The following is a 288,358-nucleotide window of genomic DNA, read 5'->3' on the forward strand; positions in this document are numbered from 1 at the left end:
CCCTATTCAACGTGCGTGCGTCAATCACAATACGCACACTACCATCCCGTTTTGCTACAATGACCAAACCGTTATTGTATGGACTTGTACTTCTTTCAATCACTCCCCATTCGATCATCTTATCTATCTCCCATTGCACTGCTTCCTTTTTGGACAGCGGTATAGCATACGGTCTCACGAAGAATGGTTCGTGCGGAATTACATGCAACTTGCATTTATATCCTTCCACAAGACCCGGTTTGTCTGAAAACACACCCTTATTCCTCATTATTACTTCATACAGGCCTCGTCTTTGTTCGTGTGTTACGTTTGACACACCGTCTACAATACTTTCCAATTCACTTTCTACACTATTGTCAATGCCGAGATTCCTCACATTACAGTAGTTCAAATTCATACCTACGTCAATACCATTCGGCCAGTTAACAATGTGTATAGGCTGGTATTGCCTATGCACACCGTCTCCTGCCTCGTCAAAACTAACTACTATTGTTTTATCTTGGGACGTACATGTCAAAGTTTTGCTTTCGCAATTAATCACTGCACGGTACTTTAATAGCCAATCTAACCCGATAATTACTTCCGTAGTTAAGTCTGGCACGACGACAAACTCTTGTTCAAATCGTGCCCCACAAATCTCGAAGTTGACAAAAATTTGTTTCGTGACCGGTTTACTGGCCTTCCCAGTAGCACCGATAATTTTCACTCCTGTTACTGGCATAACTACGATGCCAGGTCTGTCTTTCAGTAACTCAAATATTTTGCCAGATACAGCACTCAATTCTGCACCGGTGTCAATCAACACGTTTAGTTGTAGGTCGTGCATATTAACAGACACTACTATCTGTCTACACTTGTCCTCGACTGTTTCTTTATTTTCCCACAGTAAATCCTCGTCTATATCCAGGTCATTCCAGAAAAAACCATCTGGCTTTGATCCCAAATCCGGTTTATCTGGCGGCTTTTTCAGCCTCTGTTCACATACAGTTTTAATTTCAACACGTCTGTCCTGAGGCTTAGTCTGTAGCTTCGCCTCCAATACCGAAACCTTTTCCTGTAACTCGTCAACTAGTGAGTGCTGCTTTGCTATCACTTCACTAATTGTCACCTTCGTTGATTCCTCTTTGGTCAGATTGATCTCATCTGCCAATCTACCTGGAAGAATGTGCCCAGTAGCATCTGAAATTACTTCCTCTGGATCTGCGCAACCCACACTGCTACCGTCTGACCGCATAACGTCAGCTCTAACCTCATACACGCTGAAATCTAAGTGCTTTTCTACCAATTGTGTCCGGCTATCACTAAAATTTTCGTAATCTTTCCCCTTAATACTCTCGCAATGTTTAAACTGGAGGTTTGCGTCGGATGGGTCGGCTACTTCTACCACTATAACTTTCGGTAAAGTCTGCCGGTTAGGGCCAGAACTTTCCGTTACTCCTTCAACATCTAACTCCTGCGGGACGAAACACGACGAATCTTGCTCGTGCTGCCCATTAACATCAACTATTTCTGGTAAAGTCTGCCGGTTAGGGCCAGAACTTTCAATCACTTCACAAATACTATCTTCCAGTGGGACGAGACGCGGCAAATACTGCACGCGCTCCCCATAAACACTTCTCCCATACAGACCCCTATAATCTCTTAGTTCGTCGTATAAGCGACCGAACTGCCTTAACCAGACCTCATCCCTCTCTGCATCCCCTCGCTCAATGACGGACGTTTTATCCGACATCTGATCTTCTCTAAACAATTGCGAATCATTCTTAAACTCAATCTCCAGTTCCACTGTGGGTATTACAGCTGCCACTTTATGATCGATTTCCGGAACACTACTTAAATTGTTCTCACTGACAGCGAATGTATTTTCTACTGCCGTGTATACAGCTGATCTACTACTTGTGGGCGCACTCTTTTCTCTTAACACTGGCACACTCTCCCGCCGTTGATTATTCCATACGGAATTTTCATAACGACGACACCTGGGTTTTCTCCTGTTATTGGGCCGCCAAAATTTCTCCACGCCCGGTCGGCCCCTCACCGGCGCGGCTAATGGTTTCCCTGTCTCGTCCCAGCAGATACGCTCCCCGGATACTGCTGAGGCGGCTGGTCACACCCTCTGGCGTTATTACTATTCTGCGCAGCCCGTATCACGCTAGTATGATACTGGTTTCCGTCATTCCGGTTATTATTGGCATTGTACCGATTGTTATTACGGTCCGAACCATTATTGTCATTGCTGCGGTATGCATTATTCCCATGGTTATCGTTGTTATGGTTGGGGTGGTACCCGTTGTTGTTACCACGGCCTCTACCACTGTCGCGATTATTGCGCCAATTGTCTCGTCCTCAACTCTTTCCAGGAAATCATTGATTGTCCTGTAATTGCTTCCTACGTAGCGTTTTGTATCATCTGGAAGCTTCTTGTAGAGTTCCCAGACTATTTCGGATTCCGTGCGGCGATCACGCAAATATTCCAACTTGCGGATCCAGCCCTCACAAAACTCCCTCATCGAACCGCGCGAATTCGCATCGAAAGGCCTCGATACGACAAATTCGCGCCAGACACTTTGCTGTTTTTGCTCTGACCAGTATTCAGCCAGAAACAAATTTTTAAACTCGGCAAAAGTCAGGTTCGTAATGTCGAGGTTTAAGCCCCAACGCTTGGCATCACCAGCCAGCACATCAATAACCGCATTAATTTTTCTCTCATTAGTCCATGATCTGGGTAAAACTCTTTCACAATTTTTAATGAAATCCGTCGCGTGTATACCGCCTTTTTTCAAGGGGTCGAACCGCTCCTCTTTCGTCAACAATTCCGAACTATGTGCACAGATTGGCACATAGCTCTGTTTTTCGTCAAGTTTCTTTTCTAATTCCGACACTCTCGTAATTACTTGGCAAGTGGTTGTCGCAAGCGTTTCCACTTCCCTCTTTTTCTCTTCGCAGGTATTAGCCTGCTCCCTCACTTTAGTGTCTACTTCGGACACTAAAGCCTTTAAAGTTTCCACCTTCTGTTGATCCTCTTTTTTCACTAATTGAATTTGTTCCGTCACCTTATTCTCGATGATCGGAGCAACTGCTTCTCCTACACTTTTCTCGATTCTGCTAATTTCGGAATCAAAACGAGTATTTATGCTCGCAATTTCCGCCTGAACGCCTATCATTTCCTGTTTAAGATTACCGATTTCGGTATTAATTACAACAATATCTTCTTTGATTTTATCAACTTTTGTATTAACAACTCCAACATTGTTGTTAACAACATTAATAGCTTTGTTCTGATTGTCTAGCTTTCGTTCAATCTTTTCAGACTGAGCTTCTTGCTTGGCAGACAGAGCTATAATTTCTGCCGATTGACTCTTGATTTCATTAATCAAAACATTCAATAAATCAGTTAAATTCCCGGAGACTACCGGTTTTACTTCCGTAGCTGGTTCCTCTATACATGTTCCCCCGTATTCATCATCAAGGGGTACAGATTTGATTTTCGCTTCCGATTCCGAAACATTTTCTAAAGTTTGGAATTCCATTTCTGCTCTTTGTTGCGTTTCGGCGGTCGCGTCTTTCATGCTAGCCGCCTGCCCCTGAACAATGGGAACCGCCGTGCGCGTTTCCCACTGTTCGACCGATTGTTCCGTATCCAAGTCTACCAAATTTTGGTAATTGTTGCCTTCACTCATTTTAATAATTCTCAATATAAATGACAAATCTCAAATGTAATTAGGATTACTCCCACTACTTATTCTCGCTGACGTAACGGCCTCTACGTAACCAGTACTTTGTTACGACATTTGCACCAAAGAAAATTCGTGTCCAGAACAACCTCAAATCTGAAGATTGTCCTGTCACCAGGTCGCCACGTGTAACCTCCCCCTCACTTATCGACCTTAATGACAGTGAAAAATGAAACCGCGTGTACCTAATGGGAGTTTTGGAAAAGCAATCGTCACCGAAGTTAACCTGTCGGTAAAGAGGGAGGAAAGGGTTACATCTAAATGAAAGGAAATGTGCTAATGAAACTGGTGGAAATTAATTTTGAAAAGGGGTAAAGTTAATAAAGAAGGTAAATGTGCAGCCGTTACGTTAACAATTAACTAGCGGTAATTAGGTATTTGAGATTTGGGGGAAATCACGGTCGCCAGTCCTAAGGACAATTACTATAGTAACTGAAAAAGAAAGGTTATTACACATATAATTAACACTAGAAGCGTGGCAACTGAAGGTTGACACGTGTAGTGTGAAAACTGAAAGTTTGTCAGAAGTAATAAATTTCGCTACGCTCTGACTTAATTTAGCAAAAGAATTAATAAAACCGGAAAATCGAAAGTTAATTTTGTGACTGAAGTTAATAGTGAGCTTTCTTTCTGAAGCACATCGAAATTCAGTAAAATACGGTTAGTCTTGGACTACCTCAACAATCATTTCAAAAGCTACTTGAATCTACGCAATTTAGAAAGAAGAGATTTAACTTTGAACTTGAATTAAATGATTCTGAACAATTAACAATAGTAAAATTTAGTACGTACCAAGCTGAGCTGCAGTCACAGGCAAGCTAAAATACGGTAACAAAGCTCGCACTCTTAATTCGTGCTTGTGTAATCTGAATATTGTAGCCAGCTACTGAACTTTGAAATTAAAGCAGTGAAATCTAAATATATTATTTTAATGCTGGCGTTTGAATTTCAACGACACTCGGGTTCATTTCGGAAAAGGAAGGGACCCTGCTTGGCAATGCAATTGGGACAATGAGCAACAAAGGTTCATGCTAAGTTGCTGTAATTTTGCGAGACAAATGGAACAATTTGAAAAGCTGAGGTCTGCCGTACAGTTCTGAAACTTTACGTGCTTTTAGTCTTCCTTGTTGGTTGATTGAAGGTTTGAAGCCGTCGATCGTGAAGGTGGCGACAGTCACTCATTGTCGGCCGTCGCTGTTGCAGAAGCTGGATGTTGGCGCGCCTTCTTCTCGACACGGTCACCAGGCGAAACGGGCTCTTGATGTGCGCCAGCTAATGCTTCCCGTCCGCGACACCATGTCAGAAACTATCATCGCGAGTCGAGCGCAATTACATGCTGCCAAACCCCGAAAGCGCGGCAACTCGCGGGAGCGTCACACGACACCTGCTCCACTCGCTACTCCCGCCAGACTCTCACTGCCCGCGCTCCACGCGGCAGAGTCCACACTCCCAAAGATCCTACACACTTTGATTCTTCACACGACCTATCGATGTAATCGTTCGATAGCAGTTTTCCCTAGGCAAGACCCAGCGTAAAAATACAAATACTCTTTACACAACAAACCAATTATACATCGACATAAGTGCATAAATATATATACACAAACAGTAAAACAATTACAATATATAAAGAGACAGAAATGTCATATCTTGAGGTAACAAAACAAGGAAAAAAATAATAGTACAATAGATGGAAATAGGAGGATATGCATTTCCGGCGTTACAAGCAGTGGACACGGAAGACAATCTACTGGAGGATAAGGAGGAAAATGAAATACTGTGGCTTGAACTACATTAATTTGGTGAGTGGAATCTGAACTTAGTAAACTTCCTTTCAGTAATAATAATAATAATAATAATAATATGCCATGACGATGACAAAAAATTCCTTTGTAAGTTATCACTGCAATGAAATCTCGTTTTTAGGTAGCATTTAGCGGAATTTTAACTTCAGTTTAGCGGAATAAATTTTTGTGTTGGCAACGCTGGCGCCAATATAAGACAAGTGTCTGCTGCCACAATTGCAGGTTATAAAAATTTAAGTGAGTTTGAACGTGGTGTTACAGTCGGCGGACGAGCGAGGGGACATAGCATCTCCGAGGTAGTGGTGAGTAGGGATTTTCCCGTTAAGACAATTTCACGAATGTACAGTGAATATCAGGAATCCGGTAAAAGATCAAATCTCCGACATTGTTGCGGCTTGAAAAAGATCCTGCAAGAACGGGACCAACGACGACTGAAGAGAATCGTTCAACGTGAAGAAGTGCAACCCTTCCGCAAATTGCTGCATATTTCAATGCTGGACCAACAACAAGTGGTAACGGCCTTGCCGCAGTGGATACACCGGTTCCCGTGAGATTACCGAAGTTAAGCGTGGCCGGCACTTGGATGGGTGACCATCCAGCCGCCATGCGCTGTTGCCATTTTTCGGGGTGCACTCAGCCTCGTGATGCCAATTGTGGAGCTACTCGACCGAATAGTAGCGGCATCGGTCAAGAATACCATCATAACGACCGGGAGAGTGGTGTGCTGACCCCACGCCCCTCCTATCCGCATCCTCCACTGACGATGACACGGCGGTCAGATGGTCCACTCGTGGCCTGAAGACGGAGTGCTCTTGCCAACAGCAAGTGGCAGTGTGCGAATCATTCAAAGAAACACCACTCGTGTACCATTAATGACTGCACGAACGAAGCTTTACCTCTCGCTTGGGCTGTTGACTGGTAACATTTTTCCTGGTCGGACGAGTCTTGTTTCAAATTGTATCGAGCGGATGGGAGTGACCGGGCATGGAGACAACGTCATGAATCCATGGACCCTGCATGTCATGCTGTTGAAGGTTTTGTAATGGTGGGGGGCGTGTGCATTTGGAATGATATGGGACCCCTGATACGTCTAGATATGATTGACAGGTGACACGTACGTAAGCATCCTGTCTGATCACCTGCATCCATTCATGTCCATTGTGCATTCCGACGGACTTGGGGTAATTCCAGCAGGACAATGCGACACCACACACGTCCAGAAATGCTACAGAGTGTCTCCAGGAACATTCTTCTGAGGCTAAACACTTCCGCGGGCCACCAAACTCCCCAGACATGAACATTATTGAGCATACCTGGGACGCCTTGCAATGTGCTGTTCAGAAGAAATCTCCACCCCATCGTAATCTTAGTGATTTATGGGCAGCCCTGCAGGATTCATGGTGTCAGTTCCCTTCAGCACTACTTTAGACATCAGTCGAGTCCATGCCACGCCGTGTTGCGGCACTTCTGTGTGCTCACGGAGGCCCTACACGTTATTAGGATGGTGTACCAGTTTCTTTGGCTCTTCATTGTATTACGACGTAACAGGGCGCTCGAAGTACACAGCTGCAGGAGGTGTGAATCAGCGGACGCGCACCACTGGTATCGCCAGGTCCCGCGTGAGCGCTATTGAAGTCGAACGCACTTGAAATTTCATAACCAACGTAATGACGCCTGTGAGGTGGTGTCGATACGTGATACCACACTGTTATATAGATGTATCATATATGAATTTGCACGTGCATTTCATCAGCTTTCTCTTGCTGCTCTTAGTTTTTCTGTAGCTTAAATAGTTTATTCACAAATAATGACGGTGTCCAAGTAAACGGTACTTTGCGTTGTAATGTTACTAATAAATCTAAACATTTAAAGCTATGTACACTTATACATCTCTAATTATGTTTCCTTAGTAATGCTGTCGCGAATTTCAGTGTCTCATATCAACGCGAAAATTTAGGTTTTCATGCTCGGAATGTACATTTCGGCGTGTAATTCAAATTAGGTAATCTTTATTAAAAAAAATTCTACAATAATAGCGCGGTAGTTCTCAATGAGACCTATCCGTAAACACTTCATTCGTAAAAATCGCTTAAAGTGTTGTCGAGAAATTAATTTTTTACAGTTCACTTAATGTGTAAAACATTTAACATGAAATAAAAACTACGCTCAGTATCGAGCGCACGTTTTGTCCTATCTACTTGTCTTGATTTTGTCCTTGGGGCCATGTTGCTGGCTTCTCTGTCGCTAGTTGGTATTAGTTTTTATTAGATTTCGTCTTATTTGATATTTGTCTCGACAGTCAATTCGGCCATGGCAGCTACCCTCCCACGTTTCACGCCAACGGTTGGGTTTTCCCGACCTCAGAGTCAGAGCGTGTGTTCGCCTGACCTGCGGTCTAAAACTCCCACGCTTAAAGCGTCTGCCAGTCACTGCGGCTCAAAGGGTGCTGCCATCTACACTCCTGGAAATGGAAAAAAGAACACATTGACACCGGTGTGTCAGACCCACCATACTTGCTCCGGACACTGCGAGAGGGCTGTACAAGCAAGGATCACACGCACGGCACAGCGGACACACCAGGAACCGCGGTGTTGGCCGTCGAATGGCGCTAGCTGCGCAGCATTTGTGCACCGCCGCCGTCAGTGTCAGCCAGTTTGCCGTGGCATACGGAGCTCCATCGCAGTCTTTAACACTGGTAGCATGCCGCGACAGCGTGGACGTGAACCGTCTGTGCAGTTGACGGACTTTGAGCGAGGGCGTATAGTGGGCATGCGGGAGGCCGGGTGGACGTACCGCCGAATTGCTCAACACGTGGGGCGTGAGGTCTCCACAGTACATCGATGTTGTCGCCAGTGGTCGGCGGAAGGTGCACGTGCCCGTCGACCTGGGACCGGACCGCAGCGACGCACGGATGCACGCCAAGACCGTAGGATCCTATGCAGTGCCGTAGGGGACCGCACCGCCACTTCCCAGCAAATTAGGGACACTGTGGCTCCTGGGCTATCGGCGAGGACCATTCGCAACCGTCTCCATGAAGCTGGGCTACGGTCCCGCACACCGTTAGGCCGTCTTCCGCTCACGCCCCAACATCGTGCAGCCCGCCTCCAGTGCTGTCGCGACAGGCGTGAATGGAGGGACGAATGGAGACGTGTCGTCTTCAGCGATGAGAGTCGCTTCTGCCTTGGTGCCAATGATGGTCGTATGCGTGTTTGGCGCCGTGCAGGTGAGCGCCACAATCAGGACTGCATACGACCGAGGCACACAGGGCCAACACCTGGCATCATGGTGTGGGGAGCGATCTCCTACACTGGCCGTACACCACTGGTGATCGTCGAGGGGACACTGAATAGTGCACGGTACATCCAAACCGTCATCGAACCCATCGTTCTACCATTCCTAGACCGGCAAGGGAACTTGCTGTTCCAACAGGACAATGCACGTCCGCATGTATCCCGTGCCACCCAACGTGCTCTAGAAGGTGTAAGTCAACTACCCTGGCCAGCAAGATCTCCGGATCTGTCCCCCATTGAGCATGTTTGCGACTGGATGAAGCGTCGTCTCACGCGGTCTGCACGTCCAGCACGAACGCTGGTCCAACTGAGGCGCCAGGTGGAAATGGCATGGCAAGCCGTTCCACAGGACTACATCCAGCATCTCTACGATCGTCTCCATGGGAGAATAGCAGCCTGCATTGCTGCGAAAGGTGGATATACACTGTACTAGTGCCGACATTGTGCATGCTCTGTTGTCTGTGTCTATGTGCCTGTGGTTCTGTCAGTGTGATCATGTGATGTATCTGACCCCAGGAATGTGTCAATAAAGTTTCCCCTTCCTGGGACAATGAATTCACGGTGTTCTTATTTCAATTTCCAGGAGTGTACTAATGACGCACCAAAGCTCATACGGGCTAGCTCGCCCTCCAGTTACTGAAGTATGCATTTTTCTTGACAGAAGAGAAACAAAACAAAAGAAAACTATACAGATATAAATAACAAATAGTTCAAATGGCTCTGAGCACTATGGGACTTAACATCTGAGTCATCAGTCCCCTAGAACTTAGAACTACTTAAACCTAACTGACCTAAGGGCATCACACACATCCATGCCCGAGGCAGGATTCGAACTTGCGACCGTAGCGGTCGCGCGGGTCCAGACTGAAGCGCCTAGAACCGCTCGGCCACACCGGCCGGTTCCATTTCAGTCGCTCAGTGTTAAAAATACGATGGGTTACGGGGATTCAACCAAAATTCCAACAGAATTGGCAATCTATTTTTGTGTGAGTTGTTAAGCTTTTCTTATTCGAAGAAGCATCACCGTTTGTGAGTCACAGCTGGCTACATTTCTCTTGGTGACTGGTTTAATTGTACTTCCTTTGTCACAGTGTAATTTGCCAAACTCATCTCACAGCTGCTATTGCGAGACAATTCCGAAACGGAGTGCCTCATTAAACAAGTAACTGGCAATGGCAAAGCTCAATAGCTTACGAAAAACCTCATAGTGTCGGTTTGCAGCAACATAAAAAAAGAAATTTCATGTTTATTTTCATACTAGGAAGCTCTTGTTGCGCTAGCTGTCGATAACTCTTAATAAATTCCAGTCACTGGAGTGAAATATATAAAAAGGGAAGTACTGATATATCGCCACAGATAAGAAAGTTACATGTGTTTAAAAATTGGCAAAACACTCTCCTACTTGTGTGCTATCATTCGCCAAACTTTCGTTTCGATGTCTCCAGGGGTTTAGGAGATATGAGAGATGTTGCGGGTATTTCAATCTTGCGGGCGTGAGATCGGAAGTGAGCGCGCTACATGTGATCCACTTTCTCGATATCGGAGGCAGATAGAGACCTCCTCCCAAGTCTAAACAAAAATTTCGTACACAGCAACATATGGTTAATATGCACCAAACGCAAAATCATAGCGCCCCCTAATTTTCGTTGTAAACTTTTTGAGTTTTGCGCAGTGTCTTACTAAAATGTGTACATCACAATAAGAATGGTCATTAGCGAGATGATGGGCACTTCGCCACGAAGCTGACATATAACGCTACAAGTAAGGCAAAAATCAAATATTTTCAATGAATAGTTTCTGTAGAATCGTTTGAGGAAGATAATAGGTTGCGTGCGCTTCGGTTCTGTCAGCGCAGAGCGTCGCCAGTCGCCGCGTGCGAAGTGTCGTGTACGCGTCGCAATATGCGCTGGACCCGCGCGACACGTGCAGCACGTGCGTCTCAATTGGCGCCTAGCCTGACAGGTGACACGTACGTAAGCATCCTGTCTGTGTGCTTTCCGACGGACTTCGACATTTTCAGCAGGACAATGCGACACCCCACGCGTCCGGAATTGCTACAGAGTGGCTCTAGGAGCACTCCTATGAGTTTAAACACTTCGGTTGGCACCCAAACTCCCCAGACGTGAACATGATTGAGCATGTCCAGGATGCCTTGCAATGTGTGTTCAGAAGAGATCTCCACCACCTCGTATTCTTACGGATTTGTGGACAGTCCTGCAGTATTCATGGTGTCAGTTCCCTCCAGCACTGCTTCAGACATTAGTCGAGTCAATGCTACGTCGTGTTGCGGCACTTCTGCGTGTTCGGGGAGGGGGACGGGGAGGGGGGGGGGGGGGTTCTGCACGCCATTAGACTGTGTACCAATTTCTTTGACTCTTCAGTGTAGATATAAATGTACAGTAAAATGTGTGATACCAAATACCTCAATGAGAGTAAGAACAAAATAAAAATATCGGAGGCATTAATTTTCAACACGTCCTTGTACGTTTCCTTAAGATTCAAATGGTTCAAATGGCTCTAAGCACTATGGGACTTAACATCTGAGGTCATCACTCCCCTGGACTTAAAACTACTTAAACCTAACTAACCTAAGGACATCACAAAAATCCTTGCCCGAGGCAGGATTCGAACCCGCGGCCGCAGCAGCCGCGTGGTTCCGGACTGAAGCGCCTAGAACCGCTCGATCACAGTGGCCAGTCCTTAACATTCTTCCAGTACATGTTAGCATGGAAAATTGCTTCTTCTGTGATTTATTTCATGTGGTGATTACATTTTGGATCTCTCCATTTTATGGAAGACACTTTTTCCATTGTTTTGTCGCAAATAGTGCAATTGTACAGCAGCGGATTACTTCGCCTATTTGTGCCCCAAACGATAAATTTATTTACGAGCACTTTCAACTATCAGTCACCTCACGATTCTCTGCAGATCTTCCTGTAATTCGCTAATCGTTTGGCGTTGGTACCTCCTTACTGAGAACTGGAGCATCTGCGAACAGAGTTATGGAACTTTCGACATTCTTACTAGAGCATTTATATATTTTGAAAACAGTAACGGTCTCATCACACTTCCTTGTGGTATTCCTGAAGTTCCTTTACATATGTCGATTTTAGTCCGTTAAAAGTGGCGTGTTGATTTCTATCTGCAAGGATGTCTTGAATCCAGCCACAAATCTGGCCCGATACTGGGGAAGTTTACATTTTTTTTTAAAGAAATGACAGTGTGGATCTGCATCGAATGCCTTCTTGAAGTCAAAGAACACAGCATTAACTGGGGCGCTGTTGTCTAAGCGCTATGGATCTCAAGGAGAAACAGGGCGAGGTGATGTCGCAAGATCTCTCTCTGTTTGCGGAATTCATGACGTCAGCGATATAGACCTAAGACGGGACTGACCTGCGCGTTTTATTTCCAGTCGTTACTATACTAATGCTAGTAGAGCAGCATGTTCTGTCGTCCAGTCACTGTAGAATCTTGTCCGGTACCGATGCCTTTCCATTATTATGGCAGAGTCGCGAAGTATCGTCCGGCTTCAGTTTTTTGTCTTTACGGTGTAATTGTGGTGGTTAGTCGGATGACTATTCTCTTACCTCAAGCCATGTTCCACGAGTAGCTCAGTATAATGATTTTTATTTGTTATTTATAGCATTTAATTACATTTACAAGGCTTTTAGAAAGTGTTTTGCAGTAACGGCCATTTTCTTTCCTGTGATAGGTAATATTGGTTGTTAATGATACATTGTACTGATACTTATTTAATAATAATAGAACACATAAGCCTGGGAACTTGTTGTTGCTATTTCAGCTCAATTCACCAATATTTATCTCGCTGTTGTACAGAGATCGCAAATAAAACACAAAATACTATCCTCATCCACACATCCAACATGTTCCCAGCCTCTACCATGGTACACAGCACCCAGTCTTCTTCAATTGACTCCAAACACTTAATGCACTTTTCATTCTCTTCTATTGATACATTATTTCTGTAAATTCCATTTTTCTTCGCCGCTTTCTAACTGGCTTTCCATGGCACCCTTTTGCCTGTTTATTCTATTTTGGAACACCTGACTTAAGTTCAGCTTTATTCAGATCTCTTTCAGACTATTTTTTCTGCTTTTATTCTCTTCTCTTCGGTGGCGATCTTTTTCTTTTCTAATTGTTCAAAACGCCTCACTTACATGCATCGCGGCCATTTTGTTGAGATAACCATTCACTCTTCATTCCATTTTCCTCCTACTTTACTCTAATTTTCTACCACTTCAATTTGGAAAGCACTAGAAGGAAATATAATTTAAAAATTGAAATTGCGAAGCCTGTCTAAAAAGTATCCGACGTTTGGCCAGAAAAAATATTTCGAATACTGGACGGGGTTGGGCCCCTGACCCACTTCAAAGTAGGCCCTTTGTGCTTGCACACACTTAGCCCACCGATCCTTTCAGTGCTGGAAACACCTCTGGAAATAATCTTTTGGAATGGTGTTCACCTCCGTCGTCGTCTCTTCTCTACTGTCAAAATGGCTCTGAGCACTATGAGACTTAACATCTGTGGTCATCAGTCCCCTAGAACTTAGAACTACTTAAACCTAACGAACCTAAGGACATCACACACATCCATGCCCGAGGCAGGATTCGAACCTGCGACCGTAGCGGTCACGCGGTTCCAGACTGAAGCGCCTAGAACCGCACGGCCACAACGGCCGGCTCGCTACTGTCAAAACTGGATCCTTTCAGTGGCGTCTTCAATTTTGGAAACAACCAGAAGTCGCTAGGAGCCATGTCTGGAGAGTAGGGAGGTTGGCGAACGGCTGTAATCCCATTTTTGGCCTAAAAATTGTGGGTCAAGTGGGATAAATGTGGGGGGGGGTTGTGATGCAGTTGCCAGCTTTTCGCCGTCCACATGTCTGGTCTTTTGCGACGAAATGCGTCACGGAGTCGCCAGAGAACATCTTGACAGTACTCCTTTGTCACTGTTTGTCCTTCGGTGCATATTCGTGATGCACAATTCTATGGACATCCAAGAAGACAGTTAGTATCACCTTGATTTTGCTTCGCACCTGTCACACTTTCTTCGGCCTTGGAGACTCCGGATGCTTCCATTGTAATGACTGTCTTTTTTTTTTCTGGGTCGTACCATCTCCAGTTATCACTGTGTTCAGAAACCCAGGATCAGTGTTGGTGGTGTCCAGAAGGTCCTGTGCAACGTCCAAACGGAGGGCTTTTTGCTCCGGCGACAACAACTTGGGCACGAATTTCGCAGCCACTCGGTGCATTTTCAACTCATCACGCAAAATTGCATGTGCAAAATCTTTACTCATTCCAACCTTTTGAGCAATCTCCCGCACTGTCAAACGACGATCTGCCATCATCAAACTTTGCACCGACTCAACAACAGCTGCACTCCGAGCAGTTTGGGGCCTGCTAGAACGTTGGTCACTCTCCACTGAAGTGCGGCCATTTTTGAATCGGTTGAACCTCTCCTTAATTTGTGTTACTCCCGTCGCATCTTCTCCAAACACCTGCTGAATCTTATGAATTGTTTCGCTTTGAGAGTCACCAAGCTTTTGACAAAATTTGATGCAGTATCTTTGCTGAACACGTTCAGTCATCTTGAGAGAATGGGTAATCCGATGAACACGTTGTGTAGCACCTCACTCAGCTACCGACAGGCAGCGACTGATACGCTGGAAGGCGGGGACAAAATTCACGCACGCGCAAATAGGTCTCTTCCTTTACTGTGTACAGTGGCGCCGCGCTATCGTCTCTATTTTGCGCGGGAAAATCAAAGGTCGGATACTTTTTACATGGACCTCGTACTTCTGGCCAATACTGAAAGACAATCTTGTGGCTAAAGTGCGCATCATTTACGACGGCGGCCGAGTTTAGGTTCGTTCTGCGCATCTGACGTCACAAAACACAGTCAGCCAATAAACAGAGAACGATGTTGCCAGAGCTCGACTGCAGTGCAGAGCACGAACAAGTGTCTTCAGTTTCAAAACGTTCAGTCATAAATAAAGTAATAGAACAAAGGCAATGTCTTGATAGCAGACTTTCTTTTATAGAAAGTTTGGAAAAAGCATTCTTTATACCAATTGCTTCATACTCTATTAATTAATTAAACCAAACAAGCAACAAGCCTCCTAATTCAGGCGATAGCAAGGAAAGGTGTTTGAATCATTCTCACGAACCGCTTTTTCGCAACAAAGAACAGCGGTAATTGTTTATATCCTGTTGTACTTCGACGAAACGTGAGTAATTCATAGTCATACCAACAGTGTTTGTCAGTATTTTGCGTGATATTTTAGAGTATTCCAGGAGCCCCATTGAAAGATGAGCTGCGTTAGCGTAATGGTGAAGGTGATTGGCTGCTAAGTTCGAACCTTATTCGGTGCTTAATATTTTCTTCATTTAAAAACAATATCGAAGTGTCTTACTTCATGAATTTTATTCGTTTGAATGTAGTTCTTTGAAATTTCTAGTGCTTTGTCTCTTTATTATAACCATAACAAGTTTTCGGTTTTTCTAATTTTGTCCTCTTTTCACAGCAATTAAAAACAATGAAAAGGCACACATACGATATTCATGTTATCAGTTTTGTTTGTATATCTTCTGTTCCGCAGTCGCTGTTTTACTATTCATATTGAGAGATATTCTTTTGTGACAGAATTAAAAGTATTATTTAGAGCAGAATTTAAAATATATTCCTCTTCTGTAACTGTAATAAGCGTTTTATTTAGACCAGACGCGTTTTTCTCTTTTGAAGCATCTTCAGTGGACAGCATTTTGTCTCCTCCATTGCCAAGTCACTTTTCGTAGTTTTGTGCTGCGGTAACACAATATTCAACGTTTGTGTCGGCTGATCAGTGTTTTAGCAAATAAATAAGATATCAGAAATGGAGCAACGAAATTAATCACGTACCTTAAAAACGGGTACTACAGGCCTCAGAATACCTTCCGTGCCCTAAGAGAGAAAGCATCATCAAGCACTCAGAGCAGAGAAAGCGCTGAAGAGAGGAAGATATCCGGACCCCCAGTGCACATAGATAATAAGCCTTGCTTCTGGTTATTGTTTACTTCTGCCATTTGGACGCGCTAAGAGGAGTGAACTGCCGACTCATCCCTAAGCGGCTGTAGTTGCTTTTCTATTCCTTGATCACTTATCTCAATATCCGCTGTTTCAGTGTTCGAGCGATGACTGAAAGGAGGAAGCGTATTACTGTCTTCCGCGGTGAAGGTTTCGGTAGGCGAAATACAGTATTTCGGCCTTCTGTCTGCCATATAGCGTTTCGATACCAATATCATCAGTCTGATGCACCGTAGGTCTCTAGAAGAGCGTAGCGTTCCAAAGGATTGGAAAAGGGCACAGGTCATCCCCGTTTTCAAGAAGGGACGTCGAACAGATGTGCAGAACTATAGACCTATATCTCTAACGTCGATCAGTTGTAGAATTTTGGAACACGTATTATGTTCGAGTATAATGACTTTTCTGGAGACTAGAAATCTACTCTGTAGGAATCAGCATGGGTTTCGAAAAAGACGGTCGTGTGAAACCCAGCTCGCGCTATTCGTCCACGAGACTCAGAGGGCCATAGACAGGGGTTCACAGGTAGATGCCGTGTTTCTTGACTTCCGCAAGGCGTTCGATACAGTTCCCCACAGTCGTTTAATGAACAAAGTAAGAGTATATGGACTATCAGACCAAGTGTGTGATTGCATTGAAGAGTTTCTAGATAACAGAACGCAGAATGTCATTTTCAATGGAGAGAAGTCTTCCGAAGTAAGAGTGATTTCAGGTGTGCCGCAGGGGAGTGTCGTAGGACCGTTGCTGCTCACAATATACACAAATGACCTTGTGGATGACATTGGAAGTTCACTGAGGCTTTTTGCGGATGATGATGTGGTATATCGAAAGGTTGTAACAGTGGAAAATTGTACTGAAATGCAGGAGGATCTGCAGCGAATTGACGCATGGTGCAGGGAATGGCAATTGAATCTCAATGTAGACAAGTGTAATGTGCTGCGAATACATAGAAAGAAAGATCCCTTACCATTTAGCTACAATATAGCAGGTCAGCAACTGGAAGCAATTAATTCCATAAATTATCTGGGAGTACGCATTAGGAGTGATTTAAAATGGAATGATCACATAAAATTGATCGTCGGTAAAGCAGATGCCAGACTGAGATTCATTGGAAGAATCCTAATGAAATGCAATCCGAAAACAAAGGAAGTAGGTTGCAGTACGCTAGTACGCTTGTTCGCCCACTGCTTGAATACTGCTCAGCAGTGTGGGATCCGTACCAGATAGACTTGATACAAGAGATAGAGAAGATCCAACGGAGAGCAGCGCGCTTCGTTACAGGATCATTTAGTAATCGCGAAAGCGTTACGGAGATGATAGATAAACTCCAGTGGAAGACTCTGCAGGAGAGACGCTCAGTAGCTCGGTACGGGCTTTTGTTGAAGTTTCGAGAACATACTTTCACCGAGGAGTCAAGCAGTATATTGCTCCCTCCTACGTATATCTCGCGAAGAGACCATGAGGATAAAATCAGAGATATCAGAGCCCACACGGAGGCATACCGAGAATCCTTCTTTCCACGAACAATACGAGACTGGAATAGATGGGAGAACCGATAGAGGTACTCAAGGTACCCTCCGCCACACACCGTCAGGTGGCTTGCGGAGTATGGATGTAGATGTAGATGATTGTCTGCGTGGCCTTTACGGCGGTGTCAGAGGTTACAGCACAAACGGACCGTAATACTTGTACGTACGCCAGTATATTCGGCAGGGTTTTACTTAACGTTCTGGGGACTCAGATTCCAATGAGGTAACAACCGCGAAGAAATATGCAGCGCAGTGTTTATTTCCGTGTTAAACTACGATGAGCGGTGTCGATCGAGACAGGGAAGTCGCCCGAGAAAGACGCTTTGGGGGAATCAACAGTGCGTAGGTGCCCCGTTACGCAGGCTTTTCGAGACGGTGCGTGCGTCACAGCAGTGAAGAAGCGTGGGGTGGTTCCCGGCGGCAACGCATTCCCAGATTCTGTGGCTGAGTCTGTTGTTGCCCTTTCCCCGCCACCCTCCCCACCTCTCCCACTACTCTCACAGCTGGCTACTCGCACGCCTGGTCCCATAAGTAGCAGAGAAGCGGCTGCCCCTGGTCATTCCGTATCTCATCACCTGCATCGCTGCCGGTGCAACAACAGCCCCGCCACTCACCACAACATCCGCCAGTCTCCACTGCTGCCATCTCCCGTAACAGGTAGGCATATGTCTCTGTTGCCAAACTCGATATCAACAACAGTGTCGCATCCTGCATCCTTAATAGTGGGAGATGTTCCAATGTGGCGTCCAACGCTGTGTGAATGTCGTCTTAAAAGTTAAAATGCGGTACCATGGACGGAGTGTTACAAACAGGTACGAAGCTGTTTTCTGTAGTGGCTCAGTGTAATATAACAGCGGTACCGATCTTCTCCATGCCATTAAACTGGACAAGAAGTATTTAACAATAATTCATCCATTTTACTAGTTGTTGAGTTTCGTGGCTGTGGATTATATTATTTTAAGAAATACAAGCAGCCACCTTTCTTGTACTTTTTGTTTAAGCTAATCCGCGTTTCGGGCTTTCACCCATCATCACTTAGCTTAATACATATTTGAGTGTTCTGTTAGTACATCTTTACAACATCGACAGAAGGATGTTGTAGTTGTCCCGTGCAAAATAACAATTCTGTTTAGCTACTCCACTTCGCGTATTGATATTTACGATATATTTAGCGTGACCAGACGTCCGGATTAATCCGGACATGTCCTCCTTTTTAGCTCTTTGTCCGGGGTCCGGGCGGATTTTTACAGTGTCCGGCTTTTCCGCATAGTTGAGCGTAATACAGTTAAATTTACAATTCGCCCCGTTCTATTGCTCTTTCCTTAAATACTTGAACTATTGGCACGGCCTTCGTGACAAACACACACAAAGGCGGTGTTAGTAGCACGAGGATCGTCGATGATATCGTTGAGCTACCTATAAGCGAATGCAAATATCGATTATTTAAAATTTTCGTTTCGTATCTTCGCTTTGTATTGGCTTGGTTTCCTGTAGCGCACGTGTGATTTGTGAGTATAATTTTTAACCGAGTGAGTTACGTAAAATATTTGGCTATGCCTAAACGAAAGTATACATTTTCTGATGTCCTTTCCTGCAAATATCCGGCTTTAAGAAAGGGAGAAATGAATTTGAAGCGGAATGTAAGATATGTGGAGCTGGAACGTATGTCTCAGTGGCCAATAAATGTAAGAAATAACTCGATAGATTAACTGTCATGGTTTTATTTCATTGTTTCATAGTCATTCAGTTTATTTGTACTCGGAAGGTTAAAGTGCAGTTTACATATCGTCAGTTAGTACTTGAATTATAGATGTTGGTAGCGGTGCGTCGAATGAAGGGAGGTGAATGGTCTTACGTTTTTCACTTTGTAAACAATTCCGTGTTATTGACATAAAAAAAAACAATTGACGCCACACTGTCACCACAATCAATGTTTTTAATTTTTTTTATATTACTCAGTTAACCACCACCTGACCATCAGTAACAATTAACTACTAGTTTTACCGGTGATTTCCGGCAATCACGTGACTTGACCAAAGATGACGGGTTGTATCCTCATCTGCAGTTGACCCGTTTGATGCGTCCTCTTTTTTCTTCCTTTGCCCTCCTTTTTGAAGCTGTTTGCCCTCCTTTTTGAACAATTGTATCTGGTCACCCTAGATGTATTGCTGTTTAGCTATACTTAACTTTCTACCCTGCTGCTCTCCGATTTTCGAGTCTATGCATGTTACTCTACTTCTATCTTGCAAACTTGTGTGTGCCACATCTATAAACGCGAAAATCGGACAACAAGCGGAATAGACCATATTTACAACTAAACAGCAATGTATCGTAAATATACAATTCGTGAAATGTAGTAGCTAAACAGAATTGTTATTTTGCGCAGGACACCTGCAGCATTATTAACTGCTGTCGATGTTGTAACGATGTACTAACTGAACGTTCAAATATGTATTACGCTAAGTGAAGGTGGGTGAAAGCCCGAAACGCGTATTATCTTAAAATGATTCAAATAGCTCTGAGCACTATGGGACTTAACATCTGAGGTCATCAGTCCCCTAGACTTGAAACTACTTAAACCTAACTAACCTAAGGACAGCACACACATCCATGCCCGAGGCAGGGCTCGAACCTGTGACCGTAGCAGCAGCGCGGTTCCGGACTGAAGCGCCTAGAACCGCTCGGCCACATCGGCATTAGCTTAAACAAAAACACATAAAAAAGTGGCTGGTTGCTGTATTTCGTAAAACTGCAAGAAGTATTTATTTGGTTAGAGATCACTTAGACAGGCCACCGCAAATTTATCCAGAACGGGATAACACTAGGTGAAATGTTCGCAAAGTTATAGCGGACTATGTGGCGATGGTTTGACGTACATAAGTACTTTGCAACGTTTGTAGCTGTCGAAATATGATGCTGATTTATTTGCCTGTAGCGCTGGAAATAACCTTCGAAGAGCACTTCAATGACGTATCTGCGGAACTTGATTAAATAGTAACGAGATAACAACGCCGCAAACCGCTGGACCGATTTTAAGCAAATAGTAACTCCGGTACGGTTCGTGTGTTTATTATTATGACTATCGTACCATATGCTCAAAATGTTGACTTGAAGCGTTGAAAGGCTGTAACGCGATTCAAGACAGAGAGTACTACACGTTGAATTTTATCTGGTCTTCGCAGTACAGGCCCGTGTTAATCGAAATTCCGTTTTCCACTTTGGCTCTTATACAAACACTGTCGTTCACATTACTACCCACAATTTTCGACAGTTTGCCATTTTCAAGTGCGTAGGCCTACCGTCGTAATTTTACGGTCACCCTGCGTGAGTGTATAGAAAAGTGCGTCGTCTATCATTCTAATATGTAACCGCTGTCGTAGTAAACACTAGCGAGAACAACATTCCACATTCATCAACGCTTTAAAATAACGTTATTGGCATACTAGCATACATACGTAAACTTAAAAACTCATAATATATCGCACAGGACATTGCTCTACCCGGGTTGATTCGACAGTGCGAATGTTATTCTCATTTCTAGCATTGATTCCGTGAAATGAGCTGTTGCTTTGAACAACAGTTGGTTTGAACAACAAATATATAATTTATAGTAAAATTTCCCCAGGCTCTTGAACTAACCTCTACAGTAAATTCTTGAGTGAACCCCAGAGATAACTTATGTTACTTGCTTTTGGACTCGGAAAACTGTAGCTTCGCTTGATGAGTTGCCCCATAAAATAATACTGAGCGGTATTATGGAAAAAATTACGCGAGGAATGTTAGCTATGCGTGGAAATATCCGTTTGGCCAATAAAGATTTATTTAGTCGCTTCAGTGTTTTTGTGGTATGCTCCTCTCAGAAGAATTTTTAACGAAGTTGTAACCTCAAGACTTTAACAATGTCAACCACTTCTGTCTGCCTGTTGTCATATTTTAAACATATAACTACTGGGAGGAAACATCTTACAAGTTCTGAACTGCACATTGCGCATCTTTTCAACATTTAGCGACAAAGAGTTGGCTAGGAATTGTTTATTAACGTGCATATCGTCGTTGGTGTTGATACCTCTAAAAGAATACACACAGTCGTTAGTCTTACAACAGTAATTCATTTGCGAGACGTTTCGAACCACTGTTACTCATCATCAGTCTTCGAGGCATAAAAAATACTCAAATATTATTTACGTTGCTAAAACTATGAATTAGATTATGGCTAGTTGAGATGCCAGCGTCTTCATTAGGTTCAGATCGTGTGTCTCCTACATGTACATAAATGTGCAGAGTTACAGCGTCACATAGGAAGGGTATTTGGCCTTACCTACCACTAGCATTGCCAAATCCAATACCTTACAAGCCGACGCGGTAAGATGAGGTATAAAGATCAGGAAAATAAGAAGGACGCCAGCGTTCCTATTCCACGCTGAAATAGCACACTTACCTAAGATGCTACTGGGTTTCTTGGGACTAAGCCAAAGACATACCAGTTCAGATAAGAGGAGCGGATATCCGAAGTATCTATAGTCGTAAGGCTGGAAAGCGTTTATAAGTCTGCTGTGAACATCATTTGATAAAACTGGTGGCCAGCTTACGTCGAATTTTAACCTAGCATAAAAATACTACCTTTGACACGAGCAAAGTCTATTCGTAAAAATAGAAACTGATAAATTACCATTTATTCAGTTTTCAACATGGTCTCTCTCTCTCTCTCTCTCTCTCTCTATCTCTCTCTCCCCTTCTCTCTCTATACACACTATACAAAACACCATAAGAATTGTCACAATTTCCCTAGGAAGTCAAGCGATTCAAGTTACAAGAGACGAAAAATAATCTTCATTCGAAAAGACTATACGGATAGTACCCATGTCCTGATCCGCTCTGTCCAAGGTCTTCGGGAAGTTTCCTTTGGTTATCAGCCAAATGTCTGAACCGGCAGTCCGTTCCGAAATATTCCCGGTTGGAAACCCTTTGTCGCACTCCTGCTCCAGTGGAGAATTTCGCTGAAAAGAACAAACTTCTGCATTAGCTCGCTCAGATCTCATGAGTAAGAAACGGGAGATGAAAAAAAAAAAAGAACTGTTGCACGAATTGCGAAAAAGCAATGGCTTTTACAAGACAATGGCGTCGTCTTCGTTACTACCCAGTACGTAAGTCTTTGAAGGACGTGGTATATCTTTGAAGGGTTTTCCTGCTCATAAACCTATTACCGAAGCACCTCGCGTTTTTCGAGAATGTCATTTCGGCTTTTCTGTATTCATAAAGAGTGCGTTTAGGGGTAATACGTGGCTGTCCGTAGCTGTTGTAACTGGTTCGCAAGCTGAATATGTCGGTTTGGACATTTTGACTCGTAATGAAATTTATCTTGGATGGGTTTTCTGAGGTAAGAGAAACCTAGAACTATTTTCTATACTTTTTAATAAAACAATTTTAGAGAATTATTCGCAGTTGTCGATAGCTATTGCGTACCAAAACCAGCAGAGTAATTATTCTATAAGAATCAGTAATCCTGACGTAATTTAAAAAAATCTTTATAATGTACCTCGTCGAAACTGATGGCAAAGTTAGTTCAAAACGTAATCGATCGTTACGGAGGTTTGTCGAATTTAGTAACGATGCTAGGGCTACCATAATGAGTTTGTAAGGGGAATGAAAATTTAGTTCAGTTTCTCCATGAGAAATCGGGAGGTCAAGTCATTTAAAAGAAAGTCATTCATCGTATGCAACTGTTCAGATTGGAAAATACGTAAACAGATCCTAGTAACCAATGTTTCTTTGAAAATAATCACGCATTTCAAACTTTCAGGCCAGGTAACGGGTGCTGAGTACGGAGAAAGTTGAATCCGATCTGATCCAGACCTCCTGAGTCATGCTTCCAGTCGCTTCGCGGAATCCCTCAAGGTGACAGTCACGGCTGGTCCTCAGTCGAGGCCACGGTCCTTCTGACGCCCCAGCCGATGCCACAGAGTCCACTCTGCGATGATTTCGTCTCGATGCAATGTTGGTTGCTGAAATAGCTACCATCCACAAGTGGACTCTGAACTAGTATTTGTGAGGGACGCGGTTTGAAACGCCAACCGGCCAAACTGCTTAAGACTTTCCGTTGTTTACCTAAATCGTATTTTCGACACGCTCACGTCCGATTTACTTTCCCGTATCTTAACAAGTAAAACCTTTGTCACCAATGACCTTGACGTTGGCGCCAAGTAAAGATGCAACTTTCCTTTCTGTCTTTCCTTCGTGTATTGCGAATAAGTCTCATGACAACAGTTACAGAAAGAAGGTCGGATTCGGACGCATACAGCTACATTTTCTTCTTCACTCTATGTACGAATGGTACAAAGAGGGAAGACTGTAATTAATCTAAGACGTACTTTCTCGCTGCGTATACACACTAGCTCCCATTGTACAGTGTGTCAAAAATGTTCCTGTACTCCAAGATAAAAACAAAATACATTACATCAGAGCACTTACATATAAAAACTGTGTATCCGGTGGACGTGCACCGTCGTTCCTTACACAGAGATTTATGTGTGTCATTGTCTTCCTTGACATTTTACGGAGCATCTCAGGATTTATACTTCGAAAGGAGTCCTCAATACTTCTGAATAATGTTTCTTTAGTCTTTTAGCGACGTCGAGTCGCAAGTGATTTCAGTAATCCACGTAATGAGTTTTGTAGAGTTGTAAGATCCGGGCTTCGTCGTGGCCATGTCAGTGGGGCTGGAGATGTTGCTGAACCACCCACCCAATCCAGTGGCCCCTCAATTGCTCGTCAAGGATCTCGACAACTGAACTGGCAAATGTGCAGTAGTTCCGTCCTGCTGTACCCATGATTCCTATGCATTTGAGCTGGGGTTTAAACTATTTTCTTGAAATATATACTCCGAATTGGTATCATGATGACAACTCAGTATCATGATATCTCAGGTCATACCAAAACATGAGACAAGTTCCGTTTTCTCTCTTCCTTATAGTGGAAATTTTCCTAGACAAGAAAATCTCATTCCTCCAGTGTGAACTGTGATATATAGCACATGCTTCAAAAACTAACACTCTTGAGCCAGACTTAGCATTTGGAAACTGTTCTAACGGAGAGCGATAGGCTGCAATTTGCTGCTCTTTTGCGACTTACAATAATGACAACAATGATACTTTTCATCGGCATCAAAGCAGTGACACCAGTAAAACAACTATGTATTTCCCCAAAGAAAGTCAAGAGGAATAAGAGAAATTCTCGGACAACTGTATATGTTGTGGTGGTGTTCAGTCCAAAGACTGGTTTGATGCAGCCCTCCATGCTACGCTATGCTGTACAAGCCTCTTCATCTCCAAGTACCTACTGCAACCAACACCTTCTGAATCTGATTACTGTATGAATCTCTTGGTCACCCTCTACGATTTTTATCCCCCCCCCCCCCGCCCCCCAACCAACTCCACCACCACCCCACGCTTCCCTTCAGTACTGAATTGGTGATCTCTTGGTGCCTCAGAATGTTCTACCAACCAATCCCTTCTTCTAGTTAGGTTGTACCACAAATTTCTCTTCTCCCCAATTCTGTTCAATACCTTCTCATTAACTACGTGATCTACCCATGTAACTTCAGCATTCTTGTGTAGGGCCGCGCGGGGTAGTCGTGCGGTCTTGGGCGCCTTCCACGGTTCGCGCGGCTGCCCCAGTCGGAGGTTCAAGTCCTTCCTCGGTCATGGATGTGTGTGTTGTCCTTAACGCAAGTTAGTTTAAGATAAATTAAGTAGTGTGTAAGCCTAGGGACCGATGACCTTAGCAATTTGGTCCCTTAGGAACTTACCACCACCACCATTCTTCTGTAGCACTACATTTCAGATGCTTCTATTCTCTTCTTGTTTAAACTGGTTATCAACCACGTTTCGCTTCCATACATGGCTACACTCCATACAAATACTGTTAGAACGGACTTGCTGACACTTAAATCTATACTCGATGTTAAGAAACTTCTCTTCTTCAGAAACGCTTTTCTTGCCACTGTCAGTGTGCATTTTATATCCTCCCTATTTCGACCATCATCAGTTATTCTGCTTCCCAAATAGCAAAACTCACCTACTACTTTAAGTGTCTCATTTCCTAATCCAATTCCCTCAGCATCACCTGAATTAGTTGGACTACACTCCATTATCCTCGTTTTGCTTTTGTTGATATATGTATATATGTAACAGAAATTATGTTATAAACAGTCTTGCGTTTATTAGACTTAAATACGACGAAATAATGTACAGCAATCATGTTATGGATGTCTGAAGCACCAACGGACGATTCACATATAACTTTAAGGATGATTACCACCCAACAGAAGCACACGCATATTCCTTAAAATGCTGTAGCAACGACTGTTAATATCTGTATCTTTAACGATTTCGTGATGAACAGGTCTTTTTCATTATACACGGTGGTTGTTTAAACATGAGACAACTAAATATCTCGACAACACCGCACCGTACGGAAAAAACGCTCTAGGAGAAAATATTAGTAAAGGGGACATCCATCTGTGCTACAACTGGCCACCGCCTAACCAAACCTCCTGCGTGGGCGGGGTCAACTTTGCCTGTTTCTGGAATTAAGGATCGACGCATTGGATTTTATTTTTTATTTACGATCTGTAAATGTAAACCTTTGTGTTGTAACGGTTGATATTTATGTTGGAACTTTACTTTACTTTTGCAAATTTGATTATACAGTGCAGCATGGTTAGCCGTTTCAATGTCTAGTTAGAAATTACGTTTAGCGTGATGCAGGGTCAATGGCGTGGATGTAATAGTTTTCTGTTCCCATTGCGATGCTTGATTTTGGTAAATCCCCTTGACTGTCACTTGGTGTGCTTGATTTCGGTGAGTATGCATGGCAGTTCGCGTGTCAATATCACTGAATGGACATTTTACCTTATTAGAATGGTTGTGGTTCGTTTTTGGCCGGTATACGCGTAACGGTAAGAGCAGGAGTTACAGCGGTTGGATCAAAACCACGTCGAAATAAGTGGACCGAAGTAAGTATTCTGATGGTTTGGGGACTCACCATAATCAATCCCTTAGGGAACAAAAAATTACGTTACCATAATACAAGTAACTTATTTGTCAGAAATGTCAATGTCTAGCCTTATTATCTGTATTGTACGATCACATTTGCAACGCTCGAGTAACCTTTGAACATCAGAACTTACATCGTTAACGAAATGTGGAATCAAATTCGTCGGTTCTTAATTGCAAGAAGGAATGTACTTGAAATTTGCGATTACAGCGTCACCCACCATGAATGGGAAACAATAGTTTGAGTAAATCGTACGTATTTTTGGCGTAGAATCCAAATGTATAATAAAATGGAAGGTTTTTGTTTTTAAAATAAAAGTTGACCCAGCCCACGGGAGGTGCGGTTAGAAGATGGCCAGTTGTATCACAGACAGATGTCCCCCAACTAAGATTAACATTCCATTTTGAACATTTTTTTCGTACGATTCCTCGTCTTCGAGATACTTAGTTGTCTCAAGTCAAAAACATACACTCTGTAGGAACAAGGCCTTATTAGTTTATGGGTGAAGCATAGACTTGAGGGCTGTGCCTAACGTCCAGCAAACACTCACGAGGACGCTGAAAGCTACGCTGCGTCATTGACGAGATACGAAGAGATAAATGTCTGAATGTACGATATTAGCTACCCTTTCCTCACGCCATATCCAGTTAATAGACCTCGGCTTCTAACGACTTCAACACAGTGCATGTAACGGAATACCGCGACTGGTAATGGCATTAGTACTTACGCTCAAACTTAGGGCTAAAAGCATCCGGTACTGCCAGCTGAATAATACAGACATCGTTACGTTGCTTACAGTATGGAATGTTGCCTGAATAATACAGACCTCGTTACGCTGCTTACAGTATGAAAAATACGGATAGCATCTATAGCAGCGACAACATGACAAAAGATATCTTGGACCCTCTTTTGGACTTAGTCTGCAGAGCATGGCCAGATGGTCAGAGGACACAGCTGTAATAAGTGAGTGCGAAAGATTTACCAAATATACTGAGATTAAATGTTTCAGATCTCACAGTAGGATGGAAGCATTACAAACCTCAGCATCCAGAAGAGAGCAAGAAGACTGGTCAGCCTCATGTCCAGAAGTGGATGGACGATGAAAAAACGTTTCTGGCAAACCACCAATCCTCTATCGACACCATCGTTATAGAATTCCGAATAATGTGACTGTCTTCCTAAAATCAGGTACTGCTCTGTGTGAATACAGGATACTGAATTTCATGGTCGAATAAAAGTACGCATAAGCCACGCTGAATACTGACAGTTCCAGGGGCATTGATTTAATTATGTTCCCCGCGTAAACAAACGTGCACTCCAAGACAAAAAAAAAAGACAAATCACGAAGGAATTATCTGAATGGGACGGAAATCAGTAGATCTGATTTACATGTACAGACTAACAAATCAGTACACAATTTCAGAAAAATTGAAGATTTATTCAAGAGAAAGAGCTTCACAAACTGAGCAAGTCAATAACATTTGGGTTTTCTGCAAGAATTATGCAGCTTGGCATTGATTCATCGAGATACTGGATGACATTCTGAGGTATATCGCGCCAAATTCTGTCCAATTGGGTCAATGGATCATCGAAAGCTGGAACTGGTTGGAGAGCACTGTCCATATGCTCCAAACGTGAGATTGGGCGACCTTGTTGGTCAATGTAGGGTTGACAAGCTCGAAGACAAGCAATAGAAACTCGCGCCGTGTGCGGGTGAGCATTATCTTGCTGAAATGTAAGCCCAGAATGGATTGCCATGAACGGCAACAAAACGGGGCGTAGAATATCGTCAGCGTACCGCTGTGGTTTTGGGTGATGCAGGTGGCAGGCAAGGGGTCCTGCTATGAAAACAAATGGCGCCCCAGGCCATCACCTCTGGTTGTCGACCCCTATAGCAGGCGACATACAGGTTGGTATCCCACCGCTGTCTGGGGCGTCTACAGACACGTCGTCACTGGTCATCGGACTCAGTCCGAAGCGAGACTAATCACTGAAGACAATTACACTCCAGTCATTGACATTCGAGGCCAAAAATGTGTCTGGAGGCAACTCTGACGTCGGTGAGATACCAACCTGACCGTCGCCAGCCATACGGACCGCCAGCCAGGAGTGATGGGCGAGGGTGTCATTCCTTTCAATAGCAGAACCTGTTGGTTGTCATCCGCAGCACCCTGGCAGCACAAAAGTACGTCGAAGATATTCTACGCTCTTTTGTTGTCCTTGGTGGCAAGCCATCCTGAATTTACATTTCAGCAAGATAATGCCCGCCTGCACACGGCAAGAACTTCTATTGCTTGTCTTCGTGCTTGCCTAACACTACGTTGACCAAATCGACCAACAAGCTCGCTGGATCTCTCCCCAACTGAGAACATTTGGAGCATTGCGGGCAGGACCCCCCAACCAGCTCGGGAGTGAGACGATATAACGCGCAGTTGAATAAAATATGGCATGACATCCAACATCTCTGTCAGCCAATGGCAAGCCGATTAACTGCTTGGATAAGGGCTAGAGGTGGACCAACACATTATTGACTCGTTCAATTTGTGAAGCTCTTTCTCTAGGTAAATCGTCCAATTTTTATGAAATAGTAATAATTTTTTTTGTTTGTACGCATACATCACAACTACCGATTTATGCCCCATTCGGATAATTCCTTCGTTCGTCGATGTTTTCCTTTTTCTTCTCTTAGAGTTATGTTTGATTCTTGCACTGCCACATGTTTATCATCCTCATCCTGATGTCATGTTCATGATTGGAATATCCGCTACAGCTGCACAGTTCTTTATTGACTGAAGTTCTTACACTATCGGGTTTCAGGATTCGGCCCTAACTGCAGGTATATCTATAAATAGAAAGTGGAAGCGCCCATGCCAAAGCTAGCTTAAAAAGAAAAACATCTGGTATACATGGTTTATCAAACTGAACACCCAAAGCTGCCCACGCCACGAGCAACGCTAGTCGTCATACTTATCCTGAAAACGCCTGCGAGAGGGCACGGAGTGAACCGAGGCCTTTCTCTCGGGCCTCGGAGTGAACGGACCAACCGATAAAAAGTTTATATAGCGTTGTTATTGGAAGCCAGCACTTGTACAGTGCGCCAGTGAATTCCGTCTGCGTTATCTGCATCCCGCCTTCCAATGTCAACGCTATACAAGAATTTGATCGCTTGGTCCTTTACTCTGTGCCCTCTAGCCGGCACTTTCAGGATAAGGGTGGTTTACGTCAGTTACATGAGAAAGGTGCTTGTTACGCAGTCAGATTTGGGTAATCAATCTGATAAGCCATGTACAGCAGATGTGTTGCCTTATAAGTTAACTTTGACATGGACGCTTCGACCTAATATACGAAGGCCTGCTGAAAAGCAATGCCTCCGAATTTTTTATGTAAAAACACTTAAGGATTTTTAAATAAAACAAACATTAACAACATTCTGCACCTTTATTCTTCATGTCTACATATTTATTCCTCAACATACTCACCCTGGTAACGAAAACATTTCTCCCACAGAGAAACCAGTTTGTTGATACCGTCACTGTAGAATGACGTTGTTGATGGAGCTCACCTCTACTTGCACCACTTCTTCACTATCAAAATCAAATCATCAAAGGTGTTCTTTAAGCTTTGGAAGCAGATGAAAATAGGAAGAGGCCGAGTTGGGACTGCATATGAATGATCGATGACAGTTACCCAAAGCGTCAGATTGTTGCAGATGTCGCAGCGCTCGTGTGTTGTCTGGCAATGTCGTGCTAAAAAATAAAAAAAAGTTCTCCATGTGTCAACACACTCGTAGAATGCTCGAATGCTAGACTCTATTATAGCACGCTGTTTCTCAGACATAGACATAGTTACGTTACACACCGACATGTCAAACTCTTCAATTCCGAGCACTATAGCGGCAGACGGCTGCAAACATGTAGACAAGAATAATAAAGGTGTAGAATGTTGTTAATGTTTGTTTTATTTGAAAAGCCTTAAGTGTTTTTACGTAAATAATTCGGAGACATTACTTTTCAGCACGGCCTCGTATTTACCGATACCCCAGAAGATGGGGCTGAGTCCCTGAAACCTGGTAGTGTAAAGACGTCAGTCAGTAACTAACTGTACAACTGTAGCGGAAGTTTTTATCACGAACATTCTTATGTCTATCTCACAAAAGCCAAGATCCTGACCATATCACAAATTTCAGCTGCAAATTGTTCGTCATAGTTGCACAAGTGCCTGACTTTCGTGAGATACAGAATTGAAAGTAAGACAGTCTCTAACGTGAAGGTTTGGGCACTAGAGAAGTGGTATGTTATCAGAAACAGTAGTGATGAGTTTCAGCCGCGCGGGTGGCCGCGTGGTTAGAGGCGCCATGTCACGGATTGCGCGGCCCCTCGCGCCGGAGGTTCGAGTCCTCCCTCGGGCATGTGTGTGCGTGTTGTTCTTAGCATAAGTTAGTTTAAGTAGTGTGTAAGTCTAGGGACCGATGACCTCAGCAGTTTGGTCACATAGGAATTCACACACATTTAAACATTTGATGAGTTTCTGTAGAGGTAGACAAATAAAACTATTTATTATTCCTCAGGTGAGCCTCAGCGATTGTGGCAGTACATAGGGCTCTGACCTAGGATGTGTTGCAGCGGTCAGTGCGCCAACGGAATGTCTTCGCGGAACAGAATCTCGTCTCACCAGTTATGTAGGAAACTTTGCTGAAGCGATGACGTAGTTCGAGGCCCGCAGGGAGAACCGAAGTGAGAAATACTTTATTTACACAGTGGCTTTACTGTCTGCTGGGTTCTCCGCTGCACATGGATCTTTCTACAGAGAAGATTTTCATGTCGTAACATTCTTTCATTAAATTATTCTGCCAGCTTTACGTTAGTAACTAGCATTACCAAACATAATATTGTAGGCTCGCTGGACCTGTTATTAGTGATCCCCCTTAAAATAGCAGACTGGTCGCTTTGAAGCGCTGTAGATGAAAGATAACTGGTAAATTTGTGTTTCGTAAATTCTGTCTTATGCAAAATACAGTTTCTTTCTTTTTATTCACCTAGATATGTTTCGGCACATATGTGTCATCTAATGTGGGTCAAATTTATTTCTGCATAATATAATACAAAGTTATATTATAACAAATAAGCCCTCGGTCACAAATATTAAGTCAAAATTGACCAGGTTTCGACGCTACTATGAGCGTCGTCTTCAGAATTAAACTAACTGTTCTAAAACATATTAGGTATATAATACATTAATAAAATTAAAGTTTGTATTGACTGGAAAGAGATGCAGTACTTACAAGTCACATTTAAAAAAAAATCTAAGCCGGAAAGGCGACGTCATGAATAGTTGTAAATAAGATGGCGAGCCGCTAAGGGCTGCTCGTACTTGAGTGAACAAAGGTTGCAACAAGACTGAGGTGCCCACGTTAGAAAGTGTAGGCAAGTAAACATGGTGTTGCTACGAGCGCCATCTAGTAGCCGCAGAAACAACTAGGCTACTGTACATTCAAATTTAGACACATGAAATCGTGATGCAGCTTATTCAGGCATAACGTAAGCACTAATAATAATAGGATGAAGTTACATATTTATCTGCTTTAAACAGAGATACATTTTGTAACGTAAAAAAAAGTCAGTTATGACATACAAGAAAACACCGAAGATGTAACAGGAAAACAACATTTCGATAAACTGCATGAGAAAATCTAAATCAAAGATCAAGCAATGGCTTTATACAGTCGAAAAAGTTTTTATTTCGCAGCTGCAGCTGTTCGTTGAGAATGAGGCCATCATGATGAGAGAGATGTTTGAAAATCTCCAATTCCTCTAAAACATCTAACCTACGCCCCTTCTTTTCGGTATGCAGAATATTTCTATCGCCTATGGCTTTAGGCACGTGTCCAGTAATTAAGAGATGATCGGCAAAGGATGAATTTAGGGGACGGGTGCCGTTCTTTCTCAAAAGATGATCTTTATATCTGATGATGAAAGCACGTCCAGTTTGCCCTATATAATAGGAGGAGCAGATATCACAGATGATCTTATAAACGCCAGAAATTTCTGTAGGGAAGAGAATGGATTTCAAATTATGAATGAAGTTTCTCTTCAGATTATTGTTAGTAGAGAAGGCAACATTGCAGTTGTATTTGTTGCGAAGCATGCGCTGAATCTGATAGGAAATGGGTCCTATGAAAGGAATAGAAAAACGTTTTTTTGGGTTAATTTCAGTGCACGAGGTGTTGAGCGTGGTAGCTCTGGCAGTTTTCTTTTTTAGGATATCGTCCACTATGTTAGGCGTTTATTCATTATTGACTGCTATGGTTTTAAGTAAATTAATCTCCTCATAAAATTTTTCTGTTGAAAATGGTATAGAGGTGGCTCGGTGGACGGCAGAGTGAAAAAACGCCATTTTTTGAGACTGTGGATGAAAAGAGGAAGCAGGCACGATTTGGTCAGTATACGTTTCTTTTCGAAAAATATTGAAAATGATGTTATTGTCTTCTATTGTAAGCGTCAAGTCTAAATAATGTAATTGACGGTTTTCGTTTTCGAGTTCAATGGTGAAAGAAATTTTTTCATGGAGGTCGTTAAAAAGTTTATATTAGTTTATCTACTACTGAAGGCATAAAAGACATTAAAAAGGTGCATTTTGTTCGGTTTGTTTCGTTGTTCACCTGAAAATTATATGGTCCAGTCACATTAACGTGACCACCGCCTTTGTTCGACGTTAACATGCAACAACCGCTCACAGACGGCAGGGGGAAGCACTAACAGTAGAGGAGGGTACGTAAAGTATGCCGGGGGGACGCGAAAAACAGTGCAATCGTTGTCGGAAACGTAGCGAGCTATCTGACGTCCAGAAGAGCTTTCTGGCCAATTGTGGAACATTTCCGAAACGGTTAAACTGTAAACAGTTCGCGTACCGCCGTGGTTAAAGTACGGCAAAATGGCGCTATCCAAAACCGTTGCCGAGGGAACTGTGGTGCACCACGGGCCTTAGGGATGAACGACGGCTGCGGAGAAGTGTACAGTGAAAAGACGCGTAACCGACCACCAGGCGAACCAAGGGACTACCAACAGTGTCTCCTCAACGACCGTTCAGCAAACGTTGTTGCATATGGCCCTCTGCCTCAGGCTATTCACTGGCGACGAAAGCTGGAATTTGCACGCCAGTAGCGCAACTGGACGCCCACTGAATGGCGACAGGTGATCTTTTCAGATGAATCACGTTTTATGCTCTGTCGGACGCATGGCCGTTGGCGTTTACTGCCCTGCAACGATCGTCGGGGAGGTCCAGGCCGGAGGAGGAAGTGTTTTGGTCTTGGGGATGTTTTCGTGGCACTTTCTGGGTGACCTCATTCTGTAAGGCACGGTGGATCATCGTAAGTATGCATTTGTCTTTGGGGCCTTGTCCACCCCTATATGCATTTTGTTTTTCCTCAGTACGATGACCAGCAGGACAATGCAATGTGTCACACATCTCGCAGTGTACGTGCGTGGCTCGAAGAGCACCAGGGTGAGTTTACTGTACTCCCCTAACCACCGAACTCCTCGGATTGAAACCCATCGAGAATATATGGGACCACCTCGAGCGGGCTGCTCGGGCCATGCATCCTCAGCCGAGATATCTAGCGCAGCTGGCCACGACAATGGAGTCGGCATGACTCCACATCCCTATCAGTATCTTCCAGAACCACATCGACTCTCTTCCTGCAAGTCTCGCAGCCGTCTCCGCTGCGAAAGGTGGTTATTCAGGTGTTTGACAGGTTGTTACATTAATGTCACTAGACAATGTTTAACTCAGAGCTCGCACGGAGGATTTACGTATTCATTATTCCCACGTGCTGCTCGAGAGCGGAAAGGTAGACAAATGTTCTAAAACTGGCTCTATGCACCCTCCGCCCAACATCTAAGTGTGAATCGCAGAGGAGGTAACCATGTAGAAGTATCACTGTTGAAATGACGCGCCATCCAGCACTGAACTCTGCAGACGCACTTCTTGCCATCGCTTGGGTCGTGACTCGCGTTGGGAAAGGTGCAGAAAAACAAATGAAGGGCGGACAACGCTTGCTGGCCATTGTCTCGTTTCTTGCCGCTGCAGGTGTAGCAGAACGATGCTTTGTTAGCGCCGATTTGCAGACCGAGGGCCTCCAGACCCGGTGCATCCAACGCCTTCACCACTGGGCGGAGTCTAATAAGACTATTTTAAATACACAGTGTACCACAGTCGAGGCTCCGTAAGTGAACGTGCAATGTTGAACATTTTTTATGTGGCGATTCCATTTTAATTTGTTCGTAATTGCAATTCCTAGGTACTTAGTTGAAATGACGACTCTTAATTTTGTGCTTTATCGAGTAACCGAAATTTAACCGAGTTTACTTAGTATTCATGACCTTCCTGACAGGAAATCACGCATGAGGCGCACAACTAAGACATACTCTATACGCACGCTTTTTAATTAGAAGCCGCTTTTCAGGCACAGCCTGAAAAGCCTATGGACAAACGTAATCTACCGTATGGCATTTGCAACGACTCTTTGTTGCACAAAGAATGAGGTAGAGAAACATGTCTAATGTGCCCGATGTCGACCTATTTTCGTGTCGTCGGAAAAGAGTCTTCCGTTCACAGAAATCTATCAGGAAAACGAACTCATCACTCTTAAGACACAACCCAGACAGAAGCTACATAATGTTTTTCTCAGTCGTGCTGTCATCTGGGTTGGTTGAGTACATCCTCACAGAATCGTGTATTCTACGTTGTTGAAGGCGTGTTGTATATGAGTGTTCAATTCTTTATCTCTAGAAATGGCAACGCGTCATAGCAAAATTTTGACTCTTCTTCTTCTAATTGTTTTAGGAGGTGTAATAGGCTTCCTGCCTTTTAATATTTCTTAGCCTAGTTCATTTTGAATTAAAAATCGACGCTATCAACTGCATATTTTTCGAGAAAAAATATTTAATACTCAAAATCACCGACGTGACGTTTTTGTTCGATTCTATAAACTACGCACTGCCAATTACTATGCGTTGTTGGTAGCACTTATTGTGTGTGCTGCTGCAGTGCAGATGTGAAACTGCAAGTGCGGCAACTTTACCACTAGTTAGTTCACTTGCCAATGAAGAGACGAAAGCTCATGATGGAACAAAGTGGGAGGTAGTTCCTACTAATATTAGAATTCCTAGAAGGCGTGTACAGCAAAATGTTCTTCGGGAGAATTTTGGTCCTCCGTACACGAATAGGTGTGATATTAGTGATTTTCTCTCGAATCTTTGGTGTTTGTTTATTGACAAACTCATTTGCAAACATAGGCGCGCATTGTGGTGAGATGAAGAATGGTCATTACCATTATAGGAGCTTAACGTCATTGGGCGTGGCGTCATTAGGAATACGGGAAGCGAGAAGCGGGAGAGAAGACTACTACCCGTGCGTTGTTAATGCAGGCAAGTTGCCAAATCCATGTGTTTAAATAAATATAATACAGTTGTTTATCAGCTATTTTTCCTTCTGATCGTTTTGCAATAGTATGAGCAAAATTAGAAATCTCTGCGCTATTACCTAATGCAAAAATGCTCTATATAAACGTGCGAATGTCGTTTACCACCGATTTCAGAAAGACAGGACAGCTATAGCGCAAACAGGTCTCACGCTGAAGAAGAACTGATCCTGTTAATGTGAATAATGCAAAGATATGACGACATAATTGCCTTCCTGAAGAATATGAATGGGACTTACAATATGAGCTTTTGGGGTTTCCTTTGAAAAGACAATTAAATGGTGACCTTTTGCCATCACAGTAGATTACAAATTAGCATGGAGATGCAGTTGAGGTTGTCCAAGCACCTGTAAGGACAACGTTCATATAATCGCCAGATATTTATCCTCTTTAGAAGCATGTTTCTATGTGTTATTGTTTTTGGAATTACTCGCACATTATTTTTATAGCGTTTACAAAAGTTTTATTTCTACAACGACAGTAATGCTATCCGAAAACATATTTGATTCTATAACTAAGCAGCTGGAGCAAGAGATCGACGATGCGAGATGAGAAGAGTACGCTGTCTGCCTTAAAAGCTTTGCCTCCAATTAAAATTAAATTAGATCAGTCGATCAACAAAGAGGTAGTTCTTGACCTAGAGGTTACTGCTAAACACGAGACAGACAGATTAAAAACCGAGATACAACTGCTGAGGAGAGAAAACTACACTTTGAAAAAAAGTAACAAGTTCCTACAAGCCAAGTATTCCATGATTGTTGTGGAAGTAGGTGGATGTTCTTCTCCTACATCCATATGACCACTCTGCATTTCGCAATAAAGTGGCTGGCAGACTGTTCATCGAACCTCTAAGCCGGCCGCTGTGGCCGAGCGGTTCTAGGTTCAAATGGCTCTGAGCACTATGGGACTTAACATCTATGGTCATCAGTCCCCTAGAACTTAGAACTACTTAAACCTAACTAACCTAAGGATATCACACAACACCCAATCATCACGAGGCGGAGAAAACCCCTGACCCCGCCGGGAATCGAACCCGGGAACCCAGGCGCGGGAAGCGAGAACGCGCGTTTCTAGGCGCTTCAGTCTGGAACCGAGCGACCGCTATGGTCGCAGGTTCGAATCCTGCTTCGGGCATGCATCTGTGTGATGTCCTTAGGTAACTTAGGTTTAAGTAGTTCTAAGTTCTAGTGGACTGATGACCTCAAATTTAAGTGCCAGAGTGCTGAGAGGCCTTTGAACAAATTTTTGAATCCTCTCCAGGCTATTTCTCTACTATTCCACTCTCAAGCAGCTCAGTAGAAAAACGAACACTTCACTCTTTCCGTGCGAACTCTGATTTCTCTTATTTTATCACTATGATCGTTTCTCTCTGTTTAGGCGAACGCACATACAATGTTTTCGCACTCGGGAAAGGATGTTGGTGATTGAAATTTCATGAGTAGATCCTGTTTAGTTCGCATGTCACATCTGTGATTTCTGTCCCCTGTTTTGCGATAATACTAAACGAGCTGCCCTTCTCTGAACTTTTTCGATGCCTTCTATCAGTGCTATTTGATGCAGATCCTACACCGCACAGCAATATTGCAGAACAGGGCGGACACCGTAGTGTTAGCCGTCTCTTTAGTAGATTTGTGGCGTTTTCTAAATGTTCTGCCAATAAATCGCAGTCGTTGGTTTCCTCTGCCCCCAATATTACCTGTCTGATCGCTCCAGTTTAAGTTATTCGTAATTGTAATCCCAAAGTATTTAGTTGAATTTACAGCCTTTAGACTTGTGTGATTTACCGTGTAACCGAAATCTAGCAGATTTCACTTAGTAATCATGTGGATGACCTCACACTTTTGATTATTTAGAGTCAATGGCCACTTTTCTTCTTCAATAAAACAACAAATTAGAAAATGTTTCATTGCAGGTTGGATAGAACAATATAGCGGTGACGTCACACGCGTTAGCCAATAACAGCGCGACCCCCCGTAATGGTCTTTGGGTCTAACTATTCACAAAGTATCATTAAACGCAGGTGGATGCGTGGATGGCAGTTTTACGACCTTTTTTTTTTTACTGTAGTTAACATATCAATGCTCATAGTGTGAAGCTAGTTAGCTAGTTTCATGTCCCATGGATCATTTGTATGCTTAATCGTACTGATATGGAATGAGTCATTTTACATCTGTATATAAATACGTGCACGTTGTAATGTTGTTGCTTTAATTTGCTCTGAAAGCGGTGCTGATAGACAATAAAAGCGGTTTAAAAGCTGTGAGCTGTCTGGGGAAGTTAACCTTGCATTACTGCGCAACTGTTTCACCAGGTATCCAGTTTAGCTTACCAAATTCCCAACCAGACTAACATTAATTATAATCTTATAATAGTCATACGACAACCGGTGATATATATATATAAAAAAGACAATTTAAATAAAAAGAAATAAATCAGTTTATATTTGTAAATTTATTTTAACATTGATCATTGAAATTTCAGCATATTAAACTTGATTCATAACTAAACTGGTGCCTTATTTAGGATTGTGAAAATGTGGGTTTGTAATCTTACGGAACACATCAAATATGGGGCCAAGATTGGGAGACTGCATACAACACTGCATTCATAAAATAACACACAAAGAACGTTGAAACATATGCAAGAGGAAATTAACCACAACCAACCGATTCAATTTTCACCCAAAGAAGCTACGTTCGTAGCGCAACCCTATCCGTCATGAAATTACCACACACTGGTATACTAAATTCATACTAACTCTCTGTGAAATCTTCCCGAAAAGAATACCTGAGGGCTACTTTGATGCTTACACCACATGCTTCACGTGGTCAACTTGGTTTACACAAAGAGTGTAACTCCACAATAATTTTGGTAATTAAAATAAATTACATCGAAACGCAATTTACAAAAGAAAAACCTCGAACTGGTTACTATCGTCTTATTATTAACCTGATGGGTCAAACAATTGTACAAGCACGTGGTACTGGTCTCACAAAGTACACCCCACGTGGGTTGAACATAAAGAAAAGTTGCTATACTGAAAAATATTCTCAAGACGAGACGTTATAATCTCACGCACATTCGCATTTAAGATTGGTGATCTTAGTTAGAGTTACTGATCAACACGTGGTTCCACTTTACTCACAAAGTAGTGACAAAGCAACTACCGGAAGACATTCTGAACTTCACACTCGAATTACACTGCGTTGCAATTTAAGATAACATTAGATATTTTAGAGCTAAACCTGAAATAAAGGTGATTAAATTTTCAGTTAGGCTGAACTTAAGAAATCCATTGTCCTACGGACTTAGCAGACACGCGCTTAGCCGGAGATCTTACCACTTCAGACGCTCGCCGCGGACAGACTGACCTGGGCTCCTACCAAGGGTGCTTCCGTATACAAAACGGAAGTGACCAGAGAGGCAGCTTCCTATACCAACATGACAAGGGACGGACAGGACCATACTAAGGATAGAAACCTCTTTGCTTTTAGAAAGCGTAGCTACCTGTTCCGACATTGGTCCTACTGTTCTCTAGCAGACAGGCTTGTCTGCTACCATCCAGCATGCAACTAGAAATAGGTTTGCTCATTCATTCTTTCACACAGAAGGGAAGGGGGATGACAGTATCTTAACATATACAGTATATAAAAGAAAGCGGATGTAGGTTCCGTATGAGACTGTGTGACATGAATTACATATAAACTGTGTTTTAAAGTGTAGTAGTGTGACAGATCGTTCTTGTTTATGTGTAAAAGTAACACGTTTCACTGCTCAGTCTCCTCCCAGATAGCCAGAAACACCACAGTAAATTTAGAAGAGGAATTTATGCCGTAAATGGCAACAGATTTAAGAAATTAACATGAAAGGAATCCAACAGAGACCTTTCAACGTCCTTGCCATTTACAAGTGCCTTTTTTCATGCAGATATGAATTAGCAATTCCTAGCCACCGCCTTTTACACATTGCAATGATAGAAAATCTTCAAGGGAGTAGAAGGAGCTACCAAGGAGACACTTTTTCAGTTTATTTTCAAATTTAACTTCTCTGTCTGCAGACCTTATATATAATTGGGTAAGTGATCAAAAATGTTGGTGTCAACATTGTGCTCCATTTTTTGTACGAAGGACAACCTTGATGTGGAATAGCCTAATGAATGTCATATTTTCTTCTGGTATTATAATTATGTATATCATTGTTGCTTTTGAACTGTAGTGGGTTACTGACAACAAACTTCACGAGGGAATAATTATACTGTAAAGTAGTAGTCAAAATGATTAACTTTTTAAACACAAGTCTGCAAGAATCTCGAGGGTGAGCGCCACGTATCATTCATACAGGACGTTTTTGAGGACTGAAGATTTTCTTGTTGAAGATGAATTACACCCAGAACACTGTTCCATATCGCAGCCCGCTAAGAACAGTGACACAACTCAAAAATGCAATACTTGAGCAAAATCGACATAAAGAATTCTATAAAACTTATGTCCAAGTATTAGAAGCGTCCTTTAAATTTCAAGTAAGTAATTTTGCCAATAAATTCCATTATAGTCTGTACAACAGTAAAATGAACCTGCAGTTCTATTCTCGTTGCAACTGAGATGTTATTACGTAATTTTCAAAAAACCCTTTTTCGTTTTTATTACGATCTCTCAGTGACTGCCACTTTTACACCCCAAATTATAAATGTATATATAAGTACTTAAGTTAGAATAAAAAGGTTCGCAGGAGAGCTTCTGTAAAGTTTGGAAGGTAGGAGACGAGGTACTGGCAGAAGTAAAGCTGTGAGTACCGGGCGTGAGTCGTGCTTCGGTAGCTCAGTTGGTAGAGCACTTGCCCGCGAAAGGCAAATGTCCCGAGTTCGAGTCTCGGTCGGGCACACAGTTTTAATCTGCCACGAAGATGCCGGCACGGTAGCTCAGCGTGTTCGGTCAGAGGGTTAGCAGCCCTCTGTAATAAAAAAACTGAGCTAATCGATCAACAACGAACTTCAACGTATGTCTTACGACGTCCGCCCCGAGCAGATGCAACGAACAAAAAAGCGAACAAAATGAGATTAAATTAAAAAAAAAAAGTTTCATATCAGCGCACACTCCGCTGCAGAGTGAAAATCTCATTCTGGGTCCTATGTAAGTTGTTTCTATTTGGTATGGGTTCATTTGTTTCAAGTATATTTTGTACATATTGACTATACTGTAGAGCTTACTCTTGGAATTTTAGCGCATATTTTCGCCCTCTGGCCATCATCATAGGGAAAAACAAGGATGTTTCTGCCATTATTTCTTGATCTGCAGTTGCCGCAAGTGGAATGCTACTTCGCAATACTTCGAGTAGCTACTGGGCTGCGCTGCGATATCTAACAGCTGGTGTCGTCACTGAAATGTACCTTGAGTTGTAGTTGGAAACACTGAGTTGTTCTCAGGAACGGCAGCGATGTTAATTCACTGCCACCACGTGTGGCAGGGATCGAGTGCATGTTAGGGTTTACCGGTCGCCAGGTTGTTCCCCCAACGCGGGACAGCATACCGATGCGTCGCCCGCTCACCTCGCAGTTTGCAGTAGCTGCCCACGACTTATTGTGTGGCCGGGGAGAGCCGCACCTCTGACCGGGTATTCCCCGGGATCGGCCTTGGCTTCACTTCTTGTTCTCTTGACGTCATCGTTGGAATGAATCAATTTTTGTGACCGTTACTACTGCTACGGCAGAGCTCAGGCGGTTCCATTGTTCCTCTTCTGCCTCGTCATGCTGTGGAAGTTTATTATCAACTACTCGCAAAAAGAGCTTTGCAATAGCCCTATCTGCGATGGAGTTTGGGCTTAGATTCAACGGCAGCAGAGAATGAAAGGCTAAGGCTTGAGAAACTGAGAAAGAAATTTACACTGAACGAAAACAAAACGGTAAACAAAGATGAAGGCAGTCAGTTCAAGAGTGCACATTTGTGAAATTAAAATCTGCAGCTGGATAACAATATCATGTTGGTACACTCCATGTATAGCCTGGAGACATACCATTAGACTTTCGGGAAGTATCACACACACAATGCGAAGACAGCAAGAGCAGATACATGCGAGAACTATGTCACAATCAGCTTAACGGTCATTCGTCTAAGTTGCTGACAAGAGAATACAGAAGAAGTGGAAGCAGAGAATACGGAAGAATAGAAAAGAAAATTGACGATCTGTTAGGTAACTACCAGTTTGCCTTTCGGAAGGGTAAGGATACCAGTGAGGCAGAAAAGAAAAAAAACTTAAAGCAACTGTAGCTAAAGAAGTATCTAAATAACAGAGGTACGAGAAATGCAAAGTGACAACGACGTTTTGTTTGCAAATCTCAGAAGGTATTTACAGCGAGATTTTAGATTCTCAGTTCGGGAAACTGCAACCATAAGGCTGGCAATAATATTTCGTTAGCTGGCAAGCGGTGACGCATATACCACTTTGAACTATTTATTTTTGCATTTCACAACAAAGCATTTCAGTGATTGTATGTGAAACAGCGAAATACTTAAGGGATGTTCTTAGTCTTCATATAAAGGTTTAACTAACCTTCAGTGTCACATTTGTATTCTCGAAATATTACAAGCTATGTAGATTAACATCTTCAGCCTCGACAAATTTGCTAATGGCATAGACGACAGAATTCACTCGGACGGAGGCTGTGTTAGCCAATTTTGTATTTTTTTGCGTCATCAGTGTCCTTCATTTTTATTTCTAGTTGTTTGTTGAGGAGCTACACATACTCCATCATTTGTTTTGTTCAGATGTCAGGCCCGTCAGTTCTTCTATTAAGTCGCCATAGCGTGAATATTCGTCCACAGTTTTCATATACAATATTCGTAAATTTCTGGCTTATTCTTCCCTGTGTCCCTACTTCGAAACTTAACGATGTTCTGTTCTTTAAAGTAATATGATCGGAGACTTTTTATCCTATACTTGACGCTCTGAGCATCACATCTAAAATTTTTATTCAAACAATCTTTTAGCGACGGTATTCCATACGACTGTTATCCACAAATTTAAGCGTGCTTCCTTTGGAGGCAATAAATATTACTACATGTAAATCGCTTCATAGCATAACCTCAGCATACACAACGAAACACGAGGGCCACAGCTGCCTGTCTGCTAAAAAGCGCAAGGATTCCCACCGAACCTGGGAAGCAATGCGCTATGCGCACGGCCTCCATTTCTAGTTGAATAGAAAAAAGGCATCGTGTGGGCGCACCTACACGGTCGGTAGGGATTCATCTTCGATTCGCTACCTCGTCATTAGTCACTCAATCTACCCATCTAATTTTAAGCATTCTTCTGTAGCACCACATTTCAAAAGCTTCTACTTTCTTCTTTTCTGAACTGTTTATCTTCCATGTTTCACTTCCATGCGAAGCTACCCTCCAGATAATTACCTTCAGAAAAAACAGTTCTTAAAGTTTGTAAATTCATATTCAGTGTTAACAAATTTCTGTAATTTTAGGAAAGCTTTCTTTGCAATCGACGAGTGTATTTTATATTCCCTTTACTTAGACTATCTTCAGTAACTTATTTTACTGCCCGAGTAATGATACACGTCGACTGTTTTGAGTGCCTCTTTTCCAAATCTAATTCCTCCGGCACCGCCTCATTGAGTTCGACCACATCCCATTACCCTTGTTTTACTTTTGTTAATTTTCATCTTGTAACCTGTTTCAAGAAGGAATGTTCAGTTGCTCGTCCAACAACCTTGCCTTCTCTGACAGAATTACAATGTTACCGGCAAACTTCGAAGTTTTTTTCTTCTGCTTCATTTAACTTTCAGCAATTTATCCTTGATTTCAGCCGGCAGCTGTGACCGAGCGGTACTATGCGCTTCAGTTCGGAACTGCGCTGCTGCTACGGTCGCAGGTTCGAATCCTGCCTAGGGCATGGATGTGTGTGATGTCCTTAGGTTAGTTAGGTTTAAGTAGTTGTAAGTCTAGGGGACTGATGACCTCAGATGTTAAGACCCATAGTGCTTAGAGCCATTTGAACATTTTTTCTTTATTTCTTTTTTGCTTGTTCAATGCACAGATTGAGTAGCATGGTAGATATGCTACAAATCCGTCTCACTCCCTTCTCAACTACTGTGTTCCTTTCATGTAATTCGACTACTGTGACTGCAGTATGGTTTCCGTACAAGATGTGGATAACCTTTCGCTTCCTATATATTATTCTTCCTATCTTCAGTATTTCACTCCCTGTGTTTTATCTACATCTACATCTATGTACATACTCCGCACGGGACTGTAAGGTGCATGCTAGAGGGTATCCTGTACCACTAGTAGTTACTTCCGCCTTTGTTCCACTCGCAAATAAAGCAAGGGAAAAACGACTATCTACATACCTCCGTACGAGCCCTACTTCCTCTTATCTTCGTGATCCTCATGCGAAGGGTACGTTGGCGGCACTAGAATCGTTTTGCAGTCAGCTTTAAATGCCGGTTCTCTAAATTTTCTCAACAGCGTTCCTCGAAAAGAGCGCCGTCTTCCCTCCAGGGATTCCCATTTGAGTTTCCGAGGCAACTCCGAAATACTTGCGTGTTGCTCGAACCTACCGGTAACAAATCTAGCAGCCCGTTCGCAAACAGCTTCGATGTCTTCCTTCAATCCGCCCTGGTGGGGAACCCAAACATTCAAGCAGTGTTCACGAATTGGTCATACTACTGTCCTATACGCTCACTCCTTTACAGATTAACCACACTTTTTCTAAAATTCTCCCAGTAGACCAAAGATGACCATTCGCCTTCCTTACTATCGGCCTTACGTGCTCGTTCCATTTCATATTGCATTACAACGTTACACCTGGATATAAAATCGACGTGACTGTCAAGCAGTGCGCTACTATTGCTGTATTTTGACATTATCGGATTGTTTTTCATACTCATCTGCATTAACTTACGTTTTTCTACATTTAGAGCTAGCTCCTGTTCATCACACCCAGTAGAAATTTTGTGACCCCGTGTACCACAGAATCATCAGCAAACAACCACAGATTGATGCTTACCTTGTCTGTCAGATCATTAATATATAAAGAGAAAAACAGCGATCCTATCACGGTTTCCTGGTGCACTCCTGACGATACCCTTATATCTGAGGAACGTTCGCTGTCGAACAAGGTAATGGGTTCTGTTACTTAGGAAGCCTTCGAGCCACTCACGTATCTGCGAACCTACTCTGTACGCTCGTACCTTTGTTAAGAGTCTGCAGTGCGGCACCGTGTTAAACGCGTTTCAGAAATCTAGGGATATGGCATCTACTACTTTCAGAAATTTAAAGAGTGCACTTCAGTCGACGTCATCAAACTCTTTCTCCAGATCTACAAATGCTATAAAGGCAAAGTGGCCTTTCTTTCATCTATCATCTGGTATAAGTCGTAGGCTCAGTACTGCGAATATAAAAAGTGTAATTAGGAGGCGAATGAACAAGCGGTAATTTGTTGGTTAGCCGAGATAAATTGTTTGAGGTCAGCCTTGGGTTTTTCCCAGGCCGGTAGCCGTTTCGTGGGAGAGCTGTCCACTCGGTGACGCTGCAGTATACAGCGGCGGTAGCCTTTCCCGTGAGGTACACGGAACACGGGAGTCAAAAGAGGCTGCTACCTTCAACTGGGGCGACTGGAAGCAGTTAATTGCTTCCCAAGAATCCACTAACGGCTAGAGGCTCTGAACAGGCCGCCGGGCTACGAACAAACACGCGTCACTGCGCATGCGTCACGCCGCAAGGTCGACAGCCGCAGGCTATGTGCAGGCGCCGGACACAGTGACGGACGGGGCAATCACGTGACTGAAACATTAGGTGTGCGATGTCTTTCACAACAGCCGACTCACACTTGAAGAGCAGGTATTCCTAGTATGCGTTACGATCAAAAGTATCTGGACATGCCTACGTAAGGAGAAACTGACCACTAGATGTCACGACAGGTGGACCCGCCAGTATAAAATGAGGTGGGGAATAATGTATTGTCAATATTCAGCATAATGGTTTCGTCAGGAGAGGTCAGTTACCTCGAACGTTAACTAGCCATTCATTGCCACCTGAGTAACAAATCCATCAGGGACAATTCAACCCTTCTAAAGCTGCCAAAGTCGACTGCTAACGTTCGCAGCCCGTGGTCTAGTGGCTAGCGTTGCTGCCTCTGGATCACGAGGTCTCGGGTTCGATTTCCGGCCGGCTCGGAGACTGGGTGTTTGTGTTGACCTCTTCGTTTCATCATCATTCATGAAAGTGGCGAGATTGGACAGAGTAAAGATTGGGAATTTGTACGGGCGCTGATAACCGTGCAGTTGAGCGCCCCACAAACCAAACATCATCATCGACTGTTAACAATGTGATTGTGAAATAGCAACGCGAAGGAACGAACACAGATAATACGTGAATCGAAGGTGGGAGGGGGGGGGGGGGGGAGAAAGGAATGGAAAGGGAAGGAATTACTAATGTCATTGGGACATTACGCGGTATCAGCGGCGATAAGTGAAAATGTGTGCCGGACCGAGATTCGAACCCAGTACCACATGCCTCACCGCTGACCCACATTCCCACCGAGCGCTACCTATCTGTTGTCCCTGTCCATTACCTCCATGCTCGCTACTCTAGAGATTCCCGCAGGAGGTCGGACGTACTTGTGCATCCGCAATCGATTCATTTTCTTCACTGCTGATGCACAAGTACGTCCGACCTCCTGTGAGAATTTCAGAGTAGCGAGCATGGAGGAAATAGACAGAGACTGCGGATAGGTGACGCTCGATGGGAATGTGGGTCGGCCTTGAGGCGTGTCGAGATAGTCCGTGCAGTAGGGCTGGACATTGTGTCCCGGGTGGCGCAGTGACTAACGCACCTGCCTTAGTAAGCGGGGAGATACATCACAATGTTCGGCCATTCCTCCACAGACGTTCAGGCATCTCACTGAAAGTGTCTCTAGCAGAGTTCATGCCGTCACACAGGTGAAGGGTGGAGACACCCCACTAATAGATGTCTAGAAACCTTTGATTAGTTAGTATATGTGTGCCCAAGTGAATACTGAAATGAGGATGTTTTAGTATCATGTTCGAACATACCTTCCGGCAAATCGTATTACACCAGTGGTTCTCAGTCTTTGAGACTACATCGTTGTTGTTGTTGTTGTGGTCTTCAGTCCTGAGACTGGTTTGATGCAGCTCTCCATGCTACTCTATCCTGTGCAAGCTTCTTCATCTCCCAGTACCTACTGCAACCTACATCCTTCTGAATCTGCTTAGTGTATTGATCTCTTGGTCTCCCTCTACGATTTTTACCCTCCACGCTGCCCTCCAATGCTAAATTTGTGATCCCTTGATGCCTCAAAACATGTCCTACCAACCGATCCCTTCTTCTAGTCAAGTTGTGCCACAAACTTCTCTTCTCCCCAATCCTATTCAATACCTCCTCATTAGTTACGTGATCTACCCACCTTATCTTCAGCATTCTTCTGTAGCACCACATTTCGAAAGCTTCTATTCTCTTCTTGTCCAAACTGGTTATCGTCCATGTTTCACTTCCATACATGGCTACACTCCATACAAATACTTTCAGAAACGACTTCCTGACACTTAAATCTATACTCGATGTTAACAAATTTCTCTTCTTCAGAAACGATTTTCTTGCCATTGCCAGTCTACATTTTATATCCTCTCTACTTCGACCATCATCAGTTATTTTACTCCCTAAATAGCAAAACTCCTTTACTCCCTTAAGTGTCTCATTGCCTAATCTAATCCCCTCAGCATCACCCGATTCAATTTGACTACATTCCATTATCCTCGTTTTGCTTTTGTTGATGTTCATCTTATATCCTCCTTTCAAGACACTGTCCATTCCGTTCAACTGCTCTTCCAAGTCCTTTGCTGTCTCTGACAGAATTACAATGTCATCGGCGAACCTCAAAGTTTTTACTACCTCTCCATGAATTTTAATACCTACTCCGAATTTTTCTTTTGTTTCGTTTACTGCTTGCTCAATATACAGACTGAATAACATCGGGGAGAGGCTACAACCCTGTCTCACTCCTTTCCCAACCACTGCTTCCCTTTCATGCCCCTCGACTCTTATAACTGCCATCTGGTTTCTGTACAAATTGTAAATAGCCTTTCGCTCCTTGTATTTTACCCCTGCCACCTTCAGAATTTGAAAGAGAGTATTCCAGTTAACGTTGTCAAAAGCTTTCTCTAAGTCTACAAATGCTAGAAAGGTAGGTTTGCCTTTTCTTAATCTTTCTTCTAAGATAAGTCGTAAGGTTAGTATTGCCTCACGTGTTCCAACATTTCTACGGAATCCAAACTGATCTTCCCCGAGGTCCGCTTCTACCAGTTTTTCCATTCGTCCGTCTACATCGTTGCTCATTAAAATTGCAGTACCATCAAGGCGCGGTATGCAACAAACGAAGTGTTCAAAAATGGTTCAAATGGCTCTGAGCACTATGGGACTTAACATCTATGGTCATCAGTCCCCTAGAACTTAGAACTACCTAAACCTAACTAACCTAAGGACATCTCACAACACCCAGCCATCACGAGGCAGAGCAAACGAAGTGTGCTGCATGCTTGGATGTGCAGCAGATTAGAATTTCAGCGTAACAGCACAAAGTAGATAGGAAAAAAACCTACCTTCAGTTTACAAGAAAACATTGCGCGGCGGATTTCTCATTGAGAAATAGCAACTGGAATGTTGTTTGTTCGTCAGAAGATGATGCAAGGAGAATCATCTACCAGTACGCTTTGGATGTCGACAAATGCAGGATCGTCCAGAGCCTGTCGAGACTACATTTTAAATTCTCACGATTTTATTGTTCCCGTTTGTCGGGATATCACGATCGTCATGCAGGTATGAAACCGGTGGGTCCATATTCGGAGGCATGCAGGATCAAAATAGAGCCTCGCGACTATATTTAGTGTCGGGTAGGCAGCGCAGGACTGTGCAGCCACTCCGCGCACCTTGAGTAAGGTAATGGGCTTGTTTGCAGCAATACAAATATCAACATTAATGGCTCTCATCCTGGGGTAATTACCCGCTGAGGGGTACAACGTAATTTTTTCAGGTGTGGAAGCAAAAGGATTCAGCAGCGTTTCGGTCACGAAACTAAATTATTTTGAGAAGAGCATTACTACCGTGTGGTTATAGTTAAAGAGCAGCTAATCATGAGGGTCCAGTGCGAGCTGCAATTATTGTATAGTAGCGAAACTTGGTAGATATACTAAGACGTTAATGCCGTACCGATTTATATGGGAAAAAATTAGTTCCAATTTTGGCCACCAGGTGCAAATCTGGCATCATACAGCATCTCATCGACGTCTTCGGTGCTCATATTGCACAAACTGTGTTAGTGGCGGTTAATAACAAAATCAACATTGTGGCTTTCTCACTTCTCTGAGGCTTTCTGCTTTCTGCCCTCGTCCCGTTCCTAATCCATAACTTATGGAAAGAGTACTATACGTCTTTCTTGCTTTCACAGCGCCAGATTTGCACCAGGTGGCCAAAATTTGAATTAATTTTTTTTCCAGCGTACATCGATCCCACATTAATGCTTTAGAATATTTACCAAGCTGCGATGCCAATACTGGACCTCTGTGAGTAGCTGCACTTTAATTATAACCACCTAGTATTATCACTATTTCTGAAGACTGTAATTCTGATTACATAAGCTATCAACAATAACATTTTTTTTTCAAACAGTCGCATTAACGCAGGACAAGATGAGGTGTAGGTTACAGCTACTGAAACAAATGTTTGAACAATACCTTCCTCACATTGTCCATCCACTATACACATACTTTTTACATTGTACCATCCACCGAGCGAGGTGGCGCAGTGGTTAAACACTGGACTCGCATTCGGGAGGACGACGGTTCAATGCCGCGTCCGGCCATCCTGATTTAGGTTTTCCGTGATTTCCCTAAATCGCTCCAGGCAAATGCCGGGATGGTTCCTTTCTAAGGGCATGGCCGACTTCCTTCCCCGTCCTTCCCTAATCCGATGAGACCGGTGATCTCGCTGTCTGGTCTCCTTCCCCAAAACCACCCAACCCATTGTACCATCCGTCTATGACAGTAAAATTGAAACATACACATTACATGTCCTTAAATACTGTTTGAAATAGGCTTCTCTGAGTTGTGGGGAGTTTCAGAAATTTCTTCATTATTCACTTCACAACTATAACAAACTAAACGACAACATAACACAGCAGTAACAGTGTAACGGCAACTACGCTGTTGCAGAATGTAAACCGTACTGTTGTTATTATTAAATTATTAGTGCCAGTTGTCAGACACAAAGTACTGCCAGCCTGAAGTTTTCTAATTTCTACCAGTTCAGAAGTAAGGAGTCCAGTAATCAAGAGATTACAAACAGTAGGACTAATTATGGCGCACTAATTTTAACGTTATTGATTTCATATGGGAGGTGCAGCGTGTGGGTGAATCAAGTGTGGCGCGGAGAGGAGTGATGTAGAGGAAACGTGTTTTGTGAGAACTATCTACGCTCAATGTGAACAATCAGCTTTTTTTCTGAGAAGGAGTTACAGGTATCACTAGCAATGCACGGAGAATTGCTTCATCAATCTATAAAAGTTGTTGTTAGAAATAACCAATACCAATTGTCTCATTGCTTCTTTAGTTCGTGGTTTAATAAAACACCCTCGAAAAGTAGATAACATTTATCTTTCGACATTCTGAAAATGAAAATGTTTAAAGAAAGTTCTGTTTCATTCTAAAGATTAGTTAGGCGCTAATGATGACAATGCTGGCGGAGGGGGGGGGGGGGGGTGCATATAGGATACTATCTGAAACTTCCTGGCAGATTTAAAACCCGATCAAAACTCGAACTTCCGACCTTTGCCGTTCGCCTTCAAGTGATCTACCGACTTAACACTGTTATAAGCTTCATAACAGCGCAGGATCCGCAGCATGGTGAAAATCTCATTCTGGAAATTTCCCCCACGCTGTGGCTAAGCCATGTCTCCGCAATATCCTTTCTTCCAAGAGTACTGTTTTAGCGATCTTGAAAGGAGACACGTTTTTGCCGTTTCACAGCAGAATTACTGACAAGTCTCTGTTCATGTGCAGTATGTGCGCTTCAACGATGCCCCTCACATACCATACTTTTATTTGTTTGAAAAAGCCGAAATGGCTAATGATTTCGGGTGCACCATCACAGGTTATGGCGTGATATGTGTCAAGCAACACATTTTTACTTTGGTCTGAAGATATTCATTACCGACCGAAATTAATAACCTGATTACAAAGAAACACTGTGCTACAAGATCGGAATTATAATAATGCAAATATTTTCCTGGATCTCCGGAATCTTTTACGTGACCACGCCAAAACTTTTATATAAAATCACTTATTGCGTTTGAGCATCGCACGACTCCCGTATGGAGGACATAGTAATAGGCATCCATAGCGTAGAGAAAGAACTGAAAATAAATAAGTCTTCAGGTTCGGATGGAATCTCTCGCGAATCTTCCGCCCAGCGCAAAGCCAGAAGCGACTGCAAAAAAGTGCAAGTGACTCCTGTATGAACAAGGAAAAAAGACCGGACCCACGAAATGACAGATCAATGTCCTTAACACCGATTTGCTGCAGAATTCTTGAACTTATTCTCAGTTCGAATATAATAAATTTCCTCGAGACTGAAAAACGTCTGTCTTTTTCTCGCATGATATCCTGCGAACCATGGATGAAGGGCAACAGGCAGATTCTGTATTCCTTGATTTCCAGAAAGCACTTGATACCGTGTCCCACTGCAAACTGTTGACGAAGGTATGAGCATAAGGAATAGATTCCCAGATATGTGAGTAGTTCGGCGACTTCGAAAGTTACAGAAACCAGTATGTTGTCACTGACGGCGCGTGTTCATCAAAGGCAAGGGTATCGTCAGGAGTGCCTGAGTGAAGAGTGATAGGCTATATACGTAAATGATCTGACGGACAGTGTGAACAGCTCTCTGCTTGACGCAACCACGTCGTTTAAATATCTGGACGTAACGTTGAAAAGCTATGTGAAATGGGACAAGCATGTGAGGATTGAAGTAGGAAAGGCGAATGGTCGACTTCGGATTATTGAGAGAATTCTAGGAAAGTGTGATTCATCTGTAGAGGAGACGGCATATATGACGCTAGTGCAACCTATTCTTGAGTACTGCTCGAGTGTTTGGGATTCGTATTAGGTCGGATTAAAGGAAGACATCGAAGCAGTTCAGAGGCCGGCTGCTGGATTTGTTACCAGTAGGTTCGAACAACACGCAAGTTTTACAGAGATGCTTCGAGAACTCAAAGGGGAATTCCTGGACGGAAAGCAACATTCTTTTCGAGGTACATCATTGAGAAAATTTAAAGAACCGGCATTTAAGGCAGACTGCAGAACGATTCTACTGCCGCCAACGTATATGTCGCACAAGGGCCGCGAATATAAGATGCGAGAAATTAGGGCTCGTACGGAGTGATATAGACAGTCGTTCTTCCCTCGCTCTATTTGCAGGTGAAACAGGAAAGGAAATGACTAGGACCGGTACACGATACCCTCCGCCCCGCACCGTACGATGGGTTGCAGGGGATGTGCGTAAATGTAGATTTAAAAGACTACTACTTAAGAGGACAAATAATCATCAGCGATATACATTAATAGAACTCTTTTTCTTTATGTACGTTCTCTGTCAGTCTGCTTCTGTTACATGGCACAACAAAGCTTATTAAGCAAGCCACACTTTCAGACGAAACAAAAGAGCTTTAGTATATTAAGTATTTTTGAGCAATTTCTGACGAAATGGGTGTGAAATGATGACTATCAATCCAGAAACTTACAGGTTCACACTTCCGTTCTAAGTGTGGTTGATCGAGGTATTATTTTAGCTCTCTGGGCATAGAGTCAGAGCTTTGAATTTCTTGTGTGAATCAGCTTTTAAGCAACAGCTTTTCATGTCGTGATCAAACTGAAGGCTTGTTAGAGTCTTCTTGTGTTACAGGTGAAGTTCTGTGTTCAGGAGACAATTCACCCATCCGCCCATGCTCGGAACGAATTTCCTTAGTTATTTCGCTATCGCAGTTGACACTGCGAGGGAGAGTCAAAGTGAATGCGCTTGATCCGGCATCTCCAGAATTGTAGCTGTGGCCAGAGAAGTATTTGTTTTCAGAGGAAGTAGTCTGTCTAATACTCCTGTGAGTAGAGAATTTTTTACAGACGCCTCTAAATCAGTTGAAGGAGTTGTATGCTCCATTCTTGTCGGAGCAGGTTTGTTATAGGAATGTCTAAGCTTGCAGTCACGTAGTTAGTGCCACCGTTCTTGCGATTACTGTTCGTGCTAGACGTGCCTGACATACTACGGGTCAGAAGCGAAATGGCTGACTCGAGAGAAGTCTTGGGAGTGAAAAGTTTTTAATATGTGTTCTGAGCACGAAATATTGTACTTATGATTAAAATTTTAGACAACAGAGCCAATTTTCCATTAAATACCAGTGCAGTAATGTGTATGATTTTTGTGTCGAGTCTACGTTACTTTTACAGTGCGTCCATCTTCTCTTGATTCAGGCACTTAGGGGGCGAGGGGAGCGCATGTTCTGCCTCAAAGTCGGGAGCAGTGACTGGTAATTTCCACCATTCTCATACAGTGTTACCACCAACGTGCATTTTGCACCTCGTACCTATCATTTGGAGTGGGGAAATGACACAAGGAAGTGAGAAGCTTTCATGAATATGCAGTAAGCTATAGATTCCATTAATGTTCAAACTGGAGCTCATTTTTAGCACTGAATATGAAATTAAATTAAGCCCATTGTAAGGCAGTTACTGTCAGATTACAAAGATTGCTAGTTAGTAGCTGGAATGGATAAGAAATCTGCCGGTAAGAACTATAGAGTCTATGAGTCAAGAAGACACAGACAATAAAAAATATAGCCTTCGAGATTCAGTATTTAATTCAAATAACCGGTGTATCGATTATTTAAATATCGATAAAGAGTATATATCAACATTAATATGGGAAGGTAGCGATATTTCGATATTTTTGCCCATGCCTGGCTAGGAATGATGTACTCGTACCTACCATCCAATTTCGGTTGGTCTCGAAGCCCAGCCAGGTAAGAGCGGTTGTTTCTGTCTGAGATGGCAGCCTTGTGTGCTAAATTTAGGACTCGGACTACCCCCGAATACCCTACAAATTTGAACATTTTTTTTCTACCACACTATATACATGCACAATAAGCAAAATTGCGATAATTGCTATCCTTCCTGTGTAGCAGTTCTAACAGGCGACAGTTATCACAGCTGATCGATATTAGTATCAGAATAATTAATTAAAATACTGAATACTGTTAATTTCAGAAAAATAAAATATGGTCAAATAAATACAAGTAGTATTCGGATGTTTTGGAATCAAGAAATAATGTCAGTGACACCGGTGGTATTGCCTATGTTTCGCAATTTTTGAATTCGGACTGGTCTCAGACAATAAAAATCTTAAGTCGAGTTCGTAGTTCTTACGGTTCTTCACTTGTTTGCGTTCGCTGTAACCGAAATGCGCTCTAAATTGTGGCAAAATGAGTTAGCATTCTTCGGACGACGGTATTTCCAGACGTCAGGTACCATCTCTCGCTGTACAAACTGCAGCCAGCAACGTGGATCGATGATTTCTTGGTAGGGAGGACGCAGCATGTTATCTTGGATGGAGAGTCATCAATACATGTACGTGTAAATTCCGGTGTATATTAATGACCTGACATACAGTTTTAATAGTAATTTCAGCCTTTTTGCACGTGATCACCTATCTGAAAACACTTGGACAAATATTCACTCAGATCTCAATAAGATTTCAAAATGGTGCAGACACTCACAACCGCTTTAAATGTTCAGAGACGTAAATTTTTGTATACAGATACCAGGAGTCATTTGGACTCACTCATACAAATACGTGATTATTTTAATGTTGGATCTTGTGAACTCCGTGGCTGTTAATGACAATTGGTGAATGACGCAATCAGCCCAAAATTCTTTTCAAATATTTTATTTTAGTAACATAATCGGTTTCGGGCTACCGTACCCATCTTCAGATGGATAAAATTTTTCTGCAGTTAATTAATGAACTGCAGTGATAATCAAATATCTGTATGTATAAATTTGTGTACACTTGTCTACTTTATAATATGCAGTCGGTTGGCTTTGAAGTATTTCGTCAATAATTTCCACTGACAGTAAAAAAAAAAAAAAAAAAACCAACTGAAAAAAAATTTATCGTACTGTCTTTTAATAGTAAGTTTATGCTTAAAGTGCAAACATTTTTCTGTTATTAACATGTTATATTTTGCTCATCCCACACATCATCTTTGCTCTGCTTACATCCTTAGTCAATATTTAATGAATAATATCTATGTATCTTTGCTTAATGATAATCTTTGCATTGTAAATAAAAACATTAAGTGTATAACACATGTGCGATGCTTAACACGTATTTTAAGAATATTAATATATTAGTAACATTTACAACAAGTGTGTTGTGGTGGAATTCAAGAGCATATACATCGAGCTAGAAAACCACATGGACCACAACAAAATATCTACTGGAACGTATGCAAGTGAACACAACCATTAGTGTATTTTTATTAATGAAACAACAGATAAGTGGCACTAAATACTCAAATATTCTTTCGCAGTGTGGAGCAGACGACATGATGTTGATAAAAACATCTATGTAAGGAAAATATTAGATATCTGAAGATGGGCATGGTAGCCCGAAACCGGTTTTGACACTAAAATAAAACATTTAGAACGTATTTGTGGCTGGCTGTATCATTCACCAACAAAAATACGTGATTGTAACAGTTTGCAAAGTTATAGTAATAATAGTAACAATAAAAATAATATTTTTATTATTGTTATTATTATTATTATTATTATTATTAGTAGTAGTAGTAGTAGTTGTTCTCGTAGTAGTATTGCGTGTGGCTCGATGACCAGGTGCAAGTCTTACAACTGGACGCTCCTCCGGCGATTCGAGTGTCCAGTTATCCAACTGGGTAAAGCAGATCTACAGTTTAACATAGAATCTGAACCACGAATCGTTCCTGGCGATTCCTTACATAGTTCAAAGGTGAAGGCAAGTCGGTTTCTAGATGTGCGCTTTTACTAGACAACTATATCCGACCGAAAGGACTGTGAAGACTTCAAATACGCATCTATAAATTTGTGTAATACACTGCTATTGACTTCTGTGTCACTCTTCCTGTATCAGTAATACAATACTCTACTGCGAACTTCAGGGGAACTGTTGGGAGACGATGTTTGCTTTACTCAGCATGACAATACACCCAGTCACAAAGGAGGCAATAATTTGTGGACTATAACATCGCCGAAATGGACTGGCCTACCCACAGTCCCGATCTAGTGGAATACATTTTGGGTGAGTTAGAACGTCGACTTCACTGCAGAACCCAGCGTTTTTCACTATCTTTTCTCGTTTCGGTTCACGAGGAAGAATGGGCTGCCATTCTTCGACGGAGATACAGACTCCTCACTGAAAGTGTCCCAAGAAAAGTTCACACCGTCATAAAGGCGAAAGGTGGACACTAATAGATGTCCGGATACTTCTGATCAGATACCACATACATATCGGTGCAACGAGATATGAAGAAGGCAAGACTAACGCCCGATTGATCGTTTGCAGCAGTCAACTTTTCCACAGAATACCGGCAAGGCAAGCAAACATGAGACGGGATGAGATCTGTTCCTTACCGAAAACACTTTTTTCCATGGTCCGGTCAAAACGTAATCCATATAAAACTTCCTAGTAAAAAACTGTATGCATGAGTGGAGTCGAACTCAGAACCTTGCCTTTTGCGGTCAATGGTCTTACCGATTGGGCTATCCAGTCACGGCTCACGACGCTTTGTCGCTGCTTCGCTTCTCCCAGTACCTCTCTCTTTCGTTTCCAATCCTTACAGAAACTCTCCTGCACTCTTTTCTGCCAAGGTAGGCACGAAGTTCCTGTAAGTTTAAAACCAGGAGAGAGGAGCCGCAGCCCAGCCCACAGTTAAAATCTACCAGGGAATTTCAAACCGCTCATACTCCGCTGCGGAACGACAAATTCGTTCTGGGATATTACAGTAAGCCATATGAGATCGCATCAGCTTTGTTGCCGAGGTCAGAATGTGCGTCATTTCTTTACCTTCCCAAAAGTGATATCAGTAGGCATCTACAGGATCTCCTTGAGAACAATCGTCCCAAGAAGGCGAAGCGTGGAGTCTCCGAGGGAAACAGGAAGTAAAAATCCATCGAAATAACGGATTTTTTAGTGTCTTAAGTTATACCCAAGTCCTTCCTGAAGTAGAATATGTATATTTTTTCTCTGTTTGGCATATATTCATATGAAAGAGAGAGAATATTCCAAACGACACGCTTTCTTTTCTCAATTCAGCTGTGTTCATCCCGGTTGTAGTACACTTTCTCTGTCTTCACTACATTTATTCTCTGAGCACTGCTTTCCAAGCTGGTCGCCCAGGTGCTAAGTGAATGACGGTAACACGTAAATAACGGTTCAGCGTTCTATTTATTTATTAGTCGTCGTAGTGATTTGAAGGTGATGCTTGATTTCAAGAAGTAATCGTATTTTGTGTAGAGTTATATTAGCATAACTACCGCTGTTTCACTTGCGTAGACTGTATTGCCTGCAGAGATTATTTATTTTTATTTAATCGAATTTTTATGTTGTTCACAAACTGCGACACCTTCTAAGCTTTTCACGCTAATTAAAGCCGTTTAAGCATGGTCTTTCCCGAATGTACTCCTGATCAAAAGTCGGTTTTGGTAACTGGAGCCCAAAGTTTTTATTATTCGTGCCATTTGCGTTCTTGTGGAGTCTTTTCCATAGCATCTTTCATCGTCTAAAAATATTTCTTTATATCTAACCGTGAAGTGAAATACAAATGTTCATAAATTTAGCTTTAAAATTTTTTAATGTAGCGAAATATTTTCTTAAAAAATATCAGCCGGTATTGTACCTTCTTAGAGCTGGATTTCCAGAGACACTGAAGCAGTTTCTTGTTTTTTTGTTTTGTTTTTGTTTCTAACCGAGAAGTCAAATACCAGTTGTCATAGATGTAGCCTTAAAATCGTTTAGCAGTTCCTTAGTAATCATTTATTTTCAAAAAAAAACTTTCACCCACTATTTTACCCCCTTAGTGGTTGAATTTGCAAAAATGCTGAAACAAGCATTTTTACTTTTCTGATTGAAAAATCAAATACCAGTTTCCGTAGTTCTAGCTTCAAAATTCCCTTTATAGCGACAAGCTTTCCTACAAAGCCTTTCATCACCTATTTCACCCATTTAGGAGTGGAATTTCGGCCAATCCCTTCTTAAACGATTCCTACAGTACAAGATCCACACTTTCTCCATACTTCAAGTTTCTGTCCTTTGGGCTGGGTGATGATGAGTCGGTGAATCAGTCTGACACTATTTCACCCCCTCAGGGGTTGAATTTCTAAAAACAGTGAAACACGTATTTTTTTAATCTTTAACCGAGAAACTTTGAAAATACTTTCACAATGAAATATTTTCATAAAACGTTCGACCCCCTATTTCACCCCCATAGGGGTTCAGTTTCTAAAAACACTGAAACACGTACTCTCCCACACATTGATCTTGCCAAAAGCCGAGAAGCGATTCTTCTTGGTGTTTTAGCTCACAGGGGCACTCTTGGATGCTCTCTGGGGCACTCTGGGATGCTCTCTGGGTTTTATCTATGGCTCAGTTTTCGATGGTGTATGTGTTATCTTCTATTTTATTGTTCAATTTACACTCTGGGATGCACTCTGGGGTACTCTGGGATTATCTATGGCTCAGTTTTCGATGGAGCTTTAAAATACTTTAGTAATTCTTCTAAATTTCCAGAAATGCTGAAACACTCATTTCTTTATTTCTAATCGAGAAACTAAATACCAATTTTCGTAGGTCTAGCTTCAAAATTGCCTTACTAAAGACATTTTTCAGAAAAAATCCTTCATCCCCTATTTCACCCCCTTAGGGTTGGAATTTCGGAAAATCCCTTCATAAACGACGCCTACAGTATAAGATCCGCACCTTCGCCAAATTTCAAGTTCCTATCCTTGGCGGTTCGGGCTAGCTGATGATGAGTTAATCAGTCAATCAGGACATTGCCTTTTATATACAGAGATCTTGACCGTGTAGACTGTATGGACAGAATAAACGGAGAAATACTAATAATTTAGGAAAAATGAGAAAAGCTGTGTGGGCCACCTTGTCTCACAGCACTGCTATCTGCCCAACGGACCCCGACTCACTGTGTAAATATCAAGGAGGTAGTGTAAATGGTGATGTATAAAGATACAAACATCCTCTTACCGATGTCAACAGTAAATGTTATAAAACCTGTCTATAGAGACTTGGACAACAAATGTTATAAAACCTACCTACAGAGACTTAGCTATCACACATTGGCGAGATAAATGCATCCATGGGAGAAAGTTTGCCCGAAACAGAATTTGTGGGCCTCTGAACTATACAAAATGGTGTCATGGACGCAGTGTTGTGTTTCACTGATGTGTCAGTCAGCAGGCTGCAAGTTTTCACTGAGTTAGACATAGAGCATGCGGTGAACATGAAGAATGTTCTGCTGTCAAGCGACCATCTGAAGGTAGGGAAGGCTGAGAAAAGTACCCTACAAATGACAAAAGAGGCCAGAGTTCGAAACAGGGCTTCCAAAGGTAAGCTGGAGGGTACAGAAACCCGCAACAACGCCAGCTAAGGATCTCGCGTGTTTTAACTTCGAATGTAGATTGAACAGATCTTTTCAAAAACGTTAACTGCATTTTCCCGATTGTATTACATTTTTAGCTTTAGATACATTTTTTTCTGAAAATAATACATCTACGCCAGTGAAGGTTGTCACAGAATTTAATCATATCACTTTCATTGAGATGTACTAGAATTAGGGCAACCAAAAGAAAGATGTGTCAAATATTTAGATATTATCTTTTTAACTGCGAATTTTTTAGGTCACATACTTTCCAGTGAATTTCTAATGTGATAGCAATACTACCGTCATGTAAGTCATCTACTTTGAAGGATATATGACAAATTATGCACGTTTCAAACTTGGCTTGATTTGAGCAAATAGTTTTTGATAAATGTGTACCGACGTTAGCACGATCAGTCATAGGAAATACGCTCACGATCAAGTCTCCTTAAGAGGTTACAGACGATGCACAAGTGTAAACGCCGTAAATTAGAATCTATAAGAAGTTGTCAGGGTACTTTTACGTTTTCAGAAGCGCAGCATTTGGCATTACTCACTGAAAGCCTTCTGGGCCATCTGCACAGACATCTACTGTTGCAAGAATTAACTTTTTTTTCACTTTAATAATGTGTAAATTCGGATATATGTGGAGGGTTAGTGGCAGGTTGAAGCTTCGAGTCAGCTCATCAGCTAGTGCTCAAAGCTCCTAACAAGAAAATCTTCCACTGTGTGCCACTGGTTTTCCCAGATAAGGCCACCACACGCACAATAACATCAGTCTGCCGTAATGAGGCAACTCGGCTCTCTTGTGCGCGGATCGGCATGTTGAGACACGCAAAGGAAACCGCGTTTGCCATTATACGAGGGGCTTCAAAAAGTAAGTTACGCCTTATTATGGCAGGCCAAGTAACTTTTACTGAATACTACACTACACTTCAAAGTGACACATATGCATGACACTAGTTTTCGACATAGTCACCAGGTCTCGCTAAAAAACGCTCGGAACGTTCGACTAATCGTTCAGTTCCGCGACGGAAGAAATCCGCTCCTTGCTCACGAAACCATTCCGGAAGCGGAACGCCCTCCGCGTTGAAAAATCTATTATTGCTGCGTATCAGTGTCTTGATTCTCTGGACATAGTCGTCGGTGGTCAATGGGTTTCTAACATCAATAAAGCCGATAGCGACCGGGAGAGCGGAATGGTGACCACATGCCCCTCCGTACCGATACCAGTGGCGCAATTGGCGGAGGATGAAACGGCGGTCGGTCGGAATCGATTTGTCCGCCTAGGGCAGTGGTCGTCAAACTGCGGACCGCGAGCCGCATGCGGCCCTAATCAGGTATTCGTATGGCCCTCGGTTGTCAGCCCTAATTTATAATAATATGCATCTAGCAACGAACAGCCGAATCCAAAAACGTCAACTAATTTAGAGGTGTAATTTTCCTGCTCAGTAACAAACAGAAATACACCCATGTTCAGAAGAAACGGAACAACTTTAATGACCAGAGATGGGACGTTCATATTCACAGGACATGTACATTAGTATGAAAAGATTAGCATTTGGACCATGTCGGCCCGCGGATTCAAGTCAGCGTCGATATAGTGGCGGAACACGACCTACCGGTAAAATGTGCCTGCGGTAATGAATCAGTGGGACTTTACCAGAAGTGCAGATTGCGCCGCAGACGTATGTGTGATCCGTACTATTAAATTGTTGAGCTTGAAAGTGGGCGCATTATTGGCATGAGAGAATGTGATGCATCCATCTGGGTGTTGTGTGATGTCCTTAGGTTAGTTAGGTTTAAGTAGTTCTAGGGGACTGATGACCATAGATGTTAAGTCCCATAGTGCTCACAGCCATTTGAACCATCCATCCGGGAAATGACTGCTCGTGTGGGACGAAGTGTTTCGGCAGTGCAACGGGTGTATGCAGAATGGTTCACGGAAGGCCGCAGAACACGACGAGGTCGCACCACCCAGACCACCCCCCGAGAAGACTGACACATCATCCCTATGATGTTGCAAGACAGATCTGAATCCTCCTCAACTCTGGCGCAACAGTGGAACAGTGTAACACATCGTACACTGTAAGGGGTGACAGTCCGTTCCCATTTATTACGGCATAGGTTACGTGCGCGTCTTCCGCCTACATTTGACGAATGTTCCGAAACATGCTAGAGGCAATAGTGTATGGAACGACGTCATAGGGGACAGGAATGGCGTCAGATATTGTTTTCAGGCAAATACGTTGCATTATGGTTCGCTGCAAACAGGGGGAGCGGCATCACAGTGACGGCATTCGCGCAAGAGATACAGCACCAACTCGAGGCCTTATGGTGTGGGGTGCTGTTGGCTACAATTACAAATCACGGTTGATGCGAGTCCAGGGCACTGTGACTAGTGTGACCTACGTGAATGACATCCAGACTGTAGCGTTTTCTGCACACCACCCCGGACGCCATTTTTCATCAAGATAATGCACGACAACATGTTGCAGCACAAATACGTGCCTTCTTGGTGTCACAGGTTGTCAGCCTTTTGCCCTCGCCCGCTAGATCACCGGACTTGTCGAAAATATGTGAGATATGGTTAAGTGACGAGTGCAGCGCTGTGACCCAATGCCAACCACTACAGATGAACTTTGGAACCAGGTGAAAGCAGCATGAAAGGTTGTGCCACAGGACGCCATTCATGCTTTATTTGGATCGATGCCATCATGTATGGAACAAGTTATCAGGGCCATGGCGGACCCTGTGCCACTACGCAACAGGGCACATGCTGAACCGAGGTGACTGAAATGCTAAGCATTTCTGCAGAATATACTAATATACATATCCTACGAATATGAACGTCCTGTCTCTAGTCATTCAAGGTGTTCTTTTTTCTGAACATGATTGTACTTACAGAGACAGTAACATTTTAAGATATGTTTAATTGTAACTGAAGTTGGTGAATCCGGCCGTAATCTACGCGAAGTTGACTTAACCTCAGGGGCAGAGGGGTTGTAATCGTATAAAATTTGACACAGAAGCAACATGGATTCGTGAATGTGCATTACGGAGGCGGTCACCTTCAAATTCGATACATATTTTTAGCAGTGAATATGAAATTAATTTAAGTCTGTTGTAATGCAACGCACTGAATGGAAGAGTAATTACACACAAAGCATTTAGAAATTATTTGTGACCGTGACTCACATTGCATAACCCCTTTAAATAAAAGTGTAGTATAATCATTAGCTCATACAAGCTAAACAACAGTAATTCGTCAGGCAATTATAGCGTCACAACTTTCGGTTCACAGAAGGGGGCAGCAATCCGAAACAGAGGACAGTCGACGCGAAGGGTTCCGAATGATGCAGACTCTTTAACGGTCAGCCGTTACTACAGCTAGTCTGTTGTGGGCTCATACCAATTAATAATAAAATCGATACATTTGCTGCCCGAGGTACTACACCGCGACGTCAGTATTGGTTCTTAAGCAAAAAAGTTTGACGGACACTGGTCTGTGGCCAGAGCGCGGAACTTGATATTTACATACCTATCGATATATATATGCTTATGAAATTGTGTCCAGTTTAGCTTCTTGCCTATGGAAAAGTCCGCTGAGCTTTTAGACCCGGAATAAAAATATTACATTAGTAAGGAAATTTGTACAGCCATTTAAGAGTATACGTAAACAACTACTCCGTGAACTTCGGAAAACCGACCTGAGGACTGACGCAGAAACGAAAACTGCAAGCCGGCCGAAATTGTGTCCAGTTTAGCTTCTTGCCTATGGAAAAGTCCGCTGAGCTTTTAGACCTGGAATAAAAATATTACATTAGTAAGGAAATTTGTACAGCCATTTAAGAGTGTACGTAAACAACTACTCCGTGAACTTCGGAAAACCGACCTGAGGACTGACGCAGAAACGAAAACTGCAAGCCGGCCGGAGTGGCCGAGCGGTTCGAGGCGCTACAGTCAGGAAACGCGAGACCGCTACGGTCGCAGGTTCGAATCCTGCCTCGGGCATGGTTGTGTGTGATGTCCTTGGGTTAGTTGGGTTTAAGTAGTTCCAAGTTCTAGGGGACTGATGACCTCAGAAGTTAAGTCCCATAGTGCTCAGAGCCATTTGAAAACCGAAAATTGAACTGAAACTGCTCCACAAATCTTTTCGTTTTCAGAAGCAAAGCCCCGCAATAGGCAATACGTTGTCCCAGAACAAAATATGTGCAGCTGCAGGACTCTTCGTAGAGAAGATTTTTTGTTCCCACCATGTTCGCCTCTCTTCCTGCTCGCTGCAACCGAACAGTTGAAACGTACGTGATTCGTCAGTTATTTTAATTCCTGTGATGTCCTTTTTCTTGACTAATAGAGACGTTCGATACAGTTCAGCTATGCCTCCTAATGTGCAAAATACGGTCGTACGAAATATCAGACTACCTTTGTGACTTGATGGCAGAGCAGACAGAACACAGCGTGGAGTTCTTAACGGCAAGAAATGCCGAAGCGCCAAAGAAACTGGTATAGTCATGCGTATTAAAAGACCGAGATATGTAAACAGGCAGAATACCGCGTTGCGGTAGGCAACACCTATCTAAGACAAGCGTTTGACGCAGTTGTTACATCGGTTACTGCTGATACAATGGCAGGTTATATGTTATATGTTTACAAAGTATATGCAAATAGAGAGAGATAATGTTATTTTCCACAGGTTGGATTTCGCCGTACGCTATTTTGCTTGTTGTGTGTTATTTGTTTTTAATTTTATCCCTTTTCGTGTTCCAGTGTTTCAACAATTTTTTTTATGTCGAAATCTAACCAATAGGAAATAACATCATTCCTGTCAATGTGCATATACTCTGTCAACATATAACGTCATAGTAAGAGAACTTTCCAATCACTATGAAAATATTATTTATCGGTCTAATATGGACGTTAAGTTCACCTAGACGTAAGCAGCAATATGTAATCAATCAAATGTGCAAGGCGTATTATGTACGTAAACGATCTCACCAACATTTTATTCGCAGGCGACCTGAAAATGGCAATGAAAGCCGAAACAGATCTGTCGTGAAATAAAGACTGGTAATTACATTGCAGGTATTCTGCATCTTCCTTACAATAATATCATTATCTGACGTATGTTAAGTTGCAGACCCAAACGAATGAAAAAAAAAGATAGGGTCAGATGCCTGAAATATAGGGGGAGATGGCGGAAGAGTTTGTTCATAGCCAAGCTGCTGCAAATCACATCGCTCACTGCATTCATGAAATGATAAGTATTTCAATTGGGAGGAGATGTAATGAGGAAACTGGTTACTAAAATGAAGAACACGGAGTGTGTGGAAATCAGGACACCTCTCCGGTCGCATTTATGGTTAGCACGAGTCAGTATTTGTGCCGCGTTGTGCTGCATTGCCAACGGCCTTGCCGCAGTGGTAACACCGGTTCCTGTCAGGTCACCGAAGTTAAGCGCTGTCGGGCTGGGCTAGCACTTGAATGGGTGACCATCCGGTCTGCCGAGCGCTGTTGGCAAGCGGGTTCACTCAGCCTTTGTGAGGCAAACTGAGGAGCTATTTGATTGAGAAGACGCGGCTCCGGTCTCGGAAACTGACATACGACCGGGAGAGCGGTGTGCTGACCACATGCCCCTCTATATCCGCATCCAGTGACGCCCGTGGGCTGAGGATGACACGGCGGCCGGTCGGAACCGCTGGGCCTTCATGGCCTGTTCGGGAGGAGTTGTGCTGCGTCACATTAGTAAACATTTACCAGAAGGAAATCACAATAGTAAAGATTCAGGAAGGCTAAGTACTGGACTAGATTTTATTTTATACATATATTCAGCAGTCAAACCTCATACGGCTTTCTCCAACGGTCTCCGGCAAAACATTCTCGTTCCAATGGAAGCAGCAGACCAATCGTGTCTCCGCCGTTCTGCTGCTTCATTGTTTCCGTCAGCGTGTTCGGTGGCCGCGTGGCCCCGTGTAGACACATTGGCCGCGCCTATCATCGCAGCACCGTTAGACACCTCTTGCAGATTCCCCACTCCACCACAGAATGCCGGAAGTCACAGAGCTGGGCTACGATGGGGCACGGTTCCAATGCGTTTGCGATTGTTTCGCATTTAAGAAACGATGGCGGGTGTCAGTTTTACTCCTGACCGTTGTAGTCGTCGAAAGCTCGGGTATCGTATCCGACATGTTGCGACTTAGCTTTCAGAACGACTTTTATCATTGTCTTAGTTCAGCGGTTACCAACCTTTCTGAGACCATTACGCCTGAATCTCATCAGATATTATGCAAAATACAGCACGCCCCGCCTCCATCATCACCAACATTCCTCTAAAGCGACCTCTAGACGGTCAAGAAAATCGACAATTTTCCTCGGATGTGAAATAATATTGACAGTCTATGAATGAGACTCGGAGGTTGCGTACTAATATTGAGAATATTAAAAATTTCGGAAATGTACTGCGCTGTCTGTAAATATTGTGCAATCTGTGGGCAGTATCCAGTTAGCACTTCTAATAAGCTTTATTTTATTGTACTGGGACAAGTATGGGGTAGGAAGGTGGAAGAATCAGCTATGTTCAACGGCACGACACAGAAGGTCAAGGAAACCACGACATTAAAGACACATAATAGTGCCCACAAGACGTGTGGCCTGTACTTGCAAAAGTGTCATGATAATCTCTCCATTGGTAAATGATTCCTGCATAGTCCCCCATTGGGATCTCCGGGAGGGGACTGCGAATGGGGAAGTGACTATGAGAAAAAGATTGCATAACCAACAAAAGTATAACGTTCTACGAGTTGGGTCGTGGGAATGTCAGAAGTTTGAACGTGACAGGGAAGCTAAAAAATCTGGAAAGGGAAATGCAAAGGCTTAATCTAGACATAGTAGGTGTCAGTGAAGTGAAATGGAAAGAAGAAGGATTTCTAGTCAAATGAGTATTGGGTAATCTCGACAGCAGCAGAAAAGCATTCGTAATGAATAAGAAGGTAGAGCGAGAGGGTGTTACTGGGAACAGTTTAGTGATAGGGTTGTTCTCATCAGAATCGACAGTAAACCATCACCGACGACAACAGTTCAGTTATACATGCCAACGTCGCAAGGAAAACATGAATGATAAAGTATGTGAGAATATTGAACGAGTAATTCAGTGTGTCAAGGGAGGTGAAAACCTAATAGTCATGGATGATTGGAAAGCGGTTGCAGAGGAAGGTGTAGAAGAAAGGTTTGCAGGAGAATACGGGCTTGGTAATAAGTATGAGAGAGGAGAAAGTCTAATTGAGTCCTGAAACGGTAGTAGGTATGAGAGAGGAGAAAGTCTAATTGAGTTCTGCAATAAATTTCAATTAGTAATAGCGAATACTCTGCTAAAGAATCACAAGAGGAGGAGGTGTACTTGGAAAATGCCGGGAGATACGAGAAGATTTCAATTAGATTACATCATGGTCAGGCAGATATTGGATTCTAAGGCGCACCGAGGACTAGATATAGACTCGGATCACAATTTAATAGAGATGAAGAGTAGGCTGAAGTTTAAGAGATTGGCCAAGAAGAATAAAAACCAAAGAAATGGAATGCGGAAGTACTAAGAAAGAAAGAGATACGCTTGACGTTTTCTAAGGCTATAGATACTGCGTTAAGGAATAGCTCATTAGGCATTTCAGTTGAAAAGGAATGGACGTCTGTAAATAGGGCAATCACAGAAGTTGTAAAGAAAAACATAGGTACAAAAAAGGTAACTGCGAAGAAACAGTGGGTAACACAAAAAGGATGGAAGAATGGAAAAAGGAAGTACAAAAATGTGCAGGAAAATTCACGAATATAGAAATACAAGTTGCTGAGAAATGAAATCAGTAGGAAGCGCAGGGAAACTACGGCGAAATGGCAACACGAAAAATGTGAAGAAATTCAAAAGAATTGATTGTTGGAAGGACTGACTCAGCATATAGTGATAGGGTGAAATTAAAAGCAAGGGTGGTATCATTAAGTGTGCAATGGCAATTTCACTGTTAAATGCACAGGAGAGAATGGATAGATGAAAAGAGTATATTGAAGGCCTCTATGAGGGGGGAAGTTTGCCTGATATAATAGAAGAAGAAACAAGAGTCGAAATAGAAGAGATAGGGGATCCAAGAATAGAAACAGAATTTAAAAGAGCTTTGGAAGACTTAAGATCAAATAAGGCGGAAGGGATAGATAACATTCCATCAAAATTTCTAAAATCATTGGCGGAAGTTGCAACAAAATAATGTACGAGTCTGACTTTCGGGAAAATGTCATACACACGATTCCGAAGACTGCAAGAGCTGACAAATGCGAGAATTATTGCACAATCAGCTTAAAAGCTCATGCATCCAAACTGCTGACGAGAGTAATATACAGAAGAACGGAAAAGAAAATTGATGATGTGTTAGACGACAATCAGTTTGGCTTTAGGAAAGGCACCAAAGTACACTCCTGGAAATGGAAAAAAGAACACATTGACACCGGTGTGTCAGACCCACCATACTTGCTCCGGACACTGCGAGAGGGCTGTACAAGCAATGATCACACGCACGGCACAGCGGACACACCAGGAACCGCGGTGTTGGCCGTCGAATGGCGCTAGCTGCGCAGCATTTGTGCACCGCCGCCGTCAGTGTCAGTCAGTTTGCCGTGGCATACGGAGCTCCATCGCAGTCTTTAACACTGGTAGCATGCCGCGACAGCGTGGACGTGAACCGTATGTGCAGTTGACGGACTTTGAGCGAGGGCGTATAGTGGCCATGCGGGAGGCCGGGTGGACGTACCGCCGAATTGCTCAACACGTGGGGCGTGAGGTCTCCACAGTACATCGATGTTGTCGCCAGTGGTCGGCGGAAGGTGCACGTGCCCGTCGACCTGGGACCGAACCGCAGCGACGCACGGATGCACGCCAAGACTGTAGGATCCTACGCAGTGCCGTAGGGGACCGCACCGCCACTTCCCAGCAAATTAGGGACACTGTTGCTCCTGGGGTATCGGCGAGGACCATTCGCAACCGTCTCCATGAAGCTGGGCTACGGTCCCGCACACCGTTAGGCCGTCTTCCGCTCACGCCCCAACATCGTGCAGTCCGCCTCCAGTGGTGTCGCGACAGGCGTGAATGGAGGGACGAATGGAGACGTGTCGTCTTCAGCGATGAGAGTCGCTTCTGCCTTGGGGCCAATGATGGTCGTATGCGTGTTTGGCGCCGTGCAGGTGAGCGCCACAATCAGGACTGCATACGACCGAGGCACACAGGGCCAACACCCGGCATCATGGTGTGGGGAGCCATCTCCTACACTGGCCGTACACCACTGGTGATCGTCGAGGGGACACTGAATAGTGCACGGTACATCCAAACTGTCATCGTACCCATCGTTCTACCATTCCTAGACCGGCAAGGGAACTTGCTGTTCCAACAGGACAATGCACGTCCGCATGTATCCCGTGCCACCCAACGTGCTCTAGAAGGTGTAAGTCAACTACCCTGGCCAGCAAGATCTCCGGATCTGTCCCCCATTGAGCATGTTTGGGACTGGATGAAGCGTCGTCTCACGCGGTCTGCACGTCCAGCACGAACGCTGGTCCAACTGAGGCGCCAGGTGGAAATGGCATGGCAAGCCGTTCCACAGGACTACATCCAGCATCTCTACGATCGTCTCCATGGGAGAATAGCAGCCTGCATTGCTGCGAAAGGTGGATATACACTGTACTAGTGCCGACATTGTGCATGCTCTGTTGCCTGTGTCTATGTGCCTGTGGTTCTGTCAGTGTGATCATGTGATGTATCTGACCCCAGGAATGTGTCAATAAAGTTTCCCCTTCCTGGGACAATGAATTCACGGTGTTCTTATTTCAATTTCCAGGAGTGTAATTCTGACGTTGCAGTTGATAATGGAAGCAAGACTAAAGAAAAATCGTGGCTTTGTCGACAATGTCAGATGGTGCAAGATGTTCGAACTTCTGAGGAAAATATGGTCATCTATAATGAGAGACGGGTAATATACAGCACGTACAAGAGCCGAGAGTGAAGGATGAAAGAGGAAGACCAAAAACGAAGCGCTCAGATTAGAAACGGTGAAGGACGTGGTGTAATCTTTCGCCCCTACTGTTCAATCTTTACATCGAAGGTTCAGCAGTAGCACTAAAATTCAAGGTGAAAGGATATTAATGATAAGATTCGCTGATGACATTTGTATCCTCATTGAAAGTGAAGAAAAATTACATGTTCTGCGGAATGGAATGAACAGTTAAGAATATACACTGAGAGTAAATTGAAGAAAGACGGAAGTAATAAGAAGCAGCAGAAATGAGAGCAGCGAGAAACTTAACATCAATTGATGGTCATAAGTAGATGAAGTTATGGTATCAGACATAGGTCTTAATTTGAGGAAGAAATTTCAGAGATTGTAGATTTGAAGAACAGCATTGTATGGTAGTGAAACATGAACTGTGGGAAAATCGGAACAGACGAGAATCGAAACGTCTGAGATGTGGTGCCACAGACGAATGTTGAAAATTAGGTGGACTGACAAGGTAAGGAATGAGGAGGTTCTGGAGTCGGAGACGAAAGCAGTTTATGGAAAACACTGACGAGAAAGGATAGCGTGATAGGACATTTGTTAAGACATCAGGAAACAACTTTCATGATACCAGGGGGAGCTGTAGAGGGTAAAAACTGTAGAGGAAGACAGAGATTGGAATACGTCCAGCAAATAATCTAGTACGTTGGTTGCAGGAGCTGCTCTGAGACGAAAAGTTTGGCACACGAGTAGTGTTCGTATCTGTCAGAAGACTGATAGCTTAAAAAAAAAAAAAAAAACAAAAAAAAACAAAAAAACAAAAACCCGGTCCGAAACTGGTCATTGCAGTACAAACAGTTTCTTATAAGCGTATTGGGAACAACGCAACCAGCCATAAACTTCTTAAAAGTTCATTGTTTATTGTCCCTATCTTCATAGGGTAAAGCAAAAGACTGGGAGCTGAGGGGTGTCGGATACTTTGAACGGAATAACAGTTTCATCTGAACAGCTGGTAGGGTATGCAAAACGGAAAGAAATTAATAAGGATAACTTCACGAACAGCATGTAACAATATGTCTACCATCAAACTAAGTGTAGCTGGTACATTGTGTTTAGTCAGGGAACTGGCCACTCTTTGAAATAGTAATTAGAAAGCTGAGTTACTTATTCATAGGTGGAGTCTGAGAGGTTTCATGCGATAACTTCACAGAACTGCCGACGAAAAATCGCTATGAAAGAGACAAAAAAATGTGGGGTTTGCGCGGCTGACTGTCATGGGGATAACCCGGGTTCGATTCCCGGTAGTGGTAGCGATTTTTTTCTCGCTGGTAATATTGGAATGGGTTTCAACCAGCTTCTTGGTGTCAGTTAATGGAACTACTTCATCGAGCAGTAGTGGCTCCGGGTCACGAAAACACAACGGCCGGGAAGGCGGTGTGCTGAGGCCCCGCTCCTCCGCACAGCATCAAATGACGCCATTGGGGGAGAGTGACATGGCGGTCGGTCAGGACGTTGACCTTCTCTGTTGTTAAGTCGTTAACAACGGGCCCACCAGGGCCTGTGGATGGGGTTTATATTTATGTAGTTTTGTGCAGCGTTTTACACTGAGGTCACAAAAGTCGTGGGGTAACGATATGCACATCTCTAGATGGCGGTAGTATCGCGAACACAAGATACAAAAGGGCAGGGCGGAGCTGTCATTTGGACTCAGTTGATTCGTGTGAAACGGTTTCCCACGTGATGATGGCCGCACTACAGGAATTAACGGACACTGAACGCGGAATGTTACTTGGAGCTAGACGCATGGGACATTCCATTTCGGAAATCGTTAGGGAACTCAATATTCCGAGATCCACAGTGTCAAAAGTGTGCCGAGAACACCGAACTTCAGGCATTACCCCTCACCACAGACGACGCAGTGGAAGACTGCCTTCACTTAACTACCGAGAGCAGCTGCGTTTGCCTAGTGTTGTCAGTGCTAGCAGACAAGCAACCTTGTGTGAAATAACGTAGAAATCAATGTGGGACATACGGCGAATATATCCATCGGGACAGTGCGGCAAAATTTGGCGTTAATGGACTATGGCAGCAGACGACCGATACGAGTGCCTTTGCTAAAAGAACGACATCTGGAGTGCCTCTCCTGGGCTCGTTACCATATCGATTGGACCCTAGACGACTGGAAAACCGTAGCCTGGTCAGATGAGTCCCGATTTCAGTTGTTAAGAGCTCGTGGTACGATTTGCGTGTGGTGCAGACTCCACGAAGCCATGGACCGACGTTGTCAACAACGCACTGTACAAGCTACTGGAAATGATTATGTTCGGTTACTTGGAGACCATTTGCAGCCATTCATGGATTTTATATTCCGAAACCACGATGGAAGTTTTATGCATGACAATGCGCCTTGTCACCGGGCCAGAATTGTCCGTGATTGGTTTGAAGAACACTCTGGACAATTCAAGCGAATGATTTGGTCACCCAGATCGTCCGGCATGAATACCGTCGATCATTTATGGGGCATGATAGAAGTCAATTCGCACACAAAATCCTGCATTCCCAACACTTTCGTAATTATGGGCGGCTATAGAGGCAGCATGACTCATTGTCAGTATTTCCGCAGGGGACGTCCAACGACTTGTTGAGTCCATGCCATGTCGAGTTGCTGCGCTACACCAGGCAAGGACACGATAGCCCATCAGGAAGTATCCCATGACTTTTTTGACATCATTGCATATTTTGCGCTCCCAGTCTGGAACACACACGTTCAGTTTTAAATGAAGGTGACGCTTTGGTGTAAGTAAAGTTTCATGAGTTTAGCAGGTTGTTTCTGGTATTGTAGCTTTTTCAGCTGACGCTGTAAACGAGGAAGTCTTCTACTGCTGGCTGTTAAAAGAACATTCGATTTTTTTAAAAGCAAGCTAGATAACAACATGACATGCGAGTTGCTTGAGTTACACGAATTTTCCTTATCGTACACATGTTTATGCAACAAAGCAATAATTCTTAATGATTTATTACAACTGACGGAAAACTTACGACAGTTGACCACACAGGAAACATTAAGTCTTCTCCAGGTGCATGTACTGCACTTTAAGCAGTAAGAATTCAACACCTGTGTTCGTGAGAGCGTCACGTTCGAGCGGATTTATTAGAGCAGAAAGAGTTTATTTAAGGCACCTGTTTACATAGACAGATTTGGAGGAGGAAACAGTTTATCGACGAGGTGTGTGTTTTGGAGGAATATGAGGGACAGGAGAGGCTCTTAGCTTCCTGACAATTGATAACGTTTGCCAGATGAAACTTAGCTGTTACAGAAACACAGTCACAGGGGAGCGTAACGGATTTATTCGTTGAATTCCTTCTCTTCCACTGATGAATTTCCTAGCAGCACCAACTGATGTAAATATTATTAACTAGCGGTACATCACACATATTGTAACACGAATGCTATGTAATACTGTGCTTCACTTCGGTACAGCATCACTGCGGTCATGCGATCTGCGTAAGTAAACCTTGTCAGCCCTTTTTGTTTTGACATTACTTGGTCATAATAACCTAGGATTTATGAGTTAAGAGCACATTAGCACCTACCTCACCGTAATGAAACATGTGTTTCTTTTAACTCCTCCAGCTGTGATAGGGGAGGCAATTGCCAACTCTCTTTAAAAACAATGATTGTTGGCCAAGGCCGGATATACGCAGAAGTCAGGGAGATCCAACTCACACAGCCGTGGCGTGGCGCAGTCGTCTGGCGGGGACGTGACACTGTTTCATGCCACCTCAACGCTAATAAATGAAGCAATACCCATGGAGATGTGGCGGAGACGCGTCGGTTCGTGGTCTGCGCCACATCCATTTGTTGCCACGAAGTGCCCCGTTGCGGACTCGTTCAAGTAGCACGTTGCCGTTTCCAGTATTCTGAACCGGCAAAATGACAGATGATTTAAAGCTTAACATAAAGTTTTGTAGAATAATAGAAAACTATCCTCAATTATACGATCATAATCGTAAATAGAAAGCGTATTTTGAGAAAGTGTAACAAGACAGGTAAACCACACAGTGTCAAATGTAATACAAGTCTGCAGAGGTAGCAGAAAAAAATTCGGAAAAATTTGACACTGTTCTTGTTGTAGTTACACTAAAGATGTACAGTCTAGTAGACAGAAGTTGCGTTTTTTTATCTGGGATGTACTGCCACACATCAAGCAAGGCTGCCATCTTGGCACTTTTTATTGGCAGAAGTTTATCGCGCAAATTAGCAGAAACTGAAATGTTATCTAGTGGCAGATTTCTTTTCCCGGTACTTCTCGGCGCTTTTACAATGCTTTGACAAACCAACGGTTGCAGGATATTCTTTCCTTTATCGTGGTAGGGTCATCATATGAAGTTTGTAACCAGACACACACAATTATTTTGAATGTGGCTCTGAGCAATCCATGGTCTAGAGCGCAAGACCTCTGAAATCCTCTGGGTTCGTCTTGCAGAAAAGGAATCCATTGTCCTCGGCATTAGCAGTGACTGTAATCAGAGTTCAATCCAGGATTTAGTCTTGGTGTGGGGGGGGGGGGGGGAGGGGGGGAGAGTGTCGAGCTGGGCTAATAGAAAACATTGCGCCTTTCACCGTACCGCCTCCAAAATCAGTTTTTTTTTTAACTGCGAGGACGTACTGCAAACCAATGCCTCCGAATCTTTTATACTGAAACTCTTAAAGCTTTTTAAATAAAACAGAATATACTGACATTCTATATCTTTATTCCTCGTGTCTACGTATTTATTTCTCAATGTAGTCACCCGTAGACGAACATATTTCTTCAAATGAGAGACCAGTGTGTTCATACCATCACTGCAGAATGTCTGACACTGTTGACGGCGCCACAATGTCACCGTTGCTTGCATCGCTTCATCACTACCAAAGTGAATTCCTAGAAGCTGTTCTTTAAATTTTGGTAACATATGAAAATCGGATGGGACCCAGTCGGGACTGTATGGAAGACGACCGATGACAGTGAACCCATGACATCGGAATTTTGCAGATTTCGCAGCGCTCGAGTATGGTCAGGTATTGTCAGGCTAAAGGAGAGGGTGCTCCATGTGTGTACGAACTCTTCGAATTCGGAACTCGATTACAGCATGCTGTTTCTCACGCACCGACATAGTTACGTTATATACCGCCATGTTACACGCTAAAATTGGGAGCCCTCTATCGACAGAGGGCTGCAAATACACTCCTGGAAATTGAAATAAGAACACCGTGAATTCATTGTCCCAGGAAGGGGAAACTTTATTGACACATTCCTGGGGTCAGATACATCACATGATCACACTGACAGAACCACAGGCACATAGACACAGGCAACAGAGCATGCACAATGTCGGCACTAGTACAGTGTATATCCACCTTTCGCAGCAATGCAGGCTGCTATTCTTCCATGGAGACGATCGTAGAGATGCTGGATGTAGTCCTGTGGAACGGCTTGCCATGCCATTTCCACCTGGCGCCTCAGTTGGACCAGCGTTCGTGCTGGACGTGCAGACCGCGTGAGACGACGCTTCATCCAGTCCCAAACATGCTCAATGGGCGACAGATCCGGAGATCTTGCTGGCCAGGGTAGTTGACTTACACCTTCTAGAGCACGTTGGGTGGCACGGGATACATGCGGACGTGCATTGTCCTGTTGGAACAGCAAGTTCCCTTGCCGGTCTAGGAATGGTAGAACGATGGGTTCGATGACGGTTTGGATGTACCGTGCACTATTCAGTGTCCCCTCGACGATCACCAGTGGTGTACGGCCAGTGTAGGTGATCGTTCCCCACACCATGATGCCGCGTGTTGGCCCTGTGTGCCTCGGTCGTATGCAGTCCTGATTGTGGCGCTCACCTGCACGGCGCCAAACACGCATACGACCATCATTGGCACCAAGGCAGAAGCGACTCTCATCGCTGAAGACGACACGTCTCCATTAGTCCCTCCATTCACGCCTGTCGCGACACCACTGGAGGCGGGCTGCACGATGTTGGGGCGTGAGCGGAAGACGGCCTAACGGTGTGCGGGACCGTAGCCCAGCTTCATGGAGACGGTTGCGAATGGTCCTCGCCGATACCCCAGGAGCAACAGTGTCCCTAATTTGCTGGGAAGTGGCGGTGCGGTCCCCTACGGCACTGCGTAGGATCCTATGGTCTTGGCGTGCATCCGTGCGTCGCTGCGGTCCGGTCCCAGGTCGACGGGCACGTGCACCTTCCGCCGACCACTGGCGACAACATCGATGTACTGTGGAGACCTCACGCCCCACGTGTTGAGCAATTCGGCGGTACGTCCACCCGGCCTCCCGCATGCCCACTATACGCCCTCGCTCGAAGTCCGTCAACTGCACATACGGTTCACGTCCACGCTGTCACGGCATGCTACCAGTGTTAAAGACTGCGATGGAGCTCCGTATGCCACGGCAAACTGGCTGACACTGACGGCGGCGGTGCACAAATGCTGCGCAGCTAGCGCCATTCGACGGCCAACACCGCGGTTCCTGGTGTGTCCGCTGTGCCGTGCGTGTGATCATTGCTTGTACAGCCCTCTCGCAGTGTCCGGAGCAAGTATGGTGGGTCTGACACACCGGTGTCAATGTGTTCTTTTTTCCATTTCCAGGAGTGTATGTAGACATGGAGAATATGGTTCAAATGGCTCTAAGCACTATGGGACCTAACATCTGAGGTCATCAGTCCCCTAGACTTAGAACTACGTAAACCTAACTAACTTAAGGACATCACACATATCCATGCCCGAGGCAGGATTCGAACGAACCTGCGACCGTAGCAGCCGCGTGGTTCCGGATTGAAGCGCCTAGAACCGCTCGGCCACCACGGCCGACATGGAGCAAAAAGATGAAGAATGTTAATAACTTTTGTTTTATTTAAAAAGCTTTCAGAATTAGTCTCTTTTTTTCTGGTGGAATGACCTTTCTCATAGCAGCGTCTTTTCTTCGAATCATGTTGCTGATTCCAATAAAATTTCTTGTAACGAGTTTTTCGGCATTATAAAATAAGAAAAAAATTGTCATTGTCATGTTGTGCATCATCAAAAAATGTATGAAAGGGTCCACGATTGCATCTTTCTACAACCAGTGGACGAACCCAGAATCTTCTTCTAGTTCGGTGATTCCTGCGAATCAGAAGCATAGCCAGAATGAAATCAGCTTCCATGTCCACGCGACAGATTTTACGCACGGTGAGCAGAGCTTTCGGCCTCACTAACTTTCGTTTGCTGTGCCACTAAGGCGCGTTTGGAGCGCCACTTAGCTTTCCTGTCAGAAAGATCACAGTTCGTAGCAATAGACGGAAAGTCATTGAGTAAAACACTTTATCTGGCGTTCACCAAGGGAGTGCTATAGGCCATCTGCTCTTCCCGATCTACTTAAAAGATTTAGGAGACAATCTGAGCATTTCTCTTGGACTGTTCGTAGATGATCCTGTCATTTGGCGTCATGTAACGTCATCAGATTGTCAAAACGAATTGCAAAATGATTTAGACAAGATATCTGCATGGGGAAAAAAGTAGCAGCTGACTCTAAATCACGAAAAGTGTGAAGTCATTCAAATGAGCACTAAAGAGAATCCGCTAAATTTCTGTTTCATGATAAACTGCGCAAACCTAAAGGCTGTAAACTCAACTAAATACTTAAGGATTACAATTACGAATTATTTAAACTGTAACCATCACATAGATAATTTTGTGGGGAAAGCAAACCAAAGAATGCGATTTATTGGCAGAACACTTAGAAGATGCAACACGTCTCCTACAGAGACTGCCTATACTACGCTTGTCCGCCCTCTTCTGGAGCGCTGCAATGCAAGTGTGGGACTCGCAACTGATATAACTGACGGAGGACATGGAAAAACTTCAAAGAAGGGCAGCTCGTTTTGTATTGTCGCGAATAGGGGAGAAAATGCCACGCATGTGATAATACTAACTGGAGTGGCAGTCATTAAAACAGAGGCGTTTTACGTAGCGGCAGGGCCTTTCATGAAATCCCGGTCATCAGCTTTCTCCTCGGAGTGAGAAAATATTTTATTTGCGTACACCTAAGTTGGGAGAAATGATCATCATAATAAAATAAGGGAAATCAGAGATCGCACAGGAAGATTTAAGTTTTCGTTTTTCCCGTGGGCTGTTCGTGAGTGGAACGGTAGAGATGTAGCGTATGGTGGTTCGATGAATCCTCTGGTGCCAGACACTTAATTGTGAACTGCAGAGTACTCTCAGGTAGATGTAGCAGCGCCACAAATCAACGGAAGCACAGTTAGCGAACCACTGACCAGCACTGTGAAGTGGCCCCCTGTGAAGTTGCCCTTCCGTTACTCAAGCGCTTTTGCATTCAGCTTCTTGTTTGCCGCAATAAAGCATTTTGTGGTTCGAGAATGGTAACGCGGCCGTTGTGCGTGTGTCTGCTAGCGCCACTTCAGTGTTCATTGCTTACGTCTCGCCCACGCCACGTCTGTGCCTCGTCGCTGCCAGGTGTCCGCGCCACGCCACTTCTGCGTGCGTTGCGCTGAAGGCTTACGCATCAGGCACCGAAATGGAAAGAGGTGCCACGACCTTCACCGGCGCTTTACTTTCGGTGGACATCGTGTTAATAACGTAGCGTTCGGTTCATTGTTGAACTGAGCTGTACGGCGATTGTGTCTTTAGTCGCATCTACCGTATAGTTATTCCTCCTTTCGATCCGTGTGTAAGTTAATGTTGCTTTGGTTATTAGTTGTCATTACTGGATGCGTTAGCTATTATTCTTTATTAAAACGAAGTCCATGTACTATGTATGTTCATTTTAAGTCATTCTATTATTGATTACATATTTACAAAATATGCATGAAAACAGAAAACTTCGAAAGTCCCAAAAATGTGATAAACAACAGACAAGTCCACCAGTATAAAGGCTGATGTCAATAAATTACTTCAGAGCTGCTAACCTGGTTGAAGGTAAATTCACTGTCAATCAACCTGCGAAAAAGTAATTACATCCAGTTCAGCTCTGATCACACAATGCCATTGGAGATACGTTTTGTACATGCAAATCAGTAAATACAACGGGTACTCTGCACCAAATTCTTAGGGCTCCACAGAAATAGTTGTGTTAACTGGGAACATCATGTCCTCCACATCATAAAAATGTCCTCAGGTACTTTTGCCATTCGGATTGGAGACATCGCTGTCACAGTCTTCTTACTTTGGGCAGTTTCACTGTGTTGTGTGCTATAGAATTATCTGCTGGGGCAATTAATCCACATCGATGAAAGTTATCTTTCTGCAGAGGAAGATTGTCTGAAATTACGTGCAGGGTACCCCTCAGAATCTCCAGCTCCCAATATATTTGCTCCATTATGAGTCTTTCTCTAGTCATGTCATAGTCGATAGGATATTAAACCCTAATCTTCCTTCCCTTCACTAAGGGCTTCATGGTTGGCAATCTTGTGCTGTACAAAACCAATGAAATGTAACATGTTCACAATACAAGAAGGACAGCTGACCCCCCATTGTGATCTCAAAAATCTAACTCATGCACAGAAAGCTGTACAGTGTTCCTGAATTAAAATACTTAATTCATTACCAATTGCATCAATGGCCTACGCAGTAACAGTGCGTTACTTAAAAACATAACAGGAATGTATTTACTTTTTATTCCTTAGATGAATTCTTTAACAGAGATATAGCTTATAGACCTTTCATGCATGTATTTCAGCTGTTTGTTTGTTATGTTTTCCACTTTGCTTCAGTTTTGTTCTAGTTTTATGTTTTTATTTTCCTTGCAACTGTGTATGTCAGTTTACTGGTTCAGCATGAATGTTTTTAAACATTACAGGAAAACCCAATGAAGATGCGAAAGTACACAGTGACACAGCTGGGAGGGACCGTAAGTCCAACCAAAAAAACTGGAATTTTCCCTGTGTGAGTACAGTGTCTTGTAGAAAAAGTTATTCTATTTGTGCCAAAAAATACCCCCCCACTAACATGTTTCCCACTGCCTCTACTTACCTTTTCCCATCCGTATTCTGTCCACACCACTCCTTCCCCCTCCAAAGTATATACTGCCTTCTCCCACTACTCTTCCCCCCCCCCCATTCTCTCTCTCTCCCCCTTTCTCTCACCACTCTCTCTTTCCCTCCCCTTTCTCTACTCCTCTCTCTTTCCATTTCTCCCCCTTTTACCACTCCTTTCTGTTTCTCACTCCTCTCCCTGATCTCCCTCTTCATCTTCATCTTCCTCTCCTTCCCCTCCCCCCTTTCTCTTATGTGTTCTAACCTCTGACATCCTTTTATTGCATTGTGTAGCTACTGAGTCATCTGCTCAAAGACATGTCCTGCTCCATACCACTAACCCTTCCTTATCTTGTGCATCCTTCCCTGTTCCCTTCCTATATCTGTCAGCTCTCAGACAACTGCTTACAATAATTGATAATCAGTAACCAGTCTTGCCATGGCTGCAGGAGTTAATGTTTTGGTGTTGGTGTGTACTTTTATTGGAACAACAGCTAGCTCATAAGCTAGTGTGTACCTACTGTTTTCTGTGCTCCATGCACCAGTCTGCTATTGGTGAGTGTTTGCCTTTCCCTTATTTTATGTAAATGCTCAATATGAATCATTAGTGTGAAAGTGAAACAAAGAAACAGGTTATTTGACATGATAACTGATAACTAACATTGCTTGCATTTCATTAGTCCCATGATTTTTTTACAATAATTTATTTAAATTTTGGCAAATCTATTAACTGAAGATGATTTTTTAACTCTTCATTGATATCTTGCCACGACTTGTATAAGATATCATAACCATAGATAATGTTCTTGTTTCACCTAACAAAAGAACCATCTTTGTTGTATTTTTTTCAACAATTCACACTTCTGGTACAAATCTTCCATTGTGGTCAGGTCTAACATTAAACACTGAAAAATTAGTATGCTTCAGCTCATAGCATACAGAAAGCCATTCAGCACCACACACTTCTCTCACTGCAGCCATCTTCCCTACAGCCATAGGAAAACATTAAATTTTGTGGATCAATTTTTCAAATCAATATTGTTTTGGATAGTTTACTTGCTTTCCTATTTCCATACATTTTTAGCCCTAGAAGGCCTGCTCAAATGATCATCTCTGACTGCAACCCACAGTTCACATGAAATATATTCAAATACTGTGAAACAAAAATAGCTCCCACTGGAGGTGTTTACTCATGCCTAGAGATATTTAATCATTCCACTGTCAGAGAAATGTGAAGTAGTGTGCTCAATGAAAATATTTAAAAATATAGTTGCAGGTTGTGATCACACTGATTTATTGAGAAAGATCAGTGAAGTTGCTACATGGCAAATGCTGCTGTCTCTTCCATGTGCATGTCTTGCATGAATGTCTGAAGGATATCCATGTTTTCTGAGTATGTGCCCAAACAGGGACAAACCATCTTACAGGTGCGAGGATAAGCCCTGCATGTTAGAGGCCATGAACAGTGACCTCATTTAATCTGTGAATGCTAGGGATGGTGGTATCCAGGGCCAATACAGTGAACTGTTTTTTCATGCTGCCACTAGCACTACTGGCACCACCTCGTTCAGGAGGTACAACTCCAGCATTCCAGTGCTTGCACTGCAGCTCACAGACCTCACATCCTTCATCAGTCATGTGGGCACCTGGGTTCGGATAGACTTCAGGGGCATCACAACAATTACCATCAGGTTCCCACTTTTCTGCCACATAGAGGACTCATTTACATTAGTTTGTACAGACACAGGCACATTCTATGTTGACATGACATGTCACGTGTGATGATGCAACCAGATGACAATAAATTAACACTGTTGCATGCTTCCATGATGAACAACTGGACATTTTTCAGGGAGAGGTAGGAGGGAGGCCTTATATGTATATGAAGATGACAAGATATATGGCCCCAATGCCCACTGTACTCAACATAGACAATCTTGCCACACATGGCTTATCACAATAAATTAACACTGTTGCATGCTTCCATGATGAACAACTGGACATTTTTCAGGGAGAGGTAGGAGGGAGGCCTTACATGTATATGAAGATGACAAGATATATGGCCCCAATGCCCACTGTACTCAACATAGACAATCTTGCCACACATGGCTTATCACTTGGACTATGACTCTTCATGTAGCCATTCCATAAAGAATTACAGATCACCTCACTTTAGTTTGAATACATTCTTTATGGACTGTCAGATGGCTCTATTTATGACAAACCATTGCAGTTTTTGGACTTTGCCTTCAGACTCTCTTCAACCTGCTAGTGGCCATGGTGCTGTTGCTTCAGACTGTTCGTATGCTACAGTGAAGCAATGTTGTTTTCAGAGCTCAAAGTTTCCTGACAAACTTTATGTTAAGGTCTGAGAACAATTGCTCTAGGCCAGATTTTTGGTAGTGTCTTCTGTTCATGACAGTTCAGAGTTTCATTGTGGATGCAGCAGACTCCGGATGGGACCATGAATAACTAGAGGAATGTGATAGTCCCAGACTAGTCCTGCTTCAGTTTGCAGAATATTTCTCATTTCTCAAACGCATCAAGCACAAGAGGATATGCAAGTAAATCACTTCTGTGGCAATGAGGAGATATTATGTTGGATGAGTGTATAGCACTTCATTTCTTAGTTGTCATCAGTGACAGGAGGAATACTACTATTGCCTAGAGGAACACAGTAGAGACGAGTTTTGCATCCACATGTGAGCTTCCAGGTGTGCAGTTCATCGAGACTTCCTCTTCACACATCACGATACTTGTGAATGTTGAGCCACTCTGCTGGATGAATGTTTTGTGTGCAGTAGCCAGTGATGTGCCTGTTTGTGGATAATAGAGAGTATGCATGGGTCATTTGAGGGATGAACTGCAGCCCTTCAATTGTCACCAATGACTCTTCCAGACTTCCTCACAGCTCTGTTACAACAGTAGGAACGGCTTTCTCTGTTTCAGGAATAGAATTGATTGACAGTAGAGCTCCTGAACCAACTCATAGAGAGTGATACTATTTCATATTTTGTGTGCATCTCCAACTTGCTCCTTCATTTTTCAAACTGCATGTTTTACAAGCTTTTATATGCTGAATATTTTGTCACTAAGCATTTTCTTTTTATAGTGTTTCTGACACCACACATTTCTTACATATAAGAAATGTGCTCTGATTTCTTGAGTTTGCTTCATTCTTGAACAGTAATTTATGTGGAGTGACATCAGAGCCAGTATATAGTTTGTCAGAAATAAGATCAGGCAGAAAGGTTTTTGCATTCATACTATAGTTGGGTGTCCTGTGTAGCTTGTCTCAGCCTATACACAATCTTTCTGTTTCTGTAATACCATATGCTGAGGGAATTAGATTAGGAAATGAGGCACTTAAAGTAGTAAAGGAGTTTTGTTATTTGGGGAGCAAAATAACTGATGATGGTTGAAGTAGAGAAGATATAAAATGTAGACTGGCAATGGCAAGGAAAGCGTTTCTGAAGAAGAGAAATTTGTTAACATCGAGTATAGATTTAAGTGTCAGGAAGTCGTTTCTGAAAGTAGTTGTATGGAGTGTAGCCATGGATGGAAGTGAATCGTGAACAATAAATAGTTTGGACAAGAAGAGAATAGTAGCTTTCGTAATGTGGTGCTACAGAAGAATGCTGAAGATTAGGTGGGTAGATCACATAACTAATGATGCAGTATTGAATAGAATTGGGGAGAAGAGGAGTATGTGGCACAACTTGACAAAAAGAAGGGACCGGTTAGTAGGACATGTTCTGAGGCATCAAGGGATCACAAATTTAGCATTGGAGGGCAGTGTGGAGGGTAAAAATCGTAGAGGGAGACCAAGAGATGAATACACTAAGCAGATTCAGAAGGATTTGGGTTGCAGTAAGTACTGGGAGATGAAGAAGCTTGCACAGGATAGGGTAGCATGGAGAGCTGCATCAAACCAGTCTCAGGACTGAAGACCACAACAACAACATATGTTTAAAGTTAATAACTCCCTCATACCAATTCAAAGCACTGCAGGCACAAAAATTCCTGTTTACCATTTCATTTTATTGCAACAGTCATATTGTTTGAAAGTTTGGTGTCGGAATTCTGTTGTCCATGTCTATCACACAACCCAGATAGCCATGCATGTTAATGCGCCACTTCTGAGCTGGAGAGATGCTGGCCCCACATCAAAGCTGCCTGGCAGATTAACGATGACGCTTGGTATGCTGGCCGCCCTGGATTTTTTTTTTAATGTGTTTTCGCACACCCGATTAAGTGAATATCGGACTGGTATGCAAGTCCTACCTCAGTTTTATGACTCGCAAACATTTAGAAAACTTTCCCACGAATGACACTACACACAAGCAGTTGTTGGTGTACAAACAATTCATCTTGGAGGTGGGAGGGGAAGGGCAATGGGGTGGAGACAGGAACAGCATCCAGTCACCTCTTAAATTGACAGTCCAAATCCATTAATCACCATATTGACCATGCACAATTGTGGGACAAGGGCACAAGAAAATGAAGAAGACTCTGTTATCTGGGTCTAATCCTTTGAGTAACATGATGATGTTGTGATGGGTAAAATTAATAGCTTTGCCTGTCTGTCAGGACAGAAAAGTAACATAAAAATAGTGGTCACAGTTGTCAGTCACTAGCAGAACCCATTATTTTTTAACTGGGCTGCCCTAGGATATGTATTTCCTATTCTTTTTAGGTTGAGATCTATCATCAAAATGTAAAGTTAGGCCATCAGTTGGCTTACTAAAAATGTTACAGAAATATCAGGAAAGGATGACAGTACTTTATCTTTGTTTACATGTGCTATGACCATTTAAACTCCAGAATTTAGTGAAAAATGCTCATTACAATCTTTCAGGACCTAAGTAAATTGTTTAATAGAAGCTATTGAGATTGACAGTATCATTAACAAACTTATTTGTTTTTTTTTTTTTTTTTTTCAGAAGCTTCACCCCACCTAAAGAAAAGCAGGAGACGTATACACCACTAAAATATTACCAGCTGGTAAGTTGTATCTGTTTTAAGATTTTTGTGTTCTACTCCTGGTGTAAGACAAGCAATAGAAACAGGAGACAAATGAGTTTAAAGTTAAAAGTAGATCAGAGAGAGAAACAGGAAGAGATTGATGGATGGATGGATGGAGAGAGAGAGAGAGAGAGATAGACAGACTTTCCAGAGCTGACTTAAGGCCCAAATGACACGGGTGGTGACTTGGGGTGCCGGAGGTATCCTTAGGACACAGGTGACTGCAGTAAACATGCGTCCGCAAACAAACTGTTTGCAAGATAATTCCAGATGTGTGGAAATGAGTTGCTACTGACATCAGTATCAAATATTGTCCTAATTGATACAAATGTATTTGCAATGTAAACTTTTCTGTAAGTCCCCATCTAATTGGGTTGAAGTCTCACTTATGGCCTATCTTACCTTGCAAAATGTAGGGGAATATGGTACATGGATGAGATTTCACTGAATACAATTGATATTAAAATGTCTTAAAGGGTAAGCTATCCAGTTTCTTACATTGGTATTTCTGCCACATATTGCTCTATGTTATCATGAATCACAAAAACTTCAATTTGGTTGACCAATGTGGGCAGTTTAACAACTGAGTCCAGCACATTTCTGCCAGTGATACATGTCACTTCTCAGGAGTCACTATCCCATCAGTTGTTAAGACTTAAAGAATAAATACCTGACTTCCATGAAGAATTATGCACTAGAAAAACATTGAGCTCTCAAAGGAGTTACTGAAAATAGGGGTTTTTATTTTTAATTGAGTACTCTGTATAATTCTGTTTGCGAAAATGTTATGGAGGGAATGGTACACCTCACTGGGCAGCAAGGGCACCCATACAACAGTTTGCAGGAGGGGGGGGGGGGGGTACCATATGTAGACATTAATAGCCATACATTAAAGGAAACAGTATTATAAAAATTCCTTTCGGTGCAACTGGCTAAGAAGATAAAATGCTATAAACCCATAGACAAACTAAAAAAGATGCTGCTTAAAAGATCATGGCATTCTTATTCTGAGTTCCTATTATACTTACACTAAAAATAATGTTTTTGTGTTAATAAAACGAAATCTGTCTCAATTGAATTTTGATTTGCGCATCCGCAGTTCAAGATAATTTCCATAAAGTTAAGAGTATGGCTCTGTATTCTGGGGTAAAGATCTTCAGCCAACTTTACCTTACATGAGACAAGAAAATCTCTGTTAAGTTCAAAAGAAAATAAACATCACACTTTATTAACCACTCCTTCTACATATTACCTGATAATCTAGATTCAAGGATCAGAGAAAAATTGTTCACTGATTGAAAAAGTTAGTGAGTATGACTTTGTCAAAGGGTTTCAAATTCACTTGAACTCAAAATTGACTTGGAGTACACACATGAAGCCGTGTGTACCAAACCCTCCAGAGTCTCATTCCTGTTGCATAATTTAAAAGACATAGGTAATGAACGTCAGCTGATTTCCTATTCCTATGTATTCATCCATCCAAATTTGGTGTATGGAGTTATCATATGGGGTGACTGGTCTGGTGCACAGGTGTTGTTCTTAGGACAAAAGAAAACACTCAGGACAACAACATGTATTCATGCATTATGGGATCTTGTCTGCTATTTTTCAAAGAAATGATTCTATTAATGATACTTTTACTGTGGACTAAAGCCTGCTTTCCTTCATTATAAAAGCAAGCACAGAACTTACCACACAGAGGCACTGTCTGTGAGTGCCATTTTAGAAATAAAAATAATAAAGACATCAGACTGCCCAAATGCATAAACAGCATTAAATATATTGGCACAAAATCATACACAGTGTGCCACTGCATATGAAAATATTTTAAGGAATTTGAAAAGAATTTGTACAGGTGTTGTCACTTGACAAAAGTGTGTATGAAATAGAATAATTTTAGGAAATTTATCAGTGTACATGATGTAGAAATACTTTCGTGTTTGTAAGACTTATTATTGTACCCATTAAATGTGTATATTTACTCTGTAAACTCATCTGAATTTTTAAGAGAAGTTGTACCGACTGCTAAAAATTTTAATTGCAAATTTGATGCTTCCTCTTTCAACAAGAGTTGGATAATGAGAATGACAAATAATGACATTCTGTTCTGTTCTTGTGCAAAATAAGTAACAGTCATTCTAAATGAGTTTTAGTCAGTTTCAGATGTGCCAAGCCAAAAGAAATAAATTTTTAAGCTGACACAAAAGGAAATTATACAATAAATCAAATCTCAGTATTTTAAATTCCAAATGGCATGGGAGGAGGGGGGGGGGGGGGAGGCAAGTGCCCTCTTTTGCAGATGCCTATAGCCATCCTATCATATAGATATTAAGCTATCAACAGGAAATAAGGAATTGTTATTTGATGTAACTGACAAAACAACTGCTTTTTGCAAAGTCAGGAAATATCTATTATATTTACTACGTTAATATAGTTTCATTAGTCATAAATAGTTTATAGAATCAAACAGTGGGGAATCCACGATGGAGTGTAACAATAGTATATAAAATAATGAATGGAGCTTAACAGTAGTTTACAAAATTACAGGGACACTGATATAGTTACCTTAAGAACATGGAATTCTAAGACCTGCCTATAAGCACATACAAAAGAAAAAGAAAATTATCTTAGCTTTCAGAACTGTTAGTTTCTCAGGAGGACGTTAGAAAGGAAGGGCAGGACACTCAGAATCCGGGTTGAGTGGGATCCACCTGTTGTGAGGATGAGAAGAGACAAAGAAAAGTGAATTTATGGAGGTATCCTCTCATCCTCTAACAGATGGATCTGTCTCAACCTGGCATCTTTGTGACCTATTCCTCCTTTCAAATCTTTCACAATACATCCCTCTTTTTCTTGCTGAGGGAGAAACTACAGGTACAACAATAGTTACGTACTATGGCAGTATTTAATAGCTGCTCATTTATGAGCTTTAACCTCAGTCCATTTTATCGCCACAGTTCTTCTGCTTCATCAAGGGAACACTGGAATGAGGTATGATGTAATGGCTGAAAATATACAATTTTATTTGCATATGGTGACTATTAAAACAAATAATTTCATTGTCGCAATTTTCCTCCATACAGAAACTAGAACATCTTTGAGTCGATAGAGCAGTTAGACACCATTTGGGTGATGCATAATATATTTTTCATTGAGCTTATGGAGGACTTACTTGTTAGGTTTTATGATTTCTGTGTCCTTGCAAGTGGGAGAGGTGCATATGTTTTATTGCTGGTGAAACTTTGATATTGCGTATGTCTGAAGTTACAGCAACATCACATTTGTTTACTAACTAAACAATATTAATTAAGGACAAGTGAATTAACTGAAAAAAATATATAATGAACTTTGTCAGGTACAGATAGTATAATGATTATTGATTTTTTGCCTTGAGGTGATATCATTAATGCTGATGCACATTTTGATTGCAATACGAGTTCAGTGTATTGTGTGTAAGAAATGAAATACATTTTCTGATGTGTAACTTGTAACTGTTGATGTTAGCATGTGAGACATTGACTTTTAGAGTTCGTAGCTCCATGCAAGATTTTCCTTTATGCTAAGGAACAAAGTACATCTTTGCGGTTTGTGTCAATATATGTACACGGAATGAAAGTGTGAGAAAACACACAGAAACAAGGAAATACAGAGATTACATTTTTTGAAATTATGTTGTTAATCAAATGTGCTCATTGTGGGCATGGACATGATATTGTCGACATAAAATGTAGCATAGTAATATGTTATAAATGTCATATAAATAGACATAACAATTTTTCATCCCATTATTGTAGTTATAATTATTAATCATATTTTTTTCGCACAAATTACAATAGTTGAATATATACTTTTCTAAATTTTTGCAGTTTAGGTACTCAACATGCTTTGAAAAGTTCCTGATATTGCTTGGTGTGATGTTTGGAGTCCTCTCAGGTGTATGTATGCCTGGTTTCATTGTACTTTATGGAGAATTCACAGCTGTCCTTGTTGAATGGTCAATGTCAAATTCAACAATAACACGTACATCTTTGCTGAACTGGTTTGGTGGCGGTGAAACAATGTGAGTTTTTAGAACTTAGTATTTTCCTCTGTTTGAACTTATAACTCAAACACTTTAAAAACAATGACAATTATGCCGCTATCATTATTAAGGAGTAGAAATGTGATAATTTCACTTTAACTGATAAACTTCCATGAGACCCAAACCTATTTGCTCGTGGAATGAGTCCCTGTGTAATTCACAGATATATGACAGTTTAAAAATGAGAACAGGAAGACTAGAAAATTTTACAAACAAAAGAATTTCCTTTAAAATAGGCCAATATAATAAATAATCATTTAAAATAATATGTATACAAATTCAGTATTTTGAATCTTACATATTTAGCAAAAACGTTACTCACTGATTAATGTTTCAGCATTAATGGAACAAAGGAAGAGGTAGATAATGCATTACTTCAAGATGCCGGTGCTTTTGGAGTTGGATTATCATCCATATCTGCAATTCAGTTCATTTTAGATGTGCTGTGTGTTACTTGTCTCAACAGTGCAGCACAGAAACAGGTGAGGCACTTTTAAAATGTGATCATGTTAATGAAATAGACTACGTGTTGCAATACTGCATAAAACTGAAGTGATGTTTCATTCATGATTCCACACTGGAATGACTGGTGTAAAAATTATTGTATGGAACATTACAACAGAATGTGTTTTATACTGTGACAAGATGTTGTTAAACAGTTTTAATGGATGTTGTACCCTTTCTTTTTTCGTGATGATTATGTGAATGTTGTTGTCTGTGCAATTTTACTCATTATTTTTTCAGTCTCATGGTCCAGTTATTACTCTGATTGGCTTACCAAGACTGTAAGTTACTACATCATTGTTATCCACTGCAGGCATTGTATTACTGATCCTTCAATACTCTTCCAGAAACAATGGTTAATGATATTAATCACTCAGTAGCTGCCCACATTTATCAATAATGAAATTAGCTGACATGAGACATTGTCATACTGTATCAAATAAATAGCAAAATCAGGCCGTGCAGAGTGTGCTTGACAGCTGACAATGAATACTAATGCTTGTTATGTATATAATAATAATTCTCAATTATTGAAACTAAATAATCAAATAATTTGCACAAGGAATGGGTAATGAAATTTTTTAAAATATTATTTTGAGCTGTTGGGGGTTGGTTTGCTGCTCTATTAGATGGAAGTTTGTTGATTACCTTTGCACCAGAGTAGGTAGGTAACACCACTCTGGACTCTAGTGATGTATACAAAGTCTACATGAACTTTTTTGTCTTCTGTTATGACTTTGCTGATAACAAATCAGTTGAAACTGAAATTTATAACAGCAGTAAATGCCGTTAAGGAGTTAATGTACAGGGCAGGAGTGTAAGAATTCTGGGATCCCTAACAATGCCTGTGCAAGATACATAACTGACTGCTTTACACAATATTCTTTCAGTCTGCTTCTGCTGAATTGTTGTCCAATTGGACCACAAGGAATTTTACTTACAATTTCTCATTTGGTGTGTGACTTTAATATCTGCTTCCGGTGCTAGGAGGTCTTTCATTTAGTATGAGTCTTTTGTGGTTCAGAGTTAAGCTCCACAATGAAACTTTCACTCTGCAGTGAAGTGTGTGCTGATATGAAACTTCCTGGCAGATTAAAACTGTGTGTCAGACCGAGACTCAAACCCGGGACCTTTGCCTTTGTGGGCAAGTGCTCTAGCAACTGAGCTACCCAAGTACGATTCATGCCCATTCTCACAGCTTTACTTCCGTCAGTGCATCTCATGCCTCGGTCCGGCACACAGTTTTAATATACCAGGAAGTTTCAAGAGTTAAACTGTTTCCTGTTAACAAGTTGAAGGTCTGTTTAGTTGTCATCTGAACTGTAGTAAGGATACAGTTTTCAAAGCATCCTTTAAAATAGTTAGATCATCATTCACATAGGTTAAGAACAGATCAGAATAAATCCTCGTGGGATTCTGTGTTATGAAATTCTGAAATCAGTTTCAATCATGTGATGCAACTATGAGATCTCTGTTGTAAAAGGTGTTTTCAGCTGTGATTAGAGCTGGTAATCAGGTGAAAATTATGATATTCCATTAATTAAACTGTCAGCTCTAAAACTCTTATTTATTTATAAAATATGCAATGTCAGTCTTGGTCAACAAATACAGATTTTTGCATTGAAATAACACACATAGGGCAGAGCAGAACAATGCTGAACTGCCAATTTACTGCCCAGATCGTTTATATTTACTTCTGCATGTAGTCTTGTAGCTTCCAGTGCTTATCTCAGGAAGATGATCTGTAACAATATTGTCATTTTATATGTGGTGATTTGTCCATTACCACCTTTGACTAGCCTTTATTGGTTTTTATACTATATTACTTGCCAGCAGTAGCATCTAAAATTGTTACACCAGACATGGGGATGTCTGGCAATATTGCTATTTCTCCTAGTGTTGAAAATTCGCAATGAAATGGAATACCCCTAAGTTATTGTCTCTTCTTCTTACCACATATTTTCTTGTATTTTGTGAGTGCTATTGTCTCATAAAGACTATGCAGCACCCCAATTGGATCTATTTTCATCTGGATCTTACTTAGAAACTTTCATCAGTTTAAATGCACTTCTCTACCACTCAGACACTCCTTTGTATGTTCAGTCCTTGGTGCTTAAGTGAGCAGATCTGTTGGCCAACTGTGATTGTATCCTTCAGGCTGACTTCTCTCATATTCTTGATATCCTTACAGTTCTTATCATTCTATGTTTTTCGTTTATCCATGTACAATCATATCATGGAGATGGCTTATGCTGGAAATGATACTTTTTCACATGTACATGGCCCACCTATTTTCCTCTTTCATTTTCTGTCCAGCTGCTTCACTCACAATTTTATCTATCAGTGAATAAATGTTTTCAGTATCTCTGAATAAATGTTTTCAGCATCTCTATGTTGAGTCATTGTCAATTTTTCTCTGACTGCTATGGGCAATCACAAATTTAAAATTGCCATGAGGTCTACATCTTTTATTGGGTTCTTGAGACTTTTTACATGCCACTTTTACATGTGTTTAATAACATTGAGTTAACTGTCTATCATCTGGTTTTTGATCAGTAGTGCTGCAATATAACTTCTTCAAATTCTTGACAGTTATTACAACCTCCTGCATCTCTGATACTCCATGTATTTGCTTTCTCTCACAGTCCTTAATTTTTTTCAATCAGTTTGGGAAGGCACTGCAAAATTGTTCCACGAATGCACCAGGGTGAATGTTACCCAATGGCTAGAATTGTCACACATGACAGTAATTTGCAGCTGTTGTCACACTGAATGCTGCAATGACTTACTAGTCTTCACTCATTCATGTACACCTCATACAAAGGTGCTTCGGGTTTCCATCACTCACTTGGTAATATCCTAGGCTGCTTGCATTATTGTCATCTGTCATAGGTGCTATATACGAGGTCCCCATCTACATAGGTATTTGTAACATTCATTGTAAATCATGTGACATTCATTGTAAATCATGTGTGCATTGTAATGTGTTCATTAATTAAACAATAAGTTAGAAAACTTACTTTTAGTTAAAAATGTAAGGTAGAAACCAAAGTCAATTATCATCTTCCAGTACTTTTCAGAGGAAACTGCTGTGTGACAAATTCACTTTGTCAGTTGTGACCAGTTTCTTTTGCATTTAAATGCTACCTTGACAACCTTCTGAACATCTCTATGCTATAACATTAATTATATCTGTGCAATGATCTCTTACAATCAACAAAATTACACACCAGGTCAACAAAAATGCTAATGATACTCCAATGAATAATATTTCCACCCTGTGTTAATTGGATGATAGATAAACATGTTTATTAGTGACATAACCCATACTTAAAATTAATAACTCAGGATAAAACATCATAATATCCTACTGGTTATAAGTCAAAATTTTGATTTCTGTGAATACATTAAAAGTAACATCACACATTTTTTCTGAAAAATGGTAGACATTGAGTTAATTGTCAGATTCTTGCCATATTGTGACTTCTCACGTTGTTATAACAGGTGCAGATATTGAAAAGAGGCAGATGGAAGTGAGAATAGTGACTAGTGAATAGTGAGATTGGATAGTCTGAATCGCTGACTTATATTTGTGGAACACTTCCTATGTTTGTAATTCAGAGCTGCAACTGGTAGTGAGGAGGGGTGGGGCCACTACTGATATTTGTTACATTGTGCTGAGCAATGTTCTGCAACAACAGGGCCAAATTTGCACTTGGATAGTGTGTGGCAGTGACCTTTGACTACATTGACCTTTTACTACACTGTTTACACACATGATATAGGATAAGAATACACGTAATTAATTTAGGACTGCAGCAGTCATTGTGGCTACCTGGTCAACACAGTTGAACTGCATAACAATATAAAGTGACACACTACACTGCTTCTGCATTTGATAACAGTGGTTATTAAGTGAGACTACATGATAAACCCAATGTAAATTATAGTCTGAAGTGACATAATTAACATTATTTGGTAAATGAGATTTACTTATTATGATGTTCTAGAAATTCATATGCTTGTTTTTCATAGTTATTTTTTGATAGGTTTTCTTTTTTTAAGATAGTGGTTTTTCTTTTTTTATTATTTCATGTATATACAAATGAGGCAGACACAGTATTTTCAGACTTTTAAAAAAGTGTCTACAGGAATACCAGCATTTAGCATTCATTATCACCCTGACAATCTTTTTATGTATTTCAAACATTTAAAAAAATGTGGAATTCCCTCCAAAAAATTACCATACTCAATAGTGACTGTTTAGTAGCATGATACATAGTCACCACTGATGAGTAGCTTGTATTTTGAGTCAGAATTGCAACAGCATATGTCAGTGTGTTTAGTTTTTTATTTAGATTAATAAGGTGCATCTCTCATTTCAAATCCTCTTGAATACATTTGCCTAAAAATTCTGTATAATTGATATTTGAGACATTTTCTTCTTCAGTGGTGAAAGCATGGTTTGCAGGATGGAGGTTTTGTGTGGTGTGAAAGTTAACTGTTACAATTTTTTTAGAATATGTGATGAGCCGACTGGCCCTAAACCACTGATGTAGTTTCCTGCAGGTTTTCCTCACTATGTGATTTAATTAGAATATTAGTGTCACCTGTGAAGAATACTGTGGTTCATCATGCATTTTAGTAGTCAAGTCATTTACATACATCAGAAATGTGGGCAGGTTCCAGAACTAACCCTTGCAGGACTACATACTTGTTTTCTGTCCATTACTGCAAAAACTAGAAACTTTTTGTGTTTTGTTGTCTTTGTATTTTATCTGTAATTTGTTGATGGTTATTGAAGTATGATTAGATCCACCTTGCAGACTGGCCTCTAATTCCATAATTAATTGACTTGTGCAAGAAAATATGATGATCGGTGACATTAAATGCTTTACCAAAATCAAGAAATATTCCAGATACATGCTGCGTATCATCCACTGATTTCAATATTTCATTTACAAAGGCAAAATTGCTGGCTGGGTTGACTTCCTCACTCTGAACCCACACTGTGAGTCATTTATCAGCCTTTATTTGTTTAAGAATCCTGTTGACCTTTCAAAGAACATTTTTTTCCATAAATTTGATGAAGCCTGACAAAACTGAAACTAGCCTATAATTAGAAATTTTGCATTTTGCACCCTTCATTTGCAGAGATGTTACTTTGAAGCTTAAGACTATTTGGAAACACACCACTCTCAGATTATGAATTTACTATGTCTGCTAATAGTTCCACAATGAATGTTTCACTAGCTTTGATGATAGCATCTGGAATCTCATCAACAGCCACAGAATATTTATTAGTCAATCCTTTAATGATTTTACAATACCTCAGGTGTCAATGGATACATAAATGATATATTTGCATGAATTTTTTGATCTAACTATATTCTCTTACTGTCTGGCTGTGTGTCATGTTCTGTATTTATCAAATGCTGTACTACTGTTTGAGGAATAATAGTTGAATCCACTAACCATTTGTCTGAGGTCAGTTAGTTTATTGTTATTCATAATCAGCTGTATATTACTGTGATTAACTGATCTGGCACCCATTTTACATCTTATAATTTGCTGGGTTTCTTTAGTTTTATCCTTGGAATTACACATTATTTCATCAATTTTCTAATTTTTTGCTTTTGAAATAACTTGTGTTGCATCTTTTGAAATAGGTAGTAAAATGAGGACAGTACTGTGCTTGGAATATTCATAAAATGTCCTCTTATTTTGACATGATATCCTTATCCCTTTTGTGAATCACTTGTTTGTTTTCTGAACAGAATTAAATGTTGTTGTTTTCTTCAGAAAAGCTATTTCAAAAAATGCTTAAATGTTGCCATAAACTTATATTTTTCATTTGTATCATTACAGTTGTATACATCACTCCAATTTTCACCCTCCAGAAGAAAACAAAAATATTCCACACTTTTTTGTATTGCAATTCTTTACAGTGTGTCTTATTCCATGGAGAGTCGAGTTTCCTGCAACACTCATTGTAAGAATTTGAGCATAGTGGGCACCAAAACCCATGTTTACCACTTGTATGCTATAGGCAGATTTGCATGTATTTATCAAAATCTGCTCACTGACAGATGCAGTGGTTGCTGTTTTTTGAATTGGTCCAGTTGCAGTTGAGCTTATGTTTAATGACTGCAGTAAATTTATATCATCTTTCAATTTATTGGATTTTGAGAAATCAATATTGAAGTCACCACATACAATTACATTTTCCTTGGGAGAAAAAATTTCTTCCTAAAGTTCCTCCACTCATTTACAAAACATGTTTTTGTCTCCACCTGGTGACCTGTACACACAAATAATAATTGTATTTTGCTTTGGTAATTCAACTAAAGAGAGTTCTGTATCTTTTTCATTTTATAAATTATGGTGTCAGGATTTAGTTACACTTTTGAATTCAGTATTTTTGTTAACATATGTATAGCAGCCCCCATTACTTGATATTTTTCTACAAAACACACTTGCAAATTTGACCTGAGTGAGGTATGTTATCTCTAACATATCCTATTTAAGCCAATGTTCAGTAAAGTGTTGGGCAGAAATATCATTCACATCATTAAATATTATTTCTGTTTCATTAAGTTTATTGTACAGTGTTTGAACATTCTGTTTGGTGTTTCATGTTTAAACATTAAAGGAAATATTTTGCTTTCCAGAAGTCATTCAATACCTTCAGAAAACTGCTATATTCTTGTAATTTATTTGTAAACTTCAGAGGAGTCAGTCTCATTTATTTGTGAATATAGAAATGTATGACACAAAAAACTAAATAATTTCACTATTCTCAGATCACAAGAGTGAGGTGCCTCTTCCTGAGGTCAATTATGCGGCAAGACATGGCATGGTTTGACACAACAAACTCAGCTAATTTTGCTAGCCGTATTACTGGGTGAGTATTGGGATGTGTTAATTTAAGTTCTTGAAGTTTTTAATATCCACACAGAAATATTTTAAGTTATGTAATCAAAATAATTTATTATTACAGGGATTTGGACAAACTCCAAGATGGAATTGGTGAGAAACTCGGAATTTTTATTTACCAGATGGTGAGCTTCACTGCTGCTGTGGTAATATCATTCCTTCATGGTTGGAAACTGACTTTAGTGGTTTTCACTTGCGCACCAATAATCATTATTTCAACAGCTCTTGTTTCAAAGGTAATAGACTAGCTCAATTAGCCAAAAATTGTGTGTGGTGTCTAAAAATGCATTGTGTATTTTTCACTAAGATTTTCCTTGTGATACCTGAACTGGACAAGGAATAATGCACGATAAAATATTATTTAATAGTATGTAGTAATGTACTATTACACTTACATGGGTACTGAGTCATTAGGTTATCCTAGAGAACTTTATCACTGACTGCAAGACCAAGAAGGCTATTGCTGGAAAATTTTTGGATGTGCAGTACTGATCACTGGATCTATTATTTGATAGCAAGTTGACAGGGCCATATATCATGCATATGACTGCTGTTAAACAAACTGTACGGCAAAACTAAATTCTCTGCAGTTCTATCAGTTTTAGAACCGTTTGAACCCATTTGTCAAAATGATTAATGAAGTATACAGTAATGATTTGTTAGATGCCAGATTCTTTACATCACTTAGTTCTTTTCAATAACCAGCAGCATAGGGTATCTACAAAACACCCCAGAGCTAGCAAGCAAGCTGAGTGGTGAATGTAATTTTTTAGAAATGATTTCCAGCTTCCTCTACCAGTTTGCATACACACATCCCATCCTCAGGTGTCTCATAGAACTGTAATTTATCTTGATCTATTTAGTTGACCAAAGAATACAAATTCTGCCATCTTCTGAAACTGTTTCCTTCTGTCCTTAACAAATACTCCAGCCTTCCCAAGTTCATGGCCATCACCTGGGCTTTGTAAAACATCCGAATTCAGGAAACAATAATTTCTTATTGTGCTGTGAATCAGTAAGGAGTTTCCAACCTGGCTCTCAAGCGTCATACTGATGACACTATATATATATATATATATATATATATATATATATATATATATATATATATATATATATATATATATATATATATATATATATATATATATATATATATATATATAGAGGGAAACATTCCACGTGGGAAAAATATATCTAAAAACAAAGATGATGTGACTTACCAAACGAAAGCGCTGGCACGTCGATAGACACACAAACAAACACAAACATACACACAAAATTCAAGCTTTCGCAACAAACTGTTGCCTCATCAGGAAAGAGGGAAGGAGAGGGAAAGACGAAAGGATGTGGGTTTTAAGGGAGAGGGTAAGGAGTCATTCCAATCCCGGGAGCGGAAAGACTTACCTTAGGGGGAAAAAAGGACGGGTATACACTCGCACACACACACATATCCATCCACACATATACAGACACAAGCAGGTCTTTAAATATGTCTGCTTGTGTCTGTATATGTGTGGATGGATATGTGTGTGTGTGCGAGTGTATACCCGTCCTTTTTTCCCCCTAAGGTAAGTCTTCCCGCTCCTGGGATTGGAATGACTCCTTACCCTCTCCCTTAAAACCCACTTCCTTTCGTCTTCCCCTCTCCTTCCCTCTTTCCTGATGAGGCAACAGTTTGTTGCGAAAGCTTGAATTTTGTGTGTATGTTTGTGTTTGTTTGTGTGTCTATCGACCTGCCAGCACTTTTGTTCGGTAAGTCACCTCATCTTTGTTTTTTTATATATATATATATATATATATATATATATATATATATATATATATATATATATATATATATATATGATGTCAATATAATAGAGGGAAACATTCCACGTGGGAAAAATTATATATAAAAACAAAGATGAGGTGACTTACCGAACAAAAGCGCTGGCAGGTCGATAGACACACAAGCAAACACAAACATACACACAAAATTCTAGCTTTCACAACCAACGGTTGCCTCATCAGGAAAGAGGGAAGGAGAGGGTAAGGAGTCATTCCAATCCCGGGAGCGGAAAGACTTACCTTAGTGGGAAAAAAGGACAGGTATACAATCGCACACACACACACATATCCATCAACACATACAGACACAAGCAGACATATTTAAAGACAAAGAGTTTGGGCAGAGATGTCAGTCGAGGCGGAACTGTAGAGGCAAAGAAGTTGTTGAAAGACATGTGAGGTATGAGTGGCGGCAACTTGAAATTATCGGAGATTGAGGCCTGGCGGATAACGAGAAGAGAGGATATACTGAGGGGCAAGTTCCCATCTCCGGAGTTCGGATAGGTTGGTGTTGGTGGGAAGTATCCAGATAACCCGGACGGTGTAACACTGTGCCAAGATGTGCTGGCTGTGCACCAAGGCATGTTTAGCCACAGGGTGATCCTCATTACCAACAAACACCGTCTGCCTGTGTCCATTCATGTGAATGGACAGTTTGTTGCTGGTCATTCCCACATAGAATGCATCACAGTGTAGGCAGGTCAGTTGGAAAATCACGTGGGTGCTTTCACACGTGGATCTGCCTTTGATCGTGTACACCTTCCGGGTTACAGGGTTGGAGTAGGTGGTGGTGGGAGCGTGCATGGGACAGGTTTTGCACCGGAGTCGGTTACAAGGATGGGAGCCAGAGGGTAGGGAAGGTGGTTTGGGGATTTCATAGGGATGAACTAACAGGTTACGAAGGTTAGGTGGACGGCGGAAAGACACTCTTGGCGGAGTGGGGAGAATTTCATGAAGGATGGATCTCATTTCAGGGCAGGATTTGAGGAAGTCGTATCCCTGCTGGAGAGCCACATTCAGAGTCTGGTCCAGTCCCGGAAAGTATCCTGTCACAAGTGGGGCACTTTTGTGGTTCTTCTGTGGGGGATTCTGGATTTGAGGCGATGAGGAAGTGGCTCTGGTTATTTGCTTCTGTACCAGGTCGGGAGGGTAGTTGCGGGATGCGAAAGCTGTTGTCAGGTTGTTGGTGTAATGATTCAGGGATTCCGGACTGGAGCAGATTCGTTTGCCACGAAGACCTAGGCTGTAGGGAAGGGACCGTTTGATGTGGAATGGGTGGCAGCTGTCATAATGGAGGTACTGTTGCTTGTTGGTGGGTTTGATGTGGACGGACGTGTGAAGCTGGCCATTGGACAGGTGGAGGTCAACGTCAAGGAAAGTGGCATGGGATTTGGAGTAGGACCAGGTGAATCTGATGGAACCAAAGGAGTTGAGATTGGAGAGGAAATTCTGGAGTTCTTCTTCACTGTGAGTCCAGATCATGAAGATGTCATCAATAAATCTGTACCAAACTTTGGGTTGGCAGACCTGGGTAACCAAGAAGGCTTCCTCTAAGCGACCCATGAATAGGTTGGCGTACGAGGGGGCCATCCTGGTACCCATGGCTGTTCCCTTTAATTGTTGGTATGTCTGGCCTTCAAAAGTGAAGAAGTTGTGGGTCAGGATGAAGCTGGCTAAGGTAATGAGGAAAGAGGTTTTAGGTAGGGTGGCAGGTGATCGGTGTGAAAGGAAATGCTCCATCGCAGCGAGGCCCTGGACATGCGGAATATTTGTGTATAAGGAAGTGGCATCAATGGTTACAAGGATGGTTTCCGGGGGTAACAGACTGGGTAAGGATTCCAGGCGTTCAAGGAAGTGGTTGGTGTCTTTGATGAAGGATGGGAGACTGCATGTAATGGGTTGAAGGTGTTGATCTACGTAGGCAGAGATACGTTCTGTGGGGGTTTGGTAACCAGCTACAATGGGGCGGCCGGGATGATTGGGTTTGTGGATTTTAGGAAGAAGGTAGAAGGTAGGGGTGCGGGGTGTCGGTGGGGTCAGGAGGTTGATGGAGTCAGGTGAAAGGTTTTGCAGGGGGCCTAAGGTTCTGAGGATTCCTTGAAGCTCCGTCTGGACATTGGGAATGGGGTTACCTTGGCAAACTTTGTATGTGGTGTTGTCTGAAAGCTGACGCAGTCCCTCAGCCACATACTCCCGACGATCAAGTACCACGGTCGTGGAACCCTTGTCCGCCGGAAGAATGACGATGGATCGGTCAGCCTTCAGATCACGGATAGCCTGGGCTTCAGCAGTGGTGATGTTGGGTGTAGGATTAAGGTTTTTTAAGAAGGATTGAGACGCAAGGCTGGAAGTCAGAAATTCCTGGAAGGTTTGGAGAGGGTGATTTTGAGGAAGAGGAGGTGGGTCCCGCTGTGACGGAGGACGGAACTGTTCAAGGCAGGGTTCAATTTGGATGGTGTCTTGGGGAGTTGGATCATTAGGAGTAGGATCTCTGCTGGAAATATCACTTTGCCACGAAGAAAAATGATCCTAATCCTACTCCTAATGGTCCAACTCCCCAAGACACCATCCAAATTGAACCCTGCCTTGAACAGTTCCGTCCTCCGTCACAGCGGGACCCACCTCCTCTTCCTCAAAATCACCCTCTCCAAACCTTCCAGGAATTTCTGACTTCCAGCCTTGCGTCTCAATCCTTCTTAAAAAACCTTAATCCTACACCCAACATCACCACTGCTGAAGCCCAGGCTATCCGTGATCTGAAGGCTGACCGATCCATCGTCATTCTTCCGGCGGACAAGGGTTCCACGACCGTGGTACTTGATCGTCGGGAGTATGTGGCTGAGGGACTGCGTCAGCTTTCAGACAACACCACATACAAAGTTTGCCAAGGTAACCCCATTCCCAATGTCCAGACGGAGCTTCAAGGAATCCTCAGAACCTTAGGCCCCCTGCAAAACCTTTCACCTGACTCCATCAACCTCCTGACCCCACCGACACCCCGCACCCCTACCTTCTACCTTCTTCCTAAAATCCACAAACCCAATCATCCCGGCCGCCCCATTGTAGCTGGTTACCAAGCCCCCACAGAACGTATCTCTGCCTACGTAGATCAACACCTTCAACCCATTACATGCAGTCTCCCATCCTTCATCGAAGACATCAACCACTTCCTTGAACGCCTGGAATCCTTACCCAATCTGTTACCCCCGGAAACCATCCTTGTAACCATTGATGCCACTTCCTTATACACAAATATTCCGCATGTCCAGGGCCTCGCTGCGATGGAGCATTTCCTTTCACGCCGATCACCTGCCACCCTACCTAAAACCTCTTTCCTCATTACCTTAGCCAGCTTCATCCTGACCCACAACTTCTTCACTTTTGAAGGCCAGACATACCAACAATTAAAGGGAACAGCCATGGGTACCAGGATGGCCCCCTCGTACGCCAACCTATTCATGGGTCGCTTAGAGGAAGCCTTCTTGGTTACCCAGGTCTGCCAACCCAAAGTTTGGTACAGATTTATTGATGACATCTTCATGATCTGGACTCACAGTGAAGAAGAACTCCAGAATTTCCTCTCCAACCTCAACTCCTTTGGTTCCATCAGATTCACCTGGTCCTACTCCAAATCCCATGCCACTTTCCTTGACGTTGACCTCCACCTGTCCAATGGCCAACTTCACACGTCCGTCCACATCAAACCCACCAACAAGCAACAGTACCTCCATTATGACAGCTGCCACCCATTCCACATCAAACGGTCCCTTCCCTACAGCCTAGGTTTTCGTGGCAAACGAATCTGCTCCAGTCCAGAATCCCTGAATCATTACACCAACAACCTGACAACAGCTTTCGCATCCCGCAACTACTCTCCCGACCTGATACAGAAGCAAATAACCAGAGCCACTTCCTCATCCCCTCAAACCCAGAATCCCCCACAGAAGAACCACAAAAGTGCCCCACTTGTGACAGGATACTTTCCGGGACTGGACCAGACTCTGAATGTGGCTCTCCAGCAGGGATACGACTTCCTCAAATCCTGCCCTGAAATGAGATCCATCCTTCATGAAATTCTCCCCACTCCGCCAAGAGTGTCTTTCCGCCGTCCACCTAACCTTCGTAACCTGTTAGTTCATCCCTATGAAATCCCCAAACCACCTTCCCTACCCTCTGGCTCCTATCCTTGTAACCGACCCCGGTGCAAAACCTGTCCCATGCACCCTCCCACCACCACCTACTCTAGTCCTGTAACCCGGAAGGTGTACACGATCAAAGGCAGAGCCACGTGTGAAAGCACCCACGTGATTTACCAACTGACCTGCCTATACTGTGATGCATTCTATGTGGGAATGACCAGCAACAAACTGTCCATTCGCATGAATGGACACAGGCAGACAGTGTTTGTTGGTAATGAGGATCACCCTGTGGCTAAACATGCCTTGGTGCACAGCCAGCACATCTTGGCACAGTGTTACACCGTCCGGGTTATCTGGATACTTCCCACCAACACCAACCTATCCGAACTCCGGAGATGGGAACTTGCCCTTCAGTATATCCTCTGTTCTCGTTATCCGCCAGGCCTCAATCTCCGCTAATTTCAAGTTGCCGCCACCCATACCTCACATGTCTTTCAACAACTTCTTTGCCTCTACAGTTCCGCCTCGACTGACATCTCTGCCCAAACTCTTAGTCTTTAAATATGTCTGCTTGTGTCTGTATGTGTGGATGGATATGTGTGTGTGTGCGAGTGTATACCTGTCCTTTTTTCCCACTAAGGTAAGTCTTTCCGCTCCCGGGATTGGAATGACTCCTTACCCTCTCCCTTAAAACCCACATCCTTTCATCTTTCCCTCTCCTTCCCTCTTTCCTGATGAGGCAACTGTTGGTTGCGAAAGCTAGAATTTTGTGTGTATGTTTGTGTTTGCTTGTGTGTCTATCGACCTGCCAGCGCTTTTGTTCGGTAAGTCACCTCATCTTTGTTTTTTATATATATATATATATATATATATATATATATGTGTCTGTATGTGTGGATGGATATGTGCGTGTGTGCGAGTGTATACCTGTCCTTTTTTCCCCCTAAGGTAAGTCTTTCCGCTCCCGGGATTGGAATGACTCCTTACCCTCTCCCTTAAAACCCACTTCCTTTCGTCTTCCCCTCTCCTTCCCTCTTTCCTGATGAGGCAACAGTTTGTTGCGAAAGCTTGAATTTTGTGTGTATGTTTGTGTTTGTTTGTGTGTCTATCGACCTGCCAGCGCTTTTGTTCGGTAAGTCACCTCATCTTTGTTTTTTTTATATATATATATATATATATATATATATATATATATATATATATATATATATATATATATATATATATATATACACACACACAAAACTTGGAAGCACTGTAGCATAATCACAAATCTGGAATCTTTGCTTGAATCTTCAAATACCCGCTACCAATTTTGGTAGTAGTAACCTGTATACTAACAAAGTTTACCATCTTGACCGGTGTGAGAAAAGCATTGACATTGCACCTTTCCCTTGCCCTCATATTCAATTAAAATAACTGCTTACAGTACCATGAGATTCACCAGGGAAAGTGGATTTTCTGATGAAATTCCTTCTAATCTATGTTAATGTCATGGTGGACACAGGAAGAGAGCCTTTCCCTGCAGTATCAGCCTGGAGGAGGCATCATGCCAAGTTCTTCCCTCACACTCATTTAAACTTTTTAGTACTTAATTTCTTTGAGAACCACTACTAAAAATCTTTCCACATCCCTGAAGGTTGTTCTCCTTAATGAGATTGTAGAACATGATGAACATATGAATGAATAAATGCATCATCACTAACATTTATTACACATGTCCCTATGATGCCAGTTTGGTGACCATGTGCAGAAAACCTCTCCCTGGAACATCAGCCTGAAGGTGCTTCCAAATGAGCTGCATTCTCCACACACACACAAAAATTACCCCCTTTTTACCTTTTACCCACTTTTTTCCCTTCGTGAACTGGCACTGAATTTACTAGAGTATATTAATCCAGTCAGATTGAATTGAGGCATTAATTTGTCATGGCATATCTTTGATACTGAGAAAGGCCACTGCTTATCTTGTTCTGTGTCATTATCAGCGGAACATTTGAGGCTGTAATGACCAATGCCCACATAGTCTTGCCCCTTACAGGAATAATCAACACCGCCAGTGCTCCATCTCCAATGACCTTACTGTTAGCAATATTTTGGTATATGTAATATGTTTATTTGTAAATTATAAAACATTTTCTTCCCATCTGTTAGGCACTGTGTGTGTTTAAGATTGCTGATTTAATGGTATTTGTGAATGAACTAGCTCGAAGGCCATAAAAAATCTTTTTAATTGTGGGATCTGTTTACATAATTTCATTGTGCTAAGACTGTACAACTACACCGATGACTTCTATGCATTTGTTGGCTCCATTATATCAAACTGTCATATTTTGTTATTTAAAAATGACCTTTGTTCTTTTATGACATAAACTGTAAGGCAGCATCTTTACATCATGTTTATTACCAGCTACCTGAGCATGCAGTGCCATCTGGAAAAAAAGTGAATACAGAACAGCTTTCAGATTGGTGTATTAAAAGAAAGTTGCTTTCACAAAGCTCAACCTAAGACTATTTCATAAGGTTATTAGTGTTCATTTTGATAATAGCTTTATTGTTATCTGCATCAGTCATAACTTCTCTTTGATGTTCAAACTACCATTTCCTTTGTTACTGATGTTATTCACAGTTTTTATAATAGACACATAATTATTTAAAACACCAGTAGCTAAAAGAATGTGTCTCCATTTTGTCCCAGTCTTGCCCCATGCACCGTAATTCAGATATTCATTGTTTATTTTATTGTGGTGCAATTTCACTGCAGGAAATGTCACATAAATTGCCGCACTGCTGACAAATCGCAGATTCATAATTTATGGATTTCTGTCCCCTTGAATTAGTCACATATACATATGACAATGTACTTTATATATAATCATCGTGATTTTGGAGCTGGACATGAATATTAAAAGAACTAAATTAAGTAGTAAATTTTATACCAACAAGCTAATTTTTATCTTGAAATAAATTTGGCATTATACCTACTGAATGGAAGTTCATTTGAAAACAATAAATATAGATTTTAAAATGTTAGATATGCGAAACTTTTATGGTAACAAACATAGCTTTTCTTTATTATTACTATAACTTGTTAGACAATAATGATCTTTGATGTTGTGTCATAAACATACTCATCAAGAGGACAGCCAAATCTGCATTAAGTAATTTGATTCCAGTTTTGGAAAAAGAAATATAGCTCTGTCACAGTACTGCCCTTAGTTGACCAATGCAGCCAGTCCATTATAGTCAGTGTTTAGATAATGCAGTAATCAGAATCAGAAAACTTTTCCTACTGTCTTCATATTGCTGACAGTTGATACTGTTGTTGGACGATTAGCTTTCTGGATTTTATTTTTGATGTGAAGCTCAGCATAAAACTCCTTATGCAGGTACAAAGTTCCCTGACGGCCCAGGAGCAGAATTCATATGGAAGTGCTGGAGCTGTTGTTGAGGAGGTTCTTAGTGCCATTCGCACAGTTGTTGCTTTTGCTGGACAACAGAAAGAAGTGGAAAGGTTAGTAGCAAATATTAACATTAAATATCAACACACACACATTTTGGATTGACCAGTTGGGTACCACATTCCACAAAGCAAGTAGGCAGTATATTAAGTTACTAAAAGTATTGTTTTTCCATCCTGGACTTTCCATTATTAAGATACTAATTTACAGTAGATCAGTATGTGGCAGTTTATGTCCTCATCTAAATGCATGTACATACAAACTCATGGTTACATTATATCCATATACCATTGATTTCTTCAAGGTGACTAACACATGCCATTTCCTCACATCTTTTCAATGCTGTGTCTGAAGGCCGCATTTTTGATTATGCATTAAATCATAAAATAAAAGATTCTTTGCACCACATTTCTACCAATTGTAGAAAAATTTCAGTGAAATGAGTAGTGAAAAGTGGCATTTTTAATTTATTTGCGACATCAGAACAAAAAAGATGGAAAAGCAAGCAATGAATTTTGATGCCTGTGCTTTAAGCTACATTTATACTCTGCACGCCACTGCATTTTTTTTTCTTTTATATATACAGGTTACCTGGTATGAGGGTAATCCCAAAAGTAAGGTCTCCTATTTTTTTATAAGTACATAGACCTGTTTATTTCTACAATGGCTTACATCAGTTTACAGCTTGAACATTTAGCTATTTTTCGACATAATCATCATTTCTGTTGATGCATTTTTGTACACGCTGTGGCAGTTTTTGTATGCCCATGTCATACCAGCTCACTGCCATGCTGTTCAGAAAGTTATGAACCTCTTCTTTCACCTCGTCGTCGGAGCTGAATCGCTTTCTGGCCAAATGTTCTTTTAACCTAGGGAACAGGTGATAGTCACTGGGCGCCGAGTCAGAGAGAGGGTGATTATGTTCCATTGAAACTGTTGAAGGAGAGCAATGGTTTGCCGAGCGATGTGTGGGTGAGCGTTCTCATGGAGAATGTGTATGCCCTTGCACAACATTCCTCTACTCCGGTTCTAAATTGCTCATTTGAGTTTTTTCAGAGTCTCACAGTACCTGTCAGCGTTAATTACGGTCCAAGTGATTCAGCTCCAACGATGAGGTGAAAGAATAGGTTCATAACTTTCTGAACAGCATGGCGGTGAGCTGGTATGATATGGGCATACAAAAACTGCCACAGCGTCTACAAAAATGCATCAACAGAAATGGTGATTATGTCGAAAAATAGCTAAATGTTCAAGCTGTAAACTGATGTAAGCCATTGTAGAAATAAACAGGTCTATGTACTTATCAAAAATAGGAGACCTTACTTTTGGGATTACCCTCATACTACTGTTACTTGTCTCTGTTTGCATTCCAGTCATGGATGATGCTTTGGGACATGGGGGAAAAAAAGAAAACTTTATATACTATATTGTGCTTGTCTTTATTTCTCCAAGTTTAACACTATAGTTATTGCACAATATACAACGGAAGACTTTTTATATATCTTTGGACCTTTAAAAGTACCATAGCCTTTAGTGTAATACATAATGCCTTTTGGAACTTTATTTTGTAGCTTACTCAGCATCTATATAATGCTCACATAGAAATTTGTAAACTATTTCTTGAACTTGTTCAACTTCTTTAGTCATTCTGGGATGATACAGTTCTTAGAGAGATATACTATACTGTATATAGTCACACATCTTGATTAATTGTCTTGAGAGCTACTTCTGCTGTAGAGTAATTCTTCCCCACAGTCCTACAAATTGTAATCTGGAGTAGGACTTATCCACTATTATAAGGTCATTCAATTCTATAGCACTCAAAGTTATCATAGCAAGCTGTTTGAACTGTACCATCAACTCTGGTGATTTTTTCTAACACTACAAATGACAAGAACACACGAGACTATTTTGTACTTTATGCCAGTACTCTGCTGTACTTACGCCGGAATGTGCATTTTTAACTGTACAAAGTGAGTAACTGTCAAAAAAGAGCTGCTTACTTCTTATTGCCATGTGTGCCACATATCAAATGCATGTGAGTTGTAACCTATACTCATTTTAGTTTCTGACCTATATTTAAAGTGATCTGACATTTGCTACACCAAACACAGATTGATATAATCCTCTCGCATGATAAGTGGCCATGGGAAAGTAAATGAACATATATTTTGTAAACAATCTTGTATAGCTGCTGATACTATGTTTTCTTTAAGGATTATTTTTGTTGCAGATACAAAGAAAAATTAGTTGTGGCAGAGGCAATGGGAATCAAAAGGGGAAAATTCTCTGGTATTGGTACAGCCATGATGTGGTTCATTACATACTGCAGCTATGCACTTGCATTCTGGTATGGAGTAGTACTCATAATAGATTCAAGAGTTGTGGGAGACTTTGAGTACACTCCAGCTGTTCTTGTAATAGTAAGTATGCCGTTTCAAAATCTGGAAGCAAACTGCTGACGTTTGTGAAATGAAGATAAGTACTGTATTGTTGAAGTTATGAGGTTCATGATTAGACTGAAGAAAAGCCATAAAAATCTGTCAGTGTAGAGGGAATGCAGAAATGTGACATATCACAGTGTCTCTTAGACACCAGTCACTACATAAGTTAGCATGGAGAATTAGTAAATTAGGACACTGAATCACAATCTTTATAAATAAAAGACACAATATAACTGTTATTTATGAATAAAGACACTCATGCTCTTGCCCTTTGTATAACATTTGTAACATGGGTCATAGAAACATACCACTGATCCAGTGATAACCAATGTCAAATAAAAACTCATTTATGAGAAACATGGTTTGGATAGTAAAATTAAAAAGAAAAGAAGTTTTGCAGATAAGGAAGAACTTGATCCAAGCAAAGTCATCCATATTGATTTGTTACTTATTTCTTCATCTTTCAGTTCTATCTTAACACTATGTTTATCAATTTAAACTCCTTGTAAATTTTTATGAGATAGTTCACTGGTTTACTAATTGTAACTGTTGAATAGTTGGAACAAACTATTTTGCAGAATGCTCAGTCCAATTAATTACTGTTTAAACTTTTCATATAGGTTCTTTTTGGTATGCTTGGTGGAGCATTCAATATGGGAATGGCACTTCCTCATCTAGAAGCATTTGGTGTGGCATGTGGTTCTGCAGCTGCGGTATTTTCAGTAATAGAAAGAGAGCCTCAGATTGACAGTCTCAGTGAGTCAGGGAAAAGACCAGATCAAGTTGTGGGAGACATACAGCTGACAGACGTTTATTTTCATTATCCTTCAAGGCCTGATGTTAAGGTAAGTGTATACATTAAAAAATTAAGTACTTATATAAAGGCCTCACAAATTGAGGTGGCATTGTGGTTAAGATGCAGTACTCATATATGGGAGAAGCAGAGTTCAAATCCCATCTGGTTATTATGGTTTGAATTTTCTCCAGTTGTCTTCAGTTATGTCTTAATGTTGACATAGTTTCTTTGGAATCATCATAACCAGTTACTGCCCTATCCTTGTTTGATCCATGGCTCTGAATCAATTGTAATGTTTATGATATGGGACATTAGACAATAGCCATCTTTCCTTTATACATGCAATGATGTGAATCATTTAGAAATGTAGAGATGGAGGGGAGGAGAGTGAACCTGCTGGACTGTGGCTTGATTTTGTTGGAGACTGAATAATATGGTGGAAGATAGAAAGCTAAAAATTTGAAAATAAATTTGTGCTACAGAGACAAATATGAGGTTTACAACTCCAATAAAAACAGAAAAAAGTCATGTTTTCACAGTTTCCTCTATTATCTGCATAACATGCTATAATTCATTTGGCCTCATCTGTGATGCTGATTGCCTTGAAAAGCAATAAAAACTAGCCATAACAGTTCCAGATCCTGCCAAGTCCATGCAGTGACTACATTCCCACATGTGAAATGGAGAAACAACTGGTGAAATTCAGCACTAAATTGCTTCCATTTATCATGAAAATGTTACAGATAGATGGAACCATGGTGGTATATTTTGTATCTCATGATGTGAGTGGTGCACACTACAAGAAGAGAGATGTACCCACATAACCAAAACAATACAACTTTACTACTGACACAGAAAATACACCCTAATGATATGTTCTGTGTAGCAACTGAGCAGCTTCTGAATGAATGCAGCTGAAAGATCATCCTGAACTGATCAGAAACTAGATTACTCGATAATAGTTCTTGAAGGTTTAGTTGAGTACACAGTCTGTCACAGTAAGGAAACACTGCCTTTGGCAAAGTACATATCTGTTACACTATTATTCAGACTGGCATGCGCTACGCACTGACAAATGGCACTTGGTTGACGTTGATGTCAAACTCATGAACTGAACTGGAACTCACACACTTGCAGATTGGCGAGCTACTGGACAATGTCTTATTAATCTGTCTGGGGGAGGAATGCTAGGAAGTCGTGCTTGTATCATGTGGCTGATGGAGATGAGCTAAGGCCGGCAACAGCAGCACTGTAGTGCGACCCCCCCCCCCCCCCCCCAAATGCTGCAGTGTCTATCATAGGCAGAATGAGCTGCAGTTGGGTTGTGGAACCTTGACGTGGTGGCAATCCATGGCTTTCTGCTGTGTGGCTGGTGGCTGGATTGTACAGTGCCAGCCATGGATACCACAGTATGAATTTCTGGCAAGAGTAATGTATGTTCATTACAAAACAATGAGTATAAAACCAGGTATTTAATGAGGAGTTAGCACAGTGCATAAAACATTGAATTTAGATTTGAGAGAATCAGGGTTCAAAGCTCTGTATTATTCTTTACATTTAGGATTTTCATACACTCCACAGATCATATCATGTGGATGGTAGGATTGTTCCTTTGAACAGGCTATGGCAGTTTCCTGCCGCAGTGTTATTCAGTTATAGTACTTAATATCTACCAACTTTGGTCAAAATGGGACATTAATTACTAAGATTCCTTCCTTTTGGAAGGTCACACTTAATTTGCTTGGCTTTTGGTTTGTTATTGTGGCAATATAAGAGCTTTGAGGTCCCCTATAGCATCAGATAAAACACCTAAGCATTTTACAGCATAAACATTGTATTTGTACCTGACAAGAGGCAACACATAAGAGGTATAAATTTTTTTTTATATTATGACTACAGTAATTATTTTTTAGGTGATAATAACTGTGATACAGAATTAAAAGTGCTAAGTGGAAGAAAGCAGTAAAAAGAGAAAATAAGAAACAAAAAGAGTAAGAGAAAAAGGAGGTAGGAAGTTAAGCAGTGTCCAAGACTTCAGTGAACTGAGATTACAGATCAAGGTGTATATGGGTTTGGGGATAAGTAAAAGGATTTTTGAAACTGAGAAAATACGTAACTTCTTTTACGTTAAATCTGTGTTATTCCAAATAAAGTACTTGTACGAGATTGGCTATCTCATGAATTTTATCAGTTCATACTTAAAAGAAGATAGAGGAACCTACAGGTTTTTGAAGGTATTTGTTATAGCAGATAATACAGCTATGATATCTGCAGTAATTCCCTCAATTATTCACACATCGTCTTGCATAAATCACATACTGGAGCACTTTGAGCCATGTGGAATGAGTCAAGTTGAATATTAACAGCCATAGGGGCTACTTCTCATAAAGTACACTAACAGCAAGTTGTGGTAGTCATAGGCCTAGTGATAGTTGTGGGAATGACTTCTAAATCAGTTTATATGTATTGGGGGAAACATAGTTGTTTTGGAAGTAATGCCACTGTACCTACTTAAACTACTCAGCTGTTTTTTTTTACTTTATTTTACAATATTACGAAAAGAATAGATCACTACTCACCTTACAGCGGAGATGCTGAGTCACAGGCAGGCACAACAAAAAGACTACTAAATTTGTAAGCTTTCAGCCAGAAGGTCTTCTTCCAAAACAGACAACATACACATACACATTCACACACATGCAACTCACACACAAAGGACTACTGTCTTTGGCTACCAACGCAAAGGACTACTGTCTTTGGCTGCCAACACCAGATACTGAGCCTGGCCTCGGCACCCAAAGGCAGTGGTCATGTGTGGGTGAGCTGCATTTGTGTGAATGCGTATTTGTATGTTGTCTTTCGGAAGAAGGTCTTCTGGCCGAAAGCTTACATATTTAGAAGTCTTTTTGTTGTTCCTGTCAGCGACTCAACATCTTCACTATATGGTGAGTAGGAATCTATCCTTATTCCATCCTGGAATTTCCAGCTGTTCTTTTACTTGACACTTCAGACAAAGCGTTTATGTTACTTCACACAGAATATTATGAATTGTCTATATGTTGATAAAGTCAAGATCTGTATAATGCAAAACATAACATCTAAGCAGAATTTACAATGTTCATGCTAAGGCCATCGTTCCCTGCTGCAACAGATTTTATCCCCATTGGAATTTTTTTGATTGTATTACCTGTGATATTTTGTAGAAACTTCCCACTCATGTTACATTTACGGCAGGTATAGTAATGCTTACCCCAGATCAGGTTATAGATACACTTAAGGTATAAATGAATACTGACTGCTGACCACTAACAAAACTGATTACCTGTCTATGTTCAGACACATCTGACACGTTATGAAGAACAGTGATATAATCTTCTTCACTGAATTGTGGCCTGTAGTGAAACTCGGGCAAGTTATTTGTTACCCAGTGTCATGTCTCATGCTGTTTAAAATGTTTGCCAAGCATAAGTATAAAATTGTACATACGTGGCTGAAAATGTAAATTTCTAGAAAAATTATTTACTCCACATGGAGAATGCTATTTATGATTCCACTTCATAGTGTCTTTATTAATAATGTTCTAACATCTGAAAATTCTTGTTTAGATACTTCAAGGACTAAATCTGAAAATTAAACATGGAGAAACAGTTGCATTAGTTGGGAGTTCAGGCTGTGGAAAGTCAACAGTTATTCAACTAATTCAACGATTATATGACCCCATTAAAGGCAATGTAAGTCAATAATTTTCTCAATTATAGATGCATAATCATTATAGTAATCAATATCATGCCATTCACATTTGAATATAGTTTAAAAACAATAGCTGTGTGTCAATGATCTAATCAACAGGGGTGGTAAGTCTCTTATTAAATTCTGTGATGGTGAATTTGAAACTTGGAATATGCCTACTGATGTTTCTGTGAAGCATATAATTTGACAGTGTGCCTGCAACAGGATCTGTGGAATAGGAGAAAATTCAGAGTGTAATTTTATTTTTGTGTTTGAAGTTTCTCACTTTTGTCACAAGTTATTCAGTAAAAACAAATGTACTACTTGTCACTTTTATCAGGATTCAAGACACTCTAAATGTGTAACAAAAATTTACATATTTAGTAAAACCTGCAATCTACTTAATCTTGCAACTCTGGAGCTGAAATTTATCATCAAAGAGTTGCAGAAACCTTTTTATTTTACTCACTGTTTATAATTCATTAGGAAGGCTTTTAGTGGTTTTCTTGGAATAATCATGAAACACGGGTAAAGTTAACGATATCTGTGTCATTTGGTAAGACACATATGCTGCCTGGGTCATGCCACATGGCAGGCACCTCAGGGAACTCAGATTCTGGTTAGATATGAGTGAGACAAATTGTGGTTACTGAATTAGGGAACTAGAGAGTGTCACCAGTCATCTGGAACTGTATGCTCTGTGCATACTTCATTGATCACCATGGAGTGTTGTAGTGGAATATTGTGTGTCATTGATGGTGGTGGTTATATATACCCTTAACCCTAAAGTGTGTTATGTCCGATGAGGTGGAAAGCAGCAGCCTCTGGAGAACTTACCGCACCCCAGTTGTAAAATGCTTACTCAATGACGTTGGGGGGTCCGTCTCGGTGGACCTTTCTCATCAATCCAAAAATTCTCCACAATGTTGAGTGGAATGCAGGTTGTACATACCACCCAACCACAAAACAGAGCTCAAAAGGCTAGTTCTCCAAAGCAATCAAGGACAAACGTTAAAATTATGAGGAGTAACAGAATGTTTTTTGTGGTGTCACTGCCAGACACCACACTTGCTAGGTGGTAGCCTTTAAATCGGCCGCGGTCCGTTAGTATACATCGGACCCGCATGTCGCCACTATCAGTGATTGCAAACCGAGCGCTGCCACACGGCAGGTCTAGTCTAGAGAGACTCCCTAGCACTCGCTCCAGTTGTACAGCCAACTTTGCTAGCGATGGTTCACTGTCCACATACGCTCTCATTTGCAGAGACGACAGTTTAGCATAGCCTTCAGCTACGTCATTTGCTATGACCTAGCAAGGCGCGATATTCAGTTACTATAATTACTTCAAGAATGTATTCTGAACAGATAATATTGCGAATCATGTACCGTCAAGAGCGATGTTCATCATTAATGGATTAAAGTTAAGTATCAAACTAATTACGTCCGCTTTCTGAATTCTCATTCCTTGTCATGTTCCAGACCTCACGTCAGTATAGTTCTTCCCTCCTCACGCTAGCCTGCTTGAGCTAAAACACGTGCATTTCGGCCTCCACTTGTAACACGGTGTTGGCTCTTCTGCTAACACAAAATTTTTATTATGGCTAAAAGAGAAGAACGTATTTGACAAGGCATCACCATTTTATGTTCATAGTTCCCTGGAGTGCATGCCTGCACCATTAAAAATCAATGAAATGACTTAGACATGATGTGTTCAGAGGAAAAACATAATTCACTGAACTCAAGCCAAAGCATGGTCTCCTGCCACTGCCCGTGTCTACAAGCAGTTCATTTTAATATATTCCTAATGGAAGGTAACCTGAAGTTCATTTTAAGACTAATGGCCCTACTCCAAACCACAGAAAGTATATTGCTTCCACAGAAAGTCTGCCTTCAGTGGGAAGAGAGCTAAAAGTGATGTGAAAAAATTCGTCAATGATGAATAACAGTCCTTGCAACCTCCCATCCCTTATATCTGGTTATTCTTAATTAAAATAGGATTTTTTTCTGGACATGGGTGAGGGAGGATTAATATGCTTCATTCAAAACCTGACTTTGTTACCATTCTGCAGAAAACTTCCAAAATCATATTTTATCAACATCTGCAAAATATCCATTTTTTTTGTACAACTTCATGTGAAGCCTGAACAACAACTCTCCTGACCATGCATATATGGTAATGCTTGGGCATTGTTGAATGAAACAGCAAGACTCTGCCTCCTGCTGGAAAAGGTGTGCTCAGCTCTGAATGTTCCTGAGAACCAGTGATGTGTAAGGGGTATCATTAACTATGTCATACCACTATCAATAGTGGTACCCCTTACATCATCTCTTCTCCTCAATGCCAATTTGCAGCAAATTGCTGCAATAGCATATCTTTCATACAGGGCAACACTGTGCTTCCTATACCTATCTCTTAATGAATAACAGACAGCACAGTAGGACCTGTTTTTAAATCTATATTTTAGGACACTTTAAATGAGCACTACACATATATGACAATAATCATGGATGGGTCAAAGCAGGGGACTCTTAGGGCTGATTAATGGTTTTCCCTGAATATGCCCTCAAGATTTGTTTACCAATAGAACTTACTGAAGTATCTTTGGAATTATATTAAATTTTGAGTTCACTAGACCAGATGGGGCATTTTCATGCTGAGAAATTCCTCATGTACTCTAACTCAATTTTATTTCTTACTTCTTCACTTTTTAAAAATTTTTCCTTTTAATCGCACATCTTTTACCAACAAACATACATTTAAAATATTCACAGAAAATTAATATTATTTTATATGTTTCATGGGAGTTTTAATTATGATGTTTCTGTCTGTGAATGGTTGCCATTACATCACATTTGACTTAACAGCTTAATCTTATGCTGTGTTATAATAAAACATCTACATTAAAACGTAGAGTACAAATGGTACATATCATTGTCTCAAGGTGCTTCTTGATGGAACCGATGTCAAGGAGCTAAATGTCAATTGGCTGAGGAATCAAATTGGAGTAGTTGGTCAAGAACCAGTTCTTTTTGCCACTACTATTGCACAGAACATTAGATATGGCAAAGAAAATGCAACCCAAGAAGAAATTGAAAAAGCTGCCAAAGAAGCAAATGCACATGATTTCATCATCAAATTACCACAGGTAAATGGTGTCTGTTATGTTATGCAAAACTGTTTGTCATTTTATTCATATGAAATAAATATTTAGTTTTAAGGAAATGAGTATTTTATTGTATAGAATGCTGATTTCCATTAGTGTTCTCATGATACTAATTGTTATTGTTTGGATAGGGTTATGATACAATGGTAGGTGATCGTGGAACTCAGCTTTCTGGAGGCCAGAAACAACGAATTGCAATAGCACGAGCCCTGGTGCGGAACCCTCGAGTGTTACTCCTTGATGAAGCAACATCAGCCCTTGATTTAGCAAGTGAAGCAAAAGTGCAAGAAGCACTGGATCATGCTAGCCACGGACGTACCACAATTGTTGTGGCTCACCGGTTATCCACAGTGCGTGGAGCTGACAGAATAATTTGTTTGGAATCAGGCCGTGTTGTTGAGCAGGGAACACACACAGAGCTCATGGAACAAAATGGACATTATTTTGAACTTGTACATGCTTCAACAAAAGCTGCAAATACAGGTACAGAGTCAACTTTTATAGACAACACAATAATATGAAAAGAAAAGATTACTACTCACCTTATAGCAGAGATGCTGACTCGTATATAGGCATAACAAAAAAGACTGACAAATACGTAAGCTTTGAGCCAAGAAGGTTTTCATCAGAATTAGACAAAACACACACACACACACACACACACACACACACACACACACACACACACACACAGGAATGTGCGTGTGCTCACGCGCGCACAGCCATGCAAACTCTGTTCAGAGTCTGGCCTTTGCAGCATGTATTGTCTAATTCTGGTGAAGGCCTTTTTAGCTGAAAGCTTGACAATCTTTTGTTGTGTCTATCTGTGATTCAGCATCTCCGCTACATGGTGAGTAGTAATCAATCTTTTGATATACTGCATTATTCCATTTCAATATTTTCCATTGTTTGATTTTTATTGATAATGTAGATTACCTTTTATTACACAGTTTCTAGTATATCGTTCATGCATTTGTTTCTCTACTGAAACCATATAGTTCTGTTTATATGCTATGAAACTTAATGTAGAGCCATGTTAATTGAATGCCACTGTGTAGTCCTATTGCTTTATAGTTTATGTAGTGAATTTTCAATTTTACTAAACTGGAAATACTGAATGGTAGAGTTAATGTATCAATTTGCATTCATTGTATTTTGCAGCAATGTATTATAATTACTAGAAGTGGTGTCATGTTGAAGAACTACTGAGAGAACTAAGAGAGCAAATAAAATTGTTTCAATAGTTTATAGTATTCTCTTACTACTAATATTTTTGTCTGTACCATTCTATAAATTCTTATTGTAGTTTGAAAATTATTGAAATGATAGATAGTTTTTGGTCTGATGTGTTTTCTTTTTGCACTTTTCTCGGGATCTTAGGCTCACTGGGACTTTCCTGACATTTTGTCAACAACAGTGGCTAGTGTTGTTAATGATTCACATTCCATCCTGTCATGCTAATGGTCATTGTTGTCAGGAAAAGGTCGTTGTTACAGTGGGGCAACCCAGGCTCCAAGGCTTTCCTCTTTCTCGTCAAAACTGTTGTTATACTTGTACATTTTGATGGTTCCCTCAAACAAATGACTGTATTAATTCTTCTTCACGGTAAATTTATTATGAGGCCAGTCAGTCTCACATAGTGCATGCACAATATCAGCTGGTTTCTCCATCTGTCCAATCCTGTAATGCTGTTTACATTCAATGATTCAACTATTGACAGACAGTCTGGTCATTCCAACATTAACTTTTCCACATGTACATGGTGTGTGGTGTGCTCCCAATATTATGAATGGGTCGCATTTGTCCCAGTATGAATCCAGTGGAAACCTTTGGGATGAATTAGAATGTCCACTTCACTCAAGACTCTTGTGTCCAACATCACTATCTTCTCTGGTTTCAGCTCTTGAGGAAGACTGGACTTCCTCCAGATATTCAGATGCCTCATTGAAAGTGTCACCAACAGAGTTTAAGTTGTCACAAAGATGAAGGGTGGACACACCCCATATTACTGTCTTCTAGTAGGTGCCCAGATGATTTTGATCCAGATAGTGTAGATAAAGAGTTGTGAAGACAGATTAAAGAGTGTGAATACATAAGCAAAAGAAGAGATTATGAATAAAATTTTCACTTTGCAGACAAAATGGTCAGACTAAGCCCTTAAAATGATAGTGATGATGAAGATGATAATGGCAGAGAAACATGAAATTATCACAGTACATACAATAAACGAGAGGAGTATCAACAGCTTTGGAAGAGCTTCTGACAATAATGAATAAATACCAAAGCCACCATGTTAAAATCCTTTGGGCTTTACTACACAAGTTACAAACCAACCAATAACTACCACTGTTAGTGCTTATGGAGAACTGATAAAAATGGTAATAGTCAGACCTGAAGTCTATGCTTACCTTTACAAATTACATAGACTTTTCTTCTAAAGATGGATATTAATTAGTTAATTTTTGAAGCTAGTGGAACAAGATCAATAACTGATTTTCTCATGGAATTCGAAAATTCCTAATGAATTACAAAAAACAGAAGGGGCAAACATAACAACACACCTGAAGTGAAAACACTGACTCATGGGTTGCTGCTTATGTGGGGTTACAGGGGAGAGGAATTAAGCAAGAGGAACAGGATACAATAATGAGGCAAGGGAGTGCACCTGCTTAGCTGGGTGGTAACATGCTTGCCTCCCATGCACTGGGCCGCGGTTCGATTCCCAGCTGGGTCGAAGATTTTTCTCCACTTTGGAATGGATGTTGTGTTGTCCTCCTCATCATTTCATCCTCATCATGGACCGCAAGTTGCCCAATGTGGCACCAATGAAATAAGACTTGCACTTGGCAGCCGAACCTGAATAGGACATCCCGGCCAACAATGCCATTCAACCATTTCATTTCATGGGGCAAGGGAAACTATTATATTAGGTTCCATAGACTTACAAACTAATTCAAGAGCATGTGTGTGTTTGTGTGTGTGTGATTTTGTGTGTGAGTGCACACACTCACATGTGCGCATGCTCGTGCATACGTATTTTTTCATATTTTCAGAAGCTGATGTTGTGCAATATATTATGGCAAAAAATTGGATTTTTTGGGGTGAGGGGGATGCTTTGAATCACTTAATAAAATTTTGTGTTTGGCTATGAAGATACACAAACAAATTCATAGCCTGTCATGGGCACTCACATGGCACCCTCATGCAAAAATGTATACTGAATGAACTGACGGGTGAGATGGGAAAGATAACCTTTGTTTATTCCAAAGTCTTTTATATCTTCTTTGCCTCCTTACTTATACTCACTAAGAATATTGATTTACTGTAGTTATTGTAGCAAACACTTATTAATAATAATCATAATAATCAAGGACAGACCAATGAACTACACAAGACTACAGTAAAAAATTGGTATGAAACTATATATTTCTTGAAAACTGCTTAAAGCTTTATGACAATTTTTCAAGAGTAATAAAATATACATTAAAATAATCTGTTTTCTTTTGGTAATACTGTATTTAATAAAGATTTCTTCACTTGCAGACTCTGTTGGATGCACACCGGATGAAATAGTGCCACAGGAAACAGAACACTTATCAAACTTTTCACGGCAACTGTCAAGGCAATTCTCAAGGCAGTCTTCAAGAGCGAGTAGTATTGGCAAGCAATATGATGTTTCAGCATTTCAGAAAGAGGTCAGCACTTACAGAAAAACAAATATTTTCTCCATTGAGTCTCATGCATTATCAACTTTTCACTACTGATTTGAATATCCATTTACTGTCAGATTTTAAGCTGCTGTATTTGATTATTGTTCATGTTCTCCCTCAAGCCATTGTTATTGTGTATCTCTCTAGGAAGAGGAAAATGTTGACAACAGTACAGTGTATGATGCACCCATCAGTCGCATTCTTGCTCTTAATAAACCTGAATGGGGTTACGTCACTGTTGGGTCCATTGCATCAGCACTTGTGGGAGCAAGTTTTCCACTTTTTGCAGTACTTTTTGGTGAGGTTTATGCGGTGAGTTTATTAAAGTGATGTAACCATAACATCATGTTAATTTTATAAAAGCATATTGTAAAAATTGTTTCTTGTTTGTGTACATGTGTTCTTTGGTTTTAGGTGTTGTCTCTTGAAGATTCTGAATACGTAAAGGCACAGACAAATATTTATGCTCTCTATTTTCTTGGTGTTGGTGTTATTGCTGGTATTGGCAGTTTCTTGCAGGTGAGACTGATGTAAAACATAAGGAATTGCTTAAGAAACTTAGTGTCAGTTTAAGAGATAAAAAATATCCAGTTTACAACAGAATAATGTTAACACTTCGAGGGCAGGCAGCTTAGACACACTCTTGGTCTAGTGGACCAGCCATTTTTAGCATTTTTTGGAATGTCACTGGCATGTTTCTATTTAAGATACCTTGAAACAGAAAACATATTATGAAAGAACAGTCTTTAAGGTTTCTTTTAAATGTTTATTTTAATTATATTGGTTGGTGACAAAATTAATAACAAACAAACATAAAATGTATAATTTCAGTTTCACAAAAAAAATATGTTTTTTACTTTTGTGTAAATTTACAGGTAATTAGCTTCAGTGTGGAAGATTTTGAACCTCTTTCGCATACAGAGTGGTTCATTGCAGTCTGGATACCACCAGCTGGTTTCCTTCCTACATGCTTTACCACTAGATTTTTTTTCGTTTTCTCAGAGCAAGCTTTACACCCTCTAGTTGGACGCTCCTACTTCTCAGTGGCTGGAATTTTTTCTGCAGAGTGTAGTCCTAGAAGTCTGTTCCTATGAGTTTCACTAGAAACATTGTCTAGTACCAAATTTGTACCTTTGTGAATCATTCCTTCACCAATTTACTGTAGGAAGATGGAAAAATGGCAGCTCTTTCTTTGAGCAGGATTCCTGGTTTCCCGGTATAAGGCAAATGCATTAGTTGCAGCCATTATAAGATGTGGAAGAACAATTGGTTCCACCACTTCATCTGTTTCCTCCTAAATGTAAGAAAACATTTGATCACTCCTATTGACCCCTGTTTTGTAAATATTATAGTCAAGAATGGAATCTAGTTTTGATTTTACTTTGATACCTTTCTTTGAATGAACAGACATGTCAGACCTGGCCATTTTGTGCACAGTGGACAGGCATAGTACATCTCTTGTATCTTTCCACTTCCAACAAAGCAGATGATTCCTCCTCATTGACATAGACTCATACCTTTTCAGTTTTTTGGAAACAATTTCGTTTGGTAGTTCTTTCCAGTTAGTCATGCACTTACCTACTGCTTTCATTTTATGTTGCCACAGAAAATCGCATACTGCTGGTGAACTATAAAATCTGTCCATGTAAACAGTGTGGCCTTTTCACAGGTAATCTGGTAGCAACCTCTCAAACAATGGTATTATGGAGTTGTCTTGTGTTCCTTTCCCAGCATATACCTCCAATCTAAGAACATAACCAGTTTTGGAATCTGTTGTGTCTAGACAAGACAGCCTAGACACAATGAGAGGAAGCCGAAAGCCACGCGTTTAGCAGGCAAGAGATAGGTCTGTAACAGGATACGTAATGAATGCTATAAAGGTACGTAGCTTCTGTAATACTTAACTTTAATCCATCCTTGGTACATCGCTATTGACGATATAAGTGAGACTCCATAGATACATGCAATGTTACTAATGGCGCCTTGCTAGGTCGTAGCCATTGACTTAGCTGAAGGCTATTCTAACTATTTGCTCGGCAAAGGAGCGAGGCTTCGTCCGTGTAGTCGGTAGCAAAGTCGTCCGTACAACTGGGGCGAGTGCTAGTCCGTATCTCGAGACCTGCCTTGTGGTGGCGCTCGGTCTGCGATCACACAGTGGCGACACGCGGGTCCGACATGTACTAATGGACCGCGGCCGATTTAAAGCTACCACCTAGCAAGTGTGGTGTCTGGCGGTGACACCACATTCCTCCCCCGCAAATCGGTGAACGGTCGTGTTATAAGGCTTCCGCCCGCCGTGGGGAGGACCCCATGTTGACGTATGTGATGAGGTGGGGAGCCTAACAATAGGCGAGGCTGTGCCACCCACACCCAGCCATTCGGTCCGAGGGGATCTAGGAAACGCCTGAAAACCTAGTCCAGGGTGCACGTCAACATGCGGTGTATGCGCCCGTAAAGAGGCAGGAGGGGCCGAAGGGTCGACCTCCATCGCGTCGGGGTATCCGACGCGCGATGACGTCATGTGGTCCGGAGCGGGCAAGAGGTCCATGGCGGAGGACAGCTGGTCACGGGAAGCGATCGGCTCCGCGTGACCCAGGGAGGCGCCTGGCGGCTGCAGCGAGGCATCCACTGCGGGCGGCGCCGGCTGGAGGACAGGCGGAGGCGGCGGAGGCGGCGCGTCGCCATGGGGCAAAATGGAAGGCATCGTCGGTAACACCTGGGGATGAGGCGAGCCAGTAGATGGGTCCCCAGGGCGCTGACCGGATGGCACCGGCGCTGAAAGCAGACGGGGAGCGGCAGAACCCGTGCGACGACAGAGGCGCAGCTGATTGAGATGCCGAAGCACCTCACCAGAGGCCCCCAAAACCAAATACATCGCGCGGCCGAGGCAGTGAAGAATGCGCCCTGCGAGCCAACGCCGTGAACCTCGATAGTTGCGATAGAATACAACGTCGCCTGGAGCAAAAGCAGAAGTCTGCCGCTGCACAGGAACCTGATGCGGCGGGTGCAGCAAAGACATCAAGGTGCGATGAGGACGACCGTGGAGCAACTCAGCCGGCGAGCGACCATCTCGGGGCTGAGAGCGATACGATGACAAAAAGAGCAACAACGCGTCCTCCCGAGAATGCGACTCTTTCAACTTCAACATCTGTGACTTGAAAGTCCGAACCAATCGTTCAGCGGCACCGTTTGACTGAGGCGAAAACGGCGCGGATGTCAGATGTTGAATACCATTGGCCTGGCAGAATGACTGAAATTCTGCGGACATGAATTGTGGGCCATTGTCGGAAACAATAGTCTGCACACGTTCAATCACACCTTGTGATTCTAAATCATTTAATGTTCATGCGACCGCATCACGCAATGCGTGGGGAACATTGCGCGCTCGGAAAAATTTCGGTTGCGCGTTTACTTTCAGTTCCAAATGTGCTTCATAGTTCGTAGCGCAACCAAGGCCCGGTGCAAAAATGTCTGCAAATTCTTCACATAGACGAGAAACACTGGCGGAAGGCACAGTCTGATTCACTGATAGGACCTGATTTACTATAGACATGTTAAACAATTGAAATAAATCTAAACCAAACAAGTTCACTGCAGTAGAAGAACGAAGAACGTAAAATGACACAAGTTTTGTTTGTCCCTTGTATGTTGCAAGAAGAGTGCACTGTCCTAACACAGGGATATTCTGACCTGAATAACTATGTAACTTAACATTTGCGGCACGCAACGGAGGTTTGCCCAGTTGTTTGTACGTGTCGTGATTGATCAATGAAACTGCAGCTCCGGTATCGAGCTGGAATGGGAACACTCTGCCTTCAAAGTCCAAGTCTACAAAAAGTTTATTGTCCTGCCGACGACAAGAGCGACTTTCGCGTGCAATTTGAACGGACACTGGTACAGAAGCACTTGCGACTTGACGGGATTTCCGGCGACGTCGACGCACACTTTGTGTGGGACGAACACTGTCACTGTTTGAGAAAGTGGCACTGGAGTGGCACTGGACGGGGTGGAATTAACTACATGAATGTCCATGGGCGAAGGTCCACGAGCCTGAGTGTCCTTGGTTCGATTCCGGTGCGAAGCAAAGGGCCTGGAATGATGAAGAGTGTCTGATCTGAGCTTTTTCTGGCAAACACTTTGAACATATCCTTTCTTATTACAGTAAAAACAAATAGCTTGGCGTGACGGGCAATTGTCACGCGAATGTCTAGTTGCACACCGCGGGCATGATTTCACTGCATTTGTATGCTTGCGCGGCACACCTGGTTTAGAGCGTGGCGGCAGCTGCATGGACGTGCGTGAGGGCAGTTTACCGGTCCTCGCAGCGCGCCCGGCGGGCTGGTTAATGTTACACACGGCTGGCGAAGTTGCAAATGATTCCTGAGCAAAGTCAAGTGTGTCTTGTCTATCCAATATGTCTATCACTTGTTGAAGGGAGGGATTAACTAGTTTTAAAATCTGTTCCCGTATACGAACATCAGAAACGTTCTGTGCAATTGCATCACGTACCATTGTATCTGAATAAGGGAGTCCACATTCACACTCAAAAGCACAATCCCTTGTAAGGCCTTGCAATGTTGCAACCCAGTCCCTATTAGTTTGACCGGCCGTACGTTTTGTACGAAAGAAAGTATACCTTTTTGCAACTACAGTAACTGTTTCCTTGAAATAGGTGTCCAATGCCGACAAAATTTCTTCGTAGGACAGAGCTGCTACGTCGCGTCGGGGAAACAATTTCACTATCACACGGTACGTTTGCACCCCTACACACGACAATAAATGAGGCTGCCGCTCGTTACCTTGAATTCTGTAGGCGGCGAGATGAAATCCAAACTGGCGTGACCACTCCGTCCATGTTTTCTTAGCTGGTTCATATTGCCGGAACGTGGGTGCAACAGCATGTTGTGGCTGCGTTGACCCTGGACAAGCTGTCCAAGGGCATCCAATAACGCCTGCGTCTGCTGATTCTGCAAGCGATAAAATTCGGACAGTACATCTGGCGAAGCCATGACACAAGGAAATGTAAGCAATTAGAAGGAACAAGACCCTTTCCGTTGACTTGTCGCCAAAGATGTTGTGTCTAGACAAGACAACCTAGACACAATGAGAGGAAGCCGAAAGCCACGCGTTTAGCAAGCAAGAGATAGGTCTGTAACAGGATACGTAATGAACGCTATAAAGAAAAGTACGTAGCTTCTGTAATACTTAACTTTAATCCATCCTTGGTACATCGCTATTGACGATATAAGTGAGACTCCATAGATACATGCAATGTTACTAATGGCGCCTTGCTAGGTCGTAGCCATTGACTTAGCTGAAGGCTATTCTAACTATTTGCTCGGCAAAGGAGCGAGGCTTCGTCCGTGTAGTCGGTAGCAAAGTCGTCCGTACAACTGGGGCGAGTGCTAGTCCGTATCTCGAGACCTGCCTTGTGGTGGCGCTCGGTCTGCGATCACACAGTGGCGACACGCGGGTCCGACATGTACTAATGGACCGCGGCCGATTTAAAGCTACCACCTAGCAAGTGTGGTGTCTGGCGGTGACACCACATTCCTCCCCCGCAAATCGGTGAACGGTCGTGTTATAAGGCTTCCGCCCGCCGTGGGGAGGACCCCATGTTGACGTATGTGATGAGGTGGGGAGCCTAACAATAGGCGAGGCTGTGCCACCCACACCCAGCCATTCGGTCCGAGGGGATCTAGGAAACGCCTGAAAACCTAGTCCAGGGTGCACGTCAACATGCGGTGTATGCGCCCGTAAAGAGGCAGGAGGGGCCGAAGGGTCGACCTCCATCGCGTCGGGGTATCCGACGCGCGATGACGTCATGTGGTCCGGAGCGGGCAAGAGGTCCATGGCGGAGGACAGCTGGTCACGGGAAGCGATCGGCTCCGCGTGACCCAGGGAGGCGCCTGGCGGCTGCAGCGAGGCATCCACTGCGGGCGGCGCCGGCTGGAGGACAGGCGGAGGCGGCGGAGGCGGCGCGTCGCCATGGGGCAAAATGGAAGGCATCGTCGGTAACACCTGGGGATGAGGCGAGCCAGTAGATGGGTCCCCAGGGCGCTGACCGGATGGCACCGGCGCTGAAAGCAGACGGGGAGCGGCAGAACCCGTGCGACGACAGAGGCGCAGCTGATTGAGATGCCGAAGCACCTCACCAGAGGCCCCCAAAACCAAATACATCGCGCGGCCGAGGCAGTGAAGAATGCGCCCTGCGAGCCAACGCCGTGAACCTCGATAGTTGCGATAGAATACAACGTCGCCTGGAGCAAAAGCAGAAGTCTGCCGCTGCACAGGAACCTGATGCGGCGGGTGCAGCAAAGACATCAAGGTGCGATGAGGACGACCGTGGAGCAACTCAGCCGGCGAGCGACCATCTCGGGGCTGAGAGCGATACGATGACAAAAAGAGCAACAACGCGTCCTCCCGAGAATGCGACTCTTTCAACTTCAACATCTGTGACTTGAAAGTCCGAACCAATCGTTCAGCGGCACCGTTTGACTGAGGCGAAAACGGCGCGGATGTCAGATGTTGAATACCATTGGCCTGGCAGAATGACTGAAATTCTGCGGACATGAATTGTGGGCCATTGTCGGAAACAATAGTCTGCACACGTTCAATCACACCTTGTGATTCTAAATCATTTAATGTTCATGCGACCGCATCACGCAATGCGTGGGGAACATTGCGCGCTCGGAAAAATTTCGGTTGCGCGTTTACTTTCAGTTCCAAATGTGCTTCATAGTTCGTAGCGCAACCAAGGCCCGGTGCAAAAATGTCTGCAAATTCTTCACATAGACGAGAAACACTGGCGGAAGGCACAGTCTGATTCACTGATAGGACCTGATTTACTATAGACATGTTAAACAATTGAAATAAATCTAAACCAAACAAGTTCACTGCAGTAGAAGAACGAAGAACGTAAAATGACACAAGTTTTGTTTGTCCCTTGTATGTTGCAAGAAGAGTGCACTGTCCTAACACAGGGATATTCTGACCTGAATAACTATGTAACTTAACATTTGCGGCACGCAACGGAGGTTTGCCCAGTTGTTTGTACGTGTCGTGATTGATCAATGAAACTGCAGCTCCGGTATCGAGCTGGAATGGGAACACTCTGCCTTCAAAGTCCAAGTCTACAAAAAGTTTATTGTCCTGCCGACGACAAGAGCGACTTTCGCGTGCAATTTGAACGGACACTGGTACAGAAGCACTTGCGACTTGACGGGATTTCCGGCGACGTCGACGCACACTTTGTGTGGGACGAACACTGTCACTGTTTGAGAAAGTGGCACTGGAGTGGCACTGGACGGGGTGGAATTAACTACATGAATGTCCATGGGCGAAGGTCCACGAGCCTGAGTGTCCTTGGTTCGATTCCGGTGCGAAGCAAAGGGCCTGGAATGATGAAGAGTGTCTGATCTGAGCTTTTTCTGGCAAACACTTTGAACATATCCTTTCTTATTACAGTAAAAACAAATAGCTTGGCGTGACGGGCAATTGTCACGCGAATGTCTAGTTGCACACCGCGGGCATGATTTCACTGCATTTGTATGCTTGCGCGGCACACCTGGTTTAGAGCGTGGCGGCAGCTGCATGGACGTGCGTGAGGGCAGTTTACCGGTCCTCGCAGCGCGCCCGGCGGGCTGGTTAATGTTACACACGGCTGGCGAAGTTGCAAATGATTCCTGAGCAAAGTCAAGTGTGTCTTGTCTATCCAATATGTCTATCACTTGTTGAAGGGAGGGATTAACTAGTTTTAAAATCTGTTCCCGTATACGAACATCAGAAACGTTCTGTGCAATTGCATCACGTACCATTGTATCTGAATAAGGGAGTCCACATTCACACTCAAAAGCACAATCCCTTGTAAGGCCTTGCAATGTTGCAACCCAGTCCCTATTAGTTTGACCGGCCGTACGTTTTGTACGAAAGAAAGTATACCTTTTTGCAACTACAGTAACTGTTTCCTTGAAATAGGTGTCCAATGCCGACAAAATTTCTTCGTAGGACAGAGCTGCTACGTCGCGTCGGGGAAACAATTTCACTATCACACGGTACGTTTGCACCCCTACACACGACAATAAATGAGGCTGCCGCTCGTTACCTTGAATTCTGTAGGCGGCGAGATGAAATCCAAACTGGCGTGACCACTCCGTCCATGTTTTCTTAGCTGGTTCATATTGCCGGAACGTGGGTGCAACAGCATGTTGTGGCTGCGTTGACCCTGGACAAGCTGTCCAAGGGCATCCAATAACGCCTGCGTCTGCTGATTCTGCAAGCGATAAAATTCGGACAGTACATCTGGCGAAGCCATGACACAAGGAAATGTAAGCAATTAGAAGGAACAAGACCCTTTCCGTTGACTTGTCGCCAAAGATGTTGTGTCTAGACAAGACAACCTAGACACAATGAGAGGAAGCCGAAAGCCACGCGTTTAGCAAGCAAGAGATAGGTCTGTAACAGGATACGTAATGAACGCTATAAAGAAAAGTACGTAGCTTCTGTAATACTTAACTTTAATCCATCCTTGGTACATCGCTATTGACGATATAAGTGAGACTCCATAGATACATGCAATGTTACTAATGGCGCCTTGCTAGGTCGTAGCCATTGACTTAGCTGAAGGCTATTCTAACTATTTGCTCGGCAAAGGAGCGAGGCTTCGTCCATGTAGTCGGTAGCAAAGTCGTCCGTACAACTGGGGCGAGTGCTAGTCCGTATCTCGAGATCTGCCTTGTGGTGGCGCTCGGTCTGTGATCACACAGTGGCGACATGCGGGTCCGACATGTACTAATGGACCGCGGCCGATTTAAAGCTACCACCTAGCAAGTGTGGTGCCTGGCAGTGACACCACAGAATCGCACATAATAAATAGTCAACTGGGTGGCGGCGGGGGGGTGGGGGGGGGGGGGTGGGAGGGGGGGAGGGAGGGGGGGGGGCCCAGGGATCAGTGTTGGGGCCACTCCTGTTCTTTATTTATATAAATGATTATGGGTAACTCTAAAATATTTCTGTTTGCTGATGACTCTAGCTTGGTAGTAAAGGATGTTGTGTGCAACACTGGCTCAGTTTCAAATAGTGCAGTACATACCCTCACTTCATAGCTTGTAGAAAATAAACTAACGTTAAATCACAGTAACACTCAATTTTTACGGTTTCTAACACACAATTCAACAAAACCTGACGTTTTATTTTCACAGAATGGGCGTATGATTAGTGAAACTGAACAGTAAAAATATCTAGGTGTTCAGATAGATAGTAAGCTGTCGTGGAAAGCCCACGTTCAGGATCTTGTTCAAAGACTTAATACTGCCATTTTTACTATTCGAACAGTATCAGAAGTGAGTGATCGTTCGACATGAAAATTAGTCTACTTTGCTTATTTTCATTCGCTTATGTCGTATGGTATTATATTTTGGGGTAACTCTTCCCATTCTGAAAGGATATTTATGGCTCATAAATGGGCGGTTCGAGCAATAAGTGGTGTGAGTTCATGAACCTCTTGTCAACCTCTGTTCACGAGTCTGGGTATTTCGACATTGGCCTCTCAATATGTATATTCCTTATTGTCATTTCTTGTTACCAATATTAGTTTATTCCCAAGAATAAGCAGCTTTCACTCGTTTAATACTCAGCAGAAATCAAACCTGCATTTGGATCAGACTTCCTTAACTCTTGTGCAAAAAGGTGTGCAGTATACTGCTGCATCCATTTTCAGTAAGCTGCCACTCGAATTCAAAAATCTTAGCAGTAATCCATGTGCTTTCAAATTGAAACTGAAGAGTTTCCTCATGGGTCACTCTTTCTACTCTGTCGAGGAGTTCCTAGAAAAATTAAGCTGATTCTTATTGTATTGATTATGGACTGACTTTTTTCAGGTTCATGAACATTTATTTTTATCTGTTATTACTTTTATGTTCTAATTTCATGTACTGACATGTTCCATGACCTTGGAGATTTGCTCCTCACTTTGGTCCTACAGAATTTGATGTGTAAATAATAATAATAATAACAATAATAAATCTTAATTCGATACTTGTCAAGTTTAGTTTTTATGTAAACTTGAAATAGCACTCCTCCACGAAAACCACACATGCCTTCATCAACAGTGAGTTTTTCTGATGGGTAAAACGATTTTTGTGATTCTAATAAGAAATGATCCATGGGCATGGGGTCATGCTGAGGTTGACTTTTCGGAACGTAAGTTCCATTGTCATTCAAATGCAGGTTTGATAATATTGCCTTGAATCTGTTTCTGGCCATAACAGAACCAGGGAAAGGGGTTGAAATAAAATTCTTGGTAGACCAGTAATCTGTCAGTTTTGGTTTTTTCACAAGACGCATGTGTACAAATATGCCAAAAAACAAATACATTTTGTGCAGCTTTACTCCCACCCATGAATTACAAAAACTATGAGCCTTTACCCTGGAAGCTGCTTTGAGTTTGTCATAAACAGACTTTGCATATCTGTTTGTTTCATATTTTATGTATTTCATTATGGAAACAGGGAAAAAGATCGAAAACGCATCAAGAGGAGTGGAATTCTCATGAACAGCTGCCATTACTCCACTTTTCTCTACAAATTGTGGCACAGTAGGCTGATTGTCAGCAAATTTCCAGCTTAATTCAGCATCAATGGGTTCTTTCTGTGAAATTCGTTGCCTCTTTGTTGGAGGTCCAGACAGCTGTGTTGCAGCTGACCCCTGTGTTGCAGAGGATGTACTTTGTTCAGTAAACACTGGCTGCACAGATGCAGGCTCATCAGATTCCTCTGCAAGATAGACGAGATGAACAGGAATAAATTTTCTGCTAACTGAAGCAACTCAAGCAATGTTGTTGTTGTGGTCTTCAGTCCTGAGACTGGTTTGATGCAGCTACTCAAGCAATATAAGTCATAATAATAACACTGAAGCAAAACTGCACTAGACATCTCCTTAGCTGTATCTGACTCCTCTTCATTCTCTTCCCGTATTCAGACATTTCCCACTCAGAACCAGAATCGTCAAATTCTTCTAAGGCTTCTAAAATTTCTTTCTCACTCAGAAAACAAGGCATATTTGAGAGAAAAATTAACAAGAAATGGCAAACAGTAATGAGAGCGTTTGAAACTCATGGCTACACCAATGCACAATGGCACCAGCATGTCTTGGAAGCTGCTATGTGTGTCTTGCTGTTTCTTCTGATGTAGTTTTAAAACCAGAACACAGAGGAGAGCAGCAGTCAAGGGACATATAAGCAGGTGTTCCATGCACACTACCACAGTAGCCTGCCTGCTTCCAGATGGCTAATACACTGTGAGCAGCCTGCAACAGCCACCCGGCCTATACTCAGGTGCGGTCATTTCGAAGCAGTTCTGTGTCCCAACCTATGCTCGGGCTTGGTTGCCAAAGTGTTAATTATGTCATGTATGACACAATAATGCTGTGGTTATCTTTTGTGAATGAGATACTGTACTAAAGGCAATTTTTTGATTTTGTAATACTTGTTTTATTGCTATATTACTGCTTCATATTTTACACTTGTACACTGCTGAAATTGAACAACAAGCTCAGGTATATATACAGAGAACGTGATAAAATCTTATGCTCACGTAACTCTGCTAATCTGACACAATAATTCCACTGTATGTCCAAGATCATTTACCCAGAAACAGTCATTTATCAGGATGGTAGAAGCATTTTTGAGGGATGAATATCTTTAACAAAACGTTTTTACATCCTAGCATTTAACAGATCTATTGCACATATTTTAGGACTAGCAAACAGAATATGCTATGTTTCATTCAAAAGCTGTTGACTAATTGGTATTATTGTGTAAGCAGAAGAATTTAATTATTGCAATATACTGGGTCAGCACAAAGTCTTGCCCTGATTATAAAAATTTATAATAGAATAACCATTCGACATAATAAGTTACATTTGATGCTGTTACATAGGTTAGTGTTACTAGTTTTTTTTTTAGACCATTTACGTTAGTAAACCTCAATGTGTGCTCCCTTGGTAGCTCAAAGAATGTCAAGGCGGTATTCCAGTTTTCGCCAGGCGTTTCGTAACATGTGTTCTGTCACAGTAGCCACAGCAGCTTGTATCCTAGCCTTCAGTTCATCAATGTCACCAACTGGTGTGATGAAGACTCTGTTCTTGATATAGCCTCAGAAAAAAAGTCAAGGAGCATAATGTCTGGAGAGCCGGGTGGGCCAGGATGTTGGACCGTTCCTTCCAGTCCACTGATCCAGACATTACTCCCCTCTCCAGGCATTACGCCCCCTGACTTTTTTTTTCTGGGGCTATATCAAGGACAGAGTCTTGCAAAATTTTATATTTTTAGAGTAAAGTGTTCACCCTCAGGTGTAATAATCATGTCATGTCACCCTCACCTCTCTATCCCCCCCCTCTCACTACACCTCCAGATGCCTTTCTCCCTTTTCTCAGCTGTGTTCATATTCTCACTAACTTCATAAGAAATAATTTAATGCTTCAAAAGGGGGAGGGAGATCTAGTGCTCTGAGCATGTGCACTGGTAATATAATACTGTCATCCTACATTTTATAAGAGTATGTTAGAGTGGAAAGAAATTCTTTAAACGCTGCAGACAGAAAGAAACATGATATAGCATGTGATGATTTCACTGCAATTTACTTAGTATTCTGATTACATTCTCAATGACTCACTGTGACTGAATGCTGTTTCATAAAAGTAAGACATTATTCACCATTTCTAATAGTAGCATATTGTTGAAACTTTTGTAAGTAAGCTAAATTGGATGCTGACATTCTATGTCTTTCTTGAATGTAATTCCAGATGATGTCTATTTCTATGACTTATAAGCAGGTCATTTGCAAAACTTTCAGAATATCCCCTGCTGTAGTTTGAAGACTGAAAGTAAAAGTGTTGTTATTGTTCACAAATATACAAACACTACTTTTCAAAATTTGTTGCAGAACTACATGTTTGGAATTGCTGGAGTGAGACTTACAAGCCGCCTTCGTATCAACACTTTTCATTCCATGCTTAATCAAGAAATTGCTTGGTATGATGATGAGAAGAACAGAGTGGGAATATTGTCAGCAAGATTATCTGGTGATGCTTCTAGTGTTCAAGGGGTAAGTGTATAAGCTTTACATACATCACATGTATGCCATTATTAGTGGTTGGTTGCTGGAAAATGGGGAAAGTGTTACTGAGAGACAGCACACAGTCTGCTAATATCAGTTTATTTTTGGAGTAACATGTTTCTAAGAAAAAGAAAACACACAGTATATATGTAATCCAAAAAAACACCAGTGTCTGAATGATAGTCTTTGCCCTACTTCAGTTGATACATTTAAGCACAACTGCAAAGCTATTGTAATCCAACAATGATTACACAAGATGCTTCAAAACAACAGACAGCATTTATAGGATTGTGGGCCTGCATCAGTGTAAAACACTTTGTTTAATATATTCCCCAAACTAGTTTCAGTGAAATATTGTTATCATCAATGGTTCCTTTTTTCTAAAATGTGCAAAATTAGCGTCATTACAAAATATTGCGCAAAACCTTATTACATGTGTACTATTTAGTTCCAGATACTATATTGTGTGAATAGTTTTATAATACCATTTTACTTTTAAGTCACTACATGACGTCCACCCCCTTACCTGAGTGGTCAGTATTTCCGACTGCTTTGCAGTGGGCCCAGGTTCGATTCCTGATTGCATTGGAAGTTTTCTCTGCTTGGGGACTTGGTGTTGTGTTGTCACCATCATTATCGGCACACAAGTTGCCCATGTTGCAGTTGCATCAACTGAAAAGACTTGCAACTCGGTGGTAGAACTTCCCTGGGTGGGGATTCCTGGTCATCAGTACCAATCATTTCATTTCTCTGCATGAATTCTATGTTTGCTGCGATTTTTTTGTGCACACAAGATGTTATCTGCAATGGTATGAGTGGCTGTTATTGACAAATATGAAAATGCGGATGTACATACATCACTGTTATACTACTGGGAATTGCACTAGTGTTGTGAATACAGTTTCAGTGGGCACTAGGTTGTAATGTCATCTGTCATGTACTCACATTGATTGGTCAGCTTCTAGCTGCTCTAAAAACACAAAAAGCATAACTTATCACCATGGCAGTATCATGTGTTGCGAGAAGAGTTTGAAAGCTTTAGTGGGAGTTCTGTCGACTGCTGTTCTTTACTTAAGACTTGATGAGGGAATGATTTGAGTGTGTGTGTGTGTGTGGGTGTTTTATTTGTATTCTGTGTCAGTTCACGTAATGCAGTAAAGAGCGGGTCATTGTGTATGATTGTGTTTTCATTTATTATGTTTTTGCCTTCCACTTTCGTTAATTTATGGTATAAACTGTTGCTGGTTTCAGGATGTGTAGACCAGTTCTGGTATTTGTGGAGTGGTGGTTTTTATTTGTTAATGTTCTGTGAAAGTGGAATGTGTGCTGTCATTTTCAGGGCTGTCACATTTTCTGTGTACCATATTTGGGAGTGTCTGCTTGTTTGTCCTATGTACTGGGATCGGCAGGAGTTGCATGTGAGTTAGTATATTCTTGCACAGCTGAATTTGTCTGGAGTTATTTTGTCAGGTCTTTGTCTATATTGTACCCTGTTATTTGTTCTGGATGCTACTAGAATCCCTTGTGTCTTCAATATATTTCCAATTATGTGTACTATTTTGTTATTGTATGTTAGTTTGTACCATTTGTTTGTTTTTTCTGATGTGGTGTGATCTGCAGTGTTGTCTGTATGTTTTCAGACCCTGTGGTTGTGCACTTGAGTTGGTGTCAACTATCATTGTCTGTCATTTTTATCTTGTTGTTGAGCTTGTTTATGGTGTCTGGTTTGTTTTCATTTTCAGCATCAATTTGCTTGATTATATTTAGTTCATGTGCATAGTTTTGAAGTTTAAGAGGTGTTCAGTTTATCCTGTGGATCATGTGTGTGAAACTGGCATATTTATGGGCTGTTGGGTGATTGGATGAGCTGCAGATAACAGTGCTTGAGTATGTAGATTTTCTGTAGATGGAAAATTAATGGTGTTCGTTGTTGCTTGTTATTGTAAGGTTCAGGAAATTTATTTTCTTGTTTTCTTCAGTTACTATGTAGCTCTTGTTTCTTACTTTAGGGTGTCATCTATGAGACAGATTATGTCATCTGCGTATTGGCACCAGTATATTATTTTGTGCCTCTCTTGTTTCATTATGTTGTCTGTATATCATGTTCTCTGTATGGGTAGCCCTTCTTGTTGCAAATAGAAGTTGTTGTTGAAAGTAAAATAAGTTTGTTCTGTAATTAGTCTTAAGATGGATGAGATTTCATTTATTTGTATGTCTGGAAACTTCTGGCTTTTCAGTTATTGTCCTATGATGCTTATAGTTTCTTCTGTATGTGTATATACGTGCACATGGATGTAATGTCAAAAGATACCAGTGTTGCTGTTGGCGGGATCTTGATATTCTTAATTTTTTCTATTATGTCTGATATGTTTTTGAGGCTTCTGTTGTTTGAATATGTGCCTGTTTTCTGTAGGAATGTGTGCATGTGTCTCTCTAGCAAGTAAGATGGGGCTTTCTGAAATTAAACACAAGTCTGACTGGAATATTAAATGGAAGACTTGTTAAGATCAGAGCTCTCAGATTCTTTTGTGTTACTCTTTTTGCCTGGTTTTGTGAGAGATTGTGTGTGATGCTTTTTAAGAGTATCTGGAGGTTTCTTTGGTATCTTTGTGTTGGGTCATTGAATAACTTGGTTATATTATTTTCTTGTAAGAACTTTTCTGTTTTCTCACAGTATTCTGTCTCTGTTATTAAGATCAATGAGTTCCCTATGTCAACCTTAGTGATGAGTGCATTACATTGTTTTAGTGTTTTGTGTATATTTTTATGGTTTCCTCATCAGATGTTTTTGTGTTTCTATTTTTGGAATGTTTATTCTTTCAGAGTATTTGTTTTGTTGCTCTATGATGTATTCACACATAGTGGTAAGATTTTCTAATCATTAATGTTATGTGAACATTCCAGTTGCATTTAGGGCCTTTTCCAAATAACTGCTGTTCTTGTTTTGTGAGTGTTGCGTCATTAAATTCAATCAGACATTCATGGAATGTGTGTGTGTCAGTTTCAGAAGTGTTTTTGTTCATGAGTTTGTTCAGTTTCTGCTCCTGTTTTTGCCATTTCTTTCTCATTACCAGTTCTGTGCGTTGATCTATTCTTTTTACTGTGTCATATGAGGAAATTGCGGTTTGGTTTGCTGGTTCTAAGAGCAATTTCCATCCAGTCTCATTCACCTCTTCATTTACCACAATGTGATGCAGGCAACACATTGTTTACATTAATTTGGTAAGTCAATAATATTATGAAAAGGGCAGATTGCTATTCACTGTAAAGAAGAAATACTGAATTGCATACGGGTACGATGAAAAGATTGTTACATGTAAGCTTTCGAGCAACCTTCTTCAGAAAAGAGAAATGCACACACATTCACACAACCAAGCACACCTCAAACACACATGACTGCTACCTCCAGCCAGACTGAACAGAAATGTCTGTTGCAGTCTGGCACAAATGGCTGAAAGTAGCGGACAGGTGTGTGTGAAAGTGTGTGTGTTTCTCTTTTCTGAAGAAGGCTTTGGTCAAAAGCTTCTATGTAATAGTCTTTTCATCATGCCAGTCTGCAAGTCAGTGTGCCATCTTCATGAAGAGTTGCAATCTACCCTTTTCATAATATTGTTGAACTCAAACCTGGACTTTCCGTTGTTTAATTTTGTTATAATTAGGAATAATATCACTGGATAGGCAGATTTTTATGAACTTAAGGTTCATGTTTGTTTGATGTAGTTTCATCATTGTTTTCTTAAATTTATTGAAGGGCTTTGCAGAGAATGCCTGATATGGTGTAGAAACATTTACTGTAACTTGAAAACTTTCTGTTGGTCTGTGTCTATGTAAATCAGTATGTGATTGTGTGCCCACCTTGATGCAAAACACTTTCGTTTAATTTCTTCTCCAAACTCCTTTTAGCTAAATGTCACTATTGGTGGGTTGCTTTAATCTAAAACATGAAAAATCATCATTGTTACATGACAGATTACATTACAGCCTAGTGCCCACCAAAATTCTACTGCAATTCCCAATAGTGTACCACTGACATATGCAAATTCACATTTTTGTATTTACTGACAACAGCTGCTCATAAGAAGGTATTATAAAACTATTCACACAACACAGTATCTGGGACCAAACAGTACATGTGTAATGACGTTTTTCATAATGTTTTGTTATGATGCTAATGTTTCAAATGTTAGAGTAAGAAAACACACTGATGATAGTGATATTTCACTAAAACTAGTCTGGGGAAGAAACTGAACAAAAATGTTTTGCATCAAGGTGGACACACAATCTCATATTGTTTTATACAGCCATTGACTAACAGAGGAGTTTTCAAGTTACAATAACAGACAGCATGTTGTGAAAGACAGTAAATCCAACAGGTTTCTCAAGGAGAACCCCTGTCTGGAAATGCATAGCTTCAACACTCTGGTAAATGGAAGTCTGAATTAAATTTATAATGGTAATATCTATCAACTGCACATTTCTTTAAGAAACTCAGCAAATGCAGTAAACATAAAAATAAGATTCTAAATTTTGACATCTAATTTCATTTCAGAATGTACATCACTACTGCAAGTGTGTGTGTGTGTGTGTGTGTGTGTGTGTGTGTGTTTTGTGTGGTGATACAGAAGTATCATGCAGCTTGATCATTAGCAGCTCTCCTCATTCTGTTTTACAAATCTATATATCGCATCTAGATGGCACTGCATATTTGCAACAAAGTGATTTAAAGTTCATTGCCTTACAGTCATATTACCTGTGAAACCTATTGTGGCATCATGGTCAACGGTGTAAACAGACTATTGAATAAAAAAGGAAGGTAGTCTGTTCCTTGTAATATGATTGTTAATTCATAGTCCATGGCAATTCTGTCAAATACCCTAGTTGGAAATTACACTACCTAGTCAACTGCTAATGATACGCAAACACAAAATAAGGAATGCATAAATTGTACCTATATAAACCATTTTCAAACTGTGGTGGCTAAACAATACATTTTGAACATAACTTTTCCCTTGACTTTTTTGCTTTTCTGAACAACATAATAAATGTTTAAAAATCAAACTGCCATCTGTAACCAATTATAAATCATTTCACTAGTACTAACCCTCACCTTCAGGTTGGCATTTTACAGTGGACCTACAATTTCTGCAATGGTGTTCATTTATGTGATGTCATTTTGGTGTTATGACATGACACGAAACACTGTTCTTCATAGTGACAGACACATAATAACCGTACTTTAGATTTCCATTCTCACAACACTTTCAAGCAAAAATTATGATTCCAAGTGTTGCTGATTTTGTTTTGATATAGGGCCTTATAAGTTCGCAAAATGAAAATGAAGCAATTAGAAATTAAAACTGAAAGTGCAATAAGGGGGACCAAGTGCATATAGTAGCAAATTGTGAGAACAGAAAAAAGTTATGTAGCAGTGACAAAGCCAAAATGTTGAAAATGTTAAGCACTAAGAATTTTTGAACTGGAAGTTATTTTTCTGTGAATGATAAAATATGGTAAAGCAAGAAATTTGGAATAAGTAACGGAGAGCAGGTAGGAAAAGACCAACAAGCTAGTCAAGAGAACATAATATCTGCCTTATTTTTGGCACTAATCACTAAATATCCACATCCAATTTTGATCAGGTGAGATGTCACAGCAGTTAAGACACTGGACCCATTTTTGGGAAGAGTGGGGTTAAAATTCTTGACTGACAATTCTGACTTTGATTTGTCGTGGTTGCAGTAAATAGCTTTATGCAAATGCTGGGATAATTTCTTTGAAAAACGTATGGACAATTACCTTTTCCCTCATGAGCATAAGTTAGGTCTCCAAAGACCTCATCATCAACAGGACCTGAAACTTTAAGCTCCCTTTTTTCACTCACACCTAGTTTTTACTCTTTGTGTATGATGGTAGGCTGTTTCCATTATTGAAAACAATCATTTACATGACCCTGTATGTAATGTTACACATAGTACATGACGGCCTGTGTTATTTCTTTAATGTATCAGTATACAGTATGTAGTTTTGTATCATCTCCTGAGATACACCAGTTATTTTTTACTTTGAACGAAGCATCTAATGTTAGTCTGGTTCAGTTATCTATTATGCATAGTTTCCTGATCCTCTTACTGAAGTAGTAAAGGTGAAGGTATCACAGATGCAGTTAAAGTGCAGTTACTTGCACTTTCAATAAAAGTCACTCTAGTGCAATTATGCAACTGGAATGAGACTTCTGTTTCTTTACAAAGGTTTCATTTACAAAATTATTATTTTTCAACAGGCAACAGGACCACGGATTGGCAGTATGGTGCAGGCATTCTCCACTTTATTCCTTGGAGCAGTGATTGCATGTGCATACACATGGAAACTTGCCCTAGTAGCACTGGCAGCAGTTCCATTTGTATTCGGATCAACATTTATGGAAGCTAAAGTTGTACAAGCGAGTGGCTTAGATGAGAAGAAGCAACTTGAGGGTGCAACGAAGGTGAGCTCTGTCTTCGAGTACAAACTATCTCTTGTTTGCAGTTTGTTACTGCGTTTTAAAAACTAGTAGAGATTTTTAATTGCAGCTTCTACTTCCATTACATGTTTTTTTATTGGTAGTGGTCCATTTCTGTGATTGTGTATGTTTCATTAAAAGTTTTCTTTTCGGTGTTGCACAATGCTCATAAAGTGCCTTAACAAAAACATTACATTCTATAATGTTCCAAGTTTGGTTTTGACTAAGGTGTCTTCATGCATTTCTTTGATTTATTGTATTTTCTGCTAATTCTAGAACATTTCTCTTAAATAAATAGCTTCTGCATATCGGACCTTGACAAGATTTGAAAGTGGTGCAATGATTGGCAACTTGTTTTAAATGGTCAGGAATGTACAACTGGACATTCACAAAATGAAAAAATGCAGTATGCTTTGACTGTAATATCAGTGAGTCACTGTTGGAATCTACCTCCTACAAATACCTGGGTGTAACACTTAGTAGGGATAAGAAATGGAATGATCACATAGGCTTAGTTGTGGGAAAAGCAGGTGGCAGACTTTGCTTTATTAGTAGAATACTGGGGAAGTGCAGTCAGTCTACAAAGGTGACTGCTTACAAATGACTCATGCAACCAGTTCTAGAATATTGCTCAAGTGACTGTGACCCATACCAAATAGGATTAACAGGGGATACTGTATACAGAGAAGGGCAACACCAACAGACACAGATTTGTTTGGTCTGTGGAAGAGTGTCATAGGGATACTCAAGGAACTGAACTGGACTCTTGAAGATAGATGTAAACTATCCTGAGGAAGTCTGTTAGCAAAGTTTCAAGAACTGGATTTAAATTATGACTCTAGGAATATACTACAACCCCTTCATATTGCTGACATAGAGATCGCAAGGATAGGATTAGAATAATTACTGTCCACACAGAGGCATTCAATCATTCTTCGTGCACTCCATACGTGAATGGAATGGGAAGAAACACTAGTACAATGGGACATACTCTCTTCCATGCACCTCACAGTGTTTTGCAGAGTATAGATGTAGCTATAAAAGTAGATGTAGATATTCCTGCCCATGAAAGTTAACCTCACATTGAAAGTCAAACACAGGTTACCATCGAGCTACAGACATCTTTGTCAAGTTTCATACATGAGTGTGTATGCATCTTTTAAATGAGAAGTTGGAAAACCTTTACTATGGATTGTACCTCCTTTTATGACTTCTTCCAGTAAGGTTTCTAACTATATAACTGTTTGAAAACTTGATGTAGCACATACTTGATTAATCACAAACCACGTGCCCTTGGTATTTTAGGTTCCTTTGTTAACATTACTCTATGTCTGCAAGTGAAAGAATAAAGAGGGAACAAAAGAAACGAATCACTCTATTAGAATTTATACAGATATTTACTGATAGCAATCAAATTAGGTAGCATTAAAAAGTAGAGAATTTTACAATATGAGTTTACCTTAGCCACAATGGTTTATTGGGCATGGCCCTAATATGGAAGCAGTATGCTTATCAGCACACACAAGAGTAGCACTCAGTAAATTACAATCCTTATGAACACTTGACACAACTAAAGTTACACGACACTTAGCCATGAACTGAAACTATGTTAAAAAACACAGCATTATGTGGAAATGGAGTTTAGAAACAAAGCACAAATATAAAAAAAACTGTGAAGCAGACCTAGAAAAATACCTGAAAAGAAAATGCTAGTGTCATGCAGAAGATTTCTTGGGGGGATAACCATGGATAATTGCATCTGTTACTATGTGTACATATAACATGCGTGACGTTATCTATTTTGCGGCAAGTGGACTGGTTGTGGAGAAGGTGGTGTTGGGTGGGGTGCTCCTTAGTGATTATCACATCAAAACTTAATGTTGTCTATTTGCAAGCTTAGATTAATTTTTCCAAAGTGTATATCATCTTGTAATTGATGAATTTTAAATGTGACAATCTCCGTGAATATAGGAGGCATGTAAAATGATAAAGACTTCATTTGAGCTGTTGTATAGAATGGATTTTCTTTCACTCTCTTCATGCTTGCAACATCTTTTGCTGTTGTACAGTAATGTTTTAAACAGCTATCCATTTTATCTATGATTATCAACTGGCTGTTTTATTAATGTGGTATAATTCACTGTACATAAAAAATCTCATAATTAACTTTCTTCATGTCTTAATTTTCTAACATGGAGAGGACACATAGACGAAGTCTATGACCACTTGAAATTGTAAAGAGGTTTAAGTTTTATAAAACATTGTTAATTCCACTTTTAGCTCCATTTATCTTTACAAAATACAGTTACTACTTCCTTTTTGTTAATGCTATATATATATTTTCAATCAAACTGCATTTTTGTGTATATTTAACTAAACATTGGCAATGATGAATATGGCAACAATATTATTGAAGTAGTACTGAGACATTCACAATATTAAAACATCACACGCGTGCGCGCACGCGCGCGCACTCACACACACTCACACACACACACACACACACACACACACACACACACATGCTTGAAAATGAGATGAGTGTTATCTGCTATTTTCAGTTTCTTCATTATCTTACAGGTAGCAGTAGAAGCCATTTCAAATATACGCACCGTGGCCAGCTTGGGTCAAGAACAATCATTCATTGATCACTACAACCTGTCTCTGCACTTGGCTGCTAAAGCAATGATGAAAAGAATGCGACTAAGAGGAGTAGTCTTTGCAACAGGCCAGACAGCACCATTCTTTGGTTATGCTCTTGCATTGTATTATGGAGGATATCTTGCTGTTACTGAGGGACTTCACTATAAAAATATAGTAATGTAAGTTTCTATAATGCTTTCAATGAATACCATTCATCTTTTGTTTGGGGCAGAAGCAGTACAACTATAAAAATTACAGATTATCAGATTATTAATTTCATCTATAATGTTCACATAGATGCAAACCACAGAATAAAAGTTTTTACTGCAGTTGTGTGTGTGTCGTCTATTGTTCACGAAGACCTTAACGGCCAAAAGCTTTAATTGGGGGAGTCTGTTAAAGTTTTATTTATGTTTGTGAATTGACTTTGCCTAATGTACTGTATTTTATGCACTATAAGAAGATAATTTAAAGAAAAATACATCTTTACTCCTATTATTAGACTGCAAATCCAGAACAAAAAAATTCTTAGTTTATATAACCAAACTGACTTTTAAAATCCCTGAAAATTGGCATCTGAACTTCCTTCTCCTCCTCCTTCTTTCTCTTCCTCTTCCTCTTCACCATCATTGTACGCTTCATATATAGATGGTCTCCACTGCCATCGAAAGCATTACTTAAGTCGTACTTACTGAAAGATTTAACAAAACTCTCTTCTCTCACCCTAGACCATGACTGTTTTATCCACTGATACACTTGTTTGATTGCAGGATGTAAAGCTCCCTTCGGTGTGAATCCACGTTGGGTTTTGATCCATCATCCATTTGTTCCAATCCTCTTTCATATACACTTCAAATGGTTTATTTATTGAGACATCAAGAGGTTGCAATTGTGAAGTAAGTCCTCCTTGAATAACAACAAGCTCTGAATTTCCCTATCCTGGTTTCTCTTTCACAGAATTTTTCAAAAGACTACTAAATTTATCTATCACAAGAAGAGAACTCTTCTTCAAATAAAGTACCTTTTCTTCTCTCCCACACTCTGTTAATCCATAATTTCATACAAGCCTCATCCATCTAACCTGGGTAATGCACATGAACAATGACACCTGCAGTATTTCAGAAGGTCTTGGCATTGTTTTGCACTTGAAACTGATCACTGGATTAAGTTTAGTGCCATCAGCACAGCATGAAGGAGCAACAGTGTAGTGCATTTTTTTTTATATCCACTTGTTTTTATAGTTACAGTTTTAGCACCTTTCATGGTAACAGTTCTGTTACTTGGCATTATTGAATGTCAGAGGCGTTTCACCCATATTCACTATATGGTTTAATACCACACTAATTTTCTTTCAATGTTGAATAATAACGTAATGGAAAGATAATTATGATACCCTTGTGGCATTTTCTGGGATATTTTGGTTTTGGTTCACAAGCTAAGTGTTGGGTATTGCCCACTCGTCTTGTATAGAGGGTGCCTAAGGGATGCTGAGTTCTTGGAATGTTAGACAACAATCCAAGCAAATAACATTAGTAGTTTTATTTCAGTAAAGCAGATTTACAAAGCCCACGACCTTCATAAACCTGTAGCACCCACCAACTCCACCCTTAAAATCTGTTAAGTTCCATTGTCACACTAGCATGAATTAATTCCAGAGTCATTTCCGATGGTGTCCTTGAATGCACTTCAATACATCATCATCTACATTTGGCCACTTTGCATTTAGTCCTCTATTTGCACATTTAGTATTCCTCATTTTTTTTAGTTCTTATTTACTAGCCCACCAATCACAAATGGTTTCTTCTGTTGGTGGATGGCCGAAATGCCCCTCAGCTCCCATGTTTCCATGTTCTTGTGCATATGCTGCTATTACTCCCAGTTTATAGACCACATCATATGAATACCTTTTATTTTTTTCCATTATGAAACTAGCTACTAACAAAAATATTGTACTGTTACTGATAACACAAATCACTTTCAGTTCAAGTTCACTGGCACTGTAGACTGCAATGATGCATTATAGGCTAAACAATGTTCTGGATCTGTGATGGCAGGGTGGGAGAGAGACAATGTTTTCAAGCTTGTAAATCCCAGCAACTTATGTTCGTTGTATCAGTCCACTGATGCTGCCTGTTGAATCCAGTGTTGCCAGATAGGGCTAGGTTTCCCATGGCGTTGAATATATGGCCATTTTTAAGACTGGTGGGAATTTTATATCAAACACTGAACCTTTTAATTCCAAGTATAAGACACACCTCAATTTTGGAGGCAGTTTTACAAAGAAAAAAGTGTGTCTTGTGACCTGTAAAATACGGTATTAGCATTTTTAATCCAAAGGAGCACAAGCAATAGTATTTCCTCTCTTTCTGAAGTAGTTCTACTCCAAAGTTCCAAGGGGCAAATAGCTTGGAAATATTCTTCACTAGTTAAATAAATACTGTTTACCCTTTACCATAGTTCTGGACCAAAATAAATTAAAGCCTGCAGATTTAAGAATACTTCAGAATATATTCTGGAACAAATTTGTTGAAATATTTACTTCCATCTGTTCTAAATGTCCCCTTTTTGTTTGATTCCCCCTTACATACGACATCATATTAATTTTTTCTCAAGTAAATAAAAAAAATTACTAGCTTCACTGTACAGGACTGGCACTAGCAGCTGCCAAGATATTAACTTTGTGACTTCTGATGTTCTGAATTCTAACAACTCTGGTTGTCAGAGGTTGTGGAAGTGTAAAATAAATAATCTATATACCAACAAAAATAAGTTTTACAAGCTTAACTTATCGTTCCATCTGGTAAATCTCCCCAGACATGGGTTTCTGGGTGACTTTTCTGAACTGGACCACTTTCCCTGAACCGCTCCAGCCCTTTTCCTTCACCCCTCTTCCTTCCTCTTCAACTCTTCCGCCAGAAGATGGAGCCACTGGCTCTAAAATCTTGTGAGAGTTAAACCTTTGTGTGTGTGTGTGTGTGTGTGTTCTCCTGCCGTTGCTTGGTGAGTATATTTTTTATCTATCCATTTACATTGCATTGTCAAAAATGAAAAATCTGAACCACTTGCAGTTGCGAATACTTGCCTAATCACAATGAGCAATATTTCATTGAGGAAACCATATCACTCACTTCTATTTAAATGCTTTCATTTTTGTGGTCTAAATAGTCTATTCCCAGAACTATTCTCTCACAACTTAAAAGGTACAAATTTCACACTAGCTTTCATATCAAGAAAGAGACTTGGTATCTGGTGTGTTTTTGGATTTGCCTAAAGCTTTTGACCCATCACCCAGTCAGCAATAACTGAAAAACTTGAAAGCTATGGCAAACATGAACATGCAGCTCAAGAGATAAAATCATATGTTAGTAACAGAAAACAGTATGTGACCACAGAAACGAGATGCAGATCTGAAATCAGGGATATTAAGCATGTTGTATCTCAAGTCTATGTACTTGGCCTACTTTTGTTCAACCTATTTATAAGCTATATTGACGTCAGTGAGAACAATAACAAAGTACTGTATGCTAATGACATAAGTAAATGTAAAAAAAAAAAAAAAAAATATCTGGAAACACTGGACATAAGTGTGTTTATTTCAACAAATAACACAGTACAGTGGTTTATACAGAATGAATTGATTATAAATAGATTATATCAATAAAAGATAATGTTCATGATATTCACGAATAGAGAAAAGGAAGAGCACAGATATATTCATGGATGAAACAAGACTGGAGGAAGTTACCTCCATAAAATTTTTGGGAATCACATTTGACAATAAGCTCCAATGGAGGCAACATATAGTGTCTGCTGCAAATTAAGCACTGTAATATCTATTATGAAACAGCTTGCACATTAAACTACCAAACAACTCTCACGCACAGTGTACCATGCACTTTTTGAACCATCCTTACAGTATGGAATTACTGTTTGGGGACACTCCTGCAGCAATAAAACAAAAAGAATTTTTATATTGCAAAAATGCTGTTAGGACCATTCTCAATAAAAAATAAACAATCATGCAAACCTGCCTTCTGCAATCTAAAAGTACTGACCCTTTCAGCCACGTACATATACAGATAGTAGTTTAATTAATCAAAGGAATACATTACTAGAAAAAAATGCTAATGTTCACTCATATGACACAACAAATAAAGGCCAGCTGAGAAGTATACCATACAGACCAAGGGATGTCGAAGGAGATCCTTGATACTCAGATATACAACTAGTAACACATTGTCCTAAGAGCCTACAGGACAATGTGAGTGAAAAAGACAATTCAGAAAAGGATTATTGAATGGAAAAAGAATTTTATAGTGAAGCTGAGTACATGTAACAACGAGGGATGCTAGTTTTGCCTGTATGTGTGTACTGTAGTCAGGAACATGTTGTAGGCACCATATGTTTTTGTATTTCCATTTTTTTGCCACCTGAGGTGAAGTTATTGCCAATTTGATGTTTTATATTGTAATGTGTAAATTAAACATTTTAAGACCTCAGATGAAGTTGACTTGTCCTATATAACAAGTACACACTCTATACACAATATAATTACATGAGACCAAATAAAACTCAAACAGCTACTCCCCTATTTCCTCAAAATCCACTCTGCCACTGTCACAGTAACTAAAGCTACAGTAAGACTGAAAGTTATATAACTCCTGAATGAATTTTTACTCTGCAATGGAGTGTGTGCTGATTACTTCTATTTGATTTTTTATACTGATAACACCGTATTCATCTGATCACAAATCCTGCTTTTCCCCCCACCACAATGCTCACTATATTTAACTTCTAACAATCCATGTCCCTTTTCAAATTCTTTAACCTGCCTACCCACTTAAGGGATACAACATTCCACACTCCAACCGAAAGAACTCCAGATTTGCTTTTCCTGATAAAAACATCCACCTTCTGCAGAATTACAGATTATTACAAAACAGCAGAGAAAAAATTAAGATTGCATATTGTGTTTCAGGGTAGCGGAAGCTTTGATTTTTTCGACATGGATGCTGGGACAATCAATGGCATTTGCCCCAAACTTTGGTGCTGCAAAACTAGCTGCAGGTCGTCTCTTTCAGCTACTCGACAGGAAACCACAAATTGAATCTGGCCCAGATACTGGCGAGGGCCCCATTTCAGTGAGTCAAACATGTTTAATTGCCTGTTAATTTAATAGTTAATTCATTCCTTGGTTCTTTAATTATATACCCTCAGTTATCTTTTTAATGCTGTAGTCAAAGCTACACAGCTTTGAAGATATCAAATAGAATTGCAATTTCATTAAATATTATATTAGGTATTCGCCCCTTAAGTCTTTCAAGTAAGGTATCAACAGTTCAGGGGACTAAACTATCAAGCATCTCAAATTTTCATATGTAAGCTGTGCATTAGATTAATAAGTTGAAAACTGTTCAAAAGAAAACAATTAATAGGTAGGGACTTAGTGTGTAGAAGTTTTCAACACATTTCTAGCGCAACTTAAGGGAAAGGGCATTTTGCAAAATAGTACTCTAGGTATTTGCAAAATTAAATAAAAAACAGCAACTATAAATCAAAATATTGACAGTAGTGATGAAATAAATTATGAGAGCCCTAAAGATACAACAACTACCATACCTGAATATATCTTGCAGGCCATTAGTTAATTAACACTGGCAGGGTGAGTGAAACTTTTTCTCAAAATGTAATAGTAACCTCAGGCTTTTCACAGGTGATGCAGTTATCTATAATGAAATTCTGGCTGACGAAAACTGTACATATTCATTTGGATCTTGATAAGATCTCAAAGTGGTGCAAAAACTGGCCACTTGCTTTAAATGTTCAGAAATGTAAAACTGTGCACTCCATAAAACAAAAAATACGGTATTCTATATGGCTAAGTTATCAGTGAGCCACAGCTGAAAATGGTTAACTAACAAAAATACTTGAATGTAACAATTTGTAGATATATGAAATGTAACACTCACATAAACTTAGTTGTAGTAAATCAGCTGACTTTGGTCAGTTGGTCTAGAAAAATAAAGTCTGTCTACAAAGGAAATAGCCTACAAAGCACTTGTGCAACCCAGCCTAGAATACTGCCCATTTGTTTGGAACCCATATGATATAGGACTTACAGGGGATGTTGAATATATACACACAGAGGCTTTCAAGCCATCATTCTTCTTGTGCTCCATATGAGAATGCAACAAAAAATAACATTGGGAAGTACTCTCTGCCACACAATTCAAAGTGGTTTGCAGAGTGCAGATGTAGATGTCTTATGGAATCATCTTCCATGGCAGAGGTAACCATGCAAATTGCTGAAACCATTTTAAAGATCTTGGAATTCTTGTACTCACTTCTCAATAGATTTATTCCTTAATAGTTTTTGTTGCAGATAATAAAAACGAATTTTAGCTGAACTGGGATTTACAGTCACAATACAAGACAAAAATAATTTTTATGTAGATTTTGCCTCCTTGTCTAGGGTTCAGAATTAAGCTATGTACTCTGATGGGAAGATATTCAACAAGCCCCCATCCAATACAGAGCAAGAAATTGCGAGTTCCTACCAGTTCGAAAGAAAATTAAAAACATATATTATTCACTCTTTCTCAGGATTACCTGCATTCAGGGACTGAAAAGTTCTTTTAGCCATAGGATAAGTATTAGTGCTTGTTTCAAAGTTACATGACAAGTAGTAATTGTACTGTAAATGGGATTCATTGTTTACAGTTGTAGGTACACATCTTTTTGAAAAATACCAATCTGATGAAGTAAATATTAAGCTACAGATAAACAGCAGCTGAGGTGGCAGCAGCTTTTACAAATCAGCAGCTTACTTACTGATTTTTTTATTAAATTTATGACATAAGCACAAATAGCATAAGCAGTAGTGTGATAGTTAGTTATTAAAACAGCATACACACACTAAGGGGACAAAAGTCATAAGATACTGATATGTACACATGTAGATGGTGGTAGTATTGCATACACAAGATATGGAAGAGCAGTGCATAGGTGAAGCTGTTATCTGTACTCAGGTGATTCATATGAAAAGGTTTTCAACATGATTATGGCCACACTATGGGAATTAACAGACTTCAAACATGGAATGCTAGTTGGAGCTAGATGCACGGGACAGTCGACTTTGGAAACTGTTAGACAATTCAATATTCCAAGATCCACAGTGTCAAGAGTGTGCCAACAATACCAAATTTCAGGCATTACCTCTCACCACGGACAATGCTGTAACTGATGGCCTTTAAGTAATAACTGAGAGCAGTGGTGTTTGCCCTAGATGACTCAAAAACTGTAGCCTGGTCATATGACTCAAAATTTCATTTGATAAGAGCTGATGGTAGGGTTTGAGTGTGGTGCAAACCCAATAAAGCCATGGGTCCAAGTTTACATCAAGGCACTGTGCAAGCTGGTGGTGGCTCCATAATCCTGTCGGCTGTGTTTCCATGGGAAGGGCTGGGTCCTCTGGAACATTGACCAGAAATGGTTACGTTTGGCTATTTGGAGACCATATTTCATGGACTTTGTGATCCCAAACAACAATGTTATCAGGCCACAACTGTTTGCAATTTGTTCGAAGAACATTCTGGAAAATTCAAGTGAATGATTTAGCACCCTGATTGTCCAACATGAATCTCACTGATCATTTAAGGGACATTATCGACAGGTCAGTTTGTGCACAGCAGCATGGCTCAATACTTCTGCAGTGGACTTCCAATGACTTGTTGAGTTCATGCCACACTGAAGATATTAAATTCGCTTTTCTGTGGGAACCTGCAAAAACCTTGTCTGCTGCTAAGGATACAGCTGCAGGATCAGATGCTATCAGGGTCTTTTCAGAAGTTCTGCACACTGTAAAGAAGAAGAAAATAATTTATTTTATAAAATACCTTTGCAGGTCTTGTATATAATCTCCATCCTTTCTTATGACAGTTTCCCAACATTTTGGCAACTTCTCTATTCCAGATGGGGTGCCTTCATTATTGAGTTAGTCCGATTACTCGGGTCACATCACTGGAAGCTTCATCAGTTGTATTAAAATGTTTTCCATGCAGCTGCTCCTTCAATTTGGGAACTAAATTAAAGTCTGGTGGGGTTATATAAGAACTGTACAGTATTTCCCATCCACATTTGTTGAGCAGTTCTCTCACTGATAGGGTAATATAGGGTCTTGAATCATTGTGCAAAAGGAGGACACTAGCTGCACATGTCAGGCCTTCTTTGACAAGTTTTCAGTTGCAAAATATTTTTCAAGAACTGCTTGTACTATGTGTGCGTTACATATGTCACCTGGGGCACTCCATTTGTAGCTATGACTCAGTTTCAGCTTCCATTTTAAAACTGAATTACTCATGCCACAGCCATGCGAACTATAACCATCACATACATAAGTCTTGCTCACAACTGACATGAATTTTAACTTAATCATACCACTGTAACAATCATCCATGTGCAATGTGCACAATTTTTGAAGTGACCCTCATATTATGTATAGCATATTGTCAGCTGTGTAAAATCCTCATTGATCTCTCCAACTACAAGGACTATTCCAGATTAATAGAGGAATGACTCCTCCTAAAACCAGAGAAGAACATAGTACCTCTGCTAGCAATTACCATAAATATTGTTAATATTTGCACCCATTCTTACTCAGTTGCTAATTCAGTTATTTTATCATGTAGATACGAAAACTTTCCTCTTTTGTAACTGAGTGTTTATTTTGTTTTCTGACAAAACATGTTTTACACATTCATAATAAGCATCATTTCACATGCAGTTTGCTACAGGAAAGGTTATGTGTAGTGAAATGTATAAATGCAACCTACTATCACTTGGAAATCTGTACTGTGTGCATTTAGCGCCTACAGAAGAACAATGGATACATGAAAAAATAGAAAAGGAAAAAAAAGTGGGAAAAATAAAAACCACTGATGATGCCTAGCAAGAATAGGTGAACCATGTTTGGTTTGAAACAAAATAAACATTCAGTTGTCAAAAATGGAATTTTCTTGTCTACATGCTATACTTAGTTGCCATAAAGCAGTGTAGGAATGACCCATGCGAGGATGGGCAACTTCTAGAGAGAAAGCGACCCACTTCCAATTTACCCATGCGAGGATGGGCAACTTCTAGAGAGAAAGCGACCCACTTCCAATTTGGGAAGTATCATTCTACACAAGACAATATAACACTAATGAAAATAGCTCAAAAGGAAGATTTACTACATAGAAAGCATCTTATAGTGGCACTCTTTGATACTAAAAAAGCATAAGACACTACAATGTACAAAGCCAGCTTCATATCTAGAGCTTCTGTGAAAAGATGCCAACTCATAGAAATCTTTCTTTGCAGAGCAGTCATAACATTACCAAATGGGAGACTCTCAAGCACATATATGCAATAGAATGGTGTCCCTCGAGGGAACATTTTTAGTGTCAGCCTTTTCACCATTACTACAGAAAGAATCACTGACACAGTGAAGAGTCCAGTGATGACTTCTTTGTTTGTTGACAATTTTATGATTTGCAAAAATAATTTACCAGTTACAAATGATATTTTACAGACCACAAAATATAGGTTTCAATTTTCAACAGATAAAATATTGTGAGATTATTTTGATCATATTAGTCACATTTTTAATTAAATGGGACTCGCATTTAATGGGACCATTCTGGGTCTTGTAAATGATAAAAGGCTCGCATGACTACCAGGCTTGTAAGACCTTAAGCTTTAGGCATTTTAAATGTCTCAACAGGAAGGTCAGGGTTGCAGACAGATCCAGTCTACAACAATTTTATAAAGTATTAATGTGCTCCCGTCTAGCCTACAGATGTGTAATTTATGGTCCAGTCTGAAATTCATACCTAAAGATGCTGAATGCAGTACACTATTTGACCATCAGACTTCCACAGCTAGTGAGCCACCACATTCTTTCCACTAAGAGCTTCTGACTACACAACACACGTTCCAAACTGTCAGCCAAAGACTCTCTGGCTTCCTCTACCATTGCGGAACCTCCCACAGAGTGGCTGAGTGACTATTTCTAAACTATACATGTCAGAAAGCCATTAGGAATCCAGGTGAAGCAGCTTACAGTACAGAAGCAGCTTATACAGCAGATTCCAGGTTTCTTCCCAAGTACTGTTGCAAGCAACCATGTTGGCTGACAGAGGCTACAGATAAATTTTAAATCACTTGTGCACAAATGAATGCTGCAAATTATCTCAAACACACACATTCTATCTGTTTCAAATAAGCACTGTAATGACAAAGCGGTTGACACAGATGGCTCCCAGCAAGGGGATATACCTGCCCATTTCACAATTTTTCAGACAATATTTTAAAGTTTTGTCTAGCTGTAGAATTCATTTTCTTTGATGCTGAGTTGTATGCAGTCCTAATGGTTGTCATCAGGTAGATGTAGGAAAAACCTATCCACATCTACTCTGACACAGGGAGTCCAGAGAATGTGCCCAGCAACGAATTTGATCAGGAAAAATGTAGGAAACCTTTTTTCTCCTACAGAACCAGAATAAAGAGATAGCATTCTGTTGGGTATCAAAATGAGTTGGAATTCACAGTATGAGACCACTGCCTCAACAACCAAGCAGGCCTGTGATAAGAAATCAGTGTTATCCTTTAAGGCTCCCCTTTCAGCAGTCACACTCCTGGAAATTGAAATAAGAACACCGTGAATTCATTGTCCCAGGAAGGGGAAACTTTATTGACACATTACTGGGGTCAGATACATCACATGATCACACTGACAGAACCACAGGCACATAGACACAGGCAACAGAGCATGCACAATGTCGGCACTAGTACAGTGTATATCCACCTTTCGCAGCAATGCAGGCTGCTATTCTCCCATGGAGACGATCGTAGAGATGCTGGATGTAGTCCTGTGGAATGGCTTGCCATGCCACTTCCACCTGGCGCCTCAGTTGGACCAGCGTTCGTGCTGGACGTGCAGACCGCGTGAGACGACGCTTCATCCAGTCCCAAACATGCTCAATGGGGGACAGATCCGGAGATCTTGCTGGCCAGGGTAGTTGACTTACACCTTCCAGAGCACGTTGGGTGGCACGGGATACATGCAGACGTGCATTGTCCTGTTGGAACAGCGAGCTCCCTTGCCGGTCTAGGAATGGTAGAACGATGGGTTCGATGACGGTTTGGATGTACCGTGCACTATTCAGTGTCCCCTCGACGATCACCAGTGGTGTACGGCCAGTGTAGGAGATGGCTCCCCACACCATGATGCCGGGTGTTGGCCCTGTGTGCCTCGGTCGTATGCAGTCCTGATTGTGGCGTTCACCTGCACGGCGCCAAACACGCATACGACCATCATTGGCACCAAGGCAGAAGCGACTCTCATTGCTGAAGACGACACGTCTCCATTCGTCCCTCCATTCACGCCTGTCACGACACCACTGGAGGCGGGCTGCACGATGTTGGGGCGTGAGCGGAAGACGGCCTAACGGTGTGCGGGACCGTAGCCCAGCTTCATGGAGATGGTTGCGAATGGTCCTCGCCGATACCCCAGGAGCAACAGTGTCCCTAATTTGCTGGGAAGTGGCGGTGCGGTCCCCTACGGCACTGCGTAGGATCCTACGGTCTTGGCGTGCATCCGTGCGTCGCTGCGGTCCGGTCCCAGGTCGACGGGCACGTGCACCTTCCGCCGACCACTGGCGACAACATCGATGTACTGTGGAGACCTCACGCCCCACGTGTTGAGCAATTCGGCGGTACGTCCACCCGGCCTCCCGCATGCCCACTATACGCCCTCGCTCAAAGTCCGTCAACTGCACATACGGTTCACGTCCACGCTGTCGCGGCATGCTACCAGTGTTAAAGACTGCGATGGAGCTCCGTATGCCACGGCAAACTGGCTGACACTGACGGCGGCGGTGCACAAATGCTGCGCAGCTAGCGCCATTCGACGGCCAACACCGCGGTTCCTGGTGTGTCCGCTGTGCCGTGCGTGTGATCATTGCTTGTACAGCCCCTTTTCAATTCAATTGTGGGGCTTAATGATGCCTACTGTGATTTAGGCTGTTTGGGGAAGAATCTTGGTAAGGAATATCATGTAACAATTGGAGGTCAAGGCACAATTTTGGAACACAATCCCAATTATGTAACTGAAGACATAACTGGGCACATTGCTGAGAATCCTCTTCAGACTAAAGAGAAGATTGAGATTTTGTCACTCTTTGAGAGTACTATGATAATCCTTGCATGAAGTGTTTTGTGGAACATGTTAATGTAGAGCTTGGAGGTTTGCTGAAAAGATCTGGGAGAGGGAGGGGAGTAGGACAAATGTCCATGTAAGAGTGTCACTGAAGCATTGTCCTATTTAGTTCTCATACGAACATATCAGAAACACCACAAATAAAAATTATGAACTATCAATATATATACAGAAAAATGAAAAGGCAGGTGGAGTATCAGCTGACATGTTTTTATCAGAACATTAAATGGGAATCCCTGAAATCAGACAGGTACATCTTGATAAATATAAGCTACGAGAATATCATACTCATGGAGAACCAGTGAGAAGATAAGGAGTATTGCTATATATACACTACAAGTGGAGTTGAGTTCCAGAGTTCTGAATCAATAAACACTCTAGCTAATAGTACTGATAGTTTATAGGCCACTCGCAGGAAAAGCAGTTAGAGACAGTTTTTAATACAATGTTATTATAAATGATTGAAGTGATTTCACAGATTTGCTATTTGACATATTGTCACAAGGCTTTGTACACAAATATAAAAACTCAAAAAGTTTTTTTGACATATTACAAGTGTGTTATATGCGTACCCTATTGATTCTTCAGATATCAAGTCAATAATCAACTTCTTCCCACATTTGGTGCAGTATGTCCCTATCAATCTGTACAAAAGCACTGTTGATGTAAGCTCGCAGTTCTGGTGGGTTCATTGGTAGAGAAGGCACACACCCTGAACTTTCATGCAACCCCACAAAAAAGTTACGTGGGGTGGAGGCCATGGCACGAATTGTTGATCATCAACTCCACTATGACCAATCCATGAGTTTCTCTGTTTCCTGTTTATGAATTCATGAACATTATAATGAAAGTGGGATGGAGTACCATCCTGGTGATACATTAAGACTACGCTTCTGTCTCCAGTTGTGGCATGAGCCAATTTTCCAGCAAATCTAGATACATATCTTGTAATAGTCATTCTGCAGAAGAAAGAGGGACCATAAACTTTAAGCTGTGAGACTGCACAGAGCACATTAACTTTTGTTGAACCTAGAATGTGCTGCATAATAAAATGGGGATTCTCTGTCCCCCAGGTTTACATACAGTGCCTGTCGACTGAGCCATTCACAAAAAAAATCTTGCTTTATCACTGATGTAAGCTCGCAGTTCTGGTAGGTTCATTGGTAGAGAAGGCATACACACTGAACTTTCATGTAACCCCACAAAAAAGTCACATGAAACTCATTTTCTTCCATAAGCTGTCACAACTGTGCCAAAAATTCAAAGCATCTAACTTTGTTATTGGGAGTCATGTAGAAACTGCAAGCGGTAAGGCTTCAGCTTCAGTCATTTCCTTAAGATTTCCCAAACACTCAGGTGTTCAACTCTCTACTCTGCTCATCGACTTTGTGGGCATCTTGAAGCTTTAAATTGCACATATGATCTGTGAGTGGAGTTGGCAGTTGATCAATCTGTTTTGAACATAATTCTGAAGCGTCATTGCACTGTTATGGCTAACTGATGTGAATGTATTTCAAGCACAATCTATACTTTGCTGGCACATGTTGCCATCTCCCCTAACTGCTCTGCTGTGCTCTCAAGGCAGAAATCTGAAGTGTGGCTCAACAATGCAAAACTTTTTGAGCTTTTTATATGAGTTTTGACAGTATGTCAATTAATGTAGCTAAAGTGAATTTATGAAATAGCTTCAATCATTTACAGCAACCTTGTAAGGTTATGTAGCCTTAACTGAAGAAACACAGTTTGTGGAGACTTTATAGTGCAGACTTTCTATCAGATAGTACTCACTGAGTACACCCTCAGTTTGTAAATGCCCCACTTTGCATTATTTCCTATGGTTCAGTTCCCACTGAGGAGTGAAGAACAGTAAAATTTCTATTTTAACCCCACTACTTTCAGTGATTTATATACAACCATGACAGGCTATGGCTTACAGACCATGATGGTCAGTATTATAAATGATAACTTGATCACAGTACTAAGAGAAAGATTTTTGGAAGAACACAGGGCAGAGATTTATGAAGCAGTTAATTGTTTCTTAAACGTATTTCTGAAGCGCCTTTCACTCTTATTTTTCCCTGTAACAAAGAAGGATAAAATTAAACAGAAATAGGAACAAGGGATGGATATCCCTTGGGATTGGAGTATCTTGTGTACTGCGAGGAGAAAGTACTACAGAGGAGCACCGACTTCTGACGTTGTGGCTGCCAGGTTAGGTTGGGTTGGGTCGGGCCAGGCCGGTACTCGATTGCCACTAGTACTATAAAATCTTCCAATTTACCAATAAAAAGAACAAATATATAAAGTATGCACAAAAAATAAAACACAACAACAAAAAGCAGCAACAATGTGGAAGATTATTACACAGGAAACAAACAAAATTTACCAATGAAAAGTAAACTGAGTTAAGACAACTGGAAGTACAAATAAGTTCCATATAGACTGTGTGTCATTACCTATGATTCAAATGGAATTTTATATTGTAACACAAAAGTCATTATCAGGTTGCATTCAGGCATTTGGCAGGAAATTGGAAATCTGTAGTTATTAAAACACGAAGAATAAGAATACCTAATTTGCTTCTCCTTCTGTAATTTATCTGAATATTTAATTCCAGTTGTCACTAATATTTATGTTAAATGGGTCTTAACTTTTCCAGTATACACACAGCTGGTTCTATCCGAAGAATTAAGACAAAAAGAGAAAGAAACTGTATTTGAGCTTTTTCAGTGTCCCTGAAAATATATGCAGAACTTCCGCTAATTGTATCAGCTCATAAAGCTTGAGGGAGAACATTGAGAATTTGCAAAAGAAAGCACCTGGGGATATGTACACAAAAAAGACTATTTGTGAAAAAAATGTTCAAGAAAAGCAAGGAAAAATGGATTACTTTCTAAAAATATTCCGGCACACTGTTAAAAATCCAATTGCATAGTAGTGTTCTATTTACATGTTGTTACTCTGCTTTTGAGCATCACATGGCATGGCATGACAAAATATACTAGAAAGCAGCAAGTCCTCAAAATTTTGATGATAACTTAATAACATTCTGCTTTTAATTTGATATGCAACTCTTCAGTAATTAATAAGCTTTCAGGCAAAGTTAGAATAAGGTATCCAATTTTTTTAAACAAATCAAAATTATTTTTATGTGCCTAGTCTTTCTGAGCAAGGAAAATTTTCAACAATTTCAAGGTTACCATAATAAATCCCCCCCCCCCCCAATCCCCAACAAATTAATTGCTAAACACCATTTTTAATAATGAACAAATATCTTTCAGTGAAGACTTCATTTACTAATTCCTTTCATGCAATTATTGCATCCCATTAGATAATTTCAAAATTAAAGCTATTACACAAATGGATCACAAGTAGTTTGTGAAGATTGACGTTTCTGAGTTATAAATTTGTCACTAAATGACTCTACAAGGTGCTCCAAGTTGTTTTTTGTGTAAGTTAGAAGATTCACCACATTAATTTACAGATTTGAGTATGTTAATGCTAACAATAACTATTTCATCTACTTCATTCTACAGACTGATGCAGGTGCAAGAGTTGGATATTCAAAAGTGCACTTTCATTACCCAACAAGACCAGAAGTAAAAGTGTTAAGGGGACTGAATCTACTCATACAACCCGGAAAAACAGTAGCACTTCTGGGGCCAAGTGGATGTGGAAAATCAACTTGCATCCAATTGTTGCAGAGGCTCTACGATCCTATGTTTGGAAAGATTGTAAGTATCATTGTCTGTATAGGTTCTGAGAAAATCTTTCATTTTTGTTGTTAATAGTCCATTATTTTACTGCGTTACATGTTGGCTCTGAAAAAATAGTTTCTCACAAAAGAATACCAGTTTCATTGTAGTGGTATTGTTAACCATGCACATTTCAATAAGCTAAATAACAATAATTTCATGTGGCTCATTGGCCTGGTGCAAGCCTTTCAACAGATGTGACTTCAGCAACTTGCATGTCCCTAACATACCCTAGTCATCCAACTAGGGAAAGGGGACCTACAGAGTAACATGGAAGCTGAACCACTTGTTGCTTTTGGCAACTCCTCACCTTGTTGAGAGGTGAAGGCTAGGTTAAGACAATGACTGAGAAAGTATCATAGTTGCTCAGGGTTTTCCCCATACCAAAAAGAGTATACATGAGCAACTGCCTCTAGAGTTCCATTATCACCATAGATGCAAATTTCAGCCATTCCAAGCATTATAAAATGATAGGCACCATATTCTCACTTATATTTAGCTGTGGACCAAAGCAATGTAATAAGTGTAAAATAATTATTTCCATTTTCATTATTGTTTGTTGTGACACACTTATCTATTTAAGCTTTAAGCCAAATTTGACAGAGAATAACACACTAGCCTGACACATGGTGGGCAGTGATACAGAACGTTCAGACTGCACTTAATATGATAGATAGATATACTTTCTGATCTCTTAGACCATAGTGAGGAGGTCTTAAAGTATATAGAACAGGGTATAAAACAAAAATACGTATTCAGTTCTCAACAGTTTGACTTTATGGAAAAGGAGTCAATGGCGGCTGCTGTAAGCGAGGCAGTAACGAAGCAAGAAATACTCCAAACAATTTTGTAGCAGCCTTAATTGTTCATATTGTTGAGTTGGAAACTTCTGATTGTCCACAGTTTTTGATCAACTGAGGAAGTTGCATTGTTCTAAAGCAGTACACCACCATCTGTATGATTACTGCCAGTACGGTGCACTTCTATGTGAACTGTAAAATTATGAATTAATCATACATCTTCATCTAAATCTGGGCTCTAAAACTACCGTGAAGTGCACACCAGGGGGTGTGTCCAATTGTACAACTTGTTTCTTACTTCCAATATTATTCACATTATAAATCCTTCATTATTGCAATACATTGTTCTGACTTCCTTTTAGTTTGATCCCATTATTCTGTGATTTATGAAAATCATTCTTTCTCTTCTAAAATCTTAGAGAAATCTTTCTGTAATTCTTATGTAGTGTCAGTGTTATTACAAACACTGGTTTTTATATTTGTCTGTTCAGTTCAGGAGTAGTGCAATTCTGATCTGGTCAGTACAGCTTATAATCAAATGTAGAAGATTGGAAGGGAACGAGAAATATAACAGTATGAATAATAGTAACATGTAAAGGGGCTTTTGTCAGTTTAGGTTACCTGTAGGGCTCATTGCAAAAGTGGAAATAAAGACTAACATATAGAATATCCATACAGAACCAATTAAGTATCTTTCAGTTACATAGTTCTAAGAAATATGCTGTATAATCAAGACTTATCTGCATGTAAATGTGTGTATGTGTGCATGTTTTAGAGTGCTATTTGTTTATTTATTCTGGGTTAACTCTGTCTGCAATATAGTCTCCATTGTCACCTATTTCATAAAATTAACTACTATCCAGACCAGCTAGTAAAATCTGGATAACTGTGCTTCTGCTCTTGTTAGCAGAATTTTTCTCCTTTGCAGTGCCTCTAGTGCTGGAGGCTGAAAGAGAGCAGGAATGCTTCTTGATTTTTCGCATTGACCAAAAATATTTCTTCTTTCAGCATCATCTATTTAAAGCTTCTTTACTCGTTGAGTAAACTGTTCTCACATGTACATTTTACAATTGTATCACAGACATTTGGATACAAATATCTTGCACAGTGAGATTACATTTTGTCTGGCAAAAAAACCAAAAATATAAGACACAATGACAGTTTTGTTCATTCTTCTATGACATCACTTTACTTATTGTGAGCGCCATTCTTCCACGGCTGCAACACACCTCAAAGCTGCAACATATAAGAACAGGCAACCTACAGCAGGTGGACCTGCTAAACTCATTGTCGTATCTTGCAGATAGGCCGCACCTATGTACCTTGCATTACCTGCACATAATAATTAACAATTTCTCTGAAAATATGCTATCCAAAACTTATCTACTAATGAAAATGTTTATTAAATGTCATATCCTTCACTGTTTAGAGGCACTGAGAGTGTAAACATCATTTTCCCTAAAATGACATGTTACAGCCCAGTGTGTGCTTCATAATACTGTTTAACAAGGGGTAATCTAAACTGTAGTTGTTTATAAAAATCTGTTCATTTATCACCACAGCGATATGCCACTTTGTACTTCAGTTCAGTTTTTAAAAAATTGATTTTCTGCTTCATATCACCGATTAACCTATGAACATGTGTTACAGGCTCTGGATGGACATGACATAAATTCTCTGTCCTTGAATACTCTTCGTGGTCAGCTTGGAATTGTATCACAGGAGCCTACCCTGTTTGATCGAACAATTGCAGAGAACATTGCATATGGTGACAACAGCAGAATTGTGCCAAAAGATGAAATAATAGCTGCTGCAAAGGCTGCAAATATTCACAATTTTATTTCAGCCCTTCCATTGGTGAGTAATACATGTCAAAGATCTGTACACTCCATCCCTTAAGTCTGATTACTGCTACCTCTTGCAATAAATTTACTGCCAGTCAAAACATTTTAACATCTATGAAAACTTGTTTGTTCTGAATAAGCACTTGATGTGGCAATGGACAGAAAGCTTATTGTTTTAATTATGTTGCACAATAGGGCTACGAGACTGGCCTTGGTGCAAAGGGTGCGCAGCTTTCAGGTGGTCAAAAGCAGAGAATTGCTATAGCAAGAGCCTTGGTCCGGAATCCAAGAGTATTGTTGCTTGATGAGGCTACATCAGCTCTGGACAACCAGAGTGAGAAGGTTAGTATTATCAGATTCTAGCAATATATTTGAAATCCTTCACTACAATTCATGTTACTGCTTTTAGTTCTTTTACTGTCAAGAGTTAAATGCATTGTAAGTAAAAAAATGTTTAACTGTCTTCCTTAGGTAGTACAACAGGCCTTGGACCAGGCATCAGAAGGTCGGACTTGTATTACCATAGCACATAGGCTAGCAACAGTGCAGAATGCAGACACCATTTGTGTGCTAAACAATGGAACTATTGCTGAAATGGGAACACATGAGCAGTTACTTGCCAAGAAAGGACTTTACTTCCAAATGCACCAGCAGTCTGCCGGAGAACCTGTGTGACACATTAAAAAAGATGTCCAGTTCTGTCATGGCAGAACCATAATGTGTTCTCTTGTCGTCGTGAGAGACAAATGGCTGGCATTTCATTTTCAGCACTTTGGGATTTGGCTGTGCAATTGTGGCAGTTAGATACAAGTATTTGCAATTGATGCGACCTATAAACACATCATCAGACACTATCTGAATCCCAGATGGTGTCATACAATATCAAAACTCATAGTTGTACTCCTGTGGCCATTGAGTAAACTTCCGTGAGTCATGTAACTGCACTGTAATTGTTGTTCTTAAGCTGTGATACATGTAAGATGTTGTTGTTTCTAGGTCAGTAACATTGCACTTTTAAAAAGTCTGAAGCAACAATAACTGCAGAGATGAGCAACCAGAAGTCACTTTCTATAATATGAACTCTTCAGCTTGTTTTTCTTGCGCAGAGGAATTGTAATATTGTCTGTACCACATCAGTATTTTTGTGAAAATTAGAGGGTAATAATTTATGTACAAATTTTTGCAGCACACAATTAAAAATGTGTGTTGATTTGTTGGCTATTTTTATATTTGTTAGTATGGTTTCATTCTATTGTCATTAGAAAGTGAAAAATCAGTGAAACTCACATGGAGGAAGGTGCAAGTAGAGTTCAGCAATGGTATTAATTCATATCTACTACATTTGTAAGCTGCACACTGGTCGTTTTTGCGAAATGCATCATCATCATATTCATGTGTTTGCAGAATTATTTCACCCATTAAGTGAGGTATGTTCTTGCTTGTTTAATTTATATTTTAGTTTTCAATGAGACATTTACTTAAGCAACATGCTCCATAATTGATATGGCAATAATAATGTAAAAGTGATATTAAACTTCTGAGCCTATAAGGCTTAAATCTAGTGTAAAAATAACAGTGATTAAAATCACATAAATTATTAAAGTGTAAAAGGATACAAAATAATTTTGTCATTTTTAAGTAAAGAAATGATGTTTTATAATTAAGTTTTTCAATTAGTCCGTATCGGATTGAAATTATTATTGGATGTACAGGCATATAATTATAACATGTTTCTTCTTACATGACCTCAGTTTTATATTTTTTGTTGTTTTGGTTCAAGAGAGTGAAGTATAAACTCTGAAAGCCCAACCAACTGAGAATGTACATTTTTGCTTTATGTATGGAATGGGATCAAAGGATACCGTGAATGAGGATACAAATGTTCAAGTTTTTATACAATAACTTTACACCAAAATGTCAATATGTTGCTAGAAAATGGAAGAGATACAAGTATCATCTGAACTTCTAGTTAGTTGGACATGTCAATTATTACTGCAAAGGGATAAAAATCAAACAAAGGATTAAAACATTTGCGTATATCTGAGTATGGCAGTGTAATACCTGTATATATTAATATAAAGATGGGAAAATGTCATTCCATGTACAGTGGAAACATATCTTGAGGCAGCAGCAATAGAGTGAACGTTCCAAGGAAAGAGACTGTTTGCTATTATGATTGTATAGATTCCCAAGCAGTGAAATCAATTGTTAACTCAAGGGATTCAAAGTGCTGTTGAAAAAGGCTATAAAAGAATCCCCATATGAAATGATTAAGACTTAATGAGTATTGAGTTATCTAAGTTCCTGAGTGTGCACTTTGACAATAATCTGAAGTGACATAATATATTCCTTAACTTTATTTAAAAAAATGGTTCTGTCTCTTATAATGTGTGTCTTATTACTTCTGTTTGTGATACTGGTATAGTCAAAGCTGCTCAAAAGAGAGTGAATTGTTATGTGCAGGGTACACCCTAGGCATTCATACAGAAACTTCTTTTAGAAAACTAAGAAACCTCAAAACAATATACATTCGCTCATCACATGGTTTTACATATAAGAATCAATTCAAGTACAAATCAAATAACTCTATATACAAACACAATACAAAGAGAAAGCTTGATCTACAGTAAACTGAAGAACCTTAGCAGAAAGAAGGGAATTATGCCAGCAAAAGAGAATTCAATGACCTTCCTCGAAATATTAAACTCACTGTAAATGGATCTTTAAAATTTAAACAGCTTCTTGAGCACCAGGGTTTCATGTCAATAGTGGCAAAACATTCTTCCCTTACATGTGACATTTAGAGGACATTATTATCTGCTCATTATTTACTACTATTGATTTCTCAGTGCACTTTTATTACCGAATCAATATTATAAACATAAACAAGCTAGGAGTACAACTACAGAAAAACTTTTTTTTTTTTTGCATTTCCTCATTTTCATTTTTGCATTACATTATTTTCTGTAGGTTCTGTCGTAAGCCCTATTCTCTCGATTGTTTTCCTGCCCTTAAAACTTCATATGTGTAACATTTACCACATTTTGCACTACTGAACCATTCCCACAAGCTTTAACATCACTTTTCAAATTGATTTATGTGGAAAGTACATTGTGTTTCTGCTCATATTTAACCTAAAGGACAACGCATAGCATAAAACTGAACAGTTTGTTTCAGACTCTAAATCATTTTGGGTTCTAGGAGAACTGTAGGTGGCATTTCAGGAGCACTTTAAAAATGTTTCTGCAGTGTTTTATCACCTGTCTGTACAATAAACTAAGATAAATAATCAAAAGCAGCATTTCAATTTGTTATTCCTCATAAAGCCAAGTCATATAATGCACAAAACAATACACAAAAAAAACTGATTTCAACTTAGCATGATCAGTTTGTCCTAACTACACAAGATTATCACTGATGTGTTCTTCTGCATTCTTCAATCGAGTTTGTCACAGGGCTGGTTTTAGGACTAAGCAATTCAAGCAGTGGCTTGGGGCACCAGTCCAAATGCAAAATCAATATACATGGTGTATCATAATTAGGAACAAAAACTGACACAGCTGAAACCATACTATAATAAAAGCAGAAAAATTTAGATTAACTTGCATTTGGAAATAAGCAGTTCGCAAGAAAACTGTGAGTACATGGTTACGAGCCATCACTGGCTTCAATATAAAATACTGTCATAATTAGTAGATATGTATTTGAAATGTAAACTTTTCAATTCAGTCTCCAAATTTCACCCATGGCCAACATTAACATAAAATACAATAGCGTTTCAGCATGTTCACATGTTAGAATTCACTGTACACCTGTACCTATTAAAGAAGGTATTGAATGTTTCATACCCACATTTGGCGGAAATACTGCACTCTTCTTGCTGCTTCAGTTCTTCATACATATCAACGGGAGTGCTGTGCCTTTCATCTCAGACAGAAAAACTTGAGAAGACTGAGGTAGGCTGACTTTGGAGGACGAGTCACAAGCTGTGCTCAGTCTATCCATCTTGAACCATACTGTCATGTTAAATCTCATCTTACATCAGCAGCAGATCATGCTTGTGCCTCATCACGCGTGTACCGCATTCTCCTACGCTAAGCAAGGTAAGTCAGGTCACACTATGCAAGGTAAGTTAGGTCATGGGTGAAATTTAAGCACAATTATATTGGGAACTTTTTTATTTATGTTAGGGATTGAAAAACATCCATGAAGTCAACATCACTTATGAAATATTCTTATTTGGATGGATTACTAAGTACATTTAACAATGTTGGCACTTCAGATGTAAGATATAAAACAGTTTTTTTTTTCTCATACGAGGGTTGGAACTTTAATAGTTGGCAACTATTTATTTACAGTTTGTACAAAATAGATACATATTTCAAAGTTTTACTGACCTTCAAAGAAGTCACCAGCATTGTGTATAACCCATTGCCAGTGATGTGGAAGTCGCAGGATACTCTTAGCAGTGCCAGTTGTGTTGACAGTTAGACCGATGCGGTCTATTGCCTGATGAATTTGTAGCACTTCTGAAGTGAATGCCATGAAATGTTTCCTTCAGTTTACAAATCGAGTTGAACTCTTGAGGGCTTAAGTCGGGGGAGTGCAGTAGATGGTATAGCACTTAGCAGCCCCATCAGTCAAACAAATCAGTAACAGCTTGCACTGTACATGCTTGAGCATTGTCCTGCAACATGATGGTCAGGTTCTGCAGAAAGTGTCATCACCTCTGTCTCTAAGCTGGTCGTAGGTTGTGTTCCAAAAATGAACAGCATAGAGACAGAATGGTGACACTTTCTGCAGGAACTGACCATCATTTTGAAGGACAATTGCTTTTATGAAAAATAACATTCTACAAATTGTTGATACCTTGCAGCTGCATCAAGTAAATAAGTGATGAAACTGTAAATAATAAAGGATGCGGCATTAAGCATATCAGTATTCTTTTTATTACACAATCTCTTAAGTTTAGAACAGTACAAAACAGAAAACCTGTCAATTAATCATCAAAAGCCTTCTTCATGCTCATTCATGGCATTTGTAAGCTATTCACAAAGTTCTTTGTAGAAGTCTTATTTATTGTCTGGTATGTACTGAATTATTTTCCTAATGTCTGCAACTTTGCTCACGGTGACTGGAAGTTTTTCTTTGTATGCAGATGTGCTTGGTAGTTCTGGTTTGGACCCCACAGGCTTCCCTAACAAAAAGTCTTCTTGTTGCAGGCCATCGATCCACTGATATGCTTTCGACAAACCAGGTTTACTTGCACAATATTCATACATCATATACTGCAATACTTGTAGGGTCACTTTCCGTTCACATGGAATTTTGGCCAGTGATTTCCTTGATAGGACAAACTTTTGATAATGTTTAGGCCACCATACCATAAAATAAATGATGTCACTAGTTTGCACTGGGTGAAATTGGAACTTGCTCTTTGTATTAGTGTGTTGATTTTGTCTGGAGTGTATATTTGATCAGTCTTGCAAACAAGTCTCTTTGCTGTGGCAAAAGCCCTATCACAAGGCAGGAACAAATATCCACTGATTGGAAAATAATGAATAATTTTTCCAAATCGACCAGGTGATGCTGCAGCTAACAAAAATCTGATCACAGTGTTGTTTTTATTTTGACCAGGGCATCCATCTGAGAAGATATGTACCTCATTTGCTTCTTTGAGAATATTTTCTTGATGATATTTGTTTAGCAATGAGCAGACTTCATTGAGCCTGTTATGACCCTGCCCTTCAAGGCATGAGAAAAATGTTGCCTTATGATCCTGCAAGTTGACAATACAAAATCCAAAAACCCAGTATCTATAATAAAACACTTCCTGAACTGGAATATCTGGCAGTGGGATGTTCTGCATTTAGCCAATAGTAATGCTACTTACACTATTGTTTTCTTGGGCTTCTTGATTATGTCAATTTTCTTGTAAAATTTCTTGGCTCTGTTTTTACGTATTACAAGTTTCTGCTGTAGCCACTCTTTCATATTGTCATTCAAATGTGGTGTTTTAATTTTTTTATTTAGCCTCTCACATGTCGAGCAGGTGTCAATCTGCGGTTTTCCAAATTTGTAATCAAAAATTTCCTTGAAGAATTTCAAATAAAATTTGTATCTCACTTTAGCATCAGGATATTGTTGTTTAAATAACTCATGCATTTGCCTGACACCCAATTGTGCCGGTAAATATTTTCTTTGTATGTTGTTCAAATAAAGGACTTAATGTACAAGAAATGATTCAATATGGTCTTTAATCAGGGAACATACTCCTATGGGGATTAAGTTATGTCTTGAACCTTCTGGCTTGCCCCGTATGTCAACGAGTGAGCTGTCTAGGAGTAGCAGATGATGTAAATGACAAACATGATTCTCACTTATTCCGTGGAGGTTCAAGAATGTATTTTTACAAACTTGAGTTGGTCTTCCATCATCACTGCTCATGTGTGAATGAAGATTAGCCATCTGCACTTTGGGATTTGTAGTATTTGACTTCCTTTCTCTTTTTACCAGAAGTGCATCAATTAGACCTTGTAAATAACCATCCTGAGTATCTTTATCAGCAAAACTATTCATAAGAGTCAGTATTTGCATTTGAATTTCCTCTGTCTCAAAACACATTCTGGGGCACCTAAAACTGCCAACACAATCAAACAACTTGTGACAAACAGCACATTTTCGAAGGCACAGCTGCAGGCTAATTAATATAGGATTTCTAAGGGTATTGCTCAATGCGGCAGTAAGTTATGATCCAAGCTATAACTAACGTGTTTTAGGCTCAACACCAATAACTATACCTATCTGAATTGAGGTCTCCCTTTGTGTGCTGGTATGGTATTTCCACTGTAGCTCACATGCTGTTTCCCTTGGACTTTGGCTCTTTTCATTCCATCAAATTTACTCAAACTGCATTTTTTCCCTCTCTTTACACTTTCACAGTCACTGACACTATCACTTTCACTCATTGTAAACTAAAGTATTACATAATCCTGTGATGAAGCATTGTCAACTGTCAACACAAACATATGCAAGGCACACAGTGCTTGCAGTGATCACTGTGTGACCTAACAGCTGGTGGATTCTGAAGGGCCATATCACAGGAAATATGGCTCTTTCTCTGGAGCATGAAATACGGATCGTGAAATATTGCCCACATAGGACTAAGGGGATACGGCCTTTTCACAGGTAACGTGCATTTCTTTGAGTACTTCCAGATTTTAAACTAAATTGGAGATTGTTAGCCAATAATAGTAATTCATCCAAATAAAGATGATTTCATGTATGATCTTGAGTTCACGGTTTTTCAGTCCCTAACATATATAAATAATTTATAACAGATCACATATCTCCTGGTTGACAATGCCAACAAACTTGATAGGGACTTGATTGAAAAGTCTATATTTCAAACAACTGAAACTCCAGATGGGAATATCAACAATGTAGGAAAAGATAGACTGCTACTTACCGTAAAGATTTCACATTAAGTTGCAGATATTAAAAGACACTTACACAAAGCTTTCAGTCACAGCCTGCATGGCACCACCCTATGCCAACCTGTTTATGGTCCAATGCCAAAATCCTAGTCTGTTTCAGGTAAATTGATATCTTCATGATCTGGACTCAGGGCCAAGACACCCTACCTTCATTCCTTCACAGCCTCAACACATTCTATCCCATCCTCTTCACCTGGTCCTCCTCAACCCAGTGTGCCATCTTCCTAGACATTGGCCTCCTCCTCTCTGATGGCTCCATCAGCACCTTTGTCCACATTAAACTCACCAACAACCAACAGTACCTGCATTTTGAAAGCTGTCATCCCTTTCACACCAAAAAATCCCTCCCACACAGCTTGGTCACCCAGGGGTTGTGTATCTGCACTGACAAAAGCTCCCTCGCCCAGTGTGCTAAGGGTATCACCAAGGCCTTCACAGGCAGCCACTATCCCTCCACAACAAGTGCGCAAACAGATATCCCGTGTCATTTCCCCTAACACCCTACATTCTTACAGCACCCTCAAAAATCAGCTATGATTACGTATCCTCATGCTGTGAAATGAGTGACATCCTACCTGATATCCTTCCCACCCCTCCTAAATGAATGTTCTGACACCCACCCAACTGTCACAAAATCCTAGTCCATCCCTATGCCACTCTCAGTCCCAGCCCTTTACCACAGAGATCGTATCCCTGTCGAAGACACAGGTGGAAGACCTGCTCAATCCACACATTCAGCATTTTATATTCCAGTCCTATCACTGGCTTATCCTATCCCATCAGTGGCCAGGCCATTTGTGAAAGCAGCCATGTCATTTATCAGCTGTGCTGCAATCACTGCACAGCTTTATAGTGGTATGACTACCAACCAACTGTCCACCAGGATCTACAGCCACCACCATACTGTGGCCAAGAGCAAAGTAGACCACCCCATGGCACAACATATAGTTGAGCATAACAAGCTTAATTTCAATGATTGCTTCATTACCCAAGCCATCTGGATCCTCCCCTCCACCAGCAGTTTTTCTGAACCGCACAGATAGGCGTTACCCTTACAACACATTCTCCACTCTCATAATTATCCTGGCCTCAATCTTCAGTAACTTACTGCCCCCACACTCTCCAACCAATAGTTTCAACCCTCTCTGTCCTACCATCTCCTCCCCTTTCTCATGTACCACCCTCTTGATTTGCTACCCTCTGCTAATGCACCTGCCCACCTTTCCCCACACCTCTCCTTTTCCGCTCCTTTTTTTCACCATCTCCCTGTCCCACAACTTCCTGACACACACTTGTTGGCATTTTAGCCCCTGCACATTCTGCCATTCTAGTCCCTGCACATTCCACCAGACAGCATTACTCTCTCCTCCCACCCGTACGCTACTATCCCCTCCCCTTCCCAAACCCCTCCAGGTTGCTGCTTCCATCCCATTTGGTAGTTGCAGTCTGGTCTGAGCTGCCTGAGTTGGGAGTCATGTGTGCCTGTGATGTGCTTGCCTGTGTGTACTAATGATGTGTGTTTCTCATTTGCTGATGAAGGCTGTGGCCAAAAGCTTTGTGTAAGTGTCTTTTAATTGTGCCTCTCTGCAATTTAATGTGTCATCTTTACAGTAAGTCCATACTTCAAATACATTTGTACTAACAGGGCAATATTTCATAATGAAGTCAGTGGTGGCTTGCACTCACACATTCACATTTACCTCCCACCAGCTCATTTGCTGACCCATGCTGAATGGGATGTTTTTGCTTCTATTATCACATATATATTCACAGGCATGAGTTTTTGCTCCTAATTTATAACAACAAAAAGTTTTATTATAATGTTTACAGATAAATAAGTAATAAACCTCATGTAATTCTCAGCATTTCACAAGTATTTTCATCTGCTGTTATTTCAGTGAAGGGTGTGCCAGTTTAAATTGATTCTGTCACCACACCCGAACATATGTCTACCACATGAAAAACATGGAGATTATCATTCTGTTATGAAGGGGGACTGTTATATTTATGACATGATTAAAAGCCCAAGGGAAGGGTAAGGGGGGGAGAGGGGGAGAGAATACAAAATGATATTTCACTTGTGTGGAAAAGTGTTTGTGAACTGCCATTATGTTAACAAAATTACTCGACTTTCCTATTGCATATTTATGCCATTTAGAATTCATATTCATTTTTACAGATTCAGGAGATGATTGGAAATTGGTGAATGGGTGGTTTATGAATACACCATGAGGCCTGTCAAGGTTTAACATGGCTGGATCCAAAGTGAACCTGTAACTGTTGTAGATTAAATCAGTCATAGATATAATGACAACTACTCAAATCAAAATCTTCTCTTTATGCCTTCAACTTCATTACTGGAATTATATTTTTTGTTAGGTTGCCATGAATTCAATAAAATCTTATGTTTTAGGAAACTGTCAATCTCTTTTCAGCATAATTTCCTGCATCAGAAATATTGGGCAGAATACTACTACTATTCTTTTTACCAACACTCTTGAAGCTAGCAGAGGTACTGGCCAGATCTATATTTTCTCCATCCATACAGTTATTGATATTCTTAACAGAGATTCTTGAGTTCGACTTACTCTTATACTGAGATATTTCATCACAGATAGTAGATTTTTTGACTTCTTCACTTTCATATTTGGTTTTGGTTCATTTATGAGGTATAAAATACTTGTATATATTGCTCATTTATTTACTCTGTTCACTATGTTCTCACACCTCACCACAATGCACAAAATTTTAAGTGAACCGTATTCATGCTCCACTGCTCACTTACAGCACATTGCTGACTATGGAAAAACTGGCAAATAACTTAATCACTGCTGAAAACAGTCTCACACTAATCAACTGAGTTCAGTGACAACACGTTACAGAGACTTTCATGCTCAAATGTTACTTATTGAATGCCACTAGACTGCATAGCTCAACAGTAGTTTGAATGATGACGACTTCCTAATACACTGACAAGTAACGATCATTAATGAGACAGTACAAATGAACACCCTTTCAGCAAAAGAAAAGAAATGTAACATAATATGCTACTTCAGATCCACAAGTGTACACCTAGGTTAGTACATCCTTGGAGTTTTTTGTTTGTTATTGCGTTTGCACCATCACACATACACAGCCTCCTGCCACCAATGCAAATTCAGTATTGAGTGAGATCTAGTAGAGGACAGATGTTTGAATTTGTGAGGCACTGTTGCTTAATTAATTTGACAGACATATTTTTCAAAATGTCACTGTGGCCCCGGAGCACTCATTATGTAACTGTTCTGTAGTTGAGTGTGAAGTACTTTTATGTGAAAATGGCAATAGTAATGACATTTTACTATGGAGCATACTACTTGGGAAGCATTGTTAGAACTTTTATGATGAAAGTGACTTTTATGATGAAAGTGATTCTGAAGTTGATGCTCCTACTGCAGTTATGTACAAAGTTAAAACTGATATCTCTGCTGAATCATCAGACAGTGATAAAGAAAATGCAGTCATTCACAGTAAGAATGGTCATTGCTGTCCTTTATAGAAGAGGATGGCCAATTGCCAATAACTCTGTGGCCAATTCCAGGTGTTCAAGCCAATGTGAAGTCAGAAAAAGGAGCATATAATTTACTAATAGATCAGCAATTGTACAAAAAATTGTCACATTTGCTAATCAGAATATTCAAGATACGAGTCTACTTGGTCCTGGTCAAACCTTTATTTGTGTGATGAATCAGGATGAGGTTATTGCTATCAAATGCTTATATTATGTTTTCCAACAGAAACAAAGAGAATTTAGAAGATTTATGATCTGACAATTCTGGGATTGCATTGTTTCATGCAACAATGAGACTCAGGCGCTTCAAGTTTCTAACAGCTTGCCTACAATTCGGTGATAAAAGTACAAGGGCAGAAAGGTGAAAACTACATGAACTGGTTTTCAGAATCGTTTGGAATACTTTTGTAAGGTACTGCAAACCATTATAAATCCATATGCTTGCTGTATTATAGATGAGTAGCTTGTTGGTTTCTGGGGCTGTTGGCCTTTCAAGGTCTACGTGCCACAGAAACAAAATAAATATGACTTGAGAATCGTAACGATAAGTGCTACCAGGACATATTATATGATAAATGGTGAAGTGCCTACCAGTGCAATACAGAAAGAAACAGCTGAATCTGTACCATGATACTACACAAGAAAACTTTCTGAACCTATACATGTAAAAAAGCAAGATCTGACCACAGACAATTAGTTCATGAGTGTATCAATAGGAGAGTGTATGCTCGCATCTTACAAATTAACAATTTTGGGCACATTCAGGAAAAAACAAACACAAGATACCATTTTCGCTTGTTTCTAGAAAACCTGAGGGAACATGTCTTTATTGTTTTAACCCAACGAAGACCCCCCTATCTTATACACCAAGAAAGAGTAAGGTAGTCTTTCTTTTGTTGACCATGCGTACGGACATCACTACTGAAGAAGAAAACCACAAATGGTGGTTATGTATAACAAGACCACAGGAGGAACTGTTACCTTTGATGAGTTATGCAACACTTCTTCCATTGCAAGCCAAACAAGATGCTGGCTGCTTCGCCTGTGGTTCACCATAATGATTCCAGCAGTTATCAGTACAATGGTTCTGTATAGAATGGCCAACTCTAATTGTAAAGATTCAAGACGGCAGTTTCTGAAGAATCCCTGTCTAACTCCTTGCAAACCATCAATGGAAAATAGTGTCTCAACTCCAGGTATGCAAGTAAGTGTGAAGGGAATAATTTCTCAAGTTCTTCAAAAGTCTCTGGTTGTGGACATGCATGGAACTTCACATTTTGTGACTTCAAAGTGCAAGGGGTTTTGCATATGCCCATATTCAAAGGACAGGAAAACGCCACTGGTCAAGTCGTACTTCCATCGACACAGTGCTAAATTACACCAAGAGTATGGAAAAAATGATGAATGGATTTATGAATAATTGAATACATCTCAAAGTATTTATTTAATATATGTGTTTTATTACATGAACAGCATCTTCATTTAATTAAACTATATATAGAATCTTTAGATTCAGATCAGTTTCATCACTGAAAAGCTTCCATGACATTTTTTCCCTCAAATTCTGGATGTATTAATATTTACATATATTGAAAAGTACATGACAGGGTTGAAATAATATGCATTTTGTATGTGAGAGTTCAATTTCATTGTAAAATATTGTATATTCAGGCAATTTTCCCAACAAACAACTGAGGCACACAGTGACCTAGTGTGTAATAGTTCATGCATAGAACTTGTACTCACTATGGGCCAGGTGCCAATTGCAGAAGCGTGCACTTGCAGTGTTAAATTAGAGCCTGACAACTGTTAACCATTATTTTAATTCTGAAGGAGTATGCTTTTGTTGAGTGTGTTTTGCCATTCAACTGTCTTGTCACACCAACTGCCATTTGAGGTTCATGAAGATGTTCACACCTAGTGTTGTGGGAACTGGGAAAGTGACTTTTTTTCCCTGAGAAGGCAACATGTCTGAGAAGGAACCCTCACCAGAGATATCCTTCTTAATGAGACCATGTACACATGTAGTATTTTCATTACCTTTTCAAAAAGTCGTATCTGTCTTTGCGAAGTGATGCTATTTGTCAAGCATGTGCACACAATGTACAAAACTTGTACTGAAGAAGTATTATAGTGTGCAGCCTACCAAGCACTACATTTGAGACCATACATGAATGGAAGTGAAATATAGCTAGAAGTTCAAAAGAGTTGTAAAAATGGCACGTAACTGATATCTGTCTTCTTTCACAAGTAAATGCAGGCTATTAAATAACATCAATGCCACAATCACCAGCTGACGGATTTCGCACTGCTTTAGTGTACTGTCAAACATCGCAGGAGGCAAAAACGAATTACTAGCCATAAGTGGATACTCATGTGACTTTAGTGATCCATATTCAGAAAACTCCAAATATATAGGAATTTTCCCCCCCGGTAACAACCAATTACACTGGAGAATCATTTGCTATGGTTTACTGTAGCCGACATGTTATATCACACAAACAATTAATTCTTATTACTTTCTTGTGACATTGCACAAAAAGAGCCACCCAAGTTCTTCCTGCCTCTTCCTTCTTAAATGGATGTTGTAGACAATTCTTTGTAGCTAACTGGTAATCCATGTGGAGCCATGCAATTTCTCTTCTATGTGAAATAGATAGATACTAGCTTCTTTTCCAATTCTGCACTCAGTACACATTTTCTTTTAATTTTCTGTGAATTTAATTTTGAAGGAAAATCTTCAGCACTGCTAAATGTTTCTGACATAAATTGTGACACATTAAATATTTTTGCAACCTTCAGTAACCATATTATAGTTTTATTTTTGACAGCGCCAATCACTTTGGTAATATTTCAATTGTCCTATTCCTCCATTTTTCCCTACAAGATATATTTTGGCTTTATTCTCAGCATTCTAGAACAAAAAACACACAGGTTAGTCATTTAGAAAATGGTCTAAAATCTGGCTGCAGCCCAAATTTAGACTATAGGTAATAGCCTGCATTTAGACAATAAGTACTACATAATTTTTATATTAACTACAAAACAATGAAAAATAGAAGCTGTTAAAACAAGAGATATCCTCAAAGATAAGGTTACACTTAACAAGATGCACTACACGGAAGACTATTCATAAACAGAGAAACTGTATGATAAAACATAGAGTGCATACTTGCAAATGTTTTAAGCTGGTTGAAACTGAGTGGCATGACTGTATGTGACAATGGACCGACATCACTATTTTACAGACTACCTGACACGGTCTGCGAGACTTTTCACTGTTACCAAATTTTCTTTCTTGTCTAAATTACATGCTAACCTGCAGGGATATATGTGTACAGCATAACTAAACTGATTTGAGTGTTGTTCCAATGGCTGGCTGGAATAAATCAGAAGCAACTCCAGCCTTCAACAACAAAGGTGCTGTGATGATCAGAACATCAGAATGGCGAATGTGCCATGCTGGGTGGCCTCTGTCCTCACATCACCTCTTTTGACCACAGCCTGGCCACTCTAAACATTCAAATTCAAACATGCGTGCTGTGCTTGAGTGAGTATGTGTGAGCAAAATTCCCAAACTGCAGATCTCTAATCTGTATCTTTGGAGCATGCAATTCACCTCACTTTGGCAAGGTTGGTGGTTCACGGGGGTAAACATATCATTACCATATACCTTCTTTACCTGGCTCACAAGTCAGACTTCATTAGGACTCAGACCTTAGTAATGGAATCAACAGAATGAAGAGACCAAAACGTGGGCAAATGTTGCGGCCAAGTCTATGGTCAAGCAACTGCCATGAGTGTGACACATGGCGGTGGATTCTCCCCATCTCTTACGTTTATGATCCCTGTTAATATTTTTTTTTTATTTTCTCTAATTATCTGCTATATTTTCAATACCACTATACAAGTAATGTGTGACATATGTACTGATTGATATTCGAAAAGTACAGTAAAGCTTCATCCATTTAAATTCATTGTTCAGTTTATTCTTCTCAATGTTCTGATTCAGGAATAATGTTAGATTGGCTACAGAACATGTTAATTAATACCTAGACTACAGTCAGTAATGCAAACACTATAGGTCAATATGTGAAAAACTTTGTGATCTGATCACTGTAATTCCATATAATGCCGCACACCATCAGAAAGTTAAGCATTCTGGCTTTCCAGTAAAGTTCTTTAAGTTATCAAAAATTAATTAATTGAAGAGATACTTATCATTCAAGTTCATGAACAGCCCTACTTTCAATCAGATTTTGTCATAGCCACTGCTAGATTCCGAACTTTAACACACACTTTTTGTCTTAATTTTTCTGTACAAAATGACATACAGCATTGACTAATTAACTCATTACTTAATAAGTTCACATATCTTACCCTAATTTGAGGCACTACCCTTATACGTGTAGACAAGGGGATCCACATCATGAGTGAATAATGGTGCCCAATTATTTTCTAAATTTCAGACCAGCAACAATTTATATAAGCCAAAAGCCAATCAAAAACAGTCCCTTTTCAAAGTATTGTGTACTTTACAAAGTAACAATTTATTCTTAAGTCCATCTACAAATAGTTGGACATCACCAAAAATTGGCAGTTCATGCTTAAAAAGCTCATGAGTAAGATCTATGTCGGGTACACTCTCGATGTTGGCTCATGCCGCAGTCCATACATGAAAAAATGTGCACCAACATCTGTGAAAGTCAAGATCTTTCATGTGTACTGACTTCTGAGTGATTTCTGTAAGCCAAGTTAAGGAACATTTTAACTGAACTGTGTTCCGATTACCAAGAGTGTGGAAGTGTCATTGTCGTTGAAACTAGTGATGGTTGAACATGGTGATTCTCAGTACGGACTGGATTAAATAAAATACCGAAATGTAACCCCTTACCATAAGTTACCACTGAGCAATAGGAAGTGCAAAATATGGCATTTTTCCATGAACGTGAACTGTGGTTTTGTAATTGGAGCTGCTGATCTGGTTCCACGTACTAAGATATACTTCATCTCTGACAAACTGGTCACCATTACTAAAATCAAACTTAGTGAAGAACAAATGGATATGTTAGTTCAGTATAAACTGCGGCATCATGTAAATCTTTGAGCAAATACCATCTCATATTGATTTCCACTTCCATCTTTGTGGTGATCGAGGTTGTACTACCAAGGAGAGACTTTAAAAACCAGGTCAGTACTTCTATATGTGGTGCCCCCATGTTTTGGAGCACATTGCAGAAGTCCTATCAAAAAGTGAACTTACAAAATATTAAATGACAGTGAACCACTTACATACAGTGGTGAAGTGACTGCTGCAAACTGAACTATATTTTTGTGTGGCACAGAGGACCTTTGCATCGTACTTATGAACAACAGAACAACTGCAATATCATATTAGTTTGCCAACACTGGGCATATGACTTTAAAATATAATGTCTCTCCTGTACGAGAATATACATAATGAATATGTGAGTGTATGTGTGTGTTTGGTGCTTATATGTGCTCAACGGCAAGGTTGTCAGTGCCCTAGTGTAGGTTGTAGACACATGGTTAACAATGAATGGAAGTTTGGGTGTAGTTGTAAGACATGCTTGGATAGTGTAAGGGTAAGGCGACCATTTGCAAAAAGTGGGAAATTCGGGTTCAAGTCAAATTCTGGCCCAAATTTTCATTGTCATCTTTCCATTACACAGCTGATGGTTGTTCATATTCGCACCCATGAATACATTTCATGTATTTAATTAAATACAGTGGATCGAGTTTACCATGTGCATCAATGCACTTCACATTCTCTATCCCTGCACAATGTGCCAACGTTTATCATTTTTTTCAGATCATTCTAATTCCTGAATGTGAGCTCCCTACTTTTTGATAGCCCTTTGCCCAGCCATCATTTGTATACCCATCAGAAGAATGGGTATACTGTAGCTATCCTACAGTAAATGGTCAATATTTAAACAGTAGGGTCTACACATTTTCTCTAGCCCAGGCAAACTGTGCAAATCGGTTGGTTCTTTTGCATTGGTGTTGTCTATGGAGGACTTAAGGCATCCCAGGAATCCTGTTGTGTGGTGTTATACTTAGATAGGATCTAGTCATAATTATAATTTGTACAAATATTATAGTAAACTGATAATAAACAAAAAAAGTTATATCTGTAGGATAAAAATAACACTCCACTTGAACATTATCTGTACCGGGGAATTTAGAAGGAAGACTCGGCACGGAAATTAATAGAGGATTGCGTAATTTGTAGTGATCCATTTTCCTGTAATTACAAGATTTATAACGTTCAGGCTTCTCCAACACAAACTGCTACAGACAATCCGTTTCAAACAATGGGGATGATTATTTGTAAAATCAGATTACCCTGAATATAACTGCCGTGTCGAAAATCTCGATATTAATTACATATGCAATCCTTTAAGAATATGTTTTGTGCGTCAACGGAACAGTTCAGGCTATTAGACGCCTGCGTGCGCCACGGATTGGTAGCATGTATTTGTTTGATGGTGGCTTACCTTTTGACTGCAGTGTTTGCAGGTTTTCTGAATATTTTGCTTATTGGGGATGGACGCATTCCTGATGCTCACCAGTTGAATCGTCTCAAACTGATGCTAAGCGACGGTGTGGGGTGCTGCACAGGGATCGCTGTATTGTCGACAACTGCGTCCACATCGCAAATCGTGGTTTACTCTTAGAGGACGTGAAAATAATCACCGTATAAGCGAGAAAAATTATATACTGATTGTATCAATGCTTAACTACACTCCGGCAACCGGGACAATGCGAGCGAAGGAGAGAAAGGACAAATTAAAACGGAACACGGAAATGGAAAAAAAGGGGATAAAAATTAATGTGACCATTTTGTCTAGCCTCAAGTTTGGAACACATTCAAAAGCTCGTTATTCCAATAAAATAAGATCTTAACTAAATATAATAAATGCAAAATATAACTTCATACATATTTAATGGTAACAGTAGTATCTCCTTGGTAAACAGTTTCGCCAACTTAATAATAGTCACCAACATGAAAAAGAAAACGGAGGGGGTGGGGGCTAGACCTAGAGTTATGATGTATTTTTAATGTTTTGTAAGACAAATGGCGACTTGTTAGTAGCCATAAAGTTCTAAACATGACCCTGTTAGAAACCTGCCTAACGCCGACTTCCAAATCTTTCTTTGAAAGAAAAACGTCCGATTACGCTAAAAGTAGATGCATGGGGCATTCCATTTCGCAAATCGTTTGAAATTTGATGTTCCGTGATCCACAGTTTCAAGAGTGTGCTGAGAATAACAAATTTCAGGCATTACTTTTAACAACGTACAACGCAATTTGGCCGATGTTGCTCATTTAATGACCGAAAGCAATGGCGTTTGCGGAGAGTTGTCAGTGCCACCAGACAAGCGACACTACGTCAAATAAGCGCAAAAATCAATGTTAGGAGAGTACGGCGAAATTTGGAGTTAATGAGCTATGGCAGCAGACGTATTACAGAATTTAAATTATCAGAACGCATTTCGCGTATTTCCCATACGGATTTAATTAATGGTGGTGACATTTTTGGAACTGTTGATATGTGATATCAAGCGATGTTTTTCGAACAGTAGTCCAGTGAAACTGTCAGAAAAAAAAGCCAGCACCTTGCAAAAGGTGGGGTAGAAGATTTTATTTTTTTAACTCGTTCATATTATTGGAAAGGTTAGAAAACCAAGTTTTGCCAACAAAATTTCTCTTGGGAAAACTTTCTACAGTCAAAAAACTTCGAAAATTTCGGACTTTTTTCAGTTTTTTCAAAATATCTCAGTTTCATTTGCTCCTATCGCTTTGACGTCTATTTTCTTTTTTAAAGAGCACAATAATCTCTACAAATTTGATTCTTACCATTTTTTCTACTCCCAGTATCTCAGGCGCTACAGCGCGTCAAAAAATACCAATTTTTCAATTTTCGAGCAAAGTGGCAAATTACCCAATTTTTGAACACTGTTATTTCAGTTTTTATTTGTGTAGTAGAAACATATTACTCATTATGTTATTCATGGGAATTTACCATCTCACTCTGCTGCAGGGCCAGGACAAACAGCATCATATTCAGTAACTACGAACACATTCACGTCGGATTGCGTGAAGTTTATTTGTGTTACAATATGTAATACGTTTGCATGCAGGTGCCGTACATTTTCTACAGTTGATTGACGTTAATGATAAGTTATAAGAAGAAGTATGTAGGAATTGTTCTTTAGTGGACAAAAGCGTATTAATTCTTTGGCGGGCGGAAGGCGATTATCTCTGGTGATTGTTCACAGCGCGCTGACAGCTATTAGCACACAACAATAAGGGTCCTACAGTTTGGAGTTGCTTCCATTCAGTATATGTTGTGGTGCTGAAAATGAGTATGTCTGACATGAATTTGTGTTTCATTTGCGAAAAAACTGTGGTGAGTGGTGGACGCAATGTGAAAAGGAAAGGACTGAGCACACTTATCGACTGTAGTGCTAAACGCAGGGAGTCTGCTCACACCCGTTTTTTTGAAAACGCTCAGTGAAGTGATGGTGCATCAAGCATGCTACAAGAAGTACATTAATGAGAGAATGATAGCAGCTAGCCTTCGACATCCTCAGGAACCAACAGGCGTGCTACGTCGGTCGCAGGGAAAAGGTCAGTTCAATTTCAAAGAGAAATGCTTCTTATGTGCAAAAGGGAATTCTGATGACTTTTTAACCAAGCAGTTAAGATTGCTATACACCAAACGAAATTTTGTTTACAAAGTAATGAAATTGGAAGTGCAATCGACAGTATTAGAAAAGGCTAAATGACGTGGTGATGACTTTGGTCAACAAGTGATAGAGAGGATTCAAAATGTAAATGATTTGGTTGCTGCAGATGGGTGGTACCACAGATTTTGCTACACAAAATTCTTTCACCGTGTTTCAGCTACTGGACAGAAACGAGGTTACCGACCTGCAACACAAGCAGATGAAGGCACCGAGGCTATATTTGCCTACCTGGAAACCAATACGGAAGAATGTCAGTTTTCTATGGACGATCTGTTAGAGAAAATAGCCACATCACCTCTTCCTGATAATCGACCTGTCAAGGCTCGCCTTTTCCAGAAATATGGTGACGATGTGGTAATAGCTGAAACAGCTTCAAAGCCAGCAGTCGTATCTTTCAAGAATGTTGGGCACCAACTACTGAGTGAAAATTGGTACACCAAAAGAAATTCAGATCAGGAAATTGGAAACTTCATCTTGAAAGCGTGCGAAAAATGCTTCCCTACTTCCATTCAGCTGGACATTTTATGTACGCTAAAAGTGGCCACCTCTACTTACAGGATATGTTGAGACTCGAGGAAAAAATGAATTTATCAGAATATGAGAAGTTCACAGCGGAAGGATCAGAAAAGTATTGGTCAGGGGTTCCTTCTGACATGACTATAGAACAAACATTGATGAGAACCATGAAGAGTTCTGGAGGACTTACTTCTGGCCGAGGAATTACAGATAGTGTATTAACCAGATGGACATTGGGTATGATTCACATGCAGAACATTTGTGAAGAAATTGAGTCGTATTGCGAAGTGAGCGCAGTAACATCAGAACAGCATGTAAATGCAAGAAGTTGTCGCATAGAACGAGATGGCATAGACTTGCGTAAGCTCCGTGATTGGTTTTCAGTGCACCCTCCCTTCCCTGAAAGTGATTTTATAATGTCTATCAGCAGTGGAGTTGTCGGAACGGAGGATGTTAATTGCCATATGTGTCACGAAGAGGGGGAAAAAGGCATGAAAAGAATAGTTGGTGACAATTTCCACGATGTAAAGTTCCGTAGAAAAGATAAAGTTGTGACTCTCCTTTCTGCGTTCAATTCTGTAAAAGCTGGGAGCACCAAAATTACTTCTGTTGATCCTTTAACTCTTTTCCAAAGGATTTGTTTAACGAAACAAAGTGAACAAGAGTTAAAAGCCTTTCTGAAATATGGACTTGCTCCTTACCCAGTGTCCCTATTCTCAGAAAAAGGCATGCAAAAAGGAACTAAATCTTCATTCTACAATGCCTTCGCTCCAGTGGAAGATGTGAAGTCAGGTGGACCGAGTAAATTTTTTGTCATTGATGGAGGGTACCTTATCCACAAAGTGACTTGGACTCGAAATGTTTGCTTCAAGTCAATAGCCCAAAGCTATGTTTCTTACCTGTAACGTCATTTTGGATCTCAATTTGTTATTGTATTTGATGGGTATCCATGTGAGGGAGACAAATGTAGCACAAAGAGTGCTGAGAGGATTCGTAGATCCAAAAAGCATTCTTCAGTTGACGTTGTGGTTGAATCAGAGATGGTGAGCCAAGTCCCTCAGGACAAGTTCTTGTACAACGAACGAAACAAGATGCGTTTGATCACACTTCTTAAAAAGGAATTTCTGGAGTGTAGCATTGAAGTGCACCAGGCACAAGAAGATGCTGACGTTATCATTGTAACACCTGCCATTTCAGAAACCAAAGATTTTGGAAGTGTTGTCATTGTAGGAGAAGATGTTGACCTGCTTGTGCTCATGACCGGTTTGGGGCAAGGCGTTGAAAACTTTTTGTTAAAGCCAGGAAGAGGATATGCAGAAGACAAGTGGTTTTCCACTACATCTTACAAGTTTGACAGTGCATGTATTCTGTTCCTTCACGCCTTTAGCGGATGTCATACAACATCCGCTTTTTTTGGCCAAGGAAAAATTAAGTGTTGCAATATTGTTGCGAAAAATGAACACTCAACCTCAGCGCTTTGCACGTTCAATAAACCACGTGCTACCCGTGAAGAAATAATAACGGCAGGAGAACAGGTTACTATCGCATTGTATAGTGGAGGTGTCAGCAGTTCCCACACACTAGACCATTTGCGGTACCAGCTATTCGCCAAGTCAGCCACAAAAAGCAAACTGAATCTTGCACGGTTGCCACCTACAAAAGATGCTGCACAACATCATTCGTAACGGACTTACCAACAAGTCCAAAGTTGGATGGGAAATTGGAGGAAACCTCCTGAGAAATGGGGCTGGAATCACAGTGACCACGGTCCAATACCCGTTATAATGAGCCAAGATCCAGCACCTGAAGCACTTCTTCACATTGTTTCATGCTCATGCAAGCTGAACTGTGGCGGAGCGTGCTCCTGCAGAAAAACGGGTTTGAAATGTTCTTCAATTTGCAAGAAATGTATTGGAGTCAACTGTGAAAACGTGCCAAAATTTTTATATGAAGACAGTGAAGAAGATTTTATGGAGGATGTTGAGGAAACCGCTGACGAAATCAACGAACTTGCTGAGGCTGACTCGCTGTTTAAAGAAGAGGTCAATCTGGGATCAACTCTATGTACAGACCCTGAATCCGTAACTCAAGGTATTTCTGGTGACACTCTGAGGAACCTGGCCCATCAAGACGTTGGAGGTGATGCTCACATCTGTCTGAAGTGTGCTAAAGTGCGATATTACAAGTATTACACACCCAGAACTGTCAACATTTTTTAGTAACTGACAATGCATTTTAATTGTAATAAAGCTACTTATTTTTAATGTCAACTGTGTGGCTTTTATACACAAGAATAATTACCTACCTAATTAGGTTGCCTATTGCAGCTAATAATACTTCAGTTCCCTGAGACAATTTATTTTGTGAGTATGTGTGTGTGTGTGTGTGTGTGTGTGTGTGTGTGTGTATGTCTCTTAATGATGTATTTTTATATTTATAGGTTTACAAATACCAGGGCTGAGGTGGCCCATAGTGAACTTCAGGTAGTGATGTAAGAATCACAATAGTTGGGTGCCCAGCAATCCTCATATTGCATACAGAGAAATTGAATACCTGAAAGTTAGGTGGTAAATTCCAACATATAACATGATGTTTAATGTATTTATACTACACAAACAGAAACTGAAAAAATAGTGTTCAAAAATATGGTATTTTGCCACTATGCTCAAAATTTGAAAAATTGGTATTTTTTGAGGCACTGTAGCGCCTTAGATATTGGGAGTAGAAAAAAATGGCAAGAATCAAATTTGTAGAGAATTTTGTGCTCTTTAAAAACGAAAATAGACGTTAAAGCGATAAGAGCAAAAAAACTGAGATATTTTGAAAAAACTGAAAAAAGGCCGAAATTTTCCAAGTTTTTTGACTGCAGAAAGTTTTCCCAAGCGAAATTTTGTTGGCAAAACTCGGTTTTCTACTCTTTCCAACCATATGAACGAGTTGAAAAAATAAACTCTTCTACCCCACCTTTTGCAAGGTGTATCTGCTATTTGACTGGACTACAGGTAGTAGCTAGTCTTAAGGCTGCGCCTTGAAATGCCGCTACAGCTTTATGGAGCAGATTTATGGGGGCGTGGCTTCCTCGGAGTACAGCCACAGTCTAATATAACAGTCGCGACACTCACTGCTGTAAAAGTTGTTGCCGTTTGACAGGTGGAGCGACACTAGCGCTCCAAGCGGCAGGTAAGGTGAACGTCAGATGCGGCGTAAGCATAATGTTTGTTTGCATCCATTTCCTACGTTATTTCCGAATTATTCAAGTTAGTTTCGTGCCTCCAAGAGTTTGTGTAGTATCAGAAGGCATATATGTTTCTAAAAATGATTGTAAAATAAGCGCAAGTATGGACAAAAACCATGAATATAGTGGCAAGCTACAACACATTCGTGAAGAAACACTTGTGGCATTGGACAGAATTGCAGCTTACCACGTCGATATCAAAAGAATATAAACACACTGAATCACATGTAAGAAGCCCAGACATGTACCTCTACATGCAAAAGCGATGGACAGCTCGTTTATCGTTCTGCAGGCCTACTGTGTTTGTCATTGTCGCCTGTTGCCACAAGTACGACCTTCATCTTTATATTTTCTAAGTGGGACAAGCAACTAACAAATAGTGGGAGAAATATGCTGAAAACATTATAATGAGCTGATTATATTACATTTCACGCAAAACCAAGTATTTGAATAATTTTCAAACAATCTGTCTGTATGCACTTTCCTTGTCCCATAATAGTTTCGCTCGAAGTCTAGCGATCTGCACATTCTGACACTACACACGCTTTTGTAAGACACGAACAGCTGCACTTAATCTAACCACTTCATCGTCAAAGCAGGTCTGTGTTGATGATTCTCACGAATCTGGCACTAATACATGGAGAGTTGAACTGTCTGCTTCTGTATCATAGGACTGTTTTAGAGCTTTAGATTGACTGTCGAACCTTTGTGGCAGTTTCCTCTTCATTGTCAGTTGAGGTGGCTTATTTGGAATGTCAAACAGTGTGAGTACTGCATTCCACACGAGTTTGTTATTGTCTGCGTTCATGAACTGGTTTTGTTCGAAATGTAGCGAACAAAACCTAATATTATTATACAGGTAAACCGGGTCTTTCTTCATAAGGTCTTCTCGTCTGCTATTAACTAGCCATTTTTTGCTCCTAAAACGAAACATTCACCATTTATACAGATACAGTTTGCAAGAGAATCCTGACGATACACTTTAGTAACATGATGGTATATACCTCTCAGGATCCTTAGGAAACCTGAAAAAGACAGCTGTGGTGTCTTCTTCCTATTGCTGCTGCAATTTATTGCGCTACAAACGCTGCTGATGGTAAAAACCATTGTGTAAATCAAAATAAACAGTCACTATTCGATTTCACGATCGCGCCGAACTCACAGTTCAACCTACCGGCCGCTTGGGGCGCTGCTGGCGCTGAAAGCAACAAAATCTAGGCGAAGTGTCGCGACTGTTATGTTAGACTGTGGTACAGCTCTTAAAGGGCCTCCCGAGAACTCTGATTTTTCAGTCTAAGGGTGTCCTACCGCTCAATTTCGACTCTCCACTGCTTACATCAAAAGGGAATCAAAAGAGTTGTTGAAATTTCGTTATCGAATCCCTGTCTCAGTATATCTGTATTATGCTTAATTGCGTCATTAATCGACGTTTAGTATTTTTCTTTTTGCCATTGGCTATTCTATCCACTTTTGAAGCAGGTTTGCAAATTTCACGCCAGAGTGCACTAGAAAACAGGAACGTAAGCGTAGACCATAGATAATATTGACCGCGCACCCACCAGTCTCTGCCGTGTTGACGTTTGAAACCAACATTTAAGTCGCATGACTCGGGGCATTAAGCGCTATGCGATGTGGAGCTGACAGTTTTCCTCATTTATACCTGGAATCAATAAAGAATAAAATGATCTGTCGTATTGCCATTATACGTCATTAATGCTATGGTTATCGTTATTACACGTCGCCATTTGAAAAGTATTTACAGTTCTTTCCACAAACGACAGAGTTACAGTTATTTGGCGAATGCCTGTTTTTGTTGCATTGGCAGTCATAAACCACTGCGTCCACGGGAGCAGAAGATGAACTATCGGTTTGGCAGGCAGCGTTAATTTTCCGACGATTCCTCAACATTATGTACGAAATGTTTTATTACACTTTAAAAAAAATGAAATCCGTTTATTCCACAATATTCGTCTTTTCCAATAATAAGCGTTTATAAACACTCCAAAAAAAGTTTTGCATACCGCGGTTCCCAGAACTCCTGAAGATGGACGTTGACTGTGGACACTGTATCATCGACACAGTCCCTTTGACTGTTCAGAGATGTCACTAAACCCGGCCAAAGACGTAAACAACCATGCGTGAGCAGCGCCTATTAGACGGAGGGGGTCCGACAGTCGATCAGTTCCAGTCATTCCACCAGGGAGGAGGTACACGGCTCGTGTTGTGTGTAGGTCAACCATGACTAGGCCGTCAATACCGCGGTTCGATCGCGTCCGCGTTGTTACTCTGTGCCAGGAAGAGCTCTCAACAAGGAAAGTGTCCAGGCGTCTCGGAGTGAACCAAAGCGATGTTGTTCGGACTTGGAGGAGATACAGAGAGACAACTGTCGATGACATGCCTCGCTCAGGCCGCCCAAGGGCTACTACTGCAGTGGATGACCGCTACCTACGGATTATGGCTCGGAGGAATACTGACAGCAACGCACAATGTTGAATAACGCTTTTCGTGCAGCCACAGGACATCGTGTTCGACGCAAACCGTGCGCAACAGGCTGCATGATACGCAACTTCACTCCCGACGTCCATGGCGAGATCCATCTTCGCAACCACGACAGCATGCAGCGCAGTACAGATGGGCCCAACAACATGCCGAATGGACCGCTCAGGATTGGCATCACGTTCTCTTCCCCGATGAGTGTCGCATATGCCTTCGACCAGACAATCGTCGGAGACGTGTTTGGAGGCAACCCGGTCAGGCTGAACGCCTTAGACACACTGTCCAGCGAGTGCAGCAAGGTGGAGGTTCCCCTGCTGTTTTGGGGTGGCATTGTGTGGGGTCGACGTACGCCGCCGGTGGTTATGGAAGGCGCCGTAACGGCTGTGCAATACGTGAATGCCAACCTCCGACCGATAGTGCAACCATATCGCCAGCATATTGGCGAAGCATTTGTCTTCATGGACGACAATTTGCGTCGCCATAGTGCACATCTTGCGAATGACTTCCTTCAGGATAGCGACATCACTCGACAAGAGTGGCCAGTATGTTCTCCAGACATGAACCCTATCAAACATGCCTCAGATAGATAGAAAAGGGTTGTTTATGGACGACGTGACCCACCAACCAACAATCTACGCCGAATCGCCGTCGTGGAATGGGACAATTTGGACCAACAGTGCCTTGATGAACTTGTGGTTAGTATGCCACGGCGAATACAGGTATGCATCAATGTAAGACACCGTGCTACTCGGTATTAGAGGTACCGGTGTGTACAGTAATCTGGACCACCACCTCTGAAGGTCTCGCTGTATAGTGGTACAACATGCAATGTGTGGTTTTCACGAGCAATAAAAAGGGCGGAAATGATGTTTATGTTGATCACTGTTCCAATTTTCTGTACAGGTTCCGGTACTCTCGGAGCCGAAGTGATGCAAAACTTTTCTTGATGTGTATTTTATGACGTGTCATTTTAAAACGGTAATCTTTGATTGAGTTTTACATCTAAGGATCAACATACATTCTAGCGTTCAATTCATGGAAATATCTCTGCAAGTATTTTAAAGTAGATCACTTTCACAACTGAGAATCTCGTCAGTTTACCTAATCTGCAGGCCACAAAACACGACTTATGTGAGCATATGTGGAAGTCACTACTTCTTCTTCCAGTAAAAAACATAACATTAGACCTGTAACAAAAATGTCATAAATTTTGCGCTATGAGTACGTAATGACATACTCGGCTTCGTGCCCCTAGTCAAGTGACTTAGATGTTGGTGTCAGTAAAATGACCTCACGCACAGTCTACGTTAGCTATGGTGTATGAACGTAAGTACACTCCTGGAAATGGAAAAAAGAACACATTGACACCGGTGTTTCAGACCCACCATACTTGCTCCGGACACTGCGAGAGGGCTGTACAAGCAATGATCACACGCACGGCACAGCGGACACACCAGGAACCGCGGTGTTGGCCGTCGAATGGCGCTAGCTGCGCAGCATTTGTGCACCGCCGCCGTCAGTGTCAGCCAGTTTGCCGTGGCATACGGAGCTCCATCGCAGTCTATAACACTGGTAGCATGCCGCGACAGCGTGGACGTGAACCGTATGTGCAGTTGACGGACTTTGAGCGAGGGCGTATAGTGGGCATGCGGGAGGCCGGGTGGACGTACCGCCGAATTGCTCAACACGTGGGGCGTGAGGTCTCCACAGTACATCGATGTTGTCGCCAGTGGTCGGCGGAAGGTGCACGTGCCCGTCGACCTGGGACCGGACCGCAGCGACGTACGGATGCACGCCAAGACCGTAGGATCCTACGCAGTGCCGTAGGGGACCGCACCGCCACTTCCCAGCAAATTAGGGACACTGTTGCTCCTGGGGTATCGGCGAGGACCATTCGCAACCGTCTCCATGAAGCTGGGCTACGGTCCCGCACACCGTTAGGCCGTCTTCCGCTCACGCCCCAACATCGTGCAGCCCGCCTCCAGTGGTGTCGCGACAGGCGTGAATGGAGGGACGAATGGAGACGTGTGGTCTTCAGCGATGAGAGTCGCTTCTGCCTTGGTGCCAATGATGGTCGTATGCGTGTTTGGCGCCGTGCAGGTGAGCGCCACAATCAGGACTGCATACGACCGAGGCACACAGGGCCAACACCCAGCATCATGGTGTGGGGAGCCATCTCCTACACTGGCCGTACACCACTGGTGATCGTCGAGGGGACACTGAATAGTGCACGGTACATCCAAACCGTCATCGAACCCATCGTTCTACCATTCCTAGACCGGCAAGGGAGCTTGCTGTTCCAACAGGACAATGCACGTCCGCATGTATCCCGTGCCACCCAACGTGCTCTGGAAGGTGTAAGTCAACTACCCTGGCCAGCAAGATCTCCGGATCTGTCGCCCATTGAGCATGTTTGGGACTGGACGAAGCGTCGTCTCACGCGGTCTGCACGTCCAGCACGAACGCTGGTCCAACTGAGGCGCCAGGTGGAAATGGCATGGCAAGCCGTTCCACAGGACTACATCCAGCATCTCTACGATCGTCTCCATGGGAGAATAGCAGCCTGCATTGCTGCGAAAGGTGGATATACACTGTACTAGTGCCGACATTGTGCATGCTCTGTTGCCTGTGTCTATGTGCCTGTGGTTCTGTCAGTGTGATCATGTGATGTATCTGACCCCAGGAATGTGTCAATAAAGTTTCCCCTTCCTGGGACAATGAATTCACGGTGTTCTTATTTCAATTTCCAGGAGTGTATTACCACTTAGCGAAAGCTTCACGAATGATTAGAGGAAAAAGGGCGCGAAGTATGTCCCGTTACTTTAGTTTCCTTGCTCGCTGACAGCGGGTAACGTGTGTTATTAGCATGTTTCTTTTTGTGAGTGTATTACGCGTGGGTTCAGTGGGTTTTATGTTCTTGTGAATAACAGCAGCATACCAAGAGTTCGAAAACAGAGCAATATGAGTTCAGTGCGCGATTTATCACGCAAAATTTTGGGAAATGGTGAATGAAAGAAAACGAACTTGGTGCACCCAATCCCGATGTAAACATGAATTAAGAACAAGAATCGTGTAAATCCAGGCAAGGACATACAAGCAATTTTAACAGAGTCACCAGAATCGCTGTGTGCGCTTTATCAATTAAAATACATATTTATGTAATACTCAAGTATAAATACGACAAATATAGTGCGTAAATTACCATGGCGGTGTATGGGCCTGCTCATGTCAACCAACCACAGAACAAGATCCGTGACCTCATGCAAGCATCAGTGTTTCGTCACACTAAACATATGAAGTTTAGAAATGAAAGTACCAAATACATTAAGCATGCAGCGAAGCTAACAAACACCGAATTACAGACCACTCCAAAACGCGTCTTTTAGTACGACTGGTTGCCGTAAACTATCGGTAAACGTGACGTTGCGGTATAAATAACCTAAATATAGATTTTATCTCGCAGTTAGCTTTTAATGTTATTTGATAGTTGATTATGAAAAAGGAAGAAGATACAGTATACAAACATTTGGCACGAGTGTGATATTGCTCTTACCCTCCTCCCTTCCCCCTCTGGAAATCTTGGTTTTGGTGACAGCTTAGCCCGAGGTCTAGTTTAGTTCCGATCGATAAATGTCGCAGCTTTCCACGGTATGGAAACCACGAGACGTGCCTGTAGCACGACTTCACCTGCAGCCCCTCTCCTAGGCTCGGGACCTTATTGGTTGGACCGAAAACGACCGGAAAACGGTTGCCTGGTCAGATGAGTCCTGGGCTTTGGTAAGAGCTGATGGTAGGGTTCGAACCCGTGGACCCATGTAGTCAACATGGAACCGTGCAAGCTGGTGGTGGCTGCACAATTATGTAGGCCTGTTTACATGTAATGGACTGCGACTTCTGGTCCAATTGAACCAATCATTGACTGGAAATGGTTATTAATGTCCGGCTACTTGGAGATTATTTACAGCCGTTCATGGACTTCAAGTTCTTAAACAACGATGAAATTCGACATAAAAGTTTTCTGTGTGTGGTAACGCGTCATAATGTATAAAATTACTGCTGCTGGAGATAAACCAACGTTTCAGTTACTTCTGGGTCTACTGGTGCGTTCTAGCTGTGCAGTGTCCCTTATATTTTTTTGTCACTGTTCACTGCACATGCCATTACGTCCTGTTGTCTATTGGATCTTGTGTTATGTGCCATGATTGGTGGTCACCGTCGAATGAGAAGTTGCCTCCTGTTTGCCAAATGCTGGACGTCGGCCGCGCGGCGGCAGTTACTCGCCGGTAGTGCTAGTGCCTCGTGTTGACAGTGCGGTCTGTTGGGCTCTGCTTGCTGGCAGCCAAGACGGAGCAAGACTGAGTCCATCCTCTCAATTCATGTTATTAGGTTGTTTAAGTATTACGTCATAGCCGGCTGCTTGGCCAACACACAGGCTTCGCTGAATTTTATTTCTTTTCCGCAATCCACGTTGCCCTAGACGAATATAGCGCTCGTATTCCCGAATGTGCGTTGCTGTTGGCCTGCAAGGCTCGCCGATGTGTGCCTGTCCACATTCGCGATCCACCTTGTACACGCCTGCAGTGTGTAAAGCATCCACATTGTCCTTAGTGGAGCGTAGCACGTCCTGGATCCTGCGACCACTATAGAAGAAAGGCTGCACCCCAACCGGCGAAGGTGTTTGCCTATTCGGTCAGTAACATTTTACACATAAGGTAAGCGCACTGTTGGCTGCAGTTTGTCTATTTCTTGCTTATCTTGCTTACTTGTATTCGTCGACAAGGCTGTGTGAATCGACTCATGGCTGTAGCCATTGGCTAGAAACGTTGTGCGTAGCCTTTTAAGCTCAGGTGTGATGTTTTGAGCATCACTTGGGCGCTGCGCACGGATTGCCAAAGAACGGATGACCGAGTTCTTCTGCGCTGGGTGGTGGTAGGATTGGGCGGGCAGATACCTCTCTGCATGTGTAGGCTTGCGATACACTCTGTGGCCCAGAGTGCCCTCCGTTGTCCTGTATACTTCGACGTCTATAAATGGAATTGCACCATTCTTCTCTACTTCGAGTGTGAACTGTATCTTCCCGTGCATGTTCTTCAAATATGGTGAATATTGTGTAGCTCCGTTTCGCCATGAGGCCGTATAGCGAACGTGTCGTCCACGCACCTGAACCAGCAACGTGGCAGTAAAGGAGGTAAACCAAGGGCTTTTGATTCAAAGGCTTCCATGAATATGGCGGCTGTCAGCGGAGATAGGGGAGACCCTATTGCTAGGCCGTCTGTCTGTTCGTAGTGCCTTTCTTTCCGTTTGAAGTACGTTGAAGTCAGGCACAACTCAACCACGTCGCATATGTCTGGACGGACATGCTCCTGAAGGATGTGGATAGTTTCATCAACTGCCGCGCGGGATAGCGGTGCGGTCTAGGGCGTCTTGTCAGGATTCGCGCGGCTCCGCCGTCGGAGGTTCGAGTTCTCCCACGGGCGTGTGTGTGTGTGTGTTGTCCTTAGCGTAAGTTAGTTTAATTAGCGTGTAAGCCTAGAGACCGATGACCTCAGCAATTTGGTCCCATAATCCTTACCACTAATTTCCAATTTTTCCCAGTTTCATCTACTAGCACGTTCGTAAATAGTGACTCCACGTCAAAGCTGACCATGATGTCCGTAGATAAAATTGTTTCTCCCTTTAGGCGTTCTATAAAGTGCTAGAACGCACCAGTAGACCCAGAAGAAAGCCGCTGCAACCGTGGCCGAAACGTTGGTTTACCTCCAGCAGCAGTAGTTTTATACATTAAGGCCCATCCACACGCAACGATCTGTCTGCGCAAATGTCTGCGCACATCACATCTGCGCAGACAGATCGTTGCGTGTGGACAGAAGATTTGCACCAACCTGAGGTGTGTGCAAACCTGGAAGTTGGAGTTGGAGGTTTGAGCGAAACCTCTCAAATCTGTGGGTTCAAACCACATCTGCGCAGACAAGTTGGAGCGTGTGGACAGGAGATCGCCACAGATCTGGCGCGAAACAGCTGTTTGCTCAGTCTAGTGTTCGTATTTGTGCGCACAAGACATTAAAATGGCTGATACTCGTCAGTGTTCTCGAGAGTTTGTAAGTGAATTCATTGAAATATATAGAAACCACCTATGTTTGTGGAAGATTAAAAGTAAAGAATATAGTGACCGAGACAAAAAGACAGCACCACACAATGCTCTAATTGAAAAATTGCGGGCAGTTGACGCCTCGGCAAACAGAGAAACGGTAATTAAAAAAAAAAAAAATTCGTTGCGAACTGGCGAAATTATTTGCGGATGGGTGTCGAAACTTATAATTATGTCTTAAAGCTTGTAACCCCTCATATTATGAGAAAAAATACTTGTATGAGAAGGGCAATTTCTCCTCATAGACGGCTGTCGGTAACATTAAGATTCCTAGCAACAGGAAGGAGCTACAAAGATTTGGAATTTTCAACTGCAATATCGAAACAAGCGTTGAGTAAAATAATACCCAACACATGTGAAGCTATTTACGCTGTCCTGAAGTATGAGTTCATGAAGGCAAGTCAAGTAAATTAAGTCTTTCAGCGAACTGTTTACCGAAAAGAGTTATCCAAAGTTCAGAAATCTAGATCTGGTGCAAGAGTAGATCAAGTATACCAGCCAACGTTATGGTATTTTGATCTACTTGGCTTTCTTAGTGATCAAGAAACGCCAAGACCAAGCAGGAGTACAACTGAAGATGAAATTGGAGTGTCAATGTGCCAGGAAATGGAACACGAGGTAATGTAAAACAAAACAGGTTCGTCCCGCAACTCTCGCAGTAAATGTACGTGAGAAAACTGCTTTCACTTTAGCAGCCACTGTCTGCACCATTTTGACCGCTTTCTCTGTTTCCTGCGGTTGGTCTGAATGTTTTTTTGCAACACAAGTTGCGAACACAGACCACAACAGAACTTCCTCCATTTCTAGATTTCAAAATAACTGAATTAAATTTTTGACGTTTACGGGGAGCGTAGTCGCTTGCCACTGATATTTCTTTTCTACACCGACAGATGGCGGGCGAGTAGTAGATTGGGGTTTGTGTCGTGTGAACACACCACATTTGCAGCGATCTTTTGCATGTACAGACATCTGCGCCGATGTCTGCGCAGACAGATCGTTGCGTGTGAACCGGGCTTTAGGACGCGGTACCAGACCCAGGAAACTTTTCTGTCAACTGACTCTGGTCGCGGAAGCCTATGAAATTATAACGATTGAATTGTTATGGATGACAAAGCGCCATGTCAGTGGGCCATAGTTGTTCGCGATTGGTTTGAAGAACACTCTGGACAATTCAAGCGAATGATTTGGCGACCCAGATCGTCCGACATACTCGTAAATCCCTTCGAAAATTTATGGGACATAATCAATTCGTGCACAAAATCCTGCAGCAGGAACATGTAGTGTCCCTTTTGCAATATTCACCATTATCGAGGTGAAAAAAAATGACTGTATGTGACTCAAAATGAATTGCAAACATCGATTTATCTGCGAAAGGTAATAACACAAACTGTAAAAATATACAATATAGATCGATAGTTGCAGAAAAGACATTATTTTGATTGTATGAGATTATAATGTGTAAGTAATTAAAAGAAGTATTATCATCTTTGTAAGAGTATAAAACACAATGCAATGTTCATTCTTCTGTCTAGTCTGTTTTGCTCTGTTCGTTGTGGTGTTAGCTGGAATAAGGTACGCAAGCTATTGTGCTGCGCTAGCATTTGTTTCTGTCGTAACGTAATTGCAAATATTCAATGGTGTAAACTGTGTCCTAGTAAGAATATATTAGTATAAAGTGATCTCCGTGTGTTATTTCAAGAACCTACGCCACATTTATCTTATGAAAAGAATATTTAATGAAAATTATTTAGCATGTTTCCAGCTGCAGCGGAGCGAGTAACAGTGATCTCTGACTGTTAACAATTAGCCGCCATTACGCGGTACATTTAAAAGTATTTTTTCACAGCACAATGTCTGATAGCCGGAGCGGAAGAAATTATGTTAAAATATTCAGTGAGATTAATTGAAGGAATCCAATGAAATAATTTTATTAAAACTTGTCTATTTTCTGTGATAGTAATATGGAGCTGAGTAATACTACGCTATTGCGTTTACAATAATTTGTAGGGAGCCTGGCGCTCGATAAAACCAGATATAATACGTAATTGGCAACCTACGAAATTCATTATTTTGCTTGTTATATCTCTTTTGTACTTTTTTGAAAGCTAAAAGTAAAAACTAACTCCACTAAAAATCAGTAACAGATCACGATAAATCAAAGGACAAACAAATTTACTAGGAGAGTGTTTCCTCAAAATAAATAGTTACATTATTTTTTTAAAGAGATATAATAAACACTGTCGCAAATATGGATCAATACTTCTGCAGGGGACTTCCAACTAGTTGTTGAGTCCATGCCACGTCGAGTTTCTGCACTACGCAGGGTAAAAGGAGGTCCGACACGACATTAGGAGTACGCCATAACATTTGTCACCTCAGTGTACAGTGACGATATCAACAAACTGGTTCCTAATTGGGAAAAATGTGTTCGTCGCTAGGATGACTACGTGGAGAAATAAATATGTAGACATGGAGAATAAAGATGTAGAATGTTAATGTTATTCTTACACTGAAACGCCAAAGAAACTGGTATAGGCATGCGTATTCAAATGCAGAGATATGTGATCAGGCAGAATACGGCGCTGCGGGCGGTCGGCAATGCCTACAAGACAAGTGTCTGGCGCAGTTGTTAGATCGGTTACTGTTGCTATAATGGCAGGTTCTCAAGACTTAAGTGAGTTTTAACGTGGTTTTATGGTCGGCGCACTAGCGATGGGACACAGCATCTCCGAGGTAGCTATGAAGTGGGGACTTTCCCCGTACGACCATTTCACGACTGTACCGTGAATACCAGGAATCCGGTAAAACATCAAATCCCCGACATCGATGCGGCAGGGAAAAAATCCTGAAAGAACGGGACCAACGACGACTGAAGAGAATCGTTCAACATGACAGAAGTGCAACGCTTCCGCAAATTTGTTGTAGATTTCAATGCTGGAATATCAACAAGTGTCAGCGTGCGAACCATTCAACGACACATCATCAATATGGGTTTTTGGAGCCGAAGGCCCACTCGTGTACCCTGATGACTGCACGACACAAAGTTTACGCCTCACCTGGGCCCGTCAGTTCCGACATTGGCCTGTTGATGACTGGAAACATGTTGCCTGGTCGGACGAGTCTCGTTTCAAATAGTATCGAACGGATAGACGTATACAGGTATGGAGACAAACTCATGAATCCATGGACCCTGCATGTCAGCACGGGACTTTTCAAGCTGACGGAGGCTCCGTAATAGTGTGTGGAGTGTGCAGTTGGAGTGATATGGGATCCCTGATACGTTTAAGTACGACTTTGACAGATGACACGTACGTAAGCATCCTGTATAGTCACCTACATCCATTCATGGCCACTGTGCATTCCGACGGACTTGGGCAATTCCAGCAGGACAATGCGATACCCCACACATCGAGAGTTGCTACAAGTGGCTCCAGCAACACTCTTCTGAGTTTAAACACTTCCGCTGACTACCAAGCTCCCCCGACATGAACATTACTCAGCATATCTGGGATGCCTTGCAATGTGCTGTTCAGAAGAGATCTCCTCCTCCTTGTACTCTAACGGATTTATGGACAGTCCTGCAGGATTCATGGTGTCAGTTCCCTTCAGCACTACTTCAGACATTAGTCAAGTCCATGCCACGTCGTGTTGCGGCACTTCTGCATGCTCGCGGTGGCCTACACGAAATTAGGCAGGTGTATCAGTTTCTTCGGTTCTTCAGTGTATTCAAAAAGCCTTAAGAGTTTTCACACAAAAAACTCTGGGACATTACTTTTCATCAAGCCCTCCTATAACCAAAACCAAGATATGTTGAGCTTCTTTCAGAAGCTGTGGTCGGTACACATCGCCCTTTGTTTACGACTGCCAGCAACCTCAGCGACGCAGTAGCATGGCGACTTATCGTTTATGTACGTCAATTGAAATAAATAACGTAAAGAGTGTTTGAACACGAGCTTCTGTATAATGTGCTTTCACAGTATCTTGTTTCTTCCGTGTCCACTCATGCCATAAATGCTGATCAACTGCGCGCAAGGCGTATGCGTGGCTACGAGTTGGCAGACTTTCGAGCCGATACATAAATATCCTTTTCATTTGCTCGTGGCGCTCAAGTTTGTAAAAAATTATGTTTTAAAGACTGGAATTTTAGTACAGTATTTTGTAAAAAACGATTTCTCGTTGTAAATCTTATCAAAAGTTATCAAAAATCGAAACTTGACATTTTTATGGGATGGTGGGGATCGAGAGGGGCGGGGGGATTGTAGGTTTGAAGAGTTGCGTTCCGGCACCTAAAATTTTAGAAAGATTTTAGAAAGAAAGCACTGGATGATTTATTTAAGACACGACCAGTTTCGAGCTTGTGCCATCTTCAGGTATATATATACTATTATTATTATTTTCATGTTTCCACATTCAGTCTTGCAGTTCAGTGTAGCTGCAGCACCATAACTGCACATTTGTCATACTTTTTATAAACATATTTCGATTTTCGTACATTAACTGCACATTGTTTTAATAGCTCTATTATGTTATTAATACAGTAAATAAAACTCGAAGCATCCAACGTGTTTACACTGGAATACAGAGGTTATGGTAAAAAAATAAAGAAGTAAAAAAAATCCATATTTCTCTATTCCATTGTAAAACGTTGAATGTTGCGAGTGCAGGTCTTATTTACAATTATTAACATCTAATTTGCTATTATTATGTTGAAGCGTAAGATGCCAGTTCAGTTAATTACAATGGTCACAAATGTGCATTAATATTTGAAAATAAAAATGTGTTCGTGAAAAATGTGGCAAATACACAGCTACACTTTGGATACTATAGCTATATCGAACTCTAACAATGATTATGACAATATGAAAATGAATGTATAATCAGCTGAAGATAGGAACAGGCTTGAAACCGGTCGTGTCTTAAATAAGTCACCTTCAGTATTGTCACTGGTAGTGGATTTTATTCTATACCCTTTAAAGGAATATACATGAAGCTGAGCAGCATCCACCACGGATAAAATTCATTAACTCCTTTACCTTGGTCAAAGATCAGTCTGCCTCGGGACTCATCAATTAACTGAATCTACAGAATGAAATGGTCAAGATATGAGCAAACCTTGCGGTCAATGTTATGATGGATCATTCGTCATGAGTGACATTCACATTGGTGGGCAAATAAGAATCAAGTCAAAATTCAAATTTAGTTCTTAAAGGTACCGTTGTGGCTAATCTGTATTTCTAAGTAGCTGACAATTTGTTTGTAATCAGCATGCTGCGGCGGTACGATTTAAAAAATGTGTTCTGTCAGTACTTCGAAGATAACGCTAAAGGCATAAACTCCATGCCGTGGGCCGGCACACTTAACCTATCGATTCGGAATGTGAGGCTGTTAAATCGAGGCATGATTTTGTACAGGCGTCCAGTAGCCGTTGCAGTTAGCGGAGAATTCAGTCGATTATAGACATAACTATGTTCTCAGAGTTATTGTAGGAAAGGCGTGAACGGAAACCGACTATTTCTTTATCTCGCCCGTAGTTCACACGGGTGTGATGGTGTGTTACGAGGCGTGTTTTTTAAAGTAAGTACCGTTTTGAAATTACAAAAAGAAGTGCTAAGATATTTTGTTTTTACACGAAAGCCTGTACCTTAATCTACGCACTGACGCCATTACAGTCTGATTCTTCCTTATTTACGTTGTGTACTGAATATTTAAGATGTCTCCGATAATCGTGAGTCCCGCCGACTGTGAAGTACGGGCTGTTATAAGATTTCTTAGTGCTAAAGGCTTAAAAGCGATCGATATTCATCGTCAGATCTGTGTTACGGAGAAAACATTATGAGTGATGGAATGGTAAGAAAGTGGGTGAGAGCATTTAAAGATGACCGCACAAATGTGCATGCTGAACAACGGAGTGGGCGTCCTTCGGTCGTTAATGAAAGTTTGATGCAAGAAGTGGACAATAAGGTGAGAGAAAACAGACGCTTTACGATTTCCTCCTTGCGGGATGACTTTCCTAATGTTCCTCGTAGTGTTTTGTATGGTATTGTGACCGAGCACTTGAATTACCGAAAATTGTGCGGACGCTGGCTACCGAAAATGTTGACGGATGTGCACAAAGCCAAACGTTTACACAGTGCATTGACTTTCCTTGACCAGTACCACAATGACGATGATCATTTCTTAAGCCAAATTGTTATGGGAAATGATACATGGGTGGCCTACGTCACACCAGAATCAAAGTAACAGTCCGTGGAAGTTGAGCAAGGGGATCGTTTTGCTGCAAGACAATGCCCGTCCGCATGTGGCGAATCAGACCAAAGATCTCATCACATCTTTTCGATGGGAAACTCATCCTCCGTACAGCCCCGATCTTGCGCCCAGTGACTACCATTTGTTCCTGCACTTGAAGAAACACCTGGGCGGTCAGCGTCTTCAAGACGATGACGAAGTTAAAACAGTGGTGATGCAGAGGCAGCAGACTTCTATGAGGAGGGTATTCAAAAACTGGTTCAACGTTATGACAAGTGCCTCAATATTGACGAAAAGTAGATTAAGGTACAGGCTTTCATGTAAAAATAAAATTATTGAGATATCTTAGCATGTCTTTTTTAAATTTCAAAACGGTAGTTACTTAAAAAAACACGCTTCATATATCGCTCGACAACAATCTCATTCTATTTGAGAAGGAACGTACAGATATATGAATCACTAATCTGAAATTTGCAGAATGGACAACAAATTTAGACGCGTAAATATCCATGAAGAAGCAAAGTAAAACGCAATTTAAGGGCCGTTTTCAAGTACATATTGCATTTATCCTACGAAACCGATTGTCTTTCTCCTACCGTAAACTGTAATATGTGAAACAGAGCTGGGCCACATCGCAGTATGCGTTAGAATACAATCAGCGTTTCGTATCAGACAAAAGCGTGCTAATGATACGCATCCGTTCCACATTCAGAATTATACTTTACGAGATCAAAATAGCTTGTTCTTTGTTGTGTCTAGAGTGCAAATATCGCTGATTAAATTTTGTTACGAAACTTGTCAGAAAATGAATGCAAAGCCGGTAAGTGAAAAAGGGAGAATCACGGCTACCTTAGGGCACTGTAAAACTTGTGCTGCATCGGTGAGGCTAAGACAAAGTAAACTGTTACTCATTCTTGGTGGTTGCCTCACATTATTCTATAGAATACCAATTGTAAGTCGATTGCGTAGTAGTCCTATCAATGAAGGCCAAAATAATTGGACAAATGCGAGTATGACTTGCGCACTGGCGGTTCCGTCCAAACTTAATTATGTATGTATATAGTTCATCCATCCTGGGAGTCGAAATCTCAACAATTTTTACCTGTTTTCGATATTGATGCTGGTCACGGGAATTCCACAACCTTGTCAAAATCTCTTCATTAAGTAGTTACTCAGACTAACTCGGACATAGAAAAAGAAGTGAGCAGGGAATAGCAGTTTATTTATGTAGATATAGAAGATTTATCAAGTAAATAAAAATTATTTTGATAAAATAATTTTTATTTATTTACTAAAATGTGTGTTGGCATGCGGTAACATTCGTTTATTATGCTTTTGATAGATGATTAATGCAACGTATGCTCTAATGGGAAAAATATATTATTACATGACATTATTACAGAGTAACAGTTTTCAGATTCTGTATTTTATTTGTACTGTGGAACTTCGTTTCATACCAAATTTCATGATTCTATATCAACGGGAAGTACACTATAGGTTTTTCTTAGTGAGTTTGAGAGTATAAAAGTATGAAATGATAATTAAATCAAGACCTGAAAATGTGTGCCCCGACCGGGACTCAAAGCCGGGATCTCCTGCTTACATGGCAGACTCTCTATCCATCTTAGCCACCGCCGGCCGGGGTGACCGAGCGGTTCTAGGCGCTACAGTCAGGAACCGCGCGACCGCTACGGTCGCAGGTTCGAATCCTGCCTCGGGCATGGATGTGTGTGATGTCCTTACGTTAGTTAGGTTTAAGTAGTTCTACGTTCACGGGGACTGATGACCTCAGCAGTTAAGTCCCATAGTGCTCAGAGCCAAGCCACCGAGGGCACAGAGGATAGTGCGACTGCAGGGATTTAACCCTTGCACGCTCCCCGTGAGACCCACATTCCCAACATAATGTCCACACACTACATTCGTAGTGCCCTTGCCCATTACACTCATCACTCGCGGCAGACAATGTTACCGGGTCCCGTAAGAGTTCGGCCATTGCGTGTGCAGTCAGCACAGAAGAAGAAGGTCAATAGCTGGTTAGCCTTAACTATAGCAAGATGGTATCTGTTCTTTCGGACATGTCCGAAAGAACAGATACCATCTTCCAACAAAAATATGTGACGTACATTGCTGTATCTTTTGAGTGCATTGACTTAGAAGCTTAAAATTTTTACATAGTCAAGGGACTGTAGACCTTAGTATGTGACATATAAATGAATGTGATACGCTAACCTGCTCAAGAGATAAAGGGGACTTAAGAGACGGACAGGCAGGCAGAAGGATGAAAAATTGCAAAAAAAAAGTATTTTTTCGTGTTGTATACTTAAAAATTAACACTTTTCGGATTTTTCCTTTACTTGTACTGTGAAACGTTGCTTCTTGCAGAATTTCATTATTCTAAGTCAACAGGAAGTATCCTGTAGGTTTCGATGAATGAGTTTTCGAGTGTCAAAATAGATGACATAAATGGACGTAACTTTTGGTTGTATTGAGTTAGAAGCTTAAAATGTTTACACCTGAAGGGAACAAAAACTTTAGTATGTGACATTAAATTGTATTTGATGCGCCAACTTGTTCATGAGATGAAGGGATCTTAACAGTCGGACAGACAGACGGACGAAGAAAAACGACAAAAAGTATTTTTTCGTGTTATATAATAACTGATTGATCGTTCTCAGATTTATTCCTTTACTTGTACCGTGTAATCTTGCTTCTTGCCAAATTTCATGGTCCTATAGGTTTTGATAAGTGAGTTTTCGATTCTCACAATATGTGACATAAATGGCCGTAGCTTTTGACTGCAATGACTTATAAGCTTAAAATGTTTACACCGGCAAGGAACCATAGACTGTTTTTAGTATGTGACATAAAATTGAATGTGATACGCCCACCTGTTCAAGAGAAAAAGGAGTCTTGATAGACGGATGAAAAATGACAAGAAAGTAATAATTTCGGATTTTTTCCTTTACTTGTGCTGTGAAACCTTGCTTCTTGCCAAATTTCATGATTTTAGGTCAACGGGAAGTACAATATGGATTTTGACGAGTGAGTTTTCGGTTATTAAAATGTGACATAAATGCCCTTATCTTTTGATTGCGTTAACTTAGATTCTTAAAATTGTTCCACCTGCAAGGGATCATGGATCTCAATATATGACAGAAATTTAAACGTGATGCGTTCCCCTGTTCCTGAGAAAAAGTCGTGACAATCTGACAGTCAGATGGACGGACGGGCGGACAACAAAGCGCTCGTATAAAGGTTCAGTTTCTATAGATTGTGGCACGGACCCTAAAAAGATCGACTGTGAGAAATAATTCAATTAGTCGTCAATTTTAGTACGGTGTTGGGAGGGAGTGTCATGAACAACATACTAAAAATCGTGACCGGTGGTCGGTGAGTATTGTGGTGGGACTGCGTTTGCAGGTCACTTCTGTACGCTTTTCTTTAATAACTCGAAACCAATTGTCTCTAGCCACAGAAGTGATGGTCAGTAATTCACGCACAGTAAGTACAGGCCAAAAGAAGCTAAAACATGGGTCCGCAAATAAAATGTTGCTGAAGTATCGCATTAACTCGACTTGAAGCAAGTGTAAACACCCTAAGATACCGCGGTATTTAGATTGGTATCTCAAGGTTTGGGTTCGACCATCTGTTCCCTTTCGCCCTTCATGCACTGAGCCGCACCGGCCTCACAATCAGTTACGAACGAGAAGGCACCATGAACAGAGGTTACACCAGTGAAGAGTACGCTGACATTCACCTCATGTGTGGCAAAACGAATGGCAGTGCCCTTCAGGCTGCACGATGAAGAAGCTTTTGCTCTCCACAGACAGTCCGACGGGCTTACATTTAGCCGGTTACTTCAGCGCCTTAGAGAAACCGGGAGATTCGCGCATCATGTACGACTCAGATCTATTACACCCGATGTTGAGGAAAGGGTGTTACGCATTGTACACGAACGTCCGAGTGCTTCAACAAGGAGGATTGCTATCCATGAGCATGCCCTAGGTCACAGCAGTGTGTGGCGGATTTTACACCGGCAAGTACTGTATCGATATCATCACCAGCGAGTGCAATCCCTCAACAATGTAGACTTCCCTCCTAGAGAGAATTTCTGCCAGTGTGGCCTGAATTACCTGTTTGTAAGCAGTATCCTGTTCACGGATGAAGCTGGATTTACCATTTCACAATATTTTTAACTACCATAACTGTCAGATTTGGGCCAATATCAATCCTAATGCAACACACGTATACGACATCAGCAGCGTCTTGATAGGACTGCTTGGAGACCACATAATTGGACCACACTTCCGACCACAGGGACTAACCGGACAGCAGTACATGCAGTTTCTGCGGACTGTACTTCCAGATGTACATGATGATGTCCCACTGAACCAACTCTTGGACATGTGGTTCATGCTTGACGGTGCTCCAGCACATTTTCATTTGCGAGTGCGCCAGCTTCTAACTCGGACGTATGGTCAACATTGTCTAGGTAGAGGAGGGCCTGTGCCATGGCCTCCAAGGTTCAAATGGTTCAAGTGGCTCTAAGCACTATGGGACGTAACATCTGAGGTCATCAGTCCCCTAGACTTAGAACTACTTAAACCTAACTAATCTAAGGACATCACACACATCCATGCTCGAGGCAGGATTCGAACCTCCGACCGTAGCAGCAGCGCGGTTCTGGACTGAAGCGCCTAGAACCGCTCGGCCACAACGGTCGGCGCCTCCAAAGTCTCTGGATTTAAATACCATGGATTTCTATGTGTGGGGTCACGTCAAAAGCCGGATCTACGCTACCAAGGTCAGTTCTCTTGAGGAATTACGCTTGTAGATTGAAAGTCTTCCAACATTTACAGAATTTCCCAGGACTGCCCAAGAAGATTCGCAACTCATTTCAGAGACCAGTGTTGCACTCAAACGCACGGACAACGTTTCAAACCATTTGAGTTAGGCAGCAGCAGCCGGTCGAGACAGACACAGCAACAGGGAAGTAACCGATTTTGTGACTTTTACGAGTTCCTGACCAGGAACGAATTGCATAATACCATCTGTATGCTTTAGTAGTTTCGTTTCTTGAGCTCTGCATGTTAATTTAATATCTAATAGCCACAGTTCCAGCGTTTTCGTCTGCATCGGAAAGTAAATTGATTTTGTGACATATCACAAGTTCCTAATCAGGGGCGAATTATTTAGTTTCACCTGAGTGCTCTGGTAGTTTGGTTTTTGAATCTCTGCGCATTAATCTAATTAACTGGACACAGTTCCTGCGTTTTTGTCAGTGTTTGCAGTAGAGTTCCGCAGCATGTGCTGATAGTCCATTTATCTGTGTAGTTTAGTTTTCCACGGTCTTTAGTATGGATAGGGACTGTGACTGTTGTGTGCGAATGCAAACCGAATTGCTGACACTTCGTTATCAACTCCAGGCTGTGATGGTTTCGGTTGCATAGCTTGAAGCTGCAGTGAATGGGCACCAGTGTTGTGGGCCGGCTCTGTCAGGAGTCCACTATATGCAGAAGGCGGCTACACGGGTAGCAGGGGCTGTGTGGCGTGGACTGGGCGGTTTTTTAGGTTAGAGGGTCTCAGGAAAACACAAAAAGGTCTTCAGTCATACAGGGTGCAGGCCGAACACAGGAAGATCGTAGATACAGGAACGATCGATATAACAGCTCTAACTTGTATCTGTGTTGGGAAAGTGACAGAGCTCCAAGCGCTAATAGAAACCACTGATGCTCAAATCGTTATAGGCACTGAAAGCTGGCTAACGCTGGAGATAAGCTCAGCACACATTTTTGCGACGAACCTAACGGTGACGAACCTAACGGTGTTCCGAAAGGATAAGCTAAACACGGTTAGCGATGGCGTGTTTGTTGCTATTAGAAGTAATTTATCTTGTCGCGAAATTGAAGTAGATAGTTCCTGTGAGTTAGTACGGGCAGAGGTCATTGTTGGCAACCGGAATAAAATAATAATTGGATCCTTTTACCGATCTCCCATTCAGATAATACTATTGCTGAAAGGTTCAAAGAGAGTTTGATTTCAAACATGTACCCGACTCACACGAATATAGTTGGTGTTGACTTTATTTACTCTAGATATGTTGGCGAAAACACATGTTTCATTCCGAAGGTACGCATAAAATATCATCCGAAATTGTGCTAAACGCATTCTCTGAAAATTATTTCGAGCAGTTAGTTCATGAGCCCACGCGAATAGTAAACGGTTGTGGAAACACACTCGACTTCTTAGCAACAAATAGTCCTGAGTTAATAACGAGCATCAGAACGGATACAAGGATTAGTGAACACAAGGTTGTCGTAGCGAAACGGAATATTGTAACCCCCAAATCCTCCAAAAACTAAACGAAAAACATACCTATTCAGAGAAGCAGATAAAAATTCATTTGACGCCTTCCTGAGAGACAATCTCCGCTCCTTCCACATTAACAATGTAAGCGTAGAAAAGAAATAGTATCGGCAGCAATTGAGAGACTCATACCAAATAAATTAACAAACGACGGAGCTGATCGTCCTTGGTTCACAAAACGTGTCAGAACATTGTTGCAGAAACAACGAAAAAACATGCTAATAGACACAAAATCTCCATGACTGGCGATCTTTTATAGAAGCTCAAAATTTAGCGCGAACTTCAATGCTAGATGCTTATAATAGTTTCCTCAACGAAACTTTGTCTCGAAACCTGGCAGAAAATCCAAAGAGATTCTGGTCGTGTGTGTGTGTGTGTGTGTGTGTGTGTGTGTGTGTGGTAAGACACAATCAATGTCTTCTCTGTGCGATAACAATGGAGATACTATCGAAGACAGTGCTGCCAAAGCAGAGTTACTAAACACAGCCTTCCGAAATGCCTTCACAAAAGAAGACGAAGTAAATATTCCAGAATTCGAATCAAGAGAAGCGGCTAACATGAGGAACGTAGGAGTAGTGAAGCAACTTAAATCACTTAATAAAAGCAAGTCTTCCGGTCCAGATTGTTTACCAACTAGGTTCCTTTCAGAGTATAATGAGCAATAGCTCCATACTTAACAATCATATACAACCGTTCGCTCGTCGAAATTTCCGTACCCAAAGACTGGAAAGTTGCACAGATCACACCAGTATTCAAGATAAGTAGTAGGAGTAATTCACTAAATTACAGGCCCATATCATTAACGACGATATGCAGCAGGAGTTTGGAATGTATATTGCATTCGAACATTCGAAGAAAACGGTCTATTGACACACAGTCAACACGGATTTAGAAAACATCGTTCTTGTGAGCCACAACTAGCTCTTTACTCACATGAAATGTTGAGTTCTATTGACAAGAGATTTCAAATTGATTCCGTATTTCTGGATATCTGGAAGACTTTTGACACTGTACCACACAAGCGGCTTGTAGTGAAATTGCGTGCTTATGGTATATCGTCTCAGTTATATGACTGGATTCGTGATTTCCTGTCAGAGAGGTTACATTTCGTAGTAATTGACGGAAAGTCATCGAATAAAACGGAAGTGATTTCTGGCGTTCCACAAGGTAGTGTTATAGGCCGTTTGCTGTTACATCTATGTAAATGATTTAGGAGACAATCTGAGCAGCCGTCTTAGGTTGTTTGCAGATGACGCTGTCGTTTATCGACTAGTAAAGTCATCAGAAGATAAAGACAAACAGCAAAACGATTTATGTTGCGCAAATCGGCAAATGACCCTAAATAACGAAAAGTGTGAGGTCATGGAAATGAGTGTTAAAGGGAATCCGTTAAACTTCGGTTTCACGGTAAATCAGTCAAATCCAAAGGCTGTAAACTTCGGTTACACGGTAAATCAGTCAAATCCAAAGGCCGTAAATTCAACTAAATACCTAGGAGCCGGCCGGTGAGGCCGTGCGGTTCTAGGCGCTACAGTGTGGAACCGCATGATCGTTACGGTCGCAGGTTCGAATCCTGCTTCGGGCATGGATGTGTGTGATGTCCTTAGGTTAGTTAGGTTTAAGTAGTTCTAAGTTATAGAGGACTGATGATCACAGATGTTAAGTCCCATAGTGCTCAGAGCCATTTGAACCATTTGAATACCTAGGAATTACAATCACGAACACCTTAAACCGGAAGGAACACATAGAAAACGTTGTGGGTAAGGCTAACCAAAGACTGCGTTTTATTGGCAGGATACTTAGAAAATGTAACAGATCTGCTAAGGAGACTGCCTACAATGCGCTTGTCCGTCTTCTTTTAGAATACTGCTGCGCGGTGCGGGATCCTTACCAGATAGGATTGACAGAGTACATCGAAAAAGTTCAAAGAAGGGCAGCACGTTTTGTATTAACGCGAAATAGGAGAGAGAGTGTCACTGAAATTATACAGGGTTTGAGACGGACATCATTAAAACAAAGGCGTTTTTCGTTGCGGAGAAATCTTCTCACGAAATTCCAATCACCAACTTTCTCCTCCAAAAGCGAAAATATTTTGTTGATGCCGACCTACATAGGGTGAAACGATCATCATGATCATAAGGGAAATCAGAGCTCGTACGGAAAGATATATGTGTTCGTTCTTTCTGCGCGCTACACGAAATTGGAATAATAGAGAATTGTGAAGGTGGTTCGATGAACCCTCTGCCAGGCACTTAAATGTGGTCTGCAGAGTATCCATGTAAATATAGATGTAGACCTACTTTAACGTTTAAAGATGCCACGTGTTCCTAGACACCGATGAACCGCAACAGAAAACGTGTTTTATCCCGACAACGGATGATTTGTGGACCCTTGTTTATAGGAGCATTTTAGCTTATTGCGGCATGTACTTTCCATGTGGGAAATATTGACCATCACTTCTGAATCACCCTGTATGAGCCGGCCGGAGTGGCCGTGCGGTTCTAGGCGCTACAGTCTGGAACCGGGCGACCGCTACGGTCGCAGTTTCGAATCCTGCCTCGGGCATGGATGTGTGTGTCCTTAGGTTAGTTAGGTTTAATTAGTTCTAAGTTCTAGGCGACTGATGACCTCAGAAGTTAAGTCGCATAGTCCTCAGAGCCATTTTCACCCTGCAAGCGCTGAACAAAATTACTTTAGGTGCGGAACAGAGTTGCCATGGCTACACGGAACACACACGTAAAGGGACCTGCACACGTTCAATATTTATTGACAATACTAGTTCGTCAAACCTTCAGTACATTGAAGCGGCCTCGCATCATCAGCAACAGTGACAAAAATCGTCTGCTGACATCGCACTCGCATCATCAGCAACAGTGACAAAAATCGTCTGCTGACATCGCAGTTTTAGAAGGCTAAGATGTCGAACACGCAAAAGAAAGCATTTGGGATACGTTAATGAGAGAGACAATCGTAGTCAGCGAGAGATTGGAGTAACTTTAACATTTCTGGCGACATGTAGGTGATTCGAATGCTGGAAGTCTAGTTCTGCAATGCCAGCAAACACAATAACTGAAATCAAAATATCCACGGGTGTACTGCCGGTCTACAGTGTCCAACGGGCACAATATTTCGGCGATCATACATGTCGCCATCATCAGGTGAACTGACGGACTGAGCTAACCTATACTATACTAAAGTAAGAACTGTCATAGAGAATCCTCCATTGACCATCCTAAAGTAGCATGTACAATGATTACCCTCGCGTAGGCCTATTAAAGTTGTTTCACGTGAAAAGTCCATTTGAAAAATTGAATCTGCGGTGTGGTATGAACAAAGGTGAGTTGAAAGCAAACATTGCACACTAACGCCATGTGGCCGATGCGTGAGTCTCTGTCAGCATCTGATTGGACAATATTGTCAGACCGTCAATACTTGAACTCACACGTTCAATATAATATTGACAAAAGAATATTTTGAAGTCCATCAATACTGCTCTCAGTATTTCTAGTACTAACAATACGTCAATACGCACTATCAGACGGTCATTATTTTGACGGTTTGACAATATTATTCAACGTGTAATGGTCCCTTAATACACTTCATTCAACTCGTGCAAACAAGCAAACTATTCACTTTATAAATAAGGGAATTGCATCAATGTGTTCTGGAAGAGTTAAAGTACGTTTTGATTTTAGTTTTATCTGCGACGACATATCATTGGGACGATATGGGGTGTTCAAATGTGTGTGAAATCTTATGGGACTTAACTGCTAAGGTCATCAGTCCCTAAGCTTACACACTACTTAACCTAAATTATCCTAAGGACAAACACACACACCCGTGCCCGAGAGAGGACTCGAACCTCCGCCGGGACCAACCGCACAGGCCATGACTGCAGCGCCTGAGACACTCGGCTAATCTCGCGCGGCATTGGGATGACATCAGGGCGGTTTACGAAAGTGCATTTTCTCACAAGTTACCGAATTTTCGATACGCAGAAAACTTTTTTGTTATTGAAGTTAGAGGCATAAATTATCCGAATGAAATCCTAAGGATACACCATATTTCCCCCTTGCTGGAATCCAGAACTCTGTCGGAGGTTTCTAATGCGAGCTAATTTGAATTAAGTGGCCCGCTCGAGCGTCAACTACTATTAATCGGACGCCCGTACAGTTTCGACATGAGAAGCAGGTCGCTATGTTTTTTATAATTAAACTGTTACTGCTTTTTCTCATCAACGTACTTAATTCTAACACAACAAAAAATTGAGTTAAGTGTGTTTATCACGGTGGGATAACGTGTCTTAAATAGGCCAAACTCTATGATTTAGAAAGAAGAAAAGGGATACAAATAACAGGACTTCGGTATTACAGCTGTTATATTGTAAACAGTAACATTTATTTTGTGTGATACATATCGAACTCTTGAGATGAACTTTCTTTGGAATTAGTTGCTATTAACGTCCTCAAATTAAAATTTCAAACTTACGACTATATAATTTTGTTATGTTGTTGTTTTGTTATGTTGTTACTTACAGATGTAAATTGCGCACGCCAAACATGTAGCTGGATCCGCTCGTGCTCATTTCTACAGGGACGGATTCTTGAAGTGTCACTGTCACTATTACTGTTGTCATTTAATGAAATTCTCATTTTCTCCACTGAATTTTCCAAGAGAGCTTCATTCTGTCATGCTCTTTCCATTATGCTCTGCGTATGTTTGACGGCTTTCTTCCAATCTTCACGGTGACGATCCCGACAGCTTCTCTTGTCAATGCTTCTACTGCAAAGAGGGTAAATCAATTATTTTTCCTGGCAACGTAACCTTTAATGTAGGCCCATATTAGCACTATTGGGTCGAAATGGCATTGGTTAGGTGGTAGCCTAAAGACTGAATGTCCATGTTCTTTTGCCTAGCTGGGACCTCGTCGGGACACTCTGAGATGGGGATGTAGAAATGAAGTACACAATTTATTTAATACAGTTGATTTTTATTTAGAACACAATCACATGGATCTTGTTGCGGTAGAAGTAATTGGTACACCATATTTTTCGGAAGATTTCATCTCTTTCAGCAGGTCTTTCTTCCGTTTCACGTATTTATAAAACTCCATGCAAGTCAGCTTGTAGTTAAACTGACACTGTGAGCTTGATTCCACAGTCCGTGGCAGCAGTCGATTTCATTCATCAGTCCACAGGGCCGACATAAGCGAACATACTCTTTCCACAGTGGCGTTGTCTGCGGGAATAGAGCCGCGCGGGATTAGCCGAGCGGTCTTAGGCGCTGCAGTCATGGACTGTGCGGCTAGTCCCGGCGGAGGTTCGAATCCTCCCTCGGGCATGGGTGTGTGTGTTTTTCCTTAGGATAATTAAGTTAAGTAGTGTGTAAGCTTAGGGACTGATGACCTTAGCAGTTAAGTCCCATAAGATTTCACACTTTTTTTTTTTTTTTTTTTTTTTTTGCGGGAATAGAAAACAAATACTCGCGTAATTTTAGCAGCTGGCATTTGCGTTCAGGACTTTTGGTTTCCTTAACAAAGTAAATCCACGTTTCTTCCACGGAGTGTTCAGACTTCCATTATCCGACTAGCGAGGTGTACAGTGGACTCGCATTCGGGAGGACGACGGTTCAATCCCGCGTCCGGCCATCCTGATTTAGGTTTTCCGTGATTTCCCTAAACCGCTCCAGGCAAATGCCGGGATGGTTCCTTTGAAAGGGCACGGCCGACTTCCTTCCCTAATCCGATGAGACCGATGACCTCCCTTTTTGATCCCCTCCCCCAAACAACCCAACCCATTCTTCCAAGTCACGCTTTGTTTCTCAAAAGCTCTTCAGATACACACATTCCTGAAGGCAATTGTCGCCTGAAATCATCTCTCCATTTTAGTTAGGTAAATAATAGTGTTTTCAGTCATCATCCAATCTACGACTTCAGATAGCATAATCCACTCAGACACATGATATTTATTAAAAGAAATAGCCCATTTTTCTAGGTAATCAAATGCTATGGTGTAGAAAGAAATTCTCTCTTCCTCAAATTCCGAAGTCAAATTAATTATTTCTTGAATAAGGTTATCATTATTTAATTTGTTGAAATTCCTCTTGATTTGCATGCCAATAAAATTGGCAGTCTCCCTTTCATTCGGACATCTTTGATTTCTTCTTTCAGTTATCGAGACTTTATTCTTCTTGAAAGGTGGCTACACTGAGCCACAGCGCCAGAGATTGCGCCAAAGAGTATTATTCCGCCGCCTCCACTGGCAGTGCTTGTCGAGATGTGGCAGTAGTCAGTGCTTGAGAAGGAGTAGTAGTGAGTCGGTGTTGAGATGTTGTAGTAGGGAGTGCTTGTTCCATGTTTTATGCAGTTGTTTGATGGGCTAGACAGCAGATGTTGTTCGAATGGAGATATTGTAATGATCAAAGTGCTTTTCGTCAATATATATGAAGGTAAAAAAATTCCCTTTTTTTCATTATTTCAATGTCTTAAATAATGCGTCATTACAGGTTCAGTCAACAAAGCATCTGGCTCGTGTTCTTGTATTAGAGTGTAATTCTGGTTTTCTTGCGCAATTATAGTATTTCTATTTTTTTATTACTTCAGTATAAATGGCATTTAAAATTTCTTGTCTTATTGAAGAAGAACCGTGCCAGATGTGTACGTTGAATCACACTTCCACACACAGAACAATTACACTTGTGTTTTGGTTTCGTAGGTTTTATAGTTGCTGGGGACTTAATTAATTAATTGTATTAACGGAAATTTTCTTTCATTCTTTGTTGTTATTCTATGCAGTCAGATTGCGTACTAAAACTAGTCAGGGCCAACCGTTTACGAGACTTCGTAATCGGACTGACAGCTACTAAAAAATTAAAAGTATTTGCATTGTATATCTATATAATTAAGCCCCCATGCATTCTTTACGCGCTTTATCTTTTTTTCAAACAGAGCCAAGTTTGACTACAGAAACATGAAGTAAATTTTACTGATCGGAATATTGAAAAAAATCTGAAATTACTTTAGGTGACCTGTCTTCGGCGTCAAAAAATTGTTTTAATGTAATCCAAAGCTTAAGAATTCTAACTGCGGGCATTAACTACCGTCATCTTGTTTTTGAGTGGGATGGAATGGTCTGATTACAGACATCAATGTATAAGCAGAACTCTTTCAGCTTCTCTGTACCTATCGAGTCTATTGAAAAATAATTAAATATTTTCATGACGATTATTTCAATGTCGACAGTTAACACTCTAGCAGTGCATCGTATAATATTCTGGAGAATACGGGCAGGACATCCAATTCCTTCTACATTTTTGCCTAGTTCTTCTTTCATTTGGTGAAACACATTCCGCTGGCGGCATCGGTGAAGCCCTCCAAGTTGGTATTGGTTTCGTCTCCACAAAAAGCGATTAATTTATCTAATGGAATACGCAGTTGTCTAAAGTGCCTAGACAAAACTTTGCAGTTGTGTCCGCTGTTTCGTTATTCAGCGAATCAAACTACAACAGCTTCTGTTGGATTCCATCAGTTTCAGTAAAGTGTTGAACAACTAAAGGAATCATCTTTTAATATTTGTGGTTCGATGCTTCAGCGCCTATGCCGCAAAGTGAAACTTCTTGCAATTGTTTTATGCATTAGGACACCGAGTGTGGTGCGAGAATATTTTTAAGAACCGCTGTAACTTTGGTACTGGCTATAGACTGCTTTGCGGCGACTTTGGAGTCAGGATACATTGCGTTATTCAGTTTTACGGAACAGTCAAGAGAACTGAAAGATTGATGGTGCCTGACAACTTCATAAGCTGCAGTTAGTTCTGCAGCAGCAACGAGCAATTCTTCCTGGATATCTTCTTTAATCACGCATTAGAAATAGGCTTTGATGTCGATTGTTCCTGTTGTGGTCTTCAGTCCTGAGACTGGTTTGATGCAGCTCTCCATGCTACTCTATCCTGTGCAAGCTTCTTCATCTCCCAGTACCTACTGCAGCCTACATCCTTCTGAATCTGCTTAGTGTATTCATTTCTTGGTCTCCCTCTACGATTTTTACCCTCCTCGCTGCACTCCAGTACTAAATTGGTGATCCCTTGATGCCTCAGAACATGTCCTGCCAACCGATCCCTTCTTCTAGTCAAGTTGTGCCACAAACTCCTCTTCTCCCCAATTCTATTCAATACCTTCTCATTAGTTATGCGATCTACCCATTTAATCTTGAGCATTCTTCTGTAGCTGTACAGAGTATCTGATGTCGATACTACCGCGAATCTGTTAGTATGATTCTTCGTAGAAACGCGATGCCTCATATCGGGCTTATTTCCGTGAGTTACTGAGATGTAACAGCTACAGATCTCACACAACGCTTCGTGATCCGTACGTTCTTTCCAGAACTCTTTTGTATAATCACCCGAAATGTGACACTTTCTCTTTCCATCCTTTGCGTTTTTGTAAGCTACGGTAAGTTTATTAGGCGCTAAACAGTCGACGATAACACTTTAGTCACCGAAGTGCACGTCGCTATACACTTCACGCACTATATACCTGCAGTAATTACTTGAAACATTACTAACTACCGAGCGAGGTGGCGCAGTGGTTAGACACTGGACTCGCATTCGGGAGGACGACGGTTCAATCCCGCGTCCGGCCATCCTGATTTAGGTTTTCCGTGATTTCCCTAAATCGCTCCAGGTAAATGCCGGGATGGTTCCTTTCAAAGGGCACGGCCGACTTCCTTCCCCATCCTTCCCTAATCCGATGAGACCAATGACCTCGCTGTCTGGTCTCCTTCCCCACAACAACCAACCAACCATTACTAACTTGCAGACGTTGTTCGTATTACATTCAGAAAGAATCGTCTTACTAGATCGCTATTTAAATGGGAACTGCCCGAGTCTTACGCGTGACGCTGCTTAGATAGTTCCAGCATCGTACTACTGGAGAAGTCTGGTATTTTCTCGAATGTGGGCTCTAGATCTAGAAGATGATTGCATCATCGATATAGGATATGCAACATGCAACGCCATCTGTCAGACGACGCCGTCAACTTGAACCTGTTGTCATAAATAAAACTGAGGCTGCATTTCCATGTTGCGCTAACAGATTGTGTTGCTAGTACTTGAGCCAAGCTCGTAACAGTGTTTTGCAAAATTGGTACAAAACTGGGTCTTGTCGGGACAAGAATGTCCATAACGGTGTCGGTTCTGATGCATCGGGGCGGATGGCAACCCAAGTATAAGGGAAACTGTGACTTATGAAGAGATATTTTTTCCGTAAGCTCCACCATTTTAAGGCCATCACTTACATAGACTTTATGACGCTGAAATGAATCAATCATTTCTTCCTTCCGGTTTGCCGTGGTAGGTGCCTTGTCAACAATAACTGATTAGTATGGAGCATTACCCTGAACAACTGTTGACTATTTTCCAAGATTTGGTATTAGTGAATCTTCGAAACAATTTGTAAACGTAATGTGGTTCATTCCTTCGTGATAATCTCCTGTTTCTTTGATTTAAAAAGCAGGAGACTGTTTGGGAAAAAACCTTGTGAGATGCTTGGGTGAAGAAGTGTACGTCTGATCCCCCTCCTCCCCCTTGCATGAAGGCATTGCCATTGTTTCTTTACCTGCACCGTCGTTCCAGCTCTGCTTGACATGTAATAAGAATTGATTCACGTTTCATCGAGCCATAGCACTTCTTCGGTATTTATGCTATAGATGTCCGCAGGTCCCTTAAAAACTGGCATCACCATGCAGCTATATCTACCTGCTCCATCAGCAGCTAACGGCCACACAAGTGAAAGCCAAGGTTGTGAAAAACTGTGGGCAAGGATGTGCCACTGCCTTGGAAAAGACCTGATTCTTTAAGTGTGACAAGTAATTTCCTGAGAGTCTGATGTTGCTTCCTGCAATAATAATCATGTACGTAACGACGAATCGCATCCTATGCAAACCAATCGATATTGGTCATCCGCTTATCCACACGTCTTTTTTTCCATGGGTGTTGAGTTTCAATGATTCTTCAAGTTCCTTTTCTTTGTCGAACATTTCCTTCCCAATCTTCTCAACAATGTTTTCATTTATATTCAAAGCTGCAGCAGTTCTCAAAGGAGAGCAGCGGGCAATGCTTAAGTTTTTCATTCACAAGATCGGCACGTAATGCGTAAAACATTTCAATTGACCACCCTGGTATGGCAATCCCCTGGCCAAGAGAACGGCATCGCACTTTTCCACTATAACATTCAACGAACTTCCCCCTGACATTGTTCAGTACCACACAACGAATAATGGAAACAACGACTGACAGTAACAACGAATAACGGAAACAATGAATAATGGAAACAACGAATAACGGTAACAACGAATAACAGACTAACAACAAATTAAAGAATAACTCCCACAACCGCAAAAGCGAACACAGAAAGTCACAGGAAGTAACTATCACGCAGGATAGCCAGCTGGCTGCACTGAAGCCCACAGCAAGCAGGAAGTGTTGTGATGTGGTGTGGTTTGTCAACTAGGGGATTTGCCGCAGTTGCAAGCAGCACGGTATTGACGGAAAGTGGGCTGGGTCTGCAGCGTGTGCTACTTTCCCTACCACTTCTGTCGTCGCTGTCAATCCTCAAGTAATTTTGGAGAAATGCTTCTTGATGCTCCTTGTAGGCAAATGTGAGGCAGTTTCCAGACTTGATAAGACCACAAGTGTCCCAGATCAAATCATTCGTCGCGACTTCTTCTATACCACGGCGGTACACTGTAAACAGTTATTGTTTACACCCTTTGGACAGAGTATGTGACAAGTGTCAACGTCGAGTAATTATTTAATTATGGCAGTCTGAACTTCGTGCGAAGTCTGGAGATTGCAGTGTGTGAATTTGATGCATTTAGCTCGAGAATAGTTTTAGGTCCCCAATCGTATTTGTTTAAGTGGCAACATCTGTCTGCGTTTATTGACTATACAAGGTCAATCACCTCTCACTTCAACCGCACATATTTCGGGCAAGGGAGACACTATGGATAGACGCTTTTCACAGAATTGAATTGTAAGCAAGGGCGCGTATTTGCAGCCAATTTTTTTTGGGGCTTCGTGATAAGTTCCTATGGGACCATACTGCTGAGGTCATCGGTCCCTAGGCTTGTTGTTGTTGTTGTTGTCTTCAGTCCTGAGACTGGTTTGATGCAGCTTTCCATGCTACTCTATCCTGTGCAAGCTTCTTCATCTCCCAGTACTTACTGCAGCCTACATCCTTCTGAATCTGCTTAGTGTATTCATCTCTTGGTCTCCCTCTACGATTTTTACCCTCCACGCTGCCCTCCAATGCTAAATTTGTGATCCCTTGATGCCTCAGAACATGTCCTACCAACCGGTCCCTTCTTCTTGTCAAGTTGTGCCACAAACTCCTCTTCTCCCCAATTCTATTCAATACCTCCTCATTAGTTATGTGATCTACCCATCTAATCGTCAGCATTCTTCTGTAGCACCACATTTCGAAAGCTTCTATTCTCTTCTTGTACAAACTATTTATCGTCCATGTTTCACTTCCATACATGGCTACACTCCATACAAATACTTTCAGAAACGACTTCCTGACATTTAAATCTATACTCGATGTTAACAAATTTCTCTTCTTCAGAAACGCTTTCCTTGCCATTGCCAGTCTACATTTTATATCCTCTCTACTTCGACCATCATCAGTTATTTTGCTCCCCAAATAGCAAAACTCCTTTACTACTTTAAGTGTCCCATTTCCTAATTTAATTCCCGCAGCATCACCCGACTTAATTAGACTACATTCCATTATCCTCGTTTTGCTTTTGTTGATGTTCATCTTATACCCTCCTTTCAAGACACTGTCCATTCCGTTCAACTGCTCTACCAAGTCCTTTGCTGTCTCTCACAGAATTACAATGTCATCGGCGAACCTCAAAATTTTTATTTCTTCTCCATGGACTTTAATACCTACTCCGAATTTTTCTTTTGTTTCCTTTACTGCTTGCTCAATATACAGATTAAATAATATCGAGGAGAGGCTACAACCCTGTCTCACTCCTTTCCCAACCGATGCTTCCCTTTCATGCCCCTCGACTCTTATAACTGCCATCTGCTTTCTGTACAAATTGTAAATCGCCTTGCGCTCCCTGTATTTAACCCCTGCCACCTTTCGAATTTGAAAGAGAGTATTCCAAACAACATTGTCAAAAGCTTTCTCTAAGTCTACAAATCCTAGAAATGTAGGTTTGCCTTTTCTTAATCTATTTTCTACGATAAGTCATAGGGTCAATATTGCCTCACGTGTTCCAGTATTTCTGCGGAATCCAAGCTGATCTTCGCCGAGGTCGGCTACTACCAGTTTTTCCATTCGTCTGTAAAGAATTCGCGTTAGTATTTTGTAGCTGTGACTTATTAAACTGATAGTTCGGTAATTTTCACATCTGTCAACACCTGATTTCTTTGGGATTGGAATTATTATATTCTTCTTGAAGTCTGAGGGTATTTCGCCTGTCTCGTACATCTTGCTCACCAGATGGTAGAGTTTTGTCAGGACTGCCTCTCCCAAGACCGTCAGTAGTTCCAATGGAATGTTGTCTACTCCCGGGGCCTTGTTTCGACTTAGGTCTTTCAGTGCTCTGTCAAACTCTTCACGCAGCATCGTATCTCCCATTTCATCTTCATCTACATCCTCTTCCATTTCCATAATATTGTCCTCAAGTACATCGCCCTCTATATACTCCTTCCACCTTTCTGCTTTCCCTTCCTTGCTTAGAACTGGGTTTTCATCAACGCTCTTGATATTCATACAAGTGGCTCTCTTTTGTCCAAAGGTCTCTCTAATTTTCCTGTAGGCAGTATCTATCTTACCCCTAGTGAGATAAGCCTCTACATCCTTACATTTGTTCTCTAGCCATCCCTGCTTAGCGATTTTGCACTTCCTGTCGGTCTCATTTTTGAGACGTTTATATTACTTTTTGCCTGCTTCATTAACTGCGTTTTTATATTTTCTCCTTTCGTCAATTAAATTCAATATTTCTACTAGCCCTCGTCTTTTTACCTACTTGATCCTCTGCTGCCTTCACTACTTCATCCCTCGGAGCTACCCATTCCTCTTCTACTGTATTTCTTTTCCCCATTCCTGTCAATTGCTGCCTTATTCTCTCCCTGAAACTCTGTACAACCTCTGGTTTAGTCAGTTTATCCAGGTCCCATCTCCTAAATTTCTCACCTTTTTGCAGTTTCTTCAGTTTTGATCTACTGTTCATAACCAATAGATTGTGGTCAGAGTCCACATCTGCCCATGGAAATGTCTTACAATTTAAAATCTGGTTCCTAAATCTCTGTCTTACCATTATATAATCTATCTAATACCTTCTAGTATCTCCAGGATTCTTCCATGTATACAACCTTCTTTTATGATTCTCGAACCAAGTGTCAGCTATGATTAAGTTATGCTCTGTGCAAAATTCTACCAGACGGCTTCCTCTTTCATTTCTTCCCCCCAATCCATATTCACCCACTATGTTTCCTTCTCTACCTTTTCCTACTCTCGAATTCCAGTCACCCATGACTATTAAATTTTCGTCTCCCTTCACTACCTGAATAATTTATTTTATCTCGTCATACATTTCATCAATTTCTTCATCATCTGCAGAGCTAGTAGGCATATAAATTTGTACTACTGTAGTAGGCGTGGGCTTCGTGTCTATCTTGGCCACAATAATGCGTTCACTATGCTGTTTGTAGTAGCTTACCCGCACTCCTATTTTTTTTATTCATTATTAAACCTACTCCTGCATTACCCCTATTTGATTTTGTATTTATAACCCTGTATTCACCTGACCAAAAGTTTTGTTCCTCCTGCCACCGAAAATGGTTCAAATGGCTCTGAGCACTATGGGACTCAACTGCTGAGGTCATTAGTCGCCTAGAACTTAGAACTAGTTAAACCCAACTAACCTAAGGACATCACAAACATCCATGCCCGAGGCAGGATTCGAACCTGCGACCGTAGCGGTCTTGCGGTTCCAGACTGCAGCGCCTTTAACCGCACGGCCACTTCGGCCGGCCCTGCCACCGAACTTCACTAATTCCCACTACTGGGTGTTACAAAAAGGTACGGCCAAACTTTCAGGAAACACACACAAAGAAAGAAAAAATGTTATGTGGACATGTGTCCGGAAATGCTTACTTTCCATGGTAGAGCTCATTTTATTACTTCTCTTCGAATCACTTAATCATGGAATGGAAACACACAGCAACAGAATGTACCAGCGTGACTTCAAACACTTTGTTACAGGAAATGTTCAAAATGTCCTCCGTTAGCGAGAATACATGCATCCACCATCTGTCGCATGGAATCCCTGATATGCTGATGCAGCCCTGGAGAATGGCGTATTGTATCGCAGCTGTCCACAATACGAGCACGAGGAGTCTCTACATTTGGTACCGGGGTAGCGTAGACAAGAGCTTTCAAATGCCCCCATAAACGAAAGTCAAGAGGGTTGAGGTCAGGAGAGTGTGGAGGCCATGGAATTGGTCCGCCTCTACCAATCCATCGGTCACCGAATCTGTTGTTGAGAAGCGTACGAACACTTCGACTGAAATGTGCAGGAGCTCCATCGTGCGTGAACCACATGTTGTGTCGTACTTGTAAAGGCACATGTTCTAGCAGCACAGGTAGAGTATCCCGTATGAAATCATGATAACATGCTCCATTGAGCGTAGGTGGAAGAACATGGGGCCCAACAAGGCATCACCAACAATGCCTTCCCAAACGTTCACAGAAAATCTGTGTTGATGACGTGAAGTCAACATTACCTTCCTTCAATTGGGCCAACTGGCGGTGAATCGAGGAAGTACAGTACATACTGACGAAACTAAAATGAGCTCTAACATGGACATTAAGCGTTTCCGGACACATGTCCACATAACATCTTTTCTTTATTTGTGTGTGAGGAATGTTTCCTGAAAGTTTGGCCGTACCTTTTTGTAACACCCTGTATATCTAACTTCAACCTATCCATTTCCCTTTTTAAATTTTCTAACCTACCTGCCCGATTAAGGGATCTGACATTCCACGCTCCGATCCACAGAACGCCAGTTTTCTTTCTCCTGATAACGACGTCCTCTTGAGTAGTCCCCGCCCAGAGATCCGAATGGGGGACTATTTTACCTCCGGAATATTTTACCCAAGAGGGCGCCATCATCATTTAACCATACAGTAAAGCTGAATGCCCGTGGGAAAAATTACGGCTGTAGTTTCCCCATGCTTTCAGCCGTTCGCAGTACCAGCACAGCAAGGCCGTTTTGGTTAGTGTTACAAGGGCAGATCAGTCAATCATCGAGACTGTTGCCCCTGCAACTACTGAAAAGGCTGCTGCCCCTCTTCAGGAACCAAACGTTTGTCTGGCCTCTCGACAGATACCCCTCCGTTGTGGTTGCACCTAAGGTACGACCATCTGTATCGCTGAGGCACTTAAGCCACCCCACCAACAGCAAGGTCCATGGTTCATGGTGGCAGGTCCCTAGGCTTACACACTACTTAAACTAACTTACGCTAAGGACAACATAGACACCCAATCCCGAGGGAGGACTCGAACCTCCGGCGGGTGGAGCCACGCAAATCCTGGGGCCCTGTTCTGGGTGCCTATTCTGTACCTTTCCGCCATTGTGCCGATCGTTTCGGTACTCAAGAGCACCGAACGGCCTAGTACTCTAATTAGAGTCCCTGCATTATTCAGTATGCATTTCGGTAGCGATACCTTTCGGATCTAGAGAACCGAAGCGCTGTTGTCGGTTTGTGTCGCGCAAGCTAATCAAAAGCAAGGGGCCGCAGATCCGCGCATGCGCACTGCAGCGCGCACAGCGCCACGAACACAAAGCGGCTAGCAGACGACACAGGGGCGCTATTCTTCCAAGTACCGAAAATTGCGTTTACGTTGCCATAGCGCATGACGCTGCATTCCATCGAGCTGACGTGCCCGCCTTCATCGCCCTTGTCTTTTCCCTAACAGTATCAGGCGCAGTATATCCATTTCCACGATTCTCAGCTGAAATGCATAAAATTTTTACAGTTTCTCCGACCGCATGTTTCCATGCATGCATAATAATGATAATGTATTTGACTGTATTCTGCAGATTGTCGTAAGTGCTGCATTATGTCGTCTTATTCTCATTCACACTGACATCGTGTTTTGGACTTAACGTTTCGGAAAATGAGTTAGGAATAGTGTGTAGTACCACATTGTACTAATTAATACATCTATAAAACACCCGAAAAATTGATTCTGAGAGTTTCAAAGAATAAGAAGATAAACAGAATGTGGTTATAGCTCGCTCCTAAAGATCCAAGTGATTAAGTAGCCCAGTTCCCTATATGATATGTCAACGATTTGGGTCTTAAAAACAAAATTTAAAAAAAACGCCTTTTCGAGAGCTCCTGCAGTACATCGAAGTTTATAACATGCATCTCATGAATGAAAATGTTTCGTATATGGTGCTACAGTCTAAAAATATTACGGCAGAGATCTTTCATCTCTGTCTACTGTGGTTGAAGAGTCGATAGCAGATAAATACTTGTGACAAGCAAGATTATGAAGATGACTGCTGCTAGTTACATTCCCAGTAATTTAAGTTGTACTCTTAGATTCCTGTCTAACCGCATACTCGGAAATCGCTACATATTCGGAAAAAATGGTGAATTATATCTGACAAGAAAAAATATAAAGGTCACTCTCGGTTGTTTCACTAACAGCAATTTCATCTCAACAATACTGCGTATTTTAAACACACAGAAATCACGAAATCATTACTGAGGAAGTGCGCTCTTACATGTAAGTAATAACGAATATTGCAGAAAAATCTTAACTTACACGAATAACAATGCCTCAGAATGTGTTGGATATATGAAGAGGGGGAAAAAAAATTGCGTCCACCCATGTCCTTTCGTGTCGCATTCCCGCGCTAACCACTTGGCCGCGGCAAACAACAGAGATACAGTGTTCAGTTCTTGTAGCATTGTGTAGAGGAACGTAGGCTGACTTCATTGTCAAACGGTGCTGCGCAAGTCATAAATGCGTGATAGTTTGGAAGGTTTGCAATATCAGGCATCACATAATTGCTTTCCATTGTTACTTGAAAGTTGTAAACACGTTTCGATAATTACTAACAAACCCATTTGTGGGAAAAAGTACACAAAGGCACTAGTAACGTCAGTTCACACTCATGTAATATATGTTAGGAGAGCCGATGTCTTGATATTTAATGATCTTTAAATTCTTATTTGCATAAAAATAACACTTGTTTTGAGAGAATAGTGACCGAAAACGTTTTTTTGGATATAATCACTCAGTAACAACCTAACCAAACCATTTTTCTAAGAAAGGAAAATGGTCAATTATGAACTCATTTTACAACTGGATGCGTCCTCTGGTGATTCTTTAGTAACACAATCACTAAATCGAAAGCTAAAACCGCTAAATATGTTTAAAATAACAAATTGTAGGGGTACATAAGTCCTCTCGGTACAATTGTCGTAAAATATGTGGGAATACCGTTCGGTAACAAGTCTCAGAAGCTTACTGAATAGGATATTTCGATAAAGAACCGAAAATGACGTCACTACAGAGACTAACTTACTACACCGATCGGTATGAACCATACAGAATAGGGCCCCTGTAGCGTTCATACTGATCGATGCAGTAGGTTAACCTCGATAGTGATGTCATCGTTCATACTGATTGTTGCAGTAGTTTAACCTCGATAATGATGTCATTTTCCTTGCTCTATCTTCCAACGTTTTTATTATGCCTCGCTTTTCTCGTGGGTGGTGTTTCGAATCCTGGTGTAAGTAACAGTCTGTGTGTGTGCGTTTTGGTAAAGCGTGTGGCCCAGGCTACCATCATCTTTCTTGAAAACTAGCACATCAAGAAAACTTAATCTTCCGCCTGCCTCCTTCCTCTTGATGAACTGAATCTTCGGATTGATCCCGTTAAGATGTTTGTAAAAACGATCCAGTTCCTCCCTGTGATGCCGCCACAAAACAAGCGTATCATCTAAGTAACGGAAACAAATATTCGGTTTCTTGTTCGCAGTTTCCAATGCCTGCTCCTCGAATTTTTCCATAACCGAGCTTAAGCTGCTCCCCATAGCGACACCATCCGTCTGTTCATAGAACTCTTCGTTCCATTTGAAATACGTGGTTGTGAGGCAATATTTACACAGCATCGGGAGGAAAAATCCGACTCAGCTGTTGCAACACTTCATTGAGTGGAACCATAGTGAATAGCGACACCACATCAAAGCTAACAAATATGTCTTCCGGCTGTGCCGAATTCTTGATATACGAACCCGATTGGCCCACATAGAGTCGTAATAATGTTGTCAAGAACTTGGAAATCGAATAGGCGGCCGAACCAATAGCACTCACTATAGGCCTTAGAGGAACATGTTCTTTGTGTATCTTCGGCAATCCATGAAGTCTTGGTGCTAGCGCCACTGAATTGAACAGACTTTTCTGAACGCTCTGTTCGACAGAGAACTTCTTTATCAACAGCGTAACACTTCTAAGAACTTTGTCAGTAAGGACCCCACTGACAAAGTTATATTACATTTTTCGCAATTTTCTGTAAATATTTAAAATTGTTCTTATATTATAGTAGAACATAATTTTATTTTCACTGTGTGAAGGAATCTTACCACTTTTTGAGCTTTCATCACGTGCGGCCTTTCTCTTTGACTGTGTGAAACACGTATAGGTGACACAAAAGAAGTCCGATTGCACGGGGGGGGGGGGGGCATGGCAGTGTGAATGGAATAACCAAGATTCCCGATGGGAAGAAATAGCACACCAGCTCGTAAAAAAAAAAAAAAAATAAATAAAAAAAAATCGCAACTAGTGTGCTATTTCTTCACTCTGGCATTATTTGAAAACAGTTTCTAAAAGGAAAGAACAAGAATCTAAATGACAAGATTGGTATTTTTGGTAGGCGGAGACGTGTGAGGGAAAATGCTGACGTAATCGGCTCTCGGCGTTACCAACAGAAACTACAACGTTTAACTTCACCACGTAATTTTGACACTACAACTGCTAGGTCGGTGGCGTTTACAGAAATGAAAAAAACGGTGAAGTCACCGTGAAGTGATCCGAACAAATCCGATATGTGACGAAACAGAACGACGGACCCATTGGACACCTTTTCTTGGGCCACTTACATGCAGTTACTGTTGCTATCAAAGAGGTTATCGCCAAGCGTGAACGTGCATCGTTTTCCTTTCAATTCTTGCTCTAAGGTGCATAAACAGGCTGTAGCTTGCTGACGTACGGAATATCTAGTTACAAATCTAGCACAGCTCTAAAACCGGTGCCGGCCGCGGTGGTCTAGCGGTTCAGGCGCTTAGTCCGGAACCGCGCGACTGCTACGGTCGCAGGTTCGAATCCTGCCTCGGGCATGGATGTGTGTGATGTCCTTAGGTTAGTTAGGTTTAAGTAGTTCTAAGTTCTAGGGGACTGATGACCACAGATGTTAAGTCCCATTGTGCTCAGAACCATTTGAACCATTTTGAACTCTAAAACCGGCGGTACATTTACAATATGCAGCCGATATTTTTATAGGACGATATGTCGATAATATTTTGTCGATATATCGATATCTTTTTTATTTATGTCGTTTGTTGACGATGCTTCCCGATATTTTGAAAAATATCAACAGTCCTAATTTCTATCCTCAATTTGTTTCTCAAGACACCATCTATAACCCCCCAAAGATTTTCGGTATTGTATTGCAACACCCTATATTGTGTTACCCTGGCTTGGTATTCTGAGGTTTCCAGCTTCGCAGAATGCTACAATGTTTTCGTCAGCATCATTACGTAACAACAAATCTGCCCCATCTGTTGTGTTCACACTTAATGTGATCAGAACTACATGAACCACCAGAACTAAACTAAAACTAAACTCCTCCCGAACAGGTCATGAAGGCCCAACGGTACTAACGGTACTAACCGGCCGCCGTATCATCCTCAGCCCACAGGCGTCACTGGATGCGGATACGGAGCGGCATGTGGTCAGCACACCGCTCTCCCGGCCGTATGTCAGTTTTCGAGACCGGAGCCGCTACTTCTCAGTCAAGTAGCTCCTCAGTTTGCCTCACAAGGGCTGAGTGCACCCCGCTTGCCAATAGCGCTGGGCAGCCCGGATGGTCACCCATCCAAGCGATAACCCAGCCCGACAGCGCTTAACTTCAATGATATGACGGGAACCGGTGTTACCACTGCGGCAAGACCGTTGGTGAACCACCAGAACACTAGTAGGTAAGTTAGCCAGAATTTTCCGGCTTGCTTTCTAAATGGATTTACATAAGTTGTCGACATCTTTTAAGAGTTATTTCGTCCGTGTATTCTCTTTTCACCTGATTATGTATTGGTTTTGACGGTCTCTTACATACAGGGTGTTACAAAAAGGTACGGCCAAACTTTCAGGAAACATTCCTCACCCACAAATAAAGAAAAGATGTTATGTGGACATGTGTCGAAAACGCTTACTGTCCATGTTAGAGGTCATTTTAGTTTCGTCAGTATGTACTGTACTTCCTCGATTCACCGCCAGTTGGCCCAATTGAAGGAAGGTAATGTTGACTTCGGTGCTCGTGTTGACATGCGACTCATTGCTCTGCAGTACTAGCACCAAGCACATCAGTACGTAGCATCAACAGGTTAGTGTTCATCACGAACGTGGTTTTGCAGTCAGTGCAATGTTTACAAATGCGGAGTTGGCAGATGCCCATTTGATGTATGGATTAGCACGGGCCAATAGCCGTGGCGCGGTACGTTTGTATCGAGACAGATTTCCAGAACGAAGGTGTCCCGACAGGAAGACGTTCGAAGCAATTGATCGGCGTCTTAGGGAGCACGGAACATTCCAGCCTATGACTCGCGACTGGGGAAGACCTAGAACGACGAGGACACCTGCAATGGACGAGGCAATTCTTCGTGCAGTTGACGATAACCCTAATGTCAGGGTCAGAGAAGTGGCTGCTGTACAAGGTAATGTTGACCACGTCACTGTATGGAGAGGGCTACGGGAGAACCAGTTGTTTCCGTACCAAGTACAGCGTGCGCAGGCACTATCAGCAGCTGATTGGCCTCCACGGGTACATTTCTGCGAATGGTTCATCCAACAATGTGTCAATCCTCATTTCAGTGCAAATGTTCTCTTTACGGATGAGGCTTCATTCCAACGTGATCAAATTGTAAATTTTCACAAACAACATGTGTGGGCTGACGAGGGTCCGCACGCAATTGTGCAATCACGTCATCAACACAGATTTTCTGTGAACGTTTGGGCAGGCATTGTTGGTGATGTCTTGATTAGGCCCCATGTTCTTCGACCTGCGCTCAATGGAGCACGTTATCACGATTTCATACGGGATACTCTACCTGTGCTGCTAGAACATGTGCCTTTACAAGTACGACACAACATGTGGTTCACGCACGATGGAGCTCCTGCACATTTCAGTCGAAGTGTTCGTACGCTTCTCAACAACAGATTCGGTGACCGATGGATTGGTAGAGGCGGCCCAATTCCATGGCCTCCACGCTCTCCTGACCTCAACCCTCTTGACTTTCATTTATGGGGGCATTTGAAAGCTCTTGTCTACGCTACCCCGGTACCAAATGTAGAGACTCCTCCTGCTCGTATTGTGGACGACTGTGATACAATACGCCATTCTCCAGGGCTGCATCAGAGCATCAGGGATTCCATGCGACGGAGGGTGGATGCGTGTGTCCTCGCTAACGGAGGACATTTTGAACATTTCCTGTAACAAAGTGTTTGAAGTCACGCTGGTACGTTCTGTTGCTGTGTGTTTCCATTCCATGATTAATGTGATTTGAAGAGAAGTAAGAAAATGAGCTCTAACATGGAAAGTAAGCGTTTCCGACACATGTCCACATAACATATTTTCTTTCTTTGTGTGTGAGGACTGTTTCCTGAAAGTTTGGCCGTACCTTTTTGTAACACCCTGCACATCTTCTGTATCATTCCTCTCCAGACCTCAGTTTGTTTTTTGCCTCTAAATTATGCCACCAGCTATTTCTGCATGGTAACAGTCATCCTGAGCTAGAATACACCTGTGTCTTCAATGGAGGCAGTTTTAATTACACTTCTGCAAATCTCAATGGTGCACGTCCATCGTGCTGTATCCCCTTTTAACAATTTTTGGAATCCGAAAGCGTAATCTTTCTGAAGTAGAATTTTTCTTTCAGTTCTACTCAGCGTAACTGCAATAGCGTCGGAGGTCGTGTTTATCCTGACATGGATCTGCTATAGACTGAAACGTGAGCCCACAAACTACCACTTCTAGAAGGCTAGGAGGGCTAGGGACTACTACCTGCTGGTAATTAATAAGACTTGCTCTGGAGGTATCGATCCTATTACCTGCTAAGCCTACGTGGTTGCTGAAGGCGTGATTCTTACGCGACCAAGCTGATAAGGCTTCTTGCATCAGCAAGGTCGCTGCTAACCACTAGCCGCCGCTATCTCAGAATGCGTCACTCGCTGTCAACTAACCATCACCGGCACCTGGTCCGTTACTGTCGAGGAATGCTGGGTATCAAGTAATAAAGAATGTATCTGCTGTGGAAATATTCGCGACTCTGCACTCGTCGCTGTATTGGAGAACTCATACCACAGATTCCCGCAGGCGCAACTCTGCAGCCAGTACGCGCCAGCCGACAACACTGGAGTCAGCAGTGGCTGTGTTGCAACATTGGTGTCAGAAAAGCCAGTAGCTAAATCGGGGAATATGAAAAAGGTTAAACAATTCAAATATCTGAAGAGCCTCAAAGTAATCGACGCTTATTTTACAAAATAGAAAATTATGTTGAATTGTAATATCCGAAGTTACATCCACAAAATAAAGATGTCTGGTGACTAGCGAGATTATTACTGAACTGAAGGAACAAAATTACATACGAACTCTGGCACTATACGGGTTAGAACTAAGGCTCTCAAGAAGAGAGCTTTCATCTACTATGCTTGAGAAGGATGCAAAAGACAAAATGAACACGTAAAATAATAAACTAAAAGATGCTAAAACGAGTTTAGAGGAGGAAATCCATTTTGCTTCATAGAAAATCTAACAGGATGTGTCATATTTCGAGACGAAAGTTCTTGCTATAGCACATAGACCCTGTAAGAGGAAAACGTGGTTCGGAAAGAATAAGAGTGCAATTGATTGACGAATCAAAGATCAATAGAAAATACTGGCAGTTGAAGGAAGAAACTAGAGTCAAATGGAACCGGAGAATAAACGGAATCCCAAAAATAATGGAACAACTCTCCTGTTCCTCTACAGAGCCGACAGTTGGAAGTTTGTTATTGATGGTACTGGTGATGATGTCCAATCATTATGTAGTAATGTGTAGGCTGTACTCACTGAAGTGACAAAAGTCATGAGATTCCTCTTAACACCGTGCCATACCACCCTTTGACTGACGTTACATGGACTCATCAAGTCGTTGGAAAACATATCGAGTCATACAGCCGTCTGCAGTTGCGAAAGTGTTGCCAGTGCACGACAATGTGCACGAACAGACCTTTCGATTATGTCTCATAAATGTTCAATGGGACTCATGTCGGGTGGTTTGAGTGCCAAATCATTCGCTCGAATTGTCCAGAATCATCTTAAAACCAATCGCAAACAATTGTGGCATGGTGACATGGAGCATTGTCACCCATAAAAATTCCATCATTGTTTGCTGCAAATGGCCTACAAGTCGCTGAACATAATCATTTACACTTAACGACTGCGTGGGTTGGACCTGAAGACCCAAGGACGATTGGGTTTAATGTCCTGTCGACCAGAGCTCACAGTTCATTCCAAGTGAACACAGCCCACACCACTATGCAACCACCACCAGCTTGCAAAGTGCCTTGATGGGAACCTCTGTCCATGGCTTCGTGAGGTCTGTGCCACACTCGAACCCCACCATCAGCTCTTACCAAGTGAAATCGAGACTTATCTGAGCAGGCCACGGTTTTCCAGTAGTTTAGAGTCTTGAGCCTAGGAGAGCCGCATCAGGCTACTAGCAAAAGCACTCGCATTGTTCGTCTGCTGTCATGGATTATAATCACCAAAAGTCGCAGCACTGTCCTAACGGATATGTTCGTTGTACGTCTCACATTGATTTCTGCGGTTATGTCATGCAGTATTGCTTGTCAATTAGCACTGACAACTCTACGTAAACGCTACTGCTCTCGGTCGTTCAGCGAAGGCCGTCGATCCCTGAGTTGTCCGTGGTGAGAGGTAATGCGTGGAATCTGGTATTCTCAGCACACTCTTGACACTGTGTATTTCGGAATATTGAATTCCCTAATGATTTCCGACTGTCCCATGCGTCTAGCTCCAACTACCACTCCGCGTTCAACGTCTAGTAATTCTCGTCGTGCGGGCATAATCATGTCGGAAACCTTTCCACGTGGATCACCTGAGTATCAATGGCAGCTACCCTTTTATACACGTGTACGCGATAGTACCGCCACCCCCATATGTGTGTATCGCTCTACCGTGACTTTCGTCCTCTAAGTATATGATATCTCTTGCACTTGCTGAGGTGTTGGCCTACCGCCTAACGAAAAGATTCCCAACGCCACAAAGGCCACAAAGATACTGAAAAACTATTTCCAATATAGACAGATGAAGAACATAAAATTCTAATTTAACGTGACGTTATTACAAAAATTTCTTGCAGTTATTGCCCTGAAAAGAGTGCCGATTTTTGTAGCACGCCGATATTCATTTCTAAGAAAATAATACCGTTCACGCAATAGAAAATAAGCAGATGATTTTGCTTCTGCGTTATTAACGGATAAAAACAAATATCTAGCTGACCGTGACTCAGCACTGCATATCTCACGTGGAACCATAATACGACCTTGTCCCAAGATAAGGCATCGCATTTCAGAACTGACGTTCAGGTTATCTGCTGACACTTCTGAAGACGTTTACTTGTTCATATCGTAGACAAGCACGGGAAAATTCATCTTACCTAAAGATACATTAAAAAATAGATTTCTTGCTCATCTTATGTTTAGATTGTTGTCACATTGCGCAATAAACTGAAATTAATGTGAGCTTTCGAACCAGAGACCTGTGAAAAACCACAGGGAATTTTTAAACACATATTTCCACTCAATTTCGGACTGATGGCAGGAAACAAACACTTAATGCCAACTATATGTCGAGTGTAATACCACAAAAGAAAGGAAATGAGCAACATTCAGAGAAGTTTAGTAGAAGTAATGAAAGTGAGTGAGGTGTAATAAAAAGGCGGAAAGTAGATGCTCTAAAAGTTTAGCTAGCATTCATGCTTTGAGAGTAACAGGATAACCATCCGTCCAGCGCCTACTTTCGCTCTCCACCTAGAGATTAACTGGCCACACACGAGCGGATTTCCGCTTTGGGTCAGAACCGAGGGCCAGTTCCGTGGGCACCTGTGAGGAATCCGGCAATCTATTATACACTGACGTAAAAAAAATTGCAGCACAAAAGAGTTATTACTGCAGAGTAATGAAATTCGGGGAATACATTTGTCTAGGTAACACCTGTAAGTGATTAACACAGCAAGAAAAATGGTTCACATGGCTCTGAGCAGTATGGGACTTAACATCTGAGGTCCTCAGGCCCCTAGAACTTAGAACTACTTAAATCTAACTAACCTAAGGACATCACACACATCCAAGCCCGAGGTAGGATTCGAACCTGCGACCGTAGCAGTCACGCGGTTCCGGACTGAAGCGCCTAGAACCGCTCGTCCACAGCGGCCGGCAACACAGCAAGAGCACAGGTTAATGTAAGCACGAGATAAGCTATTTCAAATGTTAAATTCTGGTACATTAATAAGCGGTGCAATCGCCAGAATGCTGACTGCAAGCAGGCAGACGTGCACTCATTGTATCGTAAGGAGCCGGGTGTCAGTTTGTGGGATGGTGTTCAGTGCCTGTTGCACTTGGTCGATCAATATAGGTGCAATTATTGCTGGTTGTGGATGATGCTGGAGTTGTCGTCCGATGAGGTCCTGTATGTCCTCGACTGGAGATAGATCTAGTGATCGAGCATACTGAGGGGCATGTCGACACCCTCCAGAGCATACTGGGTTACAACAGCGACATGTGGGCGAGCGTTATCCTGTTGGAAAACATCCCCTCGACTGCTGTTCATTAATTGCAGCACATCAGGCCGAATCACCAGATTAACGAACAAATTTGCAGTCAGGGTGCATGCATTAACCACGTTGCTCGTGCTGTCATGTGAAATCATACTCCAGGCCATAACTCCAGGTGGAAGTCCAGTGCAGTACGCAGACAAGTTGGTTGCAGGCCCTCAACTGGCCTCTTCCTAACCAACACACAGCCATCACTACACCAACGCAGATCACGATTTCATGAGAAAACACAACAGACCACCACCCTGCTCTCCAATGAGCTCGCGTTTGGCACCACTGAACTCACAAATCGCGGAGGTTCGGCGTCTGTGAAATGCACGCTGCGGGGTATCTGGCTCGTAGGTGTCCTTGAAGTAACCGATTTGTAACAATTCGTTTCGTACCACATGGCCGTCTTCTTGCGACCGTACATTCTCGTGATCACCGTTGCAAGCAACCATGTACAGTGGCTTGCCAAGTCTTTCTGCAGTATCGCAGAAGGAACATCCAGCTTCTCGTAGTCCTATTACACGACCTCGTTCAAAGTGAGAGTAAGTCGCGCCTGATTAGCCGAGCAGTCTAGGGCGCTGCAGTCATGGACTGTGCGGATGGTCGCGGCGGAGATTCAAGTCCTCCCTCGGGCATGGGTGTGTGTGTTTGTCCTTAGGATAATTTAGGTTAAGTAGTGTGTAAGCTTAGGGGCTGATGACCTTAGCAGTTAAGTCCCATAAGATATCACACACATTTGAAAATTCAAAGTGAGTGAGGTGATGATAATGGCGTCTTTGTAGCCTTAAAGGCATTCTTGACTAACATGAACTCACCACATCCACTCTCATGGGTAACTAACGCTCACGACCGTTACAGCTTGTATTTAAAGCGAACTTGGTTTGCAGTCCCATAATGGCGCTAGTGGCGCCAGTCTTATGGAACTGGCGCCGAATTTGAATACACATCATATTTCGGATGTAGAAACACGCCTACCAACTTTAATTTATGTCGCATATCTCCTTATTGGCGTTGCGATTTTTTTTTCCGTCAGTGTATTTTGAGACACAAGTGCTTCCTATAAAGCAACAAAGCAAGGAACCTACAGAATAAAAACAGGACTCGGAAAGAATAAGAGCACAATTGACTGAAGAATCAAAGATCAACAGGAAACACTGGCAGATGAAGGAAGAAACTGAAGATAGAGTTAAATGGAAACGAAGAACAATAAACAGAACCCAAACGATAATGGAACAGCTCTCCTGTCCCTCTTCGGCAGGGAGTACACTATAGATGATACTGGTGATAATGTCCAATCGTTATGCAGTAATGTGTAGACTATATATTTTACGTAGTTGATATTTATGTTTCACAAAACCTGTCCGAAACAGAGTCTGTAAAGAAAAACGTTAAAGATTTGTAGGAAAAGTTCATACATGTGATATATCTTGTACTTATTGAAGTGTAGACCTAGTGCCCCAGGAAACACTCTCAACGGCAAAAAACTTTTTCCAATATAGCCAGGTGGACATAAAATTCGAATTTAACATGCCGTTACTAGAAATATTTCTTGCAATTGCTGCCCTGAAAAGAATGCCGATTTTTGTAGCACGTTGATATTAATTTCTTAGAAAATAATATCTTTTCGCAATAGAAGATAAGGAGATGATTTTACATCTGCTTTATTAACGTATAAAAACAAAGGGCTAGCTGACCGCGACTCAGCACTGCATATCTCACGCGAAAACATAATACGACCTTGCCTCAAGATAAATCACCGTAATTCAGAACTTACATTTGGGTTATCTGATAACACTTCTGAAAACGTTTACTTGTACATATCGTATACAGAGGTGGGAAAATCCATCTTATCAAAAGATACATATTAAATATACAATGTTTTTCTTGCTTACCTAATGTTTATATCGTTGTCACATTGTGCAATAAACTGAAATTTGCGGGAGCTTTCGAACTGAAACCTGTGAACAACCACATTTAGATTTTTAAACTCATGTTTCCGATCAATTTCGGACTGATGGCAGGAAAAAAACACTTAGTGTCATGTACACGTCGAGTAAAATGTCACAAAAGTGGTGAAAAGAGCAGCATTCAGTGAACTTTAGTTTTTGTTGTTGTGGTCTTCAGTCCTGAGACTGGTTTGATGCAGCTCTCCATGCTACTCTATCCTGTGCAAGCTTCTTCATCTCCCAGTACCTACTGCAGCCTACATCCTTCTGAATCTGCTTAGTGTATTCATCTCTTGGTCTCCCTCTACGATTTTTACCCTCCACGCTGCCCTCCAATACTAAATTGGTAATCCCTCGATGCCTCAGAACATGTCCTACCAACCGGTCCCTTCTTCTTGTCAAGTTGTGCCACAAACTCCTCTTCTCCCCAATTCTATTCAATTCCTCCTCATTAGTTATGTGATCTACCCATCTAATCGTCAGCATTCTTCTGTAGCACCACATTTCGAAAGCTTCTATTCTCTTCTTGTACAAACTATTTATCGTCCATGTTTCACTTCCATACATGGCTACACTCTATACAAATATTTTCAGAAACGACTTCCTGACATTTAAATCTATACTCGATGTTAACAAATCTCTCTTCTTCAGAAACGCTTTCCTTGCCAGTGCCAGTCTACATTTTATATCCTCTCTACTTCGACCATCATCAGTTATTTTGCTCCCCAAATAGCAAAACTCCTTTACTACTTTAAGTGTCTCATCTCCTAATCTAATTCCCTCAGTATCACCCGACTTAATTCGACTACATTCCATTACCATCGTTTTGCTTTTGTTGATGTTCATCTTATACCCTCCTTTCAAGACACTGTCCATTCCGTTCAACTGCTCTTCCAAGTCCTATGCTGTCTCTGACAGAATTACAATGTCATCGGTGAACCTCAAAGTTTTTATTTCTTCTCCATGGATTTTAATTCCTACTCCGAACTTTTCTTTTGCTTCATTTGTTGCTTGCTCAATATACAGATTGAATAACATCGGGGGTTAGGCTACAACCCTGTCTCACTCCCTTCCCAACCGATGCTTCCCTTTCATGCCCCTCGTCTCTTATAACTGCCATCTGCTTTCTGCACAAATTGTAAATCGCCTTTCGCTCCCTGTATTTTACCCCTACCACCTTTCGAATTTGAAAGAGAGTATTCCAATCAACATTGTCAAAAGCTTTCTCTAAGTCTACAAATGCTAGAAACGTAGGTTTGCCTTTCCTTAATCTTTCTTCTAAGATAAGTCGTAGGGTCAGTATTGCCTCACGCGTTCCAACATTTCTACGGAAGTTTAGTAGAAGTAATCAAAGTCAGTTATGTATCCTGAAATAAAAAGACGAAAGTAGATGCTATAAGTTTTACGAATGTTCATGCTATTAGGCGTAAAAGGATAGCGCCTACTTTCACCCTCCACCCAGAGAGCTGGCCACACACGAGCGGATTTCCTCGATGAGCCAGTACCTCGGGCCAGTGCCATGGGTACCTGTGAGGGATGCGCCATCTAATTCGAGGTCCCTCCTTTCCCACTAACGTTCAGGCCCCGCCAGTGCGATGTAGTCTATCCGCTCTATCCGCAGGCTTCGTCCATTCGTATGTGCCGTAAATCGGCGGATTTTAGCGATTTATCCGTGGATCCAGGGCGGCAGTGTATGCTCGACAAACAAGGAGCCACAGGCAATGGATTTCAGGGTTGTGACTGGGTCTCGCCGCTAGTACGTTGTACAGTCTGGCGTTTTATTTATTATAGTACATTTTCGCTCTCTGAAAGGAGGTTATATCTTTGAGAGAAAGTATCGACGGTCCTAGGAAGAAAATTGTGTCAATTGCTGGCAGCTTATACACAATGTAGGTACCAAACTTTTCTTTTAACTTATCGATTCATATTTTAATCACTAATCTTCAATCCCCTTCAAAGCACACTCCACTTGAATCAATACACTCGTGTAACCTTTAATTGCATTTTACAAAACATAGTTTAAATTCATGTTTTGTGATGGTTTGACAGCGCCTCCGTCGTTTTTTTTTTTTTCTTCACCTCATCAACACCTGCACAACGCTTTCCTTTCATGTCTCTTTTCATTGTAGGAAACAAAATAAAGTCGCAGAGGGCAAAGTCGGCTGAGTCTGGGAGGGGGGAGAGTGAAGAATAAGAGTCATACCGTATTTGGTTAAGAATTGTCGCACACTCAGGGCTGTGTGAGCAGGGACATTGTCATGATGGAAAAAAATAGTCACTTAAGTGCCACAAATCAGGCCCCTTCCGCAGCAAACTCTTGCCCAGTCTTTTCAAAACTTCCAACTGGAAAGCCTGGTTAACTGTCTGACCCTGCGGAAGAAACTCTGAATGGATGACTCCTCTAACACTGTAAAAACAAATAAGCATTGTTTTAAAATGTTTCATTTCACCTGATGAGCTTTATTGGGGCGAGGCGAAATTGAAATCTTCCACTGCCTTGATTGTTGGTTTGATTTAGGATTGTACGCATAGCACCAAGGTTTATTGGGGCGAGGCGAAATTAAAATCTTCGTCTCCTTGATTGTTGGTTTGATTTAGGATCGTACGCATAGCACCAAGGTTTATTGGGGAGAGGCGAAATTGAAATCTTCCACAGTCTTGGTTGTTAGTTTGATTTACGATGGTACGCATAGCACCAAGGTTTATTGGGGAGAGGCGAAATTGAAATCTTCCACTGCCTTGATTGTTGGTTTGATTTAGGATCGTACACATAGCACCAAGGTTTATTGGGGTGAGGCGAAATTGAAATCTTCCACTGCCTTGATTGTTGGTTTGATTTAGGATCGTATGCATAGCACCAAGGTTTATTGGGACGAGGCGAAATCGAAATCTTCCACTGTCTTGATTGTTGGTTTGATTTAGGATTGTACACGTAGCACCAAGGTACGTCACCTGTGATAATTTTTGAAAAAAGGTTTGGATCATTTCGGGACTCTTCTTTCAAAGCACAGTATGCTTCTACGCGACCTTGATATTCTTCAGCAGTCAGCAGTCGTGACACGAATTTTGCAGCCACCCTTTTCATTCCCAAGTCTTCTAGCATAGTACGCTGGACAGAATTCCAAGTCACTGCCGACAGCTCCACAAGATCTTCAACGATCTATAGTCGATATTCGTTGATGACTGCACGATTGTTTTCAATATTTTCATATGTTCGGGCCGTGGAAGGACGACTGGAACGAGGTTTGCCATCAACTGACATTTCAACATTTTTGAAACGTAAAAACTATTCAGACACTTGAATTTTCCCCAAAGAACCGTCCCTGCCATTTTTAACATGTCTAGAGTTCCTGTTCCACTTTCTCCGAATAAAAAGCAGATTTTCACCGCTGCACGCTGTTTGCGAAAATCAACCATTGCAAAAACAACACTCTGAAAACTCTGCCAAAACTAGTCCTGACCTCTTCAGCGAGGGCCTTCGTCTTACTGACTCTGAGATATTCGCTCTATGCACTCCTGGCAGTAAAACGCGGCCTACAAAAGCTCCGGTCACCAAAAAACTAGTTCGGTTTCTTTTGGCAAACCCATCTATATTTCTCGAAAGAAAAAGCGCCCAAAATGGGTCAAAAATGGATTGGGGAAAGGCAACATTCCAGATACATAGATCTGATCCAGAGTCGCTGGCATTCCTCTGAGAACCATGAAGATTCAGTATGCTAGGAAGAGAGCATCCTTGAGCCTTTGCGAAGTACAACAATTTGTAATACCCGTAAAATAATGGACATAACACAGATATGGGTAATTACCTGCAATAATGTACTTAGTAAAAGCAACATTTTATTTTTTTCATTGCAAGTCGTTCGAATTTTACGCAGTGTGTTACTTATAATCAAAATATCATAATAACTGTGACCATTAACGAAATTATACACTTCATCATGAACCTGATATAAAAGCTATAAATAAAGTAAAAGCAAATTTTTTAGAGAATAGTTTCTTAAAAATCGTGTGAAGAAGATTGCAGGGTAGCCGGTACGAACGTATCATTCTGCTGGAGTGGCGCATACGGCATAAGCCACCGGCTCACTGAAAACTCACGGACTTCCTGAGTGAGGCCCATCTCAGATATCCGCACGTGTTTGCACAGGTAAGAGATCAGATGGTTGGTTTCAAGAACTGTGGTAACGATCTGAAGGTTGTGTGCTCACTGACGCACAGGTGAAGACTGCAGGTGTTCAAGAATCCGTCAGAAGTATCGGTGGCCCACCGCTAAAATCCGCTCGTTTGTGACCAGTTATTTGCGACCACGCCATCATTCCCTATTGACTATCGATGTGTGTGAACCGGTCAGCTCGGGCATATCTAAAGGTGTGGCGGCATATGCTAAGCTACGTGACGCTAGAGACATCAGATGCGTCTACGCCACCGCAAAACAGTGCAGCATCTTCAAGTCTGCCGGCTGTGGTGAAAGTAACTTCCAGTTGTTTCAGACTATGGCCAGTCCCCCTTCCGCATTCACCTGCTGTAAGGCCGGTATTACACTATCAAATTTCTTTGTCAAAGATTTGATCAAAGATGTGATCAAATATTTCGTCAAATATATTTGACAAAGATCTTTGACGTAGCGCTAGAAGGGGTATTACACTGTCATCCAATTTTTCGTCAAAGTTCAAGATGGCTGACAACAACAACTTATTAACCGCAGCAGTTGCAAATACCACAATTGCACTGTGTGCAAATGCGGAAGAGAAGCGGGGAAAAAAGGAAACAAACCTGGGTAAAGCCGTGGGTTTTAACGACGACATGATAAAAGCATTCAACAAAACTTGTTACGTGAGCTTATAGTGGAGGACGTCAAGTCGTACATCAATTACTTAAGAATGGATGAGCATACGTTTCTGTATGTGCTTAATGAAGTGTATCCTCATATCACAAAGCACAATATTCGCTTAAGAACTGCTACATCTGCAGAAGACAGGCTCACTGTAACACTCCGATTCCTTGCTACAGGAGAGGGTTAGATTAGGTTAGGTCAGGTCAGGTCTCCAACCTTCGTAATCTATTTTTGTATTCAGCGTGCCTCACGTTGTAAAGCGCCACATCAGCTTCATACATCTCTATTAATTTTGTAGTTGTCGGCACAAACCAATTGTATTTACCTGCAATGTTTATAAAAACACTACAGACGACAGAATGCAGCGATGCTAGCGCTCCATGTGGTAACAAGTCACATTGCAGTAAACAGAAGACAAGTGACTTCTTTGATCAAATCTACAGCGAGGCCCTAGATTTGATCAAATATTGGACGACATTTGACAAAGTTCCCTATTACACCATCAAATATCTTTGACAAAGATATTGGACAAAGAAATTTGATAGTGTAATACCGGCCTAAGCGGCCTCGCGGTGAATGGGACCTTAGCAGTATGGAGGAGGAAGTGCTGGTCGGAGTTGCTAGGAAAGCTCCGGTGCAAGATACAATATATTTCATCTGTATTAGATTACAATTTGGAGTGCTGTGACGCCCCTGAACACGCCCTCTTCACGCGCATGGTCCACATGTAATGCCAATGACGTAGGAAAGCCGCGGAGGTGTGATGAACGATTGACTACAGCATCCTATTTAGCTGACACTACCTCACCCAGCAGCGCGTTTCCGATTTGGCAATATGCGACCTCGACTGACCTGTGCCAGTGACGCGTAGGTCTGCTGAATTCTCATAGGCGACCATGGCTGCTGGGTACGGAGCTCGCCTTGGTGGGGAGCGATGGCTGCAGTACCGACCCGACTGTCCTCCAAGGCAGAAGTTCGGTGTTGCTGCGAGCCCTGAGGGGTGACACCACGTCGTCGCCTAAATCCACGGTGGTAGACTTACAAATGACGTCTCTCGGCTCGAACAAGAATTCCTATTTAAACATTTGTACACAGACCCATCTCACATTTCTAATTACGCCTGCGACGACGTGTGATTGTGTTGCTCTTCGCTTGAACGCAACAGCCCTTGCAGCCTTGGAGGAGAGGGGTTGACACGCTAGTCAGCCAGTTCCCTCAGCAATTAGTTAATGTGTTTAGTATACATCTATCAATACTGTCACGCATATTAAGCAAAAATGAATAAAACAATTAATCTTTGGAACGTTTGAAATATTGTGGTGTCCAAGTTAAGAAAGCATTATTCAACGAAAGAGGGTGTAGCACAGGGTGACGACACTTTCGCAATGTTTTTGGCGGATATGCTTATTTAGAAACATGCATATTTTATTTCACTGCTCAACTGAAGTTACACTGGATAGGATAGTAGGTTACAGTACGCTTGTTCGCCCACTGCTTGAATACTGCTCAGCAGTGTGGGATCCGTACCAGATAGGGTTGATAGAAGAGATACAGAAGATCCAACGGAGAGCAGCGCGCTTCGTTACAGAATCATTTGGTAATCGTGAAAGCGTTACGGAGATGGTAGATAAACTCCAGTGGAAGACTCTGCAGGAGAGACGCTCAGTAGCTCGGTACGGGCTTTTGTTGAAGTTTCGACAACATACCTTCACCGAAGAGTCAAGCAGTATATTGCTCCCTCCTACGTATATCTCGCGAAGAGACCATGAGGATAAAATCAGAGAGATTAGAGCCCATACAGAAGCATACCGACTATCCTTCTTTCCACGAACAATACGAGACTGGAATAGAAGGGAGAACAGATAGAAGTACTCAAGGTACCCTCCGCCACACACCGTCAGGTGGCTTGCGGAGTATGGATGTAGATGTAGATGAAGAAAACGACCTTATAGGTGCTAACGCGACTACTACTGCTAAAGATCGTAGTGCAAGTAGCAGTAAAGGAAAAAATATTCCTCAAAGAGAAGCTAACAGTTCCAGTTACTATGAACCTCCACTGGAGAAGAAATCCAATGATGTTAGTATTTTAAGAAAATTTTGGAGGAACGCCTTGAGCGTGTTTATGATGATTAACATACACCTCCACGTAAAACTGCTAACAATAGCTCGTTATTGAAGATATATCCATCTATAAAAAGCACCAACACCAAAGTAACAGTTGATTATGTGCAGAAAAAAGAGGTAATGAACGTCTATTTCGAGGAAACAAGCCAGTCAAAGAACTGGAGATAATACGAGCTGTCCCAGTCTGTTATAACGAGGGATGAAGGAAAGTGTGTTCATTACTGGCATGTGGAATTTTGGACAGTGCAAAAAACGAGTGAAATAAGGCGCACAAAGTTGAAGCTTTCTGCAGTTTTCAAAGCAAGTCTCAGGAAAGAATAAAGAATGTGCCTCAGACACATCATCGTTTTCATTAAAGCTGAGATGTACAGGAAGACCAAGATATTCGCGTCTGTGGCCCGTTTTGTAGAAGAAGTAAACAGAAAACTGCAAGTTTCCATATACATTAAAACTGCATGTGGATCACTGATCAAAGTGAATTTAATTGTGAACTAACTTCTGGTGCGACACACTCTACAAAAATGAAAAAAAATCAACAGCTGTCTCGGGCCAGTCTGTACCCAGCACAACTCATACGATAGATGTTGGAGTTTCGATGAGTCGACATCTAACAAAAACTGCATATTTGTCTTTAGGGAAAAGCTTTTGGCCGGAAAGTTTAACAGGTTATTGAAGAAAATATTCCGCTAAACATACATTTGAAGGCTAGCACAAGTGAGTAAAATGTCAGAAAAACCATTTCAAATCCTTGTTCGTGACTGTTGTTAATGACAACGTCGCAAATAACGAAGATTGTATACTACTTTGTGATTCTTGGAGTGCTCAGAAGGACACAACAATAATAAATGATTCATTTGCAGGTAAAAACATTGAATGTATGACTATTCCAGCGAAAACAACGAAATACGTACGGCCTTGGCTGAATATTGTAACCTCCCCACAGAAATTATTATAAAATGTGCCATATGCAACCTCCCAACAGAAATATATTATAATTAAATGAAAATGAACCAAGCGTAAACTCCCCACAAAAATAATGATTAAATGAATTTTTTAATATTGTAACCTCTGAACAAAATTGGCTCCCATTTATAATCTGTGTGCAGAAATGCATTCATATTTAATGTTCCCACAAAATTCTTTTCTCATTTTAATGTTCGAAACAGAAAAATTCCTAACACCAAAAGGCCCTGTATTCTGAATAAAAAAAAAAAGGCAAAAATTCATACCTCAATAAAAACTACAAATATATCTGCTCTTACATAAAAATTTTCGGCACAACTCCGTGCAATGCTGGCCTATGCTTTGTGATTCGTGAAAGGAATAATTATTCATTGGAAAAAAATCTTTAAAATTGAAATGAATGCTTTTTTTAAAAAAAATTACTTTATATTATGAAAATTATTATTGGGGCATTTTTTTTTGAAAGAAATTAAATGACAATTAATATACATTACTAGATATGCGCAAGGCTGCTTCTTTACCTTCTACAACAACACTCATCCTCCAGAGTCCTGACCAGAGTCCCGAGCAGAGCAGACAGCCGACACGCGCCGACTACCGCCGACTCACGCAGACTACTCAAGACTACTGTCGACACGCGCAGACAAGCACAGACTAGCGACAAGCAACAACTAACGACATACTGCTCTCTGGTCAGAGACTCTCCTAAGTCTTGCCTGTTGCAGGCAGCGCATACATCGCATACCTCTTACATAACCCTCCACTGGGGGGCAAAAATTTGGCAGCGATGCTGAGTCAATTGGACTTGCCATGAGCAACAAATTTTTCCTAATTAACTAAGTTTACAACCACAGAATATATACATATATATAAGTGCAGAACATAAAATACAGTGCACATGCACTGAGTACAGAACATATCAAGCAAAGACAAAATGTGTACACAATGAGTACAAAACATATTAACAAATGACAAGAAGTGCACACGCACTGTAGTATAGAACATACCAGGAAATCACAAAATGTATAGGCAATGAATACAAATCATATTAACAAATGACATAAAGTGCACATGCACTGTAAAACTCTTTAGCATTTTTACAACAAATAAACATATCAAGGAGTGAAATAAAGTGCACACGCACTGTAGAAGTCTTTAGCATATTTACATAACATATCATGGAGTGAAATAAAGTGAACACGCACTGTATAAGTCTTTAGCATATTTAGGACAACTGATCATATTAACAAATGAAAATGAATTGCACACGCACTATATATGATATTATCATTTTACAAGAACTCGGAAAGGAATGGGAAGGATTGCATTATGGTTGTAGCACATTAGGTTGCACACAGCTACACTGAAAGTCCATATCTTTCTACAGAAACACAGCACCAAGTGAGACAATCTGAAGTTCTTTTCCCTGAAGTATTAATCAGTGTAGCCAAGACACTGAAATGCCGTATTAATATTCCATGTTATCATTTTGGTAGTACATTAGGTACACCAAACAGTGGGACCATAATAATATCTCCATCGCTCAAGGGGGTGGACAGCATGTCGTGTCAACATCACGTTGTAAGGTACACCAACGCAGAATTAGTGCAAAAACCAAATATAGTGCTCCGTGAGCATGAGGATAGACAGGACAAACGGATATTACAGTAATTTCTGGTAATTAGGTTAGAAGGTGAAGGACATTAAATCTTATGCCAGTCATCACTGATACTTACACTAGTCTATTAACTGATTTTAAGTAATTCGTGGCACTCATCGCCCAGTTACTGAACATTTCTGTACCATGTATGAAGTATTACAGAATAATGTTCATAAGTTATCTGTTTACAGAGAACATTGGCACTCATTGGCCAGTTACAAATCATCAGAAGTCATCATTCAAACAGGAGCTAATTCATATACATGGCATGAAAGTGACATAATATAAATTTAAAGTATAAGGAACAGTGGCATTCGTTGGTCAGCAAGTATTGATTATTATAAAACATTTTTCATCATTCAAATGACATATGACATATTTAAAAATAATTATTGGCACTCATTGGCCAGTTACTAAACATGTAGCAAGTACTGAATATTACAAAACATTTATCATTCAAGTGACATATGACATATTTAAAAATAATTATTGGCACTCATTGGCCAGTTACTAAACATGTAGCAAGTATTGAATATTACAAAACACTATTCATAACTCATCTGATTGCAGTAATTATTGGCACTCATTGGCCAGTTACAAAGTATTTATATAGTTTTACAAAACATTATTCAGTATTACTCAGAAGTCATCATTCAGCAAGAGTTAATTATTGGAATAGCATTAATGCATAAGTCATCATTCAGTATTACTCAGAACTCATCATTCAAGTGACATAGGACATATTTAAAATGTAACACACTGTAACTATTACTCAAGGTCTGTAGTCGACTAATACAAAGACATAATGGATTCAATACAACAGAGAAATTTGTATTGTATTTAGAACTAGAAATATATCTTAAACTGGTAGCATTATTTGGTTGTATACTGGTAATAATTGGGACTGGTAATAATTTTTTTTTTTTTTGCTAGCAATGCATTGTGTTGGGATCGATAATCAATTGCTGGGGCATGAAAATATTTTTCCTTTTGACTTATTGCTGGAAATAAGGATTAATAACGTCATTCGTCATGAGTCAGCTGTAGCAAGGTTATGAAACAAAGGCAGTATATGTGATCACATTTATAAATGATAGACACAACTGGGTAAAACAATGCAAGTACTAGAACAGGTTTAATAAGTAACAGGTTTAGTAAGTATGATGAAAAGCTTCTTCTGGAAAAAATACAAAGTGGATTATTGAACTGAAAGAAGAAATGCATGTTTTGCTGAAAAGTAGTGAACTTCGAATTAACAGGTAATGAAATGTGTAAAAAAATATATATATGTTCTCTAGCTGTCCTTTCCAAAACCTTCAGTCATCTTACCATGTGACATAAGACATACTGCCAAAACGAACTGCAACAAATACCTAAATAACTACGTAGCATTTCTTAACTAACAGTAAATATATAAACTTCATCATCATTTTCATCTGCAAAGAAAAACTTCATTATCATTACTATCATCACCTGCAAAGAAAAACTTCATTATCCATATCACCATAATTCCATTATTATCATCACCTGTAAAGAAAACTTCATTATCCATATTACCATATTCTAGCATATTTCATCACTAAAACTAAGATGTGTAGTTCTGTCTGAGAGTCTGCATCAATTGCCTCATACCCTGAAAGAAAAAATTAGTTAAGACTGCTATCATACGATGTGTATAGTACGAGGGGCGTTCAGAAAGTAAGCTCCGATCGGTCGCGAAATGGAAACGACTATGAAAATCGGATAAAGCTTTGCACAGATGTGTTGGGTAGTGTCTCTAGTATAACCCCAGTTAGCATCACGTCGCTCTTCTCATTTCTGAGCTCGCAGTGAGTGCGTAAAGATGTCTAGAAAATAGTGTCTGCCGCCAAGTACGAGGGCCTGGTGAGAAATTTCGCCTGAAGCTATGCAGCTAACATTACATAACTGTCGTGCTGTTTCTTCTTCAAGACAATTCTCAGCCGCATTCTGCAGGGGCAATGAAGATGCTCCTGCATCGTTTTCAAATGGAAATGTGAGATTACCCACAATACAGTCCGCAATTGTCTCCCCCTGAATTTCATCTCTGGTCACATGAACCGCTGTCTTTGAAGACAACATTTTGACACAGACAACTAGGTGTAGGCCAGCGTGGAGAATTGGCGGAAAGCACTGGCGGCTGCCTTCTATGATGAGGCTATTGAAAAGTTGGTACAACGCTATGACAAAAGTCTAAGTCAGAACGGCGACTACGTAGAGAAGTAGCTGAAAGGTGTAGCTAATTGTTACAAGTAAAACATTTCTGATGTTCACTGTGGTTTCAATTTGGCAATCAATCGGAGCTTACTTTCTGAACAGGCCTCGTATATTCTTGTTAATGCTTGTTAATTCTGATACATTTACTCTTCGTGACGAGGTATTGCATATTCTTTCGGTCATTCCGAAGGTGAAATTCCCATTTCTGTTTAATGAATTTCTTTTACACGTTATTTCTTTCTGAAAATGATGAATAAGGATTAATATCTTGCATTTAAATCACATACTCATTAAAAGAAAATTTGTTTCTCGTGATATAATTGAGTATACAGCGTATCATGACAGAAAACGTAATATGTCAAAAAAAACATAGACAGTGTTCAGACGCAAAAATGTACACAGAATATCACAATGTAGCAGCAAAAAAAACGTAAAAATAGTCACGATGTTGAGATATCATAAGGCAAAATGTCAAAGTCAACTGGTGTTTGTTATATCTTAAAGATTACATAGTGCATACAAACAAAACAGTAAAACAATCATACATACATAAAAAATGGAAAATGTGCACGGTCTGATGTGTAACAACAACAACAAATGCCTCTCTTTGTTCAGCTTGTATGTTGTGTAGTTGATAGAGGCGAGAGTTGAAGACTTTAATGGAGAAAGAATTTGATAAAATTAATATGTCACTAGATAGAATCGCATAATTGGTCATAAAATGTGTAAGTTCATCTGGAAAAATGTGCACGGTCTAATGTGTAACGACAAGAAAAGCGACCTGCTAACCTTACCTTGCCGAGCACTTGCCAAAAAAGAATACAATAATCATCAGCAAGTGTTCATGTGAATATAATTGCATAAGTGGTCATAAAAAAATCAGGAAATGGCATTACGGTGTGATAAATCATAAAGTATGTTCATTCAATAAAAGGTTTGACGTTGGAGACGTGGTGGTTCTCTTTGGTTTTTCTGGTTCTCAAAGTTTCGACGTGTACTACATTGGGGTGAGGAATGCTGCGAATTCGATATGGACCTGCATATAGAAGCTCAAATTTACTACATCTAGCTTTTCCTCTATTAGATAAATAATGTGTGCGTACTAATATCTTCTGTCCAATATGAAAGTCACGGCGTGTACAAACCTGTTTTTACTGTCTTCTCCGGCGCTCTGCGGCACGTTTGATGTTGTTCAGCGCAATGTCAATTACTTCATTGTGTCGTAGTCGACAAGATGTAGGAAAGGTTACTAATTCTTTAATTTTGTTAGGTGGTTCAACATTTTTCAGTATAACAGACGGAGATAGCATAGTAGATTCATTTGGTATGGAATTAATTACATCCTGGAATGAGAGTATGTGTGTGTCCCAACCAATATGTTTTTATGGCAGTATATTCTACACAGTTTACCAATTTTTTTCATTAATCGTTCACAAGGGTTCGAAGAAACATGGTACCTGGATATATAGATCGGAGAAATGCTTCTAGCTCATAACATACGTGTCCATATAGCAGATCGAAACTGTGATCCATTGTCGGAAATTACTTTCAATACATGCCCTACATGTAATAGAAAATGTTTTACAAATGCTTTCGAAACAGTTTTACCAGTAGCTTTGCGTAACGGAGTGAAGGTAACAAGTTTTGAGGTGAGTTCAACAGCGACAAAGCTGTAACAAAAACCTCTATTAGTTCTGGGAATCGGACCAAAAATGTCTACAGCGGCCATGTCATTTAACAGGTACAATGGGATGTAATGGAGGAATATGTGAAGTCGTATCTGACTTAGCTTTCTGGCAGATTTTACATGTCGCTAAAACTCGTCGAATACGTTTCTCCATGTTGGTAAAATAACAGTTCTGTCTCAGTATAAGAAAACATTTTCTGGCTCCGTAATGTGCGTAACTTAAATGAGTATACCAGATTAATTTGTTAACAAGTTCGTCAGGAATGCATAATAACCAATTGTTGCTGTCAGGGTGAAAGCGGCGAAATAGAATGTTATTGCATACAGTGTAATGGTTTCTAATGGTAACATTATTCCTATCTTGCCAAAGGTGTTGAATTTCTTTCCATACGTTGTCTTTACTCTGCTCTTGTGCTATGTCTTGTAATGACGACGAAATGAAATTTTCAAATGCAACTTGTTGAATGTACATCACGCTGAAATTTGCTTTGCAGAAGTTGGTTGCGATGTCTTGCTGATTGTTGCTGAGAGAACGGGATAGTGCGTCTGCTACAATATTTTGTGTACCGGGAATGCGAACAATTGTAAAATTAAATCCCTGTAAATAAAGTTTCCATCTGCTTAATCTGTCGTGTGTAAATTTAGCCGAAAGTAAAAACTGTATCGCTCTATGAACTATGTAAACGGTAGTGTGTCTTCCATAAAGAAAATGCCGAAATCTCGTAAATGCCCAAACAACACATAATGTTTCAAGTTCTGTAACAGAATAATTTCGTTCAGCAGGTGACAGAATGCGACTCGCAAAGGCTATGTTTTTAATTACTGTAGTCCCATCTTCTTCAATTTCTTGAAAAATGTGTACGCCTAAAGCGGTGTTAGAACTGTCGGTGGCAATGGAAAAATTTCTAGTAAGATCTGGGTGCGATAAAAGTGGTGCATTCAACAAAGCATGTTTCAAATAACATTTTCGTGAACAAGATTCTGTGTATCTGAAGTATTGCTTACGTTGCTGGAAGATGTAACCTGTACTGTATCTAGTCAAATTCTATCTGATGTGCTATTATTTTCGGGAGGATGCTGTAGCATTTCAACTATTTGAACTGTTCTGTTATTTCTTCCTGACGTATTACGTTCGGGATGATATCTACTGTCTGGTTCATTCATGATAATATGTTGTTGTGGATGATTCTGCTGCTGATAAGACCGACTGTTATTAAACGTACGCTGAAAATTGTGCTAATTATTTTTACATCTGTTATGATAGTCATTTCCATACGGTGCATTGTGATAGGAATTGAAATAGTGTGTTTTCTGTACGTACTGATTCCCTTGTTGCTGTGCGTTACTGTTTGTTGGAGCTGACGCTATACGTGCACGCGGCGAAACATTAAAGCTTGGTTGACCTTGTACATTACATTGTTGGTTAGGTATGCTAACCGGTTGGCTTTCATGCTGTTGCGGAGAAAAACGTCTATTGTTACCAAAATGTGTTTGCGACTGCTGAAAATTTTGTACATACTGATGATTAAAATTTTCTCTGATATTAAAATTACGCTGGTAGTTGTCATTTCGGGAGTGTCTAAAGAGAGCTGTCACTTTCGGTAAAATTTGTCATATCAGGTTTTCTTTACTCATTCTTAATCCTAGATAGAGCGATAGTTAAAGAGCAGTTTTAATAGGTATAAAGGATAGTAGAAGAGAAGGCAGCAGTGCAGAAAACTAAAGATGAAATAGCACTACTACGGCTCGGGGCCCTGTGCATACTACGGCACATATTCATTAAAGCGTAATGAATCCCCTGAGGTCTATTACGCGCTACAAATAAATTTTAGCTATTGCGTTACAGGCAATGGCGGTGAAAATTCAAAAAAAACTTGTTGTATCCAAGCCAATGCTAGTTTCTGCATTACACGAAATGCCGGTGAAAATTCAAAAGCAAATTGTCGTATCCAGTCGAAAGCGTGTACCTGTGCTCTGTCATTTTTAAATACCTTAAATTTTCTCACTGATAGAAAATGTTTGTAATCAAAATTATCGTCTGTGTATATCTGAACAGGTTCAGGATTGTATGAGAATCTATTTATCTGTGATTGTTCGGAATCTAAGTCACGTACTCTCTGTAAATTACCTAAATTATACTGACTGTGTGAGTGTGAGAAATGTTCGGAATGTGCCGTATGCTGTGACGTGTTATCGACTGAAATATTTTTCATCTCTGTCACTTCTTGCTGTAAAGTTGTCAATTTTCTACGTGATGTATTATTGGACGAATCTATCTCACTGATCGTCTGCTGTAAATTTTGGAATTCAGGTGTTTGATTAAACGAAATCGGTAAAGTATCGTCTGATTTGCTGTCATTATTACTTTCGATAACATCAATACGACTGGCCAATTCATCATATTTTTCAGTCAGTATTTTTACCTGATCATCGTTTTTAGTGTCACAAGCATAAATTTGTTTTTGTATTTTACGTGTGGTTTCGTTCAATTTTTTAATGTCTGCTTTGATGACATCGGGATCCTGTATTAGTTCTAATTGTTCAAGTCTGTCGGTCACTGTCTGAAAGTCTACCGTGTGTGTGTCTGTTTTTGTTTTAAGATCGGAAACTTCATCACGCAATTCAGTGTTCAACTGTTTGATAGTATTAATTTCGTCCGCTACTGTAGCAATATTGTGGTCTATGTATGTTTTTGCTTTCGTAAACAATTTACGTTTATCTTCCTGTCTCTGTGCGGTAATTGTTTCCATGACTTGTCGCTTTACTTTATTCTGTTCCTGTATGAATTTACGGAAACGCGTTTCACTGTTTTGGGGGTGATGATTAAAACGTTCGTCAATTTGACTGTTCTGTTGGTCGAATTTCGCGCTACTTTTGCATCCAGTGTGCGCGAAAGTTCTGCTGTCATTAATTTAAACTCGTCGCGTAACTGCGTTGCGCTTTCAGAGCATAGTTTACCGACTGCACTAATTTCGTCTCTAAGTAATTCAGTTGTATCTGCATATCTATTATTTAATTCTTGTGCCACAGATTTAATTTCTTCAATACTTTTCCTAGCACAAGCCTTAATTTCCTCATGTAATTGTTCTTTAGTATCATGACATTGCACGTCAATGGCTGTAATTTGTTCATTAAGTTGTTTGAAATTTTCATTAAGGTTGTCTTGTTTTTCATTCAACTGTTTGTAATTGTTGTCTCGTTTTTCATTAAGTTGTTGTTTGAGATTTTCATTATTTTCATTAATTTTTTGTTTGAGATTTTAATTATTTTCATTAATTTGTTTGTGATTGTTGTCATATTCTTTCTTAAACTGTAGCAATACTGCCATAATTTGATCCAAGCCAAAATTAGCGACTCTATTTTCTATGCTGTGTGTTTGTGTATCTGCATTTGTCACGTTTTCTGTAACCATTTGGTCATTCTGTAATTCTTGAAAATGTTTCCCAATCGGATGTGCACTGTTAGTCACTATCTCGGAATCAAATAAATCTGTCGTACTTTGAGTCCACTGCTCATTTTCGTAAGATAAATTTATCTGTCACAATTCAAATTTTGCAAACCGGGTGTCTTAAACTGGGTAACGTTCATTGTAACAGAATGTCCCGCGTCTTCAATTGTCGTTAAATTAACAGAGGACACAACTGAATTTGTTTGCTCATCATTAGCATTAAAATCATTACTAGTGGTCGGTAGGCACTGATTGTCTGTAAATGGAGGATTGTCATCATTACACTGAGTGTCGCAAGTACTATCGGTCAAATTATTCGAGTCGGCTTGTACTGTTAACAGTTTTTCGTGGCATTTTCACTAATCAAAATTAAGCACAAATGAAACAAGGGCAATGCAAAAAATGCAACAAACACAATTACAACAAAGAGCAAAAAATTGCCGATGATCTGTGAAAGAAAAAGTGACAAATTAGTAAATGTGTTGCGCCAGATGCAAACTACATTTAAGTAAATAAGAGCAGATATGTGACTACTTATCAGAAGATTCACAAAGAAATACGATCCTGGCAGGGTCGCCAAGTGAAACCTCCCCACAGAAATTATTATAAAATGAGCCACATGCAACCTCCCAACAGAAATATATTATAATTAAATGAAAATGAACCAAGTGTAAACTCCCCACAAAAATAATAATTAAATGAATTTTTTAATATTGTAACCTCTGAACAAAACTGGCTCCCATTTATAATCTGTGTGCAGAAATGCATTCACATTTAAGGTTCCCACAAAAAAAAAGGCAAAAATTCTTACCTCAATAAAAACTACAAATATATCTGCTCTCACACAAAAATTTTCGGCACAACTCCGTGCAAAGCCGGCCTATGCTTTGTGATTCGTGAAAGGAATAATTATTCATTGGAAAAAAATCTTTAAAATTGAAATGAATGCTTTTTTTTTAAAAAAAATTATTTTATATTATGAAAATTATTATTGGGGCATTTTTTTGAAAGAAATTAAATGACAATTAATATACATTACTAGATATGCGCAAGGCTGCTTCTTTTCCTTCTACAACAATACTCATCCTCCAGAGTCCTGACCAGAGTCCCGAGCAGAGCAGACAGCCGACACGCGCCGACTACCGCCGACTCACGCAGACTACTCAAGACTACTGTCGACACGCGCAGACAAGCACAGACTAGCGACAAGCAACAACTAACGACATACTGCTCTCTGGTCAGAGACTCTCCTAAGTCTTGCCTATTGCAAGCAGCGCATATAGCGCATACCTCACCTCTTACAATATTTCTCCGGCATCATAAAATATATGCAAGAAGAATATTGGTTCAAATGGCTCTGAGCACTATGGGACTTAACATCTGAGGTCATCAGTCCCGCCGTCCGGAGTGGCCGCGCGGTTTTAGGCGCTACAGTCTGGAACCGAGCGACCGCTATGGTCGCAGGATCGAATCCTGCCTCGGGCATGGATGTGTGTGATGTCCTTAGGTTAGTTAGGTTTAATTAGTTCAAATGGTGCAAATGGATCTTAGCACTATGGGACTTAACATCTGAGGCCATCAGTCCCCTAGAACTTAGAACTACTTAAACCTAACTAACCTAAGGACATCATACACATCCATGCCCGAGGCAGGATTCGAACCTGCGACCGTAGCAGTCACGCGGTTCCGGTCACCGCGGTTGCCAAGAAGAATAACAGACGTTGCAAGAACTCTCTGCAGGACTTCGACTCTAAATTAGGAAACAAAATTTTCATAATGAAAACACATTATATTATTCACAACCAGCTGTCTGATCAAGTGTTCCAATCTATGCTTCAATACCCCTAACAAGCTGCTGGGTGCAATACTCTCGCACATATTGCTGAATTCAAAAATGTGGTTCAAGTGGAATTTGCTTTTTCAGCTTAAGATTGTGATTATGAGCACTGCCCAGATATTGCTTTCGCCAAATGTGCCTATTACGATTTTGCATATTGTTTCATGCATTTTGTTGAGGAACCTTAGGTACAGTTTTGAAGTCCGATAGTGGGCAAATAAAGAGTAACACAATCGAATGCTTTCATCATACTAATCATAGTGGTACTTAAAGCTTCTAAATACAATTGAGGCACCCAATTCTTTTTCGAGCCGAGTCTTCCGTTGTTAGAACCGTGAGGTGGTAACTGGCTGCCTGTACCGGCGTCGGCTGCCGGCTGGCCCATAGCATGCTGTAAACTGAAGTGGACCCTATCATGGAGCGTGCTGCCAGACTGTGCTAAAATCAGAGGGTATTTATAGCGATTGGTAACACACTTGTTGCGCCGTTATACTGCTTCCAGGTATGTACACGTAAACACTTCGGTGTGTCAACGGTATGGAAATATACCACAGCCCAGTCTACTATTACAAAGCCTTTCTGCATTATCGCCATGATTGCGCGGCTAAATGCGACCGCCTAGTGGCATTCAAGCGAGCTCGCTTGTGAAATTACGTATCAGCGCCTCTTTGCCCGCATGCTTGCTTCACATATGGCCGGCATGGTGCTGCTTCAATTTAGTAACTCCCAAAATTAAACGACGGTGTTACACATGTTCAGTTACTCAACAAGAAACACACTTTTAGCCCAAGAAGTCGCTAGATACAATCTAAGTGTCGTTGATGTGCTTGTTCTGGCTGTTATTCATTCGTCAAAAACGGAACCCAATAATGAATCTTGTCTCCTTAGAGCTTTCATGCTTCATTTGAAATGTTCGATTCTGTATAACTTTCGGCCTGACTTGACTTACTTTTATACTTGAGTTATACAGCATGAATCACTAACTATTGCCACCTAGAATAACTCTGAACGTTTGTCGGACAAATATTGCATGGGACAACGGGGGGCCATAATATGACGTTGGTGTTTTGTTTATAGGTGGGCTCGCATCAGAGATATGAAGGTCTACTTTTTTTTTTTTTTTTTAAATGAGATGCTATAGTTTGGTACTTATTTTCTGATAGCGGCTATCGAAACGAATCCAATGATCAGTAACAGTAAGGTCTTTGAAGGTCAAAAAGGTGCCATGAACGTACATTTACAGAAGGTGTTAGAAGTGATGACCATTGGTATCAATGCAGTGCTGCAGTCTTATTATCATGGATTGAGTAGTACTCCTTATCTCATCGGCACTTACCGAAGCACATGCTCTGACAATTCTATCTTCAGGTGTAGTTGGAACATCTTTATAAACAATGTCTTTTACGAATCCCCACAAGAAAAAATCCAGAAGCGTCAGGTCTGGCGAACGAGCCGGCCACGACACATCTCCTCCGCGTCCAGTCCAACGATTTCGGAATTGTCTCTGCAACTCATTTGTAGCCATCAGCGAAAAATTTGCAGGACACCCATCGTGTTACTACCACGTTCTGGTCCTTGTTCCTGAAGGTATTTCTTCCAATAACAGACCTAATGTTTCTTGCAGGAATGTGGTGTGCTTCCTACCATTAAGATTTCCTTCGATGAAATAGGGGCCTATAATTCTGTCCTCCAGAATCCCGCGCCACTCATTCACCGACCACGGTTTTTGGTGTGCAACTTGCCGCAGCCAATAAGGATTTTCAGTTGCCCAATAATGCATGTTATGCAAATTACCATTTCCATGGTTCGTGAATGTAGCCTCGTCAGTAAATAAAATCAAATTAATAAATGTGTCATCCCTCTAAATCTAAAGTTGCGCCCATCGGTAGAATTCAATACGACGCATACAATTCGTACCAGTTAATTATTATTATTTTTTTTACTATAGGGCTTAACTTCTGAGGTCATCAGTCCCCTAGAACTTAGAACTACATAAACCTAACTAACCTAAGGACATCACACACACCCATGCCGGAGACAGGATTCGAATCTGCGACCGTAACGGTCGCGCGGTTCCAGACTGTAGCGCCTAGAACCGAGTTAATTCTTTGTGGAGACTGATATGGTAAGCATGATATTTATGGCGATGCAGAACACGAACAACACTACTCTGGCTCATGCCAGATTCCCTTGCGATTTCATGTGAACTAACACAAGGATCTCGAAACAGTGGCAAAAGTACCAATTTCCGTTTCCTCGTTAGTAATTTTCCTTCGCCGGATATGTTTCCGATGCGTTAAAGATGTAGTTGTTCTCAATTTATCATGCACATATTTAAATGTACGACGTGTAGGGTGAGTACGCTGAGAATAACTTTCAGGGTATAAGTCTCTGGCTCTCACTGAATTTCGTTGGAATTCTCCGTAAATGAGAAGCATGTCGACTTGATCTTCGAAGGAATACATCATTCACATTCGCTTGAATCGACGATACCAATAGTCATCACTTCGAACACCTTCTGCAAATGGACGTTCATGCCACATTTTTGACCTTCGTTGACCTTCAAAGACCTTAGTGTTACGAATCATTACATTAGTCTCCATAGCTGCTATCAGAATATAAGTACCAAACTACAGCATCCCATAAAAAAACCGAAGTTGACCATATCTCTGACGCGAGACCATCTAGAAACAAGAAACCAACGTCATATTATGGCCCCAGTGGTCCCACAATCTTTCCAGCTCCTATCATACTTTCGAAGTTATTCTAGGTGGCAACAGTTAGTGACTCACCCTGTACATTCTGCATATAAGGATCACTTTACATATATTTGATCATCAAAACACTATTTTTCTGGTAAAACAATTTTATTTTTGTTATCAGCCCATTCAGCAACACCGATCCTGCACCACGAAAATAAGTAATCACAATTGTTAACTTAAATGAGTCAAAGACCACTTTGTAGTGAAACTAATATTATTATACTTTAGTTTTCATGTAAGCAAAGTTTCGATTTTCATTTTTAATTTTGTTATCGATAGTTCAATCGACAATTATAAAGAATTTGTATCATTATTATTAACTATTAAGCGTATAAATCTTTACGTAAATAATTATTTCCAGGAAACATGTAAACTATAGCTGAAAGGTAATTTCAATTAAGGCGGTCCTACTAAAATTCATGTGAACTACATACTGTTCCAGAAGAATCTGGAAATTTTAGGCGCCGATAGTTTCAGTTGTTGTAGAGAATTGTCAAAGTAACTATCTAGTTCTTTGTGTTATGTTGAAATGTTTCACAATGCATTTACTTAACAACTGGTGTTGTTGAAAGTTTTGTAAGCCCTCATCGTCAGTTTTGTAAAGGCCTCGTCGCTACTGCTGTGGAGGCCGAGTTGCCACAATTGTTACGACGGGCCGAGTTTGTGAGTTCGTGAAAGGGCTTCTGGTGCAGTACACCGCTAAGACAATTTCTCTCTGCCAATATTACACAGTTACGGCCCAGGGTCAAGTAACAGGATAGGAGAACGAAGGTTCTATAACACCCGAACAAATTAGTAGCAAAGTCACACAACTGAATTAAAAAGGTTTACTTATCTTTGAGACTTGTTGAATAATGAAGTCCGCAACATTGTGTGTAATATAACGCAAAAAGGCCCTCAATGGCTAAGTGCATATAATCGTTGGTAAACTTCACAGTAAACAGCAAATGCAATTTACTACAGCTGTCTGTTTACTCCTAAGAGTTCACTAAACGACGTTCCCTGTCTGAGTTAGCTCTGGACGACGATCTATAACTAAGTGGGCAAGAGCTGCTCTTTCCTCTTCCGAGTAGACTTCTGTCCGCTTCGTCCGATCACAGGTGGATCGTACTCGGCCGGCAATTGGCCGAGGCGAAGCGGTATCTTGATCTTCAGAGCGCAGCCCGTGGCGCTGGTGGAGTCTCTATGGCACTGACACTAGCTCGCATCTTTGCGGCTGTGGTGCTTTTGCCCTGACTGTGTCTTGTTCGGACGACACAGCAAAAAGTGTCAAGAAATTATGAGTAAAAACTGATGATGTCAAAAAGCAATAATATTTCAGTGACTTTTACTGAAACAGAAAACCTTTGACCTATTAATTGGAAAGCATAAGCTGGAACCGACACCCTAGACAACAAGACAAACATAGTAACATTTATCTGCTAATATGTTTGTGGCCTTATGAAATTATATAAACTTTGGAAACACTGGTATAGTTACTTCAGCGTAGAGTATTTACTTTCTGTACATCTACAAATATTTTGATAGTGAGGGATTTGTAACATTATAATCTCTAGTGGTTTTTCGCAGCGTCTACTAATTCAAACTAAGTCTGGTAGCTATGGCCATTTGCAAGCGTGGACCTACACGACGAACTCAGATAATGCTACACTAACACTCGCAAAATACGCAAACAGATAGGGAAGTGAAAATCACTACCCAACACAGACAATAAATAAACAGCTTCAGATAACAAAAAGTGGCAGCTCCTAACAGAACAAGTGATGTAGGTGCATTACACAAACCAAGTATTGTTGCTGTTTCCAGCTGCTGTTCGTGCCAAAGAATAGAACGCCACACAACAAAGATAGCACGCCCAACACTAACGCTCGAAAACACGCTTACGCTTTTTTTTTAAATAAAAAGAGAACACTGTTCCGCACAAATAGACATTTACTGTTCACTTTTTACTGAAGCACCTAAGAAAACATCTAAGCTAAACGCTGTACACAAACAGGATGGAGCTGCTGTTAATGGATGCTCGCTGCTCTACACGTGAACAACTACTGCATTACCAACGACCCCAAAGAAAGCACCGTGGTGTCCGAACTTCAAAAACAATGTGTGAAGGTTCCATTCATAAAGCAATGTCTGAGAAACGTTGCAGTGTAGTAACAAAGAATTGAATATCGCAGGATTCTGGAATCAATACTTTTAAGATTTGGTGGGCTTAGGACTATTCACCAGACACTGCACTGTATTTGCCTGAGGATAACATTGGTTTTTGAGCAGCTTCTTGTATTACTTCATCATGGTGAGGGTCTCAGGCTGACGAGCATCAGCTCATCAAAAAGATCGCGTGAAAAGCCTCTTCTTTCGTAGCTGACTTACAATTCGTTAAGATTCTTCCAACGAACCTCAGCATAGCCTCGGATTTTCCTTTATGTTATATTATGTGATGATTCTCCGAAAAACATACTTAGGGAGATAATTTAGCAGAGTATGTGTATTAAAGCGATATTTTCATTACTTTCTTGCGCGGTAAGGTGATACATATTGCAGTCACGAAATCTATTTGCGACATTTTTATTTTATTTTACTTTTTTTAATAGTGACTCCATACAGGAATCATCGACAAACTGACCAATTGTCCCCATTAAAAATGCATGTAGTGTCACAGATCCATGTTCTGTGCTATGTAGCACATTTAAAAAATTATTAACAAGAATCGAAGTCAGCCATTGCTCATGTTATTATTTATGGAACTTGGTACCGTGCCGGCCGTTGTGGCCGAGCGGTTCTAGGCGCTTCAGTCCGGAACCGCGCGGCTGCTGCGGTCGCACGTTCGAATCCTGCCTCGGGCATGGATGTGTGTGATGTCTTTAGGTTAATTAAGTTTAAGTAGTTCTAAGTCTAGGGGACTGATGACTTCAGATGTTTTGTACCTTACCACTGATTACTGTGCTTATAAAAGCGATAATGTTTCAATTTTTAACGAAAGAGGATGATACTAATTTTTTTAATTGTTGCGTTTACTATTGCTATGTAGTTCCCGTATAACATACGGCGATACAGCTATTACCTACAACAGAGGTAATATTCTTCTAAATAACTTAAAGTCTTCCAACCAAGATTTGACTGGTGGCAGAGCAGCTTGTCGCAATTTTGCTGTGAAATATGAATGGAGTAAACTGTTGCAATTTAATCTAACTGAAAAACCTGAAAAAATTTATCATAATCAATTTTAACATAGAAAGGCACTGATTTGAGTCTGGCTCGATGAGAAATATTTTCAACGCCTAATTCGGACATCTTGATAGTCTACTGCTACTAAGTTCTGTCAAATACTTTTATGGAATACGAGGGGAATTTCTAGAAACATATATTTATTAAAGTACAAATAAGAGGATATCATTTCCCACTTATATGTAGAACTTATATCCGATTACTTCTTGTGTATGCTGCTTTTTCTAAGTGTCGGTGTTGAAAGGTGGCTACACTGAGTCACAGCGCCAGAGATTGCGCCAAAGAGTTTTATTCCGACGCCTCCACCAACGCCACCTAGGAACAAGGCCTCACAACGCGACTCGTGACGTCACGACTAGGGGTCCGAAATACCGAGCGGCTTGTTAGGCTCTACGCCACGTATATGAAAACATTAAACAGTTTCCTGGTAGACTACTCACTGCTTTATACACAACTCTGTAAACAAACGCTAATAATTCTCACAGGAGAATTACATTGTTCAAATTTCGTAAACTATAGCTCCATAGGTGAAAATACTTTCTAATTTCCGTCACTCGCGTTTTGAAAATGCGAATTTCTAATTCCATAACTCTGACAGAACTATTTTCACCCTGTGTGTCACCTTGCATAATTTAATTTAAAATGAGGTACCGCAATTGGAAAGACTGACAATCTATCGAAGCAGGTACTCTGGTACTTGTATCTATGTCAAATTCTAGTTTCGTATGACAGATACCTCATTTGGCAGTCATCTACAGTTTTATACTTAAGAAAACATTACCGTACAGAAACTTGTGTAAACTTCACTGAACCTTCTACATACTACTTAGTTTAAGAGATTTGCCAGTAGAAGACTAGGTAATGTTAAGTTATTAGGTATTATAAATTGACATGGGAATCACACATTAGAATCATTACAAACTCTGACAAACTTGCCCACTGTAAGCCATTGTTTATCAGCTTGAAAATATTAATTGTTATAAATTTGCACATTTTCACTGTTCTACTGTATACAAAGACTAACTTAACAGAATACCAGCTTAGGCAGGATTTACACTCTCATGGAACTGAGGTTTATCTGAAGACTGGGACACCACCCATCGGCTTCATGTAACGACATATCTTAAGAACCTATTATTACTTTTTACTGTACAAACTGATCCATTTATATTCACCCATCCACATACTGATCCCCATCTTTTAATTAAAATACTTGTCATTTGATACACTGATCATTGGCAATGGGTATTACAGCATTGTAAAAATTTAAAATGTCATCTATAGTGCCATTTGTGAAAGCAGATGAGTGGTATCCCAATCTTCAGTAATGCCAGAACTAGAAATAGTGTGCATCTTCACATACCTTACTGCAGATTATCTAAATCATAGAACAGCAATGTAGTGAGTATGAAGCTGTTCAACAAACTGCCTCTAGAATGGGTAGAAGCTTTATTTGATTTATTCAAGCACAAGTAGTACAGTTGGTTATCAGTAAATCCTCCCTACTCACTTGAATGTATGAGTGTAAATATCACAGTGATAACTGCTCGGTGAGTGTACCATAATTTCCTTAATGATTTCAATTTAAGATGTACTACACAAATCATTTTAGCTTGAATATTTTACTTTATGGAAAATCTGTTGTAACATTGTTTTTTAATTTGTGTAAAGTAATTTTTGTATACATGCTGTATACTTTTTAAACATTTGTAATTTGACTGTCTATTGCTGCAATAGCTAAATGACAATTAAATTCTTTTACTATTCACTATTTAATGTTGTCCCAGAGGAAAAAAAGCACTGCTATTCCAAACTCCAAAAACATTATCAATTTCTCTCAAATGAAGAACGGCTTAAGTTATATATTGTCCTCCCCCCTCCCCGAAATATTGGTTGTATTGACAGACTGGACCTGTTCTGCAGATTAATATTTACTTATGATGGCAGACTAGCATGCTAATACTAGCAATGAATTGTTCTCCTTGTGAGAATAATTAATTTACTGATTGGACAAAAATATATACAAAAACTTGTCAACCACAGAGCAGGAGCAGCATTAATTATATATTTACTGATGAACAGAAAAGACTGTTCCCCTAATTCTATGAGATTGGGGTTTCACAGAGAATTTGTGGTAACAAATTAATCTGTAGCAAAGCCTCATGTTTACGGCTGCACCATTTCGAAGAGAGCAGAAGGGGTCCAATACATAACATTTACCAACAAGATGTATGGGATACTGTGCATGAAATAAAAACAGAAAATAGAAATAAACATTTATTTCACATCATCTTCCCAAGCCCCAAACAGTATAATTTAACATTTTTTCAATCTTTTGTACACAGTTACATTTTTAACAGTAGTTACATCATTTCTCCTCTTGGTGTAATTGTTTAGCAAAATATTTGCACAGCAAAACAGTATGCAATTCATGACTGAATCAATTGAGTGTTTATTTTTACAGTGAAACCCATAAAAAAGATTGCTGGGAATGTTGTGGGATGCTACCTTCACAAGTACATTTCTCTGATTTGCCTGTTCTAAAAATAAAATTTCCTGGTCTTTCAGAATTTTCTGTAGAGTTAAATAGACATATGTCACACACACTACTACATCATCTGCAGGATATGTCAACCCTCCTCTGTCTTTTACCATAATCAAATCATCACCACCCTGCTTCATTTCATCTGTAGTAAGGAATACCTTACAATATTCACAATGGTTTTTTTTAATAGCTTGGTGTGAGCAGTAACCTGCTATGTAATGCAACAGTGGCCAAGTATTCTCATCTATTCCATCAACATCATTTTCATCTACTGCTACATTTAAAAATTCTGGTATTGATGTTTCTTTTAATCCCTGAATTTGAGTATGAGTAGAAAAAATATCAGTGGTCTTAATAACAACATCCCCAACTACTTTCGACCGAAGCACAAGGGAAAACATAGACTGTGCCCTTAGTTTTTGTTCAGTTTCAAAAACTTGTCTTAGAGAAACATGATAATTTCCCCCACATAGCTGGCGGTATTTGCCGAACCTGTCTTCTAAACTGTCTGTCTGTACTTTTCCTAACAGCAAATGTGATCTGTTTTTCTCAGAAAGCCAGTAGTCACTGAAGTCGGGACTAGTGCAGCAGGGGATACAACCCGTCGGCTTTGGACAATGACGTCACAAGTGGCCAATCGAGAAGCGATTCTTCTTAGTGTTGTAGCTCCCTTCAGTGGCTGATAAGTGTTTTTTGGCTTTTTAAAAAAAAAATCTCACGAGATAGAATAAACAGATCCACTTTATTAAGCAATCAGTAAAGAAACGAAACTGAAACATAACAGCAAAAGCGAAAATGGGAAACTGCTCTCTGGCGGCTTGTGACGTCCTTGTCCAAAGCCGACGGGTTGTATCCCCTGCTGCACTAGACCCCTGAAGTCTATCAAAGCAGCAGTTGTGTGTTTCAAAGCGCTATGTGTCTCTCGAGTAAGTTTTCTTTCATCACTACACTCTTCCCAAGAACATAACCATGAGATGAAGCACTGTAAGAATTCTTGTATGTGATGGGATTTACTAGTCACAGGTTCTTGGAAAATATTTCTTAACCTCTGTCCCTTGAGTAATGTTTTTACATTTACAATATCCCACCAACGATTTATTATTTTTATGAATGTTGCAGTACTTTCCCAGTTGCTAATTGCTTTCTTTGAACCAAATGTGTCCAAAGCAACAACTGTCGTATCACTGAAAATACGCAACACTAACTTGACATTTTGGCGCTCAATTGAGTTAGGAAATAGAGACTTCAAAGTTAAGGAACTGCCATATTGCAATAGTTCATCTTTTTCTATCAAGTGCAATTCTTTCAGTGCTCCAACAGAAGACAAACCTCCCTTCAAACTGTCACTGAAGTCAGGAAAACACAAGATCTGCTCCTTTTGGTTAAACCAGTTATTGCGGATACACTTCAAAATATGGACAGTGTCCACAAAATAATACAATGGGCGATTTGGAGAAGACTGTACAGGGTGATCATACTTTATTTTCACATCTGGAGGAGTAGAAAACTTAGACATTGCTTTCTTATTAATTGCATTATTGTCTGCTACTATACCAACCACCTCAAATCCAACTGCTTCTAATTTAACAATGACTGCTTTAATGTAAGAGAACAGAACATCACCCTGAATAGTATGAACTGGCAGAATAGATACCACATCCTTGTAAGGTGATTCCATGCTCTGAACCATAAAAACATAGGCGCTGGTTGCACACAAAAATTTTTCAGTGTTAAAGGTACATCCTACAACATTTCCAGCTTTGTAATCAAGCTGAGACTTCAGATGAATTTCATCCATCAACAGGAGCACAGTTTTATCATCTGAGGATAAAGTACCTACTTTATTTGTGATGTAGCTCATAAACTGATGACCCTGTTGCTCAATGACAGGATTTGTTGAGAGTTTACTACAAAGCCTTGAAAGGGTGTTAGGACTAGGCATAGAAAAACTGTCAGTGTTCCTCAAAAATTTGTGAGCATGTGGGCTTATAGAATGTACTAATGACCACATTATCATAGAGTTAGTATCATACCTAAATTGAGTTGAACTTCTGCACTTCAAAAATGAAATCTGTTCCTTCAAAAATGTAATTTTAGTTTCGTTTCCTGGCAACTTTTCTAATAAATTTTGCAATAACTGGTCAATTAAAGACAAAATGTTATCTACAGGAGCCTCAGAACTATTATACAGAAGATAAATGTTCTTAAGAACATCACTTACCACCTGTATGTTGTTTACTTTCATGGGAAATTTCATGTTTCCAATACATTTCACTTCAATATCATTATTGAAGACACTGAGTAATAAACCACTGCTTATAACTACGTGGCAAAAAATTCTTGGGTAAGGATTATGCTTTAGTAACACTAGTCTCACACTGTCAGATTTGTTTATCACTACCCAGTCACTGTGCTTTTCACATTCACTCAACTTTGTTTTCATTTGTTCTAAACTATCGAACGATATCGCATCAATCATTTTCGCATGTGTGTCCACACTTTCTTGGATAGCAATTTGAAGAGCACGATTTTCTAAACGCCCCCTACGAATTTCTGGGTCCTCTCGTACTGCAGTTTGATGACTCGACAAGTAAGATGGGCATCCAGGCAACTTCGATGGGATAGCATCTGAAAAAATTAATAACGAAGTATATAAGTGAAATAAAGATAGTTCTTATGCCACTGTACTTTACTAAGAGCGTGTTTCGTAACTCACCTTTTCTCAAGCGTCGACGATCCAACGGTGCTGTCAAGAGTATACCAGTTTTCGGTTCATACATACTGGTACTGCTTAAAATGTCGTCCTTGTTGAAATGCAGTTCACATATCTAAAAACAAGCATACAGTTCTCTTCAAAACATATAACGAAAATTAACGAGGTATGAGATTATAAATATGTTCCTCTGTTTACTGTATTTTGTTCAGCTGTACTACATTTCAAGTAACTACGACACACTAACCAAACAAATACACTGATACTTACAACAGAGTGCTTACTCGGTGTCCAGTCTTGTCTGTGAACAGCCGATAACCATTTTCGTCTTAAATTCTCGTCAGATGGAAAATAAAATACACTGACTTTAGGTCCATTATCGTAATTGCCCCTGCAATTCGGCATACAACACCTTCGGGGCATCGTAACTGAGTATAGATCAAATAACCACTCACGAACAGCACAAAGTACAACATGGAAACGCTACGCATCACTTGTGTCGGTAATCGGTTCCTAGCTTCTCAGACCCCTACCCGTGACGTCACAGGTTCCTTAGACTCACGATGTGAGGCCTTGTTCCTAGGCGGCGTTGCCTCCACTGGCAATGCTTTTTCAGAAGTTGCTGTGGGAAGTAGTAGTTCTGAGGTTTCCGTAGTTAGTGCTTGTTGAGAGGATGTCGTTTGCAGTTGTTCTGATGGGATAGACAGCCGATGATGTTCGATTGGGGATGTTGTAATGATCAGAGTGTATATTTCGTCAATATATATGAAGGTAAAAAAACATTTTCTTTATTTCAAATTTCCTAACTAACAATATCTCTTGGTCACAGGTTCAGTCAATGAACCATCTGGCTTGTGTTCATGTATTAGAGTGTAATTCTGGTTTCTATGTGCAGTCACAGTATTTCTGTTTTTTTAATTACTTCATTGTAAATGACGTTTAAAGCATCTTGTCGTATTGAGGAAGAACCGTGCCAGATGTGTACGTTGAATCACACTTCCACACACAGAACAGTTACACTTGTGCTTTGTTGTTTCGGAGTTTTTGTTTCGTAGCTTTTATAGTTGCTGGGGTCTTAATTAATTAATTAATTGTGTTAACGGAAGTTTCCTTTCATTCTTTGTTGTTATTCTATGCAGTCAGTTGTTGTTGTTGTCATCTTCAGTCCTGAGACTGGTTTGATGCAGCTCTCCATGCTACTCTATCCTGTGCAAGCTTCTTCATCTCCCAGTACCTACTGCAACCTACATCCTTCTGAATCTGCTTAGTGTATTCATCTCTTGGTCTCCCTCTACGATTTTTACCCTCCACGCTGCCCTCCAATGCTAAATTTGTGATCCCTTGATGCCTCAAAACGTGTCCTACCAACCGATCCCTTCTTCTAGTCAAGTTGTGCCACAAACTTCTCTTCTCCCCAATCCTATTCAATACTTCCTCATTAGTTACGTGATCTACCCACCTTATCTTCAGCATTCTTCTGTAGCACCACATTTCGAAAGCTTCTATTCTCTTCTTGTCCAAACTAGTTATCGTCCATGTTTCACTTCCATACATAGAAATACTTTCAGAAACGACTTCCTGACACTTAAATCTATACTCGATGTTAACAAATTTCTCTTCTTCAGAAACGAATTCCTTGCCATTGCCAGTCTACATTTTATATCCTCTCTACTTCGACCATCATCAGTTATTTTACTCCCTAAATAGCAAAACTCCTTTACTACTTTAAGTGTCTCATTTCCTAATCTAATTCCCTCAGCATCACCCGATTTAATTTGACTACATTCCATTATCCTCGTTTTGCTTTTGTTGATGTTCGTCTTATATCCTCCTTTCAAGACACTGCCCATTCCGTTCAACTGCTTTTTCAAGTCCTTTGCTGTCCCTGACAGAATTACAATGTCATCGGCGAACCTCAAGGTTTTTACTTCTTCTCCATGAATTTTAATACCTACTCCGAATTTTTCTTTTGTTTCCTTTACTGCTTGCTCAATATACAGATTGAATAACATCGGGGAGAGGCTACAACCCTGTCTCACTCCTTTCCCAACCACTGCTTCCCTTTCATGCCCCTCGACTCGTATAACTGCCATCTGGTTTCTATACAAATTGTAAATAGCCTTTCGCTCCCTGTATTTTATCCCTGCCACCTTCAGAATTTGAAAGAGAGTATTCCAGTTAACATTGTCAAAAGCTTTCTCTAAGTCTACAAATGCTAGAAACGTAGGTTTGCCTTTTCTTAATCTTTCTTCTAAGATAAGTCATAAGGTTAGTATTGCCTCACGTGTTCCAACATTTCTACGGAATCCAAACTGATCTTCCCCGAGGTCCGCTTCTACCAGTTTTTCCATTCGTCTGTAAAGAATTCGTGTTAGTATTTTGCAGCTGTGACTTATTAAACTGATAGTTCGGTAATTTTCACATCTGTCAACACCTGCTTTCTTTGGGATTGGAATTATTATATTCTTCTTGAAGTCTGAGGGTATTTCGCCTGTCTCATACATCTTGCTCACCAGATGGTAGAGTTTTGTCATGATTGGCTCTCCCAAGGCCATCAGTAGTTCTAATGGAATGTTGTCTACTCCCGGGGCCTTGTTTCGACTCAGGTCTTTCAGTGCTCTGTCAAACTCTTCACACAGTATCTTATTTCCCATTTCATCTTCATCTACATCCTCTTCCATTTCCATAATATTGTCCTCAAGTACATCGCCCTTGTATAAACCCTCTATATACTCCTTCCACCTTTCTGCCTTCCCTTCTTTGCTTAGAACTGGGTTGCCATCTGAGTTCTTGATATTCATACAAGTGGTTCTCTTCTCTCCAAAGGTCTCTTTAATTTTCCTGTAGGCACTATCTATCTTACCCCTAGTGAGACAAGCCTCTACATCCTTACATTTGTCCTCTAGCCATCCCTGCTTAGCCATTTTGCACTTCCTGTCGATCTCATTTTTGAGACGTTTGTATTCCTTTTTGCCTGCTTCATTTACTGCGTTTTTATATTTTCTCCTTTCATCAATTAAATTCAATATTTCTTCTGTTACCCAAGGATTTCTACTAGCCCTCGTCTTTTTACCTACTTGATCCTCTGCTACCTTCACTACTTCATCCCTCAGACCTACCCATTCTTCTTCTACTGTATTTCTTTCCCCCATTCCTGTCAATTGTTTCCTTATGCTCTCCCTGAAACTCTCTACAACCTCTGGTTCTTTCAGTTTATCCAGGTCCCATCTCCTTAAATTCCCACCTTTTTGCAGCTTCTTCAGTTTCAATCTGCAGTTCATAACCAATAGATTGTGGTCAGAATCCACATCTGACCCTGGAAATGTCTTACAATTTAAAACCTGGTTCCTAAATCTTTGTCTTACCATTATATAATCTATATGATACCTTTTAGTATCTTCAGGATTCTTCCATGTATACAGCCTTCTTTTATGATTCTTGAACCAAGTGTTAGCTATGATTAAGTTATGCTCTGTGCAAAATTCTACCAGACGGCTTCCTCTTTCATTTCTTCCCCCCAATCCATATTCACCTACTATGTTTCCTTCTGTCCCTTTTCCTACTGACGAATTCCAGTCACCCATGACTATTAAATTTTCGTCTCCCTTCACTACCTGAATAATGTCTTTTATCTCGTCATACATTTCATCCATTTCTTCATCATCTGCAGAGCTAGTTGGCATATAAACTTGTACTACTGTAGTAGGCATTGGCTTTGTGTCTATCTTGGCCACAATAATGCGTTCACTATGCTGTTTGTAGTAGCTAACCTGCACTCCTATTTTTTTATTCATTATTAAACCTACTACTGCATTACCCCTATTAGATTTTGTATTTATAACCCTGTAATCACCTGACCAAAAGTCTTGCTCCTCCTGCCACCCAACTTCACTAATTCCCACTATATCTAACTTTAACCTACGGTACGGCCATCTGTATCGCTGAGGCACGCAAGCCTCCCCACCAACGGCAAGGTCCATGGTTCATGGGGGGGGGGGGATGCAGTCAGATTGCGGAGTAATACTAGTCAGAGCCAACCGGTTACGAGACTGCGTAACCGGACAGACAGCGACTAAAATTAAAAATATTTGCATTATATATATAATTAAGCCCCCATGCACGTGGCGACCGCTGCTTCGGATCGTCCCTTGGAAATCTTTTGATAGTAAAAGTAGCAGACAGTAGTATTGTTGAAGTAATTTGTAGATTTGGTAATGAACATTTTTAGTTGTCTTGTCTTTCTTCTAATGGTATTTTTGCAGAATTTAATTTTTAATGTCTTGTATACGCGTTTGACAATTTTGTGCAGTTATGAAGATTTCAATTGTTCGTTAATTGTGTTTGAGGGAAGAATTTCGTGTGAATGGTATTGTTGGTGATAAAGTGTCATATTGTGTGTAATTTTCGTATAGTGACGTGTTTTGTATGTTTTGTAAATGATTAGGCGATCGATGAGGAAGGCAAAAAGGATGGATAGTGAGAATGACGAAATTGTTTACATGGCGAACTCGCCAACACAGGAGAACAGTATGATGAATAACGAAGTAGAAAACAATTTAATAAGCAGGGAAAATAGTCTGGAACCAGTTCAAAATTTTTCACAATCAAAAAATTCACAGAATACGAGATTAACGATAGAAGATTCTGAAATAGTATCGAACACAGATAACCTTACGGCTATGCCAAAGGAAGTTAGTTTTATGGGAAATGTTAGGGGCAAAAAGAATTTCGAACCAGTTAATATGGAGCAATTGATGAGTGCAATATTAAATTTGGGATCACAAATAGGAACAATTAAAACAGATATGGGAACATTGGCAACACGGTTAGAAACTGATATGGGAAGAATGGAAACACAGTTAGACTCACTGGGATCACAGTTAGGATCTGAATTAAAAACAATGGAAACACAGTTAGACTCACGAATAGGGACATGTTTCGAAAATATGAAAGATGAATTAAAGAAAGAAATTAGAGAAGAAGTACAACCGATTTTGAATGCTCACAATAATAGATTAATTTCAATAGAAATTAGACAAAAGGAACATGATAGAGAACAGGAAGAAAGGGATCGCGTGCTAGTACAAAAATTTTCAGAGTTAAATTTACAACGTGCACAGATAAGGAGGAAATATTTGAAAGAATCGAGGAATCAGTACCAATTGACAGAATAAATAACCTAACTCAACAATATGAACAGTTAACTACTAAATGTGTCAATACCGAAACCCGAGTCGCGACACTTAACGGAAGACGTAAATAAACAGAAAGAACAAATACGTGACTTATCGGAAAGAGTTGAGGAGATTTCAGATAAACTGACAAGTCTTAGTTTAAATGGAGACAGAGATTCAGATGATACAGCTCCATTGCCATTTGCAGAAACCGAAGAGTACCAGAACATAAATAAACATGTTGAAAATCAGGGAAAATTTAATGAACGCGTTAAAAGGGAATTTGAGGCGTTACGAAAGCAAGTCAAACAAATTGAAAGCGAAATCGTAGGAAAAGATGGTAGAAGAAATTTGGAATCACCGATAGCAGCGGATTTTGAAGATAATAATTTATTTCATTTACGAGATGCAACAAGAGAGCGCCAGGCGCGCGAACTTGACAATAATCGACATTCGGACTGGGACAGACGCGGTTCGGAAATTTAAGATCTTTCGCAATTCTAAGAATGACATACATCCATGTTCATGGTTAGATCAATTTAAGTACGCACTTCCACCAAATTGGCCACTAAGTCACAAACAGGAATTTATGTGTGGCTATTTAAGTCCTCAGGGGATTCACTACACTAAGTGAATATGTGCCGTAGTGTGCACAGGGCTCCGAGCTGTAGCCGTGCTATTTTCCTTTCATTTTCTGCACCACTGCCTACTCTTTTACAATCCTTTGAATCTATCAAAACAACTCCTCAACTATCAATCTATCTAGAGAAGGAGTCAATCACTTTAAGATATGGATTGCACATTACTGTCAGTTGTGTAATTTATATTTTCATTTCGAACGTAGATGCTACAGTTGCTACAGTATGTTGTTGTCAGGTGCGCTTTTGTCTGGTGTTTCGACAGAAATTTGTTTAAAGCATAACAAAATTTTGGATTCATTATTACGTATTTTTGCAAGAGTTGTCATTACAGTGAACTTGGAAAAATCTGAATTTGGTCGTTCTCAGGTGAAATTTCTTGGTCATATTATTTCTACAGAAGGTATTCTTCCTGATCCAGAGAAACTAGACGCTATTCGTAATTATACTGTTCCTACTACAAAACGTGATGTTCGTAGTTTCCTTGGTGTCTGTAATTTTCTTAGACGGTTTGTTAGAGTGGACAATTTGGCCACACATCGTTTATGTGAACTATCTGGAAAGAATTCTAATTGGTGTTGGGATGAGGAAGCCCAGTCAGAATTTGAACAACTTCGTGATGCTTTAGTTGCTGCTCCACTTCTTTCACATATGGATTTATCTAAAGATTTTTGTTTGGCGACGGACTCATCATACAAAGGCCTAGGTGCACATTTATTTCAAGAGATAGGAGAAAACGGCGTTGTAGTACAGAAAACTATTGCATTTGGAAGTCGCGTTCTCTCTAAATCAGAAAAGAATTATTCGATTACGGAACTTGAGGCTTTGGCTGTTGTTTGGGCTTTCACAAAATTTCGCATATTTTTGTATGGCAGACATACTAAGGTTTACACCGATCATCGAGCTCTGGAATTTCTTATGTCAGCAAAATTAATTCATGGAAGATTGTCACGATGGGCACTGTATCTACAGGAATTTGATTTTAGTATTGTTTACATACAGGGTTCTTCAAATATTGTTGCTGACGCTTTATCACGTGCACCTATGGGTTTGAAACAAAGTGGTGAGCAGAACTGCAGGGATAACAATTATTGTTTGATGTATATTAAAGGTGTTACGTTTAAAAATTTTATTTCTTCTTCGCTACAGGACATCGCTAAGGAGCAAAATAAGGATCCAATCTGGAAGGACATTAAGGAGAAGTGGAGGAGAAAGGAAAGCGTAGCGATTAGACAGTACTATTTAGTTCGCAATGATATTCTTTTTAAACGAAAATCGGTCGACAACTCTGTTTGGTTAGTTTGTATTCCTGATGAGTGGGTTAATAAATTGATTTGGTATACACATTTCAGTTATGCACACTTTGGTCCCAGAAAATGCTTTCATAAATTACGAGAAAATTGCTACTTCAGTAATATGGAAAAACGTATTCGATGTGTTCTTGCCAAATGCAAATTATGTCAAAAGGCTAAGCTGCCAACTATTTCTCACAGAGCACCGTTGTTTCCTACCATTCCAGCGAAATTAAAGGAGATGGTTGCAGTCGATTTGTTCGGTCCAGTGGTTCGTTCTACTAATGGTTTTGCTTACATTTTGGTAGCAGTGGAATTGACATCAAAATATGTGTGTTTTACGTCTTTACGCAAAGCAACAGCTCGTTCAGTATCTAACGCTTTCATCAAACATTTTCTTAAAGAAGTGGGTCATGTTGATAAGGTTATATCAGATAATGGATCACAGTTTTGCTCTAAAATTTGGCTTCGTACTCTATGGAGTCGTAAGATTAAACCAATTTTCATTTCACTTTTTCACCCTCAATCTAACGCTTAAGAGAGATGGATGAAGGAAATCAATAAATTGTGTCGACTTTATTGTCATCAGAATCACAGAACTTGGGATCAGTATCTTCATATTTTTCAAAACATTCTGAATGAACTCCCTAATGATTCAACTTCTTTACCGCCTATATTGATATTAAAAAATAAAGCACCAACAAATCGCATTTCTGAAATCGTTCCTTTTCCGCCTTCACGGAAACTGCGGCATTCTGAAGTTGTCAACCTGGCTCTACAAAATATTGCATCTGCGGCTGCTAGAAGAGAGAAATCAGCTAAACGTCCTGGTCGTTCAAAAACCTTGTCAGTTGGTCGAAAGGTGTTAAGTCTCACCGTTTGTCTCACAAAGGAAAAGGCTTGTGTCGTAAATTTTTTCTCCTTTATAGGTTTCGCAAAATTATTCGTGATATCACAGTCGAAGTAGAAACTCTTAAATCTCGGCGCTCTAAGGGAATACATCATATATCGAACGTTAAAATTTTTGTGGAATGACATACTTTGAGAAACTAACAGTTATATGTAAACACACGGAGAATACAAGGATACCGCGCCGTGCTCCGGCGGCGGCACATACTCAAAGCAACAGTCAAATCCGCGCGCCGCACAAGGCAGTCGTTGACCGCAAACAATTACCTCCTACTTCACGCGTACCTACAGCTGATCGAGCGCTCAGTGCGAGTGCACTGACAGCTGTAAACAAATACACAGTCTAATTTCTCTGATTCAATTCAGTATAAACCTATAGTGACTTGATAAATTATGTTATTAACGTTCAGTATTTTTCAGGATACGGTTGTATAAAATATTTAAGAACTTCAGGTAAATTCTGCGTGTGTCCGACGTTAAGAGGACGTGCTATCGAGAAAACTTCAGGTAGAATGTAATTTCAAAGAAGAAACTAATAAACTAAAAAGGTAACTATTAATTGAGTTTATTTTTCAGGTAACATATTTCCACTTAGGTACGTACTTTAGACGTAATTTGCTGCTCGCTATTACGTGATTTATACTTTGTGCTAAATTTCATGTTCTATGAATTTACTTGTGAAGCGACGTGCTTGCGTACAGTTGCTGATTTTGACAATGTTTTATTAACGAACAGGGTTGTTACTTGTGTATATTATGCATTGCTTGGCTGCTATGCTTTTTCACTGATGTCACTTTCTTTTTATTATGTGCCTGCTGTCCTTATTTATTCAAATTATAATTGTCACCTGATTAATTGTGCTGATATGGTTATGTATGTAAGTTATACTTTGTGATTTATCTACTTGCGCCTTCATGTTTACTTATTAAGATTACATATGAACATTTATTTGCTTATGCTGATATGATGCTAATGACCTGTTTATTATGTAAGATATATATTTGCTGCTTTGCGTATGGATTGCATATTTACACATTTCTGTTTTGTTGTCATAAGTACTGTTTAATTTGGTATATAGAAATGCTGATATACTGTGTACGAACATAGAGTTTGGGTTACACTATGGTATTAATTATAGATTGTTTGCTTGGCAGAGCCTCGTTGTAGGAATTGTTCTGCATCCACTTGTTGACATTCTGTTCTCTGCTGGTAAATTTAATCGCTGTTGCATGTTTTACTTACGCTCAGTGCCTCATATTTTAAGATAAGAAAATGAACTACTACAATGCTACGAACGACATTAGTACAAGAAACTTCATTGAAGTCACATGAGCTGGAGGTTTTATGGAAGCTGTATAAATTTATGCTAATAGGAAGGAAGCTAACGACATGGCATACCAACACTAGGTTTAGACCATTGACAGTTGTTACACTGCATTCTTCGTGAACAATTGAAATAGCAAGTGACACTTGACACAAGAAATACTCCACATGTTTGCTTCTGTTTTGCCATGATTATTGAAGTGGTGTACACACTGTGAAATATTACGATCATTTACACTCCGTACTCGTACTTACTTACTGAAAATTATTCAAACTAAAGGCTGTTAGAGGTCATGTATGCATTTCCTTTATTTAATGATGGACAAGGTAACCAAAATGTATTTTATGATTCATAATGAGTAGAAGATTTGGGTCAGATGGATTACACAGAGGTTGTGTGTGGACATTATGTCTTCGGATTGTATTTTATCTGTACTTGTTTGAGGAGACTGACTAGAGGAAAGAGTTGCTATGGAAGTGAAATGATATTGGCCATAAGGTTTATATGTATCGACATATTGAAGAGGTATTGAGATTGTGTGAAGTTGATGATTATTGGAGTTTTGGTGGACAAGAGGTAAGGTAAATGATATTGATGATAAGGTTTATATGTATCGACGTAAGAGGTATTATTGAAGTATTGAGATTATGTGATGCTGCTGGTTATTGGAGTTTTGGCTGATAAGAGGTAAAGTAAGTGAGGAGCATATTTTTTTTTGTTGGTTTATATGGAACAAGGAGGATGACGATGGCAGACTAGAACACTCAAGTAGAAGGAAGATTGTCTACACACACACTTTTTTTAAATCAATAAGCAGTATATACTTTTTTTTTGGAGAGAGTAAGTATTTGCATATCTTGGCACAGCAACCGTACATTTGATTTGGCTTGGCAAACATTGGTCTTGACATGATGACTATGACGTTGACTAACTATTATTGACTGTTGTACACTGTTGCCACTACTACTTGATACACATGTTAAACATCAAATTTTGACAGAATTGCATTTACACAGTTAACACTATTTAATTACAAAGATGAACGAGTGTGTTTTGTGTGTTTCCCTTTCCTAATCCCAAATAATTGGTACCGACCTATCTCCTAAATATTATTTTACTTGTTTGTTGCTGCTTGCACTGACACCCATAAATATTGTAGGTTTACTGATATTTGTGTATTTGTAATATTTAATATGACAATTATCTGATATCATTTGTGTGTTTATTATAAGAGCATTGATAATAATTTTGTAAAAGCAATTGTGTGTGCATTCAAACTGTTGTTCGTGCTTGCACCTATCATCATTGATGGGTGCCACTTGGAAACGTTTAATTACTGCTGATAAACTCTGATGAACTGTCTGATTAGTGATAGAGAATATTATGGATTGTTACCTGCACTTGTTCAACATGATGGGTGCCACTTGGAAATGCATAATTTCTGCTGATAAACTCTGATGAACTGTCTGATTAGTTATAGTGAATATTATGGACTGTTACCTGCACCTGTTCAACATGATGGGTGCCACTTGGAAATGTTTAATTTCTGCTGATCGACTCTGATGAACTGTCTGATTAGTTATAGTGAATATTATGGACTGTTACCTGCACCTGTTCAACATTGCTCGGTGCCACTGATGGAACTGCTTCTACTGAAATGATGTCACTTGTTGGTGCCTGCACCTGTTCAACATTGCTGGGTGCCACTGATGGAACTGATTCTACTGAAATAATGTCACTTGTTGGTATCTGCACCTGTTCAACAGTGCTGGGTGCCACTAATGGAACTGCTTCTACTGACATAATGTCACTTGTTGGTGTCTGCACCTGTTCAACATTTCTGGGTACCACTGATGGAACTGCTGCTACTGAGGTAATGTCCCTTGTTGGTGTCTGCGCCTGCTCGCCATTTCTGGGTGCCACTGTTGGAGCTGTTTAAATAATGCTGATAAATGTTATGAGACTGCTATTAGCACCTGTTGACCGTTGCTGGGTGCTACTGTTGGAACTGTCAACTACTCTGAGGAGTGCTACTTGTTTATTGAACTATTGAAAGGATTTTATGTGAATATTTGTATAAACTGATTTTTTGTGTATTTACTATTTATGAAATGTTATGAGACTCTTACCTACACCTATTCGTCATTGCTGGTGCCATTGATTGAATGATACTTGTGTAAACTATTATGTAAAATCACATGAATGAAAGCTTTTTTATTCCTTACTGTATTTTATATATTAGGTTATTGAAGGGTCAGTGCAAAGCCAAAATTTATCTAGTTATGTGATATTTACTTATTAATATTATCTTTTATTTTTGTCTGTATATTTTTTGACGAATTTGGTGGTATTTTCACCACCAATGCTGGCAAAAATACCATCAAATTCTAGCCCGTGGAGGAGGGGCATATGAAAGGTGGCTACACTGAGTCACAGCGCCAGAGATCGCGCCAAAGAGTTTTATTCCGCCGTCTCCACTGGCAGTGCTTGTTCAGAAGTTGCTGTGGGAAGTAGTAGTTCTGAGGTTTCCGTAGTTAGTGCTTGTTGAGAGGATGTCGATAGCAGTACTAGTTGTGAGCATGTCGTTTGCAGTTGTTCTGATGGGATAGACAGCCGATGATGTTCGATTGGGGATGTTGTAATGATCATAGTGTATGTTTCGTTAATATATATGAAGGTAAAAAAACATTTTTTTTATTTCAAATTTTCTAACTAACAATGTCTCTTGGTCACAAATTCAGTCAATAGAGCATCTGGCTTGTGTTTATGTATTAGAGTGTAATTCTGGTTTCTATGTGCAATCACAGTATTTCTAATATGGCTACGAAGTCTTTCGCAACGTATTTCCTGAGTAAAAATTTCTCGGTGTACATGCCGCGTCAAATCAGGATAAATCTCCGAGCTTTCGACCACTACCTCCATGGTCGTCGTCAGGGCTAAAACTGACTGTCGTGAACTAGCGAGGTTCCCACTTTTATGTGCAAAGGACGGCTTCTTATTGGCTGGAATACGTCAGCGATATGGCGCGTAGCGAAGTGGTGCCCTCTACTTCCATAGATGTAGTTGCTATCCCGCGTTGCTTGCAGCGCCATCCCTTAAATCAGGAGGTAAAGTGCGAGAAGTTTTTCTCAGCGATTTTTCTTTATCCAGTGCACTCTTCCAAGTGTTGCTAAGTGCATAGCCGTTGTCTCTATTAAAGTTATTGTCGCTAAGCCTAATTTCGACTGCTTCCCGGATCACAGAGTCCCAGTAATTCGATGTGTGGGCTATTACTCTGGTTTCTTCAAATAAAATCTTATGCTTGTTAAGCAGGCTATGTTCAGCCACCGCTGATTTTTCCAAATACCTGTATTTCAGGTGACGTTGGTGCTCGATGCAGCGGTCGGCAACGGTTCTTACAGACTCGCCCACGTAATTCTTGCTGCATTCGCAAGGAATAGTATAAATTCCCGGCACTCTTAAGCCGAGACTATCTTTGACTGGTCTCAACATTTCCTTAATTTTCCTAGGTGGTCGGAAAACTGGTTTTATTCCTTGCCTCTTCAGGACGCTGGCTATCTTGCTCGTTGTAGCACCGCAAAAAGGAAGCCGCGCTAAGTGTTGGTCCTCTTCTTGTATGTGGCCGGCATCGTGTCTTACTTTCTTGGACAATACTGATTTAATTTCACCGGCAGAATAACCATTCCTCTTGAAAACAGTCGTCAAATGGTTGATCTCGGGACCGAGGTGGTCCTTGTCGGAAATAGTCCTGGTTCTGTGTACTAAAGTATTCAGCATAGCTCTCTTCTGAGACGGATGATGGAAGCTATGGCTATGCAGATATAAGTCTGTATGGGTTGGCTTCCTGTACACAGAATGGCCCAGTCGTCCATCCGGCTTTCGCTCTACCAACACATCTAAAAAAGGTAACTTCCCTTCCTTCTCTACCTCCAATGTAAATTTTATGTTTGGATGTACACCATTCAGATGTTCGACGAACTGCTGCAGCGTGTCGCTGCCGTGTGGCCAGATTAAAAAAGTATCGTCGACGTATCTGTAGAAGCATGATGGGCGGAGGTGTGCACTGCTCAGGGCTCGTTCTTCAAAGTCCTCCATGAAAAATTTCGCTATTGCTGGTGACAGTGGCGAACCCATGGCTGTTCCATCCGTCATTTCATAATAATTTCCACTGTATAAAAAATAAGTGGTCGTCAAGGTATGCCGGAACAACTTCAAAATTTCTGAGGAGAAATGAGCAGACAACAATTGTAATGTGTCATCCACAGGTACTTTGGTGAACAGAGAAACCACGTCGAGGCTGACCATGATATCACTTGGGCCTATCTTCATCTGTTTTATGATATCAACAAACATTTTTGAATTTTTAATATGATGTGGGCAGTGACCAACTATAGGCGCCAACAGTTTAGTTAAGTACTTTGCAAGCTTGTACGTAGGAGAGCCAATAGCGCTAACAATCGGTCTCAACGGGACGTTCTCCTTATGAACCTTTGGCAAACCGTACAGTCTTGGTGGCCTAGGTGCTCTCGGCCGTAAGTTCTTCACCAGTTCGTCGGAGAGGCCAGAGTTTTTTAGTAGCTCCCTTGTCTTCCTGCTGAGCGCCGATGTGGGATCCCGTCTGAGAACCCGGTATGTGCTGTCCTCCAGTAATAATCCAACTTTCTTATGGTAATCTGTAGCATTGAGGATTACCGTGGTGTTCCCCTTGTCAGCAGGTAAAACAACTAGATCTTCATCCTTCTGCAACAATTTCAGTTCTTGTCTCTCCTCTCTGCTGATGTTTGACTTAGGCGGCTTGGATGTCGCTAAAATCCGGCTAGTAGCAAGCCTTACGTCATCCGCTGCTTCTTGAGGAAGATGACGAACTGCTTGTTCCACTCCACTAATGATCTCAACCACCGGTAACTTACGTGGAGCTGGGGCAAAGTTCAATCCTTTACTGAGAGCCGAGATGGTAGCTTCATCAAGTTCCTTGTCAGAGAAGTTGATAACAGTGCAGTGAATGCCGTTGGACCCAGTAGTTCCTTGATCACGGCTAAGCCGCTCAAATTTATCGGCCTGTTTCGCCGTAGCCCTGCTTAAATTGGCTCGTTGGTGTGCCGCCAAAGTCATATCCACCCATTCCCAGTCCAATGGTGAGAGGACTTCGGCCAGAAATAAATGGCAACTAAATAACAGGCGAGCGTTCATGTCTAGTTCATACCTGGTATGACGTATCCTCTCCTTCACAATAGCATGGCTGGTCTTTCGTAAAATTCTGTTTACTGCAGCGCTTCTGATGTGGTGTTTGACGACTGCAAACTTCGGTACTACCTCCTTGTCATGACAGCGTTGTAAAAAAGCCAGATTGCTCAGCAACTGAGACTGTTTCAGGCGCAGCTTCTCCAGGTGACGAACGCTGCGCGCTATGTCCTCCCCGTAGAGGAAACTAATATGGCTACGAAGTCTTTCGTGACGTATTTCCTGAGTAAAAATTTCTCGGTGTACATGCCGCGTCAAATCAGGATAAATCTCCGAGCTTTCGACCACTACCTCCATGGTCGTCGTCAGGGCTAAAACTGACTGTCGTGAACTAGCGAGGTTCCCACTTTTATGTGCAAAGGACGGCTTCTTATTGGCTGGAATACGTCAGCGATATGGCGCGTAGCGAAGTGGTGCCCTCTACTTCCATAGATGTAGTTGCTATCCCGCGTTGCTTGCAGCGCCATCCCTTAAATCAGGAGGTAAAGTGCGAGAAGTTTTTCTCAGCGATTTTTCTTTATCCAGTGCACTCTTCCAAGTGTTGCTAAGTGCATAGCCGTTGTCTCTATTAAAGTTATTGTCGCTAAGCCTAATTTCGACTGCTTCCCGGATCACAGAGTCCCAGTAATTCGATGTGTGGGCTATTACTCTGGTTTCTTCAAATAAAATCTTATGCTTGTTAAGCAGGCTATGTTCAGCCACCGCTGATTTTTCCAAATACCTGTATTTCAGGTGACGTTGGTGCTCGATGCAGCGGTCGGCAACGGTTCTTACAGACTCGCCCACGTAATTCTTGCCGCATTCGCAAGGAATAGTATAAATTCCCGGCACTCTTAAGCCGAGACTATCTTTGACTGGTCTCAACATTTCCTTAATTTTCCTAGGTGGTCGGAAAACTGGTTTTATTCCTTGCCTCTTCAGGACGCTGGCTATCTTGCTCGTTGTAGCACCGCAAAAAGGAAGCCGCGCTAAGTGTTGGTCCTCTTCTTGTATGTGGCCGGCATCGTGTCTTACTTTCTTGGACAATACTGATTTAATTTCACCGGCAGAATAACCATTCCTCTTGAAAACAGTCGTCAAATGGTTGATCTCGGGACCGAGGTGGTCCTTGTCGGAAATAGTCCTGGTTCTGTGTACTAAAGTATTCAGCATAGCTCTCTTCTGAGACGGATGATGGAAGCTATGGCTATGCAGATATAAGTCTGTATTGGTTGGCTTAAGAGTGCCGGGAATTTATACTATTCCTTGCGAATGCGGCAAGAATTACGTGGGCCAGTCTGTAAGAACCGTTGCCGACCGCTGCATCGAGCACCAACGTCACCTGAAATACAGGTATTTGGAAAAATCAGCGGTGGCTGAACATAGTCTGCTTAACAAGCATAAGATTTTATTTGAAGAAACCAGAGTAATAGCCCACACATCGAATTACTGGGACTCTGTGATCCGGGAAGCAGTCGAAATTAGGCTTAGCGACAATAACTTTAATAGAGACAACGGCTATGCACTTAGCAACACTTGGAAGAGTGCACTGGATAAAGAAAAATCGCTGAGAAAAACTTCTCGCACTTTACCTCCTGATTTAAGGGATGGCGCTGCAAGCAACGTGGGATAGCAACTACATCTATGGAAGTAGAGGGCACCACTTCGCTACGCGCCATATCGCTGACGTATTCCAGCCAATAAGAAGCCGTCCTTTGCATATAAAAGTGGGAACCTCGCTAGTTCACGACACATTCGAGGGTTGGATTCCCTCTCTCCTTCATCGAAGAGTTTCACTGCCTGGGCTACTCTCAGGGTGCACCTTCGACGTGGAAGATCCCCGCCGTTTCCCTGCCGTGTCGTCTGCTTGCCGTCCATACTGCCTGCCGGTCCTCGCCGCCGCCGCCGTCGCCGCCTGCCGGTGCTCGCCGCCCCCGCCTGGTCGCCGCCTGCCGGTGCTCGCCGCCGCCGTCTGCTGATCGCCGCCGCCGTTGCCGCCTGCCGGGGCTCGCCGCCGCAGCCGCCGCCAGCCGGTGCCCGCCGCCGCCGCCATCCTGTGCCCGCCGCCGCCGCCGCCGCCATCCTGTGCCCGCCGCCGCCGCCGCCATCCGGTGCCGCCTGGTCGCCGCCATCGCCGCCGTCCTGACCCTGGTCTACGGCCGTCTTCGTCTTCATCCGTCTTCGTCTTTGTCTGTCCCCAGTTTCTGTCCTTTCCTCTTCGTTCTGTTCGTTCTTGTTTCTCTCTCCCGTCATGTCCGCCCCCACCACCACTGTCACTACTACCACCACCGCCATTGTCTATACCTCCCCTTCCGCCGCCTCCACCACTATAACTTGGTGTGCCCAGTCCCACCCCCCTCCTTCCATTCCGCCTCTCCTCACTCTCCCTTCACCCTCTATCTTTGTCGCCCCCTCTCCCGCTTCTTCCTCCCGCTCCTCTCGTTCTGATCCCTTCCCCCCACTCCCCCAGCCTGTCACTGCAGCTCCGGCTCGGGTGGTGGCCCGTTGGGCCACTGCCCACGCCCAGCTCTCCCCGTCACCTTCGCCATCACCGCTACCACTGCCACCGTCATCATCATCGCCGCCGTCGCCTTCGCCTTCACCGTCACCGTCACCATCTCCGGCGCCGACTCCGGCCCCGGGACCTGCCCCTCCCCGCCACATTCCCGTTGTTCCCGTCCCCCACACCTCCTCCGCCGTCAAGCGCCCCTGTGGCACTCCTGCTTCCTCTGCTTCCAAAAAGGTTGCGCCTCGTCCTCCTTCCCCCACCCATGATGCCATGGAAGTCTCCCCGCCTGTCCCTGCCCCCTCATCCTCCTCCTCTCCCCCTTCCTCCTACCGCTACCTCCTCTCCCGTCCTGATCCCTCTCTCCTTGAAGCCCGGAACCTCACCCTCTTCCTTCACCAGCATTGTCCTGGTGCCCCCATCTCCCTCCTCACTCCTCGCCGAGATTCGGTCCTCATCTCCTCCCCCAGCCCAACCCTCCACACCTACCTCCTTTCCCGCATCCCTGTCACCCGCTTTGGCCCTCATGCCTCTCTCGCCCCAGCTCCTTCACCACCTCCCTCCCGCCAACCCCAACCTCCGCGTCGCCCGCCAACTCTCACCGCCGTGATCACTCGGCTTAGTCCAGTGATCACGGAGGAGGAGGTGTTGGCGGAGCTCAAGGCGCATCCCCATTTGGAGGTGCGTGCGGTTTGCCGCATACATAATGCTGCCGGCCCCACCCGCCTTATGCGGGTTTTTTCTGAGCACGCCCCCTCCATTGACCGTCTCCTGAAGGAGGGTGCCCTCCTTTTTAACCAGCGGTATAAGGTCGACCCCTCCTATTCCCCTCCTCAATCCCTGCGCTGCCAGAGGTGTCTGCGCTATAATGCGCACCCCACAGCTGAGTGCCGCGAGGCCCCCACCTGCCCGCATTGTCAGCAAGCGCACTTCCTCAGGCAGTGCCCTAACCTCCAATCCCCTCCTTCCTGCAATACCTGCAATCTCCCCCATCCCACCTACTCCCAAAAGTGTAAAGCCCGACCCCCTCCAACCACTCCTGAACTCACCGTCCCTGTCCGTCCCCTGGACGCCCCCACCCCTCCTGGCAATTCCCTTCGTCCCCCCCCCCCCCCCACCGCTGAGGACATCATCAGGTTCCTTACCATCGTCCTCCAGAATGTTCATCCCTTTCAGCGCCCACACACCCTCCAACAGATCTCCCTCGCCGCCCGTTCCATATTCCAACTCAAGATGTACGCCACCTACTCCAACAACCAGGCCCATTTCACCTTCTCCCGCCTCGACACCCTCGTCTAAATCCCTATCATGGCGCGACAGCAACGTATCCTTTTCAACAACATCCGCTCCCTACCCGCCAACAGGAACCTCTTCCTGCACACCCTTGCCACCCACCGCGTGGATGCCTTCCTCCTTAATGAAACCTTCCTCCAACCCCACCACACCATTCACACTTCGCCCTACCTCCTCCACCGCTCCGATAATCCCCTCCCAATTGCGCGTGGCGGAGTTGCCATTGGTCACCACCGCCAGATCCCCGTTCGGCTCGAACCTCTCGTTCCCGGCCCCACCGAACACCTGATCCTTAGTCTCTTCTTCCCCGGCCTTACCGTTACCTGCGCCACCATCTATGTCCGCCCCAACGCTCCTATTCCCTTCGACTTCCTCTCCCACGTCGATCGTACCTCTTCCTCCTACGTGATCGCCGCCGACCTCAACATCCATAGTCGTTCCGCTGCCCAGTTACGGCGATGGCATCGGTTCCTCTCCACCCTTCAAGGTGACCTCGTCCCCATCCCCCGGCATACCTGTCCTGAATCCAACTCCACTCCTGATGTTATCCTCTCCTCCCCCAACCTCCTTGGCCGCATAACGGTGGATGTCCTGGAGCCTATTGGTAGCGACCATCTCCCTGTCCTCCTCACCGTTTCAGACGGTCGTCGCCCTCGCCCCGACCCTCGTACTGACCCTCCCCCTAAGTATGTCCACGACTATTCCCGAGCCGACTGGAATGCCTACCGGGATACCCTTTCCACCCAGGTCGATAGCCACCCTCTCACCTACCACCACCCTGACGATGTCACCCATGCCGCCTCCTTTCTCCAGCAGACCTTGTCTGAGGCCGTGGAGGCCCACGTTCCTACTGTCGCCATCCACCCCCACCGTCCTACCTTACCCCCACAGGCCGTTCTCCTCCTCCGTGAATCCCGTCGTCTCTACCGTGCCTTCCTCCGCACGCGTGACCCGGACACACTATGACGCCACCGGCAACTCCAGCGACACGTTCGTAATTTGCTCGCGGCTAAGAAACGCCGGGACTGGCGACAGACATGCACCCGTTTAAATGCAACCCTACCAATCAACTCGTCCAAGTTCTGGACGGCCTTCCGTCGCCTTACCGGAACTAAACCCTCCCCCTACTATCCTCTTCTCCACGATGATCACCCCTTCCCTGACACCCTTAGTAAGGCCAATCACTTTGCCTCCTACCTCTCCGATGTCTTCTCCATCCCCAACGATCCCCAGTTCGATTACTCCCTCTTCCCGGATATCCGCGATCGAACTGACACCTCTGTCCCTCCCCTCGCTCCTGGTTTCCAGTACTTGGACAACATTACACACACGGAACTCAATGCCCCTATCACTACACAGGATCTCATTGTTACACTCCGCACCAAACGCAACACCGCTCCTGGTCACGATCGTGTCACCTACCGTCACCTTCGTGAAGCTCCTGTCTCTTTCCTCTCCACCCTGACCAGGCTCTACAATGTAGTCCTGTCCACCGGTTACTACCCCGACCTGTGGAAAACCTCCCGTATCCTCATGTTCCTTAAACCTGGCAAACCGCCGTCCGCCGTCTCCTCCTACCGTCCCATCAGCCTTACCTCGGTCTTCAGCAAGGTCCTGGAATCTATCCTCACCCGTCGCATCCACCAGCATCTCCGCCAGCACCGCCTCCTTCCCGTCACCCATTGTGGCTTTCGGCCGTCCTTCTCTTCCGACGACCTTCTCCTTCACCTCACTCATCTCCTTTCCGAACAGCTTAATTCCCGTCGCTCCGAAATCTTCCTCTCCCTGGACCTCGAACGTGCATATGACCGCGTATGGCATTCCGGTCTCCTCTTCAAGCTCCAAACCTTCGCCCTTCCCATTAACTACGTCCGTCTGATCGGCTCCTTTCTCTCCCGCCGTCCTTCCTATGTCACCATCCATAACACTGATTCCTACACCTTTTTCCCCTCCGCCGGTGTGCCCCAAGGCTCCGTCCTCTCCCCCCTTCTGTACCTGTTGTACACGGCGGACATGCCGCCGCCGTCACCCCCCCGTCCACCTTCTCCAGTTTGCTGATGACACCGCCTTCCTTGCCCTTGCCCCCACCCTACAGCGCTCCCAACGCCTTCTCCAATCCCATCTTGACCGGTTCACCGCTTGGTGCAACCAGTGGTTGCCCAAGGTCAATCCTTCCAAAACCCAGGCGATCATTGTAGGCAAAACCACCCCTTCCTTCCGCCTCCTTGATTTCTATCTCACCGTCTATGGCCGTCCCATCGCCCTCACTCCCACCCTTCAGTACCTTGGCGTCACCCTCGATCGTCGCCTCTCCTGGACTCCCCATCTCCAGACAATCCAAGCCAAGGCACGTTCCCGCCTCCGTCTCCTCAAGCTCCTTTCCGGCCGTACGTGGGGTCTGGACCCCTCCACCATCCTTCACACCTATAAATCCCTCATCCGCCCTATCCTTTGTTATGCCCATCCAGCATGGATCTCCACTCCCCCTACCTTTTATAAATCCCTCCAAATCCTTGAACACCATGCTCTCCGCCTCGTCTATCGCATCCGTCTCCCCTCCCCCACGCGGATCCTCTATGATCTCATCCCCTTCCCCTTCCCCCACCTCCTCCTTTTCCTTGAAAGGATACGGATCCTGTACACCTCCTGCAAACTCGATCCTCCTCACCCGCTCGTCTCCCCGATCCTCTCCCACCCCCGCCCGCTGCCGCGCCTGTATTCGCACGTCCCACCCGGTCTCCACCTCTCCACCCTCCTTACCCTCTCCCAAGGTGGCTTCCGCCAGCTCCCCCTCCCTGATGATGCCCTCCTCCCTTCCATCTACCCCTCCTACCAACTTTGATCCTCTCGCCCTCCTCCTGTACTTATTCCTCCGTGCACCCTCCCTCCCTCCTCTCCCTTTTCCCTCCCTCCTCCTTTTCTCCCCCCCTCCTCCCCCGGGCCTCCCCTCCCCTGTTCCTCTCCTCCTGCCCCCGACTCCTCAGCCATTGGCATCCTTTTTCTCCCCTCTCCCCCACCTCCCCCTTCTACCCCTCTTGGCAGGTCCCCGGACTCGCACACGTTACGTGGACATTCGCGCGCCGGAGGTCGCCGCCATCAGTGTTTTGTGTGTTTAGTGTTTAGTGTTTAGTGTTCACCGTCCCCTCCGTCGTTCACCAGTGCCATCATCATCTTCAGTGGTTGTGCGTCGTCTCATCAGCTAGCAGTGCGGATTATCGACGAGTGTGAACGGCTCCGTGATTGTCTCTATGTGTCTCCTGTTTTATTGCCCACCGCTCTGTGACTTATGTGTCTTCTCACTGTTTTTGCTGCTTGTGTCTTCTATGGCTGAAGAGCAGCATAGTGTGCTGCTGACAGCCTGCCTGTTGTACAGGTTTTAAAATAACAATAAAGTAAAAAAAAAAAAAAATTGTTCACGACAGTCAGTTTTAGCCCTGACGACGACCATGGAGGTAGTGGTCGAAAGCTCGGAGATTTATCCTGATTTGACGCGGCATGTACACCGAGAAATTTTTACACAGTATTTCTGTTTTTTTAAATTACTTCATTGTAAATGACGTTTAAAGCATCTTGTCGTATTGAGGAAGAACCGTGCCAGATGTGTACGTTGAATCACACTTCCACACACAGAACAGTTACACTTGTGCTTTGTTGTTTCGGAGTTTTTGTTTCATAGCTTTTATAGTTGCTGGGGACTTAATTAATTAATTGTGTTAACGGAAATTTCCTTTCATTCTTTGCTGTTATTCTATGCAGTCAGACTGCGGAGTAATACTATTCAGGGCCAACCGGTTACGAGACTGCGTAACCGGACAGACAGCAACTAAAATTAAAAATACTTGCATTATATATAATTAAGCCCCCATGCAGTGTATATTACAAAAGCAATATCACATTGGTTTAAGCAACAGATTACAGTTGTTATGTATGGTGTTTAATATTTTCCAAGCAGCACACTCCAATGCAGCCTTGACTCTTAGTAGAGTCTGCAAGTTACCTCTGGTGGGCTGTTACCACATCACATACCGTTTGTTACAAGATGATATTGAACTGTGTTGTATGGGTCCTAACATCTAATTAAACGACGTTTTGAACCCTGTGGAAAACTGTCTACGTTACCTACTTTCTGACACTAAAATCAAAATTGTTTAGTGTCCGTAAGTGTCTCCAAAATGTGTTACATCACGGTGTAATCATATTGAGAGTTGATCCACTTAGGTATTAACTATCTCAATACAGAATGTTGATGTCGCATTTTAACAAAAACCAGCTACATCCGTTGGACATGCCCTTACGGGAAAAAATCGCAACAGCAAAAAATAATTAATGTAGAGTAATGAAATTTCGAGAATACATTTGTTTAGGTGCTCGTATGAAGAAGGGTGTAAAGTGCTCCTATTAAGAAGGGTGTAAGACGAGGCTGTAACCTTTCGCCCCTACTCTTCAATCTGTACATCGAGGAAGCAATGATGGAAATAAAAGAAAGGTTCAGGAATGGAATTAAAATACAAGGTGAAAGGATATCAATGATACGATTCGCTGATGACATTACTATCCTGAGTGAAAGTGAAGAAGAATTAAATGATCTGCTGAACGGAATGAACAGTCTAATGAGTACACAGTATAGTTTGAGAGTAAATTGGAGAAAGACGAAGGTAATGAGAAGTAGTAGAAATCAGAACAGCGAGAAACTTAACATCAGGATTGATGGTCACAAAGTCAATGAAGTTAAGGAATTCTACTACCTAGGCAGTAAAATAATCAATGACGGACGGAGCAAGGAGGACATCAAAAGCAGACTCGCTACGGCAAAAAAGGCGTTTCTGGCCAAGAGAAGTCTACTAATATCAAATACCGGCCTTAATTTGAGGAAGAAATTTCTGAGGAAGTACGTCTGGAGTACAGCATTGTATGGTAGTGAAACATGGACTGTGGGAAAACCGGAACAGAAGAGAATCGAAGTATTTGAGATGTGGTGCTATAGACGAATGTTGAAAATTAGGTGGACTGATAAGGTAAGGAATGAGGAGTTTCTATGCAGAATCGGAGAGGAAAGGAATATGTGGAAAACACTGATAAGGAGAAGGGACAGGATGATCGGACATCTGCTAAGACATGAGGGAATGACTTCCATGGTACTAGAGGGAGCTGTAGAGGGCAAAAACTGTAGAGGAAGACAGAGATTGGAATACGTCAAGCAAATAATTGAGGACGTAGGTTGCAAGTGCTACTCTGAGATGAAGAGGTTAGCACAGGAAAGGAATTCGTGGTGGGCCGCATCAAACCAGTCAGCAGACTGATGACCAAAAAAAAAAGGTGACATACTTCAAGATCACAGATTAATGTAAGCACGAGATAAGCTATTTCAAATGTGAAATGGTGAAACATTAATAACTGGTGTAATCGCCAGAATGTTGGGTGTGAAGCATGCAAATGTGCATGCATTGTGTTGTACAGTCGCCGGTTGTCAGTTTGTGGGATGGTGTTCCATGCCTGTTGCCCTTGCTCGTTCAGTGCAGGGATGGTTAATGCTGTTTGCGGATGATGGTGGAGTTGTTGCCCGATGATGTCTTATATGTGCTGTACTGGAGACCGATCTGGTGGTCGAGCAGGCCAAGGGGCATGTCGATACCCTGCAGAGCCCACTGGTTTACAACAATGGCATGTGGGCGAGCGTTATTCTCTTGGAAAACATCCCCTCGAATGCTGTTCGTGAATGGTAGCACACCAGGCCGCATCACCAGCGTGACGTTCAGATTTGCAGTCAGCGTGCGTGTAATAGTGAAGACAGTGCCAGCACTGTCATATGAAATCACACTTCGGACCGCAGTTCCAGCTGTAGGTCCAGTGCGTCTATCAGGCAGACACGGCGGTTACAGGCCCTCAACTGACATCCTTCTAACCAACACACGGCCATCACTGGCACCGAAGCAGAACAAGCTTTCATGAGAAAACACAAGAGACCTCCACTCTGACCTCTAGTGAGCTCTCGCTTGACACAAATGAACTCGCAAATGGCGGTGATTTCGGGTCGAATGCACGCTACAGGATGTCTAGCTCGGAGCTGTCCTTGAAGTAATCGATTTGCAACAGTCTGATCTGACACTGCGGTACCAACTGCTGCTCAAATTGCTGCTGCAGATGCAGTACGATTCGCCAGAGACATCCGCTGAACACGATGGTCTTCCCTCTCGGTAGTCTGAAGTCCGGCCTTTTTGCGACCGTTTATTTTCGTGACCACCATTCCCAGCAGTCATGTGGCTGCATTCCTGCCATGTCTTTCTTCAATAGCGCAGAAGGAACAGCCACCTTCTCGTAGACCTGTTCAACGACCTCTTTCAAACTTGGTGAGGTGTTCATAACGGCGTCTTTGTCGCCTTAAAGGCATTCTTGACTAACATCAACTCACCACGTCCAATCTCAAAGGTAACTAACGTTCTCGACCCTTGTAGCGCGTATTTAAACCAGACCTGACTCTTATGCGACTGTCGCAA

The 288,358-nt window shown here is 41.3% G+C and overlaps 2 protein-coding genes and 1 pseudogene across 3 annotated transcripts; 2 read left to right on the forward strand and 1 right to left on the reverse strand.

Moving 5' to 3' along the window:
* The first annotated feature begins 17,976 nt into the window (after positions 1 to 17,976).
* On the forward strand, positions 17,977 to 162,650 carry LOC124804832 (multidrug resistance protein homolog 49-like). Of its 2 annotated transcripts, none has more exons than XM_047265178.1 (24): positions 17,977 to 18,092; positions 79,601 to 79,686; positions 84,719 to 84,779; positions 88,667 to 88,860; positions 89,219 to 89,363; positions 96,189 to 96,289; positions 96,386 to 96,557; positions 105,680 to 105,804; positions 107,985 to 108,174; positions 108,816 to 109,040; positions 112,597 to 112,722; positions 115,663 to 115,866; positions 116,016 to 116,367; positions 119,428 to 119,579; positions 119,742 to 119,906; positions 120,009 to 120,113; positions 132,536 to 132,697; positions 138,990 to 139,193; positions 141,789 to 142,030; positions 146,830 to 146,992; positions 157,644 to 157,841; positions 160,313 to 160,519; positions 160,702 to 160,848; positions 160,978 to 162,650. In XM_047265178.1, exons 2-24 carry the CDS (start codon positions 79,610 to 79,612, stop codon positions 161,179 to 161,181), a joined length of 3,921 nt encoding a protein of 1,306 aa, XP_047121134.1. In that variant the 5' UTR covers positions 17,977 to 18,092; positions 79,601 to 79,609; the 3' UTR covers positions 161,182 to 162,650. The 2 variants fall into 2 exon arrangements, with proteins under 2 accessions (XP_047121134.1, XP_047121135.1); XM_047265179.1 differs by having other exon boundaries at positions 84,722 to 84,779.
* On the forward strand, positions 65,127 to 65,244 carry LOC124709263 (annotated as a pseudogene).
* Positions 162,651 to 260,514: 97,864 nt separating the features above from the next.
* LOC124804833 lies at positions 260,515 to 262,761 on the reverse strand. The gene is made up of 2 exons (XM_047265180.1): positions 261,668 to 262,761; positions 260,515 to 261,362 (listed from the first exon to the last, which is right to left on the reverse strand). Exons 1-2 carry the CDS (start codon positions 262,735 to 262,737, stop codon positions 260,567 to 260,569), a joined length of 1,866 nt encoding a protein of 621 aa, XP_047121136.1. The 5' UTR covers positions 262,738 to 262,761; the 3' UTR covers positions 260,515 to 260,566.
* Between the last annotated feature and the right edge of the window lie 25,597 nt (positions 262,762 to 288,358).

Source organism: Schistocerca piceifrons, chromosome 7, assembly GCF_021461385.2.
Source record: "Schistocerca piceifrons isolate TAMUIC-IGC-003096 chromosome 7, iqSchPice1.1, whole genome shotgun sequence".
NCBI lineage: Eukaryota > Metazoa > Arthropoda > Insecta > Orthoptera > Acrididae > Schistocerca > Schistocerca piceifrons.

What these genes read in the sequence shown, in the direction of transcription:
- LOC124804832 (XM_047265178.1), top strand. Translation starts at nt 79,610, where the DNA reads ATGAAGATGCGAAAGTACACAGTGACACAGCTGGGAGGGACCGTAAGT. An exon ending in TTTGGTGGCGGTGAAACAAT is followed by an intron (nt 88,861 to 89,218) that starts GTGAGTTTTTAG and finishes TTAATGTTTCAG; the next exon opens with CATTAATGGAACAAAGGAAG. An exon ending in CAACAGCTCTTGTTTCAAAG is followed by an intron (nt 96,558 to 105,679) that starts GTAATAGACTAG and finishes CTCCTTATGCAG; the next exon opens with GTACAAAGTTCCCTGACGGC.
- LOC124804833 (XM_047265180.1), bottom strand. Translation starts at nt 262,737, where the DNA reads ATGCCTAGTCCTAACACCCTTTCAAGGCTTTGTAGTAAACTCTCAACA. An exon ending in GCTGCTTTGATAGACTTCAG is followed by an intron (nt 261,363 to 261,667) that starts GGGTCTAGTGCA and finishes TCCCGACTTCAG; the next exon opens with TGACTACTGGCTTTCTGAGA.